The 264860-nt window shown below is 42.1% G+C and overlaps 5 protein-coding genes and 1 non-coding gene across 8 annotated transcripts; 3 read left to right on the plus strand and 3 right to left on the minus strand.

Annotated features, from left to right (window-relative positions):
• Nucleotides 1-9681: 9681 nt before the first annotated feature.
• syn3 (synapsin III) lies at nt 9682-103703 on the minus strand. Its single transcript, XM_076721753.1, has 14 exons — nt 103524-103703; nt 93810-94276; nt 85206-85263; nt 76299-76390; nt 65651-65807; nt 64108-64197; nt 27447-27509; nt 23046-23188; nt 22085-22159; nt 21787-21889; nt 15569-15700; nt 15265-15283; nt 14999-15155; nt 9682-14793 (listed from the first exon to the last, which is right to left on the minus strand). The coding sequence occupies exons 2-14, from the start codon at nt 94214-94216 to the stop codon at nt 14670-14672; spliced, it is 1620 nt and encodes a 539-aa protein (XP_076577868.1). The 5' UTR covers nt 94217-94276; nt 103524-103703; the 3' UTR covers nt 9682-14669.
• On the plus strand, nt 45827-62249 carry LOC143314692 (metalloproteinase inhibitor 3). The gene is made up of 5 exons (XM_076721754.1): nt 45827-46420; nt 54694-54776; nt 56392-56503; nt 58598-58719; nt 60914-62249. Exons 1-5 carry the CDS (start codon nt 46291-46293, stop codon nt 61109-61111), a joined length of 645 nt encoding a protein of 214 aa, XP_076577869.1. The 5' UTR covers nt 45827-46290; the 3' UTR covers nt 61112-62249.
• A 5321-nt stretch (nt 103704-109024) lies between the features above and the next one.
• trnaq-cug (transfer RNA glutamine (anticodon CUG)) lies at nt 109025-109096 on the minus strand. The gene has a single exon. It is a non-coding gene; the product is annotated as a tRNA-Gln (tRNA).
• Nucleotides 109097-110085: 989 nt separating this feature from the next.
• Nucleotides 110086-118248, minus strand: LOC143315288 (protein mono-ADP-ribosyltransferase PARP12). The gene is made up of 12 exons (XM_076722913.1): nt 117899-118248; nt 116516-116651; nt 115781-116396; nt 115621-115671; nt 115385-115511; nt 114971-115136; nt 113352-113472; nt 113169-113265; nt 112992-113070; nt 111957-112087; nt 111477-111628; nt 110086-111328 (listed from the first exon to the last, which is right to left on the minus strand). The coding sequence occupies exons 1-12, from the start codon at nt 118174-118176 to the stop codon at nt 110790-110792; spliced, it is 2493 nt and encodes an 830-aa protein (XP_076579028.1). The 5' UTR covers nt 118177-118248; the 3' UTR covers nt 110086-110789.
• A 2259-nt stretch (nt 118249-120507) lies between these two features.
• Nucleotides 120508-146564, plus strand: etv6 (ETS variant transcription factor 6). Of its 3 annotated transcripts, XM_076721996.1 has the most exons (9): nt 120706-120981; nt 121225-121299; nt 125045-125174; nt 139206-139370; nt 142280-142414; nt 144144-144752; nt 144953-145095; nt 145756-145856; nt 146011-146564. In XM_076721996.1, exons 3-9 carry the CDS (start codon nt 125138-125140, stop codon nt 146111-146113), a joined length of 1293 nt encoding a protein of 430 aa, XP_076578111.1. In that variant the 5' UTR covers nt 120706-120981; nt 121225-121299; nt 125045-125137; the 3' UTR covers nt 146114-146564. The 3 variants fall into 3 exon arrangements, with proteins under 3 accessions (XP_076578109.1, XP_076578110.1, XP_076578111.1); XM_076721994.1 differs by lacking the exon at nt 121225-121299 and having other exon boundaries at nt 120508-120981; XM_076721995.1 differs by lacking the exon at nt 121225-121299 and having other exon boundaries at nt 120562-120981; nt 125048-125174.
• An 838-nt stretch (nt 146565-147402) lies between these two features.
• Nucleotides 147403-207279, plus strand: LOC143314801 (chemokine-like protein TAFA-2). Its single transcript, XM_076721997.1, has 6 exons — nt 147403-147861; nt 183372-183475; nt 194089-194244; nt 200276-200400; nt 200993-201042; nt 205746-207279. The coding sequence occupies exons 2-5, from the start codon at nt 183373-183375 to the stop codon at nt 201020-201022; spliced, it is 414 nt and encodes a 137-aa protein (XP_076578112.1). The 5' UTR covers nt 147403-147861; nt 183372; the 3' UTR covers nt 201023-201042; nt 205746-207279.
• The last annotated feature ends 57581 nt before the right edge of the window (nt 207280-264860 follow it).

Here is a 264860-nt window from a genome sequence, read left to right on the forward strand (position 1 = left end):
TGACACTCTGCAGACATACAAAATATTAAGGAAACATTATAAACTCAATCATTCTGTATTGAAACAAAATACCATGTTGCAAATAATTAACTCCCTGTGCACATGTTGTACTCTCTTTCTCTCACACTCTCTCTCTCACACACACACATACACACATAAAAGGTTTCATCATCGTGTCACAGTCATTGTCAATACTGGGTGTGTTCTTCTTCAGCTCACTATTACAACAATCCAGCATGATTTTCTGGTCAATATGGAGTTCAAAACAAACACCTCCTTTCATCTGTTTTGTCTTGATGCCAGATATGAAAACCTATTCAATCAAACTGTCTCTCACACTTTCCCATTTCGCCGCCAAGAAAATGAAAGCTGTTACCCACCTCTGACACGGTGTCATATTAAAAAAGGGGATCTCCCACTAAATACGCTCTGTCACTACAAATAGATTGCTGACACATAGGATATGAAAACCACTGCTGCTGTCTTAGCTTGGCTGAAGTAGAGAGGAGTGGCACAGCTATCTGGCAGATAATTACTAGAGGCAAATATCCCATAATAACCATGGAAGGGAGCCATGGAGCTCCTCCTCATCCTGACCGTTTAGAGAGTATAAAAGGCAATTCCAGGTTTCCCCATCACATGCAAATTCTGACTCTTAAAAGTTGTGCTCCCCCAAACAGCAGAGAAAAACACTTCAAGATAGAGAATATAAATCATCACTGTACAAAAGAAGGTGACCGTCGTGCCGTTTCACTCACAACATAAAGACGAGTGGGCGTGGTGAGATTTTCATATTTTCACTTCTGACACTCAGCAGGCTGGTGGGCAGGCCCATCAGCTCCCATCAGCCTCCAGCTGTTCTGAAGGCTGCTTGAGCTCTGACCTTCCGATGTGCCGGCCAAAGGGTCATGCGAGATTTGATGCCCCAGGTGGCCAGTAGTCTCTGTACCCTTCGGTACTAATGCACACTCGCACATCCACAGCATTAGGAAAAATAACCAGACATTAGTAGCTTGTTTTGAGTGAACAATATCTCTGAAAGCAATTTTTTGTGGTTGACACAAATAATGTGATACTTGCAATCCCCCAGTGTTTCATGTTTTCCATGATTCAGTTTAAAGCATTAATTGATTGACAATGGAACTGGAGACATGGAGCAGTATTAGCATTCATTTAGGCCATGTTTCTGGCCACCTGTTGAATATAAATCCAATTTTAACTCCTTTAAGCTCTATTTTGGTCTCCACCAACTTGTAAGGAAACATCTGGCTCTTTAGCAGCTAAATACTCCACAATGTTCAACATCTGGCTGTTAACTTTGTCATTCAGTGTACAGGGGGTGTAGAGCATTTTAGCTGAAAACATGAGCAGGAAATGTGAGTATTTGACTTAACCAAGATGATAAAAGAGTTGAAAGAAGCTAAAACAGAGCAGAGCCATGTGATAATCTGTTTTTTTGACCCATTGCTAATAGAAAAATATTGAGTAGTGTAGCTTTAATATCCAAATGTTTCAATTAAATGATCGCATATGGAAACATAGAGGTCACTATGAGTGTATGTGCAGCCTCTCATGGTCAAGCTGTCTTGCTATGGTTGGAGAGAGAAGTGTTTATGATGCCCCAGAAGGGAGGGGGCTGGTGTGTGTACCCTCTGCTCAATTTCCTGTCATGCTGTGATGCTCTGAAAGTTAGTGCGAAGTGGGGTCGGGAGTCCGAGGGGTTGTGGGCCCCTTTGGCCCACAAACACATGGAGGCTTTGTTGGAGAGGGCGGCTGCAGAGGGTAAAAGGAACTGCATTAAGACAGTGGGGAGAAATGAGGAATCACTGTGGGGGGAGTGATGGCACGCACAGTTTTTTGAGGATTGATCCCACACAGTTCTCACTGCCAGCAGAGGCTTTGCTTCTGGGTAACCGTGACGCAGGCACTGACGACACAAAGGCGTGTGACTGCAACTTGCCGGGGTTCGAGATCACACAGTTCTCATCTCTTACATCAATACAAGGTAGACAGAACGAAGAGACAGCCAGAAATCAAATGGGGGGACTACCAGTGATAACAGAAGGAGAAAAAGGCTGTGACCAGAGGAGGCGGCAAGATATCCATGGCGTGCGTGAAACTTCAGAAATGTTGCCCACCTAGCTGAGACTTGGCTCTCTGTGCATCTCTGAGGTTTAGACATGTGGATCACATTTCTGTAGGCAGCATTTTCAAACTCAAATACAAGTGACCCTCCTGCTGGTAATCAATCTTTTGGGCTGAGAAAAAAAAAAAAAATCATTCTGGCTGCCTTCTCTACACAAATCTTCACATTAAAAGAATATTTTTTACTGGTATCCAGCAGCAGTTTTTATCTTCAAAAATATTTTCATGATTTTGAGGATGTCTACCCAGTGCCTGAAGCGTTCGCCTGCGGTGAAACCAACATTTGAAGGCAATATTTCCATGGATCACTGCCATGCCAGAGATAGCACAGCACAGATGAAATCTTGTACGGTATTCTAACGTTGGTTTTGCTTAGCCCCGTATGGAAACATCTGCTCCTCGATGTTTCCAGAGAAAAGCTCGGGAAGGCCGCTGCACGCTGGAGGTGGGAAGGTGAACCAGACGTGCATTTGCTAAACCAGCTCGTTAGCCGTCATCCTTGAAGTCTTTGCAATTGTAAACCCAAAACACTGTGTTAGAAAACACTTCAGATGAAGCAGCTTATTAAGGTACGCTTTCAAGTGGGGAATGAGTTCACTTTTGCCCCTTGCGGCCGTTGGGGGAACAAACCACCCACTGCATCTGCAGTTTTTGCCAAGTATAGTTGCAGTGGGTGTTTTCTGTTCTGTGGCCAAATGGGTTGGTAATGACCCCTTATGGCTTGATGCACCAGGATGAGGCGAAGCATTCAAAAACAGTCCCAAATGGGACTAGGTTTTGCCCGAGGCAGACATTATATCAGTGCAGACAGACAGCAGACATCTGTGGGATCCTGATGGTACTTCTGAAGCTGCAACTCTTTGCTGGATAACAGCTAAGAAATAATTATTCCTACGGTGTCCCTTAAGGTTTGCATAGAGAGTAATGTACAGAGGTCATATAGTTATTATACAAAAGGCATTATTGAGCCAGTCCATATTTCAAAATATACATTTCTAAACTGAGATCCATTTAGAATACAATCAAAGTTAGTACTACATCTGCAATCTGATACCTGAGAGTTTTTCCCCTTCCCCTCTTTCCTACTTGTTTCTGTTATTATTTTTCATTCAGACTTCATTCAATGGTGAATGGTCAAAAGTTCCAGTAAAACGCTCAATGGACCTCGAGGTGAGACTTGAATTTCCAGTGCAACAATTTTTCAGATGCACCTTTAAATAACTCAGCTGTCCTTAAACTGAGAAATGGCAAAGGCATTATCTGACTCTGTATTGTGCTCAGCTAGAGGAAAATATTCAGCAAACACAGTTGGAAAGCGCGTAACTCTGTGATGATGCCACTTAAGTCTCTGGAGGGAAACAAACATCTCCAGAGCGAAAATAATTCCCATATCCTTGCAGAGGCTGATATCCCCATACATCCTGTTTAGATAAGCAATCAAGGGGAAAATTAGCTCAGACACACTCACATAAATAACCATAGGAGAGCATTTTGACTGGCAGGCGGAATGGCTGCGATAAAACAAACAGAGCTAAGTTAATCAATGAAAGTCAATATAAGTGAATTTTGGATGTACTTTATGCTTGTTTTTTATGAATTTATTAGGAAACAGACAAGCTCTTAAGAGGCTCTTTATGAACATTTCCATTTTAAGGCAGAAAAACAGAAAGGAAAGCATCGGTGTTTCACAGCAGAGGAAATGAAAGGCCTACAGAGAGGGGTATCGTTCCCTCTGTAAACAGGCCCACTCTCCAAAGCTCTTCTCTCCTCTTCAGCCCATTCTCTTACAAACAACACATACTTCTTCCTTGAGTGGGCACGCTGACAGTCTGTTTAAGTTGATCTTCGAGAGTTTATTTCCGAAGTGCAATACAGTACATCCGCTTTGGAGGAGAAAAACAGCATCGCCTCAAGTTCTTCATCCAGTGTCTTTGAAATGTTAGGGAGTATCCAGTCTGCGTCTCTCACACTGAGTCTTATATTCTTATATTTTACAGTAGAAAATGCACACAAATCAATCAACTCATGAAAGATCCACAACTTTAAAATGCAGCAATTATTTTATTAAGTGCCCCAAAATGCAGTACTTCTTGTGTGGTCATAACTCAGGCAAATACAAGACAAAACTTTACTTATTTTTGCTCTGTTTGGTCTTGAGAGCAACTCATTTCAGCAGCCAGTGTGCCATGAAATGTTCTGTGCTTACTAATTATCCCCAGAGGATGACTCAGTAACTGTTCTATTTTACAGACCTGAATCTTTCAACAATGGAAATACCTGGAAAAAACAATGATATTTATCTCTAATTACACAGTAAATAAGAATTTAAACTCAATTTAAAGCTCAATTTAAACCCATGCAAAGGTTCATTAATTGTATACTAATTATTGAAAACTTAATGTGTTGAACTGCATGCACACATGTTAACCATGGTTAATTGGTTACAAGTGTATTAACTGCCAACTTTTTTTTTTTTTTTTTTTTTTTTCAGAAAGTGAAATTATGAGGAAACAAGCAGGAAACCACAGACCTGCAAAAAATAGTGACTTATTTTGATGAGCACATGCCTGATCCCAAACAGAAAAAGTGTTTAGTTTGACATTTTGGGGAAACATTTGCATATCCAGCAGATGGTTAGCTTAGCTCCCAATATTTATGCTACGCTAACCATCTAATGGCTAAAGCTTAATATTTAACAGACAAGCATGAGAGTGCTATCAACTTGTCATCTAAATCTTGGCAAGAAAGCAAATAAGCATATTTCTCAATATTTTCCATTAATGATTCTCCATTAATGAGCCCAGCGCTTATCTTGCACAAACCATTTATGGTCTGAAATGTCAAATACTGCAGCATACATGCCATTCATGTTCACAGTCAGAGACGCAGCAGTCTTAAGGTATGCCACAAGGCAGTTCACATGACGAACATGATGTGTTGTGAAAAATCTCTGAACTCCACATGCAGAGTGCTCTTAGTGTGCTGTATTTTTAAGAAAAAAAAAAAAAAAAAAAAACTTTACCCATGATGGCATCTGGCCATGCAAATAGTTGGGATTTACGTGCTGACGTTTTGAGATATCTATCTTTGAGATTGCTGCCGTCTACTCAGCGCCATGGAAATGAATGGAATTCACTTGAAGAGTTTTCATTGGAGATTCTTTCCCTGCTGTAGAAACAGTCCCAATAAAAACTGAGCCAGGTCTGTGGATTATCCTTTCGAGCCCAGACACTGTTTCCATTTTGCTGTTTTTGTAAAAGGCATTTTTCTATCTCTGACCACCTCAAACACAGTTTAATTTCTGTCTATTACATGCAAACACTTCTACAACACTGAAAATAAACCCAATGCTATGTATGACTAAACACTGAGCAGCTTTCTCACACTCCTTGGCTTCTCATACACACACTAAAGGGTACCCTGTGCATCTGACCTTCACATGAGAAGCCAAAAGTTAATGATCTTTTCTAAAACCTAACCAAGTAGCTATGAATTCACAGGAATGAGAACATGTCGGATGGCTCGAGAAGTTGATCTTGCTATTTAATATTGCTGCAGATTGGTTTACAGTGGAGTTAGTTGTGGTTGAGGAAGTGGAGCAGGTCATCCACTGATCCCAGGACTGGCGGGTCAGTTCCGACAGTGAAGCCCACGTTGCTCCTGATAATCAGGCCACTGCACGATGACGGGGTTTGTCAGTCTCTTTATGTGCACGTAAACATGCATGACAGCAGCAGAAACAAAATGAACTGTGGAAATCAAAGTAGAGGATTTCCATCTCTTCGTTTCCCCTCTTCATCCTGTGCTCAACGAAGCATTGCAGTTGCCATGGCAACCAAGGCCTTTCCTTGTTTTAAAGACACTATGGTGACCAAGGCGTTGTTATTCTGTGGGCAAGTCTGAGGGGGAGAACGAGGATTTCTTACACGCAGTAAGTACCCTTTCAGGTACATAAACACAAACCCGCCCACACATATTTGCGCACGCACAGTGGTTAAATGAAACCTCTGATGCACACTGAGACCTTCGGGGTCTGACATATGAATTGAGCTGAATAAAAACAGAGCGAAGGTTAAATATAGAGGTGCCACTACACCCTTTAAAAATCAATGCTGCCTGTCCTGAGGGCTGTATAGTTACATGTTTCAACCTGCAGCATGGGGATGAAACATCAGCGTTCATGAGGAAATATGACTCATTGTCATCAGAGATCCAATATAGAACGTTGTAAAGCAATAAAAGCTTTCATAGGATGCAAAAATCAATGTGATCCCAACTGTTTTGTGATAACCTGCGACCCTCAGGCTGCAGCCTTGTATCACCGCTGTGCCATTGTCTCTCAGTAAAGTACAACCTTGAGTGTTATTGTGTTTCATTTTTTTATGTAATGCAAAATTAGATGAGTTTTGTTTTTATTTTTCATTTTTGGTGTTCCACTAACAAAACAAAAAAGTAACAAAAAAGTTTGTTGTTGCTAACACCTTGTCGCATCCCTCTGGTTCACGTTTACCTGGACAGGTTGCAAGTCCAACTCTGATCCTGTTGGATTAAAGCTGCATTGATGCATTGGGAGCAGAAGAACACAACAACATAGAACAACATCTGGGGATTTAAAGGACCTGTGTGAAGGATTTAGTGACATCAAGAGGGCAGGTGGCAGATTGCAACCAACTGAATAACCCTTGCCTCACCCTCCCATTCCAAGCAGGCAGGATGGCGGTATGGTGCTGGACAGGTAGCATGCAGTGGGTTAATCAGGAGTTTTCACTGAAAACACTGTCAGCAGAAATGAGAGTGATGAGAGCAGTGAAACTGGGACCAAAACGGTCAAGTTTTGGGCCTTAAACCTCCCCCAAAATGAGCAGACATATACTCAAATGCTCCATAGAACTGAGGAGAGCTGCAGAGTAGGTTGATAATTTGCTATGAGTTTGCAACTATAAGTGACATCTTTCACTTTCCATTATTAATCTAAAAATATTGAGTGCACCTTTAATATTTCTGTAGGATTCACATTATTTAGGCACGTTTGTGTTGTGTCATGTCTTACACAAATGCTGCTATTCTCTTAATAACTATAGAGTAAGAGTGGACTATAGTGTGATTATATTTATGCACTATAATTGTAGAAGGAAAATGGAATACAAATTCATGTGAAATTGATTTTTAAGACACCATCCACCTGTTATTCATGGTGTTTTTGCTTAAAACATCATGAAACAAGAGCTTAAAAATCATGTCCACAGTTAAGAGGTAGAGGATGATGTTGAGGCGAGATGGACATGTTTGGGAGAACAACGCCCCCTTCTGGTTTAATCAATGTATAATGTGTAGAGTATAAAATCCCTCTGTACTTGATTTCTACCCAAAACTTCAAGGTGGGATGTGAAGAGCAAAAACTAAATTAAGATGCTTATTTCTTTGTCTCGGAGCAAATACACACGGTGTAAAACAGTGTTGTGTGGATGGACTACCAGCGAGCAGGTGTGTTTATGGGGGTGGTGGGTGCAGGCAGGCAGGGACCTGCGGCAGATGAGAGATTTGACATTCCACCTTAAGCATGCAAGAAATCACTCTGGCAGCAGATTACCATCAGGCTGCCAGGGGTCTGGTATGCAACACGTGTCTCAGATTGGGGAACAAATGTGAAACGTAGGACAAACTGTGAAGAGGTTTCAGGGTTTAGGGTGTCGTAGTGGGTCAGAGGTCGACTGATCTGGGGTCTTACAGGAAGAGTAACTGAAGCCTTCATACACTGTAAGAGGTGAAGAATAAATAAATAGATTGCACTGAACTGATCATTTCCAAGAGCAGCATAATGTAATGTTAAGTAATAATATATTTTATGTCACCATCGCTGGGTAGTTGTTGAGCTGTTGTTGAGTGTAGTCAGGGTGGTCTGCGGTCTCTTTACTCTTAACAAAACAGTCTTTTATTAAATCTGTCATCGCTTTATTTTTCTTCGAGAGCAGCTGGAAGAACAACAAATGGTGTCATAAGGAATGAAGCAAACATGAGGGAGAGGCTTTAATTCACTCACTTGTTCAGGCTTCAAACTGTTTCACATTAGATTAACTGTGATGCCCTTAAGTGTGCTGGATGCAAACCTTGACTTTTCTTTGTACACAATCCTCCAATAAGTCCCAATGTAGAAATCTGTATGCCACCGTTACAGTATTATGCCTTTATAGTACAATACTCTTCATTGTTGGTGCCCAAGCCCACACAGCACAGGGGTTGAACCCTGTGCTGAGGATGTCTGCATGCCAGGCAATGACACAGGTACTGAAAGCCTCAGCTATGTAAATATAGGTTCAAAGTGTGACAACAGGCTGCATCTTTGTGCGCACACAGAGATTTGTACTATATTGGTACTCAGTGTGTGTGTGTTGACTGAAGAAAGCATACTCCTATTCTGCTATATCTCTTAGTTTCTTCTTTTGAAGTAACCATGATGTCTAATACTATAATATAGATATCACGTTATACTATTTTTGGGATATGAACTGTAAACTTAAAGGTGGATTAATTAATTAATCTTTTGGCTGGTTGTTTCATTTTTTCAGCACACAACTTCACTGTTTTGGCTCTCACTGCTCTCATTAAACCTGTGCTTCCTGCTCAGCACCAAACAGCACACAGACACAGTTAGCGACTAGCTACTAAACATAGCGAAGCATGTAGCAGCTTAAGAGCCAGACATTTCCCTCAGGGGCTGGTGGAGACCAAAAACAGAGCTCTGAGGGGAGGAAATATTGGATTTACATTTGGCAGGTGGCCAGAAACACGACTCCAAGTAACTGCTAACATTACTCCATATGTGCAAATAAGTTTACTTACGTGCTCATCATCAATGTCTGCATGTCCTGATAAAGCAGGGTTGTGTAGCTTGTTTCATTGCCCCCAGTCGCACAAAAATTCTGTTAATTCAGGTTTAACAACTATTTACTTTAAATTATGTTTAGAGATATTGACACCCGGCAAATCCCCTCCATCACACACTCATAAACTTTGAGTTTTTCCCTGAAAACAACTGAGAACATTTTCAATTTGACAGGCACATTCCGACGTGAAGTCGTCTCAGAAATATCTGAGCGATGATGCCATTGTTTGAAAAGTAATAACTTCTGCTTGTGTGTGCGGTGACATATTCATGATTGAATGTGTTTCATATTACCTCTGTAACATTAGTGCCTAACACAATTAATCTGAAAGCCTGACGTGAAGTGGGCAACACATGAAAGGCAGCGCAGGAGTCCAGCACATTTCCCTCTCTGTGGCCTCGCAGTCGGTCAGCTTTTAACACCCAGAGCTTCGTGCCAAGAGGAATAAAATACGGTAGTAATCCAAGATGAAGGGATTTAGGGATTATCACATCACATATTCAGAAAGTTGCGTGTTTCAAACGGGACTTTTTAAAAGTACAGTAAGAGCCAGGACTTCTGCTAAAGTGCCCATAAATGGAGAAAAAGGCTCAAACCCCCTCATGTGGAGCTCCACGGATGACTGATAGGAACTGGAATGCACAACCACAGGTATAATAAAAGTCGTTACCTTTAATAACAGAAATCTTGATTTTCAGACAAAAGAACAAAAAATACAGAAAGCAAAATAATCTTAATACCAATTAATTTCAGAAACACATGAGATGCATCACACTTCTCACAAATAAGCAGCCAGACATTAAGATCACATGACGACCAAATTTACACACCTGAGGCACACAAGAGTGGTTGGTTTTCATGCCACATTTACACCAATATACAGAACGTTAATACACTTAAAATACCATACAACACCGTCCACCATTCAGCAGAGAGGAAGGGACACAGTGGACGTAAGGATCAGCAAATAAACCTGTGCACTGACATTATGTCTCTCATTTACAAACAGCACATTTGACGTGGATTTGATTTTCCTTGTAGTATTAGCTGTACTTAATGGCAAGTCTCTGTGGCTGCATATTCAATTCAGTGTTAGGCTATATATCACTTCAACACACCTGAAGCTGAGCCTGGGACTCAACCATGTCGTGGCTGAAAGAAAAGAAAACGCTAAACAAACCAGAGTATTGCCTTTTCTCCAAATTATACATCATGTTCAACTGATAAAAAAGGAAGCTGGGGTGAAGTGATGCAACTCCGACTCACGAAATTGGTGAAATGAGCACCAGCTCTGCACACAATGTGTGTGTATGTCATCCTGTGTCAGGCAGAGTCCACACTACAGGATACAGACTTCATTAAATACACTTTATATGGCTCTAAATAAAAATGAACATATAAGTTATTATTATTTCAGTTCAGTTCTTTAATCAAACTGTGTTAAAACAAACCAGACATGGTTTCTGAGGGGCTTTGGGGGAGTTGCCTCCTTGGCTCAGTGGGTACAATGTGGAAAACACCATCTTCTCTCCAGAAATATGTCAAAATGTTAAGGTCTTTGTAGTAATATGCAGAATTGTTGCATTAAGGGGATACCAAGACTTAAAAAAGAGAAGCGATGGAGTGAGCAGCTCTTATACAGCGCAAGTTCTTGCATGCAAAGCACAGACACATCTCCAGTCTGGACTCTGGTCTTCCTCAGGTCGATGTCACAGACACTACGTTGTTGATTTGCTACAGTCCATGTATCAGACTAATCCCTTCTGACTGAGGGAGCTATTTCCTCTGCCTTTTCTCGCATGCATAAGCTCTCAATTGCGATCTGAAACACTGCTCATTTCACAAATTCTTGCCCAGTACTACCGCTCGACAGTCACTTTCTTCCGAGCACTGCTCAACTTGAGGTAGTAAACTTTGCAATTCAGTTTCAAATCAAAAATATCAGCCGTGTTTTACGCTATAGCAGCTGAACGAGAGACTTAATCTGGCCCTAAATTTAATAAAAAGCAAATTTACACAAGTGACAAACTCACATCATCTGACATCTGGTCATTGATTATTATCTGACCCAGTGGATATATGGTATATGTATGGCATCAGCTGGATCTTGAGCTGCATTTTTAAACCCAAATTGCTTCAAAACTGAGAAAAGTGACATCAAAGTTTCTCTTACATGCTGACAAAAGTACTAGTAGCACATAATCAAATGGTGTGATATGATTTGTCTTGATTTAAAATCAAACATAGTTACTGCTGTGTGCCTCTGCAGGGCAGGACAGGCCTCCTCATGTCTTTAAACTTAACACAGTGATTCAAGTCAATATGTCAGTTTATCAGTGACGTCACAGCCATTATTGCGTGGCACATAAGGGATAGTAAATCCTCATGGTTTGGTTATGGCTTATCACATTGCTGTATTACATACTAAGTGATAGGCATATTTACAATAAAGACAAAAATGATATGGTTTAAACCTTCAAGGGGTCTCACAATGAAATGCTAATTTGGTCCATTTTGACACAGTGCCAAAGGTGATAAAATGCTTTCAGGAGTGCTCAACGGCAAGACACTGTATTCACTCACAGGTAAAGCTGACTGCAGATCAGAATTTTGCTTTTACAAACAACCCTCGGAGGCAGAATTGCTCCAACCAGGGAGCGGTTGGAGTGAACGAAAGAATCACAGTGCTGTCAGGAGCACAGATTTCCTGATGTTGGGAGGTGAGCAGGCTAATTGACCGTTCACTGAACCCCAGCCCTGAGCGGCATTTGTCCATAGTTTAGAAACCACAACGAGGCACAGCAGGCCTGCTGAGCTTTGGACTTATATGTTGAAAAAGCTGGGCTGTAATATGGGCTGTAAGAGGGGCTGGTCCAAAAACACAACACCAGCAACAGCAACAAAGAGGGCTGTTAAGCAATTAGTCAATTAGCCACACTAATGGGTGATTTCTGGCTCCACCCACTGATGATCCATGCGACCCATCAGATCATTTTCCCCTCCAGAGCAGCTGTTTGTGGAAGTAAAACCACAATCCTCATCATTGCTTAGTACGGTTGTTGGTAATGAGCACTGTAGTATGTTTTTTGTTTTTTGTTGAGTTTTTTTTTTTAGCACAATGTACAGACAGGTTTTTCAGAATTCTGTCAGCGAGACTTGCTAGGTAAAATAAATAAATAAATAAATAAATAAAATAACAGCTTTTTGAAAAAATCCATAGCCTCATAGTTTAAAGTAACAATGGCACTCAAGTCATTATTAAAATAATTATTGCAAAAATGGGCAGTTCTTGTTTTGTGGTAGTCACGTTATTAATCATAATTTACAACTTTACACACACGCACACGCACACACACACACACACACACACACACACACCACTATAAGTTTTATACAGCTTCATGCATTTGAATAAATCTTACTTTAAAATGGGGGCATCGTTATAATTATTATTTTAAAGACCAACAAATACTTTGGAATGATGACATGTGATGATCATGACATGTCCAATCAAAAACACACCGCAGTCACATTTCCATTTCTGTTATTGGCTAAAAAATATGGGCTATAATTTCCTTTTTTGTCCAGGTCCCTTTAAATGAAACAGGAGGGGAAAAAAAAGCATATCTAGGCTTATTGTGTTCGTAGCATGGGTAATTATGGTGCCAACCACAAGATGGCTTGATAATTTCCTGCAAAAAGAGCAATTTACAGATTATTAGACAGTGACTCTGCTCTGCATGGAAAGCCAAATATACAGTCTCCTTCTCTAAGCTCGATGCACCACATTGTTGCACAGTGGCGTGGACGCAACAAGGAGCTACTTTGGAAAAAATGGTCTTGCTGAAAATTTCCTGTATGGGTCCTTGTAGCTTCCTAATTATTTCCTTGAAGAATTAAATTCATAGAAATAACTTCATCTTTGTCATTGTTTAGTCATTAAACCTGAATCCCATTTGAGCAGCTTAAGGAAATTCCTCCAATATCCACAATATTTCCACTATAATTTGCACAAAATAACATACTGTTCTGGAAACTTTCTAGGAAATTATGAAATTTCAGCACCTGTAAAACAAAGCCTTCCCATTGTTTCTGCTGTCTTCATAGAATACTTGAGATCATGAGCTTGTGTTGGTGTTATGTTAGAAAATGCCAATTGCACGACATTCACTAAACATTTACATGCAGCTCCAAAGCAGGATGAGTATTGGAAGAGGATGTCTGCTTTGCTACCACTGCAGATGTTGCATTTGACCAAAACCTTAGAAAGTATGATGGTAAATTATATAGTATATAAGTCCAGCTGACACTGATTGCAGAGAATAAAGGAGAATAAAGATATAAGATGTCATACAACTATACCTTCTCTTCCACACTGGAAATGTAAGCACATTTTAAAGTCTCAAAACGTTACATCCTCACTGTCTGCCGTTCAACACATAGCAGTAGTAGTTATGATACAAATCCCCCACAGAAAATACACCATAGTGCTATTCACAAATCACAAAACACTAAGAAAAAGAAGAACAGCAGGGGAAGATCTGGGCTGGGATGGAAGACGATGGCTGTAAGCCAGTACAGCATTTGCACCTTGTGAAATCACAAGTTCAAAGGTCGGTTCGCTGCGTGATTGTATGCTTGGCCCAGTGCAGGGGGGAATATTTTTCTGTTTTCATAAAAAGCACTTTGGTAATGTTAGGTGGAGGAGTCACTATGTAAGCCAATATGTGTCTACAGCACGTGGATGTCTGAGAAATGTGGCTGCTGGCAAGATGCTCAAAATCGCTGGTGAACCGTGAGGATTCAGCACATTTCTCATGAGTTAACTGGAACAGATTCAGATAAGAATATTGCTGTAGACGTCTGCAAACAGTTTAGAATGAAAAGAAATTTGATTTAATAAATAAATGTGTATATAAACAGTTCAGACATGAACCGATAATGGACAGTTTCACTGGTTGGACGAACAGAATGCAGAAGAAGGACTATATACCAAGCAGTATGAGCTGTGATTATTTACCACTAGAAAGGCCAAGCTGCCGTCAGCTAATGCTGATCCACATCCTACGGGGCATTCATGTGTTTTACTGATGCTTTTCAACTTAGTTTCAACTTTAAACTCGCCAAATTACAGAATCAGGATGCCTGAAAATGCCTCAGTCCTCTAACATGATCACTGTAGTGTTGTCTTTTTAAAAACACAAAGGATTATGGGTATATGTAGATAGTTGCAGCAGCATGTGGTGAAAGACAGATTATGATTATATGGATCTATTAATTCACCTGTTCTTAAGCGGCATGAAAAGCTAAGAGGAAACAGACAAGATCAGCAAAATAAGTAGAAATTTGAATGGGATTTGGTTTGATTCTGCGTCTGTACTGACGCACTGACGTCCTACACGTCAACGTCCTGGTGTCCTTCATCAAAATCTATTAGCCTTTCTAGTGATAAATGACTCGTAGTTCTGAGGACAGTGGGTTGCAACAGGTGTTAAACTTCACAAACAGTGAGAGGGAAAGGGAAGGAGCGGGAAGCTGAGGCTCAAAGGAGGAAGGAGACTCCATAACAGATTAACCAGTCAGGATTTTTTTTTTTTTCGAACCTGACATATGACAGGAAGAGGAAGCTTCTGGGGAGGTTTAGTCGGAGAAGAGACTGGCAAAGGACTGTCGCAGGCTGCGGATGGTCTCAGCTTTGGCCTCGTCGTCGGTCACGTTTCCTCGTAATGTCTCTGTGAAGGTGTTGGTCAGCGACTGGGATTTGCTGTGCAGTGAGGAGAACAGGCATTTAATTAGCGAAAGAGGAGAGCTGAGTGCTCAGATGCAAAGAAAACCTATCATCATGAATATAAGCTTCAACCTCAGCTGTTATTATTCAGCGTTTTATCACTGTCACTACAGCCAAAATGCATCTTTAAACAGCAAATTTAAATTATTGCTTTTTGCTATTACCTCTGGCGTGGACTTACTTGAGCTGCGTTGACTGTTTCTGAGCTCCAGGCCCGGAGGAGGCAGGGATGGGGCCGGGCTGGAAGGCCTGGCTGGGAGAGGTGGTGGCTGACCGGGCTCGCTGAGGTGAACCCTGGGCCGACTGGGAGGGAGAGGCCGAAGCAGAGCGGTGTCCCCCTGCAGCAGGCACACACATTACATGTCCATTAGTCAGTTACTGTTCCATAACACCGCTGCAGCTAGTGCTCTGTCACAGTACACAAGCAAACAAAAAAGTGTCTCCTACCTCGTCTGGGCTGTGTGGTCTGTGGAAGAAGGGACACAGAGTCATTACTGAGTCACATGCACACACAGGTGCCGGTGCCAAGCCCACATGGATGTATAAGACACCAAACATACAGCTGTAGCATTCGTCATGAACATGAATGCTCCTTACATTGCAAAGGATTTTGCACACAAAAAATGTTCCTTCATCATAAGTGTGTACACAGTGTGGTACATTACTAACAGTAATGGTCATTATAATAAGAGGTAAAAATTATAGTAGTAGCAGTGGTAGCAATAGCATCTGCAATATACTGAACATGTACCTTGACGGAGGAAGGCTGAGGTGTGGTCACTCCCAGCAGCACCTGAGCCATCTTATTGATGACCAGCTCTGTGATCAACTGTCTATCTTCCTCCACATGTTCACCAATCAGAGGCATGGAGCTGTCCATCACCTAGAGACAGAGAGAAAAAGCCAATCAGGTTCCTGAATGGCTGCTTTAGCAGAGAGCCCAACACCACAGAACGTAATTATGTTTCTCCACTAGATGGCAGTATTATATCAGTTATCGTGTTCAGACCCCAAATGAAGTCCGTGAAAATGGACTCTGGTGTTTTGCCAGCAATGATGACTCATTTTACAGCGATCTCAGACAATATCAGCTATACAAAACTTTGCTGGCATTAAATACAATTTATTGCCGGATGCACTGAGCATGTAACTGACTTTTCTGTTTGTTCCCATGCATCAGACTCCACAGAGAGCCCCTTGTCCTGGCTCTATCCTGCTACAGCCTCCAACAGAGCAACAACAGCCTCTTTTTAATCAGTGGGAGAAGAGCTGACAACAACAGGATAGGATGGGGCAAAGTTTCTCCCCAATGTTAGCTTTTTTTCTTTTAAATCCTCCAAAGTCGTCTCAGTTAAAGCAGAAATAGTTTATTTTGCTTCTGCAGCTTGAGAGGATGAATAGTTTAATTTAAAAAATGCTGAGACCTCCTGGCCTATTCTCCATTTAAGCAGTGGGTAAACTGAACAGGTATATTTGAACACACAAACCTCATCCTTCAAACTAACTGCTTTTTTTTTTGTCTGTGCCACCCTCTGATGGGCAAACTGGACCCAAAATAAAATTTCCAGTGAGCAGCAGATAAAATGTGACTTCAGCTGTAAATATTATGTTACCCTGAGTATGACTTGGAAGGGCACAGACTATGTCCACTGCAACACACAAATAATTTACCTCAAAGAAAAGGAAAAAAAAAAAAAAAAAAAAAAAAAAACAACTTTCCCACCACTTGAGCTCACATGCATTTGCACGTGTGCTGCAGAACCACAGAGCACGTGGGGCTCTGAGACCCGCCGTCCTCCTCCCTGAAGACAAAAACAAACAGGAGCAGAGAAGTGTGGCTGCTGGCACTGCTGGCTTGGATGCAGATGCCCGTTGTGGCGGATGAGGCTGCTGCACCGCGCCCCGGCCGCAGGCTGTAAACACAGCGCTGGGCATGCATGCATGTGCTGATCCTCTTGTACACAGTGTACGGCAAGCAGAGGCTGACCATGTGCTGCAGAGATCCCACTCCAAACAAACACTGCTACTGCTCATGTCACTACAAGGGATTTCCCTTTTCTCTGGTTGAAGTTGTTTTCATTCGTGGCATCAGTTAGATTAAACTGAAAATACTTTCGGGCCTCATGAGCAATTCCAGGAAAGCTGGTTTAGAAACATAAAATGACACAAATCATGTGTGTGGTTCAAGATACTACTGATGTCGTCAAAGACCCTGCAGAGCCACGGACCTGTTGTTGAGGTTACACTCATAAAGTACCAATCTCTTTGGTGGCACCTGTGGCTATAAGCAGTAACTGCAGGTGCGTTTTTGGACCTCAACTCTGAGAGATCCAAACTGTGTTGCCCAGGAGACCTCCATCAGCTGGTGGTTGGCACCTAGGCCACGCAGGCAGTGTGTAGCAAAGACTGGAAAATCGTAAGTAAGCTGAGGAGCGTGTGTGGGTTGCATAAGCTCCACCATCCCTGGACAAACCTCCTCTGGGGTGATGGTGGCCACTAACTGACACCCAGTATTTAACACTGCAGATCTGAGGGCTTTTATCAGTGGACCATAGGCTCAATAACCATTGTGTTACCTCATTTGGCGACAGACACTGGCTTTACAGACATTCATTTAGATGAAAATCACCCATATAGAAGTTAAGAAGTTGCTGTTTAGATTTGTTTACGCTTTCAGAAGCTGTCAGCAGAATATAGATAGACAGCGATTCAACCGATCCATGTAGCTAACGCTAGGATCCTTAGCTAGCTAGCTCCACTTGACAGTCTAAAATCTGCCACTGAGTTGTCATCTCAGCTGGCAAAATCAGGAGTCAATGTCTACCTCTGGTCTGAAGTCAAGCATCTTTGTTTAAAAAACTAATATTTATGGTGAATCAGCCATAATAACCACAGTAAACTGGACACATGCTGAGGGAGAATGGAAAGCTTGACTGACATTGCAACAGTAACTAAGGGGATGTGGTTAAGCGAAGGGTCAATTAAAGGTCAGATGAAATTCCACTATATATTGTTCTAGTATCGAGTACTACCTTCAAAATCCCACTCCTTTTGCTACAGTATATGAAAGTGCAGGTTTCTCATACACTCTGCAGAGTATATAAAAGTTCCATCCAATAAAACATGACAGATTTTGGTAAGACCCAGCCAAGCTGCCCTTGATCAAGTTTCATTCAGGTCCCCTTTAGTTAAACCCTTCCTGATGTTAAATCCCTTCCCAACATCATGTTTCATGTGGAAACATGTCAAACCACAAAGTACAATTAAGATCTGCCATGGGACCAGATTGTTTAGAGCATTCTTGAATGAAATGGATCCAGGGAATCTGGACTATGAAAATGCAATCACAGTTCTTACGCTGTTAGTTTTTTCCTTTGTTTTCCTGAGTGCTCTGAGATCTAACCATTTTGGTTCATAGTGTGCTACAGAGAACCACTATCCAGACCAGAGAACCCTTTAAAGCCCTTCCTTTTCTGTGTGTACCCAGCTTCTTGGCTAGGATCTGGTGGTGACGTGGGGCGTGGCACGGTGTTTTGGCCAGTTGAGTCATTACCACAGGGGACTGAGCAGAGGCCTGGCGAGCGACCGCCAGGCTCCACTTCAAACGGCGTGTGGTGGCAAGCAGAGCCGGGATCCACCCTGCTGATTTATTAGGATACAGAGTCATCTAGCAGAAGACTGGAGCTACCACTGGCCTTTTCAGCCCTGGAACACAGAGGTGTTATTCTGCACTTTTATTGAGCTGCACAGTGTTCTGTCTGGACAATATACCCGGCTGAATGGGAAAGTTCACTGTGCACAACATGTGAAATGTGCTCATTCAAAATTACGGTGCAGCCGTGGTACAGGGATGGGCAGAGGGTGCCGTTCTCCTGGGAAAAACAATTTTAGCTTGAAGATAGCAGCATTTGTATTCCCCCCTCTTACTGGCTTAATGGAAACATGGAAAGTTTATCTTACTGGGTACACTGTGTCCTTAACCTTTATTTACTGTATCTCATTTCATCTCTACCAAATACTGGAGCTCAGGCAATAATATGTCATGTCACTGTGTCATGATTGTCATCTTATGCTGTGCCATGACTGTCTTTTTGTCAAGTAAATCAGCCATGGTACTGTGTCAAATCATGCCGTGTCAAGTCATGGTCCCCATGGTGTCACTCTCTGTTCATATCAAATAGTACATGCCAAGAAAGGCAAGTTCATGTATCATTTCATATCACTGTAATGCAATGTGGCATCCTATCATGTCATATCACAGATTGTATTATGGTATACAGTATGATACCAGTGGTTAAAGAAGTATTGAGATGTCTTACTTCGTGGCTGCCTCACAAACACAAACACACACACACACACACACACACACACACACACACACACACACACACACACACACACACACACACACACACACACACACACACATCTGGCAGCAAAGAGGATCTACACAATCAGCACAGTTTCAAGGTGGACACCAAGATTAGTGTCACCAATTCAATATCTGACCAAATGTGAAATATGGTCACAATCTCTCCTTCTGTTCCTGAGTTATGGTGCTGAATAGAGGCCAGAAAAGAGTTTTTCTAGAACATTATGATGTCATGGCAAAGCTGACCTTTGACCTTATGGATATAAAATGTCATTACTTCATTTTGAGCCATGAGACATTTTATTTGTGAAATTTTGTCATAATATGAACTCATGTGAGTATTCATATAGTCATAACTCGTTAAGATATTTCAGTCTGGACCAAAGAGGTGAATCAATAGACCGACACTTTAGCCACTAGCATGCCTAAAAATATCAACGTAAAATATCACTGCATTATGTTTCATGACATTTCAAATCTACCATCGTCGTGATATTCTATCCTGTTATGTCATGTCATCTATTCCGATGTCACTTCATGACAGCATGTCAAGTATGTCTTGCCAATGTTGTGCAGTGTTTAATCGTGGTCTATTATTACGTTGCATCATGTCATGTCGATTTCCTGACATGTGACATCTCACGCTCTCGTGTTGTATTAGCGTGCTGTGTCACGACGCTGCGGGATATCACGTCCTGTCGTGCCACAGCATCCTGCATCGTCTGCACACTTTTTCAGCGAGCTGACGCAAAGCTGGAGTTTAATACCAGCTGCAGTAAACTGTTAATGAAGTGCCTCTGAGCAGCTCATTCATTTTCATTAGGGAGAGGTGTCATGCCTGATGTCTTTGTCTGGAACAAAAAACAGATTCCCACTGTGATGGACCGACAGCTCTTCCCTGTCGCAGTTAATTAAATTCCATCACGCTGAAGGGTTAGAGAGAGAGACAGCTAGATCGAGCAGACGATGTGGAGGAAGTGTTGCCCGTCGGAGAACATTGTTACTTGACTGTGTCACCGGTTTTTCTCTAAACAGTCCGGCTCTAAGACTGCACATCTCTGGGGAGGTGGTAGATATTTCCTGAGATAGTTTGAGTTAAAAAAAGAGGCTTATTTTCTCGCTGCTGACCTCATCCAGGATACAGACAGAGAGAGGCATGATGACATGGTCTCAACCTAAATATGGGCACATCAGATGTCCCAGACAGGCCTGTTTCCTCAGATTTGAAGACATTCTAAAAACAAAACTGATCACAGATTATGGGACTATTTATTTGTCTTCTGGGTATAGTCCTTAAAGGAAAATTCCCCAAAATACCATCCTCTTACATTGTCTATCAACAGTCATTCCTGTGTGACTATTGACTATTGAAGGCAATGATGTGATTCGCCTCTCTCCTGTTCTCTCAACCTACCTCATCCACCTCCACCTCAGCTACTGATTTCCTGCTTTGCAATAAACCCCATACAAACATGACTAAACCCGCCCGAGCACTTCTTTCTTTTTTTTCTTTTTATCTGCCAGTGGAGAAAGTGACAACAGTACTGATAGCAGACTGAGATGTCTTCCATTTGAGAGAAAGCAAGCAATGCCCCGTACTTAAAACTCAACCGTCTGCATTCTCTGATGGGTTTTCTTGTATGATTGTTGGAAAAAAAAATGACAGATGTGGAAAAAAGGTGTTGCTCTTCTCTCTGAGGGACGATTCCTTCATAACCAAAGAGAGATTGATAGCAAAACCTAATCCTAGAAAATGTCTAGACATAACATCTCTTGCAAGCACAAACACATACACCTGCAGGTGATGATTCTCTGTGGTTTCATTACTATGAGCAACCCAGTTCACGTTACACATTAACAGTTAATCAGCAGTTTATATAAAAATATTGACTAGAACAGCTTTAACTTGATGTTTTGATGCATATATTCCAGCACAGGTTGGTATAGTGGCAAGTGAACCTTAGCCAAGGCAGTGTTACTGGCATGTTCATCCCACTGGGGAATGAAAACCGAAACTTAAAATTACTTTGGAGAAAAACCTCCACCAATTTGGTTGTGTCAAGTCATGCATCAGCCATTTCCTTTGTCTGCACGTGGAATGCCAAACTTTACCAGTGGACTTGAAATAAATAGCCTGTGTTGGTAGACGCAGTGAGTCAACCGCTGACTCCTGATGTTGTTTTCATTCTCCTGCCTATGTTTGGTCTCCAGGCTAATCATTCTTTCAAGGCTCTGATGATCACGTACCATCAAGTCTGGCTACACCCTTCCCTTTGTGACCTTCACCATGATATGAAAAAATATTATCAGCGGGGAAGGAGACTGGTGTTTTACATTGCAAGAACTGGTCTACAGATGATTGGAGGAGATGCAATGGAGCATGTTTTCCATCTATGTTCCATTCACCTTTCACTCAACAGGTGTAGCCTTTATAAAAATCCAATTTTTGATGAATTTACATAAAGCAAAATTCTAGTAAAGCAGACTTTAGAACATATTGTAGGTATATCATCCTGTTTCAGGCCCATTTCCTTGAAACTGTCTTAATTTTCCAGTTTGCATTCTCCTACCGGGGGTTATTCTGCAAACAAACTGACCTCGATGATATAGTCGTTGCCGTCTTTTCCGTGGACTGCCTTCACTGCACAGATGTCTAGGCCACCAAACATCTCAGCGCAGGAATCCACCCACAGCCGATATCTGGAACACAGTGACGCCAGTAGCTGATAAAGCAATAATCAAAGACGCAATAATCTCTGCAGATATCATCAAGGGCAGGTTCCAGGGGCTCACACTTCCAAATAAACTTGAACTTTAGGATTTTATGCAATCATCGGCATTTGTGCATCAAAGCAGCGTCAGTATGTGGAAGTGATAAAATCGGAGTCAGCTCACCTGTCAGTCATTGCGATCTGTTCCAACATGGCAGAGCCTGTGTTTGCTTTCCAGTTCCCAGAGATGGACGTTCTCCTGCAAACCAAAGAAAACCATCAACAGATGAATCAACCTGCCTCCAGCCAGACGGCTAAAACGCTTCACCAAGACTTAGTCACTCACAACTCTTACTTGTGCAGCTGAATAGAAAAGCTCATGGGATAATCCATCATCAGTTCATCCAGTGATGATGATTGCCATCCACACCTACTTTATGTTTGTGTCAGAGCCATTTAGCGTCATGTTTTCATGGCGAGGCCGGGGAACAACGAGATGAGATAAGGCTTGGCTTCTCTGTTCTTCTGCTTTTGGTTAAGCAATTGTTTAGATCCAGAGACTTGAAAGTTGAGAGGGTGTTGACTCACACTCTTTGTTGCTGTACGCTCGGCTGAAGTTACAGAACATGGTCTCTTGCTTCCAAATGGGTGTGTGGGTTTGATGGAGGAACGGGACATGACTTTGTGATAGTGCAGACATTGTGGCTGAAAACTGCCTGGAATGTAGGAAAGTCGCAATTATCTATTTTTCTTATCTATAAAGCACTTAGTGGAAAAAAAATATTGCAAGAGCTCAATATATGAATGATATTCAATTTCTTGGGGGGATTTCGCAATTGATACCTGTGATGTATGTCTTCAATGCTTCCACAGTCTTGCTGCGAATATGCGACATATATTGTGTAATATGTTTTCTGATGTTTATGTAATGATGGTTTAAATGCTGTTTCAGAGGATTTTCTGCACAGGAAAATTGAATTTTTGATGCAAAAGTGGCAAAAACTGAAAACACTGGTCCAATTTAGTAGCTTTAGAGGCAGCTTAACTCATTTGTAATTGTATAGCTATCAAATGTGTTGACGTGAAGTTACGCTCTTACACCCCATGTGTCAAATGTGTGTTGCTGGCGGCGTGAAACATCTTACATGTAAGCCTTGTAGTTGTTGCCAATCTTCTGGATGCGGATATCATACTTGGACTGGACGTAGGGCTCGGTGGTGGCATAGGTCCCAGCCAGAGCCACCACGCTGGTGATGTCCTGGAAGTCCTGTTGGTTTTCAACTTTGATCTGTGGAAAAGAAGCCACTTGTTAGTGAGCGGTTAATTAAAAAGCCCGTCGTCAGAGCTGGCAGTGGCTGCTTAGAATCCCACAGGAATTTCACACTTCTACACTGGCAGGATAATGAAGGGTCCCTGGATGGAAACACTGCCAGGGGTGGCTTTGAACTACGTCACCTCACTCCCATCGAGTGATTAGGCTGTAGACTGTACACAGACTGGGGGGAAATGACGCAATGGGAACCTGTCAACACAAAACACAGCTCTTACATAAAACCAATGGTATTTTTCACTATAACTTTGAGATAATTAGGTAACAATGAGGTGGGACATTGTAAAATAGGAAGGAAACAACTACATCCCTCTTAGCAATAGTCTGCGAGACCCTCATTTCCGTCTATCTAAACTCTATTTTGGATACAAAAGCTCTCACCACAACTCTCAGCCTTGCTCTGATGTGCTTTCCTTTGGATTTTCTCTAAATGATTTTAATTTCGGTGGCTCTCTTTTCTATGTCTTCTTAAATAAATCTTGATACACAGATTTATGAGGCCTATTCTATCATGTTATGGGAAATGGGACACTAATTCATCAGCAGCTTCGCAAACTGTCAGAGCTCAGTGTCTAAGATGCAAAATGATTCAGTCCAGAGCTTCCACTCACTCATTACTATCCCTCTCACTGGTATCGTCACACTTCTACAGAGTGAAAGTGGAGGGAACGGTAAGGTCACATCATGAAAAAACACACACCAGATAGAGAAGGCAGGAAGCGCTAGTTGTTCCTCTGGGGTTTCAACTCGTCACACAGTTTTGCTCTTCTGAAGATGAGTTCGCATGTGGGTTTAAGTGAACTTAGTATGTGTGAAGTTCAGCGACTCACTCTAACATGGTATGGAAATGTGCTGTTGCTCTAAACTGGACTTCATGTATTTTCCAGGGGTGTACAGGGTACACTAATTTTGCCACGGATGCTAACATAGAGTGAGCTAGACACTATATTAGCATGGCATGGAAAGCACAAATGGAAATTAGACTCTTTGTGAGGTCTTAGGAACTACTCTCATGCTGTGTTTATAAGGGTTTAAGTTTAATGCACTTTCACACACAAACAATTTCTGAAAACCAGTAAAAAAAACGTAATGCAAATTGTCTGGGTGGAACAAAGAAATCCCAGAGAGCTTTTAAAAATGATGCAACCCTCAGCAAAAAAAATGAACAAGTGACCCGACAGCGGGGAAACAAATAAAGCACAAGTGAGCAAGAGCGAGAATGATACCAAAACAATAAAAGCAGGTTTAAATGTTTAAAAGAAGAGCAGGCGACTTTGATGGTTAATGTGGTCCAGTAAACAGTGTTGTTACTTTGATGGGTAATAAAATGAAAATGCTTGTTGAAACCCACATAAAAAGCTGTTCAACAGAAAAGAAATGCATTCGGGTTCTCAAATGAGTTCAGAAGGCAGACTAGCAAATATCTTTTATTTCTCAAGCCGATAAAGTACATGCGAGATGAACAGAGATTAAATCTAAGAACTATTTCAGAGAGTACAGCGTATAATACCTAAATATACCTAATTTTCGTGGATGCACTCTAGCTAGCACACAAGTATTATTAGTAGGATGTCACTGGCAGTAAAATACAGTAAAATAACATTAACAGACTGTTCTTACCTCTATAACTTAATGCTTCTCCTGTTGAAACATGATGTTCAGCTCAGACATAATGTTAGCCAATGTGATTATTGGCTTGAGTTTCCATATAAGCCTTCCTCTACAGTATGACCTCACGATAAAAAGGCATTACTTTGTTGTGTAAATGCATCCAGTAGATATACATTAATATATTAATCAAGCTGAGTCCTCTCATGCTACAGCTCAGACTGTTCTCAGCCCAAAGCAGGACTTGCTTGTTTGCCGATTCCACCTGAGCTACTACTAGTCACAAAAGTACTTCAGTAATATCAGTTACATAGAAACCTACTTAAAGTTTGCTCAGTCAAGCTAATATTAGCTACCATTGGATAGCCTTGTGGTCATAACAGACCATGTAAGGCTGTAGCAGCAAAGCCTGTGTGTGTATTGAAGTGAACAATGGTTTGTTTAATTGCTTATGAATTCAATGTTTCATTTGAAAGAGGAAGAAGATGTCATTTCTTCTATTCTGTTATTGTTTAGCGTGTCATATTATTCTATAAATGGCGTAAAGGCATGTGAACAGTATGTATGACGTTATCGTGTGTGCATTCAGCTAACTCCCTCTATACTGTGAGTGTTGTGAGCAGAGTGACTGAAGCGTTGAGGCTGAGCACTGAACCTTTCCCATGTACAGGGAGCGGGCAGAAATTGAAAAAACAAAATCAAGTGAGTGAAGGGAAGTGACTCAAGGTTCACATCATGGCTCCAGAGGTAGAACTTGATAGCTAGTGGCAGGTCCAGCTCTGAGCTGTAAGCACGCAACGCCATCCAGAGACTTACGCAATTCCTCTGAGGAACTAAACAAACCGTAATGATGCAAACAGAAAGTAAAAAGGTAAGCCAGAGAAGGTGAAACACTGGCAGAGGGATGAAGAACAGTGTCTGGTGGAAAAAGGCCCGTCATACTGGTCACTGTCCAGACTTACGGATGACATATTAGCTACAACACAGCCCAATTGATCAGAAAACGTCATGGAAGAACTGGGATTAAAGCTTCACTCTGTTAACGGTCATGTCAACAATATGTGTTGAATGAAAAAGGCTAAACGAGTAGCCACATTTAATACAAATAAGATGTGCCTATACCAACATTATCAATGTCGAGTTAACATTAAAACCTCACACGGGTGTTTAGTTAGCATTTGTTAGCTCTTTTATTGACTCTCCTATGACACAGTCATGCTGTACCACCGAACACACAGTATACGTCAGAGAATAAGATGACTGAATTATGGGCGATGTGTGAAGTCCTGAAGTCACAGATGGGGCTGTTATTTTCTGTGACCAAAACACCAAAAATCCCTTAAACCGCGACTGTGTAACTCTTGCTGAACAGTGGCCACTCTGGCCACAAATGGTACAATGATTACAGGATAAAGGCACACTGAATTCCCTTTAAATTCCCACAGTTTTCTTAAGTCGCTTGCCTTAAAGACATCAAGTTTTTGTTTGTGTTTTACTTTTGCAATAAATCTACTGAAATGTTCACATGCAGCGTGATAAAATGCGATGTGACAGCAAATCCGAGTAGAGAACGGCGCCCTCTTCCTGTTCTGCTACGAATAAATTCAACAGGTTTGCCTCCAAAGTCAACCTAGTGGCTCACAGTGGAAAATGCTGAGTAGCCTATTGCAGTTATCTCATTTATCTTTACAGTAATAATGGTAATGGCCCAAGATAATTACATAATTACGTAGAATTAAGTGCTACATGCAGCACCTTTAAGTTATGGTAGATGTTATATCATACAGGTGCGGTTTAGATGAGTATATGTGATATCGGCAAGCTTTCTTGGATCCACTTACAAAAGCATTACACTTTGCTGTCAAAAGCAAACTGAACAGCAATGACCTAAATCCCACGTGTTCCTATCCGTTCTCAGAGCTCTCTGAGGTCTGAGGGGTTAAACAAGGTCCTGCTCTACAAGGGCCCGCCAAGTTCCCCTCGAGCCTTAAGGGAAATTCTATAGCATGTCTGGCTCCTGAACAGGAAACCAAGCCCATCCAGACAGACGCGGGCAAAAGACATATAGGAAGGGTCTCCTCATGTGAATCTAAATAACTGGCGGGAGAGAGAGAGAATAAGTGTGTGAACTTTCTCAATGCTGTAAACATTTCGTAACTCCATGTCTTCAACCAGATAGACATCAGTCTACAGTTATTTCCCAGCTGCAATCAGGCTAGATCGACTGAAATCGGCCAGACTGTTGTGTGAGACAGCATCAGCAGTGAAACTACCCGTGCACTGTGCTCAGACCTTATCATTGGTGTGTCTGACTGCGCTTCTGCCATTGTAACAATGTAGAGAGAGTAAAGCAAGAACACACTGCACGCTTCACAGTCTGATCAGAAGTGCGATTTGGCCATCATGACTGACTTGAGAGATCATGGTGTGTACAGACTAGAGCAGACGGAGGTTTAGGGTTTCCGATCTCTGGTCTGTTTGAACCTCAGACCAGTGAAAGCTGCTGTGATAATATCACATGTTTGATTTGCAAATCTAAGTGTCTGAAATCTGAGCTGCTAAAAGTGGAAATCTGTGTGTTTTTGTCAGTATATGTCAAGGAACTCACCTTTCCCATGCCAGCGTGGGCGTGGCCCATCTTGACCACCACAGGGTAGGAAGGGGTTGTGACCTGCAAAGCAACATCAGATTATTAGCTGCTATGACAACCTTGGTTTCTCTGCAGCTAGGTGGGGGTGATGGAGTTTGCATTTACTTTCTTGGCCACCAACAGTGTTGTAGGTTAGATTTTGAAAGCACCTTTTTGACACCTTTTCACATTATATAAAATAACGTTCATACCCCCTTGAGGTAAAAATATTGACCATTGTAGTTTTAAATAAAATGCTGTGTCAGAAAATGAATAAAAAAGGGATAAAAATGTGATTTAACCTCAAGATTTAAACCTGCAGCATAAAAGCTGGAAGCTCAGGGACTGCTGGCTGCTCGGAAAAGGATGTCACACTAAGTAGGGACATTCAGTGCTGTACTTGGCGAACTAAATATACAATAAGACAGACATGTGGTAAACACCACATTGAGAGACAACCAAAAGTGGAAAACTATTTCCTTTGCAACTGATTTGGATGTGTACATGAAGTGTCCAGAACCGTGGCCTTGTAAAGAAATGCACTAGCTCTTATGCCATTCCTCTAAACTTGAAGCTGCCCAGTTTAGGAGGCACAAGGTGGAGTCGGAAGAATGTTGGTTTATTACACAAAAGAGCGAGGTTCTGGAAGGCTGGGTGGAAGACCACAGCCCACTGAGACTGTGGACAAACCAGACAGGCTGCAAACAGGCTGTTTCTCATAGTTTGTAGAACTGAAGAGGGTGAAACGTCAACAGATTACTTCAAACCTCCCTGTGGTTTAAACGCCCCTTGATAAATCCACTGATACGATTGTAAGTGGGATGTAATCTAAGAGGGACTTTTCCAGTTTCAAAAGCACTTTCCCCAGCCTTGTGATAATAGCTCTCAGGCAGCAATGATAGTCTATGCAAGGGGCTCTTCAGTCCAGTTAACGGCAATTATGATGAAGAATAAACAATACTTTTGTGATCATTTATTGATGTTTAAAAATAAACACTGCACATACACCTCTATACATAATCATCCAGAATCTGCATGGAGCTTTGCACGAAAACAACATGCTCCTTCAGTATGGGTTTTAGGTATATTTTTAGATAGATGTGATGCGTATTGCATTTTCACAAAGGCATGCGGACGTGAGAATCCAGTAATTTACACAAAGTTTAGAGTGATCATCTCCGTGAGTGCCTTAAGGTGAAACTCAATGAACTCAACATGGCAACAGAGGGCCAAATCATGCATGGAGATATAAGTTTCAGACCTGCGAGGAGGAAGGGACTCCAAAACAGCTGCTAACACTTCATCCAAACCCTCCCCGACAGTTGATAGGACTGCACATCCTAATGTTGCTGACAGCTTGTTTTGTGCTGAGCCTTGAACAGACATCGAGCTGCTTGAGGGTGTGAGCGCCGCTTCCGTTGACAGGTTCTGACAGTGCAGGCCTGGCCGACACACTGCCAAGATAAAGTGTGCTCTAATTGTCTCCATTATCACTTCACAAGTGCCAGAGTACAGAAGGGAGGTAAGACTGTATCAAGGAGTCCACTTTGTGATCCACTTAGAAGTGATATACTGTATGTATGACGCATTTAGTAAGTGTGGAAATACTTAACTGTAAGAACATAGTACAGTTTAAGTTTACAGTTATAATATTGTTTATGGTCAGCATGTTACGGGCTATGGTCACTCACTGTGTTTCCATCTTCTTAAGGATTACAACTCTGAAGTGCTGACTTTCAGAGAGTCTGAGGAACAGGGGCTAAAGAAGGCCTTGTATGTAGATGGATACACAAGGCAAACCAGGATAAGGACAACCAGTGAAGTATTCTATACCGGAAGACAGTCAGCTATCCAGCATCAATCAATCTGATCATGTTTTTCACTTCTGAAGAGCAGAATCTAGTCTAACGGTCCCCGAAACAAGCCAGAGGGCAGCACAGGCCTGGCAGAGCGTCACCAGGGAAGACACCAAGTGCCTGCTGATGTCTCTGAGTCATAGACTTCAAACAAACTCTAAAGGGCCCGTAACAAATATCAAAGGAACACTCACAATTCAGTATTGCACTTCCATAAAGTTGGTGGACTTACATAAAAAATAATTGTCGACATCAAAGCAGCAAAATCAAAGCTTTCTTAACTTTCAAAGAGTAGAAATCGTTATTATTAGTAGGAGTTCAGTTGCTCTAACGGCTCTACAAACAGTAGGCTATACAAGGCCAGTCAGTACAGCTGATGCGTGTGTGCCTCACATGACGAATGATAAGATGCCTGAGGTTTAGCGAGTATCTGATAGGAGCGCAGCAGCAGCAGCAGCACAGTGTGGATGTCTGTTCGTCTGCTGGAGAGTTGTTATGGATGGAGGAGGCTGTAGCCACCCACTCTGTCTGGACATGTTCCTTCCAGTCATTCCCATCAGTGTGGCAATGACGGCAGATGCTGCACATGTTGGGGAGAGACGACCACATCCTCTGCCCCTGATGAAACTGGAGCGTCCGACGGAGACGTGCGCTCACCGTTGTTTTCTGGTGGTCTCCCAGCCCACAAAAAAAATGCACCGTCACTGAAATTACTGGGAATCTGGGAAGGGTTCACATTAGCTATATCACATGTAAGTCATGAAGAAACCACCATTTGAGCTAGATGGTTTGCAGGTTCATTTCCATAAATGTTGCTGTGATCAGTCTGTTACAACTATATGATGTTGAATTTGTTTTTAGTATTGTTGTTATATTACTATTTTGACCTGTATTTCATGACTCTACTCTTAGTTTTATATTTAAGTAAACATTTTTGCAAGGTAAATACCTTGTTCTTTTCTATTTCTACGTTGGAGCCTCTAGCTATAAAATAGTACAGTTAGAAAACACTGTGTCACTGTGGCCGTTCCTTCAGACATAAGGGAGGCTATTTTATGTGAAACGTCTCTATTTTACAGTAATTGATATTCTTTACAAGATTGTTCAACAAAACAAGTTTCCGTCCTTAAAAAAGCCTAAGGTGGCCATTAGTGGTTGTGAGCTCTAAGATGTGGAAATTTTGGTTTAAAACTTCAGTTTTCTGTTTCATCCCGGTTGCATGCGCGCCACTCGACCTTTTGTTCCCAGCAGAAATCTGTAAAAGGCATCCAGTGTGGTAAAGATGTTAAGAAGTCACATGCTAAAAAAGCTAATTATATGGTGGGTGATTTCACCAGTCTATGTTTTATTTTGTAACACACAGGCTCCCTTCATTTACAATAAACGTGCCAGACGACCAGGCCTGGAGCGTGATGGAAATACTTCAGGGAAGCCCATCCACCCACACGTGCCTCCCCTCCCTCCGGCTGTATATGCAAAGCTGGTTGTAAGTGAGTCACATCGAACTGTCGCATAGGTCAGTGTCTGAGGTGAATCACGTTTCCCCAACTTCAAAACACCTCCATGTGACATTCCAATCCCACAAACCTTCATCCGTAGTGGGCTGGAAGTTTCCAGATCCCACTGTGCACATTTTAATGTGAGTGAATCATGAAAAACCGTGTATTTCTTTCACCTAGACAACTAGACAAAGTCCATCCGCTGAGGAAGAAAGTGTGATAAGCTCAGAACAGCTCACCTTATGCTGAGATTGTTCTGACATCTCCAGTTTGTTGCTGTAGGTGAATCCTGATCTATCGCTGTCTCAAATCTTGACTATGGGAAACTGGATGAAGATTGATCACACCTTGATTTAATAATGGATTTGGAAAAAGATTAAAGATTAAGCTAAAACTCTTACGTAGATATAAAGCTTTTTAACTGCCAAAACAAAGCATTATGGGAACATTAAGTTTGGGGATTTTTTAAAAAGTGGCTTTAAAGGCTATAATCGGCTCTAATCCCGACAACATCAGATAAGATTAAGATTAAGATCACTTTGGTTTTAAAGCAGCATTAATTGATTTTTTGGCGGCTTGTGGTCAGTGGAACAACCTATGACCACAGCTTTGGATATTATCACAGTATAAAGTTGCCATGGCAAACTTGTTAGCCAACAGTTGCCCATTTACACACTGAATCATTAATATTCATATGGATCTGTTGAATGTAAGTTCAAAGTTCAGTCTCCTTTTAGCCCTGACTGAGGGAAAATTTTGACTCCTAAGCAGTTAAATGCTGCACTATGTTCACTAGCTATCTTAACTCTGCTTTTTTATAGCTGGGGAGGCAGACTGAGTAGACTGTGTGCTGGTGCCAGATAGTACAGTAGCTTTATTACAGCATTTCTGCTGAGAACAGCTGCCTGCTGAGTCTGGAACCAGGTGACAACCAAAACAGTGAAGTTGCTGGCCATAAAAACTAAAACAATGAGCTGAAAGACTCTCTAACTTCTTAATGTATGTGTCTCCAAGGTAGAGTACAGGCCTGACATTTGACATTAATCAGCAACCCTATTGCTCCCTTTAAAAATATTTTTTTGCCAATTTAATTCACACAGTAAAGTAAAATAATATAAAACTTACTCCTCTCTAGTATTGAACACAAAGCCAAGCAAAAATGGGTCACGCACACACACCTAACCCAATGAAAGACGTGTAGAGAGCAGCGTGGTGCTTTCAGTTGCTGAGCGGTAGTTGAATGATTCTTTGGGGACACATTCATTATCCAACGAAACACATGGTGCATCCATCCTGCATTTATGATCTCTTAATTTTTATTATGGCCAGTCAAACCTGCCACATCAAGGAGAAGACATGGGGCGCGATGGCTTGGGCAGATGACGAGAGCAGGGGACCCCGACCCAGAGTCCTTTTCAAGAGTCCGACCACAGCGGGACAAAAGACAGCTTGCCCACATCAAACCCTGCCTGCGCATTAAGTGTACCTCAAGAGACCAATAATGTTTATCATGCAAGTCCCAGCAAATTTACTGGCTGAATTCACACACCTGACAGGAGTGGATTCAGATGTACACGTTTGAGTTGTTCCAAATGAAGGCAGGAAACCAACACACATTGGATAATGTGGGCACTGGAATCAAAGACATCCTCAATATCCTTACTTCATACTGTGATGATGGGTACAACAGCTCGGTACGAAGGGTAGATGAGCTTTTCCAGCATTTTAACCAATGACGGTGTCTGAACATACATAGAGCTATAAACTGGAGAATCAAAGGAGGGTAACTGTATCATAAGTACAGGCACCAGTTACCGTCATCAGTAAACTGTGACTGGAAGAACTAAATTTCACTGTTTTAGACATTCAGCCATTTTGTTTTTGAATCTTCCACCATTATTGCTTCTTGATACCAAGCAATAACGATGCATGCCCACGAATTATCATTATATACCAATTGCTTAACTTGTTCACATTAACAATTTGTGTTTTTCACAGCGTGTCATGTTCAGGGTTATTTCTTGGTCTAGTGTCACCATAAGGTTGAAAAGCACAGCTTGCTGTTTTTGATTTTTATACAGACTGAGCAAACTAGATACAATGCATTAATGAGAGGTTCTGGTTGATTTTACCATAAAACAGACCCAGGCTAGCTGTTTCCCCTGTTTAATCTTTATGCTAAACTAAGCTTCAGACATCAGATTGGTATCAACCTGATGATCTAACTCTGAGCAAGAAACCAATGAAGTGAATTCCACCACTTTTCACAAATCTCCCACATTGCACAGCTCATATAATACTGTAAACAATCTGCGATCAACTGTCTATCTTTTACTGCTAGTGTCTTGAGGTCCTTATCTGGTATGAATTGATAGTCTTGTTTGTGGTGTTTCAGTATTTTTTCAAATGAGAAGTGTGGATATATTGATCATAATTTGTATATAAGATGAACTGGAGTGAGTTCAAGTGAACAAAACAGCAGCAGGCTACATTCCTCACACTGTAAACCTTCAAAACAAATTTTACACATGTTCCCAAACTGTGAGTGACATAAGCGTGACACATATAGTTCCTGGATACACGCACAACACAGACATTTACAAGTTGTCATGCTAACCCCTGTGGGCTAACATCCTCCCAAACTGCAACCAGCAGTAGATGCCCATTGTGTTAAAGTCTATACAGTAAAGGATGTCTAATGGAGCATGGCAATTATTGTTGTGGAATTTAAGCTCATCTGGCTTCCATTAGGGTTTGTCCTGGTGTATTTCCATGAGGGAGACAGCTGTCTGGAAAACACTTATTCCTGAGGATGGAAGTTTCCAGGGCGGATGCTCCCCGACAACACTGAGGTGCTGATGGAGAAGGTGGTGGTGGTGTATTCTGGTGGTCAAGGCACCTGCTTCATCATCGCAACTTGCTAAGTGATTGAGAGAGGAAGAATTGTACAGTACAGTATCACATTTTATCTTTACTGAAGACAAGTGCAACTTTACTCAAGCCAGCCAAAAAGTCTTACAATACCATGAATTCCACATGAGAGCGATTCAATCTGTAGCCAGTCACTAAAATTTTATGACTTCTATTACAAGTTGAGTTACGGTCGTATCAAAAACAGGTGGATATCACTAAAGTTGTCAACAAAACCAGGATCAAAAACCTTCTTGATTGTTTTGTGGAAGCTGTCATTGTGGTGACCAGGAGACCAGGAGACTTCAGATGTCTTATGCAGTAGCATTCATTGCAGGCTTGATGCGTCGAGGAGAAGTTGATGAGCAACACAGTGTCCACAAGTGAACCAAGGTAGTGCCACACTAAATCCTGAAGATGTCCCTTCTAATGGGGAATATTAATACCCCCAATGTCACGTTTTTTCCTTTCTACTCCTTGAACTATTCCCTATTATGGATATTCTATACCTACCTTCTACATTTGTGGTACTCTATTGGATAGGCAAAACCAAACAATAGCTTCTACCGTACCTACGTATGCTCTGACCTCCAACCCTCTGACTGAGGACACTTTGACCTAATTCCTTATTAAAATGTGAACTCAGGCAATCGTCCTTGAATTGGTCCGGTCTATGTCTGTACAGTTTATCTATAAGACCTTGGCTACTTCCGAAGCAAGAACAGGGAGAGACTTCCTATCTGCTGTCTGCTAGAACGGTCTCTATATATTATGTTAATGTATGACTGTCTGAAGTCTCTGTGTTGTCCAACCTCGAGACCTTTGGGCTCCTAACTGTACAGAAGGCCTGTGATAGGAAATTCTTTCACAGTCATGACTGTGTCTCATTATGGAGGATTAATTCAAGCCTTAAAAAATGCTGGCAATATGTACTTATGAAATGAAAAACAAAATCAACCAACAGCAGTGTGTGCAGCCAAAAATCTGAATATACTCATGAATATTTGGGCTGGGTTTGACGCTTTGTCCAGACAGGGTTGCTTGGCTTCTGCATTTCCTGTGCATATAGTGTCATTTAGTCAGTATCATTTTGTAGCCAAGATAGCAGGGTAGATGGCAATATTGGTAAACTGCTTGGTCTGACAAGTTGGTCCACACTGAAATATGTCAACAACTTTTACATGGATCCCAAATTCATGATGCTGTCTTCATAAATATGACACCAACTGCTCCTTCTGAGAGAGCTGCCTGTAACATCTCAGTGATCTCACAGGTGGTTAATATTACAGACGGTTAGCCAATATCATTTAATAACAGAACAGCCACTACTTGAGTCCAGTCCATTCGTTTTAAATAAACACAGATTTGCTTGAAAGTCAGTGTTAAGTACATGTCCAGACTGTACTAAATCAGAGCTATTTCAGTCCAGTTTCTCTGCGGTCGTGCTGTAATAAGGACCTGGACAGGCCTTATTAGTGCTAATCAATTCACTAACCTACATTCCTGCTCCAGAAGAAAAAGGACAGACGGGCCTCGGGCGAGCCAATCCTGCAAAAACCATCAACACTGTGCCACATTCCTTTCAGTCTAAAAGGAAAAGTGATGTGTCTTTCCCATTTTCCAGGGGCTCCTGCAGCATTAAGGCGCGGAATAGGCTGAGCAGAAATGAGGTGACTGCGTGCAGTTTTGGCCTCCCTCTCCCGTGATCCAAGCACTGAATGGAATCATTCACTCAACGCCTTCAGCTCGGTGATGCTGGCGAAAACAATCGTGGATCCAAACGTGCATCTGTGAGCGATGTGAGCAATAAAATTGCACGCACACAAGCAGAGAGGTGTCTTATGAGGTCAAATTTATGTTTTTGTGACACTTCTCATTTCTCTCTGCACATGTTCAGACACAGAGAGGTCAGAGGTCAGTGTCACACATTGCTGGCAGTTCTCGCCCTGCATGAAAGCCTATCAGCTGCTGTACAACTCAGTCTCTTCTTTGTCACCACCTGGTTTCCAAGAAAAGGTGCATGCAGTCTTTCCTTGAATAATTCCTTCCAGCCATACTGTATGTCCTTCCCCAGTATCCTGTTTCCATAGAAAATACATTAAATGACGGAAGCTAGATGCTTTAAATATGCAGCTTCATTGTAACACTCAGGATACAAAGCAGATTTTGGAGTCTGGGTTTGACGGCGCGGATGGAGTGCTTTAACGACTGTTACACTGGGCTTTACTCAGTGGTTTGCCACAGTTTCATGCCACATTGTCAAGAAAATTACAGCTCACCAAAGCATAAATTAAATCCCACAAAGTTAGTATCAAGTTATTTTCAAAAGCAACAACAGGCAGAGTGGGAAGTTGGACTGTTCAAATGTTTCAACAGTGAACTCATTTACTTTGCCATTTAATTTGCCCATTAGGGGCAAGGGTCTCAGTGTTGTCTGAGGGGGACCAACGGTGTCAGACTTGCCCTTTTTTACAGGTTTGAATGGGACAAATTGAACCAGAAAGTGCAACAGGTCAAACAAAGAAGCTGTCTGGATTCCATGACTCAAAAAGGCACGGCTGAAACACATAATGGTGACACATTGAATACAAATGTCATGGCTTTAGACCATATTAAGAAATATTTCCTGCTCTTTGTTGCTGATAAGACACAGTGAATGAAAGGACATATGAGGCGTCAGCAACTTTTTTGACAGCAGAGGAAGGAAAGGCGGCTTCTGCACAGTGCATACCAGAGCTCAGCCCAAATGTCAGCACCACCACTGTTTTCAATTAAGACATGGTACATAGGGAGGAGAGAGGAGAAACATCAAGGAGGAAGATGTTTTGGAACAGCTGGATGTGGCAAGTCTAGTCTGTATTTATACCAGCTGTGCAAGCAGTAGGACTAGGTGGTACTCTGTAATGCACAACAGCAATATGAAAGCAATAACTGTGATACACTCAGTTATCATAACTTGAGAGCAACCAGGCTGTACAATCCTGGAAATATAATTTATGGACAGAAACATTCAGGAATTTATAATATGCATTTGCCAAAAAGTACAGATGGTGGTGATCAATATTTAGCTGACAGCAGCCACAATTTGGATGACTTCCTAGAAGGAACACTGGTGCAAAAGAAAAAGACACCGTTAACTTCATCTGAATGTGTCTTGTTGCTGTGGTGCAAGTATTTGGTGAAATGCCATCAAAGTTTGAAGGGTTGCTTGTAGATACTGTGTATGTGCCTTGTGGTCCAGAGGGACTATTCAACAGGTCACACATAGACGAATTTGACCATTACAGGAAAATGGAATGGAGTTTGGTTGATGCTAATGAAACTTTGCGCTTTTGAGCCTGCTGGTCAAAATTTGTCTTGTCTGTACAGAAAGTCTATTTAACAGATAAAATTATATCATTTTCATTAAGGTGTCGCTTTCAGGCTTCTTTTAATTTGACATAAATTTAGGAGCATGTTGGCAATCCTGTATAATGTTAAAGAGAAATGTAAAATCATGTCATATTACTTGATTTGAGTGATGAGGTACAATCACATTCATGATTTTACACAGGCACACTAACCTAAAAACCTGTTATTGGGAAGCATGAGAACGTTTCAAAGTGTCCTCCCAACCATAGCAACTTGCTGTCAGTCCTGCCTGGATGTGCATGGTGCAAGAGGAGATTACTCGCGCCCGATCTGAATAACTCGCTAGATTTGTCGCTAGTCACTGTTCAAAACAGATTTGTGAAGAGGGTCTGAAAAGTCATTAAGTCTAGAGAGAAAGTCGCCAAGTTGGCAACACTATGTGTGCATATTAAATATTTTGGCAGTGACGAAAGAAAAAGGAGCTGTGGATATAGACCACGAGCCAGGGCCTAAACATGCCCTTTTTAAACCCTAGCGCTGTGGTACCGTTTCTCATATGACCCCCGAAATCAAACCACATCACCGGTTGAATGACTATGAATTGTGTTTTGTTGTTGTTGTTGTTGTTGTTTTTTTTTAGAATGTTTCATTTGAATATGCAGATTTGACCCTGAAACCTGAATTATACAGTATTAAACTATACACCGAAGAGTAATCAAAGAAAAAAAAGTACAAAAACAAAACAAAACAAAAACATAATTACATTTTTTCTTGTTTTGTACCACGGTAATAATCTCGGGACCTCTTAGATTTATTGTGTGACCCATACTGGGGGTCCCTCCCCTCAGGTTGGGAACCAAGGCTATACAGAAATGCTGACAGGCAATAACAACAACATTACAGCAAAGAGAAAAGGGATTGTGCTCGAGGTGAAACACATTTCTGCATTAGTTCCACAATTCCATTTCAAAATGAAATGAGCAATTCCAGGGGAAACAAACACCACAGAGGGTTTAATGTTTGTGATGTGATTCAGATAAAGTGGTGAGATCCCTTTAACAAAGACTGTTACTGTAAGCTATCCAAACACCAGTGTGAATTTCTTAACAGCTAGAAAAATAATTGCGTTATGTGAATGTGTTTCCATGCTGTGTATAAATGTTTGTGTAGAGTCTCCAGTCTGGTTAATGGGGGATTCCAGCCGTAAAAATAAATGTGGGATGACTTACCTCCTGCTGTGGTTTGTCCAACAAATCAGGGTAGCCTATGGTCAACAAAGCCCACACCCTCTGGTCTCAGCCAGGGGAAGGTTCATCACTGCCCACAGAAACACTGAGCCATCTCAAAGAAGAGCTTTGGGAAAACTCCCAACAAGAGTTTATCAAAACAAGTACTGGTGAAGTATGTGGGATCTCTCCGCTGAGATAGGTGTCAGCAACGGTGGTTCCCAACCTGGGGGTAAAGACCTAAAGGAACCTTTTCAAATCATCTCAATTAAACAATCCGAGGAGGAAAAACTGCATCTGGACATTAATTCATTTAAAGCAGTCACAAGATAAAATGGTTGCCAACCACTGACCTTAAACCTGCAATAATTACTTGTCTGGCCTCTTACAAGCTGTAAGCACAAATGAAGTTTTTCAGCCACTGATAACCTCACACAGTCAATAACGGTTATCAACTGGTGCCTCCCTTAAACATATAACAACATTAGTGTCTGAACTAACACGCTCTGTAGAACTGATGGGAAGGTGATGATTCTCCGTGGATGTTCCGAGTGATCATTTGACATTTGATTATGAACATCCATTGTGGAAGAAGAAAAGAGGACATTTTGTCTTCACAGACAATGTTGAACCCAAAAACGAATAATGCAGTGCAACAAGACTGGTGGAGTGTAGTGTCATGTCTGCAATCATAACCTACTGCTGAACGGACATACTTCGAAGAGCCTGAATAAAACATGGCTCACAAATATTGCTCAAATAACGTGATAATCCACAGGTCTCCCAGGACTCTTGGTTTTCGTAGAAACGATAAACAGTCCTTGCCGTGGCATTTTCCATTTCCCATAGAGACACTGAAATGGTACTATTCTTAAAATAACAGCTCTTCTTTAAGCACAGGTCAGATGACTCATTCCCAAAACAATAACTCATTAAATACCTCAGCTTCCTGCCAAACATCATGGGTAGATAACATCTCAAACGGTTCTGGAATGAAACTCTACATATGCTTCAACAGAAGGAAAAAACGGACAGGGGTGTCCTGTCAGTGTGATGTAACTTCTAAATTTAACCCTGTCTCAGTCCCTCCACCCTCCCGTTGTGTGACGTCAGCACCCCGTGGACCCTGCTGACACCCTTGACCTCTGACCTGCCAGTGACTCACTGGTTCTCCCTCGAACATCTTCCCTAAATTAACTTTCGCTCTCCTCCTCCCACACACACCTTCCCTCCGCTGCTCAGGTTTCTGGGAAACTCTGGCTTTTTACAGTTTTCTGAGCAGAAGGAACACTGGTGTGATTTACTGTGTCTTCCAAATGAACTCTACTTGAGGCAAATTAATAGAGCGCACTACGGAAGTAGGAAGTAAAAAAAGACTGGTTTATGGAGGAGCAGCAGGGTAAACACTCATCTCAGTTTGCACTCCTTTCTCCAAACAGTTTCAGTGGTTATCTGACAAACACATTTCGCTTTTGGTCTTATTTCTGTTTATACTACATTCCCACTGATCAAACATTGTGATCGATAATGTAAATGCCAGCTTCCTTTGGGGTTTCTGCTGATGAGGTATGAGTGACGAGTATATCCAGCCACAAAGCTAGCTCTGCAGATTTCGTGTGCCAGCTGGAGCGGTGCAGCTAACTAGCACTGTGGTGTCACAATGCAGTATTCACAGCTAAATGATAACAGTCTGAACTCGCCTACAAGCAGAAAAATAACATTTTCTCATGCTTGCTTCCCCTCACCGGGGGGAGTGGAACATCCTAGCATGACACAGAACAATATTAGCATTCATTAGATGTCGTATTTCTGTCCACTTGACGAGGTCCAGCCTTGGCTCTCCTTTAGCTTTTTTTTGTCCTTCATCAACTCCTGAGGGAAATATCTTTATCAAATTGTGCTTCTCTGTATTCACCAGCTAGTTGCTAACCTTGTTTGTCAGCCAAGTTCTTTAAATTTATATGTAATTTCTCCTTATCTAGTAAGTACTGGATTGTTTCCGAGATGAAAATGTCACCGGTTATTGCTACGACAGCCTTGTTTGGGAACGCAGCATGAACGTATCGTAAGACTCGAGCTAACAGCCATTTTGTTTTTACCGTACTCAGCATCAGACTCAGTTCAGTCATTCCCTCAACCTTAAGGAACTCCTCAAAGCTATTTCCATGCTGTCATATGGCCGTGTTTATGGTTAGGCCTGGTGTCTCTTGCCGTAATACAACGTAGTCATTTTGTGGGGTTTCCTGACCGCACACACACCAAATATGTACAGTAGAGTACAACAGGGGAGCCTGCGTCTGAGCAGCGAGTGCTGTGGTTGCGTTTGGCCCGCCTGAATAGGAAGTTGCTGCCCGTTCATCATATTTTATTGCAGGGGGAGTCCCATTGTGAGCGGGATCATGGGTCAGGGCCATGTTTGTGTTTCCTTCTCTGATGTCTTAACTCCACATCAGATGACAGACGTGCTGGAGTTGGAAACTGATGAGCATCTGTTGAAATGTTCAGTGGAGTGGACAGACTGAACGGCTAACGAAAGCGCCACCAGGCCTTGATATTGCTTCCTATTCAACTGGGAGGGTGGAGACGAGAATGTCACTCAAGCAACCAATATCTCACTGTGCTGCCAGCTCCCAGATACTGAGCTTTGAGCTCAGTTCCAACAATTCAGCTTCCATTGTTCAGATAAAATCAACAATGATAACAGAATCTAATGTCGCGTCATTCGAAAACAAATGAATTTTGACAGCACTTGTGTCATTTTTTGTCTTAACTGGCTGTTTCTTGGTTTACACTAATTTCCGAGAAATTCAGAAAGGAGACATCTGAAGTAAACAGGCTCATACTTCCTATCGTGTTTTCAATATTGAGTTGAGTTGGATGAATCCTTTTCTGAACGACAACCTGGCGTCTACACCAGTGTAGTTTCACATGTCAAAATTTTTTTGTCTTGACACGCCTAGTGTCACATCTCCCAATCAGGTGCTCTCTCCAGAGCACAGTCAGGTAAACACGGTGAAGAGGAGGCGGACAAGGAAGGATGCTGAGGTTACTGCTGTCAGGTAGGACAACGAAAGAGAATTTTCAGTCACCTGACCAAGACATAGCAAGAGTTTATGGCACTGTGATCGTTAGATTTGACACGGCAACCATCGTCAAAGACAAAAATATCATGTCTGATCTGGGCATTATTGTCTCCGTGTTAATATACACCAGAATGGAACACTTATCGTGCATACACTGATAAATGTAATGAAACACTTCAATATGACGAGATTCAACCTTATTGAATGCTCTATGAAAATTATGTAACGTTATTATGTAATATCATTAACCTACCCATAATCACATTAAAAAGCACATTGTCAGATATTAATAGCAGCTCTCAGTACTTAATTCAGTGGACTACACGTGTTTCCTCTCTGTCGAATAAGCCACCCACGAAGTTGGAGAAACAGCCATTGCCAGACCACAAGATCCCAAATCCTCCTCATGACCTGAGAACTGAGGTCAGCACACTTCGCAAACTAGGAAACATCCAATTACTCCTCCTGCGACACGACTTCCACTACCCGTCCTCCTCACAGCGCAGAGCTGCAGAGCAGGGGTCGTCCTGTCTGTCCCACTTAACTGGAATGGCATGCGGGCTGTGCTACAGGGCCCAGTGAGTCAGGGCTGGACGCTGTCCCTCGGTGACCGTCGCTCCCGGCGGTGCTATCTTTTCAAGTTTCGCCTCTTCCTGTGTCTCTTTAGCGGCTTGTCAGTCGGATGAAAGGTATTTCCTCTGAGTCACCGCTCTGTTCTCTTTTGTCAACCCAGAACCAGGCAGGCCTTAAAGACCTCCGGTACACAATGCTGCTGTCTGCTCCCCCGGTGGCCGGCCAGCCTCAAAACAGACCTTTTTCTATAACAGGACTTTTTCAGATTAAATGCACTTTGCCTCGTATTATGCTTACAGTATGTTGGCCTAGTTTGGCGGCATCATTTTTCAGTTGCGTGGATCAAGTCATAGTTACAAGCTGTGAGAGACACACATAACCAGAATATTCTGGAGACTCTCCTCCGTTTTATCTTGTCCTATTTCTGACAGTAAAGTTAAAGTAGAGCATGTAGTTTTGCATATACAGTAAGTGACCCATGATTGTATTGGCATAGCTACAATACTCAAACAAAGTGACCTGTTTGTCAGGCTGAGACATAAAGGAAGGCTTCATCTATCTTACTGTGGTCGAAACTATCCTGTGAGGACAGCTGCAAGCCAAGTCGACACATTGATCCCACTCACAAATGGTGAGCAGCAGTCCCTCTTCGACTGTTCACTCTTAAAGGAAAATTCACCCTCAATAAATCATTTTTTGGATGCTACATTCTTAGAAATATTTTATGATGAAGTGTTGAACTTTAGATTTCCTTTATTCTGAAGCCGCTTTCCATCAACCTGCTTTGCAAACTTAGACCGCAGTTTGTGGCTTCCTACATTTCCAGAAAAGCCTGACAGACACCAGAAGACAAGGTTGAACTTCTTGCTTTCTGTCCAAATTCGAGAGTATAAACAGAATAGCAAGAGGAAGGTGGTGCAAGTTCAAGTTCATTTATAGCTCTTTATCGCTGGCGAGTCTACAGAGGACTCCAAAAGAAACTAAACATGTAACCAATCAACAATCAATCACAGAGCAAAACAATAATAGCGTCCAAAAACAAAACTGACAAAGATATGTGGCTCCATCGGCCTGTGGCCTATTTTCTCCTCTTGTGAATACACAAATTGCTCTAAGTAATGATTGATTTTTCCTTATAGGACAGTTGAGCATCTGTGAAAAACAGCAGCTCAAGAAAGAAGTAATTTATCTTTGATTATGAGGAACGGAGACTTAGATTTGCTGTTGATGGTGTTGTTTTACATCACTGACACTGTACAGCTGTATGACCCGCTTTTAGATGGCATCACCACACTGTAGCCATTGGGCATCTTGACAGCCTTCTACAGACTTTGCAGAGTCTACATTTGGTCAATTATTAAACAAACAGATTCAACAAATGTTTTGTGTTAATTAGAAGTGTTGGGCAAGTTGCTTGAAAGATGTGATCCATTGCAGATTATATATTACTCATTGAAAAAAGAATAACATTACTTCATGAATTACTCAATGGCTACACTAACAAAATGACATCAGACATGTCTTTATTTTCATTACTCAGTTGACATCAGCTTCTTAAAGGTGTCTTTAAGCAACTTCAAGTCCTCCACACCCCCATGTCCCATGTTCTGTGGTAACCAAGTTGTTTTAGAAAGGGATATTGTTATTTAACAAGCTAGGTTTTGGATGATATTGTCCATCAACAGTTAGGTTAATATTAGCTCTAGTGACTGCAAACAATGCTCTGGACATCCCATCCTGACAGTGAAGCTGCAGGACTCACATGCCCTTCAGCTCTCGACAAAACTAGGTGATGATTCTTTATTGTAGGCTTACCCATGAGTAATGTTAGCAACATTACTAGGTAAGAACACGTACGTCATGTAAATAATACAAGTGCAGCCTCTGACACAAGCTAACACGTCAGTCTAGCTGCTGAACCAGTCTCTCCATCAAGCTCCTGGTCAAACAGCAACCAGGCTAACACCCAAATTTATCAAAGTAACAAAGAAACTACTGAATCTCACATTGTATGTAAATCTCCTAATCCCCTAGTGAGCCACAGAGGTGCTGGTAGGTGGATTTTGTTAACTTTGGACAGAGCTTGGCAATTATTAGTTTTCTCATCCAACTCTCTGCAAGAAATTGAGTGAGTATATTACTCAACATGTCCACCTCTTCTTTAATTTCAATACTGGTGAATGTTAAAAGGTGGACTTCACTTTAAAGCTATTGATTCAACCAGGCTATGTAACCCCTTCTTAGGTCCGTTTCCTTCTCCTGGCCCGATTCAAGTCATTATCTTTGGGATATATGTTAGGAATGCAGGGCTGTTTTACCTCCGTGTGTATGAGTGATATGAGTATGTAATATTGCACAAGTGGATCGCTCCTTTCCCCAGCCTCCCTGTGACTTCCTGTAAGTCTGAACCTTTCTGTTTCATCGCCTCATTTGGGCATACAAAATGTAAGTCCACCTGTGACGCATGACAATCCAGTGTCCAACAGAGGAATGTCACAAATCTGTTGGTTCAGACCTCAAGTTGGAGGCTGAAATAATACATGACCGGGTAATATCAATGGTTAACTTAGCTAACGTGCTTCCACTCATGTCTGTTCGAGCCGTTGGAGGCATCCAACCTGCTCTGGCAAGCAGATGAGACTGCACCTCTGATAAAACATGATGATGATGAATTTCCACAGATGGTAAATGTTCTCTTGTTCCTATCTGCTGGACTGAAACCAGAAATGTGTTGAAACTGTACCCGAACGCACTGCTGAACAAACACTGCCTTATTTTCAGGGTAATAGTGAAAAGACAAAAACATAGTAGATGATAAATTCTTGATGTGAGCGTGAGTCATGGGTGAAGGAAACTGTGAAACCATTGACAACAGTTCCTGTATATTTTTCTAGTCTAAAACAATACATCCTGTCTGCTGTAAATTGTTCTGTCTGTAAAGCGAGGACAAAAACAGTCTCATTAAATCACTAATACACGACTTCAGTCAACTTATCCAACTGTTATTTTGAAATTAAAGTCACTTTTAAAGCATATTTGAAGTGAAAGCTTATCAGCGCCATGTGAAGTATAAAATAAAGTCTATCTGGCCATGCAGGTTCTTTAAACCGAAGATAAATGTTAATGAAGGCATATTGAGGGTCAGAGTTCCCCGACCTGATTATTTCTGGCTTGGTTATATAACCGTGAGTAGCGTCAACCCTTAACATAGCTCCCCCAGTCTGTGCAGATAAGCCTCTGCAGCGATAACACAGCTCCACTCGGGTCCATGAACGCAGCCAAGATGGAGAGAAAAGAGGGTTCATTTGGCTAATTTGACTGATTGTGCCCTGCAAGTAACTTGAGTAAATCCAGTTCACAGTAAAATTGGACTAAATGAGGCTAAGTGCTGCCTATAAGCAGCCACAGGTAGCCCTGAAATGTCCAAAAACGAAAAATAAAAGTGGAGCCTTTGTTTGCAGTCGCTGCTATTGTTTAGAGATTAACTGTCATCTGATTGCCTCTGATTGCGGCTGCAGACTGAAGGAATCTGGCTGCACCCTGTCTTCAATATACTGTAAGTATTACTAATTAAGTGGGCGTCAGGGGGTGGGCAGGATGACTAAGTGAGACTCATGAGAAGTGAGGAAAAAGAAAATGCTTTTAACAGAATAAAAGAATAAATCAGCCAATCTTTTGTACTATTTTGTTATATTTAGAAGGAGAAATGTGTTTCCACGGTTCAAATATATTTGAGAAGCTGACACAATTACTCAATTAACAAATGCCTTGATCTGCAGAAAACACAAATTTCTAGCCAATCATGTGAAATTGTGAAGATTATCTCATTTATATTACATAACTGAATATTTTATATCATTTACACAGCAGGGTGGGAAGAGATACAATCAAGTCAAGTTCTTTGAAGTTTGCTTTTTCTTAACCAATCTTACATATCTTTAAAACATATTGTACCTCTGACTCTTTTTTTTAATGTTTGTTTTGTCAGTCTGGTAAAAGAAAAAGAAAAAAAAAAAAAGTTCCAGTATGTCATCGTGTCTGTAATTCCTAATGGCATCACCGGCCGGCCGCTGATTGGCCGCCCCGCCCGCGAGCTGCAGAGGTGGAGAGGGGCGTGAACGTCTCTCAGGCGCGCTATATGTACGGCTGTGCGCCTCTCCGGGATCAGGGAGAAACGCTCAAGCTAGGCGAGAAGCACCAGCGACAACAACCAGAGCAGAGACTTGGACATTACACGCAGTCTACTACCGGTGCGCGGAGCGGATCCACACGGACTCCATACAGTTTATTCCAGCAGCAGAGAGTGGTGGGAAAAGTTGAGAGAAATGCAGTCAGTGTACCAGCACCTGATCAGCCTGCTGTTTGTCTTCAGCAGCCTGCAGGTTAACCAGCTGACGGAGGGCTGCTCGTGCGCTCTGACGCACCCGCAAGACGCCTTCTGCAACTCCGACATAGGTGAGTAACGGATTATATCGACCCTTTAACTGCTGTAGATTAGCGTTTAGATATATATATTTCTCAGATATCTCAGAGATATAAGTGCTGCCTGTCAGTCAACACAGGAGAGAGAACTGATCTGCAGTCAGTTTACTGCATGCAGTCTTTTAATAAACCTTGCTTCCAGCTAAATCTTTCTTTTGAGTATTCGGGAGACATGAGTTTAAATTAAGATCTATGGGGACATTTTTCATGAACTTGGCCTACTCCAGAACTTCTGCTACTATTATAATTTGTTCTTTAAACTACTCAATTAAAATAAAACACACTTCTGTGGTTTGTGGTCAGTGAAAGACACTGGTGGTGCATCTTGCTATGTTAAGGGTTCCCTTACATTTCCTGGGTTTTCTTCCCCGAAGTTGATGAAGTTTTGATTTTATCATGTGTTTCCTTTATCGTTACAAGCAAGGCATGTTTCCGAGTGGGAAGTATGAGTGACACCAGAGTACGAAATGGTCCACAGTCACTTTAGATGTTTCAAATCATGCTTATTTATCTGCACACTCTCTGGACGAGGGGGTTTACATAGCTTGTTTTACTGCCAGGTTATGCTTTCTCTGACTCCCCAGAATAATATGAATTTAGGATCTGGCTTAGCTGGGAATGCCAGTCCAACCTGGCCTCTGTTTTTAGATAACACTTGTAAAGACTCTGGGATTTTCTGATCTGCCCCTGTAGACAGAGGGGGTGTTGTTGGGTTGAGATGTGGGGCACAGATGGGACAGTAGGGCAGCTGATTTCTTGTGGAGAAGGAGCTGTGCATGGCATGAGTTTCTTTGACTGATAACCTGTCCCTTCAAGCCAAACACATACAGTCACATTAAGGCAGAAGCTGAGTCTTTTTGAGTTCAGCTGATACTTTCCTTCAGTTTAATTTCACCCAAAAGCCACCGTGACACTCTCTGAAACCCTGACACATAATGAGGCAATATCTCTCAGTCTAAATTGATCTCTCTCACACACAAGCCGGCATGTGTTTACCTTGTGCCTAGAGTCAACTAAATGTTACAAGGGAAGTCCTAGTTTCTGCAGGAAACACCCCTAAACACACACACACACACACACAGATGTTACTTTTAATGATGTGGCACTTACTACTGGTCACCAGTAGAGGCTGATAATGATAGATTATAAAGCTCTCATTGATGCTCTAACATCACAATGAAATGAAAGAAACTTTTTTTTCTTTTTCATTTTAAATACACCAAATTTTAAGAGATATTTTTCATTTCATTTTCATTATGTCCTTAATAGGACTAGTCTGACATTTAGGGAAATGTGCTTATTCACTTTCGCTGCAGAGAGAAAATTGATGCCACTCTCATGTCTGTAAGGTAAATTATGAAGCTAGAGCTAAGCTAGGCTAATATAATTTAGCTTTTACACTTAAGTATTTGTATGAATTAAAGAAACAAGCTATAATGTGTTAGTGAGCTTTGGCATGATTGGTAGGAGGACACTGTTACCTTTGGTCAAGCTTACTGTTTCCCCGTTTCCAGTCTTTACGCTAAGCTAAGCTAACAGGCTGCTGGCTGTAGCTTTAAAGTACTGTTTTCATCAGCAGTGTCCTATTTACTCAATAGATTGTCACCATGCTACAAGGCTTTCCATTTAAAAAGGCTTCTTCAAATGCAGCCAAGAAAATAAGGCTTCTTTGTCCAAATTTGCAGGACAACCAGATTTTGTTTTGCTTTTTTGTCCTAGGCGCAAGTCACTTCTTTTAGTTCTGGCGTGGGTGGGAGCACACGATGATGCTTTGGTGAATCCTCTGTAGAGTCTCAGTGGGGAGGAGGTGTACATTTAGCCTGCTAGCCCTCAGAGGACTTCGTCTATACAAGAGGAACCCTGTTAATATACGGCACAGATATTTAAACTTGAGGACCCAAATTGGTCTCTCTGTGTCTCTTGCATCTTTGGTAACTTGTGATAACCAGGCCTGTAGGAGCGTTTCCAGCCAAGTGACCTGGTTTGAGTGAGTGAAAATGCCGCCTCCACAAACACTAAATGAATGCCTTTCATGCTCCCTCAGATCTTCACGTAGTTCATGGTATTGGCACCCGCTGAAACTTGCTGGTGTACGATGTGGGACTAACTTCAATGGCTGCAGTGATCAGTTGTGAGCCCCACAAATCCTATTTCCAAGATCCTGGCTTAGCTCGAAGTGTGCTTTGATTGCTTGTGGTTCCTCTTGTACCTCAGTCCTCTGAGCGAAACACTTCTGAAACACCCGTTGGATGTAGAGTACAAAGGATTCATTAATCTGGGTCAAATTTGTTTATATGTTCAATCAAAGTTAGAGCTGTAGTGCAATTTTTACTTTTTCTTGGACTTCCTTAACTGGAATTAAGTCCAGAAAAGTCCAGACTTTCAAAGTGAGTATAGGGAGCCTGAATAGTTTAAAGTGATCAAGCTTTAGCTTTTATGGTAAGTTTTCATGTATTGCTTAAAATATAGGTAACTGTCTCCAAGCCAGTGATAAAGCAAGCTTGTCAGGTGGTCCAAATGATGTTAAACCTCTCATTCATCACTTCATTGCATAATTTTTGAGGGATAATGTGAATGTGAACAGAACACATAATCAAATAACACAATGTGGTCCCTCCAGGCCTGGTTCATTCTTTCATTTAAGCTCTATCTCTATCACCTTAGACCTTCTGCCTGTGTCACCACGGCGAGTTAAAACACGGAGACGTGGAAAACAAAAAAGTATGGGGTTGAAATGCTAATGCGGCGAGGGAGAAACCCTGTAATTCTCACCGTCAACATCAAAGGCGACAGGCCTGAATCTTCCCAATTTAAGACCCGTACTTGAGTTCAAAGCGTTTTGCTCTTGTTTTCTTGGCCCTGACCCATAATCACCCGCAGGCACTCCACTGGATGAATCACAATTAGGTTAAAGGGTTGGAAATTGGGTTATTGGAGGCTGTCTTACTTTATCTGACAATTTCAACTCAAAATATTTGACAGCATGAACATGCTCGAAGAGCAGACGGCTGTAGTTTTTGGTCAAATTTTTTTTGTGTCTTTACCTTCATTTTGTTTATGCAATCTTAGAGATATCTGGAACGCGTTTGAGTTCATTTTCTTAGCTGCCATTTGAGTAATCCCTGATAAAATGTCAATTTTGTGGTTTGTATTTGGAGAACTATAAGTGGGAAATCCTCCACAGTGCAGCTGGCTGGCCTTACACTGACAAGGTTAGAGACATCCTGTCAGCTTACCCTGCTAACATACCTGGGCACCAGGCAATGACCTGGCTGCTTTCTTGTGCAGAGACCTAGTTGGCTGCTATTAGGCAGCTGGGTTAAAGCAGCCCATTCACAAGGGCAAATGAGCAGTGCTTGTTTTTCCAAAGCCCTCCAAAAGCAAGATTAGAGGCCTGGCAGTAAACTTTGACCCTGAGATTTAATATCGCTCCATAACGACGAGTTCCCGAGTGCTCGGGGTGACAGGAGCAAACCTTTACATGCTTGCTCCGTGAACCAGGTCAGTTGCTAGGGATTAACATGATGTGTGCATATGCTCGGTTTGGGAGTGAGGATCAGGCCATTGAGAGAAACGGATCCCACCCTACTGTGGGTATTTTATTGTGCATAGAGGAGCTTTGTCAAACAAGTGCAGCATAGCAGGCTTCAGGCGATGCATGGCCTGGTGCTTTGTGACGGACCTCTCCTGGTACTAATACATCCTCCTCTTTCTACTAATGACTTATGTATCATGTAGTTAAATCACTACTCCCCATGTCAGCCACCAGCGCATGCATCCCATGTGCAGGTCAACAGGTGACAGATGATAACTGGAGCGGAGCCAGGACTCCTGTTATGAGAAGCATTATATACGATTGGATCCGATATCCGCAGTTTTCCCAAAAGTGAGTTAAAATACGAGGAGATGTCAAAGGTCCTGGATTCCATACAAGCTTGGGATGTTCGCCCCCTGAGCCAGGCGTATCAAATCTCCAGCCCATCCCTTCCTTCTCTGATGACCACACAGCCGCTCAGGGGTTCACTGTTCTAAAGATGAGGCCAGCACAGGGGCGATGGGCATCAGCCCAGCACACACTCATGATGATACAGGGACTATTACACCACAAACCAATGATTTCATCAGCTTCAGTTGTATTTTAAAAGGCAGCATTGCAACGTTTGTAATAAAATTTCACTTTACCTATGGTGGCCTGTAACTGCCAACAAAAAGTCAGACTGTTATCAAACCATGGAAATTTCATTTAATGTCGCTGACATTTGAACAGCGGTTTCGTAATCATCACACCAAAAAGTAGAAAAAGAAAAGGTGAGAGACAGCCACTAAAAAATGGACACAGCAAGTGAGTCAGTGACAAAGATAAAAGGAGAAAAGGATGTGAAAAGCAGGCACAGAGGAAGCAAAGATAACGCCAGGACAACTGACAAGGCTTCAAGTGTTGGTTGTGACTCTCTTTTCCAGTGCGCTCGGTTTGAACACTTTGGCAAAGCTTACAAAAGACACCAATTTGAACTTAGACAACTAGTGTTTTTGAGGTCAGCTAGCATGACATTTGAATTCAAATGACTGGTTGCTTAAAGATTCCCATGCCTCAATCCAACAGAAACATCCAGTGAAAAGGAAAACTGTCACCTTATTGAAAGGTGGAAAAATAAGTCTTTAAAAGAATCTCTAAAAATAACACTGGACTTCAAAGTTTCTCTGTTGTGACATGAACAGACCACCGTAGTATCAGTGATTTTAAAACATAGTTCGTACTGCACTGGCTTCCTGTGCATTTTGCCAGCCGGTAAGTGGACGTTCCAGGCTTTGTGCTCCAGCGTTTCAGCGGATTCTGTTTCAGTGTTTATTTTTGAGCGTGGTAGTGTGTCATCCTGAGAATTCCTCTTCCTCCTACTCGCCTCCTCAAACTTGGACCACTTTCCGCATACTAAAATCACCGTCACCCGCCCTGTGCCTCGCTTTTCTTTCTCTCCCTTCACACACACACACACACACACACACACACACACACACACACACACACACACACATGCACAAAAATGAGTAACCTTATTCTTGTCATGCCTGCAGTTTGCCACATTGTACGTAGGTTGAAATAAATGTTTAACTAAATTACATGCTCACCTTAAGATTTAGCATTTGCATTCGCGCTTGTGTAATCCCCTGCTTTAGGCAAGAGATACTGAGTGACAAATGGATTCACTTCCTCTTTTTTTCTTTTTAATCAGACCCTGGTTACCTCTCTTATCACGAAAAGCCTCCCACTCTTGAAAATGTATGTCAGATCCTCTGCAGAAGATGAATACTTGTGCGTCACGGCACTGGCTTGTAATTCTTCATGTTTAGAAAACTAAGAGGGATAGAGAGTGTTGCATTACAATATAGAGTAGCTGATAGATATTTTATCTCGACTATATTACCTACTGGGTTATTAACTACTAAAATAAAGCGTTATATCAGTGGTCGTAGGCTATATGACACTCTCAAGTCAGTATGGAAGTTGACAGCGTGTCAAAAATGAAAACCGTACACGGTGGCTGCAGTTTCATTATGTTATTATGTGTCTTTACACAAATAGGAACAAGTATTCAAATTTCAGTCCAACTTTAAGATTCACAGCCAAATAAGGTTACAAACAGAAGCACTTCAGCTGCCTGGTGTCCTACTGCAATCACCATGCAAACTACATTCGTCAGTATGATTAATGTGCAAATGTTTTTCTGTCATCACATGTATTAAACTGTATCGTGAAGCATCACATGGTATCAGTGTTCATGCGTAAGATCAATAAAGTTTGCCACCAAGAAGCTACCAAATATCAGTGTTTTTTTGAAAACATGCAGGTGCTCTAAACATATTCCCCTGCCAGTTTGACTTACTAGACCTGGACATAGACGAGATGCAGGCAGTGTACGTGAGTGTTAAAGAAACATACATAATTCCCGCTTTTTGCCTTTTTAGGGGCCTTTTTTTCCCTCCTCAGTTACACAGACATTATGATGTATTGTAGTTGATAGTCTTGCAATGTGTGCAACATATGCTGTATTGCTGAATATTGTGACGCAATCCTATCGTGAGTTACTCTGTGATTCCCTGAACTGAAGACACATGCCTTTTATCTACACAGTATGTCCACAGTTTCCAGCTGAACCAGGGTGATACGAGAACACATTATGAAGCTGGGTTAAATAAACACTTGTAATGTAGCCTTCTTGACGTGAGCAGCCAGCCCTGTGGTTGTACATAAATATAACGGCTGAATGTGGAGGAGGTCATGGGGTCACTGCAGGGGAATCACACAAATCCTCTGTCTCCGGAGCAGCTGAGGCCCTTCACACATTCCTCTGGGTGATGGCACCATCACTGGCCAATTAGTGGCTGCCATCCAACAAGAGGGGTCCTATCTGGATGTTCTTCAGTAACATCAGCTGACCCGTGGCCCCTCAAACACGAACATTTGTTTCTAGTGAGGGTTGGTTTTGAGGTCAGGCCAGTGGAGGAAACTAGGTTTTGGGGTGACACTTAAAATAACAGAAAAAGTGTATTTAACAGAGGCAAAAGTATCCTGTTATATGTGCACATTCCTCTGTAATTGTGCCCCGGTTCCTGTGTAATTGCAGCAGCAAACGTCTGTCAAACAGCATTTGGGTACATTTCGCAGCGGTCTATCAGTCAATAGCGCTCTTTAGTTCATATTAAAAGAGTTGACAGATTAATGGATTAAATGATCTGCAGCGAGGTATTGTGAAAGGTCATACAGTGGAGGGCAGGCAGGGGGTCAGTACATCAAGGTCTGAAATGACATGCATTCGCCTTGGTTTTGTGATTTATGGTGAAGCTGTCAGTAAAAGTCAATAAGTATAACATAATGCTGGCATGTGAAAAAACACCTCTGTGCTGAAGAAGCAGTGTTACTGCACAAGCACTGAAAGATTATTCCATTTTGGCGTTTGCCTTTTTTCATAGACAAATTAAAAAGAACTAATCACTAATTTTGCACTTTCACTGATGATCAGAAACTTTCATAAAAACACATCAAACTGAATGAAAATGAACCAAATGGGGTACACTGTGTTTCTATTGGTCAGATGCTGGATGGCCACATTCCTTTAACTTGCTCATACGGGCTCAAAATAAGTTTTTGGGGATTATTTAAATAAACTCTTGGTTTAAATTGAGGTTTTTATATCCAAAATAAATGTGTGGTCACCACTTTTGGGTGGCTGTGCTGTAACTGCTTCCTGTTTGAGTTTTATTTTTATGTCCATTTCCATTTGCCTGGAAGTAGGACAGCTAGACAAATGCAGACCAACCAGAAGGTGCCACATGCGTCATTTCTTTCTCCAGTCGAAAAAGAATGAAAGGCTTCTCACTTTTTTTCCTTTCTGGGGAATGTGAGCCCCCAAAGAATGTGTTAAGGAAATTCCACCGGGAGAAGATAACAAACATAGCCAGTGTTAGTTGTGTCTGCAGCTGGCTGGCTGCGGGCAGCAGGTGAACTTCACAGGACTGACTGCTTATGTAGGGCCCGCAACTCTGGTTAGATGCTATTCACCAGATCAAATTATCACTCGTTTCTACACTCCAAACTCCCTGGCCTTCCACAAAAAGCCCCCTTACTCCAACATGAGTGAAAGCAAACAAATCAAAGTCGTCACTGAGTGTTTTCGCCTTGCGGACGTTTACATGAGGGTTCTGCACTCAGATTAGATCTTTTTCAAGGCCTGATCCCAATATAGAAGGAAACCTGTTTAAACAGAGGAGATGCACACTGCCCCTTTTTACCCTCATGTGACTCTGCTCTAGTGTTTAAAAAAAGCTGAATGAAGTAAGGTTTTGTTAATGCTGACTTGAATAATACAAAAAAAGTTTCATCTTTGATAAAAGCAGCCATCCAAACAATCTTGAACATCAGCAGTAAGAATGAAGCCTTCGTACATGCACGAGGCCTCTTTCCCTCTAATTTCTGTATCAAACTCAAAAGTCCCTGTTGTGTTTTTTTTCCCATTGGCCTCCCTTGGCACACAGCAGCAATGCAGAAAATCGGATAAACGGATTAACTCTAGTGCCAACCTCGTCCTGAAATGGTATTTATAATGGGTTTGCTAATGCCTCCTACTGGACGAGGCAGTGTGTTATTTGATGGATTGGAGAGGAAAGCTCAAAGTTATATGTTAGAGGAATGTGACAGTTTGTTCGGATCATTTCAAAGTCATTGACCGCTCTGTCTCTTCTCTTTGCAGTCATCCGAGCTAAAGTGGTGGGCAAGAAGCTCCTGAGAGATGGACCTTTTGGAACGATGCGCTACACAGTCAAGCAAATGAAGGTGAGAGCGTCAATCCTTTGCTGAAGTGCTGCTGAGCAAGAAACGGAATCGTTCATGCTTTAAAGGACTAGTAGGACATTTTGGCAACAACACTTACTCCATTTCTTGCCGAGAATTAGATGAGAAGGTTGATACCATCCTCATGTCTGTGAGCTAAGTTAGAGACAGTACGATTAGCCTAGCAAGAGATGCTGAAAAAGTAGAAAAAAATCCACCTATAGCACCTTTAAACTACTACTCAATTAATGAAGTTTTATTTTTTTTTGTATAACATGTCAATGGATGAGCTTCAGAGTGCTGGTAGGAGTTTTCTAACTTTGACCAAAGTCAGGCTAGCCGTTTCCCAAAGCTTCAAGTCAACATGCTTGTCCATTGGACGTTCATTTAAATGGCACAATGCTTAACTTGAGCGTATTGGAATAATAAGGTTGCAATGTCCTCAGCTGACTTTGGTTTGTTTTGGTTTTTATCATTGAACCTTATCTTTTAAGGGTGCTGTTTATGTGACCCATTATTCTAATTGTAACCACAGGGCGGCTGCGCTGAGAGTGTTGTTGAGATAAAATGAGAAACCAACCTATTTTTCTTCCATTTAAGGATACTCTTTGATCTCCTATTTAAAAGCACAGGCACACAAAATGTCACACTGGATGTGGCAGAAACTCTTTAGCTACGAGACTGACCCTCCGCCTCTCTCCGCTGCTGTGTGATAGCTGAAAAGCAGTTTGGGATACTTAGCCTGAAAGCCTGTTCTTCACTTCCTCTGTATTCTTACATAACGCTGCATATTTCTGACAGATGTTGACAACGGCCCGCTGCTCAGACAGGAGCCAGGCCGGAGGATTAGCGAGCTTACAGGCATTACAGCTCAACCAAACTCCTCAGTCAGAGTGTAAACATTTCAACAGTCATGCGCTGCATCAGTACAATCCCAGTTTGCACAAAAGCATTAAGTGGCCTCTTGTTAGAGAAGCACACCAATCATCACTATAAGGATTAGCCTCAGGAATTAGATATGACCTTTGCACCTCATGGGTTATTTATTTGTATTACAGTCTGTTGGTTTATACTGCAAACAGTGGTTTTCCTTGTGGGCTATAATAGGATACAGTTCCCTCCAAATTTCAACAAATCCTATGAGACAAATGCCTTTGGTTTTCCCAAACCTCCACAGTTTCAGGCTAAAGTAACAGTTTGTTCTGCTTTTCTGAGAGCGACACGTCTAAACAGGGATTTCCTGTTGTTCCCAGACAAATAAATGACACTGAAAAAAGTTCTCAGGGCAAACACTGACTGTTGGCTCTGCATACCTGAGCTGAATAGAAGGAGCTGAGTACCACAGTTTAGCAATGACCTTGCCAAAACAGCATCAAAGTAGAAGCACATTACACAACATAATCATGTTATCTACGATTTAGTTAAGAGCTGAGCCTAACACTCCTTCTCCCACGAGGCATTCCATAAGGAATGTCATCTGATAAAGCTGGCATGCTGTTTTCATTCCTGATTATTAATGTGTGGAGGTGGGGTTGGGGGTGTTGTGCCAGGGTGAGGGTTACGGCATTGCACGTTTTTTTCAGGTATTCACTCCAATTTTGTTTCTCATGTCTTGCAGATGTACAAAGGATTCGACAAAGTCCAGCACGTGCAGCATATCTACACAGACGCCTCAGAGAGTCTGTGCGGCGTTAAGTTTGACATCAATAAGTACCAGTACCTGATCACAGGTAAGATGACTGTCTGGCTTTGGTTTATTCACTTACATATATCCTTGGTTGTTATTTTATGCTGGTACGCGACTGGTAGGATCTTTACTGAGAGGAACTATCTGATGCTTTTTTGTTTGTTCAAGTCAATTTACTAATCACAGGAAGTGTTACTCAGCTGTGCGGTTGAATACCACTGTCAAATTCACTCTGGCACACCAGCTTCCACTGTGATCACAAGTAACAATTACAGGATAATGGTAAAGGATTGGCTAGGGTGTTTAAAAGTTATCAAGTTGCATCATGGGAAGTGTAGGATCCACACTAAGGACAAAAAGTCAGACTAGCTCAGCCTCTGCTGCTTTGATTTTGTGTTCTGTTCTGTCCTCAGTCAAGACTTCTTCATTTGTCCTGTGACACAAACTTTCCCACTATTTATAACCTGCCATTTGCTACTGTACAAGTAGGCAAAGCAGACCCTTTTTGAACATTTTTGTACTCATTTTCCTCAGCTTCCCAGGCCAAAAACTGCAGAAGGAAGTTTTCTTCCTTCAACTTGTAATTAACAACTTAAGGGAAGAAGCAGAAGCTTTTTATTACTTGATATTTCCAACAGAGGCACAGTTTACTTTGGACCCTGCTGTGCTTGGTGTACAGAACTGTCGCTAAGTCCTGACCTGTAAATACTGTAACTACACCCCACAGTGCAACTGAACGAACCGGCGTTGCCAGGCAGCGATGGCTATGTTTACCCAGTCCGGGTGCGAGTGACATCACTGATGTCTTTCGCTGCTCTCAAGGAGTCTATAATAAGTCCTGCATATGATCAAGACCGCATTACAAGCACTTTAAACACACCAGGGCCTGTGAGACGAGCTGCTTGGCTCTCCTTTGATCAAGCTTTGAGTGCTCTGGTCCTGATTAGTATTTTAGGAGCATGTCACACACTCAACACCATGTAATAAGCCTGCAAGTGACTCCCGTAATCCCAGTGCGGGGATGCAGGCCGAGCAGGAGGTTCAGGGGGGTCGAAGAAGCACATATTTGTGAGCTGTCAAATTCCCGCGTGGTGACAACACGGTGAAGGAGACATATGGTGACAAATCATGATGTTCCTGAGCGCTCGCAGGCCGCTTCAGTGCACCTGTCTCAGGAGTCAGTAAGCCGCAAACTGTCCAGCACTAAAAATAGATGTCTGCTGACCTTTGGATATTCAGAAATAGGGGTGTTGGTTTAATATGGTCTTACTGTATGAGATTGTCTTACCATACATAAACAAGGTGGATTGCTTGAGTGGTTTGTTTATATTATCCTATGTTACATACAGAGGACTGTGAAATTAGACAAGATCAAGATTTTTTTTTTCAACAAGAGCTACCAGCAATATGATGCCAAGTTTGATTAAGTAACTCTTAATTATTAAAGATAATAGTTTCAGAAAACACTATAAATCTGGTTGATGCTATCATCTGTGCTGGGTTGGCAGTGTCTGTCAGGGGGTTCACCACTTTACAGACATTTACCACCATCAGGTTGACATTTGTGGTTTTGAGTAACATTTCTCAATGGCTTATGGATAGGTTTGGTACACACATTCATGTCCCAGTTAGGATGAATTGTAATCATTTTGGTGACACTACTTTGTGTTTAGCACTAATAAGCAAATGTTAGCATGCTAACAGGTCAAGCGAAGAGGGTGAACCTGGTAAACATTATACATGCTGAACCTGCTAAACATGGCAGTACTGTCATTGTGAGCAGGGTAGCATGCTGAAGTTAGCATTTAGCAAGCTGCGCAAGTACAGCCTCAAAGACTTGCTGGCATGGTTGAGCCTTTCATGCCAAGAATTTGCTTTAAAAAAGCAGCCTTTCAGCATCTGCCTACAGTTGTGTCTGCAAAAGAGAGAAGTCCTATCCACAGGTGGATCAATCAGGTTTTGACACTTGAATCAAAGTTTAAGAATGAAGAAAGAATACAGCCTGTGCAACAGCAGAAAGTTGCCAAGTTCCAAAGTGGTACTTCAAAAATGTCTTTTTTCAAAAGCAAATGGAGATCGTGGATTCAATTTGGGTCTCAAGACATCAATCAGTTCCCTCCGTTCTTTTCTTCCTCAGGTCGAGTGTATGATGACAAGGTCTACACGGGGCTGTGCAACTTCAATGAGCGGTGGGAGCGCCTCTCATTGGCCCAGAAGAAAGGCATCAACCATCGTTACCAGCTGGGCTGCAACTGCAGGGTGAGTGGAAACCAGCAACCTTCACCGAGCAAGAGTGAGGAAGATAAGGCAGGACGAGGAGGCAGGAGGAGGAGGATCAAGAGAAGGAGGAGCTAGAGCTTACTGCTAAAATGTAACTAAGACTAAACATGAAACTGACCACTTATATAAAGTGTACTAGAGTGCTTATTAATGATTACACAAGGAGGGAAATACCTCTGATGGAAGTGCCTTTGCATGTGAAAGGTCAAACCAATTCAGGCTCATTAACTGTTCAACTTCTCTTGCAACTGTGACGAGAGTAAAAATCGTTTACTTAAAGTGACCCTCGTGGTTGCATGGCTGTTAAGCAGTGCTACTGTTATTGAGACTGAATCATCAGCATCGTTTCCACTGTTCTACATCACGGATGTTCAGCAGAGACAGAAATAGAGAGAAAATAAGTTTCACCACCACCATTGGGAGTTATTTAATAACAGCTCTGGAATCAGCTCAAGTCTTCATTCCCAGTTTTATGTGACTCAAACATGTAGCCTGCCGCTGTGCAGCTGCTGACCCGCCTCATAAACGTCCTACTGTACAACAGTGTCCTGGACATCTGCTAACACCATCGGCCCCTATCAGTATAAGTGGATTAGCAGAGAGACCTATGTGTTCCCGGTGCAGGCCAGCTCCTGCAAACTGTGTTCAGTGCATACATGGCAGCAGCCCAGAGGCATCCAGAGAAGCTCATCGATCAACCGAGACTTCAGTTTGAGAGTCAGTAAGCACAGGCAGGCATAAACATCATCACACTTACTAAACACACTCCGGCGTCCTCCACATTCCTCCACAAATGATGACTTACTGCATTGCAAAGCAGGAAGCGCGTCGTACCGGTTCGAAAATTATTCCCCACACATCAATAAAATCACTCATACCAGGAAGTAATGTTGAACTTCTCTGAACCGTGGAGGACAGACTCTCCAGGCTTGAATAACAAAAACATCCAAAAATGGCAAGTGCGCCCTCCAACTTGCTGATTGAATTTGCTGGCGGATTCAGATCCAGATAAGCGCAGCTCTATGCGGCTGATGACTCCATTTTGCTGTCACTAAATGCCACGTTTCTGTTCATCACCTCTGAGTAGTTGTGTGAATCTTCCTGTCAATTCATGCAGGATATTCATCTGTGAAGCTGCTTTTTGTGGGAGCACCTGGAGGTGTGACGCACGAAAAGAGGTTCAATAAAACTGAACTGAATCATGAACAAACTACAAAAACATCAGTGCTTCACGGAGATGGATGACATTCATTTAACATCCCACAGCACAAAGCATATGAATGCCTGGGTGTGCTTATTGGTTTTGCACTTAGCTATTTAAAAAGCTGCCTTTTCACACCTCATCTATTAATCTGCTGCAGTAAAAGACTGAAAGAAAAAGCTGAAAAGCAGTAGAGCTCAGGGGAGATTCCGTGTTGTAGATGTTTCACCCCCTTATATTTCAACCAAATCATATACTTGCTTCCTTTCTTTGATTTCTCTTGTACAATTGTGAGATTTATTTCATATGTTAATGGATCATTAAGCTAATTCTAGTTTGACCTTTGCAAAGACCTCCAGACTGTAGACTCACTGTTGTTGAAGTTGCATACTACTGCTAATTAAGGTTAGCTTCAATAAGAAAATAAGCCAAATACGTTGCTCAGCAACATTAAAAGAATGTCCTTCATTTTGGGAAATATACTTCTTGGCTTGGCAAGATTTAGGTGAGGACATTAATACAACTCTCGTGCTAAATGTGAAGCTGGGGGACATTAGCTTACTTTAGTGTAAAGACTGTAGACAGGAGAAAAACGGCTAACTTGCCACTATCCAAAGTTTAAAAAAGTCACCTATTAGCTCATTTAGCAACTTAAAGAGTGGTTTAGAGGTATTAAAAGGTGATTTTTTTTTTTTTTGTAAATCTCTAAACTGGAAAGACAGTTTCCCCACTTTTCCAATATTATGCTAGTTAAGCTAATTGCCTGCTAGCTGTAACTTATATTTGGTGTACAGATTATCTAACTCTGGCTAAAATTTTCAAAATATATTAGAGTGTATTACAGTAAGACTGGAATTAGATTCATAACTATTTAACTGAAAAAACACAGTGGGTCTACAGTACTTGTAGCTAGTAGGTAGTTTTATTTCCTGCTTCATGGCTACATCTTTAGTTTCGCTTCTGTCTCTGTAGATTAAGCCCTGCCACTACCTGCCCTGCTTTGTGACCTCAAAGAATGAGTGCCTATGGACGGACATGCTGTCACACTTCGGCTATCCCGGCTACCAGTCCCGGCACTACGCCTGCATCCAGCAGAAGGAGGGCTACTGCAGCTGGTACCGGGGCATGACCGCACGCGACAAAACCACCATCAACACCACCGACCCCTGAATCCCAAAGCTCCCTGCCTGAAATCCACTGCCACATCCCTGACTCCGTCCCATCCCAATCACTTCTAGAGTATTACAGGACTCTTAAAGCTCACTGGCCTGGGTGACAGCCTCTTTAAATGGGCAAAAAAAGAGAAAAGATCAAATCCATTACAGTGCCTGTTTCGTAGCACTTCTGTTAGAAAACAATACCTTTTTTGTTGTGCAGATCACCCTGTTGGAATTGTATCATATTCCCAAACTACAAATCAACTGTCCTTGCACCAAACTGTCTCTTTGGGGTTCAGTGGTGTTAAAAATGGGACAAAGATAAACTTTTAAAAGACCATAAAGGAGTGTGAGACCCTGATCAACCTCTATTGTGATCTTCAGATTTGAAAAACTAATCCCCCAAGACAAGCATTGACCTGCACAGAATTAAAAGTATAAAAGAGTATCATTGGCATTAATTAGTGACCTGCACTTAGTCTACTGCTAACCTAGCATGGTGGTGGCATTGAGGCAATTGAACTTTTTAAAAAGCAAGGACTCTCAGAGCTAAAGGTCATGAAGTAACAGATGAATATCAATCAATGAAAAAGTACAGCCAATGATCACGATGTTGAAATTTGAGAAGGTGTTACATTGTTGCTACTGAACTGCGCTAGCTAGCATTAGACTCACTTCTGCACATCAGCAATACAGAGCAGAGCCAAAAATCTTTTCAACCACACAGATCAAGTGCCAATGTGAGGTATGAACTCTGAAAGTTATACTTCTTACTTTGGCTTCAAAAAACCTTTTGAAAATGGTATTGTTTTACAGTGAAGTATACATCAATTATGTTGAGTTTTTACTGTAACGTGTCTTTATGGATGGTAGTATCTCTGCTTACCTGAATGTTTGCAATGTAACTCTTTGCAGTTATATCACAAACGCCCTTTCTGTTGAGCACTGATAAATATCAGAAATGCTAAAAATGTCTGTCTGTTCCAGTGCCAACGCAGGGAAGAGCTCACTTCTTGCAGAGATGGTGATATTTTATTTTTTGCTGTATATAACATAAGCTACAGAAATGAACTATCGACTCAGCTGAAACCTCTGTAATGCATTTATTTATATGTTTATTGGATTATTCTGTAACCATGTGGTATATCTGCAAAAAAAGAGAAAAAAATATGTAATAACAGGTCAAAACTGCATTGTGACAACCATCACAGCCTGTGCAACCGTCCAGAATGAAGGACCAGCGTCTCCAGTGGACTGGTAGGCTACTTATGGTACTTTTTTTTTTTTTGGCAAGCGTGATCATAGTTTCCCTGCTGGGAGTCAAGTATAAGCAGAGGTTTCAGACAATGAGATATTTTGTAAGTGTATATTCAGTCTTTTTGTATTTAACTGTTTCATATATATATATATAAATATATATATATATATATATAAAGTAACAATATTGCAATATTGTCACTAAATTCATACTTGTTCACCTGCTCCATATAGGGTTTTTTCTCATTTTTCCCAGTGCTACCTTCAGTCCATTCCAATAACAGACACAGATTTGCTACTGCATACTGAGTAATGGCCCCTTCATCACTAATATTAAACGTGGGCAGCACTGAGGACAAAAACTGGCTTTGACCAAGTTGGTGGTTCAACATTTCAGAAAACACGCTTTACATTCTTGCTTAGGGTTAGATACATATTAGGCTACATATGAAGCAGCAGCCAGTAAGCTTATCTAACAGTAGCATAAAGACAGGAAACAGCTAACCTGGTTCTGTTCAACTATAATAATATCTTCCTGCCAGTGCCACTAAAGCTCACCATTTCTCACCTTATGTCTCCTTTGTTTAATTCATAGAAATATCAGATATTGCAGGGGGTTATATGTTGGATTGCAGGTGCAGTTACTTCCTGGAGTCTGGTCATTGTTACACCTCCATTAAACAAGCACGATATAACGTGTTAATTAGTGAGCTGTTAGAGGTGCTGGTAAGCTTTTTTTTTCTTTTTACCTTTGGACAGAGCCAATGTAGCTACTTCCAGTGTTTATGCTAAGCTAAACCATCTTGTGGCTTCATATTTAATGTGCAGACAGGAAGATGGAACTGAAGTTCTCGTGTAAATATCAGCAAGAGAACAAATCAGCTTATTTCATTCCAAAATGGGAAAAATGTGGTGTTTTCACTCACAGTTTTCTATGAGTGAAAACAACATTTTGAACATCTCCTGACTCTAAAACTTTCTGCTAAAGTCAGATCATATCAGAGGAAAACAGCGATGGCTTATTGGCTTGGTAAATTCATCTAAATTACTATAAAATTATTTGAGTTCAGTGATGTTAATCCAGTCTGTTTAACTGCACAGGAAAGTACTTCGCTTTTAACAAAATAGCCCTCGACCCATGTTCATTTTTAACTGAAGTTTTGCTTTTTTTAAGTGAAATTCTTCTGCAGCCTGTTGGCTTCCTCTTGACAGCAAATCTTTGGCTTGAGTTTGCAATGTACAGTCGGGAGTCATGATTATGAATCAGTTTGTTTTTAAGAAGTCACAAGAAAAGTTAGGAATTACTGACCTTTGAGGGAAAACACTTTGTGTAAAGCAAACAAATCTAAGCCAGTAGAGATTTTCTTTTGTGTGTAAAATATCTCCTTTGTCTTTCTATGTGATGACGAGGCTCTTTCTCCAGCTGTGGCATTTCTGTGTCACTATTTCTGTGGTTCATGTTTGTGTAAATATACTGTCTGCTTAACACAGAAACACTTGGTCAAGTTTGATCCTTAAAAACAAAAAAAATCCAATCAAGGAAGCTGTGTACAGTCTGTGTGTGAACACTGATTCCTGAAGTGTGTGGGGGGGTGTTTCCTTGTAGGGGTTATAGAAATGTTTGACTTAATTTCTGTGTTTTATATTTTTATAATAAAGATTTAATGAAAAACGGGCCACAGGAGGTCTATGGTGATTTTTGTGAGTGTGTGTGTGGGTCTGTTCTCAGTATTGGAAAGGCAGAGAACTCACCATTTGCGTGTGGTTGGGATAGAAGGTTTGTTCATTCAGGGGGAATTTCTCAGGACCGAGGGAGTGGTAGAGCTTAATCATCTGAGAAAACTGCAAGCACAAAGAGACATGACAGTCAGACATCATTGTTTAAGCAGTGGAGGGCAGGAGAAGCTAGAGTGAAGCTTTTGGATGTTGCCTGATGGATCATGTGCAACATAAAATTGGATTAGGACAGCATGGATGTGTGACCTACTGCAGTTAGACCCAGCTCTGACTGTGGAAGTTTGAACACCTGTTGCCCTAAAAAGAAAAACCTATTTTCAGACTTATTGCATCCAGCTGTGGGTTAACATAAACAGTGAAATCACCCTGAAATTGGTGCTGCAGTGTATTCTGGTCAATCTTCGGCTACACTGACCGTAGAAAAGTTTCTCTGCCTCTTTCAAAATAGGTGTTGTTTCCCCGTGTGATTGTAGAACTCCACATTTACTGCTGATGTTTTAGATCATCATTAGCAACCAACAACTAAATAGAGCCAGAAATGCAGAGTACATTATGAGTAACAGACCATATGAGCGTTTCAGCCTCATCAACTTCAATTCACAAACACTTTACATTCTTGCTAACCATTTCTCAAACATAGCATGGGTTTCTTGATTCTCTACTGATTTTGGAACAATAAACAAACACGAGTTGTTTGAGGCTGGCAAGGTTAGCATGCTTCAGGTTAGCATGATTTATCCAGAAAGTGAAAACACAAGTACAAAATGGACACACATTTGACTGAAAAGAAAAGAAATGGAGCTCATTCTTGAGGATGAGCCAAGGGTGCTGCAAGATTTCTAAAATAGTCACTCATTTATTATTTCACCACATTACAAAACACATGGTGACATTTACATTAACTACATTTTATGCTGTGTTTTTGTGTTTTTCAAACACTGTAAATCACTGTATCAAAAACCCTTTTGAATATGCAGCTTTTCTTAGAGCTTAAAATGTTTTTGGCTTCCAAAGGGGGACATGACAGAAACAGTTTGGAAACCAAAGGAACAGACTGATGTGCCAGCACATTTACCATTCAGTAATCATGGATAGTGATTTATCGCCCATCTCAAGCAGCTTTCAGGTTTCTGCCATTGATTTTGACTGAGCATCAAAACAAATACTAAATTATTGCTCTCTGAAAATGTATGGTATGCTTTGCAAAATAGATAACAGCTGTAAATGTGTGGTAAGTGAACTACAACTTGGTAAAGTGCATTTTTCATCAAATTATCCAAGTATGAGTTCTGTTGTGCTCCTTTGAACTTATACTGCGGCTGATAAGACTACCATTAAGAGCCCATACAGAGCCCAGCGTTCACAACCTTTTCACTGGAGTCTTGTATCTTGTCTTCTGTGAGTTTCCAAGTGAGTAATAACGAGCGGTGGTGGTGGTGGGACAACTCACTCTGCCAATTCCAGAGATAGGCATTACAGGTCCCTTTAATAACTCAAATATATCAGTCGGAGGCAGCTCCCGAGGGAGGGACTCACGATAATGTTAAAGTTTGCTCACCACCCAAGGTTTGCTGCAGAAGTTGTAGATGGAGAAGAGAGAGTTGATGCTCGGGACGGCACCAAAATGAAGGCCAATCACCAGGTTTCGGAAGTCCTCCCCGGGGATCATGCTGTAGGCGTGCTGGCGAATCAGAACAAAGTCTGGCTTGAAGGACCTGCAGCAAGACAAACATGGACATGAAAACCATCAGATAATAGGTAGCTCATGACCAAAAATCTGCAAAACAAAAAATTGACATTCCCATCAGGGAAAGATTTTTTTTTTTTTGAGATAATTAGCAAATGCTACTATGCTAACACGCTAAACTACAATGTTGAACATGGGAAACATTATACCTTGAAACACCAGGATTATAGCATTGTCTTTGTGGGCATGTTAGCACGCTGATGTTAGCATTTAGCCCAAAGCATTTCTGTGCCCATGCACAACCTCACAGAGCTGCTAGCATGGCTACAGGTTCCTTTTACTGGTTTCTAGTCAAACATTTGTGAGGGAATCTGTCATTTTAAGACAGGGCTTTCTCAAGATTTGGCAGGTTGGTGTGGGAGGAAAAAAGCTGAGGCATATTTACTTTGTTATATTCAACAAAAGAGTAAATTCAAGGTTATCCTGAAATCTGTAAATTTTCAATTATGTGAACATGATCTTCTACAGCTGATATTTAGATTTTTAAGCAAGGATATAAAATCCATAGAGTAGCCTTAGTCCCACCCTCTGCCCCAATCGAATGGTCCAGTTGCCATCCCAGCATCTGTCAGTTATCTCTATGAGCTGTCATTTGTGTGAGGGTGGGGTCAGGACAGGAGATGTATAAACAGGAAGAGGTATTTTATATGCAACAAAATATTGTGAATAGACAGGAGCATTTGAACTCATAGACATACATAAAAGTCAGATAAAAGCTCTAAAACTCTTTCTTTCCTTTAAAACCTCTAACCTGACTGTGCTCAGGTCAGAGATCTCCACCTGTTGGCTCCTCCTGGGCCGACAGCTCCATCAGCACATTAACACACTGTATCTGGGCGTCGTGTTTACAGTCAAGGACTCCATTATTCCACGACTGTGTCGGGCTGAAGGGGTGAAGAAATGCTCCTCGGAGCACCTAATCTTTTTGGACCATCTATCCAATTAACACAGCCTAATCCTTCCTTTACAAACTGTTCTGGGAGCAGGGCCAAGTGACCCATCAGGCACCTGGAGGCCTCATTTAAATCAGCCCACATTTCACATTAACCCAGGAAATTCACTCTGGCTGCAGTCATGTTTTACCTATTAATGCTTTCAGTTCTGATGCAGATATCGTGCAACTGCAAATGTTTCAGAGTCCCGTCATGTGCTGCACTTTTTAAAATTCTTCATGCTAGCAAGTGTTGATTCATGTAAACATGCTCTTAATTTGATTTAAGTTAAGTCAATTAAGTGTCTGATGTAGAAAGCTGTTGAAAGATATTATGTAACCAGTTATATGCATTATTTATACCTTAGATTTATAGACTGCAAATCTCTTTTTTTCCCAAACTGGTAAATAAATCTGAATCAGATAGTACAGGTACAAAAATACAGTATACATTTACAGTGCATAGTGTACTTTCTACATGTACAGTTACTTAGCTTGTATACGCCAATTTAGTTCTACACACTTACATATTTCCATTCAGTTTAGTAGATTAATGCCATACTTGACATGCACAATTAAACCAGCACATACAAGAAATAAAGTATATTTCTTTATGAAGTCCATATAAAGCAAGCAATAACGACAAATTAGATCATATTTTCTTATGGAAAAATAGCACTTCTACATGTACAAATATAATATAATATAATATAATATAATATAATATAATATAATATAATATAATATAATTGCTCAGCAGCGTTTCTCTGCTTTCTGAGGCTGAACTGAAAGCCAGCTGATAATTCTTTGTGGGTTTGTCACTACAAGGGTCCCCTTTCACATTACACAAAATCATTTGACCCACTGTTAATATAAATATTCATCAGTGCATCTTTAATAAGGAAAATGAAAGTAAAAATGTCTGTATATGTTTTTCTGTTAACGTGCAGACACAGATACTTCCCACATCACATATGCAGAATAAAAATATGCCAGCATACATGCACAGGTATACACACACGGGAGGGCTGCAGGTTGTAGGGTGAAATTACAACCAGGCCCTCAAAGCAGCTCTGGGTCTTCAAGTGTTGCTTATGTTAGACAGGACTGGCAGGATGACTGAGGAGTGATCTGGTCTCGGCGACAGAGCGACTACAGCTGTTCCTCCCTGCTGCTGCACTCAGCCACAGTGGCAACAGACCAAAGGCTCTACTATTTATACTGGATGAAGCTGTTTATTGAGGCTCCAGAACCAAACCAGACTCAACAGTTCATGTGAAACACAAGGTCCTGATAAATATGGGCTGATTTGTGTAACGTGCTGTTTCTAGCAAACACCCAAAGTTTAAAAGAGAACAACATTTTGCGTAAAAGTTTAACGCTGGATGAGCCGAGACGCTGATCAGCCTAAAAGTATATGTAGCGCTGCATCCACCTTCCAGTCAGAAAGCGTTCCAGTCCAGATCGAGTGGGCTGAATGCAGGTATGGAAGAAAGTTGGGGTGCAACTAAGTGTCATTTTCATGACCGATTAAACTACAAATTATTTTCTTGAATAATTGATTCACTGTTCTATAAAATGCCAGAAAACAGTGGAAAAAAAAGATTCCAATCACAACTTCCCAGTTGTCCAATGCAACATCTTTAGTTTGTTTCATCTAAAACCCAAAGGTATTCAATTTACTATTATATAAGACTGAGAAAATCAGCAAGCCTTCACATTTGAGAAGCTGGAACCAGTGAATGCTATAAAAAGATGCTAACCATGTAATCACAGTGTCTCTGGTTCAAGTCAGGCCGGAGCTCTCTCGACTGCCAACCATCAAATAAATGCAAAATACACTGAAAGAAATGTTGAAGATTGATTTTCTGGCAATCAATTCACTGACTAATCGCTCTAAAAGCAGGTTCTGTGTGGGTATTAACACACTCATCTCACTGGATTCTCTCTGTGGGGTTTAAATTTAATTGCAACTATCCTCACAGCACTTGAGACTCTAACAGTGACATTTTTCACGTGTTGCATATACTCACGGGGCAGATGTACATAAGTAAGGACAACCTCTTATCCTCTGTTTTTATCTATTAAGATCTGTTCACCACTCCAAGCTGTACTGCTGGACAGCACAGGAGAACTTTGCTAAGCACATGCATGCATAAGACCAGATAGACTCTACCTTTGTGCAACCTCATTACCACAGAAAGGCCAGATGCAGAAGACATTCAGCTCAGCGGGATGGCTTTCACCGGGTTACAGTTAATGGAGCCAGTGCCCTATAGCGGCAAAGCATTACTGAGGTTTGTCACCCATTAACTTTGTTTTTCTGTCTCTTCACTCGGACTCGTTCTGAAGAAGCAGGGCTCCCCGCGGGTCGTGGATTACACTAAAGCGGCCAATCTGCGCTTTACGAGCCAAATCGCCCGGGCTCTACAGTCATCACTTCACGGGCGATATGCTAATGCGCCCTTTGAATGGGTTATCAGTGGTGCAATAAAGGCTGATAACAGGCGCTGATCGGGGCATGGCAGGGTTATAGATTAGGATATGAAGAGGGAATGGATCCATGTGGAATTATGAGCCCACTCAACACTTGAATAGGAAATTGAGCAAGATAGATACACACGATCCATCATAACAAGCCATCCTTAAAGTCAATTCAAATAAGCCTGAGCCGGTGTTAATACAAGTGAATCTCCCTTATTTGGTGTTGATATTGTCACTTATTTCTACATATTAATATACTCAACTGGTGAAATTTATGTGAAAGTGGTCACTCATAATGATGAGGCCACCGAGAATAATTACCAGACCCTGCAGTTTCCTTCAGCATTTGTAGCTCGGGATGAAGAGTGTTAGCAGGTAATGCTCAACGCGCCAATAAACACATTTAAAGCCAGAAAGAAGTTCATCAGCCTTTCTGGTCTGTCTGGTTAGAAATACGGTGCCAGCCTGACACAACGGTGTACAAAACAGTGCCAACAGAATGTTTTCATCAACATTCCAACAGCAGAAAACTATTCAAACCCAAGACAATATGTTGCCATTTTATTCTCCAGATCCATTTGTCATAAAGAATCTCTGACCTTCTAATAGGCTCCACAGGGAGGTCTGAACTGCGGGGGAACATTTGTCTTCGTAACGGCCCTGTGCCTGGCTCAAAGGCTGGTAAGGGCCTTATCTTCCTCCCATCAGTCTGTCTCTCCATGATAAGGATAATCGGGGTAGAACTCGGCGGGAATGCCACAAATGTCAAACAGAACATACCGAGGATCAGCGCAGCACTTCTACACAATGGTGCATTGTGCCGAACTGGCTCTCCGTCACCGGAGGGAAATGTACCTCAGAGAGAAAAATCTGTGCTTTCCTGTTATGAGAAGAGACACCGTATTAAAAAAACTACCTCATGCCACAAAATTATTAGACTTTTTGGTATAAAAAACCCCCCAACATTTTGAGAAATGCATTTTTTTTCTCTCTGGGAGATGACAAGCTTGATACCACTCTCATGCCTGTGAGTGAAGTATGAAGCTTTTTTTTTTTTTTTTTTTTTTTTTTTTACGCAAATAGTCAAGTAAAAACAACAATTCTTTGTTTTAGGAGAAGTTCGAGCAAGTATCTCTTGGCAAACCAAAGCCGGGTGGTGTAATTTACCAGAATCTGCTGCACAGACTAATGCCGCCTTCACATCAAATCACATGGACTCCAATTCCAGGCAACTGAGTGGGAAAAATGTTCACGTCAGGCTTCGGCTTGTCATTTCCAGGTGAAAATATTGGGAATTTTATTGTTGTTGTTCTGCTGTTCCTGTTAATGGAACCACTCTAAATATGTAACACTGCAAAAGAAGCTAGTTTAAACTACTAATGTGAACTAAAAGGCGAGCAAATGTCGAACCACCTTGTGCACACAATGGGTGAATGCAGCATTATGTTGCAGATAGATAAATGGTCACAAAAGAGATATACAACAACCCTCTCCGACGATCACCCTAACCCCTGCTTACTGGCAGTACCGTAGTAGAGCCCTCTTCCTTCTATGTAACAAAATGTTAAACATGTCTGACATTAAACAAAGATAAGAGCTTTGGGGTGTACTCTACTCTTACTTTGGCGCTCTGCTAATGAAAATGTTGTGTGCTTTTGATAAATGATACACATCATCAATCAGAAACAAATGTTTTTTCCAACCCCCCCCCCCCCTCCAATTAGTCAAATTCTGTGAAAATCAACCATTTTGTTTATTTTAATTGGGGGACTGAGATTCACTTTGCTTATGTTGGGAAACATACAGAAATGTTTGAGTAATGTTTGATCAAAGGTGGGCAAGTTTAGAAAGCACTGATGAAGCAATACTATTTACTTCCAGTTATAATGATGCTGGACATTACGTTTTAAAGAATTAAACAATTCCTTAATATGGTTCTTATCTTTAACTCTACGCATAGCGTCTAAAGAACCGTCCATTCTCTGTGTGTCCAGTGACTCCCTGTAGCCAAGCATCATGCTGTGGTCCCCTGGCCTGGATCTAGGACTCCCTGTGGTTGCGGCTGTGGCTCTGGTCCCAGTGGCACCAGAGCCACCTGGCAGCGGCTCAGATCCTGGGCGGTGGCCTGGTCAGGGCCGCCAAAGCTTTGGACTGCCTCCAGCCTCGATCGCACTCCAGGGCTCATCACCCCACACTGAAAGCAGCGAAGGTCATGTGGAAAACGAAGGTCTCACACCAACAAACAAAACATAGATAAATAATTTGAATTACGCCTCTAAAATCCAAAAACAAAACAAATTAGAGAATGTTTAGTTGTTTAAAAGTGATTGTGGTGAGGATTTGGAGAAGAGTCCCGTGGGAGGTTAGATGTAATGAGGAAAAGGAGCTGCAAGAGCGACAGAGCACCAAATGACCTCTGGCAGAAGGGGAAATGAGTGTTGTTAGGAGTTTGAGTGAATTAGCAGGGCCATTTGTATTCATGGCTATATAACAAAAGCTGGGACGGTAAAGTGGGCCTCACGGCCACTGTATGTTTTCATTACAGTCACAGCGCTCCTAAAGGAAACCACCCTTAGGCCTCTTAAAGCCACGTCTGAACTCAGCGTGGCTGTGAGCGGGATTTATTTGCTCGGTAACAAGATGAACCTGTCGAAGGTATTAGGTGTTGAGGCTGCTCCAGGCAAGCCGTTCTTTCGCTGATTAAAATGGGCTTTCACTGGGGTCAAGTGAAGAGGGGGTTAAGGCTTTTTTTGGTGTGTGTTTGTCTCGTGTCTGTGTGGTCTAAGCAGTAAATCGTCACCTGAGGTAACCAAAGGAGGAGAGTCTTGTTATGTGCTCTGTAAGGATTGGAAAGCAGAGAGGGGTGGCCCTGTCTCGTTTAGACCTATAGCTTCTGCTAATGTAATCTGGCCGCCTCCCTCCCTCCACCTACGGGGCGGGAATGGAGAGGAAAGGGACAAGGCTGGCCGGCCAGGGCAAGGTCGGAAACCTCATGTGGCAGATCTGAACCTTTCTCAAAGTCAGTCAGATAATCTAAAACACTTTGTCATATTTACAGAAAATAACACCAACACCTGGTGGAGGTAAAACACCAAGAAACACAGCGATGCGGCAACAGAGACGGTGAAGAAGAAGACCTGGAAAGCAAACATGGAAACATACAATACAGGATTTGAGATATTTTAAAGTCTTTCCAAATGTTTCATCATTTAGCAGTGGTTCAAAATGTAAAACAGCCCAAATCCAGACCTCTGAATCAACACCTGCATCATCGATTTCCTCAGGAATTCAAACAGGTCTGGAGTTGTCTGTTTGAGAAACGACCAATCAGAGCGTAATAGGCAGGATTAAGAATGTGGATGTTGTCTTCCTGCATAGCCAGCTGGCTATGTCTTGAGAAAAAGAAGCAGACTACTGTTGAATGCATTAATAGTGTAATTATGAATTCATGATGCAAAATCTGTGTGTTGGCTTGAATGAAGCTTGTTTCATTGACATTCAGTCTTAGTCTGAGTATCGCTGTCCTCGTGGGTACAATAATGTGAGCAAGCTAGTGTTAATTAGACCCTACGAGAGCAATAAATGTTTTTTTATTGAATTCTGAGGTTTACTGTGCTGAACTCCAATTTAAACCTCCACCTCACATGGACTATTACATCCTCATTTTAGCCATGTCGCTGAAAACGGCTTCCAGACAGTGCACCAGTAAAACAAGCTCTATAAACTCCTCGATCACCAACAGTTAGCAAACCCACTCTCAGACGTTAATTGCCGCTAATTAATCAACAGCTTTTATTATCCACACCAGGAGCTCTCTAAGGATGGCGGAGGAGGGAGAGTTGCTCTGCGGCTTATCATACTTTGGCTGCTGTGGGCCGTCTTTCAGCCAGACCAGTGTTCCCATTTGGAGCCGAGCAGCTCGCTGGAGGTTTTGGCAGCAGAGAGCGGAGAAGCCAAAGGGCTGACTACAGCAGTGCAGCAGGGAACAACACGCCATAACTACTGTACCTTGTGGTGTGTCGCTGTGCTGTACTGTAGGCTTGTGCAGTGCGTGCCACGTTGCACATCGTACACAGCGGTGGCAAGATTGCATGCGAGCTGCACATTTTATGCCCTGGAAGCAGGAAGTGGCAGTCAGGCTTTGGTGCATCTTTTTATTTAGCTGTTGTTGTTTGGCTCTTCAAGACAAATTTCTGAGGAAAGTATGGCAGCAAAATGAACACCAAGCTAAAGTAAACACGTCCACCAAAAATGATGCACAAGTTCAGAGAAGTGCTTTTTAGCATATTTCTAAAGCCGTGAATATGCATTGTTAGGTTGTATGAATATCAATCACTGTGAAACTGTATGCATGTGCACAAGTCTGGAAGAAGTGTGTATCTCCATTCTTCATATCCATATCCTCCATATCTCCAGCCTCCATTCATGCATTGCAAATGTGGCACAAGTGAGAGAAACGTCACGCCACAAACAAGCCTGAAACCACAGAACTGTGAGAAAGTGTGCTGCAGCAGGGAGCCAGCAGAGGAGAGGTGTTCAGAGAGCATGCCTGCGGACGGAGGGGTCAGAGGTCAGAGCGCTGTGAACACAACAGCCAGAGGACAGGAGGAGAAGCAGGAACCTGCTTTAAATATACAGTACCGTGTAAACATGCCTGTATGCACGTGAGCTGCCCCTGAATGATCTCTCTCTCTCTCTCTCTCTCACTCACACACATACACACACACACACACACACACACACACACACACACGCAAAAATGTAATCAGAGTGTGTTTAGTTTATGTTTGGGAAACTTGTTTTGTCTTTTCTGTATCTGTATCTGTGGACGGATCTCAACATTCTTCTGGCTGAGAATGAAAGGCATGGCAGTCGAAGAAATTATTAGCTTTCACTGGTTATAATCTATGAAAAGGACAGATTTTAATCAGTTTACACTCTTTTATCCAGAGAAACTTTCAGTGTCTCAGCGAAGGACATCAAATCCTGTGGGTTTGAACTTTCCGGTTACGAGATCGTGTCTCTAACCGTTATGCTTTATTAGTCATCAACCAATCAGACCGCCTGCTAGAATCAACCATTTTACTATTTGTAGTTGAGTTCAGAGTCATAAACAACAAGCTTAACCACAACAATTTGGCAGTGAATGTCAGTGTTGTGTTAACATGGCAGCAGTCAGACCATCTGTAGCCAATTTGGCTTCTCTACCGTTACCGCAATATCGCCAAAAATTATTCAACCCACACAATAACCTCTGTGTCCATTTTGACAGCAGGTTGCATTGTAACATCAGCCTTGTTACTGGCGATTATTCTCGCTTGATTTCGCACTCCACTGGCAGGCCAGTTCTGGTACAAATGCTGCTTTCAACACCGATAAGAAAGTTATTTTGCAAAACTGTGTGGAATTGAGGCCAACACACAGATTAGTTGATTACTCCACAAGAAGGCTAAAACGTGGACCGGTGAGCTGACGCTGCATGGCGTGCACTCAGTTAGCTGATCCTAATGGACTGATCGAGATGCAGAAGCAGAAGAGGACTATTGAGGGTTTGCACATACGTATGTTGATCATATTTATGCCATGTTGGGCGTCAATGAGAGAACTAGCTGGAGGAGCAACCAGTTGATTACTTTGAACTTAATTCTTCAATTTCAAAGGATATGATTAATCTGTGCGACTGTGTCGCTGGGAACAGGAAACAGCTATTTACAGCTGTAGAATGTTGTGTTCACAGCTGTAAACACAACACTGGCAGATTATCACCTTTTAAGGTGAAATAGCAAACTTGTTAGCAGCTACTTACTTACACATCCAGCAGATAGGGAGCATGCTAATGCTAAAGTTAGCATTCATTTGGACTCATGTTTCTGTCCACCTGAACTAAGTCCAATATTCACTTTAGCTCTGCTTTAGCTACACTGTGTTCAACAGCGAGTTGCTAACTTTGTCTGTCTTTACTACAATAGTAAAGCTGTGGTCAGCAACAGTCAGCTGAAAAATGCTAAACACTCTGTAGAGCTCAGTAAGTGAGGCTTTATCACTACGAGTGACCCTTTCACGTTAACATGCAGTCATGTGAATGGAAAAATATTGATCATAGGCTCTTTAAAACTGTGATGTCTGATTGTACAGTTTATTGGTTTTGTTCATGAAAATGTTTAAAGCTCAAAAGGCATCTACACTGTAGGGTGAGCAGGAGCACGAAGACCTCTTTGCCACCCGGATCAGCTGATCATCAGCGATCTCGGGTGCCAACTTCACATAACAGAGCAGTCTATTTAAATACCCAGCCTCACTGTCTAACTGCTGCTACAGGAGCTGCTTACTGGCCAGAGGCCACTTCTGCCACTGCAAGATGAAAGGTTTTTTTTTTTTACACTTCAGATGCACCCAAATGCTCAGTGGCTAGCCAAAAATAGCATAGAAAGGACTCGTGTTTTCAGGTTTGAGTCTTCATTGTGATTACTGGCATGAAGGTGATGTAGAGTGCCAGCAGTTGTCAGCATTGTCAGCCCACGGGAGTTATAATGGAGGGTTATATGACTCGAAAGTAATCCGATTCCTGCACAGTAACTAGAAGCGACTACCTTATAACTAGCTTCCTGGTTAGCACAAAAGCTGGCACTGCAATCAATGGCCTAACGGGAATCACTGGTATTGTGAGAGCGCTGATCAGATTGATTATCTAACACCCCTGGTAGTACAACATGTATTTTGAAATATGGAATCACATCACGGTGATGATGAGAACTAGGGTTAAAACATGAAAACAACACAAGAGTTGACATTTAGCACTGTCACACAAATTTCCCACCGAGGTTTAAATAGGTTATGAAGTCCTTTTTTTGTTTTCCCATGGCATAATCACATTACAGCCTTGATTTGTCTGAGTGCATGCAGTGTTATACATACACAGTCATGCTCAATGCCACTGAGAGAAAAGAACAGGAGCCTTTGTGCAGGCTCACTGAGGCAGATTACAGATTGCGTGGACAAATGCGTCAGAGGATTCGAGCTCCTTTTCGTCCTCCAGCAACTTACCTGACCACTTTGGTGCCACCTTTGTTGACCTGCATGTCCACCATGCATCCCGAGTTAACATAGGATGCCAGGTTGATCTCTGAGAACTCCGCCTGGGGAACACAAGGACAAAACGCAACCTGATGAGATGGTACGTTCCAGAACAACAAAGTGAAAAAGGTCAAGTTTGTCCTCAGTAATGGAACTCCCTCAGTGTTCAGATGAGCAAATGGTCTTTCTGGCATAAATGTATTCATTTTAAAAAGTCAAAGTAAAAATGTTTTGACACATGAAAATCGTGTGATGGAGCTGCAGATGCAGCCTGCAGCAATTTAACTTGACAGCTTTCCTTTAAAGACGAAAAAAACAGAGGCGAGAAAAATACCTCTGACTACCAGGACAGAACAGACAATAGATTTTTTCAGGTTGACTTCATTTTACATTTCTGCATTCACACAGCACAGAGAGCTGGTGAGAGGAGACAAATTGAGTTATCCTCAGTCTGTGTCCTCCAGGACAGGGAGAGTCTTGTGAAAGGCTGTAGCCCAGCTACCTAATGACTCAGTCAAACTCCCAGAGATACTCAAAAGGAGGGGTGAAAGTCGACTTCTGGGAATGGACTTTCTGGGTGGACAAGGACCAGAGAGGGACAATTCAATTTTCCTGCTAATGATTGCCGCAGCAGTCAAGAAATCTACTGATGCCAATGCTCCAGACCAAATTCTGTTCTTGCGTCACAATAATGATACCGAATTCACAGAAGGTTTCTTATTTTAAATTGGGTTTTATTACAACGCACGTTGTCTGAATACAGTTAATGTAACTCAAAATATAGTTAAAGAACATCTTTGCATCAGCCAGAAAGTAATGTACTTGTGTAATGTAATGTGCTAATTAGCAATTGTTAGCATGCTAACACACAACCCTACAATGTTGAACATGGTAAACATTATGCTAACCATCACATCAGCATGTTTACATTGTCATTTTTAGCATGTTAGCATGCTGCTCAGAACCACTGTGATAAAAGGCTTTAGGGTTAGGGTTATATTGCCACCTGTTGGTTTGGCACACAGATTTTTTTTTTTTTTTTTGAAACAGTGCTTGTGTGGACATGTTTTTTTTTTTTTTTAGACCTGTGTATGTGTGGACTACACATAGCAAACTGCTGCATCACATATATGCCATGTTTCTTGACAGGGCCCAAGCTCAAGGCTGCAACGTTACAAAGTCCAGGTACAGAAAGCCCTGGAGGAATAGTAAACGGCAGCCAGATGACCTCAGACATGAAACGCTGCCATTTGTTAGTCTTCAAATCACTTTTAAGTATGAGGAGTGACACTGATGTAGTGGATGTAATGGGCCCTGAACAAGCAGCCTGCTGAGTCTCTGTGGAAAAACAAAATTTCACTTTGACACGGCGTGGTCCACTACCAAACACAACAGTGCAAACAGAACATGTCTGCATCTCATTCGTCTGTGAGGACTCTAAACCTGAGTCAGCAATGGACCGGATTCAGTCACTCACTCCTTCTCAACACTGTATAAAAGGAATGCTGTGTCTAACAATGAAATGTTATTCAAAGGAAAAACATATTCAAATGAAAGTGCCATCTATAGATGTGCCAAACTGAGGCCAGGGGTTCAGCTTTGACCACAGCAGGCTGCCACAGACAGCACAGAAAAACAGTCACAACGTGTGTCAACACTGCTTTTGGCTGGAGAGCCCAACTCAAATTTATTGCAACAGCATCAATGTCAATGTGGTGACTTTAACACTGTTTTTGTGCTTGCTAACTGATGTTGTGATCAAACAAGAGCTTTAAAGCTGCTCTAATCAACATTTCTACATTAGCAATGGGTCAGTCAAATGATGTGTAACATGAAAGGTGTCACTCATGGTGAGGAAACAATAAAGAATTATCACTCAGTTCATTGTTTTGGTTTTCCGGAACGTACCTTTACTCTTTAAGTTCAGTCTCACCACTCTCATTAATCTTGTGTCCAGCAGTAGCAGACAGGTGTGAAAAGGCTCTGATAAATCCACCGTCTGCTACCTGCCCCACACCAACCAGCAAAGAGGCAATATTGGTGAACACAGCAGAGCAATTAGCAGCTACAGAGCCAGATATTTTCCTCGGGAGTAGGTGGAGACCTAAAAGGTGGGCAAATAATCAAACTTATAAGGTCACCAGTAATACAATTCAAAATCAATGCGGATGTTGCTCCGCCTCTGTTTAATGTGTAGACATTAGTGTGTCAATGTTGTGTTTGCCACTTGTTGTGCTGCCAAAAGCCAGAGGTACTGCAGCCTTCTAGAAGAAATAGCAAAAACACAGCTAGCACAATAAAGAGCAGCTGTTTCAATGTCAAACAGCTGATCAGTAGCTGATGCTGTATAGCCTCACAACAACACAAACCCGCAGTGAGCTGCAGTCTCATATAGAGAGAAACTCCAACATGGATGGGCATGGAAGCAAATCCTTCAGCTGACCCTCTATTCAACCCAGCTCCTGCCGATTTGCATAGCAAGTTAAGTCAATTGCTATCTACACATTCTCATGCTGTGATCACCATTTGAGACTTTAAGCCTGCTTTACATTGGCTTTCATCTGAATGAAAAGGAAACATTATCAGCAATATTCTCTCAGAGATAAATTTCCCTTTCATCCATCGCTGTGGCCCATGTAAACTCTGTATGGGGGAGTGAGTTGGTTTTGAAAAGAATGTGCCAATGTAACGAAACTGGGGGTTTGTTTGCCAAGAGAAAAAGAAAAAAAAAAAAAAAAACACCCACCTCTTTTATTTATTGTGTTGCACTCTCAGAGGAAGAGCAGGGGGCGAGTAAATGCCGTAATCTTATTTAGGGGACAACGAGGCGCCACTCACAATGTGCCTCAAGGACATGCACTTGGCTTCTTTCCTTTTCTCAGCACTTCTCTACTGATCCCCACCTCTGAAAGAAACATCTGTGTGCTCAGGAGCACTTGCCTCCCTTAAAAAGACTCTGAAATGCATAACACGCCCGAATGCACACTCAAACACAGCTACACATCCACCATCACCGCATCTCCTAAACAAATCCAATCCCAAACGCGAGGGCCTACGTTGACTTTTGCTGCGACCAGATAAAACCAGAGAGTGGGCAACTTTCTGGCAGGGGCAGAGCATTCCACGTCACCTCTGATTGGCTGGTTCTGGGTAAGAGGAGTGCTAACAACCACTGTCACTGGGCAGTAATGGATGAAGTGGCTGGTGCGGGGCACAGGCCCAGAAGCCAGGACAGGAGGCTTTTCACAGCGCCATGGTTACCATCACGGTAATACATTCAGACACTTGTCTTGGAGCAGCTCTTGCCCTGGGAAAGAAAAACAGGAAGTGATACATGGGATGACTGCCTCCAGAGCTAAGTCTTCTCATCTCCAGAATAGTTTCAGCCAACCTGTTTGGGGGAGCAGAATTATAGAAGACAGGATGGTTGCGATCATGTCCAACGTGTCACCTTGCTGAGGTAGCTCTTCTGCAGTGTGAGCACTTGCCAGCCATATTCCCTCCCACTGCTCACTGCTATGTAATTAGTTTATTTAGAGTCACTCAAGCAAGCTAGAAATTGAAAACATTTCTTCCTCTCTACCACAAGAGAACAGCTAATGGAAACGTCTCCATTCATAAGAGCTGGGTCACTGATCACAGGAGCACCACTGACATGTGACATTTTTCTTTACATGACAGCAGCACTTCGATCAACACAATCTACGTGACAAAAAGCACCTTGGTGCGACGCACTGGTTTAGCATAGCCACAGCAATTTACAGGCCAGCCTCATTTATCCCTGCAGTGGTGCGTGGACTCTGTCCTGACTGCCAAGCCATGTGAACACCACTCAACAGTAGCTCATCCGGAATCTTTGCGAGTATTTTTAGACTTGGACTAGGCCATGTCACTGAGGTTCAGGTGGTTAAGGTGCCTTTGTTTGGTCATGAGTCAAACTGTAAACAGGATCTCTTGCCCTTTGACAAAAACAGCTTAACCAGTTAAGCCGCTCGTCAACTACAATCCGCAACTTTTTGTGGGCAGCAAGAACATATAAATGCTCACTTGCATTGAAAACACTAAAAACAGGTTTAAAATGTTTTAAAATGTTCATTCATTGGATGTGAAATGGGAGTGGTAGATTAAGCTGAAGGTCAGTTTAAGGCACTTAAATTGTTTAGTTGAAGCATGAGCATTGAAAAAAGCTGAGGTTTCAGCTGAAGTCTTAGGGCTGAAATCAGTTGAAGTGTCATGGCTGACAGCACTTGAAAGGCTCAAGTTTAAGCCCTGAAAGCTAATTATTGAAACATTATTGATAATTATGGAAACAAGCAATTGACTACAATTAGTATTAGTAAATAGGATTAGTTGATATTTTGTATATACTGTATCTATATCATTTTATTATGGATCCCTAATTCCAAGTTGGGATGCTGTGTAAAACATGAATGAAAATAGAAAGCAATCATTTGCAAACAAACTCTGTTTAGTAACAGTTTAATGAAGTGTTCCTGAGCTCATGTAGTAATATCTTTTATACAATCATGTGTTCACAAAGTGGTGACCCTGAGCCTTTCGAGGATGCCCCTTTCATACCCAATCATGATACTATCACCTGTTACCAATGAACCTGTTTACCTGTGGAATGTTCCAAACAGGTGTTTTTGGAGCATTCAACAACTTTCCCAGTCTTTAGTTGCTCCTGTCCAAAAACATGAAATATAATGTCTTTGTACTGTTTTCAACTGATGTCAAAAAGGTTTAGGAACATTCCGTTTTATGTTTTGCGCAGCGTCCCAGCTTTCTTGGAATCAGGGTTGTATTCTATAATTACAGAGGCAGGTGTTAAGAGCAGCCAGTGAAGGCAAAATAAGAAAAGAGATGTTCTCATAACTGCTTTTTAACATCTAAGCCATAATTAACCTTATGTAACTTTCCTTTTTCCTCTGCTTATCACATTCCTCTAAACACTGACCTTGTTCCACTGACAGTTGTTCCTTTTTATATTTTTGGTCCCGAGTGACCAAACTAGAAAAGCTGTTGATAAAACCCTTCTAGCCCAGATGGAGCCTCTTGTTGTGCGGTTTCCTTTCATCTGAAAATAGTTGTTTTTCTGTGGCACAAAGTGCTCTTTTTATTGTTTCACCGCTTTGGTTTCAATGGGGAAAACCTTGATCAACCAACACCTGGATGAAATACCGCTCTGAATAGAGAATGTTGCATAGAAGCAGCTGTTACACTGCTCATGGACTGTGATGCATGCTTACTGGGTACTAAGAATATGCAAAAAAAAATTGCATGGGTGCTAAGTTAACCTGTCAGAGTTATCTGAGGTAAAGCTATTCAGTTTTTGTGCACAAAAAAAGAGAGAACAGACTGTAGTGATTCCATTTGTAGCTGCAGGACAAACGTTTTTGTTGACTACCTCTGAATTTTTAGTAATTCTTGATAAACTCACTTGAATCACATACTGATGCAATTGAGAGGTCTGAAGTACAGTGGACCATTCATGTGCACCACAGAGAAGCATTTGCCGCTAATCACTACCACCTTGTATAGCGGTGAAATAATCCATTGAGGCACTAAATGTTAAAATCCAAGACAGATGCTAAATGCCGCAGGGCACCAGAGGGCATGAGGGCAGCTGGGTGAGTCAAATCTCTGCAGCAACTACCAAACCAAATCATCCAAGTTCTAACCAGATGCCCTATGTCATGTGCAGATACCTGCCAAAAAAGGGTACGGATAACATATAGCCAACTGCCTGTGAGCTGCCATGACTGCAGCAGAATGGAGCGTGGACAGCTCTAAGGTCATATGCCTGCTGAACAGATGTTGCCATGCCCAACCTCAACCACACATGGTCCGGCAACCCTGAAGAACCTCCCCTTGTTCCTTCACAAACAAGGGAACCCTTCAAATTTAACTGCCTAATTTGTCCAATTGTGTAAATTGCAGTGTTTATGACTTTGCGGGGATTGTGGGTAGCAAACAGGCGGTTTGTTTGGCAGCCGTCTGTTGGGTGTCATCATGACTGCGATCGACTTCGATGGTAGCAGGTGATCGTTCATTTTGGAATTTTTCACAATGGCCTGTCGTGTGTGTCAAACATCACGAGCAGGGTGACAATCACAAGATCACAGCTCAGCTTGGCACTCTCGCCATGCTGCACACACCCAAGTCGATTTAAAAGGAATACATAAGGCACTGTAGGCTGTACCTAATCCCCTAATCTCCTAAAATCTCTGGAACGCACCACTATTCTGAATGAATGCACCTAATCCCTGAGTCCAAGTGTAAAGTGGCAAGCATATGTGTTCAAATAGCTAATCAGATGAGTCAGTGGGCTGAATTATCTTCAGCCACCTAATGAGAGCTAAAACTCCCAGACGAAATATCATTGAAGAAAATGGCTCACAAGCGGGGTCACTTTCATTTAAAGGTCACTGTCTTCCCATTTCATTGCAAGAGTGTCACAAAATGAACTAAACAACATCATCATCAGAAAAGTGGACACTACGGGTGTTGTAGAGTTCAAGGATGAATCTACTTGAGCAGAAAAGAAGCCTCCCCTCAGTCTCAGCTGTACTTTGTGTTTAGAGCTAATGCTATCGTGCTAAACTCGGATAATGACGTTATCAGTATCTTAACATTATCACTGTGGGCATATTAGCTCTGAGTACAACCGTTATTGTTTGAACTTTTACCGGGATTGTGACATTATGGTTAAAAAGAAGAGGCACATATGAGAGAGAAAACTGTATGATATTGTTTTCACCTTAGTTTTATCGTTTTGGATCTTGTGATGTAAATGAGTCACAGGCTCATGATATATGAGCACTGACCTGATCTAACTCCACATTAACTCTCCCCCGAAACCACAAGGGATTAACTGACGGTGAAAGGCATTAATAAACAACTCCCAGCTCTGTTCATGTTAAGCAATAGAGACCGTTTTGTACTTGGCTCTGTGTGTCAGTGAGGCTCTTCCCCTGCACTTATGCCTGTGTTTTCCATTCAGAATCAAACTAAGGTGAACTGGTATATTCATTTGACTGTGAGGATCACTCGGCTTGCTTTTGGCACTCAGTATGAATAACTACTACTGAACATATTTTCACACAAAGCAATGGCTTCAAGCCCGTTTTAATTAGTCACTTAGGAGCATGAAGAACCACCATCGGTGATCCCATGAGCATCTGTTTGGTGGATATAAAGAGTTACCCAGTGCACACAGGACCGAAGGCATCTGCCAAATGCAAAGTCAAAGTGGGTCATGTAAATGAGAGGGAATGATACACGAGAAAGGGACATTCACTGTGGGGCAGCGTCAGGGGAAGGTACAGGTGGCATGGCAGCCTTAATGACAGGCATTACGTTGAAGAATCAAAGACGAGAGCGGCCTTCTCTTTCTCTTTCATGCAGACTGGCATCACGCCTCCCCACTGCAGCATTACATGCTGTGGTGAGTCTGTGCTGGAGTCCAAAGATGGTACCTTATATGGCAGCAAGAAAACCACAGAAGAGTTATGTTAGCTTGGGGCTTGTGAGCACTGGCTCAGAAGACTTCAACAGATTGAACGTGATAGATTGCAGCTAACGTATGTTAGGTAAGGTCAATGTCCACCCAACTAAAATAAGAAATACAAATACAGATATTTACTATAGTACGAAAATACATTTTAGGTGGCAGCTTTGAGTAACTATGACTGCTTCAACCTTACTGTTGGTGCCATGTTTCAGTGTTGAAAAAAGTCTTCATTGTCACGATGTTTGCTGTGTAGAGACGTGAAAAGCCAACAAGGAAGTGGGATTGAAGACAGAGAGGGAGAAAGTGCAGCGGGTCTCTCTGCTTTTATTGTCACCCCCTAAAAGGATTCATCTCAGCATGTCGCTAACTTTTCACACAGAGATTGGGTTTCCATCGTCCTAGGGTTCCCAGCGAGGTGCGCTAACAGCCTGTGAAGAGTCTGGCTGCTGAAGGCAATTAGTGACTCACTTGTTATCGTCAACGTGGAGGGCTTCTGGGAAAGAGCGAAGGGTCCAACAAGATCTAAGTAGGTCAGTTGGAGCTGTAGCTGAGCTTTGGGTGGTGGTGGGGGGCGCTCATATGGTCCCACTCTCAACTTAAGGGGCCTAATTTATTCCGCCACAATTTTATTGGGGTTCAATATCTGTGACACCACAAGATTTTTTTTTTTTTAAAAATCCATCCAAGTTTACATTTCATAGAAAAATCTTGACTCAAACCCACCCCGCCCCAGAAAGAGGACGTGACCACAACAGTAGAGAGCTGAGCAAACTATAAAATCATTGGTCCAGCTTTTTTGTGGTCTCTTTTTCCTTCGCTCATAAAAACCCACCACTCCATTTCAAAGACAGCTCCGGCCTCAACAATGGCTTGCAGATGTATAGCTGAAGTTATGTGAGGTAAATTAGATGTTATCTGCACACTGTAAATACTGTTATGTCTAGACACATATTTCTGTGCATACTGTGGATAATATTGCCATAATCCTGCTGAATTAAATCTAATCAAGATACTTTAAAGGAACAGTTCAACATTTTAGGATGTATGACTCTGTCCCCAGTGGAACAGTTTTTTAATTTCTGAAAAGAAATTATGAGTGGCATGGTTTGGTAATGGCAATAATGCACTCTGAGGGGTTCCAGTATAGAAAAATAATGCACTCAGTAAAGGAAACAGATGTTATTTTTTTATATTTCTACATTTTGTTGAGTGTTATTACTTTGCGGTTAATTTCAGACAAATTCAGCAACAGTTAGTCTAACTAAAGGTCATCCATTTAATTAATTTCTGGCAGAATAATAGATGGTAAATTCCACAGTTTTGAAATGATTCATTGAGAATTCATGGATGTTCATCCACCATACCTGCTCCACCCGGATCTCATACTCTCCGTTCAGCTTCTTCCCACGGAAATACTTGGCCCTGCATAGAAACAGAAAACAAACGGTAACAATAAATTCACAAAAGTCTGCTTTGTTTGCACATACATTTGATTAATAATCTGCAGATCTGTGTCAATTACTATGTTGCGAGGTTTGATTTGTCTATCTTTATTTTACGTGCACTTCAACATGTGGATTCCTCCCCTGAAGTAACTGTATCAACTCCTCACAGTCAAAACAACCTTAAAATATCCTTTGTTTATTTGATTGAAGGAGAGCTGAAATTTCAACAGACCCTCCAAAGTACCTTGTGAGCGGGCAAAATAATGACTCATATTTTCCATAATTACAGAATCTGACCTTGCAGGGCTTCAAGTAAACAGAATCTCTTGGCAAAGAGTAACGAGTGAAATGCAGTGCTTTTGACAGAAAACTCACTGATGGAAGGGTGGTCCCTGTGTGTGTGTGTGTGTGTGTGTGTGTGTGTGTGTGTGTGTGTGTGTGTGTGTGTCAGACGGTTGTGGTCAAGGTGAAACTAAATGTCTGTGGCTTCATTTTAAGTTCCTCTCCAGGCATTGATTCAATCCTGAAAATCTATGTTCATCAAAATTACATAATGAGAAGCTTTTTCCATGAAAAAAAAACCTCTTCTCACCTTGAAATGGCTTGAATCTAACTCTCCACCTTTGCCTTCATTTAGTCTGCAGTCTGCCTTTATCTCCACCCACCCCACTCACCTGCAGCTTCAGCATACCTGCCCACCAAATACACATACCTCTGCTTGCTTTCTGTTTTGCTAGCGACTGCATGCTACACAATGGCAAGTGGTAATAAAGGAGCAATTTAACCATGTTCTTCACTCTTGCTATGTCTTTAAGCCTGTGAAAAACATCCCATGGACGGTTAAAGGTTAAAAACTTTACCTGTGAACCTGCAGTTAGCGGATGAGTTACCTCCCAAACCATCAGATCTGCAGTATTTAGGCTGAGACATGTGGACTCACTGTCCTATTTAAAGCTAGAGTCTGTATACAGAAAAACCACAGTGGAAAGTTGATGTTGTTTACATTTGGTTCATTTAAGTTCACGTTGCTCAATTAAACTTCCAATGCCTGTAACTTCATCCAGGCACGATGGTCTCCTACACACACTCCTTCTCTGATGTTTGGACAGTTGAATAGAATAGATTTAGCTTTGCACTTTCATAGAGTTGGGGGGGGGGGGCATTGCTCTCCAACTTGAGATGCAGACAGATCCAGATTTTTATTCCCTGTGAGTCAAACTCCAAAAACACTGGAGCCTACATTTTCCACAGTACAACTCTGTTGCCTGCTGATGTATTCTTAACTTAACGCCCTCAGTTTGCAATGCAGGATTACTGTTACAAATTTGTACTTTTCCAAGCCCAAAGCCCACAGATCATTTACATGTCTCTTCAGAGAAGACATTACTTTACCAATCACCACCTATATATACCATAACATTAACTTGTCCAAATTGCCACAGTCACAAGAACAAACAGTGTCCTGACTTCACAGGCTGACAAGGATTTTGTGAACACACAGACCAGTGCACCGTGGATTATGGGATGTTGAATGCTCTCCAAATTCAGACTAAAGAAAACTAGAATTCAAAGGTTGTTCGAGCAGCCTTTGAAGCTTCACTGGCCCTTTCGGCCCATTATGACCCATTCAGACTAAAATTGCAGACTTTGTAGGATGCAACCCAAAATGAATTGCTTTACAGCAGAGGTTCCCCACTGTTTTTGCACCACAGACCCTTCTGTATTGACAAGGTTACCCTACTTCCTACAAAAGAAACGCTCAAACGTGCTGCTTTTTACTCTTGTTAGCTAGTTACAACACTAACAACACACGGAACTTGCAGATCGAAGAGGGCGATGCGGACTAATGACCTTATTGACTGATGAATATGGGTCAAAAGGGGCATCCTGTTGTGGCAGTGATGAAGAAAGATGCAGCACACAGAGGCAACGCCAAGATAATAGTCATTACTGCACAAATCATGCATGAATTATGAAGTTAGTAATCCACTTTTTTTGCCCAATCAGATTGTTTTCTCCTGGCCCAGTCGCAATGTGCTAAGACCCGGTATCAAGGAGAGAGAGTGATGTTATAACTGAGCTGTAGCTGAAGTTTCTGATGACACGATGCAACAGGGCTTATGGGAAACGAGGTCTCAATTTTTGAGTAATGTGTTATTTTGATATAAATACCTTAAAAATGGAGAGCCCTCTCCGGTGGTGGATTTCTGATTCTTTAATGCACATTCTATTATTTTTAGCCATGTTGTGTCCCAGTGCTCTGTGGATCTCAGCATTGAACTCTCACCCCTCGCAGGCGTGGGACCAGTGAACAATCTGTCAAGGCCTTCGGGCTGGAGCTGAGGATCTAGGCTACATGCTAGAGGCCTTCGGTTACTGGGACAGGCTGTTTGGGATTTAGAGTGCCTCTTGACCTACTCACACCAAAACACGTTTTCCTTTTGTAGCGTTTTTCTCAGAGACTCTCACCCAACAAAGCCTCGAATCCTCCTACACTCGTCTTCTCCATGTCCGCCTCTTTGTTTTTCATCCCCCTACATCTGTCCTTGTAGGCCTGTTCATTAAGGTTCATTATGGCCACTGAGGGGGATCTCACTCTTAACATCTCCCAGCTGTTGGACTTCAAAGTTTTGAACTGTCTCATTCTCTGTAATTTTGGAAGCCGTGAATCTTCAGCATGGCTGACCTACATACTCGACAGGCAGTGCCCCCTGTCACCCTGGACCACCACCACCACAGAGCATGGGGCTGGACCTGCGGGCTCACCGCCTAAGAATGACTGGTATGCGTTTCGAGGTTTTGCAAAACATGTCGTCACTCCTAGTGATCAATTTAATTTACAGGCGGCTGGGCTCTCTGGTTTGAACGACCGCTTTATATGTGTTCAGATGTAAACATTCAGCTTCGCAAAGAGGTCTGGGCTCTCCTTCTCCCAGTGGCGCACACGCCCACTATATAAACAACTTGTAGCTGAATTCATTTTTTTACCATGAGAATTCTTTTGTGTACCACTAATAGGAAGTGCATGACTCATGTACTGTATGTGAACAAAACCAATTGGCCCTCCAGGGTGTTTTTACAGTTATCCCTGCTTCTATTTGCATCCACTCCGCTAAACTCGATTGTTGAGCTAATACTGTTCTGTTTACAAAGGAGATTTTCTATGCTTGACACATATTTTCACGTGAAGATTAAATTCCCGGTGTGTGGGTTTAGCTCATGTTTTCCTCTATGAAAGATGCATGTTCCCAGAAATAGGAACAGGTTCAAGCTGTATCATAATCTGAGTAGTAGTGTAGTTATTGTCTGTTAAGGCCATAAATCGTGAACATTACTGTTCATTTGGAGCCTAATTTGTGTCCACCTGACAAATGCAAGTGCAATATTCACTCTCTTTTAGCTCTGTTTTTGGTCTCCATCAACTCCATGGGGAAATACCTGACTTTCGGTATGTTCACTAGCTAGTTTCAAACTGTGTCTGTTAATACCAGTTGAAAAGAAAGAGCTGCTAACAATGTGTATAAATATAAAGGTGCATGGCTGTCTGTGTTGCCCCTAGGCCAACAATGGAGGCGGAAATGACAACGGCCACAATAAACTGGGAAAAAAATGATGTCATTTACATGGATAGTGTCATGTGTGCGACACGGTTTCTGTCACCAAATCACTAAACCCACCTGTAAGTGTTAAATGATGGAAAACAGTAGCATCTTCCACCTTTCAGGTCAATGTTGCTGAAACTGAATTTTTCAAGATACTGTTTAACACTATGATGATGTACCACTCCTCTCAGTTTCACCAAAATCTGCCCAGAGATGTCTGGGATGATGAAAAGACATGGCTAGATTTTTTTAAAATAATTCTTGTTCTTCTTTAAAATGTTGGCCTACAGTCGGTTTGCAGTTTGAAGACTTTCACCCTGTTTTTGAGGTACAGCATGGATTGATAAATGGCACAAAAAAAATGCTCTGCGTCTTTTTGCTGTCGAGATGTTCAGCAGTGTGTGGGCTCCTTGCTTTTTTTAGACAAAACATGAAAATAAAACCTCGTCATATGGCTCAGGGCAAGACGAGGATCTCATAGTACTCAGCTACGTACATGAAGATGCGAACACTTTGCCAGAGCTGGTGCTGAATTGAGCAATCAGATGCTCACATCATTCAGAACACAGTGCAAACAGACTGACAGCTTCTTGGCAAATCGTCTTACATGTCAGCCTGACAGAGAGCGAGAGAGAGAGAGAGAGAGACATAGAGACAGAAAGGGAGGGATTGTCGGTGGTGGCGGTGATGCTCTCGGAGACTTTGCCTCAGTGCTGTGTACTTCTATTGTGCATCAGTCATTGCTTGAGGCCAAGCCTGTCAGGACAGAGCAGCGTTTCCCCAGAGACCTCAGCCTCTCTGCTGGAATGCCCAAGAGGAAATTCAACCCCAAGACAGGGAGCGATGGATGGACGGACACCCTCGCCTTCCCCTGCAATACCTTCACTCTGCCTTTGAGTCGGGACAGTTCAGAAAGACTGCGCGATCTGACCAGTAACCTGTGCTGCATCACAGCAAAAGTTCAAATCAAGGTTCATGGCACTGATATAAACTTAGATAAAGTTTTCTAAACACTCCGGCTTCACTGTATATTAACAAGGATCATTTTACCACTAATCTTGCATTTTTGTAACTTTCTAAACCCTGCTTTCAAGTGCCTCCACGTGATAAATTGGATACATCTGAAGTGCCCCCTTTTCAAACACACCTGCAGACTGACAATCAAAATGGAGCTGACACGAGTTCATCAATCGGTCAGTCAGTCGACACATAACGAAACGTCATCTGAATCAAAGAACAATGCATATGGAGCCAGGGTGCGCAACACTTTTTTTCCTCCTCTCTTGGGGTAATTCGCCATAACTCTCCTGTCATCAATGAGCAAGCAGCTGTTTTCTGTGAAAAACTGATTAAACAACTGTATGCAACCTGCCACGTACCATATGTCATACATGCAAAGTTAGCTGGTGAACATAGTGGAGCATTTAGCAGCTAAAGAGCCAGACATTTCCCTTAGGAGTTGGCGGAGACCAAAACAGAGCTAAAGGAGAGTGAATAGTGGTCATTCATATATACATTCATCAGGTGGCCAGAAATATGACGCCAAGCAAATGCTAATGTGTCCGTGTGTCTGCTGGATGTGTAGATAAGCAACTCTTGTGTCTGTTTACAGCTTGTGCTGCTACATACGGCCTATAGCTGTGTGGTTGCCCTGGATGCTGAGAGAGAATAGGTAGTGGAGGATGGTTACAGTTTAATGTGATTACTTATCAGGTGGACATTTGCCAAAGCAGCCAAGTGAAGCTGTGCTGTGGCTTTGGCTGTCTACCAGTTTCTCCTCCAGATAAAACAGTTTTGTTGGCTGCTGTGGCCCCAGTTAAACCAGTGGCCACAGATGGGATAAGATCAATGTTGATTTATGGAAATGCATGAAAAACACAACTCATCTGGGCAGAGAATGACTGCTGGAGGACTCGAGGAACACCGCATGGTGGCTTGAAAAATAAAAACAAGATTACATCTGGAACCACTACGGGGGCCGTCAAGTAAATTAGAAATCTGACCAGTGTGGCTGAAACTTTTATCTTGACTGCGCAGAGATTTCAACAGCAAAGCAGCACATGTTCCATGATTCAGCACCAGGACTCAGCTGCCTAAAAGCGGGTTTCACATTATCCTAAAAGTCAACACTATGACACGGACACGTTGCCAAAGCAGCAGCCAAATATTTGGTCGTTTTTACGACTCGTACTTGTCTCAGGCGCTCGAGCTTTAACTGTTAAGCTGCTGCTACGTGCTCTACCTGCACCTTTTGAAGTGGCCTCGGAGACTCGACGACATGACTGAGTAACACTCTGAGTCACTGTGAGAAAAGTGACAACATGTAAAGACTGAAGCCAACATGAACTGGACTTATTAACTGGATTTTCTCATATTGGCACCATTAAAAGTAATTTGCTGTTAGCAGTTCCAATGTACCCGTGGCTGCACAGAGATCTATCACTGGATTACTTTGACAATGAAGCAAACTTGTCAAGACGAGTTCTGGAGCTATTTTCTTTCAATAGATTCAATTAGTTCTCAGATTTACAGACACCCATCCCTGATAATGATATCCTCAGAAAGTGAGTCACACTGTATTTAAAAATGTGTGTATCATGCCTATGTGTTCAGATTTGAGTGCGATTTCTGATGCAAATTGCTGCAATTGAGTTAAAGCATCATAACTGCCTCCCAGAGCTGCCTCTTCCTCATCTCTCCCTGAGGGAAGATTTAAAGGAGTAGTGTCTAGTATTTAGTGAAAACACAACAATTCTTATTATCAGGCGATTATACAGTAATGTTAATAATTAGAGAATTCACAATACTGCCTTTGTGGCTGATATCCTGCTTTGAATGAGAAGAGCTGCTGCTGATGACAGAACATCTGTAAGCTCAAACACTGCAAGTGTTGATTATTCAAGCAGCAGAGGCAGAGTGTCTCACATAAATCTCAGAGGCTGTCACACATCACCCTCTGCTGGCCCAAGGCCTCCACTTCTGCACAGAAATAACCGACCATGAGGTGAGCTGAGGAGCGGTTCTCTGCGAAGCTGACGTTGAACTACAGTGCCCCTCTGTGGCCAGAAAGGGAACGGGCCGAGCTGCAAATCGAACACAACTAACTGAATCTGATCCTGTGATCTCAGATTTCTAAAACAGTAACCTTCCTTTAAGAAACTGAAGAAACAAACTGAGCATTAAAACCTTCACAGAGGCAGGATTTACTGCAGGGCTGTTGCATTATATTACACAGGTGATGCTATTAGCGTGTCCTTCACAGACTTTCTTTTTGTACTGAATAAGTCAAAGCCTCCCTAATTCTCTCTTTATATAAGTAACTGAGCTTGTTTAGGTGAATAAAAACCCATGCTGTTCCCTCAAGAGCAATGAAGGTCCCTCGGAGATGCGAAGTGAGCCTGGGCGCCTCAGTGGGTGGATGATCCTCTGAGGACTCATTTCAGAAACACCAGGATGTGAAGAGGAACGGGCCCTTTTGGGATTTCAGCCAGCCGGATTAAAGAAAAGAGGCCACCCGCCTTTTCAGAATATTGAGAGCAATCTTGGCGCTTTTCACTCGGCTGTCAGTAGGGCGCTTTAATTTAGTGATCATTTTTAGACCTCGGCCTGATCTCCCCGCAGAGCCGCAGATACAGGCTCCGGTAGGTAACGGTCCCAGCTAATTGTGTGGATAAATTCAAGGGCCTGGAAATACCTAATAACGGCTTCGCTGAGGTCGATTTACCGGCAAATCTCAGGCAACACAATAACAATTCATGAAATGGAAGAGTAGTTTATTGATTCAGTAAGACAGACATGATAAACTGGCTGCTGCATGTCTTGACTGCAGCTCTGGAAATCAATTCCTCCACAACGTGCACCAAAGGACAGCCGATACCAGCCTCTAACATGTATGTGCTGCTGCTGAAAGATCTCTTCTCATTAAAGCCCATTATTTTTCTGCCATCTCCAGAGCAAAACACCCTTGTTTTGTTACTATGACAATCTTTACTCCAGCACAGAATTGCCATAAGGCTGCACAAGCCAAGGACGCATGAGTCTATCATAAACAATACGATGTCTCGCTCCTTTCAAAACACAACAAGAAGAATGCTTTTGATTCAGCACGAGCTGAAAAACAAAGGTAAGCGAAGCACAGAGTGTGAACTTTTCACACCTCAGCCACATTTTTTCTTTTTATGCTAGCAGGTTTTGATAGCCATTGTGCTTCCTGGCACCGATGTGTTGCCTCCAAAGCAGCATGTTGAAGAAATACATATGCATTTTATAAAATACGAAGCAGGGGGATGGTCAGCCAAACTGTGTGTGGTTGTAAAGGGAGTTATGTGCTGGAATTACACAATGAACAACAACTTGTCCACTGAGCACTTCTGTTTAATAGAATACATTCATTTTCAACTATTTATTTTTGATGATTTATGAAAAACAGCACATTAGCCACTGCAGCATGTAATAAAGTTTCCACTCACGTTGAGCTGAAGCAGACCCAGAGATACAGAATTAAAGAAGTGCTCGCCTGTTCAGGTTAAACATAACCTACTTACCTTTTGAAATAAAGGTTGAACTGTCGTCTTTCATTACTCTGCTTCATGTAGCAGAACTGTACTGATGTTACTTCCAGTCAGTAAAGATGGCAAGTGAGCGAAGATGCTCATTGGTTTTGGTGATTCGATGTAGATTTGTCTAAGGGAGCTAAACATTAAATGAACCAGAACACTTGAAAATAAATACCTCAGTTAACAGATCAGTTCATTATCCGTTCAACTAGGAAACGGTTTGAGACACTGCAGAGTCATTTTAATGCACAGAAGTGCAATGAGTTCTCTTTTAAACGTGAGCAGCCGAATTCAGAAAACATGCAGCAAAACGTGAAAATACATCTTTTTTTGTTCAACTACTCACCCACCCATAAAACACTCACCAGTCTGTGTGCTGATCGTCAATGACCAGCAGGATCTTGGGCTTGCGTACAACAGGTTTAGGCGGCTGACCGCTTCCTGCTGATGCTCCTTCGGCAGCTGTTGCTGCTGCTTTGGCGTGGGCAGCGGCAGCAACGTTCTGGGCCATCTGAGCACTCTTCACCACACTGGAGAAGGAGCTGAGGAAGCTCCCTGGGCCCGAAGTCGAGCCTGCGGCCGAGCCCGAGGCTGAGCCCGGGCCCTGGGTCTGACTCGGGATGCTCGGGGGCTGCCGCCTCTCCGTGGCCGGGGAGGCAGGAGAGGAAGTGGATGAACCAGGAGGGGTCGGCCTCTGCAGATCCATCATGTAGCCGTTGGGGAGGTTGGCCACAAAGCTGCTGTCTGACAGGCGCCGGCGGAGGTAGTTCATGGTGATGGGCTGGTGGGTCAGTCAGGCCAGAGGAGGTGAGGGGGAAGAATGCCTGAAATCCTGCACAGGAGACAAAGGAGGAGAGAATCTGTTCACAATCAGATCTGCAATGCTGTTCACATCTGATCATTTGTTCCACTTAGCCTGTGGAGCGTTTTAGCATCTTTCGGCTCATTGTTATGATTTTATGGCGCACAGCTTTGTTTTGGTTCAGTCTCACTGTTCTCATCAACCTTGTTTGCAGCCGCAGCAGGCAGCCATTTTCCAGAAAAAAAAAACTCTAATAAACCCACTGCATGTTACCTTTCCAGCACCAAACAACAGACAAAAACATGTTAACACATTTTGATGCTAAAGAGCCGGATATTTCCCTCAGGAGTTGGTGGAGACCAGAACATTGCTGAGAGAGGCATGAATATTTTTTGCTAGATGTTTATGTCTGTGTTTACAGCTCCCTGCGCTGCCCCCCGTTAGTGACCAAAAATCTCAAAATGCTGTTTTCCTGTGGCTTTCACACTGTTTCTCAAGTGAGTGAAGGAACATTAGCACATGATCAAGAATTTAGAGAATTTCATTCGCAGCATTCAGTGAGCGTCAGTATGTGTAGATATTCCTCAGGATCAGATTTTGTGGCACATATAAATTTAGTTCAGATGTAAATGATTAAACATGAAGCTCTCTCTGATGTTCACACTAATTAGCATCAGATCTGAGGTGAAGAGTCAGACCTGGAAAACATGTATTTGCAAGTATCAAGCTTAGGAAGATGCCAAACAACAGCAGCTATTGAAAGAGTGTACTAAGGTGGTAAAGCTACAGTGTGAATCTGCTAAACATGCCGCTAAACCTGATTTGCATAAGATTAAGTTCCCCATGCCGGCTGGGACAGAAACCGCTGGCAAATAATTCAGTGACACAGCAGTGGCGATGCAAAGTTGGAGCAGTGATTCACAGCTCATTTCTTTGTAAAGGAGATAGAGCCCGCTAGGAGAAAGGAAACAGTTATATAACACATGGAACTCAGCGTGGCAGAGGAGAGACATTCAAACAGATTAGCTATCAAACTGCAACAAAGCAAGCACACTAGCAGAGGGGGAAAGAACCCCTTAAACCTGATTAAAACGAGGCCACTCTCACAGTAAATGGAGCTTGGAAGAGATGAAAGTGCATTTCGTATTGAGGCGTCACGTCTCAGGCGGATGTGCCCGGTGTTTGCAGCGGTGTTCTTGTAGTTAAAGGGGGAGGTGGGTCTAACAAGCCCGCAGCAGGAGGGAAAGGATGTAGGGCAAATGTTTCATCTTGACAAGTTAATGTAGTCAGACGATCACCACCAGGAAGCCTTTCCAGAGAGAGGAAAGCTGTAGCTTCTGCCTGAGCATGTGTAGGTAAGAAAGTGAAGTCAGATCCGTGAACGTGACCTCTGAGCTCTACAGAGGCTGCAGAGCAATAGTTTCAGTTCTTCATAAACTGAGTCCATTGCCGCCTTGTAAAGTTGTTGTGGCTAACATGCTAGCAAGCACTTGCCTATTCACACATCCCGCATACACGGGGCGAAATTAGCATTCATTTGTAGTCATATTTAAGTCCAACATTCACTTTCAGTTGAGCTCTGTTTTGATCTCCACCAGCTCCTCGGGGAAATATCAGGCTCTTTCGCTGCTAAATGCTTCACTTTGTTTGCTCGTTCCCTAGCGAGCGGCTGACTGAGCCTGTTTGCCTGCTGTTTGCTAGTAGGTAGTGTACAATGGATTCTTCAGAGCTCTGTTAGCTGAAAACAGGCTCATGAGAGCAGTAAGAGTGAATCAGAACTGAAAAGTTATGAGCCAATCCGAAACAATGAACGAAGACATGAAAATGCTCTGCAGAACTGCAGAGTGGTAGAAATCTCAGGGTTTGTCACTACTGCTTACCCTTTTAATAATGGATGAAATTATTTAACCAATCGGTAATAAAAAAATATTGATTAGTTTCGTTCAGCAGCTACAGAAACAAACACGTATATAGTTCCCTTTTTTATAAAAAAAAACAAAAAAAACAGCCAAAGCCATAAAATCAAGAGTGAAGAGTGCATTTCTTGGGGACTGTTTTCAGCAGTGGATTAATACACATTTGCTGCTCTAGTGACTATGTTATCATTAACAGCATACATGTTAATGGTAGTAACATTCTGTGGCAAAGAGGAAGATGATCTATTAGCTATGATCAACTCATTGGTGGTTTGGATCTTCACTTAGTGTTTGCTGACAATAAAAATACAGAAAATTATCAGAGATCCTTTAATACTTGGGTTTGGGGATTCAGTGTTTTGCCCATGGGCATTTCAGTAAGGCATGTGCTTGTTGTTAGAAGGAATAACACCAACATGGGGGATGTAATGTGCCTCCCAGCTGCTGGATAACCTATCCCATCACGGACTGAAGGGGCTTCCCCCGGGAAGTATGCTTATGTGTCAACCACCACAAAGCTCTTACAGAGAGCAAACTAGCAGGGCTTAAGTCAAATTATAGAAAATTGCTAGAAAACAGACAGAATAAAGACAAACAACAAGCAGCGGCAATTACAGTCACTTGGCCACTGATTGCCAGCTCAGCCCTCTTTGTAACGACTTGATCCCATTGGACAGATAAGGAGCTGCCTGCTGAAATGCTGAAAATCACTATATTTACACCACTGGCACATTCCCCACTTTCTCAACACCCAGTAAGCTGCTTTCTCTCCGTGCCAGAGCAAAGCTGACGTGATTAAATCCTTAAAGACGTCGCCTCTGACTTCACTGTGCGGCGCATCCACGCTGGGAAGAAACCACAGGAGACCCATGCTCTGCTACTGCTGACCTGATGGCAAACATTGGTGATAAGTTTCTCAAGAAAGAGCAGAGATACAAATAGCAAAAGGACAAAAATAACACCTCGGATTTTCCACCTATTTATGATCTTTCAATAATCCTTGTGTGGTAAGAGTCTGTTGGGGCCAACTATAAAAAGCTATAGAAAGGATGTGGATGTTGCACTGCACCCTTGTAGAAACTGAGGAATGATGTGTTGTACAGTAAGTGGTGTTTAAAGGAAATATTAGAGAAGTCCTTAAACTCGAACACCAAACAGGACTTTGGTTCAGCAGTAATCACAGGTTCTGCTCTATAATGATGATAAAAAAATCTAGTAATTCATCAGGATACAGCTTAAGGGAGCTCCTGCTGGTCTCATTTTGTCTCATGTTTCGCTCTTCAGTTTATATATTTTTTTTTTTGTATCCTGATTGTGTATCTGTCAACTCTATCACATATTCTGAAAAGCTGTTCTGTGAATTTACACACCAGATCCCGTTAGAATTGTCGACTAATTTGTTGACTAATTATTAAGGACATGCAGTCGTGTCGTTCCATCTTCTCTGACAACGTTGCATTCCCAGTTTCCTACCCTACATGTCCAAATTTTGCAATAATGACCGATATGTGCTTTAGTTTATTTTGTACTGTCAACACCTGAGATCTCCTGCCTGTCGGCGTATCACCAGAATGAAGCTGCCGTCCATGGAGGACCTCTACACCCCGGGGTGTAAGACGAAGGCCGACAGGATCATCAAGGACTCCGATCACCCCTGCCACAAACTGTTTTGCCTGCTGCCGTCGAGCAGAAGGGATCGCAGCATCTGGTCTCGCACCACCAGGCTCAGGCTTCATCCCACAGGCCAGAAGACTGTTCATTAAGCTCATTGATGGATCTGTTTGTATATATTATATCATTCACCTGTTTATACCTGCACACATCGTAGTATACATGCACATTTGTTTTTTCTGTTTACTTTTTTTTCATCTACTTGAATAACTTTCTTTTTATGCATATTGCATGAGTATTATTGCCTGAGAACAAGCATTTCATTGCCAGAGACCGCTCCCTTGTAACTGTTGTGCATATGATGAATAAAGAACTTGAAACTTGAGCTAAATACAAAATGAAAGCAGGAGGCAAACAAAAAAAGGCTACAAAATGTATGGCACAAAAAGAAAGAGCTTTTAAAAAGCCCTCACCTCACCATTTTATGACGCGTTTAGTATTTAATGAACTTTAAAACAGGCTTTAGCATCCTTGCTCAGGCTCTCACAAAAACCCTCCTGACAGCCCACAAGAAAACACGAACACACACACAGTCACTGTCCGTAAACTGTAACGAGCTTAACGGGATCAGTGTGTGTCTGCTGTGCAGCGTGTCACCACAAGCGCTCAAACATGGCTTTCATTATTCACGACAGTCTGAGTTGGGGGGGGGGTGTCGGGGGTGTGACTGGTTACAGCAGAGGGTCGCTGGACCCGTGTCAAAGTGAGGAAAATGAAATTAAGGAGAGGTGGGATAGCAGAGGGACCACATGCTGGCATGGGAGGTGGCGTTTAATCTGCCCGGAAGCATTCTGGTGGATTATAACATGTGTGTGGGACTCGCTGCTAGAAGGATGTTCATGACAGTCTCTATCCTGCAATATTTTTTATTTATTGTATTTCTATTCCAGAGTAAGATATCTCCATAGCTACTGACCAGACGGGAATGACGTGGTCCAAATGTCCTTTCCTTTAGCACCCTCATCAGGCCATCAGGCCTTCCCTTTCAGTCAACATTACAATCGGTCCAAAATCTCCACAGAAAATATCTAAAAATATCTAAATCTAATAAGTGGACTGCCATAAACTTACAGACAAAATCCATGCTCTTCAGGCCTTTTTCAATCTATTTCCTTTTCCTCCTCTGTAATTCCATCCTGGCTCCAGGCTCTAAGAGTAATGAAATCATCGTTATGTTTTTGTTCCTGACCAATGTGTTCGCCCGCCTTTAGTTGGGTTTGAGGTTATTCGTTGTGTTTCAGTCAAACAAGACTGTGAGGCTTCATATCAGCTTCCTCCTGTCTTGCCTCTTGCCTTTTTTAAACATCAGCATGACACATTCCTCACAGCATTTGAGATTATTTAGATTATTAGTCTCCGCCTACCAAGACTGAACTCAACTAATGAGATTATTTATGCTTTTTGGCAATGTTTGGAAAGCTGACACAGCCTCTGGTTAGTTTATCATTGACTGTCAGTAAGCTTACATTTTTTTAGTAAGACTATAAGATGAATTACTTTTTAATGTGGGCCTAATTTCACCAGTTTTTACTAGTTTTTGAGCCGTGGCAGCAGCTCCATGGATGGCAATGTCAGTCTGTCACTTCACCACTTTGTCCAGAGGGACTTTTTCTGGACTTTTCCTCTTGTGCCACCATCATGTTTTGTGGTTTTGAGTGAAATGTGTCAACTATTGGAGGCTGAGTTTTCATTTCGCACCATCATTGGATCAAAATTTCACTTTGTCCAATATAATAATAATATGAACCCCGACAAAAACAAGATATTCCTACCTGTCTCATCTTGTTAGCATGCTAGCATCCTAAACTAAGAAGGTGAACAAAGTAAACTGCTTAACATCTGTATGTTAACATTGTCAATGTGAGCATGTTAGCATGCTAATATTTGGATTTAGTTCAAAGCACCGCTGTGCAGGTTGCTAGCTTGGCTCTTTACAGCTGGTGTTAAAATGCAATCTGAGTCCAGAGATAATATCTGGATAAGGAAAAACACAGAGGTAGAGGTAGGCTGGCTCGCACTGCAATCAGATCTTAGGTAGGTGTAAACGCAATCCGTACAACGCGCTGGCATCCGTACACAATAGAACATTGATACAGATATTTCATTCTAGCCAGCATAAAATAGAGGTTGTTGTTCAGATTTAGAGTGCATGTAAGCCATAAGGCTGAAAGAGAAATGGCCTGAATTACTGATTGCACGTCTCTTCTGCACCACGAAAGAGCCAAAAGACGCATCGTGCAGCAGAGCTGCAGGAAAAATCAAAGCAACATGGGTGGGAAATGAATGCTATACAGTGACGGTGTGAGCTGCACTGTTCTGTGCAGCTGATCTGCTGTTAACAAGGCATATAATTTATCTAATCACAGAGCAGCCTACACGCTGGTGCTGCAACACACAAGGACAAATTGACGCAATGTTTTATACAAAGAAAGGAATAACTTAACGCATTACATTTGCGGAATTTCCAAAAGGGACAAATGATAGAATTTACATAGACGCCAGTTCACAATGTTTAGACAGTTCCCATTAACTGAACAACTCTCAAATCTTAGATCTTTTTAAGGAAGTCTGGGGCTGATTAAGTTGTTTAATGTACAGCTTTTGTCTCTTGTCCTTATTTCTATTACCTGAGACTTTGTTATTATAGCACATACATTAGCATGAATGTGTATATACTCTATGTAGAGCTGCACATGCTACAGATTCGTGTATGTCATGCACTGTTCCTTGCACCTGTTGTTCATATCCCCCCAGCGCCGGCACCATCACTCTACAAATTCCTATATGTCCATCATACCTTGCAATAAAACAATCCGTTTTGTAGCATCAGATGAGCTACAGTGTTTCTACAGTCGCTTAGCAACTCCTTATTTTACTTATGATCCTACATGTGGTGCAGAAGCCCAACTACGTAACACTCTGCTCCTACTTTTTGGGGAACAGTGATGGTAACATCATGACTCATCACTGTGTGTCTAGCACTCTGCCACCTTCTTATTGTTGCTACGAGGTGTGCATTACGAGGCTAAATTTCCCATGAAAAGAAGAGCTTTGTTCTGAAAACTGACATTATATGTTAATGATCTCCAGAGAAGTGGAATAAAGTAGATCTCAGAAGTCATTCATGGCTGTTGCTGGTTTGAATCCAAAGTTAAATCCTGAACTTCCTGCATGCTGATGCCTCTGCTGTGGCGAGACATCTGCAGAAAAGTTGGTGTTTAGTTGCTGTGTTTGTTTGTGTCGAAGCCTGCTGCTTTATTTTAATCAGCCATTGTAAAACTTGTAAAATGCCAGATTGTGAGGACACTATTAGGCTTAGGCTGTTGATTTCGGCGCTTGGAAATGCAAACATGCTGTGAAACGCTTTCCATGCACTGCTTCTATTTTAGACCGACTCGTTCCAGGTCTTTTCAAACAGGAAAAGCCCAACCAGATGAAACGTAATAAGATAATGGGAACATAATTATGCCTACAATACGTACCACACAGATCAGTTTACAAAGCTCAAAACCTAATCTTAGGGTCTTGCTGTTTTCTGTACTTGCAGAATCACCCAGCAGGAATGAGAAAGTCATCCTTGAACTGTGAACCTCAACGACTGCAGTGACAGAATGTGCTCAGCGACGCCACAGTCTCAGCTCACTGCGAGAGTGTCTGCAGCAGCAGCAGCAGCAGCAGCGACGAGCTGGTGAGGCGAGGAGTCACAGCCAAGTCACCACGCAGTGACCTCACCGCCCTTCTCACTGCAGACGCCACATTAATATCCACACACAGACAATGAGGCGGGTGGTAGAACCAAGCTCTCTTTCTCCCTATACAGACTACTCCAGAGATTAGACAGGTGCACTGGAAACAAATGTCAAGAAACCTTGAAAGCGATAATGTCTCTCAGCTGAGAGAGATACAGGGACATTTTTCATTGGTTGAGCCAAACATCCAGAGATTTCACTGGACTGAAGCTCCACAGCTCCATAGATACTCAACATGTTTGCATACAGCACAAAAACTACAGCACTACTTATTACAATACATCATCCATTCATATCTAAGTTATGACGAACAGGTTGTTGATGAATCATTTCCATATAAACAGCATCAGCAGCGTATTGATTCAGAGCTCCATTCAGAACAAACCACCCCCACATTACTCCAAGTTGTTCCTGCACCGAAGTCTCCTCCCATCACAGACTGGACACTTTTCTCCATGAAGTCTGGTGCACACCAAGAAGCACCGAACCAGCTAATTAAGAACAGAAAGGTCACTGTTATTTTGCAATTTATCATTTCACCAGGAAAAAAAGGGGGGATCATTAGTGGCTGCAGGCAGCCTTTCATGCTGAGGAGCATCTGTTAGGAGACAAAATAGATAACTGGTTATGGAGTGCCTTGTGCCTGTCTCATGATTGCCTGATAAATATTTCATGGTGTTTCCTTCACAATATGGTGTCATTATCGTCAATATTCAGAGCTGAACTGTAACACTGCACCCATCGAAGATGGAGGTAGAGTCAAATTCAGCTAACAGTAAATCTGTATGTTTGAATGCAACACTTCCAGTATGTTACATTTTTCCCTGTGACATTAAATATCTGTCATCTGTCAATGTTATCTGTCAGTTAAAGCTCTGAAAAGCCGCCAAAGATGAATGAATGTGCTCCATCAGGACTGTGTGGGTGTGGTTTGATCAGATTTGACTGACAACAACACAAGCAAGCCAACGTTAGCAACAAGCTAGTGAACACAACATTAGCAACAAGCTAGTGAACACAACATGAGCAAAAAGCCAGTGAACACAACATTAGCAACAAGCTAGAAAACGAAAATGGAGCATTTAGCAGCTAAAGCGCTGTTTTTCACGGGAACTGGTGGAGAACAAAACAGAGCTACGAGGAGAGTGAAATGTATACATTATCATATTTGCCAGGACACAACACCAAATGAATGCTAATGCTGCTTTATATCTAATAAATGTGTAAACACAAAACAACTGTTTGCTAACTGTCCATTTAAAATGTGGTGCTACGTCAAATTTGAGCTGATAGGTTGTTTCCAAGTGGCCCTAAAAACCCTAGTTATCTCAGAATTCAAAGAAAACAACAATAGTGATCATTTAGCCTACAAACTTTTCTAATATTAAGCGGATTGTTTAGATTACTGGATATGTGTTCTGTTTGGGTGCAGGTTGTAAAATAAGGCTAATAAATAGCCTCATGCAAAGCAATTACAGCAGAGTTCAAAGGGAAATATTAGGGCTAAAAGGGCTTTCCTGCATCAGTTCAAAGCAAACTGACTTTATTATCCACCGTCACCCCCGGTCACAGTCATGAAATGGATACCCCCAGCCTCCCCACCTCCCTCCCCTGGCGAAACGCTGAGCGGAGGAGTGACTGGACTGGAGGCTGCGGAGACATGGCTGAGGGAATCCCTGCACAAAGCTGCTGTAGTACATCACCAAGCTGTCAAGCCACTCAAATCAACCTGACACAGCAAAACACTGCCAAAGCACCACCTCATCCGAGGAACAGTGACAATAATGATAACAAAAAAAAAAACAAAAAAACGGAAAATATGAGCTTAGTGGGAAGCAGCTGATTTCAGGCACAGCCGGCAGCAGGGAGCCCACACGCGGGGGCAAACACTGGAGACAAAGCGCGGGAGTGACGCTGGGAAGAAATGCGCACATAATTTACCTGAGCTGTGGTCAGTGGTGAGCAAGTGTCGGCTGATGACTGTTCTTCTTCTTCTTCTGCTTCTTCTTCTTCTTCTTCTTCTTGTGATGCTTCTTCTTCTTCTGCGCTCAGGTCCACGGTCCTCCTCAGCCTCCCAGCCAAGCCCCCCACTCTCTCTCTCTCTCTTTCTCTCTCTCTCTCTCTCTCTCTCTCTCTCTCTCTCTCTCTCTCTCTCTCTCTGCACAATGCATGCCGGGAACGTGAGGGGTGTAGTGGATTTATTACCGCAGTCGATCCATGAAGCTCATTGGCCAACGGGGAACTAGAGGAAGCATCTGTCAGTGAAGCAAAAGGGAATAAAATGTGAAGCAAGGAAAAATAAATTGAATTTCTAAATAATGTTGTTGTTTTATTTGCCTCTGAAATGGATCTAAAATGTCTTAAATGTATGTTGTATCATTTCCTATGAAGAAAATATTCTTTGCTGTATAATTATAATAGACAGTGGTGTTTTTCTCATTTACATCACCATGGTACACAAGTGAAATGTTTGTCAGCAGTACTAATCAATATATTATTGGTTATTGATTATACATACTTTCACATGCCAAAAACATCTAATTGCTAATTTAAGAAAAGAAAGCCCTTTCAAAATGCTGATTTATTGTGGTTTTAATACAATTTCTCTAAATATTAAGACTAGCAAATTACCACAACAATGCTGCACAACTTTAAAGCATTGAAAAGCAAATACATGCAGGGCTAATTCCTGTGGATCATATTATACATAGGTGGGAAAAAAAAAACAAAAAACGAGATGCTATTCTGCTCTCTGATGTGCAATTTTTTAGCAAACATCTCAGGTTGTTGCTAAAACGCTCTAAGAAAAAAAAACAAAAACAAAAAAAACACAGAACCAAACAGCTACTTAGCAACTAGTTCATGAACATAGTGGAGCATTTATCAGTGGTGCACAAAGATTTTCAGTGGCTCCATCTGGTCATCCCTATGAAAAATGTCTAGGGGCACCACTGGCATTTAGCCAGTAAAGAATTTCCCACAGGAGTTGGTGGAGACCAAACAAGAGCTAAAAGGAGAGTGAATGTCGGACTCATCAGGTGGGCACAAACATGGCTCCAAATGAATGCTAATGTTGCTCAAATATCAATGTTGTTTGTACAGGTTTTCCTCCTGTGCCTCAAGTGGCCAATAAGTCAATGACTACTATTTTAAATGGTGCATTAAGGTGCCCTCTCGGCCCTTGCCTTCCACAATGTCCAGTAACTACCTTTTTGACAAAATAATGAATGAACAAAACACCACTGGAAAGGGAAATGATTGAGGAATTTGTCAAGCTTATCAGCAGGGGTAAATATTTGATGAGGCACTCTGGTGCAGGAGAATATGTCGACCCACAGCTGTCACTGATGTAACAGAGTGTAATAACAACATCATAAATCTCCTTTAACCCACAGTCTGCGGCCATGACGCCACTGAGTTGCTCCTGTTTGCTGAGTTTGCTGCCCTGAAAGGTTTCTTTCAACTGCAGGCTGAAACCAGTACAGTCTGTCATTTTGGTCAGTCTTAAAATGTTTGATGTTTCATTTCAGGAGTTCATTGGGTGTCTAACTGATCATATGTCAGAGTGTATGCATAATAATTACAGCACAGAGCCTAATTATGACACTGCAGCCTCCAGTCAATGCATTAGACAGCAGGATCATAAGCACAAAGCTGGATTAAGAAAACTTTGAATGAATTCATGGATAACTATGTGAATGAATGTACAAATCCTGTGATTGTGTTAGAGCTAATTACTCTTTAATGAGAAGCTGTGGTCCAGCTTCCAGCCCTCTGGAGGCAAACAGCATATTCACACATGCTACAATAGCAACTAATTAATTCCACATTTAATGTTACACTACAGTGTAAACCTTAAGTTGGATATTTATAGAGATGTATATGAATCTGAGCCAAGAGCAGCTTTTTATAGGTATCTATTAGCTGCATGATTTCTGCTTCAAGCCTCTCTTTGGCTGTTTCATGGTGTAAGCTTGAATTCATGACATAACCAACTCTCTGCTATGAATGCATGTATCTGTAAAAATAAAAAGAGACAAGAACAGAGACATAGACTGCACCCCAAAGTGCAGTACAAATGTTGTCATCCAATCACAGCAAGACACATCTGCAAACAGTAGCTGCACAAAAATAGATACTAGAACGAGGGTGCAGCCTCGGAGGATCGGCAGTCTCTATTTCACAGGAGTAATTTAATATTAGGCCAACATTAAGGCACCATAGTAGAAGTCGTAGGAGAAAAATTGTTTTAAAAAAGCAAACAAATAAGGGCAACAGCATGAAAACAAAGCCATTGAAAGAAAAGACTATTGCTGTGTTCAAAATCACTCCCTGACTCACCAAACTTTTTCCCTTGGAGGACCAAAGCTGAAACTTTATGGTGGGCCACAGCACAAACACCTATTGTATTGTATTGTATTGTATTGTATTGTTAAGATGCAAAATGGTACTTGGATCCCATGTGTCCTTAATGGATTGACTTCCTGCAAGACACAGTGTAACCATGCTGAGATCATGAAAAATAATGAGTAATTAGGGATCCTAAATATTTGAATATCACATTTCTATTATCGTTTATTTTATTATGATTCTGATTATTGTTATTATTATTATTATTATTGCTGTTGTTTTCTTTTAGGCTAGAAACCTTGCAGGCCAAATCGAGCCTGTAACGCTGAAGTTATTTCAGACACAGTCAGGTCTACAGTCATGCTAGTGGCTCTGTGAAGCTCCACATTGGCACAGTGGTACTTTGTCTGTGAACCATTGATGTCTGCAAAAAAAAAAAAAACCTAATGTCAATCTATCCAATAGTTGTTGAGATATTACAGTCTGAATGAAAGTAGTGGTGGACTGATGTTCCCTGGTAGGCTTAAAGAAAAAAAAAAAAAAAAAAACACACCAGAAAAAGCATTGACTTGCCAAGTGGTATTAACAAACCCCACATCCCTAACATAGGCAAGCATAGTATGTAATCATAACTCTGAGAAAATAAAAAGTTCTCAGCTCTGAAAGCTTTGGCCACTGCCTTCCTGTTTTATACTGTAAAGCAACACAACACATTTCCCTCCTGTAGCCCAGTGTGAAATAAGTGTAAAGTCTAGGCTGCATGAAGCTCCTTTAAGGACTTATAAATGAAGTCACAAGCAGCATTAAAGGCAGACAGAAAAATACAGGCATTAGGACACACCTTTTAAAACTGGTTAATGAACAGGTGTAGTATTGATCTATTGAGGGCTGCACATACAGTACATCTGCTGAAAGCAGCTGTTATTGAAATCACCGGAAACATTTCAGAAACTCACAAAAACTTCTCCTGCTATCAGCCAAGTAAAGATCTGACTCACTTCCATTCACATCAGGGCTTTTGGCACTATAGCATTCTTCCATCAGCTGGAACAAAACCCACCATGACTCAGCAGGAGCATAAACACGGCGAACACCAGGAGGGGTGCACGCAAACAAAAGGAAAGGAGTCATATTTAATTCATAAGCTCATGCAATGCAGGAAAACCAGATTTTCCGATATGCTCAGGCCTGGAAGCTCCCCACAGCCGCTTCTGGAAGATCTGCTCTGTCTACCAGGAAACGACAGGCCGGGCAACACACAGCAGCCACCACGGGCACACATCAGACAGGAAGTAGCTGCTTAGGCTGGTTAATGTCAGTGGATATTTACTGTCACTAGGTGGGCTGTTGCATCCTGCAGGGCACAGCTGCATTTCCCATAGGACAGCTCCATGTTAATGGGCAGCAAACGCATAATGAAGTACGAGGGTGGAGAAATGGATGCAGTGACAGTGGCAGCCAAATCCATTTTCTCCCTGGGAATTGTCGTTTTGTTATCTACTGTACCATCAGAGCTGTTTCTCTTCTCTGCACAGAAAAAAGGCTGTATGTTTTGAACCGCGGGAGAGTAAATATTCTCGATTAGTGACCTTATACTTACCACATACCAGAGGGAAAAAATCCTCCAGTCCTTCAGTCCTCCACCACCAACCCCCGAGTATCCACCAGTGCTTGTGAATCCTCCCATATTATACTTTGATTATCATTAATACAAATTGTTCACAGCTCAAATAATGCGTTTATTTTGAAATAGCAAAGATAGGATACATGAAGAACATTATGGTGAACAAGCTGTTCAATTAAGCACAGATAACACCTAACACACATAACACATTACTGTCAAATCAAAAACTATATGGTAGCCCACAATGTCCCTATAAAGAGAGATGTGTAAGAAACACCGACATGTAGTTTGAGCAATATATTTGTCAATACAAAAACCTTGATTAGGATAGCTTTAACTCAAAATGCCTTTTGTTCAAACCAAAGATGTATCTTTCAGGGAATTTCTGTTAAATTTGTACTTATCAGAGCAGGACCAGGATTTGTGGTCTTGTAATTTGGCAAAATGCCTGCATAACGTAAAACTCAGCCCTTCAGCATTGAACAGAGAAATGCCTTTATAACAAATTAATGTCTTCATAACCATACAGTAATATACATCAATGCATTAAGTCAGAGGCTTAATATAACCCATTGCAGAGATTGTAAAAATAAGTGTTCAGCTTTAGTGTAAATCAATGCATTTTTTAGTATGTGGAAAGATTCAATGTAAAAGTCAGACAGCGTAGAGAAAATATGAGAGATAGAGATGAAATAAAATGAGACTATAAGATGAAATCTCATCTTCGCATGCAAACACATTCACACTGCAGTTTGTCAGGAAACACAAGGGGAGGTACTTGCTAGTGTATATACAGCACACACTGTGTGTGTGCGTGGAAGAAAGGGGGGGTATGCAACCTAATGTCTAATGTCACAGGAAGCACCGGCAGCCATATTGATCATTTTTCATGCCCTGCCTCATTTCACTAAGAGGCCCAACCCGAAGGCTGGTGGTGTTTTCAATTCAATTACGAGACAGGCAGAGAACGACACAGAGACGTGCTGCTCCACCAGTAACAAGGCCACATAATACGTTTCTGAGTGCATATTTTCAATATAATGTTTGTAACAATGTTTGTAAATAGTAAAACAATTTGGAAAATGGTCATATTTTAGATGCAGTGGAATAGTAATGTTAGAGGTGCAATGTGTACGAACTGGCCACCTGTTGAATTCATCCTCCAAATATGTGGCAGCATATCATTGGAGTAACAGCTAACTGCTGCAGTTAGCCGTGCAGCTAGCTGTCCTATGAATATTAGCTCACTCTCCCTCTGATGGGGAGTGTTAGTGTTTACACTGCTTGCACAGGAGCTTTGGACATACAGGAGGAACAGGTTTTCAGGGTCAGGTCAGGGCAGGGGGATGCAGCTGGGAATGCTGACTTAAGATTCGAACACAACGCAAGTCATACAACCTCCAGATGTGGTCACACAGGTCCGCTCGCATTGTATTTACAACTTACTCTAACATGCATCTTTAAAAGCAGGTCCCACCGAGATTTGAACTCGGATCGCTGGATTCAGAGTCCAGAGTGCTAACCATTACACCATGGAACCCCTGCACACCTGCTTCAGGTGACACATGACATCATCATTTAGCTCTGCTAGCCGTGCAGCTAGTGGCCCTACTAGCTGACTTGAGTCGGCCCTGACCAAGAGCTCGAGGCACCGCTTGAGTGTTGGCACTGAACGGCTGGGATTACGCAGTGCCGAGGTGATTTACGAGAACCAGTACTCTAACCTTAACACGGCAGGTGGGGAAAGGAGAGCCGTGAAGTGGAAGAGGAGCAAGAGAGGGCGATCATCACTGAACCAGAGTTGGTGATTGTTGGAACAGTGGAAAGACAAAAAAAGATGTTTTGGTGAATTCTATTTTGTTTCTGACGCGTGTTTTACGATGATTTAACCTGGTAATTAGGCTTGTCTCAGTTCGTAAAAGAGAGAAACTTGAATTCACAAGGTGTGCCGCTGTATTTTTCTGTTTAGTAAGGAAAATAGATTTCCTTTCTTTACATTTGGTTAGTTTATTTTGTTTATTGCTTAGATTAAAAAGCTAAGCTAAGCTAAGAGAGCATGTTAAACTGGCTGTTTACATACATCTCCCAGCTAAACCTACTGGGGGCTATACTATCGGACTACTGCCCCTTGAGGCACCAAGTGGTATTACGAGGCAGGACAGCCCAGGGCTAGCTAGTTAGCATACCAACTTTGGTCGATATCGCCGCAATACAACATATAGATGTCACTAACATATCGTCAAAAGTGTTATTTCTTAACACTCTGTTGATAATTGTAGTTAATTTTTGAATGTTTAAACGAAGACTCTTCTTCACATATTGCACCTTTAAGCAAAAAAAAACAAAAAAACAAAAAAAAAAAAACAAGGCTATGGGGTACTGTAACAATGAGTCGTTAAACCCACAGATGAGCTAGCATTGTTGCATTTCCAGCCCTTGTCTCAAAGTCGACGGGTTTCTTTTTTTTTTTCCAGGTTTTTGCCTGAAATACGATCATGCTTTGCTCTATGACATAAAATACATCGTCCCCCCCTACTGGTTGGAGAGCTATGTAGCAGCATTTCTAAATGCAATAATTACTAAATATGATGTATGCTGTATTACAACTACCCAATAAGATCTTTAAATGCCATGGTGACGTGTAACATTTCCTGAGGAAATTTCCATTTCAAATTAATTTCACATGTATTCGTTCATCACCTCAGTAGAAGAAAACATCCGATCTGTGCAGTGATGACGTGCCTGTAACACTGTCTAAATTAACGCATGAAACAAACAGAAGTGTCTTAATTCTATCATATTTTTCAGATTATCGTTACTCATTTTAATTACATTCTCGTTGCACCTTCTTCTCCTGCAGTTTCTTAACGGCACCTGACTGGAGATTAGCACCACCAACTGTTTGTCTTAATGTTCTCAACTCTTAATACATGCATTCCTTTGCATTTTCTTTTGCCAATTTCCTCAATATTTGTTAAAAATTTCTGCTAAATTTGGATCAAAACTTGGCTACTTTAAACTTGGCAGCTCTGTCATTGATATCTGCTGTTCACAGTAGTTTTTTTTTTCTGAACTATTTTTAGTTGTGTGATTAAGAACTTTCGTGCCATTTGGTTTTCCAGAAGAAGTGACACTGTCATGTGTCACTACATGTTAAACTTAGTAATAATATTCATTAATCACCAAAATGGCCAGGCGCTCCATCATAACCTGCCCTCACTTGGCTTCTGTCACTAAGCAATGACGCAGGAATCAGACTGTTTCTTTGCCGTCTGGGGTGGTGGGGAAGCTGCAGGCTGTGTGGGCTGGAATCGGTAAGAGCTTGTGCTGGACGAGTAAGACACTGTACTGGGCCGGGGTGTGGCTACGATGGGTTGATGAAATGATGCGATAGGTTGGTATGAGGTTGTGCGGGATGGATAAACTGATACACTGGGTTGGGGAGCTGGTCTCGGTGCCGGTACTGGTTTTGGTGCCGGTACAGATGCAGCACCATATAAGTCAACGAGCGGGTGCGTGGCCTTGTACTGCAGCAGGTACTCGGGATAGATCTGGTGCTTCTCAAACACAACATAGATAGAAGGGTTCATAATGTCATCCACGCAGCTGTCAAAGAAGTTTATGTCCCCGCCATCCTTGGAAGGAGGCCTGCGGTATTCAGGGGACCCTTTGGTATAGTCTCCCACCAGCAGCCGTGAGATGAACATGGATTTGACATCAGAGTCGCCGGTGTAGTTGTGGGAGTATTTTGCATCCCGGGCAAAGTAGCTACCTGGGTTTGGACAGAGAGAGATTTCAGAATTTTTGTTTTATTGTAAGACGCTCTGGCGTAAATGGAGTAAATTTTTTACTTCAACACAGCTGCACGTCTTTTGAAATCACATCAGTAACAGCCCAGAGTGAATCTTTCTCCTACTCACCTTTGCCAAAAGCAGTTCCGTGAGTTCCACAGATTCTCCAGTCAAAGTTGGTGTGGCAGATGACGTCCACGTATTTCGAGTCAGTGCCATGAAAAAGCCTTTTTTCTGTCACGTTGCGTACACCGTTGTTGTTCTTCATCTGAGTTTTCTGCCTTTATTTAGCAACAAGAAATCCGAAAACGTCAATCAAGCTGATGTATTTCAGAATGCGTGCTAACATACAGTGAGACTATGTAAATTTGCTAAACACCGGCCGCTGTGGACGCATGTGACTATTATGGGATACATTTGAAAAAATGAGAACAAAACAGTAGAACAAGCAGAAGAACGTCACAAAGCATCATTTGTAAGAGAAAGACTATTTCCTCTTCAAGAAGTCACACTGTCTTGCTTTAGATACAATGAGAATCAAGCTAAGAAAATATCAGATGCATGGGTGAACAGGTCTCCAGACCAAACACGTGATAATCACATACGTACCACTGAAAGACTTCCCAAAGACCTTTGTTCTGGATCCTCTCGATTTTGACAATGTCAAAGCCTCTCATGGTTTTACAGAAAAGCGCTTCAATCTCCTTATATTCATCTGAGGAGCGCTGGAGGGAGACTCGCTAGAAAGACAGAGCAAGGAGAAAAGAAATGATTTCTCCATTGCGACAAGGGCTAATTCTCTGAAAAATCACACACAATTAACTTGCGACACCTGACCAGTGAACAATCAGCTGACAGTCAAGTCACCTCGCATCACTGCCCGTTTCCAAATTTAGTGAACGTGTTAAGGAGAAGCCTTGGAAGGTCATATCTTTGTCCAATCGCGTTGCTTTTAGTTGCAAAGCATCTCATTGTCTCTTTGTTACTCACTAACTCCCCAGCTGCAGCTTCTCCAAATGGGGGCACTGCCTCAGTCTGATCACATCCTGTCAACTGCAGCTAATGAGTGCTAGAAATTCAGGTGTGGCTTTTACCATAGCTTCATAGGTTCTAATTACAGCTGTAAATGTTTTTGCCGGCTGGCGGGACAGGTTGGACGGGAACTGTTCTTTGGCTGTGCCCATAGATGAGGTTAGCCTGGTTTCAGGTGCTTCATGTCAGTAACACAGTGTGCTCATTTTTCTCCGCTGTCTTTTTTATCCAATGTTGCTCAAACAGGAGAGAATGTTTGTATTTATTGGGGAATATTTTCTGCAGTGGACTAATACAGATTTTGTGGGATTGTATGTGGGACTGACTCAGTGTCATGTCCACAGCAATGAAGGAACATGTCACCCAGTGTGACAGTGTGGCTCAATGACGAGTTTACAGTCATTTTTGGATAGTAATGTAGCTCTATGGCAGAAAGAATAAGAATTATCAGTTCATGACAGCACACTACTCTTTATCACCGCTGACAAGGACACAGCCTGAGTTCATGGTGCCCTGCTACACACAGCTTCTAAACAAACCTCTGCATGAAGGTTAGCTGAAACAGCAGAGGTGCTTATCGTGCAGACTGAAGGTGGGTGTTTATAGTCATACCTTCGATCCTGTTTGAGGGATCTGTGTCTTGTCCCAGTGGTCTGGTACTGCGCTGAAATTTGCTCCACCGAGAGGCCTTCTGTGGTCAGAAAACAAACAGGCGTTACGACTGATTAAAAGGTTTTTAAAGGTGGGAAACAGAAGTGGGATCAACATAGCATATCTGGGATGTCACACCTCACTCTCCTTGTTTGGACATCAGCCGCAGAGACAAACCGGGGCCGTCTCCTCACAACCCTCTTAGTGTGATACTGCTTGTTTGCTTGTATCATGTCTGAGGAGACACAAAGGGGCATGTTTACGATGCCGCTTTAACATTTCACTGTCAACACAGAGATCACTTGCATAATCTTTGTTTACCCTGGAAACTGAGTGAATACGACTGTGAACCGGCCACGAACTCCACCACGTCTTTGTCATTGTCCAGAAACTTCTGCTCCAGCTTCGAGCTGTCCATGTCTGCTGGTTTGTGTCCACCATCCTGCCACACAAGACACATACGTCTCTTCTTACCTCACAACATATTTGACATGGTAGGCGACCAATCAGGAGCCAGTTGGAATGACATGCAAAGATATTATTGCACAAAACTTCTATTCAGTTCCTATTTGTTGTGGTGAGGAACAATGTGAGCATGCAGCCTGGTCCAGGATTAGATTTCCATCAGTTTCATGCTGTGTTCACATGCTTCTCTGGAAGTCTGAAGTGTTTTTCTTGCCGGAAGTGTAAACCAAAAGATAAACTAAGAAGCTTGAAAGATGGCCAAGGCAGCTTCACCACACACACAAACTTTCTTAACTCAGTAGTCCAATATGAGCACGACAAATTCAAATTTATGCAATCTGACAACAATCTCTGCTGCTGCTAATCTCTCTCCTCGGAGATGCTGCCACACAGCCTGTGCACAGCGTGGCAGCGTCTCTGCCTCTTTTGATATTTTTATGCGGATGTTGAGCCATAAATGATCAGATTAAAACTTAAATGATGTGCATGGGCAGCAGCTTAAGCAACAGAATACAGCGGGGGGGAAAAAGATACGTCGACTATAAACATAAAACGGATAAAAGAGGATATAAAGAGTTTCAGGGTTATGTAAACACATGTAGTCGTCAGTTCAGCGCAGGTTTAGTAGACCACGAGTGGGAGAGATTAAGTGGGAAGTTGTATCCTGTTGTGATTTGAGTTTTTATATTTCTGTCCTTTGAAAAGGCAGAATGTGAGACTGCTGCTTATGACGACTGTCAGAGTCCACATGGACCACAGCCAGCGAAGCTCAGGTAGCCGACGATTGCATCAGAAGGCCGGTACCACATTAGAAATTTCACTTCAGAGCAAAGCTTGGACGGCCTCGCTTCTCTCTCATCGTGTGCAACATTTACTGGAGTGAGTCTGCTGCCCTGACTTGTTGTCTCTACAGCCGCATTTAAGGTTGTGGTGCGGCTACGAAATGTCACTGAAATGGAGGTAAAGTGGCCATTTTTAGCCCGAGTCAGCTCCACTAGCTTCGCTTGCCGAGGCATGTTGTCAGTGTGCATATCTTCAATGAAACTGTTGGCTGCTGCTGCTGCTGCTTCTGTTTTTTTCACGCTGCTCCACTGTTTGCTTACACACACTGCTTTCTGGTAGGAACTGTTTTAATGTTGCAACAAGGAAGACTGTTATTTGAGAGTAATGTCCAGATAATGCGTATGCACTGCATGGTTGCAATGTCAAATGTTGCAGATTGGGGAAACTGGGACATCCCTATTTCAGCATCCTTATCATGTACCATATCAAAGGTCATGAAAAACAGCACATAACGCCTAATGTAATGAAAAATGATCTATTAAGATTGTATTAGCCGTTGTTTGACACTGTAAACACTGAAATTTCAGTTAGCAAGATGATGCTTACACATCCAAACGGTCAGTTACCAATAATGGCGTTCATTTGCAGTTGTTTTTGGCTTTAGAACAACAAGGCTGAGTCCAGTTACTCACAGGTGAAGCGTACATGTTCCACCTTCCGAACTCATCCTCCCAGTACCAGACCCACTCAGTGGTGAGGATGAAGTTTGGCTCAAGCAGAGAGTTAATGGTGGAGAGTCGTCGCACTTTGTTCGGTCCGCAGGTCATCGTGTCAAAATGCACACTTGGATTGGTGTTGCTAAAGACAGGGAGACGAGGAACCATTAATTATACAATTAATCTGTTGCGTGAGACCGATATATTAGTTTGCTTACACATCAGACCAATATTGCTGTTTTGCAAATCCACTGATGGCCCGGATGATGTTTCAAAAGCCTTCACAATCCTCCAGAGTAGTGGACTGGCTTTACTGTAGGCCAGAGATTGAGTCTAACATCTTCCCAGATCTACAGAACTACAATGCCATTCTATGTCAGTAGAGAGTACCTGTATGTGTTTTTAGGGTCACAGTAGTCCTTCTCAATCGACTCATTATCAGGCATGGCGGTCCACTGATCATCCGCTCTGATCTCCCACCTGTACGGCATCTTGTCATGAGCTTTAAAGCATCGCTCTGTGAACGCATCAGCCGTGAGACAGGGTTAATGCCGCCAACTGAAAACCGATGCAATGACTGCTCTGAAGTGCACAAAGTAATTACTGCTAAGATAACTGCGACTCACCCCCATGGATACAGTGTCCTTTGATGAAGTACATGCATATCTCCGTTTTGTCTAAAGGAAACACACAAAAAAGCATGCTTTAGAGTGTTGTTTTGCTGGTTTCACACAGCTCTTTCACAATATTGTTTCACTGAAAGCGTTTGCAGCTGCTCTACTTTACCTCTGACAGGCTTCTGCCCTTTTCCTCTGTTCGGCCCATCATCGGGGTCGTTGACGGCAGTGAAGATGTCACTAGTGGAACGGGTTTCTTTCAGCTTCTGAGGGTAGCCCCTGTTTCCCCTGTTGCCACGTTTGCCACCTCTCCCTCTCACAGCTGTTGAAGGTTTACTCAGATTTGATGTTTGCTTTATGCTCTGACCATCGTCGCTGCTCACGTTGCAGTCACTGTAGCGTTCTTCTGGACAACCGTAGCGGTCACATAAGTCAGGGGCGGCAGTGGGGATTTCAGTAGTGCTAGTGCTAAAGTGTCGTCGCTGCTGACCGTGGCCCAGTTTTCCTCTGTATCCTCTGTTGCCTCTGTTGCCCCCATCGCCGCTTCTGTCAGTGTACTTCAAAGCCTGTATATTTGCATAAACTGACTTCAAGGTGCGAAAGAGATCTTCAGGCACGCCTTTATCACGCAGGCTTTTCAAAGGCTGTGGAGCATTAAAATCGTGAACCCTGTTGCAGCTACATTCACGGTTCAGGTACTTCTCACAGATGTGCATTCTCTTGCAGCTATGACCATCCTGGCATCGGCCAAACTCCCCGTCACCATTGTTGTAATCGTAGCATATCTGGTACAGGGAGAAAAGGTGGTTACAATTAAGCAAAGGAAAAAAGCAAAGAAAAATGGTGAGAAAACCACAAAGGAGGCGGCGGCGATGCTGAACGACTCCTTTAAGATGAGGCTTACAGGTGGCAGGAGCCTGTCGTCGCTCTGCAGCAGCAGCGTGCACAGCTCCGCCCTGCTCAGACTCTCCAGCCCGTGCTCTCTCAGCACCCTCAGATTGTGTTCAGAGTCCAGCGCGTGGGAGAAGATGCATCCTTTCCTGTCATCAAAGAACACAAAACACGCAAAGTTTGGTCAGGACTATTGAGCTTTACATGTACGGTAGCTCAGGAAGAATGGCGTTGCATGGCGTTTTGTAACTGATGTGATGCGTTACTGTTTTCAAGGTCATAAATGACAGACATAAATGAACCAAACCAGTCGCAGTGTTTTATACTTGACTGATACCACAGTTATCTACAGTTACCTGTTCAGAGGGCTAAAGGTCACCACACAGCGAGCAAAATATCTGACTTGCTGTCATTGACTACTGTCGAAAGAAAGTAGAAAAGTATCTTGAATTTGTCTCTAATCGTTATTAGAAGACTGACACCATTCCCACGTTTGTATGGCAAATATGCAGCTAGAATCAGCAGCCAGTTAGCTTAGCTTAGCATAAAGGCTGAAAACAGGAGCCCACACTGCCCTGCAATGGCAGGGAGTGGTAACTACAGAAGCAGTAAATCTGAGAAAAAAGGGTTTAAAGTTTTCAAGTTGGATGACTAAAAGAACCACTGCCATTGAACCCACACAATATCTGAAACATGCTTTTTTTTTGACTTTGTAGGGCTGTACACTGTGAGACTTTTACACTTCCGTTTCACTGTGCCATAGCTTTCTGCTGATTGGTGCGCTTTAAAGGGAAGGTAACCTTTGGATGAAGTCAAGCAGTGTGTTTCCTTTTTCGGCCTTTGAGCCAAGATAACTGTTAGCTTCAAATTTATCGTACAGACCAGTGTAAAAGTGGCATCAATCTTATCCTCTAACTCTGCCAGAAGTGAGTAGTCTAAGCAATTTTCCCAAAATGTCAAGCTATTACTCAAACAGCATTAGTCTAACTATAAATCTGCCTAAAGAAACACTTCAGCTGTTCGAGGTGTTAAATAAGCCTGTAAAGAAAAAAAAAGTCGTATTCACTTGAGGCTTTTTTTTTTTTTTTTTTTTGACAGAGCCGCAGGTGAATATCAACTCGCGCATGAAGCAACAGACTTCGCCAATAGTACGTGAATGCACCATGCCTGTCAAGGCCTTTAAATTTCACTGTATCACCGCAACCATCCTGTCACACCATCGTTTACACTGAACAGCTTTACTCTCACGCAGAAAATGCTGAAAATTAAGGTCTCTTTAGATCATTTTGGACAGCTCGGAGGGCTGTGAGGCCAGCCCAGCACCATGACCCTCAGACACAAAGGTTACCTCACGACTCCCTTCAGGCCTCGAAATTTAAGGAAACACAGTTCTTACCTGGTCAGGGTGAACTGACAGGATCCGCTGAGGAGGATGTTTTTACACAGGTGCAGCCCCCTGCATGCTCCCTGGCACGCTTTGTTTCGGCAGAGCCTCAGATTAGTCCTGGCCACCACCTTCGGCTGCCCGAAAGGGCAGCACGAAATAAATTTCTCTCCGTTACAAATAATTTCCGAAACATCCGCTGAATCGCCAAAAACGAGATTAAACACCAAATAATCAGTGTCGACTGATCCTTGATTGGCGCAGATGAACTTCAGTATTTCAGTCTCCATCACTGACGATCTGCTTTCTTTTCCTCCACCGGCCACAATGATTGTGGCTGCTGACCTGCTCAGGCTACTAAAGTTCGGTATCTTTTCCGGAGATTGGAAACCGAAACTTAACTATCTTTAGCAGGAGTTAAGGGTGTAACGCCGCCGTTCGCCACTTGGGGGCGACCTCGTGTTATATGACCTCATATGATTCATATGAAGAGAGGAGATCTCCGTCAGCTGTGGAGAAACTGATCTTGAGTTCTCGATCCTGAACAGTAAAGACACATGAAAATATGGAAATAATACTATGTAAATGATACATGTGAGAAAATGTTCTGTTTCAGACAGAGTGAAACTGAAATGACGCTGCAAACAATCATTTGGTGTCATACTTACTCATTCCAAGTTCAGTGATTCATTCTGCCACTGAGGACAGGCCACCAGCTGGTTCTGATTGTTTGACTTCTGATTGTCTGAATCTGCATTTTATGAGTCTGACTATCAGCAAATAAGTCTGATTACTGTGTACAGTAGGTGTGTAAGATTACAGTTGCCCCTTGCAGTCTGATTATTGTAATGTCTAAAAAATTGTCGAGCGCAATCTCGTCTGCATTTCCTTGGATTTTCAGAAAAACACTGAAATTCAGTTCTGCATATTTACTGTTATACTCTGTCAAAATGAGGATTGCTTTGTCAAATTGCCTCATTTCAGCTTCACAGGAAAGAACTAAAAGACAACAGTGTCTTAACCCGGTTCCCAGTTCAAAAATACTACGTGGTAAAAACAAGTCCTAATTACATCCACTGTGATGAAATTCTGCAAGTCATAAAATAAAATGAAAGAACATAAAATATGCAAGTCCAATCATTTAGCAGGTCTCAGTCTGCAGCATCAGGATGAACGTTCATCATCCCTCAGCTTCACTCATCTGCATTTGCTCGTTAACTTGCAGCACATTTCCCATCAGCCTCATTGCTTCCCGTCCCCCTCTCCCCGAGGAGAATATACATGTCGGAAGTGATTTTTCCATAATTTTTTGCCTTTCTCTTCTCACACCATCTGCTGCCACTCGAAACTCTGAAGCATTCAATCCAGATTCACTGTCAAATCGGACCTGGAGGTTCACAAACAATGTGGTATTTCCACGGTCCAGTAATCTAAGATGCATACCAGGTTATCAAGGGGGTCCAGGCTGGGGACTTTAATCACACATCAGATGCTTCCATGCTTTCCATCCTTTCTCTCCATTTCTTCCTCCTCCGCCATTAAAAGACCAAATGAGGGAATGTCCCTTGAAAGAATAGTGACCATTACTTCAGAGAGCGTCTGGAGAATCCCTCTCAGGAGCACTGAAGCCGTTCTGTTCCAAAGACATTTTATGTTGTTTTCTTTTTCCTCACTCATCATGGTTGAGGTTAGTTCATTTAGCTCTGTGCACCATCTGTGAAAGGAAACTGGAGTACTGGACGAAGCTAAGGACCTCAGATGGTCCATGGACCTCACACTGACAACCTCTTTATGGCTATATGCCTTTTCACATAACGCTATTATAATTGAGCATTGAGTATATTTCTATTTTTTTCTTCCATGCTATACAACATGCAACAATAATCTCCTTTTATCACATGGTATTCTTTTATTAGCCTATACTACATCTACATCATTTTTGTACTACATCTCTGCAGTGGAAGTCACTTGAAAGTGACCTTATAATACTTTGTGCATTTGGTTTGTAAACACTAGGCTGTTGACAAGCTACTATATATGATGTCTGAGCAGTCCCATCTGTTGTACTTACACCAGCACATGTTGTATATGTCTTATTCATTCTGTGTGTAACTTATCATAATCATATTTATCCCTTACTGTGGATCTATACATTTGTACGTCACTTTGATGTTAGACGTCTCAATAAATACGCAATAAAGTTACACCTAATCTAATCTAATCTCATAGGCAATATTATCCATGTTATTAAAATTATAAAACATGGATTCATTAGTATGAAATGATTCGTTTCATATGGAGTTTCTCCTCGAAGCCTTTATGTTCCCTTCCGTCACACTTATGCTTTTGGTTTTTTCACTGCGTGCTGCGCCATTAAAGCTGTAGTATAACCGCATGTGCTTTAAGGTTACATTTTAAAAAAGTGTAGAGAAAATCAGTCAGTCAGTCAGTCTGTCTGTCTGTCTGTCTGTCTGTCAGTCTGTCAGTGCGGCTCTCAGCCTGCAGTCATGTCTCTGCCTCGCGACCTGCTGCGATTTCCTGCTACGGGTTTCCCTTTAAAAGGGGGCAAGGCTCAATGCTGGGAATTCACGTCATTTCGCCGTTTTACACACATCCAGATCAATGAGCGCGAGAGAGAGAGCGAGAGAGAGAGAGAGAGCGCGCGAGAGAGAGAGAAAGAGAGAGAGAGCGAGAGAGAGAGAGCGAGAGGACGTCGCTCTCTCTCACTCTTTAGTCTCGCTCTTCCAGGAAGGGATTATTAACCAGCACGCTGCCGACATATGAAGGGAAACACACGCAGACAAAAGAAGTTTTCACGCCGACAGCCGCGCTATGGAGCCGGCCAGCAGATAAAAAAAGAGAAAGCAGGCTACATGAAAAAAACACACAACTTCTCCCGCAACAACAAGGCGAGCAGTCGGACTGTCGCTTCTTCTTCTTCTTTTTCTTCTTCTTCTTCTTCTTCTCCTCCTGCCGCCGCTGCGTTTCTATAGGAAACAACAGGAGATAAAGAGGAGAGCACAACGGAAAAGTGGAAGGAGAGGGAGAGAAGTTGACGGGAGATAATGTCTGAATCCTCCTCCGCTGCGAACAAGGTAACGCAAGTCGGTTCATATTGTGCTCTTTGTTTGCCTTCTCAGCGGACACTTTTCCTCTCACAGGTTTGAATCCCTCGCACTGTGGCCGGGATGTTCCCGCAGGGGTTTAACCGTAGCTGCCTATCACCTCCTCAGACATGTAGCCCGGGAGCACGAGCTGTAGCGCCGTCCGTGTCTGTGGAGGCGCGTTTGTTTTGCTAGTCATCTGTTGCTCCACGCTTTTTTTTTTTTTTTTTTTAGTTCGCCTCCACTCGGATGCTGATGGGAAGAAGTCGTGACTGTCTGCGAAACGCTTGATTTACCGCCCAAATAAAGGTGATCAGAGCCGGTGGGCGAACACGCTGTAACCTACACAACACATTTCTAAACGTGGGCAGTGCGTGGAGCATCAGCGAGAGCGTTCAGAGAGGATTCTCGTGCAGTCACAACAAAACAAGATAAGGAGGAGCTGGGGCTGTTAAAGTCGTTATTAGATAGGCCTATTACACATGTAGTCCAAGGAATATTGGGATGGAAAAGGAGCTCTGCCACCGACAAACTCCTCTGGTTTAGAGCTGAAACAGTCAGTCGATCGATCGACAGAAAACTGATGAGAAACTTTTTTTTTTTTTTTTTTTTTTAAATGATTGTCATGATGATGATTGTCATTTACTGGACAAAAAAAGCCAAACATTTGCTAAATCCAGCTTGCTCCTTTTCTCTGTTTTGCATCATTGTAAACTGAGTAAATAACCGAGGGCTCTGTGATTGACATTTGATTGATTGATTAACCAAAAGCAAAATTCAATAGGGAATCAATAAGAATAATCTTTAGTTTCAGCCTTACTTTTTGAAATGTAAATATTAAATGGATGTCTTGTTTTTTCTTACTGCGGGTCAGATTGTGTAAACAGTCTGAAGAATACACTTTGTGCTGGTGGTGGCATGTGTCATCATGTTTGGCACTCTAAAATGATCAATCATTCATTAATCAGTAACGAAAAAAATCCGTAATCCAATAGTCGGAGTCCTGTGAAAAGGAAAACTGTGAGACATTGAAGTCGGTCATGGTTAACACAGACTTACTCTGAGTTCCCAATCGGAACCAAGGCTTAAAAATTAGCAGATTGGTCTGCAAATTTCATAATTGATTATTTGTTTCCTTTTGTAATCAAGCAAAATGATCAAATATTTAAGGATTCTGGTTTCTTTAATGTGAGGATTTGCTGCTTTTGTGTATTTTTCAATTGGATGTCTTTGGGTTCTGGACTGCTAGTCAGACAAAAAAAAAAAAAAAAGACATTTGAAGACGTCACCTCGGGCTCTCAGATCTTGTGACTGGATTTTTTTTTCTCTTTTTTGGACATTTTGTTAATCCAAAAACCAACAGACAGGTTCAGTAATCGTTAGTTGCAGCTGTGATAGGAACATGATAAAACTATTGTGTGGGATGTCAAGGTCAGTCTGAAAGAACTGAAAACAATGTGGGCTGTTGGATGACACAACGTGAAATATGGTGTTTTGTTTTGAAGGATGTCTCCTCATTGCTGAGTCTGATGTCACTGCATGATTACAGTCGCACGCTGAGGAACGATCAGCACTTCACTCTGAGAAGTTTCCTGCCACGGCCGCCGGTGGACAGGACTCCCCCTCAGCTTCATGCTGCAGCCCAGTTCTGTCACAAATCCCATTGCCTTTTCTGCAGCGCCTTTATCACAAGCTTTGTCCCGACTGTCCCTGTCGCATTGCTGCTAACCCGACAATTTTCTGGACAACTGAATTTTTAGAAAGTGGATGTCAAGTGGGGGTAGAGAAGCCTTCGCCTTAGAGAGGAGGAAATAAAATCCTTAAAGATTATTGCTTGGCTTCCACAGGAAATTCCTGGTGCGTACAGTTGGTCGTGCAGGTCTCAGAGTGACTGGGTGGTGACAGCAGGCTGAAACTGAAGGGAGACACAGCAGAAACTAGGCTTCATTTCCTCAAGAAACTGAAGTGGCTTCATGTCTCTGCCATCATTTGCAGGAAAGGAAACCAGTCAACAGAGAATGAAAGCAAACTGGAAAACCTCATACCATAACCTAGATTCAATAAGTGTGCTGTACTACAGCAGAGCGTTTTAAGAGTGTGCGAAATATCAGAGTATCCTGGAGAGGGCTGCGACTGAAGGTGTTTTCATTATGGAAAAACCTGCTTGTTTTTTCATTGCAATCATCGTCTTATACATTGATACGTATATAGATTAAAATGCCCATCACAATGTCCCAGAGCCCAAGGCGACACACTCAAATTGCTGTTTTTTTTTCCCAACCAACAGTCCAGAACCCAAATTTATCTAATTTAGAATCACATAAAACAGAGACATGCAGCAAATCTTCATATTTGGGAAACAGAAAACCATGACATTTTGGGCTTTTTTTTTTAAACGCTCCGTCAATTATTAAAATATCAGATCTGATCTTGCACAAGAACACTTCTCAGCTGAGGGTTCGTGCTTATCAAAACATTCAAACACTCACTTGAATATCCTCCATTCAGACGTGAATGGCTGTGCATGTTTTGGCTGTTCGGTTTGTGCCTGGAGATGAAACTGTCATTGCTTCAGGAGTTTCTGTGGAGAAGAAAAATGGGGAAAGTTGAATTAATAAAGTACTGCAATCACTACTATTAGCAACAACAAGTACTAGTACTGAAATCTACTGTTGTCCTTGCTACTACATCTGGCCTGTACTGAGTCATTAAGATTACAGACCAAAATAAAGACTTAAAATGCAGGTGTAAACTTTTTTATTTCCAACATCTGGAAGAAACAACTTCTAAAGTATTTGTACAAATTATCATAGTACTTGAACAGTTTACAATGACGATGTTAAAAACGACCCTTATAGCGATCACTATTGATCACCACTACAGTTATTTCCATTATGTGTTAATCTGCTGATTATTTTTCTTGTAATCAATCGATTGCCGAGAAACATCAGGAAACAGTGAAAAATGTCTGTCACAGTTTCCGAGAGCTAAGGGCTAGAATTTTTTTTGATCTTCAGTTTGATAAGCTGCAAATTCTCATTCTTAAGAAACTGGAACCAGCATGTTTGGCATTTTTGCTCAAAAAAATACCTTAAACAACCAATCGGACAAATCAAAAGAGGTGCAGAATAATTTGAGTTCAATCAACTCGTCCATTAAACAACCAGTTGTTTTAGCTGGTGCATTAACAGTGAAAGTAATTATCAAATTTTGGTTTGTCAAGCAGAAATGAGACACAAAAGTGAAACAAAAAACAGAATTGTGAACATTTACTGTGTCTCTCTGTCATATTGTAAACACTCAGGGAGTTTTTGAGTTTGTCAGACTAAAGAAGTAAAGTTATTGCCTCAAACTAATCGATTTCTTTAAATAATAATAGAGATCTATCAATAAAAGTAATTAGCTGCGGCCCCAGTTGTAGACCGTCTAGGGTCTCCAGTAATCACACGTGTTTGCTGCAAAGACGGTGATAATTCATAGTGAGATGATGAGTAGATTTATTAATGAGTTGATCAACAAAACGCCAACGAAAAAGTGGATTATAGATAAAATGTTTCAATTGTTGAGCAAAAATGTCCGACACTTGCTGCCTCCGACTTCCCAGATGTGTTGCTTTTCTGATTTTCTATCATTGTAGATACGCAGAATGATGTGTTTTGTACTGTTGGTCACCTCAAGCTCCTTGAAATTATGATGGGAATGTTTGACTGTTTTCAGACATTTCATAGCACAAATGATTAATGATGAAAATCTATCTGTGTTGAGATTGACACTTTTCTTAACAGAGCATTGGTTATTTAAAGACTTTAAAAAGCGACACATGTGCTAAAGCATGCGTGGCATTCTGAATATTTGCATCTTCGCAACATGACAGATCTGTGTTTCAGTTTATTAGAAGCACATACTCCTCTGTGTACAGAGATGAGACCAAGGCTAGTCGATGTTGTGGGTGCACGGCGAGGTGAGGCGCGTCGGCGTGGGGCTGTTTGGGTTCAGGGCCGGTGCGTCGTGGAGCTTTGTGAGCCATGCTTTGTGTCTCTGTGTCTATTCATAGCAGGAGAGGAGCTCTTTCAGTCCTTCCGCGAACCCGCTGCCAAACTCCACTTCCTCCCCCGTCCATGCTCCCGCCGCGAGGCCAGCCAGCCGAATGGAGGACGAGCCTGCCAGGCTGCCTGCGCACCTGCGTGAGTCACACACAATTGCACACACACACACACACCCAGATGAGCAGTGACTCCTACCCACATTGATCAGTCGGTCATTTGAACAGGACAGATTGATTTTTGTCGGTGTTTTTAGCGTCTTGCAATGTAAATGTTTCTGTTCGGCTAGAGAGGTGATCTGGGAAGTCACATTCTTATTTGGCTCATCCAGTAAATGACCTGTCAATCAACCCGTGTGGGCGGGACTGTGACATTTTTGGGATTTTCTGTAGATCCAGTTTGAGCTTCTGCAGGTGGTGATATCAGAGAGCTGAGAACAGCAAACAGAAGGCGTAGACCGTCTGATCAGAGTCAGAAGAGCCAACATGAAGAAATAAAAATGTTGCAAAATATCACTTAAATGGTTAAAACCCATCACATCCAATTATGACAACACACACGCCGTTATCACTGCATGAGTGCCGGCCCAGTCATGCCGGACCTCTCAGCTGGGAGGCGCTGAAGCAGATCCAGGGTCAGACACCTGAACCGTACACGCTTCCACTGGACCAGAACTGACAGACCTGCTGCTTTGGAATAACCAACAGTTACACAGCAGTCAGGTATAGATAATGTGGAGCGGAGAACACACGGGCTGGCAATGATTGAAGGGGAAAGGATGACAACCTGATTAGGAGGAGAGAGGGTTGAAGAAGCGGAGGGCTGGGGGTAAGGGGACTAAGACTCCCGCAAATTTCAGTAGGATTAAGGATGTAATCTTAGCCAGTTAGAGAAGAAAACCTCAAAGCTTAAGCGTAGGACGTGAATATGACTCGTCACAGCTGGAATGCCAATCAGAACAAATAGTGATGGACTGATGCTTATGTTAATCTATTATATGTCTGCATGTTTTTTTTCTTCAAGGATCATATTCTGACCATTGAATTAGAGACCTCCTGAACCTCCTTGTGTGCATGAGCAGGGTGAAATAGTCCCGGGTTGCAACTTTTGCGAAGAATTGAACGTTTGGAAAAATAAGAGCAGTGAAATACCCACCGTTTTGGAATAAAATTAGGGCCGAATTAAAACTCAGATTTTGTTATTGATCCAAGGAACGTCGGGTGCTCACTGACAGACATTTCACTGTTGGAAAGCAACTGAGCCAATCAGATCTTGGTAGGCTGGATTAGGATGTCAAGAAGCCTGAAGAACGCTACAGAAAAAAAAGTGTCATTGACGCAGCTGTGCAGATGGTTGAAACAGATTTATTGAAAAAACAACTCTTAAAGTGAGACTACATAACTTTTGAAAGAAGAAATGAAAAATTCTTACTCTCGCTAAGGAAAAGTTCAATTTATAACCAGCAAACTGCACATTTTGCTTAGTTAAACACACTGAGGGATTTTGGTGATACAACCTTACTTGGTCTGGTTTGACCAGTAGCTTAAAGTGGCTAAAACTAGCTAACGTTACCAAAGTGAAGGTGAATACGTGATGAGGGTAATGCGCTACCATGTTGCAATGTGCCATCGAAGGCAGTGAAGAAGAAGACAGCTAGCAAGCGGGCATGGATGTAAACAATGCAGGATTTCAGTTATTTCAAAAGATCAACTTTGCTAATATTTTATGAGGAAGGAAATGCATTCAGCACATTTCTTGATGTCTACATGATACATTTTTTTGAGTAACACGGCTGTGAATCGAACTCTTTGTTTCCAAAAAAACCCCACAGGCACCTTTTATACCGCTTGATTTGTAGGCTTTAACACTGGTAGCTTAAAGCGGCATGGACAGCAGAGAGGAAAAGACCAGACAAATAAGTCATATCAGCTAAAGCTAGAGTAGCTGGAATTAGTTTTTGATGAGAGCAGTAAACAAGCTAATTGGAAGTCATGTGGCTTATGTTTAGACACGCTGATTGTCTATTAATTGACTACTTTTAATTAGAACAAAGCAAATATATTGTAGAAAAAAAGAAGCAAGGACAAGTTTTCCACTTTGCTTCGGACCAATGAAAACCAGCAGCAGGCTTTAGATGAACCCGAACTGGTCAGCATTTCACACTACCTGAACTCTCCGGTGTTAATTGAACTGAAAGAGGAAGAAAAGCGAGAAAGGTGAGGCAGTCGAGGAAATATCTTTTGAGAAGGTGTAAGTGAATGAAATGAAGCAACACTGTGACATTTATGGCTCTTCGGGGCTTTGCTTCGGTTGCATTGGCTCACTGTTGCCTAACCAATCATAGAGCAGGCGGGGCTGGAGCTGTGCCAAGAGATAGGCTCGATGTTCAAAGAGTAACCCTGAGCTCCTTTGTCCACGCGTCCGTCAATATTTAACCAGTTTATTTTTTTTTCTGGCAAGTGTTAAGTTCAGGGCTTTCGTGGGGGCGCTGGGCTGGGCAGCCGCGCAGGCTGAGGCTGGATGAGACGCACAGGAAACTCCCTCAGCCCACTTCCTCTTTTGCATTGTTGCAGAAAAAGGAAGAACGCTCAACAGGTCCGCGTTGAGTTTCCTGTCGAGTAAACCGATGGGTCAGTTCACATCCGCAGACATGTGGAAGTCCTGCTTTGTTTTAATCAGATTTCAAACACAGTTCCTCACACAGACATGACTCTCACATCTGCAGGTCAGAAAAACGTCTCTTTTTCTCTCTCTCTTCAGTGTTTAGTTTACGGCTGCCGCTGGTCGGGATCCACTCTCCCCCAGACAGACGGCAACATGTCTTTGTCACCGCGCACCGTCTTAAACACCTCTGCTCGTCCTTTCTCCTCCTGCCTATCTAAACACACATGTGCTGGAAAACAAGCTGTACATTAACCCCCACACTCAGAGGGAGCTCTGTCCTGAGGGGGGAGAGGGAAGGAAGAGAGCAGGAGGAGGAGGAGGAGGAGGAGGGAGGAGGAGAGGGGGGGGAAAAAAGACAGAAAGAAAAAGAATGAGGGAGGAAATTGCAGTGTGGGCAGAAATCCGCCTTCTCCATTTCCTGGGGAGGAAGTGGATTAGATCGGGGAGAGTTGCAGCCTGCTCCTCAACTAAAGAATGCTACCAGGCTCAGTTTTAACCCTTTCAGTCAGACATCACTGTAACACACTACAAACCCAGACCACATGACAAATGTATTTTAATTTACTTCCTTTCACTTTCTCTTCAGGTCTTTGATGCTTGAGCTTTTGGCTTTTTTGGCTGCTGTTCTGTGAAGTACTGAATCTTAAGTGAAATAATTGTAAAAATACTTTCCATTCGAAAAAAGCAGTTCAATATAAATGCCTCTGATTTTGTGCAGTCAGATGTCAGCAGTAAATGCAAAGACACTATGAGTATACTATATGTACTAAAGAGGGGTGGTAAGCAGAAATGAAATGCAATACTATACTGTTGTACAAAGTTAGGCAATAAGTAACCTATACAGAAAAGTGCATCTATGTTACTATACTACCATGTAAAGACAGTTAAAAATACAAGCATGGAATTATAAAGTATTGAAACGGAAACATGAGAAGTGCACTGTTTAGACTATAATATGCAGGAGGGTGTATTTTGTATCTAAGAATATTCAGTTCATAAGGTGAACAACATGTGGTACAGCTGAATTGCATTTCAAGAGCATTATACATCCATAATGTGATCAAAATGTGGGGGCGTTACAGAAAATAATAAAACAAGTCATTATCAAGAGTTGAATAATGAATTATGTTTCCATTGTGTACTATTTAGTAAGAGACAGTAACAACCTCAGACAGCTTCCACTTCTGAACTGTTAATATAAAGCTTAGGTCTGTGCTTGTTGAGTTTGCAGTAGAATAGACTTCCTAGAAGCTGCGCTGGTTGCCAGGTAACCTCAAGGTGACAACAAGGCTTCAGGAAGTCAGTGCACTCAGCCAAGAAATAGCCGAGCACATAAAAACCCAGGTAAAGCCATAACATGTCATTTTTACACTTTGGTTTTTGTTGGAATAAAACAAACAAAATCTAACAGCCATTAGCTAAACTAAGCTAAGTTAAGCTAAGCTAACCACCCCCTGGCTGTAGTTTCATATTTACCGTACAGACGTGAGAGTAGCATCAAACTTCTCGGCTAACTCTCGGCAAGAAAAGCGAGTGTGCACGTTTTCCAAAATGTTGAACTATTCCTTTATTACTTTCGTTTCCTTGTGTTGTTGCCAATGATTTGAACAAAGGGCATTGACCGAGCCACACGGCTACTATACACCTGGATTCTAGCTTTTTAGTTTATTAACTAAAAACAGATGGTGGCCCACTAAAACACATGAATTACACATTTGTTGAAAATGTTTTTTTTTTTTTTTTTTTTAAATTCCATTGTGGCTTTAAAAACAATCCACATTAAACGGGTCATTAAAGGAATCATCCAGCAGTATTAGTCTGTGAGTAGACAAATGCGTGGCTTTTAACAGCTAGCGGAGGAGTGCTGTCAACCACCCGCAATGTTTTGTTTGTTTTTCTGTGCCGAGACAAGCACGACAAGGCCTGGGAGGTTTTTCACCACCGCTCACCATAAAGCATCGCTGACGTTCACCGAACTGGATTTGTCGGGTTTTAATTCAGTCACAATCCAGGCGGCGTCGCTCATCATGGCGCCCACGTACTCAGAGCATGATGCAACTGAGAGCTAGTCAGTGGGAAAACACTGAATCATTTAAAGGTCTAAAACACAAGTATTCCAATATTATTTTACAGTAAACATGCAGGGAATACAAAGAACAGTGGCTGCAAGAGTAGAAATATCTTACTGGGTGATTTAAAAAAATCTATGTCCATGGAAACAAGACTGGCTGGTTTCCTTGGTGTGTGTGTGTGTGTGTGTGTGTGTGTGTGTGTGTGTGTGTGTGTGTGTGTGCGTGTGTGTGTGTGTGCACGTGTGCGCGTGTGCACGCTCACAGCTGGGTTTGCGTTATGCATGCTTGTACGAGTGGGTGGATGAGTGTGAGTGAATCTTGTGTCTTTGTGCAAAGCTTGCCAGAGGTAGTGTAGGTGTATATTGTATGCGTGTGTGTATGAGTAAGTTTGTGTTTGTGTGTGTGTGTGTGTGTGTGTGTTACCATACATGACTGCAAACCCCCTCGCAAACCCCCTCAGCAGCTTCCTTTGGTCTCTCTCTCTCTTTCTTTGTGGTATATTACCCTTTTTACTGTGCGGGGGAATTGGTGTTATAAAGTGTGTGCGTGCGTGTGTGTGTTTGGTCTTTCTGAGGGGAAATTTCCTGCCCCTGGAAGCAGCTCTTGTCCTCAGGAATTTCCTGAGTGGGCAGACGGCGCTTCCTGAATAAATGTTGTTGTTGTTGTTGTGTGTGTCTGTGTGTGTGTGTGTTTTAACTGGCTCTCTTTTCTCCTCTGAAAGGGAAACTGTTCTCACATGCCAGCGAGCGAGCTGAGCGCAGCCCCCTTCTCTTCCTGTTCGCGACGCGCTCCACATGGCATTTCTAACAGAGTTTTACACTGAACGTCACAGTGAACACACACTCGTATGACTGACCGGCGGCCTGTTGATTTCAGGATTTAAACGGAAAGTCACAAAAGCACAATCGCTCTTCCTCCAGTTGATGAAATCTTTTTCTCTCCCTCTCTATAAACACTAGGTTTGGTAGTTGCTCTTTCCTGTCACATAGGTGGTGTGTTTCATATCTCTTGTATGTTTAAAATAAGAAAAAGAAATGCTGCAGAATAACAGACCACCTACAGAAAGGTACACTTCATCGTCAGGCTGATAGCAGAAACACTGTTTGAAAGGGGGCACTCCGGAGATTTAGTATTGCACCTTCAGAAAGTTTGTGGACGTGCAAGGGACAGATTAAAAACACTACAGCTCCAGGGGCTGAAAGTCCTTAGTGTGGTCCAAAATCCCAAACCACTCTATCCTCCACTCCCCATAATGCAGCATTAATGTCTATGAAGCCCCTCACCTTTGTCTCAATTCCATACTGCAAGCTATAGTATATGTCTTACATTTATCTTTGTAGTACAGTGAACATTTCTTTACTGTTTTCACATGCAGGAACTGATAGAGTTCATATAATATCAAACTGCGACTTTGGAAGAGATTACATTTTTTGGTGGCCTTTCTTAGATAGAGACAGTGGAGACAGACAGACTCACTTGAAGTGGCAGTTTATTTAAATGTTTTGCAGCTGTGAATAGCTTGTATATAAGGGTATTTTTTTTTAGTGTGCATACTTTTTGAGTACATTTGCATGAAGCATGAACTTAGAAATAGCAGCTTGCAAGTAGGACATAGTACATTTTGTTCTTTTACACTGTCCATGATGAAATTACCCGAATGATGTCACCTTTCATCTTTTTGTTTTTAACATTTAAAAAAACTCCTCCAGAGCCACAGATTACACCTGATACAACTGTTTTCTCATGTTGTCTCTGCACGAAAACAAAAAAAGTAATTCTGACTTAAATCAGCGGAGTTCCCCTTAATTGACAAGTGATTCCAGGAAATGCAGCGTGGAAACCCGTACTTACCAGTAAAGATGGAGACAACATTTCAAAGTGAGACTTTGATGGATTTCCACTCCAACCGTCATTGAAACCCTTGCAGCTCTGCCGTATGAAAACCTGGAGATAAATGACATGAATCAGTAACCAGTGAATCCCAGATCCCACATATTTAAGCGACATTAAATTATTCGTGTGTAGGTGCACTTCTGAAAATGATTTCAATGAAATAATCTGAGGAGAGAGAATCATTCTTTGGTTGAATAACATATGTAACATGGGATGAGAGTTCACAGGTGGTCAGTTTAAGAAGGTTGAAACGCTACCATAGAAGACCTGCATGAGACGTGAGCACCTTAGTGTTGCACTGCACAAAATGCTGACTTCACTTTCTCCACATGGAAAAAAACAGTATATGCAGAGCTTACAGGGTGTGTGTGTGTGTGTGTGTGTGTGTGTGTGTGTGTGTGTGTGAGAGAATGTTTCAGACAAGTGTAGACCTTTTGATTTAGTTAACAAATGTCTTTGAAGCTTCTGCATTTCCAAATAAAAAAAAAGTGAGAGAGAGAGAGAGAGAGAGAGAGAGAGAGAGAGAGAGAAAAAAAAAAAATTGGCTCCTGAACAAAAGGAAGAGTGGCAGTTGACGCTGGATTCAGGAACTAACCTACAAGAGCCGGCTTGCTCCTGTGCTCAACAACAAGCTATCAAAAACAGGTCGCGCTACTTCCTGGCCATTAAAGTTCCGTGTGATTGATGATCTGTTTTATGTTTGTTTTGGCTGGATGAAGTCCAGATTTGCTGGACGGGGACAGGCACGTGCATGCCGGTGGAGGAAGTGGAGGATGAATATGGGGGGGGGGGGGGGGTTTCTCTTGAGTGAAAAGTAAAAGTGTGTGTTTGGAGGTGGATTTTCCCTCGCCGCACCCACCTGACAGGGAATCAGTGTACAGAGAGACACAAAGCGAGGGGAGATGAATAGTGTGTGAGGCTTAACTGTGGAACTGTGTTGCTCTCATACCCACATGTCCCTGAGTCAGGGTGTCAGAAGGTCACGGCCAGCCCACCTCCTCCTCCTCCTCCTTCCTCCTTCCTTTTTCCTCCTCCTCCTCCTCCTCCTCCTCCTCTGTCTGGAGAGAGAAAAATCTTCTCTCTATTGAGATAGCTAGACCAATATCCGCCTACTTCTGCTTTGAGAGAAAAGGCAAACATTTACTGAAGAACTGAGTGACTAAGGAGAGCAAAGTCCCAGCCTTACTGATGCAGCAAACCTTGTTTTCCCCTTTTTCTTTTTTTTTTTCTTTCTTTTTTTTGTTTATGTAGTTATAGTTCATTCAGTTCAGGCTTTGCAAAAAAACCCTCTGTCAGATTTTCATATGCATCGGTCGTGTCTTTGTGTATATTTACACAGTTGAAAGTCAGGAGTTTCGGGCAGAAAACAGTACCTGTGACTTTCATATTCTAGTATGACTCAAAATACAGCATGTGTGCAGCTCCAGTTTTACAAATAAAGAGAAAGAAAATGCTCAGAAATGCATAATGCACGAGAGAAACAGCTGTTTCGAAATGATTAGAAGCGGATATACCTGACCTTTGGCAAACCTTACATAAACTGAGATTTTGATTCTCACATGTTGAGACTTTACTTTTGTCTTATGTCACTCATCAAGTGCTATGAGTGCTATCGAAAACTTTAATGGCTGAATACGTACCAAGCAGGATAGAAACAGATGCTGGAGATAGCTGTTGCCTGTGGTGTGGCTATTGATCCATTCAGGAAGGTCCACAGACAAAGCAAAGAGGATGGTAAGGAGGACGATTTGTGTCCAGATGGGTTGGACAGTCCAGGCTGTCTCGACTTTGGCTTTACTATAAAATACTGTGCGTTAGCTGTACACTGAGATGTGTCACTTAAATTTACCTAGTAGCACTAGCCACATTTTCTACATGCTTAAACTTAGCTATGGGGTTGTCGAGCAAAAACACTGATGCTAATGCTACATACATTGTAAAGATAGCTTCTTGTAATTTGTTGCCCAATGCTAAACAACAACCGAATGCGACTAAGTCAACTATGCCAAGTTGAATATACATGCTAGCTATAAGATTAACTTGCAAAAACACTGATGTTAATGCTAATGTTTTAATGCTAGCTTCTAATATGTGTCCCAATGCTATACTACATACTAATGCTTTAATGTTAACTATACACACTTAATACTTTACCATAACAGTTTTATCATTTTGTTACTTTTTGTGTCGGCCACGGGACTGGGAATGATCAGTTGATTCATCAATTAGTTAACTGACAGAAAATGAATCAGCAATTATTTGATTATTCATTAATTGTTATGCCATCTACGAAGATGTCATCCAGTGGATTTCTGCTATTCCCTGTTTTCTTTATTCGTGCATGACATTAAAAAGTCATCAGTTTTGGGTTTTGGACTGTTGGTCATCATCATCTCGGGCTCTGGGCTCTGTATATTTCACTGTGCCCAAACATTTCATAGACTCAACAACACTGACATTGTTTCACTTCTATCAGCTGTGAGTAGGTCCTCCATTTACATTCTGTGTTGAATTGTGGGACTGTAATACCACAATAAAAAAAAATCAAGGGATTTTTCTAGCGTACCTCAAAATCACCATTTTTCCAACGTGAAAATACCACATACATGAAGTGGTTCGTGTAGTTAGGACACAGTGACACATTAGCTGCTGTGAAGTCAACCAGAATCTGATCGTCTTTGCTGAGCTCCAACGTTTGCCCACAATCTGTGGATCTTTTATTAAAATGGCCACCAGGAGCGGGGGTTACAATTGAAAGCCATCTTTTGTCAGTCCTAGTAAAGAGAGGCAGTCGTTGGTGCAGTTTTCAGCTGGGTGAGAGAAAAATAAGCAGCAGTATGGCGGTGATATGAGCGCCGGTGAGACGTGCAGAGCTAAACAGATTTTGGACGGGACCTTTAAGCTTCACAGCAGGACGGACCTCATTAACTCGTCTGGCTGCGAGGGGAAGTTGAGGGCTTCTGTACCGCAACAACGAAACAAGATACCAGTGATCTCATCCTCCTCTTCCCTTCATTCATCCCAAGCGCTTATGAGTTGCCTTGGCAACTTGTGCGCTCTGTGTGTGTATGTGTGTTAGTGAGCATGAGCGGGGGCCTGAGAAACCACAGAGTGAAAATTATGTGTCATCAGAGAGGATTAGGAGCCCACGGTTTAGTCAAGGGTTTGGGATCCTGCTGCTGTCACGTTTGACGGTTTTATTCAACGTAAACACACACATACTCAGAAACACACGCATATACACTCTCATGAGTACTGTAAACCTGAGACGCCTTCAACAAAGGCAGGGACTGATGACAAGGAAGACTGAAATTGATTTTCTTCCTGTAAGCTGCAACAAATCTGTTACAGATTCTGTGGCAGAAAACAACCAGAGATGACATCAGTTTAAGGAAGTGTGTGAATGTGTTGAAGGAAAAGAGTGTCGGGGTCAAAGTTGCTCTCTCTCCTCTCCTCTCCTCTCTCCCTGCACATGCCATCCATATTTCTTTCCACCTCAAAGTAAGCAAAGGTTGTTTGTGTCTCACTGCTCGCACTGCGACAGAAAGTTTCCCATCGTGTTTAGAATCAGTTCCTGTGCAGACCACATGGACATGAGATACAGAATAAGATCCTGAAACTCGCAACTGGAATGTGACTCAGGTTTTAAAGCTCAAATCCGAAATGATCGGTCTTGACAAGCCTGCGACTACATCCTCGTGATTCACGTAAGGCTGACATAGTTCTGGCAGCTCGGTGAGCAATGTTAGGACACGGAGACACGTCAGTGGAGAGAGAGAAAAAAAGTGACTGACTTGATTTGTATTTGGAGAGACACTTGATTTAATCAAAAGCAGAAGATCCAGACTGTAACTGAAATCGGTTGCAAAGACAGATTTATCAGTACTGTAATACATCTGAGCTCCTCTGTTTATACCACTTTTCAACATCACTGTCAGTTTATCTTAGTAGTAGATATGGATGCAGGGTAAATTAATTATTAATTAATAATAATTAGTAATTAATTATTGTGCGATTCTGATATTTGGCATCTTGGCTCTTACCTCATCACGCCCGTCATGGTAGCACGGAGCTCAGCACAACAGGGGGTGGGGAGCTACGATAGGGAAAAGTAGGGGTGCAGGTGGACTTCTGAAATGCTGAATGAACAGTTCAAGCAGTGGCGGCAGCAAGTGACAGCTTTCAGGTGAGCGGTGTTGCAGCAGGCATGTCAGCAAAAGAGTGAGCAAAGTGCACCGCCTGCGTGAGCTTCATACATTGTCACATCCCAGAATAGTTATGAACAGTCAAAAGAATCAGATATGAGCAGAAATCCAGGGCTGAGCATGATGATCCACCCTGTGAGCTTCATTTGAGCACTGGCTTCGTACCTGTTTCCCTTCCTGTTTGCCTTTCCTTCCTCTGTACCTGTTCTGCTTCCTGTTTGCCTTTCCTTCCTCTTTTTGTATCTTTGTTTAATCCTCTTGTTCCTGCTACTTTACCTCATCTGCCTTCATTTTTTCCCCGCCGTCACACACTATCCACTGCTGCTCTCATCACTTTCCTTTCTGTTTCCACTCTTCCTTTTCTCGTCTGCATGCTGCTGTCTGTTAATAAACCTCCCGGCGTCACTCTCTAACCTTACCGCAGGAAGTTTCCTGTGCTGAAACAGAGCCCACGCTGGATTGCTTCCTGCCAAAGTGCGTTGTGGGACACATTTGTTTGGGCCCCCTTCTTCCTCCTCCTCCTCCTCCTCCTCCTCTTCCCTTCTGCTCCCCTTGTTGCTTCCTCCTTTGGGCTCTGTGCAGATGGCTGAGGCCGGCAGACCGGATCTCGGAGGGGTTTTGGCAGAGCAGCACCTCTCTCCGGCCCTGGAGAGAGCATACCGCAGCCATGACCTCGCGACCCGTGCTGCACTGCTGCCCGCCCCGGCCTCGCTGCTCTCACAAGTCAGCCACGAGAGACGAACGTACAGCTGGTGTATTCAGTGCAGATGGCAGCTTGATTCAATATTGATAGAAAGTCAATGATGTAGTCAGTTAGGAGTATTCCAGTACATCCAAGATCTATTCCTGTTATATAGTCCAGTTAAATTTAAACATAAGGTCGTTTGTAGAAGCTAAAAAAATGACAAATTTGGGACAAAGGGGACTAAAAACTGTGGGTCACTGGTTTGCATGTCCTCCCCTTGTAATAGAGGATAACTTAAAATATGCTATATTTTTTTTTACCACTCATGTTGGAAGTTCATACTCAATCAAATTTACTCACCAGTGTTTAGGGATAAGGATTAAAAACAAGGTCATTTACATACAGACTATTAAACATGCTAGAGGCTAGAGATAATGTAGCCCAGCTATGATTTCTGAGCCAGTGCTCAGACCAAGGTAGAAACCCAGGAAAAAAATATGAAGAAATATAGTTCTTTATCAGCCCAATACTTGCTCCCGTGGTTGTGAAACACCTGTATCCCATTCCCTGACACTTTCTGAGGATGTCTGTTGACAAGCTGAGGGTCAGAGCTTGACAGACTGTAAGCTGTGCTTCAGATAACCTGGGCCTTCCCGGGCTTATCGGCAGTGCTCGTGCCGCTATCTGAATATAGAGGACTAGAAGGGGAGGAAAGAAATGGGAATCTGACAAGCTAGACAGGGTTTCATTTTATATTGATTGCTCTCTGTGAAAACTTCCTCTGTTTGACGGGTTGGGGGGGGGGCTGAAGGGGGAGAGGCCTGAAAGCGAGCACAAGGTTCCTATTACTTGTGTGACAGTGACATTGGCGGCCAAAGATAACAGCTGTCCGACTCCCAGAGGAAGTGTTTGAGGCCGGGCGATAAGTGAGATGTAAGAAATGAGTAGTTACGCTCCGTGTGGGTATCATGGACCTTCTGATCGGAGCTGTACGCTGTCGCAAGACTGTTTTTATGTGTCTGTGCATGTGAAAGAGAGAAGGAGATAGAAAAAGACAGGGAGGCGAGTCTGAGTCATACTGTAAATCATTGGGTTACACAGAGTGCAAAACTATGAGGTGGCAGTATCTGCGTTAACCAGGATAAAGAAGGGTCAAAAATGTTTATGTGTAAGGCTAAAAATATAGATCCTTTTTTGTCAGAGCATATCAGGGGTTGAGAACATTTCAATCTAGCCTTGTAAAATGTGACTGTAACGTTAAAAAAAGACAAATGTGAAGGAGGAGGGCGCTAATATAATGAAGCTTAGTGCATTTTGGCATACCTTATTATTAAGGTTAGCATCTTAGCTAATTTTATTTTGGCTACTTTGGCTAAAGGGGGCCTGAAATTTCATCTTTCTCAAGAAGATTTGGCGGCGTTTTCAGTCACTTCGTTACACTCTACGGTTTCCCAAAGCTAATGTATATTTAGCGAACTGCATTTTATGATGTCCACAAGGCTGCAAGGGTGAAGTGAGCTAATTAGTTAGCTCTCAAACATTATAGCATGATAAAGTAAAACGTAATCCCTGTTTATGTTTTTATTAATAGCTTGTAGTTGTAGTTCTTTGCCAGGTAGCTAGCTAGCTTGTGCAACGGTGCCAAATAATACTTGCACAAAGACACCCAAATTACTGTATTTCAGGGCAAACTTATAATCAGATTCAGACTACACATTATTGTGGAAAATGGTATTGTATTTTATAGTTTTATATAGATTTTAACTCCAATAAGCTCGTGTCTGCATTCACAGCAGATCTGAGAAACGTTTTACAGCTTTTGCAACATTCTGCTCAACATTCAGATAAAACTGAGCTTTTGTTCCGATTTTTTATTTTTATTTTTTTTTTCCAACTTTCACAGTTTTCTTTTCTTTCCCTGCTACCTCTAAATGCTTGTTGGTCACCAGTGCAGATGTTTCACACTCCTGTTCCCACGGCAGTGAGAGAAATATTTCAGAGTGCGAGGGAGGAGAATAAAAAGAGATACTGTCATTGCTGTTTCCTCTGCTCTCGTTCCCTCCATGCGTCCTTGGCCATTTATACACAAACTAATAAACTGCCCGTCCTCTGATGTGCCTGTCAGGAGTTCAGAGAGCAAAGAACAGCACAGATCACAGCAGATCAAATAAAATAACAGTCTGTCTTTCTCATATATCCCCCCCCTCTTTTTTATCCTTATGATTCATTCTGTATTCTTCCTCTTAACCTCTCATCTTTTAATCTTTTATTCTAACCTCCTCTCCCTTTCTGACTCTGTCTCCTCCTTCATCTTTTTTTTCTTTATCTCTGCTGCCGTTCCCGTAATCACTCCCTCCTTTTGGCTTTTATCTCCACTTCCTCAATATCCTTTTTACCGCCTCTGCCTCCTTCCTTCCTCTCCCACCCCCCTTCCCCTCCTCCTTTCCTCCCTCCCCTTCACCCTCCCCTCCTTCCTCGCCCCCTACCCCACATCCTTCTGCCTTCCTCTTCATTGATCTCATCCGTCTTTTCTTCCGCCCTTTCCTTTTCACCTCCACTTTGTTGCTTCTTTACCGAACCTTGCTCTCAATTCCCTTTCCTTCATCCTCTTCCTTTCCCTTCTTTCCTTTTCCCAAAATCCTTCCACCTCCAGGTTTGCAGCCAGTGTTTTGGAGCAGGGAGGATGTAGCCCAGTGGCTGCGATGGGCAGAGAAGGAGTTTGCCTTGCGGCCGATTACCAGCGGCTCTTTCCAGATGAACGGCAAAGCTCTGCTGCTGCTCACCAAGGAGGACTTCCGCTACCGATCCCCCCACTCCGGTATGCTTTCCACCTCCTCATGAATTTTTTTTGAGATATTCGAGGTGTATTCCAGGCTGGGAAAATTGGAGGCATCAGTGAAAAGTTTTACAAATGACTCACTTTCATTGATTGCATTAGACATGTTTTTTAGTCCAACTGGAGAAAGACTCAGACTGGAAAAGGAAGATTTACCAACTAGGAAGAAAGACCAGGTTTAGATCATGGAAACACTGTGACTAGTTTCAGAAAAGCTGTGGAAAATTGGTGCAGTTGTACATAGAAGCTCCTCTGCTAAGGGAAAAAAAATGACACCTGCTGTCACAAAATGACTGATAGGAATCTAAATGAATGGATGGTGTAGATTCCTCACAGATGAGTGAAACACTTGGTAAATCCGCAACCGTGACCACATTTTTCCTCCCAACAAAACTGAGTTGCGGCGAACACTGTGACCCTTTGTCAACTGTTGTCCTTTGTGCTTTGTGGTTAAGACTAATACTACAGTTTATTTGTACATGAAATCCTGCACCAGTGCAGCTTTAAGATCAATGTGTTTACAGCAAAACTACACCCTTTAAAAATCAATAAAGTCAGCTGGACAGAAGAGGGAAGGCAGCACTGTCAGGCGACAGTGGAGGGAGGCAGCTGTTACAGCGAGGCTGCGAGGGGAGGAAGTAGGAGACGGTTGATCAGGAAGTACAAACCAACCTCAACTATTGCCCCGGCAACGCCAGCAGCCAGGCGCATGAAAATAAAGCTAAAAAAGTTCCCGTGCAGCGTTTTGGAAGTCCTGGTGTTCAGGATGACAGTCGTAAGAGTGGGGTGGCAAGCTAGTGCTCATGTACCTATATTATTACCGTCAGAGACGACACACACACACAAACCAGCAAGGATCCCTGAGCGGAGCAGGCTACGTACAACAACAAAGCTAATGCTAGCTGAGAACGCAAGACATTTTACATGTGAAAAATGCTCTGTAACACATGAGAGGGCAGGGAGAAACCCAAAGGCATAATATGGCCTCTTTAGTCAGGAAAATACACATGTAACATATTCTACATTTCTACAAATCTTTATGTTTATGCTGTCAGTGTAACTATCAGTCCGATCAGTCATTTTGTCACAGCAGAGGTAATTTTTTTTCCCTTAGAAGAAGAGTTTCTATGCGTAATTGCACCAGTTTTTACATGATTGATCACAGCATCGATCACTAGTCTTGTATAAAGCTGAGCTTCATGCTGCCACTGATGTAGGTACCTGTAACCTTTTATTAATATATTTAATTCAGATGTTATTCATCTCTTTCTTGTTTAACACTTAAAATCCTTGTGTATTTCAGCATTTATTTGTGCATTTGATTGCAATATTGATTCACTGAACAAGTAATCTTTAACCCTCCGCACAGCTGAACAGAAAGTAAGTGCTCTGTTCTGTATGAGTCCTACAATCAGAGACCCTGATGTGTCTGTTGATGTGGCCCAGCTGACAGCTGTTGTCAACCTTGTATCAGGATGTTTACATTTCAACTCAGCAAAAACTTTCATATCCTGTCAAGAAATTGAGTTCTGGGGGAAAAAAAATTGTGGAAAATGTGATTGGTCATCGCAGGTTTGAGTTGTCTCTATATGACACCGACATAATTTTGTTTTGTCAGAGCATCGCTCTGCAATGGTTTCATGTGTCAGCAACTAAAAACAAAGGCAGTGGAGCGATAAAGCTGTCAGTGATTGATTAAATTTCGATATTAGTAATTGTTTTGGCCCAGTTGTCAGTGACATCAGTGAAAACGTCATTTTAGGGAACAGAGCACATTTTTTTGGCTTGTGATGTGTCCATTTCCTCCTTTGAGGGATTGTAAGGGTGCAGTTCCCATAAGTCCCTGTTGTGCACCATATTATCCTTTGTAGAAGCTCTAACAATAATAATGTTTTTTTCCCCTGGAATGTCTTAACTGATCAGCCCCACAGTTTGTAAAGCTACGCTACGGCTACATGTTTCAACCTGAGTCTGCTTTATTAGAATCACATGAAGACAAAGAGGGTGTTTCATATATCATTTATGACTAACTGTAACATGACAGGACATTTTCTCCTGTTTTGGCTTTCAATTCCTGATAAATCTGATTCACAATGATAAACATGCTTTTTTTGCATGCAGCGTTGAGACAACATGTGAAGTTTGAAACTAGCATTTTAAATCCAGACTTAAACTCTAATGCATCATGAGGTGGGAATTTTCCCCAAAGTGCAACTCAGTGCCACAGGACCAGAAAGTGAGAACTGAAAGGGGTGAGTGTGTGTTTGTGTGTCCACCATCACTTCCTTCATGAGAATCATTTCCTTGTTATGGTAAGCCTTTCAAAAATCCTTAAGGCAGAGTGTGATGGCAGTCTTGTTAAAATCACATCCAGTGTGCCTGAGGTTATTTGTTAACCGTGCTTTGTCATGCTGGGAAAGGAGCTGTTGTCATTGCTGTTAATCATTCAGTGAACTTCCTGCTCGGGCTTTGTGCCTGGTGTCACCACTACTGTATTACCACTTAAAGGAGAATACCAGGGTCATATCGAGCCATGGCCCATTTACCTGTGTCAACATCGGGGTCATGCTGTCCACTAAGTAACCTGCAATGCCTTTAAAGACATTTTGTCTTGGGGTAAACTTCCACCGCCACTGAACTTTGTTTCAGTATGATGGCTTATTTGGCTCATGACGGTTTCAGCCCACGGGCTGACCATCATTCTGACATGTCGTCTGCCTCCTCAGAGTCTCTTCCATTATTGCTCAAGCTCCCTGTTGCTGGAAAGCAGAGAGGAAAAAAGAAAGGGAACCTGATTCAGTGGATGACGCCACTGCTAATTTCCCATTTTATGCAGGCGCAAAATGCTGCCGGGGGACGTATGGTAACATTTGACCTTTGCATCTCTGCAGGGGACGTCCTGTATGAGCTGCTGCAGCACATCCTGAAGCAGAGGAAGCCCCATGTGTTTTACCCGTCTGCCTATTTCCCCGGGAACTCCTTCCACTCGCTGCCTGAAAGCGCTGTGCAGCACCTGAAGCTTGAAGGTCAGTCCAATAAACGGTATTTTTTTTCTTTAATGCACACGTTTCATCCATTTTCAGCTCTGAGATAAATTTCAATAGGCCTTCAAGTGTTCTGATGATATTGGCAAAATAAAGGAAACCACTTAAAAGTTGACATTTATTTGACCATAACCTTCAGGTGCATAGATTATTGGAACTTCTTCCATAAATGGGTCCAAAATGATTGAAAGTTGTTCATAATAAATACACACCACACAGTTTTTACTCAAAATAATATACATTTTATATAAGGATAACTTTGATGATTTGATGATGATTATATTTGCACCAAATGTAAAATTGTCTCGCTGTTTAAAAACAATGGAGCTTCATGTTTATGCTAATGACAGTCATGGTGTGGTTCGCAAGTTGGGGTAATAATACAAGAACTTTATTCTCTACTTACTCAAGTTGCCAAGCCATTAAACAACAGTACATTCACAACAACTACAGTGATCTAATATGAGCTAGCTATAGGCGAGGAGGCTAATTCGATCTAGTAATTAGCAGCAGGCTAATTGATAGCCACATAATTACAATCGGTACAATTTAAGTGATGTCACTTTTCCTGTGGCAAAAAATACTAATTGTAGCTGGGTTTGATGCAAATGACCTTTGAGGTTTGGTTCACAGATGATATACTGTCCACCTGAGAGGAAAAACTGAGCACGAAAAGCTTCTAAAAATGCAGAAGAATTGTATCAGGGTCGTCTTTGCTTAAAAATACAGAAACTTGATTTTCTGAAAAAGAAGCAGAGGCAAATAGAACATAGAATTCAGTTAAAGTGTAGATAATTTAAGATGATCTTCTGTATGTCTGGTGCTAAAGATAGTACAGTAAATAGAATAAGAGATAGTGGCTCGGCCTCTTTGATCAGAAGCACACACGTCTCTGCTCCAGTGTTAGCATCTTGTTTTCTGGCTCTGATCTGAGGAAATGTGACACAGCAACATTCAAGACTTCACATGTTGACAGTAAAACCTGTTCCATGAGGAAACGCTGCCTTATTTAAACAAGCTGCAGTGCAGCACACAGTGCAGTGGCTTATTGCAGTGATTAGTTTGCTGGTATTTGTCTCGACTCTCTTCCTTGTTTGTAGATGTTTCTGCCATCACTTGCTAAAGAAGGGACAAAAGCAAACGGCTTCAACATAAAGCAGAGGACTTTTACCAAACCTCCACAGATATAGTGTGAGGAGAGTTCTTAGCTTAACTGTGGGACATTAGTGACACCTAGTGGTCTTTGCTCACGTGAAACCAGTGTACCATGAGGTGTTGGTTCTGTTCTGTGGTAATGTTTGAGGAGTTGGTCACAGTCTTGAACTGCAGCTTTTTTATCACTATGATAGCCAATATCTGTTGACTGGTGACACGCCTGCATGGCAAACACAGAACACTGTGCACACCCAAACATGTTCATAAGATCACTGGAAAGCTAGCTTCAGGCACAAGGGGATTTGCGCAACACACAAATCCACACACTGACGATTTTCTCTGTTCTAGATAATCAATTTAAAGGTGATTTTCATGTAGGGCTGCAACTCTTCTGCTTATGATTTTAGAAATTAGTGGAAAGAACTAGAGCTGACGTCCAAAACCCAAAGATATTCAGTTTGATATCATACAATTAGATAAGATAAAGATATACATGTCGATACAGATATAGACTGGGTGGATGCATGTTGACATACTGTATCTTTTGTAACAACAGAAACGGTACGACGGGCACCACGTGGCACAGAGCCACTCCCCCAGCATCCACCAACCATCGAGCTGCGGCACCGCTCCCGCTCCCCCCACCATCCGGCCACCAGGCGATCCCCCCCGGAGCCAAACCACCCCCGCCCAACCAACGAGGACCACCTGCAGACCTTCTCCCAGCTGCCCGACAGCAACCACCACCTGCCTGAGGAAATGTACCCTCTGTCAGTGTCCCCGGCTGCGCCGAATGGCCGCTGCGTGACACCCCGAGAAGCGCCATGCCCCGGCAGCCCTGGGGGCCCAGAGGGGGGCCCTCCTCGCGTCATCCAGCTCATGCCCAGCACCATCATGAACCCCCTGCTCCTCAGCCCGAACAGGAGCGGCGGGGGTGCCGCCATGGACTTCAGGCACAGCCGCGGTGGAACCCAGTCTCAGGTGACGCTCGAGAACGGGCGCGAGGGGAAAGTCCACAGCCACCACCATCAGATACCACTGGCCCAGCAGCAGCAGCAACAGCAGCATCTCATGCAGCAGCAGGAGGAGGCACTCTACAGGAACCACGTCATCATGCCCGTGTCTCCTCCAGAGGAGCAACAAATACCCATCGGGCGGATAGCGGGTAAGACTCAGCTGTGAGAAGATTAGAGGTTAAAGCTCCGACAGGTGATATCTTTATTGAAAAGTTTAGTCACAACATGAGCAGATCATTACAGAGATGGCAAGATTTTAGTTACTTATGTTGCCTCTTTGGTATTCTCTGACACAAAATCTGTACCGTCTCATGTAAACTCACTGTGTTTCCCTGATGTTTCCTTGCAGACTGCAGGCTGCTGTGGGACTACGTCTACCAGCTCCTGTCAGACAGCAGGTACGAGAACTACATCCGCTGGGAGGATACAGAGAGCAAAGTCTTCCGCATCATGGACCCCAATGGCCTGGCCAGGCTCTGGGGCAACCACAAGGTAAACACACACTCAGCAGAAGGCTCCGGGTATCCAGTGATTGTTGCCTATGATCAGGCTGCAGGTGGCTCGATGAACCATTTAAAGCTGCCTTAATTGATATTTTTCACATCAATTAAGACTCAAAAGATGATGCGTAACGTGAAATCTGTTGCTCAAAGTAATGAATTCCCAGAGAGACATCATCCAAATCTGCAGTTCCACCTTGAGCTTAGAGCCTTTTTAGTCATCTTGTGATGATTTTACAAACCACAAACTATTCTCATCAACCTTGGAACCAGCTGCAGCGGCCAGCTGTTTCCAGCAGGAGAGCTTGAATAAAACCCAATGTAGAAAAGACAGGCAGACAGGCAAAGTGACAAGCTGGCCAATATAGTGGAGCATTTAGCAGGTTAAGAGCCAGATGTTAAGAGGATGGAGTTAGACTTACATTCATTGGATGGCCAGAAACTCCTAATCAATACTAATGTTGTTGCTTGCTAACATGCTAGCCATATCAACTATATAACTATATACACATATGGTGATGTCACTATTGTGTTTGCAGCTTGTTTCTGCTGCCCCCAAGTGGCCGAAATGCCAGTATTACAGGTTTAATGTTTACCTTTCAAATTGTGTTTTGCACCACTTGTGTTCACTTTGGTTTTTCCCCTCTTACAGAACAGGACCAACATGACGTACGAGAAGATGTCGCGAGCACTGAGACACTACTACAAACTGAACATTATCAGGAAAGAGCCTGGACAAAGACTTCTATTCAGGTATACCAAATTAAAGACACCCTCATTTAAAAATTGGTCAGGCTACTCCTCATATATTTAACATTGTTTAATGTGTTGTTCCTGTGGGTTAGTGGCCAAACACCAGAGAAAGAAGCTTCAATGAATGACAAAACTTCCTTGTCGTGTTCGCCAGGTTCATGAAAACTCCCGACGAGATAATGAACGGACAGACGGACCGGCTGGAGCACATGGAGTCCGACACAGACGAACAAATCTACATCAAAGAGGAATGCTGAGGAACTCTGGGAAAACAAATCCATGAACTACTTACTACTACCACAGCCGCCGATGCCTTTCAGAAGCAGCCTGAACAATCGTTGAATCTGGAGCGCGTGGACGTTCGCTCGTGCCAGTCCTTCAGGGGCAGACGGGAAACCTGTCCTCTCTTAAGATTGCCTTAGGATGATATTTTCCTGAAGTAAAAAAAAAAGATAAAAAACAGCATCAGTTGTTCTGATTTCCCCGATGGACCGAGCTGAAAGGACTTTTTAAGTGTTCCCTTTGATTTCTGGATGAACTGCAGAAGCCAGTCACTTTGTGCTTATGTCACTTTTCTGATATTTTTTTTTGTCTCCTCACATGCATTATACTATGGAATTTTGCTGTTTGTAAAAAGAAAATTGGGTGTGTGTGCGTGTGTGGCAGGAATGTTTTCACCATGGAATAAACGTTTTTGATCAAACTGTATTTATTAGTGTGGAGCATTAATCGTTTTTTCCTCTTGACCTTCCTGGCTCAATGCGAGGAGAATGCCGGTGATGTTTGCTGAAATACAACAAACGTCCACATGATGGCAGTATTGCACCATTTTTGATGAGACCGGCGTGGCAGCGGCTTCGTCAAACACAGTCTGATTAAAAGCGTCAGTTGTGGGATAAAATGTGGCCGCAGTTTATAATATTGTTGGAGCTGATGAGAGATGGAAGAAATTATCATATTTTGGTCTTTTATGAATTTCTTGCTGTTTGTGGGATTGATTAGTGTCATTGGGAGATGATCACTGCTGGGCTCAATTAACCAGATGCAGTTTATAGCCTGTTAATTGCCATTTAAGTGATGCACTCCACTAATTTCTTTGATGCATTAGGCGATTTTTGCGCTGAACTAAATTCCTGATTGTGTCTTTAGTCTTCTGACAAAATAGAATAAAGTTTCCAGAACAGTGAATCATTAGGCTCTTGCACAAATTTCCAAATGCGCCTTGTAGTATAATGATCATGCGATTTAGTTTGAAAATATCATGAGTGTGGACTTTTCCATATCTAATTATTAGAATTATTCTAATTAGATATGGAAATGGTGGTATTGATCATCACACTGGGGTTCATTTGGAGCTGATGACGAAAGCAACGCACACTTCTTTTCGGATCCGACTTCGTGACATTCAAATGAGCAGGTCAGATGTAAATGTGACACAAATCCTCAACAGTAATCACAATACAGTAACGCGTTACCGGCAGAGGTAGCGGCGGTGCGCTGTGCGCTCCGGAGTCTCCATAAAAGTTAGTGCGCACAGAGCGGAGCTGTCAGACTGAGAGGAGACGCGGCGGAGCGCAGACTGGAGGCTGAAGTGATTGATCAGGATCGATCCCACTTTGAGAAATTCATCTTTTCATTTTGAAGTGTGCGGGCAGATCCCACCAAAGGCGCACCAGCAGGACGCAATTAAAGCTTATTATCCGTTTTGACAGGCTCCTGGTTTCCTGGACTCCACCGGAATTAAAGGACAGGGGAGGTTTTGGACGCAGGAGCATCTCGGCTGTGCGGCGGATGAGGTGCCGCGTTAGTAGAAGAATAATCGTGTCTGATTCTGATAAGGCTGTTTGATTTGATCTGGGGGGAAAACAGGCACCACTCCCGTTTTATTCGCCAGCCCAGGACGCAAATGTCTCCACCTCACAGACACACCTCTGGATTGTAGCAGCAGCCCCGCCGATGGTTTGAACGGGCGTTAAAGTGCGGGAAGGGAGTGGGACAATTACAGGTAAGAGCCATTCAAGCGACCTCGACAGTCATTTTTCTGGCCTCTCTCCGGGACCGTAAAGAGTTTCCCCGCCGGTGAGTGCGCACAGTCAGGCGCACAAACCCGCGCTGCCACTGCAAAGGTTTTTTGGAGACCGCGTCAATCCAAAATCTGGATTGAAGCTATTACGGCAAAAAACTATTATTTGGTCCTGTTTAAAGAAGTCACTTTCCATTCCTCTGGTGAATGCATTACTCAAAAATATGAATTTATCCGTAACGGAAGTATATTTCTTAAAACAGAAAAAAAGATATTAATTTCACTTTCCCGCATAAATCAGACAGTCTGCATTGCAACTGTGTTCTTGCAGTCCGTTTTGCAGGTCTGTACCTCAGTGATGCCTCACTTCTGTTTCCACTTTAAAATTACATTTGGGGAGAATTATTTTCATTTTATTTGGCTTCATTTCATTGCAGTCTGTAAAACTGCTAAATTTTCCATGAGGACTCTTTGAAACTTAACGTAATAAAACCAAACTCCAGTTTAAAAACAGAAGCTTTTAGTTAAATTCCCTCTTTGGCTTTTGGTAAGTGCAGCTTCCCCAGCTGTTCATCGCTGTCATGGAGCTCTCCAATCAATTCAGTTTACTTTATTTCACCAAATCAGCACTTTCATCAATGGATTCCACATACGAGAAGGTTTCACAAAGTCTATCATGGAGTCTTTACTTCAGCTGTGCTCTTGTAAAAGCATTTTGTATTAGTCATGAAAGACGTCTCACTGTAGAATGTAGAAATACATCTGATGCTTTGGTGCTGTTGGTGGGTGTGGTGAGACCGGTGCACACTCTGTCAGCGGATCCACCAAACTGCTGTCAGGAAGTCAACTCATTTTAATAGCAATGGATCGATTTGGCCTCCTGCACTGAGACTAATGTCAGCCCACCTGAAGCAAATGGTGCGCGTCCTCTGATGATGAAATACAGTGACACTGTGGCAGGAAGTACCGGCGGGCTGATCCGGACACTTCCTCCTCCACCTGCTGCCACAGAGCTAATGCTTTTAATCTGCTAAACACATCAGGGACTAAATGAATTAGACATAATGGCGGTTTTCAAGATGGGTGCACAAATGCAGGGATGATACATCGGACGACAGGAATAGACTGTAGATGGAAATAAATTACATACCAAAAAGCACAGAGCGGAGCAGCGGGGGGGAAGGTGCAGATAGTAGGATCATTTCTCAGAGGTGGAGTTGCTCTGAGGGTGAAAATAGAAAAAAAACCCAGCTTGAGTTACACCTCATAGAATAACACATTTTTACAGTGAAATGGTAGCTTTGTGTTTTTTTGCCGTACTTGTCATCATAACATTAGCTTCCCCCTTTCTCACCTTTTCCCTGACCTTTAGTTTCACATCACATAGCCAGAGAAACTGTGGCTCCACCCGCTGACCTTTTCCCAGTTTCAGTATCTCTGCCATAAAAAAAAGCAACTGGGAATTAAACAAATGTCTGTAAACCTAAAACTCCAAATGCTGTGTCTATTTCTGAGCGAGCCAGACTAAAATAAATAAAATAGCTGCTTTGTCAGACCACAAAAAACTGTTTGGCAGCTACAGTCACTAACTACTTTTCATATTAAGATTTTACATAGAAAAACATGTAATAAGCTTTTAAAATACCCTCCATTGGCTTGTTTTGGGCTTGTGACCCCTATAAAAAGCAGGGTCTGATACAGTCATGTTGCAGATGAGTTCTCTAATGATTGCATTTCCATCACTGTCCAGGGCTCAAAAATCTTCTTTGTTACCCCGTTACTCATCTTACCATCCCTCATGACCTTTTGGAGGCGCCTGACCTCTTGGTTGGGAATCACTGAACTACCAAACTGTACAGAAATTAGGTAAAACTAGCTCATAACTTTTAATACTTAAAGTTCATTTTGCTGCTCATGCTTCTTCCCTTCAAGGATGTGGATGCTTCTTCCGCCTCTTCTGTCTCTCAGCACTGAACAGACCGCTGCAGCAAATCACCTGATGACATCATCTGGCAACTTTTTAGCCGCCAATAGCTCCTTCCCTCAGAGAAGAGCTAACTGGCAGCGGCCCCCAATTAGCTGGAAGCGTCGGCGGCAGCTTCTGCACCATGAATGATCAGGCTTAACGCTCCGGGCCGCCTGGCTCAGGTCAGACCGGTCCCCTTCCAGCTGGGCGACCTGGTGCAGACTGTCTGGCCAGCGCCGGCAGATCAGCCAATGTCACCTTTCTCCGTGGGTCACATGACCTCGGCCTCGCGCTGCCTCGCCATTGATCCAAAGAGGTGACACCGAGGCTTCATGGTCCGCTGCTCCTCGCCAACCAGGCCGACTTAGGACTGAACAGCTGTGACATGCAACACACCAGCAGCGGGGGGTCTTTGAGCTGGTGGGGCTTTGTGGGTGCCCAGGTCTTCTTTTTTTACATTTTTCATAAACATAGCAGATTTAGGCCCACAATTACATGTGAGTGCATGGACAGCTACGGTCATTATTTAACAGCATAAAGACAAACACTGGGCACATTCAGGGATACAAAATCCTAACAAGACCCACAGTTATAGTAACAGCAACGTTTCTATAGGTCCATCAATCTGATACAAGGGCACTTAAGATTTTAACAATTAAAACGCTCTGAGATCCAAATGAAACGCGCATCAGGGCATACCTAACCACTGTGAAATTAAGCTCATAACTCCCCGCTTGGCGTATTTCCATTTTTGTTTGTGCGTGGATTAAGCTAATGAGAACGAAGACATTTTGACATATCACAGTAGGAAAAGTTAAGCTTCCATTTAGCTGCTTCAGTTTCAGGGTCCTGATGTCATGCATGCTGGCTCACTGTCACGAGTTGGTGAGACGTTTGAAGGCATCGTTTATGTCACGGGCTAACAGTGAGCTTTACAGGTGCTGGTGGGTGAATTTCGTGACCTCTGGACTGAGCCGGGCTTCACCCTGATTCCAGTCTTTATGCTTAGCTAAGCTAATGTCTAGTTTCATTTATGGCTGATTGAAATTTTGCAGCATGGTGGTGCAGGGGTTCGCACTGCTGCATCACAGAAACAAGGTTCTGGGTGTAAACCCTCCCACTGCCTCACACCTTCCTGTCTGGAGCTGGCGTGCACGACTCTAAAATGGCGTGAATGGTAGCCTCTTTGTGTCAGCCCTCTGGTTATATCTCCACATATGTCATATCTACGAGAGGGTTAGGATGACAAGGACTCTGCACGCTGATCTGTGCTCTCAGTTTGTGTTTTGACAAGGCGTCGTCTCCGGTTACGACAGGTGAAGCTACTGAAAAGCGAACAGATTCTCATCTCATTCGCCGCCATGTAGCCGTGTGGCTAACACGAGCTAGCGGCTCTCTGAGACAAACATGAGACCGATGTCAGGAAGAGCAGGTGAATCCGCGTGCGGACCCTTCTGTTCTATCTGTGCTAGGACAAATATCAGAGTGCTGTCGACCTTGTCATTGATCTCTTGGCGGAAAGCGAGTGAGTGTATTTTCCAAAATGTTGAAGAATACCGGTGGGGTCAGACAGCTTCACTGTCGCTTCACTCGCCATTATCTCCACACTGGTGGAGAAATCCGCTTCCAACAACACACCATCACTTGTCTTGGAATCAGAGAAATTAGGATGTTACCAGTGGCAGGTTTTCCTCTTTGTTCTAAGAGTCTTAAAGATGAGTCTGGACATTTTTTTTTTTTTTTTTTTGCAGCGATGTATAAAAAGCTTTTGAAGGTGTGAGATGAAACCTGTGAGCCCCAGCAAACTGCCCAGGGATTTATTCCTCACCGCTCCAAATGAAAGACTGGAGAGGAGGTCAGGTGCTCGGCTGCACCGCCTTGATAGGCGCGTTTGTGCTCTCTTCTCCTCAAACCATTGGAATTTGTGTAAAATATCGGCGGCTGATTGGCACCCGCCGTACGGCTGTTTGATGTAAGTAGGAAGCGAGGGCTTTTTTTCCCCTCCACTCTCACATTCTATTTGATCTGCGGCTCGCTCTGCTCTACCTCCGTTTCATTTCGAGTCGAACAAATTCACCAGCCGCTGAATAAACAGGAGCTCCGCGGAAGTGATAAAACAATAGCAAAAGGTTGCTGCACATTCTTCACTCTGACCTCCGTCCTCTTCTTCTGAGTGGATTTTTGTCTCACTTGCCTGTTGAGTTTTTGGCAGGGCTTTAATTTAACTGGTCCTTTCGCCATTTTTCATATTGGCCTCTGTGGACTTTTGCTCAGTCAAATGTGTGATAAATGTGACTGTGCCTACCACCATTGATTTTTACTTCCTCTTGCTTTAATACCCTCTAACCACACTGCTAGAAACTCTGAATCCCCTCTCCTGCTGGGAGAGTCACAGGCTGGCCAATACTAAAAAATAATCAGATGCCAATAATTTATATATTCATCTATTTTGCAATAGCTGTAGAAAGGCCAAATGGACACAAATTTGCAAAGCAAAAAAATGCTCTTATTGCTGTTTTTGAACATAAGAAAGTGTTCTGAATGGGCCCATTGGTAGAATGTGATGCTCCAGATCCATCTTGAGTAGCCCACATTGATAAAATGATATTTGTATTTCCTCTAGTTTTAAAAATAGCTGCAGGCCTTTCTAAAATACACAAGAAGCATATTCCATCCCTGCTACAGCTGACCCTGAGCCAGCAAAGGAAACTGTAACATAATGTAATCTTGACCACTTTAACATTTTCTATAGCTTTATTTATAACTGTGTATTTTTGCTTTTATTTTGGTAGAGGACAGCATGGAGGTGACAGGACAGGAGACCTGATGTTGTCTTTCTTTCTACAATATCTGCATGCAACAACTACTGCATGGTTAAGTTCACAAGCATTTTTAATCAATATATGATACTATAAAGGGTTTAAAACACACTCTAATGTTGCTGTAAGCAGAAATAAGCCGCCCACAGCCTTAATTTTCACCTCACAACATAAAGAGGACACTGCGTCCTACACTGGCACTGAGCATTGGCATTGGGTCCAAAATGCATGGAGCGCAACTATCCAGAATGTAACTATAATAGCTGCACTGAGTCCTGTTTGAATCTGTTGTAAAGCTGTGGCTATTGGCTATTAGCTTCTCAAAAATACACAATAACAAAAGAAATTGTTTGAAATTTCTCTGGCAGGAGCTAAATTTCTGTGTTTTGCAGCTGCGATCTGCACGGGTGTGTACCTTAAAGGAGAGTATGTGGCTGTACTGCCTCCATTAATCAAGCTGTTTTTATAATGGACTTCTGTTTTCCGTGCACATGATTCGGTCCATATTTCTCACCGCCTGTTGCCATCCCAGAATCCTCCTCTGCTCGGACGGCCCTGGTCTTTGTAGTTCGTCTTCACGCCATCCTCCCCCTCATCCAGCATTCCCACTCCGGTTAACTGTGATCCTATTTCACGCAGAGCGAGAAAAAGAGGGAGAAAGAAAGACGAGTGAGCGAGACTGAAAAAGACAGTGAGAGAAAATGGAGATCAGCTGGTCTGTGTCCAGGTTTTTCCCCCCGCGTGGCCATTTTATCTCTTCAGCAGCGTCTTAGTGTTGCTCTGTGTGTGGCCCAGTGGCTTCTAAACATGTGCCCGTCACGGAGGATAACTCCAGCCTCTGAAAGCTTCCAAACAAACACACCAACGCACATTTTGGACAGCGGAAACATCTTTCTTTCCCACTCTGCCCTCCATCCTCCTCCCTCCCTCCCATCCCCTTCCCTGCATTTCATTTCGATGGCTGATGGTTTGCGTGGAGCTGTGGGCCTACAGTACTTTCATGATGTGAGCCAAGCCCATCTGGGACTCAATATCCTGTTTACCAGCTCTCAGCACTCTGAAAACCACAACAATACTGAGCTGAGGCAGAAGTTCAGAACTCATTACAGTTTGCTCAGGTCACAGCCAAGGTCGAAGTCTTCTCCGTTACTCTGCCGTGATGTCTTCAGAAAGCTCTCTGTCACTGCTGCCTTTCTCTCTTTTTCCCATCTGTACATGTTTTCATTTTAGGCTCTGTGAGCCAATCTGCCGGCAACCACATCTGAAGCCGTTATGGTGGCCCACTGGATAATTGACTGAGCTCAAGGAAAAAAAAAAAAAAAAGAGGGCTATCTGATACAGCTTGGAGATTTGAAATATCATTAGAAAAAAATCTAATGTGGTAGATTTCTTTAAAAATGTAGTTTCCTGTGACCCAGTTAACCTTTATTTAGTACACCTGACAAACCCCTACTCCTACTAGATAAGTCCGCTTTGTCTACCTGCACAAAGTGTTGCTAGCCAGCCATGAGGCTCATGTAGAGAAGACAATAACACTAACGTTCAGACGGCCTGTGTGCTCAGTACTGTCCAACGTCCCTTCCCAGTCTGTGGAGATAATTCCTTCCCACTGAAGACGTAAACCTTTCGGAAGTTATTTCCTGTAACGGCAGGCTTCCGTCATTTTCAGCAAGCATGACTCACACAGGTGTACAAAAGTGAATTTGCTGCAGACTATTTTAACAGAGGACGGTTTGGTGCTCGAGTGAGTATTTCTGGCAGCAGGACGGCGTGTGTGGGACTGAGTTGAAATAAACTACGGCGTCCATGTTCATTCAGCAGTGTGGATCACTTTTTTGGACGACAGTGAAGCTCTGGTGGTCTATTCAGGGAGGAATAAGATACATCAGCTCTTGGCTACACGGATAATACCTGTGCCATAGTGGGACATTCCTTGGTGGTTTTGGTCTTGACAATAAGAGAAATATGGAATACTGACAAAATAATGAATCAGCAGCAAGTCAGTGGCTAAAAATGTTCATTCTATATATCTCACATAATAAACCATATATACATGGGTGTGTGGGCCAGTGCCAGGTAACTTAGCTACAATAGCTAAAGTTAATGGTGGTGGTTGATTGATTAAAGCGTCACAGGCTGTGACGCTTTAACCTCTTTCTGACAGAAATGCTAACAGTTAGCTGTGGTGGCCAACAGACAGTTTTTCACATAGATTTCAGCACTGAACACCGTGTGTTGAGATCATATGGCACCCGTCTGCCTCTTATAAAGCAGAGGTGGAAGAGGCTTTGATGTACAGACATGAAGTACTTGACAGAGAACGAGTTTCATTCATTAGACATAGATGTGTAATATGAATATAGTATAGTGTATTTGTGCACAGCTATTTAAATCTGTATACATATGAGCAGCTTTTTGAAGTAGTGTGTATCCAACCATCTTTATTTTTGATGATCAGAGGTGCAGCCAGATGAAGAAAATGATCAATACTCTGCACACAGGCCCCTTCTCATGATGCATGCTAAATTTTTCTATACAAGCGCCGTTCAAGTGGCACATAAAAGCCTGTCAGTGATATTCAGACCGATGATATGAAGCAGCACTGACAACAAGAAACGCTCAGTCGCATCTATTGGAATTTTAAAGATGTATTGATGTTTACAACACTAAAGTCAAGACACAAAGTCCATAATATCTCACTGATCTAAACTAAACACTGTGGCAACATGCAGACTGACGCTGAACGTGTTCTGATGTTTTATGTCGCACTAAGATTCATTTACAGAAAAGTGATGTTAGTCTTTATTATGGGAACAACTGTCTAGACAGAGGTCACGTCTTTATTTGAAATCTTCTCATTTTATATGTGTAAAAGGAAACTTAATACTCACCAGTTCAAGCATGAAATGAAACTTTTAAACACTAAAAGGACCAACAAATCACTGAGGACTGTGGTCATCTACGATGCCTTAAAAACCTCTTTTTAATTTAAATATATGGTCCCGTTTTCTAGCTTGTTGTTTCCTCTTAATTATTGGATTCCTCATATTTTTGGTGGATGGGAGACTGTAGATGCAAAGTAGATGAAAACATTACTTTGTACGCTTTGTTTTGAAGTACTCTGAAGTTCACTGTGTCCACCTCTCTGCTCCGCTGTGTGATGAAGCCCCACTCTGCCTCTGATTGGCTCATGCTCGTTGCCTTCACAGGTTGGGTTGGTGAGTTTTAGCCATGAGGAGTGACATTGGTGAGGGTTTGGTTGAGAATATCAGGCTCAGCCAATCAAAGGCTCAGTGGGGCGGATCAGGACTTCAGCGGACAGCCACAGGGTGAAGCATCCACATGGCTGACCTATTTTGAGGTAAAAACAGCAAATTTTGATGAAAGCTGACAAGTTTGCATCACAGGATGATGGTTAAATATTCATTTCAGTGTATGTTGGTAACGTGGAAAACATACAGAGAGCCTTGTGTGTTTGTGTGTCTCCCTCTGGCAGAGTTTCAGCCTCACAAGAAACGATAAAAAAGCCCAACAGGACGGGCGCCGGATCATAATAAATACAGCAGAGTTGAAACAGATAGATCTCCCCTACGAAGGATTTTTATGAGCTGTGATGTTTCAAGCTCAAGGCTCCTCTGATAAATACAGAGTCACCATCTTAAATACCCATAATCCATTTTACAAACACACATGACAAACCACACCTGTTATAAACTGGTTAAATAGAAGTAAAAAAATACATTTCATTAAATCCGATACAAAGCTTTATATATCTAGCCGACATACTGCAAAAGGTGCATAAAGAAATGTAGCCCCGGTAGTTTGTACTCCATAAAGGACTCATATCCATATATATTAGAGGAGCCTCTGTCTAGAGTTTCAGCCCCGACACACACTCACACTGAGCTCTACGCCTCGGTTGGCTCACTCTGCACCCCCGGACTATTTAACCCGGGGGCTGTAACCTAAAGACCTGATACTGGCAGCCTGTGGCTTTCAATCTGACCGCTCTCCCTCACTTATCTGGCAAATAAGCCGTTTTAATTGCTTACACACAGAGCCCTATCAGGCCATGTAGTGAGCATGGAGATAAGGGTTACACAGAGTCAGGCATTAGTAACAGGATGAGAGGACCGCAGAAAAACAGAGCTGTGAGATCCCAGGAGGAGGAAGAGTCAGGAAATAGCTGCGGCCATCCTATTAATTTCAGACTCGCGGAGCCATTTCTCCAGCTAACTGTAAGGCTCGGGAGACGGCTGTTGTTCAAATCAAATCAAGGTGAATTTGAGATAATAGTGCGCATTGTGCTGACGTTATTAATATACAGACTGATATTAACTAATATGTAAAATGAGGCAGGTTTCTGCGCAAAACAACCTTGACAATTTCAGCTTCTTTCACGCATTTGTGCAGCTAAAGAGGAAAGAAAAACGAGGAGCATTTGCTGTTAATTCAGAATCTTAATTAGTCCAGCTGCCAGGAATTTGTCACGCTGACATTTGTGCACAAATACTCACAACTTACTGATGCCAACAATACACACAATCCGGCAAGGACACGGATCATCAGGAATGGTGAACCTGAAGTGAAAGAATATGGTTGGATTTTTCTTCTTTTTTTTAACACTGAAAGCTTTTATTTGGTATTTTATCAGGTTTTTGTTTTGTTTTGTTTGTTTGACATGCCTGTTAAATGACATCCAGTCATTTAACAGGCTCCAGCGACCTTCCTTTCTGAAGACATTTGGACTGTTGAAGTTTCACTGTGTATTGTTTTGACCCATGTGGCCCGCATGAAGAGCTAGTCAACACAGCGGCTGGGTAAATGTCAGCTACACTCGGCTTCTAATGAGACCAGAGACTAAGGAGAGGGCTGACACCATCATAGGCTCTGTGCTGAGAGGCTCATTTACATTCTAGCAGGCGACAGCTGGAGATATGAGGGGAGAGGGCGAGAGGTGGAAACAGAGGAGGAAGGGGAGCGAGGAGCAGCAGGAAAAAACATGTTAGTTTTCAGTTTGCAAACGTCTCTCAGAAGCAGAAATGATCTCATTGGTTGAGTTATAGCCTCACAAGGTGGAGTCTAGATGGATTTTTTTTCTGGTTAAAGCTGCACAAATCATTATTTTTAAACTGACATTGGGAAAAGGTAGCTGCTCAAGAGCCAGAGATTTCCCTCGGGAGTTGGTTGAGACCAAAACAGAGTTAAAAGGAGAGTGAAGAGTCACCAGGTCGACAAAAATAGGAATCCAAATGAATGTTAAATTAGCTCTGCTTCCGCTAGATGTGCAAATAGGCACAGGTCTGCTAACATGTTAGCCATATTATTGATAATGTTGCTTCCTCATACTTTTTCATCAACAAATGTTTTGCCAAACATTAAAGAAAAAGTTTAGACATTTTGGAAAATACATATATTTACTTTCTTGTGAGAGTTAGATGAGAGGATAAATACCAGTGCCATGTCAGTGTGCCAAAGATGAAGCTACAACCAGTGGCTGATTAGCTTAGTTTCGCATCCAGAATGGAAATGGGGGAAAAAAAAAAGCTCACCTGACTCTGTCCAAACCCACCAGACTGTCTGAAGCTCACTACGTAACATGTTATATCTTGTTTAATTTGTACAAAAACTGAAGCCTAAACATGACAAGTTGTAGTTTTTCAGGGTGTTATGTGCTGGAAGTCTTGTCACTGTGAGGTTGGCAGGCAGCCAGTGGAGACTCTATGAAGTGACTGCACCTGGCCGTGACGTGGTGTGCAGTGGTATCAATCTTCTCATCTACATTGTAGCAAGAAAGCAGTAAAGTGTATTTCCCAAAACGTCAACCTCTTCCTTGAACAATTTCTTTCACTATTCTTTGTTCATGACTCATGCATCTAAAATAACTCCAAGCGATGCTCCTCTTTTGTTCAGCCATCAGATCAACTGTGTGTGTGCATCTTCTCTGAGCTAATGAGGTAATACATGAGCTGTACACATGCACGCAGCAGCTCGCAAGCAACGAGTGTATGCACTAAAAAGTGTGTTCTCATACCTGGAATGTGATCTAACGTCAGAAGATGTCGACAGAACATCGTCTGCTGAGTCTCTTCAATGACAGAAAAATGGGTCAATCAGTCCCATTGATGTGAATACCAATACTCAAAACAAGACTGTTGATATTTGAGGTTGATTGATCCACCCAACCCTTCACTGAACCTCAAGAAAAGGCATGACGTCAGTGCAGAAAGCGAATATGATGAAGCCTTGGGCTCTACTGCAAAAGACAACAGCCATATTAGCCCACACCCAAGTAATCTCCTTTGGTAGGTTGGTGACCTTTCAACATGATCCCACGGTAATCAACAATAAAATAAGTCACTGTGTGTGGGTATACATATAATATGCATGCTGTATGTCGGCTGTTTTGTTGGTTTTGCATCTCTGTTTCTGAGGAACTAGCATAAAATTAAAACTAGTATGCGCGATGCCAAACCTGCTCGAGTGTAGGCCTATGGTGTTTAATCAAATGCCATGCAGAAAGAAGAATAAATATTTAAGCGTGATCTTGTGGTCTTACATCAGCTGCCATTCTCGCAATCTGACAGGAAAAAAACAGAATTTCTCATGGAGAAGAAGGAGCAGTGGAGGCGGTGATGAATAAACTCTACAGCACGTCCATGCCTCTGTAGCTCCCTATCTTCTCTGGCTCAACGTCAGGCTACTATACACTTGTGGGAGACAGAAAAAAAAAGAAATGCAGTTATATTGGCTTGCAAGTACAGTAAGATGCCAGAAATGAGTAACAGCAAGCCTCCAGACTGCAGAGCCCACTGAGCTCCAGTCTCAAGGCTCCTGGATCTGTTGATTTGTGGATCCACATGCCAGATGTTGCAGGTGCCTCCTGAGATAGTTGCCAATCTGTTATAGTTGCTGGACAGATTCACGTTCAAATTATTCACTTAGCAGTGTTAATGGCATCACAGGATGAGAAAGAGTATTTTTATTCATGTATTTAACCTAAAAAAAAAAAAAAAAGCCTGGACCTGAGACATACCAAACTTTGACACAGAACTGGAGACCATGAAACCCAGCTCATTACTTACTAATTCGCTTGCTGGTGTATCAGAGTGAAGTTTAAAGCTCCACTAATCAGGATTTCTATATTAACAATGGCTTAAATGACTGTGTAATGTAAGAGGTGTCTCTTGTAGTGATAAACATCGCCTGACTCTGCAGTTTCCCCTCAGCTCTACAATATGTTGTCCGCCTCACTCCTAGCCCTGGGACACCTTGCATGAATTATTGGCACAACTTCTTGTTATTGCTTTCACTGAACTGGTATCTGCAGCTGTATGTTTCAGGGGCATTCCCTTTTTAAGAGATTTTGGGGAAATATATGACAGAACAACTGAGTTATAGTCTGTTAATTCGTGAGCTTTAGAAGTGCTGATAGTAGGATTTTGTTACCTTTGGAGTTTTGCCGATCTTCTATTCTGACTCTCAGCAAGAAAATGAATAAGCACATTTCTCAAGATGTCAAACTTTGTCTTTAAATAGGCTAATAAGGGCTAAGAAATGTGCTCAGATAGCTGGGTGCCGTTCTTCCAGGGCGAAGAGAGCTAAAGCTTTTTAGTGTTTCTGGTGGTGGCAGACATTAGAAGAAGAAAAAAGCCGCTCGAAAAAGGACCTCATCACTGTCAGCGGGGAGGACAGGAAGTAACACAGCAACTGGGAAATGTGGTTTCATTTGGACAACCACTGCACTAACAGTACCAGTAGTGTGAGATCGACGTGACCTATACTTCTTACCACATTGGTTTCCAATAATTACATTATGAATGCACAGACTTCCATCATAGCTTTTAACTAATAACATTTCTTACATATCAGCATCCAACAGCAGAAACCTGGCCTCTTAACCTTTTTATGACAGAACGTCACTTCAGTCCACTTACAGTTTTGCTTGTTTGGTACAACAGACGTCAACACTGGACATGCTGTGGTGAAATCCAACTCCAAAAATAAGTGATATACCACACCGATGGAGAGTGTCACATTTGTCATTTATAAATTAAAAGCAGTGCCACACAATGCCAGTGACCGGTCGGTGCTGGATCTAACTGTGAGAGAAGGGTGACCCAGGGAGCTCCTCAGCTGGCACCTTCTTCAGTGAACCGAATGTTTCCTTTTCGGTCTCTCTTGAGGACACAGCGCAAAATCAACTTCTAAAATAGTCAACTTTAATGAGTTTAAAGCAGCATAGGAACCAATTAGATCGTCAAGCTCAAGGTGCTGACAGCTAATTACAAAGCCCGGAGTGAGGAAACACTTGCAATGAGCAGTCTATCTTCCTCAGACAGCACACCTGACTGCTGAGTGTCATCATATCAAGGCAGCACTGTATGTGAAATCGCCCCCCCTCCCCCCCAGTCTAAATTGTAAGAGAGGAGACTGTCCTGTTCTCATGATGGGTATCGTCTGTAAGCTTCTCTGCCTACAGGGAGGAATCACTCTACCTCTAAAGGGCACATTTGTCACTTCTGCCTCGCTGCTAACATCATTTCTTAATCAATGTGAGCAACTACACTAAGATAAACCCACACTTAGCAAGTTCCAAATGGGCCTAATTACGTCATTTATTTATTTGTCAACCTAATTTACAAAGTGGTCACTAATTAAAACATGTTGCACCGCACAAGTTCTGGGTCTTTCGTAGAGATTAACTGTCTGTAAACAGTTCCAACAAGATGTAACTGTTCCTTAGCTAAGTGAATTGCCAAACTAACATTAGCTCGCTATTTAAGACCCATTTAGACTGAGTTAAAAGGGGCAAACATGGCATATGGTAGACCAATCAAAACGTTGTTCAACAAAATACGGATAACTTGATTCAAGACGACCCTTGAAAGAGGTGTTATTTCACTAAAATCATGAGAATATTTCACTTTATGGGCACAATGGACTTATGAAAAGCTGTCAGGAGGTCAAAACTGAAGCAACACATGCAGCATACTGTGCAGTGTACACAACAACTTTACCATCAACACTATCATCTCATCGCCCTGATGAAGGCCGCAAGTGTAAACGTGTTGGTCTGACAATTTTCACCTCTTCAGACATATCCCCTCTTCCATGCACCTTGGAAGGAGGTGCCTAAATCCCTAAGCTGCAATATGAGAACAGAGGAGAAGACTAAAAGCTTTAATAAAATGTAGATTTTCGCTTAACATCCACTTCATGAAAGCACTCGGGGTATCAGCGCACTCCAGCAATTTGCAGTTGCTTCCTGAGGTGTTGGTTTTCTTCACCAGCCTTTATTCAAAGGTGTAAGATGTGATACATACTGAGGAGCATCTGCTCAGCATAGCACTGTCTGTATTTGTACTGAGAGAGAGAGTGTGTGAGTGTGTGAGTGTGTACACGGGCGCCAGAGCCCTGCTAATAAGAACACACTGCTATCAAAAGCTGAAGAAAATTCATCGTAACCAACAAGAGCAGTTTGGCAAACTACGCACAAACGTCTGTTGATTTTTGACTTTGCTTGATCCTGGTTTGAATTTGAGCAGATCTGCTTCATTGACATCTGCACCGCTTTGAAAAATACATCTGTCCTGACAGAATTATTTCCGGCACGTAAGTGAAACACTGCCGACGTTGTTTGCTCTCTTCAAGCTGTCAGAGGATGTCATTTCAGAGAATGTAATTATTTGGTTTATTAAATATCAAGCAATGACCACCAGCTACGCTAAAATTCTCTTTCTCTTTGGAAATAAACAAATCAAGTAACAAGCTACCGTTACCACAAGAGATAAAGTGGTAACCAATATACCATTGCTAACCGTGCTTTGTGGGAATCATTAGGACGGTCAGTGACTGATCAGATTGGACTCTGTGATTGCTCAACCACCGAGTTTGACGGCTCACTTGACGTTGTTAGCGCCTCCCCTCCAGTCCTCGGCTTCTCTATACTGAGCGAATAATCGCAAAGAGACAGAGGACTTGTAAATGTGTACGACTCTTATCTGATCATAGGCCTGGTGTTTATTCGAAAGCTTAATGATGCCTCCTGGTCACAGCGTTGTGTACCAAAATCGAATCAGTTATCAGAAATTCATGATGCAACAGCATGACATGATTCTTGGAGTTGTTATAGGGGCATTAAGCAATTAATGCTTTTATTGACTGCTATAGGCAGCAGTAGGAGCTGCAATAAGATCAATTAAGTTTATCTCATCCAAGAAAAGTCTGCGGATCACTGAAACACCACCACAATCTCCTCTCATTCCCTTGGGCTACGGTGGCTTGACACAAAAAGTCCCTTTATTAACCAAGTAAGATCAGTAAACAGAGCAACAAATGAAAAAAATACTTTTTATACTACTCTACAGAGACTAGTGATTTCCAGCATCATGTCTTGTTGCTTTGTTTTTTATTGTTGAGCACATGGAGAGGTTTATTCTCGATTCTGTATGCATGACATAATATTCTCAACTCAACTCATGGGCTGATGACGACAGTGAGACACAGGTGAAAGCTTTGAGGAACGCTTGTAAGACCATGTTTAGACTGACTCCTTGATTCATTTGAATGACGCTCGCAGAGGGCTCTGGTCAGTGTGATTAGCATTCTGGTGGCTCCGGATGTCGCAGGGTGACCGCAGAGCCTCGTCCACAAAAAAGGTGACGTATGTAACACATGACGCATACATAGCAGGTAGACAACTAACTAAAATGAACATTGTATTTCTATGGTTGACCTAAAGATAATGTCATTGTCTGTGCGATAACTCTCTGGAGCTGTATTTAATTGCAGTTCCTGGATTGCATTTCATGTTTCACCCAAATGCAAACCCACTGTCACCCACTGGTTTATGGACTACCATTTTGAAGCCGTGTATCTGGCATTATGGCCGTCGCCATCTTGGTTGTTTGGAGCCAGAAGTGGTCAGATTTGGAGGAGAGGGTGGGGCTGGGAAGGATATGCATTGCTATTCCTCTATCCTGATTGGATCTGACTGAGAACCAGGGGACATGCTGTGGTAGTGACTTATCAATCACAACATAGCCATGCCTGTAAACGTGCCCTGCTTTGTTGTTTATTTTACTCTAAATGGGACCATAATTTACAAAATAAAGACCCTGCTGTACTGAAGAAGACTTAAAACCAGTGAATGAGACAAACTCATCAGCAAAGTTTTTACTGAAGTTATAAATCAAGTGAGAAAAAGCCTAATTTTTTCATAAGGTTACATCTAATCAATCTTCCTTTTGCTGGAGTCACCCCCTGCTGGCCATTAGAAAGAATGCAGATTTAAAGCACTTTAAAGCACATTAGTTCCACTTTTCTGACCTGAAGGCTCTGTCCACTATACATACAGCATAAGGTCACACCAGTGCCTGAATTATGTGCAAACCTCCATATCAGTAGAACGCCTCATAGTGTGCAGCTTGTAGCATTTTATGACTTTTACCCTTTACCTGACGAGCACCGAGATGGAGCAGAAAACGATTGCTCATTATTGCTCCATTCTTGCACAAACCTTTTGTTAATAGAGTATAATGCAAACTCTTGCAGTGTCTTGATGTGTGACAAGCAAAGACTGGATTCTCTGGTTTGTATTTACTCACTGGCAGCACAGCAACACCAACACAGACCCTCGCAGTGATTTGCTGAGGGCTGTGTTCAGTCTGAACAGCCCCAGTGGGTGGCGGTCTGGTTGGTCAGTTAGTCGAAAGGTAATAGTGGCATCCCGCTTTCTTAGTGGAATCTCTCCCGCCTTTCCATCCTTATTAACTCTGTCTACTTTTAACTATCTAATAAAGGCAAAATGATGAGAAGGCAAAAATGCACAGCACACCAACAGGTATTGAGGGTGGGGTTTAAAACAGAAAGCGTGGAAAGGGATTATTTTTGCTGACCTCCACGCCTTGCAGGCTTCCGACATGCAATCATTTACCCGTCCGAGCGGCACGTCAACAGCCCACGGACTGACAGGCCCTTTAATGTCAGCGTTTCAACAGATTTCAGCTGTTGGTTTTCCAAATGCGAAGAGTCATGTGGCTGTGGAGCTTTTTTAAAGGGAACTTCTGAGTGATAGTAATGAGCTCTCGGAGACAGCAGTGCTGCGGTTGTAGCCGGCACGGCGCCCAATTATCTGCTAGCACCTGTCGAAGTCTGTCGTGGCTGTAAGGAGTGGCACTTTCAGACGGCACGCATGCAGTCCCACCCCTCTGCTTTCTGCTGCATGTCCTCTACTCTCTGATAATGAGAGGGTAGTCGCTATGGCATGAGCACACTGAATTGTAAATTTCAAAAGGGATGAATGAAAACGAGTTCACTTCTCTCTGAATCGTCCGTTTTGTCTCGCAGTTTTGCTGACTTCCAAATCAGCTGCTGTGCAAAGTTGCGTTCAACATGCACCAAACAGAGATGAGGAATCAAAAAACACACGTCAACTTAATTAACTATTTAATGAGCTTTGTTTTTATTTATTTGTTACCTATATAACCAGGTTTCTCAGGGCTAAATGCTAACTTTTTATGCACATAGCACTGGTGCTACAGAGGCTGAAAGTATAAAACGTCTGCTACCATCTAAAAAAAAGAACCACAAGTAGTGCAGTTCATCACTTAAACAGGCATGAGACTGGCAAAGGACATGAATGCTGCATACGAGGCACCATCCAAACAAGAAATGCTGTCAGACAAGCATTTTCTGTTTTTGCTCTCACAGTAAACTGCAGGGACATAACACCTCTTGCTACACAGAACATCTATAATAATATAATATGCTTCAAATGAACAGTACAAATATCAGTAAATTTATATCATCATACATACAATATCATTTATATTCAGTTCGTATTGATGTAAAGACTGGAGTCTGTGAGCAGAGACCTCTAAATAAAAGGACTCATTATATAAAGGCTGTCTCCTTGAATCTTTTCTGGAGCCTACGTGCACCAGCAACAGAACAAAAGCTGCTGTTTCTCATCAAAAGCTAGCCAAGGGAAATCCTTTCTTCACTGTATTGATACATTTTCCCTCCTGTTTCACCCTTATTTTCACCTGGTGTGTCATTTGTTTCTTGTCACCATAAGTTTTTAAGCTAAGTTGAGAGACTCTCCTGATACGAAGTCAACTAACTTATGTCAGATTGTGGTGTTCAGACCTCCCGCCTTGATGGACTTTCAAATGCATGCATGTGCATGCATGTGCATGCCAAAGACTTCAGGCAGGGAAAATGAACGTGACAATCGAGTAGCAAGATGAAAGGAGCGATATGCACGGAGCATTATCATATTCAACATACAAACACAAAGTAACACCTAGGAGTGAAAGTGAGTGGAAATTTGACTATTTGTGTATTCAGGCATTTGTGCTGTAATGCAAAGCTGTGCGCTCTCAATACAGACACAAACTTGCGCGCACACACACACACACACACACTCAGGAAACAGTGTTTTCTCTGTCACTAATATAGTTAAAATAAGTTAGTAATGCTTACAAAGTAAGTTCTTGGGTAAGGGAGATATATATCTATATGTGGCTTACTGGATATGCAATAGCCTCACAAACACCCTCACGTCACACTTTTCTGGTCTGGGACTGGGGGGGGACTGTGTGGGATCTTTGTCCGACAGCTGTCTGAAGGTGAGAAAGTAAGAAGGGTTTGAACTTGTTTCTCTGCTTTTTCAATCTTTACACAACTATTTCTGTCACTTTTCATGTGAACAACTGAGTCTTATCTTCATATTTCCATGATGTAGTGTCTCTCTGCCTCTCTATGATGGCAGACTTCACGTGTAGCCGTTTGGAACAACAATTAACACTTTGGACGCTTTTGGACAAAGTGTCGTAGGAACCAATTCTGTTTGAGCGTGAGCCAACCTTCAGCCTGGCTATGAGATTATCCTCTCAAGAGACATGACAGTAGTCATTTGTTCAGATAGATTAAGACCTAAAGAAGCATGATGTTCTCATAGTGGAGGGAAAAAGTCACTGGGAAGGAGTCCGGGTGGATGGATTTGTGCAAAGACACAAAGTGTTCGACTTTGACACTGCAGTTTGCGTCTGGTCTCAAATCATGAAGGTGAACTTTCTCTAACCTCAAGCAGGTACTGAACCGTATGAGTTGTTTTTCAAATGGCTGACTTTATCGTTCAGAGAAACTGTTGGGCAAAGAATGAATCTGGAATAAATAATTTTTATTACATGGTGAGAGAAATTTGTCTTCTGTATGGCCTCATGCCAAATTTGTAATTGTGCAATTGAATTGAGTTGAACACAGACCCATATGGGTGCTCGGACGAGCAGACACACACACACACACACACATACACACACGCACACACCCCTCTGGTCTTTCCTTATTTTTTGATCGACGATGCAATAACTTGGTGAAATGTAATAAATTGTGTATTAACATGGCTTAAAAATTCAATAAAGTGTGATCGGGCAATCAATTCTGAGATTAGGCAACATCCCAGTATTACATTACCTGCTATCATATGTCCATGTGAGGCGTAACATAATGTGAAATGATGAGGCCAACGATATGAGTAATATTAAGGGCCACTAATGCGATGAGATGATTCCTTTTCTTAAATCTTGTCACTTCTAGTTAGAAATGTGCTTCAACACTGACTTAATTAGCACTATTAATCAATAATCCATTTTCCCCAAAGCACAGAAAAACACTTTTGTCTCCTCTGAATCGCTGAAATAGATTATGTCAATCTTTATGACATAACTAATCTTGAAATAAATATTCTGAACCTAAACCCCGCGTGAACGAGGCACATCACTTCAGTGGCTTCAGGACACATTTAATTCATAGAAGTTAATTTGAGGGAGTCCACAGATGAACAGATTTATGGACATTTGCGGACTCCTGCTGTCCGGCACGCCACACCCCTCGGCGTCCCTGCCATCCCCGACCTGACGCGCAGTCGAATAGCACACGTTTCCCCGATCCGTGATGTGAATTGTGCCCTGAATTCTCTGCAGCAGTGACGGCTTCTTTAAATGAGGAATCTCATATTTTAGCATTCATTGTCATATATTACATTTTCTCTGACAAAAGGAGGACCGGGGCCACCATGTTCTTAATCACTTAAATCCACATGCAATCTGGCTCAGCCATCTTAGCCAGGGCCGCGGATCCATTAGTCCCTTCTCATTTCAGGGGGCGAGCTGCCAAGCCATTAGTTCTGCTATGCTCTGCTAGTTTCCATATCCTTCCATTTCAACATTTTCTGCAAGAAAATGGGAAAAGTTGCGGATTAATTCGACCTAATCCTCCATTTTTCTATTGCCTTTAATTACTTGTTCCGGCCTCTGACACTCTGAATGGTCATCAGCAATAAGTTGACTTAGCACGGGCCCCATCTTATTGTGAAAGAAAACGGTCCTGTGTCTGTGTTTAAGGGTATATATCTTGAGGCTTTAGTCTGTCATTAACACCCCCCCAAACACACACACACACACACACACACACACACACACACACACACACACACACTCTTTGATTTCTACTTGGAGAGATTTTCAACTGGATGTTATTGTCTCATTATTGAACCATGTTAACACCACGAGAATCGCCTCTTGTCCCTTTTGATGGATTTCCACTCCTGCAGAAAACCTATTTTCTCATTCCATGGACCTTTAGTTCAATTTAACTCTCATCACTCATTACAAACAGACTAAATTCAGACCATGATTAGTCTGAACAGTCGACTGATCTCGGCTGGTTGGAGGTTTCCCCGCACAGCTCCGGTTTTTGTACCCTCAGCTCAATCCTTCTTGCTTGTTCTCTATCTGCAGTGAGAAGATTGAACACGACTGAGGAAATATGGCCTCCGAGAGCTGCCGTGATCCCCCCCCCCCCCCACCCCTCCTCACATCCACCCTCCTCCCTTGTTCCACCCCGCGGCAGTCACACAGCATACAAGTCAATGTGACCGCTGAGGCAGAGCAGCCTTTTCGTACCGCTAACATTAAAAGTATGCCCAAACGACCCGATGAAAGCAATCTAATACCGCAAATTAGCCTGTCACTTAGCCTGGATTATAAGCCTCACGAGGGCCACGGCTAAAATAACTTGAGCCTCGTTGTTCCGTCATGTAAAACAGCGGAGAGAGGAACGCAACAAAAAAAGGTGCAATTTCGTTTTTAAGCCTGCACGCTCTGCTTTGTGTAATTAAATTGATTTTTTTTTTTTTTTTACCCCCGCCCCTCCTCAGCACCTTGCCCTGGCCGTTCTGTCCCAGCGGCCCTCGCACCGGGCCGCCTCTGCCGCTCGCCGCTGCGCTTCCGTTCTGACACGCGAGAGAGGTCGACAGGAAAGAGCAGGAGATAGAGGACGCGAGGCGCTGCTGATTTATGGCTCGTGTCGGCGGAGCTTGTCATTCGCGGCACATTCGGAACTGTCGCTGGAGTTGTACTACAAAGACGGTCAGAATGTAAATACAGCCGGTGCAGGAGTGTGTGGATCAGCTACGATAAGCTGGCAGGGCTGCCCTCTCTCTCCAGGTTCTTCTCCTTCCTGATTGGATCTCTTCTCCTCACACACACACACACACACGCACATTTATCTTACTTGAATTACAAAAGCATTCTACTGGCTCGACTCACACCACTTCAACTCTGCCTTTGTCGAAGCAACGTAACTTAACACCAGGTGCAAAGAGCAGTGTTTTATTGTCTTTTGGATGAGAGTTTCCTGTCCATCACAGTGCTCTGATGCACCTGTAACCACACCCAGCAGTGATGTCACAGCGCGCTGACACACCCTAGAGTACACGTCCACGTCACCGCAGCAACGTTTAGCATTTAAAGTTAAGTAGGCCAGCTCCTACGTTAAGCTGCTCTTTAAGGGTTCTTAAAATGTTAGATATCATTATTTAATTACTGAAGCTTGAAATTACCCTCACTTCAACCAACATCTTTCAGTTTATACACTCGACCTAGCGTTTATTTTTCTCAGGACTTCCACTTAATTACTTCCACTTTAAATGAAACTTCAGCTCCTTTCAGCACTTCATCTTAACTGCTGCTTCACCTTCAGTAAGGGCTCACACTTTCAACACTTCAACTTTGCTCAGTGCTCACATTTTGCTCACTTCAAAAACTTCAACTTATTTCTGGTAATTCTGTTTTAACTGCCACTTCAACTTCATCCAGTATTTCCAATTTTCAGCAGCAGGCACAGGAACATTTTCTTCAGCCATTTCTAGTTACTGGTGTATTAGTCAGTCCACAGAAAAATGAATCATCAGCTATTTTGATGATTGATTTGATGAATCATTTAAGAAAATTTTCAAGCTTTTGTCCGTTTTATATCACTGTTCATTTTATATCTTTGGCTTTGGGTCCATTGGTTGGAAAAACAAGGCATTTTAAGATGTCTCCTTGGAATTTGGGAAACTTCTGATGGACATATTTCACCGTTTTCTGACATTTTATAGACCACATGATAATCAGAGGATCAACAAACTAATCTGCAGCTTAACTCATAATGAAAGGAATTATTAGCTGCTGCCCTAAAAATAAGATCCACGATGGAAAACACCAGAATTATCCATTAAATGCCGTCCGGCATTTATTTATTTTATTTGTGATTCTACAGTTCCCCCAGCCTGCCTCATCTGTCTTATTTAGTGATTGCCTACATTTCCCAGAGTGCTTTCCTGGCAAGTGGTGTGAAATCGTTGCAGTCAGCTGCATGTTTTACACAGAAGGAGAGAAAGACAGTGATGTTGAGAGATTTCCCAACTGACCCTGACTCAAAAGCCAACCTGTCTTGTTGCTGCATTGCGCGCTGGTCTTTTTCTCCTCCTGTGGGTGTATAAATTGGCCTCTATATGTCTCTTCTACGATCGATTTCTCCCTGTATGAGTGTGAAACATCAGAACTAAATGGCGGCTGTAGAAAGATGCCTTTGGGCTTTATAGGTGACGTTTTAGATCAGATCAACATTTTTCGCTGTAGCTCTTGTAGTTGCGGAAAATTTCTCGACAAGATTGTCCAAGTTGGCTCAGTTAAAGCTCCCTATCCCACATAGACCACATGTATGTTGACAGCATTGGGAGAGTTGAGGCGGACTCTTGTTCGTCTCACGGTGGGTGAAGACGAAACTTGTACCACTTTGTCATGATGTCTCCACATGAGGAGTCCTGCACAAACAGGCAGTACTTCATAAACTTAGGCCGCATTTCCTTTGCTCTTTGACATTAAACCTTAGCGGGAGACATCAAAGATGGCGTTCAGTGATGATAATTGGCTAACAGATATACCAGAGCTTGGAAGCTAATTAAAGAGTATCATAATTGCCTGTCAACTTCCCGCCTGTCATCGGTGCCGCACTGAAAAGTTTCATTAGACACCTAAAAATAGACTTCCCCATGCTCCGACACCTCACTCCTCACCTTTTCTTCTCATCAAAGTGTGCAAGAGCTGAGTCTATTCATGTATCCCCCACGCTTATTGGCTGCAACTAATCTGAGGTGGGAGTTTTTGGATTTTCGATCACACAGACTGAAGGAAGTGCGCCGAGGCTGAGCGCGCTGAGCCTGTCGCCAAAGAAGACAGAAGTAGAATCGGTACAACGAAGTCAAATCTGTTCTCTGCATTTCAGCCGTCCCTGAGGAGCGGTGGGCAGCCGCTGTACAAAGCACCGGATTAGTCAAGGGCGCTAACGGGAGGATCGACCTGAGATACGTGTCTTGATGGTGGGGGAAACCTGCACCAGCCGGGAATCTCACGACCCGAGTCTGCGCTATTGCTCTTTTTACATGGCCAGAAAACTTGAGAACTCGCAGCCACTCCTCTTCATATCACTTTGTCTTCTGCTGCATTTTTCACAACTGTCCATTTCGCGTCTGAATTTAGACACAAATTCTCCCCTTCTCTCCATCTGCTCGCTTAATTATCCTCTTAAGCCTTAGAAAGAGCGAGGCGGCTGCAGCCTTGACAGCCATTTCTCACCGAGTGCGCGGATATCACAATGTTTTGATTGACATTCTCCCTCTTCTGTGGCTCTGTTTGCTGTGTTTATACATCTTCCACTTCCCTTCAGCTCTGCACTGAATCTGAATATAACTACTCCTTAATAACTCCTCTCTGTAAAGACACAGTCCGGATTTAAAGCCAATTATATCAGTTTAGACTTGACTAGAAACCCTTCTTTACTCACAGTGTAGCCTTTTATTGTTTCACAGAGTGAGGAAAACTTACCAAAAGCTCCTGAAGGTGCTTTAACTTGTCAGGGACAAAAGGTAAAAAGGGACAGAGGGAGAGAAAGTATCCAGAGAGCATTATGCTTTGACACGTACAGGCACAAGACTCAGGCACTGGCTGTTTGTTTAATAATGATGATAAATGGCGGGCTGGCTCAGTGTGTAATGTATTCCTATTCTCCGATGTGATTTCTTGAATAGCTTTTCTTTGTTATTTTTAAAGGGAAGGTGGCCCCTAAAGAGAAGTCGGCCCCGCTGTGAATTTGAAATGAATAGCAGTTGTGTTACAGTCGCAGCGATCAGTGGCTCCACACTGCAGGAGGGTGCAGCGGTAATTTGATTGTGGTTAAATTCCATTAAGCGCATTGTAAAAGTTCCCCTTAAACAAAGCTAATCTCCTCAGGTTCTTATTTGTTACAGCAAAAGTACATTTTCTCGGAGGAGAGGGACACAACTCTCACCCCGGACTCAAACAGTGAAGTCAAAAATGTAAAATTATTCAAACTCGCATTAAAAATGTTTTTTTTTTTTTTTTTTTTTTCTGAACCAGCTTCTTACCATGGTTGATGGAGGTCCTACACAAACACACAATAATCTGCCAAGGTTATGACAAGGTTTTCTTTTTCCACACGAGAGATTTCAAGTGGGTGTGGGTCATTTGGATGCCAAGGTGATGCCATGTATGTCCGTGCACCAATCAGAATTGAGCAACATTTGTGTTTGAATGTGGTGGCAGTTGTTGGGTTTTTTTTTTGCTTACGTTTCCAGGCTACTGCCAATCAATGATGAAGCAGATTAGAGTTAGAGTTTTTCAATGTTTGATACACACACACACAAATATTAGGTATTCAGGTGTTTCAGAGGTGTGTGTGAAACAACACTGCTGCCAATGAGAACAAAGATACAACTAAGGCTGTCAATAACTAAGAGGAATCTTAAAATGTACTGACTACTTAAAATGACACAACAACATTATGACATTTCAACATGCCTTTAGTTGTGGTGTTGTGTTTAAGTGCTGGGGTGAAAAGGAAGAATTGTGAACAAAAAAAAAGTAAATAAATGAAAGAAATACCTGTTCTATGCCTCTATCATCACATATTTGTGAATTAAAAAGGATGCTCAGGGTCTTCAGAGACCTGACGTATGTTAGAATGACAGTATTTAGGTAGCAGGTAATGACAGGCTTTTTCCTGTTTGGCCTCATTTTGTGCTGCTGCAGAGCAACACTTCCTGACATACTGCTTCCTGACATTCTTTTTATGGCCCTAACTTTGATGATGAGGGTTATTTGTGCCAAGTGATCAATTAGACCATTTAGAAGCAGAATTGGAGCATGAATGAGATAATATTAGCTCGGAGATCAATTTCTATATAAACATAAACAGGCTGGACAGGACACTATAATTTCATTGTAAGAAGATATACACATATTTCAAGAAAAGATAAAAGTGTGCTTTGTGTTTTGTGCAAAAAGTAAAGCACAAAAACCAGCGAGTGTTCCTCAGTCACAAACATCCTGGGTTTGAATCCGACCAAAGACCTTTGTCACATGTGAAGCCCCTCTTTGTTTCCCCTGTCTCTGTCAACCAGTCCAACACACACAACTAAATGACTTTCAAAAAGCCAACTTGCACCACATTCAACGTGAAAACCCCAGTCCTCCTATCTGCTGTCTGACGCAGAATGCAATTTCTCTACTGTTATCAAACTGGGACACAAGAAAAATGGCATTTAATATTCTGATACATGCAAAATCAAAAAAGCCTGTGATTCGGCGCGGGCTTATCACATAACTGACAGCCGAGCCGAGGGACAGCGAAAAAAGGCTCAAACTCAGGTTGCCATGTCCTGTTATGCCCGCTTTTTATCCGGAGGAACAAGTCCTGTAACTGCCACAAAATGTAGTAATAATCATTGTCTTTGAGGTGTTGGCGAGATGGCAGAGAGACAACAAGCACTGCAGCCAACTGAAGTTAATCAAGTCAAACATCCCGACGCATTAGGAACTGCAATAGCATGAAATTGTGACCCACAAAACTGAAATTAAATCAGACCGAGAGCTTCCTGCTGACTCCCACACACCTGACTGGCTGTCAGGGATAAATATAATTTTCCATAAATCATTTATTTATTATCCTCCATGTTGTTCTGCAGTCATTGAGCTGACACGCGCGTCCACAGTGATGCACAGCGTCAGAGGGATTCGCCGTCTCGCGCGAGGACGCCGGGCTGTCACGGGGATCAAACCCGCGCCCGTCCAGCTGCAGGACGGACTCTGGAGCCGCGAGGACTCACTGACACCCGAATGTGACATTGATATATCCTTCAAAAGAGCTGACAAAAATGCCACTTGGTGATTTAACCTACTTTGGACCTTGACGCAATTTTGACAGTTTGACTTCATTTCCTGTGTGTCCTTCATGAAACTGTTTGGGTTTATGAAATTGGACACTTTTGTGACTGATGTGCTCAGAGCAGTTTTGACTTCTATGTTAGAAGCTAATGATAACAGATTTTCTTGTCTCAATACCTGATTTTAGAGTCAATTTGTGCCTATTTTGTGGTATTTTCCCCTTCTAGTTTTAAAGTGGAAATTAAGCCTCTTAAATACATTTAGATCATCATGGGACCAATATCAACATCTTTTCTCTTTAGTTGTATGTTTTTTACAGTACATTTGTAGAAAATAGTCTATGGCTTTTAAATGCACAAAGAAAAAGCATCTTCACTTTTATTTGTGCACGGCACTGACCTGTTTTTAGATCCTTTACTCAAGTGAAAGTATTAATACCACATTGTACAAACACTCCAGTACAAGTAAAATTCCTGCACAAATTATAGCACATTTCGGAAAGCTTATTGGAATTCTTGCCAAGAGTTAGATGAGAACACTGATACCACCCTTGTGAGTTTGCAGTAAATATAGATCTACCGCCAGCAGCCAGTTAGCTTAGCTAAGCATATAGTCTGAAAATGGAAGTGGCGAGCCTGGCTCTGCTCACATGGAACAAAATCCACTGACCAGCACCTCTAAAGGTCATAACGTAAAGACTATATTTTGTTTAATTCATACAAAATGGGTGTAAAAACTCCACATTATGGTTTCGCAGTAGGTTATACGGGCCTTTTGTTAGCTCTGGACAGAGCCGGGCTAGCTGTTTCCAGTCTGTGTTACTGGATTGTATTAATATTGAGGCATAATTGTATTAACAGCATTCCACTGATGTACTTCCTCTCGATGGAGCAAATTTGAACTTTTTATATCATACTGGGCTGATTAATCTATAACAATGCATCATATTTTGTAAGCTAAATGAATTTTTATCTTAGCCATGATGAGATAATTTTGTATGCTCATTTTAAAGCTCAAAAGTAATTAGCAGCTAGCTATCAAATACATGTAATGCAGCGAGTTATGTTGTGGAATAGAACAGCAGCATCTCAAAATTGTACTACTCTAATGTGACACAAACGTACTTATTTTTAAGTGTTTCGAGTGTACTCATTGATAATTCATAGAGCCTCAGCAAAGAAAGCAATTATAGGGAGGCAAAGAATAGGCTGTTGTGTTATGAGATCTTAACTATAAAAGGAAAAAGACTAGTTTTCGAGAGGTACACTGTGATCTCTGTGATTGGTGCTACGCACTGATGGTGCCAGGCCATATCTGAAGGTGGGGTTAGACTGAAATAGCACACGGGATCATGAGACGGTGATGCATGGACACTCTGATCAAAGGAAAACTAAGGTTGAGACCATTTGGCTGTTGCGGTTTTGATGAGCGCGGCCTCTCAGATAGCATCTCGACGTGTCGTTACGGAAGGTCGTTTTGGTGGTTAACTCTCTGAAAGGGCACTCAGCGTCAGTGTCAGGTAACAGCGCTGATATTTGCTCTCCCCGGGCTTCTTCTTCAGTGAAATCTGAAATCAAGGCCTCCCTCACTCGGGCTCCCTTCACGCCGCAGCTGGAGGTGTCCCAATCAGTTTTTCCCCTCGCATGTGACACAGAGATTACATTTTATAATCAGTGCGAGCAGTCAAAAGTTGCGTGGTGTCACTTTTTGCTCAGAACCAGATGGAATCACATGATTTTTGTGCAGATCTCATAAAGCCATCATGGTGAGGTCGTCTTTGCCGAGAAACATAAGCATTAACTGGATGCTGCAATTAAGAGCAACTGGAAAATTCGTAGGCTGATTTGTGATTGGAGGAGATTTGGAAAAACTGGTGAACGAGGCTCAACTAAAATCTGCTAGAAACGAGTGTAAGAGAGATCCAAAGACTTCTTTTTTTTTGCATGTGGATTTTTCACACAGCTGTCAAGTCCTCGGTTTGTGATATGGATTACATCCTTGAACTGATATGAACAGTCATCCAAAAATAATCAGATATGAGCAGGAAATCAGAAGTGAGCATGAAGGCCTGAGGAGCGAACCGAGCCACTTACAGTCTCTTATGTCAGAATTTGGATTGTGAATCACACAGCGGAGTGGCTCGGTCCCGCTGCAGGCTGGTGTATAATGATTTGATTAGCAAGTCGTCAGGACAGAGCGCTAAAGCGGCGCTCCTTTTATAGCCATAAGTTCATACATCAACTTCAACACGGCCCTGACAGCTGTCTTGTCGTGTTTATGAAGTGAACTGAGCAGGATTTGTGGCAGACGCTTCACAGAGCGCGTGACAAAGAGTGGGCAAACTCCCTTGTTTGGCGTGACAGGGTTGAGAGCTTCACTCCTCAACTGTCAGAAGGGAACATCTGTGTTTTGGCGAATGAGCGATGTTTGCTCTGCGACGGAGCAATCGGCTCCCTGCAGCCGTCCGAGGTGACAGTCTCTGTCACGGTCCAAGTAAAGAGCGAGATAGAGATGAAGGGGAAGGGGTGGGGGGGGGAGGGGTAATCCCTGTATCGAATCCAGCTGCTGCAGAAACAGAGAGGGATAGTCCAGCTTTTTATGGTTTAGTGACACTCCCCCCGCCCACCCTGCAATCTCTGTGATACTGTGGATTACACACTTGCCTTGAGCATTTCAACGGTGCATCTTATTACAATTGCGGAAAACTGAAAATTGAATCTTACACTTTCAAAATGATTACTGCCACAAAAGTAAAACACATTATGGTTTGTGACTAAAGCTGCTTTACAGGCAAGATATTTATGGAAAACTCCACCGGTCTTATAAGCCTTAAAGAGTCTGAAACAAGGAAGAACTTCCCTTTCCCACAAAATGAGCCTCTTAAAGTCCCTCTCCACTTAAACATGTATTTTTCTTACTGCTACTTCATTTGGATGCTTCACTGTGCAGAATAATGGATGCGCAGAGTTTGATACAAGCAAAGTGATTTTCATCTCTCTCTGTGCCACCTTTAAGTCTCAGTTTTAAAGCTTATGCATACAAGTGAGATGTGGAAAATGAAAGCCTCCAGTGCACATCCCCTGACAATCTCTCAGTGAAGTAGGAGGCATCTTGTGTCCAGCAGTCATGTCTGACAAACATGTCTGGAGGGGATCTTTAAATTTGGATTTGTCCTTTCTTTTTTTGCACTTGAAACACACCAAGCCCTCTGCGATCGCTAAACTTATTCACGACCTCTGCCCACAACATACTGGGAAGATGACGTTTGGTTCACTGATTACTGCACAGTGTTTCTTACTAATTAAGTCCCCCAAATGAAGATGTGGTTAGAACATAAATTCCCAAGACAAGGCATACTTTCACATAAAAAAAACTGCCCAGTACTTTAGAAAATGCATATGCATTTGACGTTACAATGCCTCCAATATACAGCAGTGCGGTTCCTTGTCTAGGCTGTCCAAAACAACCATCCTTGGTTCAAAAAATATTAAAGATTAAAACATTTAGTCGAACCTTTCATTGTTGATCATTGTCTCTTAGAAAAATGCATTATTAAGGGGTTGCCTGCTGTAGGAGCGATTTGCATCACCTTAAAAACTCCTAATCAGCCTGCAGAGAGCAGGTGAAGGATGAATTCCCCTGTTTTTTTTTCCTCCTTCGCAAACAGCATTTACTATTAATAGGCCAAGGACGGTGGAGTCCTTCACTTGCTAATGAAAAGTATTGTGGGTTTGTGCGAGCCCATCAAAGTAGGGAAATAAGTGACACAAATGGGACAATAATGAGAAAAGAGGTCGGAGTCAGGATCTGCTTGCAGGCCTTGTTTTCACTAAACTGCTCAGCACTGTTCTGCCAAATCCAATCATTTTTAACTATGCTTCCTATTTGTGTTTCTTCTATTTTGGTCTGTTTTTTTTTTTACTTGGCTATTGTGTAAATGAGGTCTCCACCTCAGTGTGTTTGAGTTAGTCTGATTGACTGAATGAATGAAAATACACATCCATATTTAACTTTCCTCTTACATTTGACTACTGATTTGTAACAGTTTGCCAGTGTAGACTAGAATTATGTATTTGTACTAATATTTGGCCAATAATAGGGTACCATTCCATTACCGTGTGTTTTTCATGGTTTTACCACTCGATGCCGCCGTTGTTTTTTTATACTAGCTGTAGATGCGACAGAAAGCCGCAGCCCTGTCCGCGGTCAGGAAGTTGATAGTTCCTAGGTTATCTTAGGTGAGATTGATAGTGAAAGGCTATTTTTGTCCTTCACGAAAATGTACTGTATGCAGATTAAACTGAAAGATGTGTTGCCTTTTTCATACGACCATTTCAGACCAGTCATGTAAATTTTTTCATGAATCATGAATCAAGGTTTAGCTCTTCAAGAAAAGTGGCAGCAGTGCGGACGTTAGTGAATAAGTGTAATTTTAACAACCATAACAGCACAAACAACTGACATGGAAATCTCTAAATAAATATATTGTATTAACTGTAATATAAAGTGCAAGATTACTCAACGACAAAAGCTGATTTAGTGAAGCCCTGAAATGAGGTACACCAAATATTACCAACAATTCCACTGGTTTTAACTGTGAGGTTGATGCTTAAATAGTGCACCCCTCCTGCTAGCGCTGCTAATATAATATTCTTTACAGATTAATATGGATGTGGAGCAAGTTGATAGGCCTTCGGTAACTAGCACGCTGATGAGCTAATAAGAGAAAATAGAGCCAATATGGCCGCTGGGACCAAAGGAAGGGGAATGTAACAGAAGGGAGTATAACCTGAGACCTTCGTGATGTATTGCTCAGTCGCATTGTCAGTACAGGAGAAAACAGATATTGGGCGAGGTGTCAAGCTTAGGGGTTGTTCATTGTGTCTTGAGACAAAAGTAAACCAAATGTTATTTTTTCTCCATTGACAGCAATAGTGAAAATAGCCTTTGCCCTGTCAACACTTTTTCATTCATTTTTTCTTCTTTTCAGCAGCTTAATTGAATTTACACTGTGACTATACTCGAATAGAAAACACAGTAAAGTACTGCATTTTCATTATTAATAGAAGTTAGAAGTTATTGGATGGCGGTATTGAGGTGTGTGCAGTGCAGGGACATTACGTCGTTATGTCAGAGATAAGGTTGGCAGCATTACCACAGTACATAAATGCAACAATGTCTTTTCATTTAATTGACGTGGGAGTTTGCTGTGTTTGTTCCAGTGAGATGTTTTCATCTCTGTGAGTGTAGAGGTCTTTCAGAAGCGACGGTCCCTCAGTCAGCTTGTCCGCTCGCCAAGGTCGAGCCTGGAGAAGAGGCTTTTTAAAGCAGGCTCATTGGTCTGCCGCCATATGATTCATTCCAGGGGAAGGGAGTGGGGAGGGCGGGCCTAAACGACTGAGACAATCAGATTTGGGGGTCAGAGATAGGGATTCTTGCTTCATTCAGTTTGTAACAAATTCACTTTGTACTCTTGAAAGGAAATCCGATGATCTACACCGCAGGCTTAAACGCCTCACAACAGAGCCCAGTCATAACAAAGGGATAAAAGTCCAATCGCTGGATAAATTTGAGCACAAAAATCCAGGGGAACGACTGGTGACACCAGTGAAAAGAATATGCATTATTCCTCAATAAAAGGTGTTCATTTGCATTTGAAGCTGTCCTCAAGTGCAGGCACAATATACTGAAGAAAACGTTCTGTCTCTGCTGGCAAGAGGAGAAATAAAGCGCAGCAGACAATCAGAGGATAATTACACATTTCGTTTAAGCTTCAGTTTATTAGTATTTGTTTTTCATCTGCGATCCCCCGAACTTCAATCATCTGCGCACACTGCGTGTTTCACTTCAGGGCCTGTTCTGTGACAAAAGGTCTCCATTATACATGAAATATTCTCAACTAAAATTCACAATTAAAACTTCGAATGGCTGCAGAGAATTTCCAAGCCAGGGTTTGTTTCTTTCCAAAACACCAGTTTGAATGTGTGTTGTCCCCAGTGGCAGTGAAAGCTACGCTAATCAAAAATCAAAAAACCTGTAACAATACTTTAGTGCTCCACCAAAGTAATTAAGGCGAGCAAAAGAATGATCGTTATTGTTCTGGCCTGATGACATTCCAGGGACTTTGATGCTGGAGTTGCTCATACTTGGAAAACATACTTCTTTGCTTTCTTATTGATATTAGGAGATCAACATCAATCTCTTAGCTTAGCATAAGGACTGGAAGCAGGGGGAAACAGTGAGCTCTAAAAGAAAAACTTGTGCCTACAAACACCTCTTGTTGTCTTGTTTACACAATAGATCTTGTTTGTTTAACTTATGCATTAATGTAATGTGACATTAGGGGGCGTGATAGGTTGAAATTATGCATTCAAGCATTTAGCTGATGTGTTTTTGTACAGTGGAAGTGTTTAGAAGGACTCATAAGACCAGGAAGTCATTACTTCTAGCTGGATTAAATTAATTTCCGCATTAATAAAAGTGGTATTCAGCTTATTTAATTTTTTTTTTAACAACACTGGCACATTACCACAGTATGAATGATGTGACAATCATGTCAGCATATAATTACCTAATTACACATCTAGCAACACGGAGCAAAATTAGCATTCATTCAGTGTCGTGTTTCTGGCCACCAGACGAAGTCTAATATTCACTCTCCTCTGAGCTTTGGTTGGGGCTTCGCCAACTCCTGAGGGAAATATCTGACTCTTTACCTACTAAATGGCTAGTTGCTATCACTGTCTGTCTCCCATTTGGTGCTGAGCAGAGAGGACAGTGGATTTATCTGGTTTTTGATAAAAACATCGGCATGCTGCTTCTTAAAAGACGGCTAATGAGAAAACTGTATCAGTTGTATCAGCAAGATGAAAGCTGCTAAACAGACACTGACTCATAAGAATATGTGACGATGACTTGAACAGCAGGTAGTTTGGGATCATACAGCAGTGTTTTTGTATTTCTCCGAACTTACTAGAGACCTACACTTCAAGGTCAAGATGTGAAGTGGCCCGAAACTGTAACAAATCTTCAGTGATTCACTCTGCCAAGCACACCGCCGCACCAATGACAACACAGCACATTCAGGGACAATGAGATGTCATTCATAGAATTGCACCCTTCGACAGCACCCAACAAATGATGCTGTAGTGCTCTGCCCTGCACTCTGTCACCAACAACCCTTTTTCTCTCTCTCACACACACATCAGTGTGAGCCGCACAGCCACCATTTCAACCGCGGCCTCCAATTCTTCGAATAACCTTAAATCTGCCGCCATGAAGGTGAACATTAGCACCCACCCACGTAGTACCTGGGTGTACAATTTAAGGTCCATTTGGGCAAATAGGTGAACCTCACCATTACGTTGCTATCACACTCAACATTTGAGTGAATTTCCTTCCACATGTCTCTCCAGCTACTTTGAGTCCCTGCTATGTGTCGTGATGCTGGCAATCTTGGCCTCTATGGAGATTCTGGCTGAGGTAAAATTCACCATGAAACCACAAAAAGGCCCATTTTGTTCTTGGGTGTGTTTTTCTTCTCCCTGTGGATAAGTGGCATGATGTCCAGATGTCCAGCGAGCATTCTGGAAAAGGTAGATTGTCACCCAATGAGGCAGGTAAAAGCAGGTTTATGGTAAAGTTTTAATGTCTGACTGATGAGACTTCATGATAGTTGTTGGCTTCTCGTTTTCAGCTGCTTTAGCTAATGCTAACGTTAGCTTCACAGACTGAAAAGATAAGATGCTCCAATCCTTGAACCTGAAAATCTTAATTCAGAGCATTGACATGATATGCTTAAAGGTTTAATTGGGAGATTCAGACAACGGCTCATCAGCTGCAGGCTAGCCCTAATTTCTTAGCCCTAGTAACTTTTTTTTTTTTTGTTAAATTAGGCAGATTTTCCTATAAAAATTCATCACTTCTGATGAGCTAAACTAACTTTTCGCTGAGCCATGCTAATTTTGCAGTACCTTGAAATTGTGCTTCAGTGCAGTACTTGTGCAATGGTACTTTATCTGAGCATCGTCAGGATGTGACATTGTTTCCCTTGTATTCACGTTGTCAACGCCTGCACGCCTTGACTGCAGACATCTTATTTGCAATTTCAAAGGGCACACTGAACATGTGAGTCCTGTCTGCGCTATTTTGACACATCACTCGATTCCAATTCCTGAGCGACACTGGGAGGTATGAAAAAATCTGGACAAAAGGTCATGCTCGCGTTGCCAAAATAAACTTAATTACACAAATAATCTGAGAACCCCAGCGAGGTTTAGCCAATCTATATGTCAATAAGGCAGGCAGATAAGAGGCGGGAGGCGGTAAATAAGGCATAAACGCAGCTTGTAACATTGTAAGCTCACGCCATACGATACCGTGCCTCTTCCAGTAATTACCGTACTGCCCCTGCATCCCCGTTAGAAATTTGATCGTTGTCTGTCAATGATAACACACTGTGCCAGATGGCTTATGCGGTGTGGCCTCAGCTCCACCATACTTGATTAGGAAGACGGAGTGCAGAGGAAAAGGCACTGTGGAGAGAGGGATTAGCCAGCGTGGCCCGCTCGCTCTCTTCCACTCTGCTGTAGAGCCTAAAGAGACTTATTGAAGCCTGTTGGGGCAGCAGAGGGTCGTCACCTTCTGTTCGTGCTCGCGCTCTAAGAGCCTCCTGTTGGAGGAGAGAGGGGAGGAAGAAAAAGAGAAAGAGAAAGAGGAAGAGAGAGGAATTGGAGACAGTGATCTCGGGTACATTCACAGCTGCAGTTTGTTTTGAAAAGCAAGGAGATGGATATGAGCCTGCATCGCCTCTTGATAAGAGCAAATATGCATTCAGACAAGCTAAGCTACTCTGAAGCTAAACTGTGAGATAGCGGGACAGCATCCTCTCTCTGCTGTGCGCCACAAAACCTTCAAATCCAACCAAAGGGCTCACACTGCAATATGGCAGAGTGGAGGCTAATAAGGATGTTAAAAGACGTTGTGGTTGTCAAAGGAACATAAAGATCCTAAACACAGCCCTTGTGTAATGTTCTAATTGAAAGAATGTTCTGGGTTTACCTGGAATATTGTAGGTTAAAGCTACCGCTGGAATAAACGACCCACTCACGGTAACGCTCTTTCTTTTTCCAGGATGAGTGAGCGGTACAAACAGATCGGACGTAAAGGGGCTCTACTTGTAATGGTGCTCGTGATCAGTGTCTGGGATAAGACCGTACAGACGGAAGCCACCACAGGTGAGTGCATTCAGACTAAATCAACTAGTCTTGCTCCATAAGTGAGCCCCAAAAGTCCTGTAAGGTGACAGTTTTAATCTTGTGCACACAACTTGTATCATTTAACTTTGTTTCATCCCTTATTCCCTGTCTTCTCTATAGAAGATAAAAGCATCAAATATCTAAAAATACTGAGGGGAACACGTGCGTATTCCAGTGAGGCAAACTAACAAAGGGTTAAAACTGTCACCTCTTGCTTCTGTCTTTGTGTATTTTCAGCTGTGCCCCTTTCACAACCAATCATGATATTATCACCTGTTACCAATGAACCTGTTTACCTGTGAAATGTTCCAAACAGGTGTTTTTGGAGCATTTCCACATTTTGCCAGTGTTGTCTGTGTCTGATCTGGCTTATTCCTCAAAAACTATGAAAAACATCAGTGAGCCACACAATTGCACTGGGTGGCATGCTCCTTCACGACTATGAACACACACACTTTAATCAATCTCTCCACCTCCTGCCCCCCCTCACCACACACACACCATCCTGCTGCCAGAAACACTCACTAGAGCACCGAAGGAGTTTTAATCCCCATTGAAAATAGTCCCCAGCAAACGCAATATTTACTTCTGCTTGAGTAACGTTGCTGAAAACTGAAATAACTGAGACTTAAAAAAAATGAAAATATACATTTGTGACCTGTTCATAAAGATTTACATCTTGAAACAAATGCTTCTGGGGCTAAGCAGCCACGGACAGGGTGGGGAAGTCATGAAGTAAGAGAGACAGACTGAAGAATCAATGGTTTTGGGCTTTTGATGAAGCTAGACGTACCCTAATTACTTTTAGCAGAGCCCCGGTGTAGCAAGGTTGCAACATCAAAACGAATTTGGAATTTTCTGTCAATCCAAAAATGTTCAAAGCAAATGTTTTTAAAGAGCTATTCCAGTGATTTGGTATTTCACTCCAATAAAGTTCAAGGAATCACAACAGATTAAAAAAGAGCGGCGAAAAGCGATGCAGCAGCGCCTGAGATGTGCTCGTGTGAGTTGAGCTCTGAAATCGTGCATCTTACATGTCCCACAGCGCAGTTTAATAGATAGATAGAAAGGTTTTTTATTGTCCTCAATGGGGAAATTTGTTTCCACAGAGTGTGCACTATGCAAGCCTCTATATTGTAAGTACAGACTCCCTATCGCTACTTACAAAAAGACTAATACATAATGCTTCACTGTGATCAGTGAAGTGGAATTTAGCATTGATATGGCAGCAAAGCCTGTGCAGCAGAGCATGAGTGTTTTTAACATGGCCTTACTATGCAATTAAAAACATTCACTCAACATTCAAGCCCTACCTGAGAGGCCTAATGATGTCATCAAGGGTTATTTTCCTAGACTTGACAAAGGTCCGCCACAACAAGAGACGACACAGAACAACTGTTTTCAAAAGCTCAGTCACACTCTTTATGACTACTAAACTGATACTGATGTGAAGGACTGGAGTTGGATTTGAGATGTTTATTTCAGTAGTAGATTACTGGGAACCGGAAAGCTTTGAATGACAGGAATCTTGCTGAGCGAACACAATGAAAACACAGAAAATGCAGAAATGTGATGACAGCCAAAGAGCACTGAAACAGCTGTAGGCAGCCATTCTTATTTTATTTTGCAAAGAGTTTAGAAAGTGAGACCACTGCTCCAGTCTTTCAGTAAAGAAGAGCACATCACGGTAAGGTGCTTGGACTCCCTGTCCCACCCTGTGCTCAGCGTCAGGTGGCCCCAAGAGGCTCAAAGAGGCCAAAGTTCTCCTCCGTGTCTAGACAAACTGCTTTTCTCTGTCCGCAAACTTGTTGAGCAATTGAACTAGTGGAGGCTTGTTTCAAGCCGCCCATGGCGTGAACCCTCGGCTCTCCATCTAAAACACAGTGGCCTGCTGCACCAACGCCAGGAGACACACATGGAGGGAGCCCTGCCACAGTGTCCGCCACTTCTATTGTGAGGTGTTTGGAAAGGAATCTCTCACCATGCGGCATCACAAATAAAATGTCACAGTCGTGAATGGGGGAGTAATTGGATTGAAACAGCTATTTTGGAGGTATGAGTCAAACTCCTCTCCCCTTGCCTCATTAAAAGTGTTGTCGAGTCGTCACTAGTAAACCCAGGGAGATCAATTATGGCAACTCACCAACATCACAACTGGAGGCCGACCCACATGTATCATCACCGGGAGTCCCACTGACAATACACAGCTTCAGGTAATTGGTGGTGTGCAGGCAGTGCGGCTGCCGGACGGGATGTCCGTTTGTGAGCGCGTTAGAAATCGGCCAATACCTCTCCTCTCTTTGTCAACCAATTAGACAGGAGTGCAGCACTTTGACGTGCGCGGCTTTGATTGGCAGCGATCCACACTCAAGGCTCACATCATTTCTGCAGGAAGTAGATCAGAATAATCTCGCATGCATTCAGTTTCTCTCTAATAGCCACCGCAGCCCCCTAATTTCCCCTGGGTGTTATTTCTGTTGCTGTAAACCTGTTGTCATTCAAGGGATGAAATGAACGCCGAGCACGTCCAAAATAGGGAAAATGTGTTTCTTCCCAGAGAACACAAGGAGAAGACGAGAACTAAGCCTACTCTCTGACAAGCAGGGCGAATTTAGTTCATTTCAGCAAGCAGCCAAGTTGATTTACTAATGCACACATGAGCTTTCACTTCTTGAAATATCCGGTTTGTGTCAGCAAAGACGGGATCACATTTGCACCATCAAACATGCTTTTCTACACTCTGACAGTTATGTAAATTCAGTTTATTTTCTTTTCTGATATGTGAAGAAAGACGGTTTTGCCTTTGCTCTCTCTTGTCAGGCAGTGATACTGCAAAGAGGAGTCTGTCCTTTACTACTGTTGGTGTTTATAACACGAACTTGAAAAGTGTCAGCGGTCATTCGGTTTGCCTTTGCGCCTGTCCTTTATTGACCAGAAGGCAGGTAGAAAAGGGAAAGGGGGTCAGACAGGATTCAGTCCCAGACCGGCTTGGCTCACAAGTCGTAGGGACATCTGATTTGTTTTCATTAGCTCTTATTGTAATTGATCCTTTGAGTTACCTGCTTTCTTTGCTTGCAAATGCCCTCCCAGATTCAGCTTGTTCTTCTTTTCTTGTTGTTTTTTTCTTGTTGTTTTTTTTAGTCTTCTCGTTATTTATGCAAGCAATGCTGACAGGAAGCTGAGGTTTAAGGCAACATTAAGCTGATAACTTGGGAAATTAAGAGGTGTTTTACTTTACTTACTGGGATAACTGTTCAAATCTATTAACACATGTAAGCTGCATCATAATGGTAGCAGAAATAAGAAATTAATCAAAGGAAGTAAAATGCAAAGACAAAAGAATCTTAAGAAATAAATGCACAAAAAAAAAAGCAAAGAGTCAGCAGGTCGCTGAGCATAGTTCTGACATGTAAAGATACTATTTGTGAGCAATATGGAAGAGTTAATCCTCACTGATGTGGGCGGCATTAACAAATAATTAGCACAGTAATTAATCTTATGTAAATATAAACATAGCGGCTGAGCCAACGTTACATCATGAGAAACATGGCAGGGATTCATCTCCACCTGACTTGTATAACACACGACGCCGACGAACTCGGTGCCTTCGTACCCAAATTGTGACCTTCAAGTTGTGCTAGCCTGATCCCCGCAGAAGCATTACAGCCTTGAATTTCAGCATCCACAATGGGAAACCACTTAGCAAGAATCAAAGCACACAGGTTGCTAAGGCAGAACTTGAACCTGAGTGGAATGAAATATACGTGACGGTTGATCTTCAGTATTTTTAGACATGATGCATTCAGGTGGTTTAAGTGAAGTTTCAGCATAGAGGTGCTTTCCTTGCTGTTGCAAACGTTGCACTGACATATGACCTCGATGTCTGATTTATGCATCAAAGATTGTTGCTTGCTCTGCACCGTACACTTTGTACACTTTGTAATAAAAATGACTTATATGATGCATAACAAGCATTTTGCCAGGAAAGGAAAAAACACTGCGTGCACCCTTGAGAGAGCAGTAACTAACAGTTGGAGAGACAACACCATGCCCATGTTAAACATAACAATCAATCCACATGCTCAGTATTTACAGTTGTACTGCGTTTGGCTCCCTGAGTCTGATTTGTAATTGTGCTTTGACTAAAACGTTTCCTCATCTGTCACTCTGTTAAACGGCTCCTAACAAAATAACAAATACTTTGAGGGGGAAATCTGTTCATCGCTATTAACACAACAGTTCTCCATCTCATTATGTGGGTTTGTACAGAGGGAATTACACTCGCTGAGCTCATCGCCAAAGATCACTTGTCTATATGAGAGGTGGTATTTTTGGCTACACACACTCAACGCTATGCATAAAGAAAAGCCATGATTACATTATCATTCAAAACAGTTTCATGAATAATATAAAGCATGCATCATTTGCAGCTTCTCCTCTGTCTCCGAGGACTGACATATAAAAGCTTCTCAAGCAGAGGAATGGCCCATCAGCTCTTGCTGAAAGCACCTTTGGTTCAAAGGAATCACTAAAAAGGAACAAATGCCTGGTAAACACATGAAACTAGATGTCCCTCCATCTAATTGGCAAGTGCATTTGAAGAAATCTTCTGAAATGTTGCAAAAAAAAAAAAAACTGAATTAAGGTTTATGACAAACCAACTAGGTGACAGAAGTTGGCGGCACTGGCTACGTTATGCATGGCTGGTGTTAACATCTCCAATTAAGCACATGACCTCTTTCCACCTCCAGCAAGTGTGAAAACTTTTTTATTTTTTTGGTTGCAAAACTGAAGAAGTTTTACTGCGCATAAGAGCACGCTGATGGAAACACGGCGACGGCCTGACAACCAGCATCAAGCGTGAGGAGGTAATGTTCGAGTTAGCTCTCAGGATCTGATCCAGATTTAATCACTTTAACAGTTTGCCTTAATTGAACGACATGTTGTGGTTGAGGTAGTGAGGTAGTGTACTGGATTATTCCTTGGGCAGGATCAGCCATTTTCTGAAGTCTCAGCTAGCTGCTTGGCAGCCTCACAGTGATGTGCTGTTTTTACAATTTGTTTTTTGTAATGATTAAATGAATGAGATACAATGTGGAATTGTTGAGCTTTAGAGGTGCTAATAGGTGGATTTTGTTACCTTTGGACAGAACCTGAGCACCTGTTTCCCCACTTTCCAGCCTTTATGCTGGTTCTACAACACAAACGACGATTACTGAAATGAAATCTGAGATACAGTATTTAGTGGGGAAATCTATCTTTGGTGGAACATCAAAGAACAACTTACACGCCGCCATGAGAACCACTGGTTAAATCTGCAATAATGTATTTTATTTGATAAGCCTGTCATATGGAACATCTTAATCTGATAATAACTCGTAATTATATCTATCAAATCAACGCAGATAGAAGTGTAATGGAGCATCAAGTGGAAATTTACAGTGACCTTAAAACTGTTCTTACAGTGCATAAGTGAAGGTATTCATCTCTTTCCCCCAATGAATTTACAACACTGGGTGCTAATACAGCCTTTTAACTTGACAACTACCTCAACACTTATACCATCTGCTGTCACATCGAGGGCATTTAAATGAGTGCAACCTAAAATAAGATTCAAATCTTGGAGTGGTAAGTGGTTGAAGAGAGTATAAAAAATTACATCATGACTATGATAGCAAGGTGCTTCAGCTCCTCCTGTTTTATAATGTCTTGCAATACATGTGTCTTGAAATCTACATCCTGTCAGCAAACAGCAGATAAAATGTAGTCATGCTTACTAATTGTCTATTTTAATGGAGGCAAAACAGGTGGTCCAAAACATTATTATAGTGATTAGCTCTTTAAAAGACAGCTTAATTGCTTATAGATCGAGGCTAAAATGCACTCAGAGAGGGGTGAAAGTAAAAGTTTTGAGGATGTCTATATCTTAGGTTGTTTTTTCTGAGATAGTCAAGAGTAATAATCTATTATGTTGTAATTTCTGAGCAAAAATATTGCACTTAGAGCAATTTATGCTTTGCAAAGTACACACATTGGTTTTATTCTATTACATTTTCATCACTTTGTCTTAACAAATATCATGTCCATATAGAAAATTTCATTGTATATATTGTTTACTGCCTCATCGTATTTTTTGTCCTTGTTGAGCTGTGTGTCTTCTTTCCTACGCGAGTGGGTTCAATGTCTAAACTGGGGTCAGATTCCTTGTATGTGCGCACACTGTATCCTGCTCTTAATAGCCACGAAAAGGCAGCGATAGCAGTGGTTTTCAAACAGGTTTCTTTTCTTGGCAAGATGATTGACGCTTTGGCTCACTGGGTGTGGGTTTTGCAAGCTCGCACATCTGATGCAAACAGTATGCCTTCGTTTTTCAAACACAATCTGTTGATGACTGGCATCAAAACAGAAACGTCAGACCTTTCCACTCAGGAGGACTTTCACAAAAGGATGAATCGAGCTGCAACAAGCCTGTGTTGAAGGGATCCAAGGGAATAGTGTCAACCTCCACACATGCCATGGCCTCACTGTGAGAAGCGATGCAGCTCACTCTTCGATATTCAGCCGTTAAGGGGTTTTCTCTGCCCATCTAGCTCTAAGGTGGGCCGCCTTTGTGTTACTGGCTGCAACCTTGGTTGAGAATTCAGACTAAAGCACAAAGACTTTTGATTTTTATTTATTTATTATTATTTTTTTTTTTACACATGTTGGTCCATGTTCATTCACACTGGAAAGCTCTTTTCCTTCATCATTTCTGTCTTCACTTTTTCCATCAGGCTCTGTGTCCTTTTGTTTTATCTGAAAAATGTGCACAGACCAATCTGTAACTGAATTTTTTTTTTTTTCATGTTACATCCTGTGCCAAAATAAACACTATCATTAGTCACAAGCTTTGTTTTTCATCTTTTTGTTCCATCTTGGAATAATGTGTACACTGTGTACGCTGCGCACACCACAAACATTTTCCAGCCTTTGCCAACTTTGCCTCAAAATAATCCAGGGAAAACGCTGCTTTTCGTCAGTCGTTCTGTTGTTTGCCAAAATGATGCTGGTCTGATCACATTTGACCCTGAAGTGGAGACAATTCCACTGTTTTTATACCCTGTGATGCAGTATCTTAAATTCATCCAGTTCTTGTATTGCAAAGGGTTAGACGACAGGTGTGTGGCAGATTGTGTGTATGATACAAAAACATGAAACAGAATGAAACATAACTAAAACTGACATAAATTGTTTTGCTTTCCTCGTTATTTTACGGAAGCGCCTCTTAACTGTACAAGATTTTCTTCCTTTTATTTGCAGACAAAGCAAAGCAACATGCCAGAGGGCTACTTTTGTGGAGATGGAGATGCTCCATTTATTTTCCTTAAATGACAATTTCCTTTTCCCTTTTGACTCTAAAACTGAACAATAGAGTCAAAACAAAACTGTAGTAAATCATCTAGGGTCAGGCTCTGGTTTTCACTGCTTCAATCTGAGACAATACTGTTTTTTTAATTTAAAATATCAGTTAAAAGGATTGCAACAGTGTCAGAAAGTGTAAAAAATTAAACATCGCATCTACACCTTGCTGCATCTGTAAGTGCTATCAATCCCCAAAACAAGACAGTCATTCCAGTCGTGTCCAAATATCTAAGAAAATTCCCTGAAACACTATTTGAACTGCTACAACTAGATTTTGTTTTTCTGTTCGACTTCTCAGGAAGGACTGAGTTGCAGTTTAGAGCTGCTTCATAGGGAAAGGAATCACACAGACCTGTCAAGCCTCCCGTGTTTCCTGGGATCCTCCTGTATTATAGCCTTCTTTCCTGCTGTCGTCCCATTCAAATATTGTCCTGGAAATCTCCCATGTTTTCAACCTAGAAGAACAAAAAAAGTTGCTGTAACGTTGGGGAGGAGCATTACTGCATATTGGATGGATGTAAAAATATACTAACATTTGCTAATCAGCACTAAACACAAAGTGTACAGCTGAGGCTGTTTGCAGGTATTTGGTCATAAACCAAAAAGTAAGACGAAGTGCAAAATTTGGAGCTGGTGATGGTGCAAAGTCAGGCGATCACCAAAACTATTACATTTCACCCTGAGGAGGACATGAATGCGTGAACCAAATTTCATGGTAATCCCTCTGATAGCTGTTGAGAAATTGGAGAAAAGTGGTGGACGGACAGAGCAGCAGACCAAGCGACGCCATCGTTAGAGCCATGTTGCTAACATGACTAAAAGCATCTGTCAGACAAACACAAAAACCAACAACAGACATCTGAGCTTGAAGTACAATAAATGTCCCTCTTTACTTTCTGCCACACACCTACTCGCACTTTCTAGTTGCGTGTCCTCCTCCTCTAATTTTCCAAACATGGATACCTTTGTTTTTGGCGTTTTGCCTTTTGTGGATGTTGTGGGTTGACATGCAGACAAGAAGCCTGGCTAGAAAGCAAAAGAAACACTATGCAGCAAAGGCCTCCACAGCCAGAATAAGACTTGGGACATTGCAGCCATATGGTGTGTTTCTTAACCGCTTGGCCCCCAGGACGGCCCTAAATCTTTCCATTTAAATTTCATGGCATCATGCATGTCTTATAAAACTTTGAAAGACACAAATCTACAAAACACAACCGCAGCACGGTTTCCAGGGCCGGAGGGATCCTCTCTGACACAGCGGCAGCGCAGCAGGTTTACAGCTGGACTCTGGTTGGACCGACTGATTCCCGAGTGAAATGCTTTTCTCTGTATCTGCTGGCAGGGGAAGCTGAGTAGGCATCCAAGTAGAACTCCAAATCCAGTCAGACAAACCGCAGCCTCTCAGTGTGAAGCCTGTCCTTTAGAGAGATACTGGCAGCACTTCTCTCACATCTAAAGCAGCTCAGCTTGTCTTGCTCGGTTTGTCTTTCATATCTTTTCTTGTTTGGGGCAGAGCATGAGTAAGCATCCCGCTACTTTTGGCCGACAACCTGCATTATTTTTGATGTATAAGGAAGGACGAGGGGGTTGTTAGAACAGACGTGCTTTCACAAGCCGAGCTCATAATCAAAACCAAACGTCTCTTTCCCGTCTCTCTGTCTTTTTGCTTTTTAGATGTGACTTTGTCTTTTTCCACCTTGTGTTTGCTGATATATTCTAGCAGCAGCCATCAGTGAAATGTTTGATGCTATCCAGCCACAGACAGTAAGTAACCCAAACACTGTAGGAGGAGTGAAACGTGTGCAAGGAATATTAGATTCAAAGTTAATTTTAATGTCATGTTTTCTGAGTCCTAAATATGAAATGGGAAAAGGTAAATCCCAGAGGTACTGTGAGGCTCAACAGTTGCTTAAAACCTCTGTCAGATTTAGTATCAGAGCAGCTGATGCCATCACTGTTACTCTCAGTAGCTGCTTGTTACAGCAGCTGGAAAGTGTTGCCGTCCACCAATATAACAGGCCGAACTGAAAACGTAATTAAACTGGGTTCAGCTGAGCCGCGACAGGACAGACAGTTAGGACCAGTTTCACGCAGCCATTTCAGATTTACTGTTTACCGCAGCAGCAGTGAGTATCTCAGCAGAAGGACACCTCAAGAAAATGTCACATGCAATTAAAAGAGAATGGGGCAGCTCAGGCTCTAAATAATTCAGACAATGGAGCGTGATCTGGAAATTGGCTCCAAATACTGCAGCGCTGCACTTTCCCCCTTCACATATCTGAATTTTTTTAAGGGCTGCTTGCTTGTGGGAAATCTGGAGAGGCATCAGTTTCAATCATTACCGTTACATACTTGGGTTATTATTTATTTAAAAAGGGAGCCGTTTTCATCAAATACACTGATCTGGACCAACTCCACTGCTTTAAGCTGCTGCTCATACTACATGGTCTTAAAGGGACACTCCAACAATTTTCCAATGAAGATGAGTTTACTCCAGAAGTACCACTCTGCTTGGCTGGAAAATGTATTTTGTGGCTCTGAATGGAGTGTCAGATAATAACCCTGATGATGTCATCAGGGTTCAGCTTTAAGGTTTCCAGTGGAGTCAGAGAGTACCGATGTATAACAGAAAACCTGTGTTACAAAGTGATGTGGAATTTCACCTTCTACTGTACCAGTCAGGGAGTTTCTAACAAAAAGACGCTGGGAAATGTAGGATGCAGCATTTTTTGGAGCTTGACTAGAGACATGTCAGGATATCTCTGCCTCTGCTGCTTCATTTTTTCTATTCAAAGTCCTCCAACTTTATGGAAGAGGGAAGTTAAATCAGCGTAATATCTATTCAATTTCTAACCAGGAAATTGGTGAGATTTAAAGACAGTGAAAACCAGCATTCAACCTCAAAAACTTCAGCCCCCTCAAACAAAATGATACTTTCAAAAGAATATATGCACATAAAGGGAGGGAAATTGAACTCTTAGTGATAAAAGACCTCTTTAATGAAACTGGTAGTCTCCTAATTTTGTCTTGATGAGAGGGATACAGAGCAGGCAAGAGACTCAGGAGAGATATTCTTGAGGGACTCCATCCAAGGCCTGCGATGTGGGTGTGTAGATGAGAGTAGTTAGCTATTGCACTGCAACTGAATTGAATGCTTTCTGACTATTCCATCTTTCCTGTCATTTCTCCAGCTGCGCACCATGTCCGAACAGGCACCTGTGAAGTGGTGGCGTTGCATCGCTGCTGCAACAAGAACAAAATCGAGGAGAGGTCACAAACGGTGAAGTGCTCCTGCTTTCCTGGGCAAGTGGCCGGCACCACCAGAGCCGCCCCGTCGTGTGTAGATGGTATGCTCCAGCTACACATTTCATGGGCTATCTTTTATTCTTTTCTTTCTAATCTACCTTTCTGCAAATCTTGAGAATTAGCTTTGCTGAGATCATTGGAGGATGCTGTCAAGGGGGCAGGATATAGGAAGAGTAAAATAGAACAAATAATGAGGAGCAAATCCTCATAAGGAAAAAGCAGATTTTAAGTACTGCATTATGGACACAATTATCTTTTTATTCGATATGAAGAAGGGAGTGGTAATAACGCATATGATAATTACACCATTTCAATTTAAAGGCTCTGCTAGGTGCCAGAGGTGCAATAAAAAGCGCAGTCTATTCAATTAAATGCACCTGCTTTCGGTCATAGAACAAGAACATCAACAAGGCGTATACACATTACAGTAATTAGCTCCAGTACAAAGCATTTGTGTATCCCTGACACAAGCTCAGGCACAAGGGCAATGTAGTTCCATTTCATGTGTGGACTATAAAGATAAGGGACAAGGGATACAATATACAGTACCAGACAAAGAAAAGAGAAAGACACGCTCACTAGCAATACGCTGTAAACAATGATGCTACAATAAGCATCAAGCAAATGCTATCACAACCCTCAGCACAATAGTTTTAATATTCTGTGGGCTGAATTGGAAGCTTTGGCCAGACAGATGTGACCCCTGGGCCACCAGTTGATGATATGAGTTGGGTCTAGGTGTGGACTGAGGTCCAGATTTTGAGATGCCCTGTATTAGGTTGGCTGTATTTGACTGTACACAGCCAATGAATATTGTCTGGTGAATCCAGCACCCTGATAAAAAGGCTCCTGAAGGGCTATTTAATCCCCTTTGAATTTGAGGCTGTCTACCGCAAAGTCAGTGACTATAAAGTCAATGACCCAGAGGCTGGGGTCTCTTAGCATGCTAATGTGTCAGACCCCTGACTTGGCCAAAGTGGCTGCTTCACATAGGTCTGAAAAGCGCGGGTTTCGGGTTAAACCCTGGACCAAATCGTGTTTGACCTATTCCTTGACATTTTAGTATTGACATTTTCTGCAAATTAGAGCTGTGAGTCACTGGCCTCAGTTTAAAGCTCCATGGGTGATCTGAAGAAAAAAAAAAGATCAGCACTTAACCTTTTAATTATTCTTTCTTCGACAACCAGGGATTACCTTTAGCTCCACTCTGTGTGAGACAATCTCCTCTTTATATGAAGATAAATGAACCTCGAGTCTGAGAAAAAAATGAATAGATTTGAATGTGTAATTTAGAGAGGTGGCCACAGAACATACATGCAAACTCTACTGGCACTGATGAGCCCAAACATTATGATAAAAGTACAGACAATTTGAATTGCATCATAAAGCCAATACTACACCATGAATGAGAAAACTGGTGTGCACTGGTCGAGCAACTGTTTTCCTATAGCAGGAGCAGGGCTTTCTGACTTAGCAGAATCACTAACTGGGTGTAAAACGTGCCTCTGCATCCACTGGACTGCAGGAGTTTACAGGTTAAGTCCTGTGAAGAGTGAGAAGAAAAGATTGATACCACTCTCATGTCTGGATGGTAAATATGAAGCTATCGCTAGCGGCTTAGCTTAGCATAAAGACTGGAAACCATGGATGCAAGAGCTGGATGTAGCACTGCCCCTCATCTTGGCTTCCAAATGTTCCCAGTGGCCATTCACAGTATTGCAACAAAAAATCCCCCTGGGGCCAAAACAGTATTTCCCCCATAGACCAATATTGTACCACCATTGTCTGTAGAACAGTTACAAACATTGTCAATTGTTACTCTTTCTTTTGTATATTTTTTAAGCCATTGGGGTTTAATCTTCATAAAAAGTAATTTTTTCTGAATGATGTCACCGCTGTATATGAGCATGCAAAGCATGTCCGTGTTGTGTCATGGGATTGGTTCACGTAGCTTGGCTGGGCCGGAGGCATAATAACACTACTGCGCTTATTCAGTGGGCCGCATAACTCTAGAAGTAACCTGTAAACTAGAAAATTCTTTGGCGTATGAGCCAGGGGAGCAATTCACTGAATAGGCATCATATTTGGGTCAGGTATCCACCTGTAATTAGCCTGACTTAACCAAATGGAAAAAACCCATCTACCAGCACCTCGAAAGCTCAATAATTGACGCATAGTATCTCGTCTGTTTAATCCGGACAAACCCCCAGGTGTGAAATGACAATGTGCCGCTTTACAGGGGTACCACTTCCTGGCTGCGACAAATAACTGCCGGGATTCACCAGTTGCATGACAACTGGTCCCAACTGTCATGTGACCATGATCTTGCAGGTCATAGATTGTCCCTTGACATTCTCCCTAATCTACAGTATACACAACCATTCTAGAGTCAAGGTTGAAACTATTTGAACTTTAACCTCATTTGCCACAGAGCACTCAAAATAAATCCTGCCTGGCATCATAATCCATAAGTTCTGGCCACTCTACACTGATTCGAATGAGGTATCACAATGGAAACTTGCCCGAACATCTGACTTTATTCTGATCTGTGATGAGAGGCCTCTTTCGCTGCTGCAGATATTGGGAGCACTAGCATGATCTGGACCATGTGAAGAATATCCTGCAGAGAAAAAAAAAGAGAAAGAATACTGATCAAATCACCTGACCAACTCAACAGTGACAATGACTGTGCCATGTTTATATATACTAAAAATACTGAACAGTAGGGCTCTTCTGTCATCATGACTTCCCACAGTCAAAGATAGCTTTTATCTTTGAATGACATGTTTGTTGTCATTTTCATCTCTGGGAACTCCTCTTTTGCCTGTTCTTCCTGGCATGAAAAAGAATAATGAGAAGGAAGTCCGTAGCAATCATATTTCAGGCATAATTTAAAAGAAATTTGGTACATATAGCACAATACAACATGGTCCAGGATCCCTAACTTGAAGACTGAACAGGCTGACCTTCTGCCAGCTTTGCAGGTTCATCTGTGGAAAAAGGTCACTTTCTGTGTAGCATTAAAAAGGAAAACACTAAGTATATTTTAATAACACAAAATCAATATTAGATTTTATATATATCTTATACTTTAACTCCAGTTTCCCAGTTTCTCCTTCTTTCTGTTGATGCTGCCAAGAACACAGCTTACCATCAGGTTTGTGTCTGGCTGCCATACTTTTCTATGAGACGTTCGACGCCACTAATAGCCTGGGAAGACACAGTTGTTTTCTTACTTGCATATAAGCAAAGTATTAGGGGAAAGGTGGAAAAAATATATTTCACCCCATGGCCCCCTTTTCTCTCCGTCTCCCTTAACTGAGGTAGGATGACATCATTTCTCTGGAGTAGCAGGCTGATGTAGCTGATGTCAGAGAAACGTCTGACAGGATGTGTCAAAATGCCACAGATGTCCCATCCTCCATGCAGGCTTTGATCTGCAGACACATCAGTGTAGTTCTCATTCTCAACTCACAAACAACACCAAAGGTAAAAATGATTTCAATACTGAAATACTGCCCAACTCAAAACAGTGAGATAATACTAACCTTCCTTGCTCTGCCAGCTATGTTTGCATTTGCCAAAGCACCTGCCAGGTGGTCCATGTGCACCGATGCTGCTGTAAACTGTGCAGAGCTCTGGTGGTTACCCTCCTTCCCTGGTTTTAGGAGTATGCTCAAACTCCACATCACATTGGTCAGCCACCTTGTCCTTTTCACCCCGCTGGGTGCATTCACTGTGAATGATTTCAGCTCCCGATGCTTGGAGCTCCCTCACTGATTTGGACTGAAATGATGTGTTTTCAAGGTGGAACAGGTCATATACTTACCCAATCATAGAGACATCCCTTTGTATGCTCAGAAACCCCAGCTTAGCCCAGCAAAGGCTTTCGCGGTTGCAGCGTAAAAGCCTTAAATGAAGCAAACATATATCATATAGGCATATTTGCTTAAAATATATATAATGAATTCCACATATTAGGCTATTATAATTAGAAATTTCAACAGAAATCAGACACATGCACACATCCCTTACCTTATGCGTAGGTGTGTTCAGTCTCAGCATGACCAATTACGATACTGGACAGTCCTTCTGTATCAATGAGTCTGACAAAAACAATAACTTTCTTTGGTGACGATGTCTTTTTCTGGAAGTTGTCAGAAGGGATCCTTCAGGTTCTGCATGATTTTGTGTTTACTGTCCTTCTGAAACTTCAAAATTGTGTTGGCCTGGTCAGAAGTTTAGAGTCACCTGCAATGGATGGGCAACATTGCCGACAATACACACACAGCGTAGTTTTTCCGTTGTAGCGCGGGGTCTGTGTTAGCCATCGTAAAACAGATGATATATCAACGTGTGTTCAAGTGGCCAAGCAGCTCAGGCCTCTCACAAAACTGAGTTATCAGCCCTTTGCTTCCATAAATGAGCAAAAACCATTTCTACTCATTCATGAATATGAGCCCAAGGTCAAAGCCAAAACTTGTCGGCAACTTTTTTTATGGCTAAAATAAAAAAGTAATATCAATAAAAGTAGAAACCTATTTTATACCTAGCTAAATGTTCTCAGTCGGAGCTGCCTTTGTGTTTTTAAAACATCATTAGTTGTTAAGTGAAATGTATCCCCTACACTTTATGTATGTTATCGATACTCCCATTTCATTTCAGGAGAAACCTTTGTGGCTTTTTAATAGCTGCTGTTACACAACCACCATCTGCTTGCAGTTGACTTGATGCATGTTTTATGCCACAGAGCTGCTATAACCATGGCTATGTGGTACAAATTGATTCCCTCATGTCATAAAGTATCCATTCTGTGCAATTTAGTCTAGCGAGGCTCCGGTGTTATGTGTGGATTATAATAACTGTCCTCTTCATTAGGAAGAACACTAATGCTGGTGGATGGGGATGTGGAATGTTGATAATGACCTCTGTAATATGCCAAATTTAAATGATGTCTTGTACAATAGACGAGCAGAAGCTTAATGGTCTTTTTTAATGGGAGCAGCCGAGTTGGTGTTCTCGCTGCAGCTTAAGGTTTTCCCCTCACATGACTTCTGGAATCTCTCTCCAGTTTCCATCTTGAGCACATGGATATTTATGCCAAGGCTCTCAACACCATGTGTGTCTGAATACTCAAAATAGATTTAGTGAGCGTTGCCACTCAAAAATCCTATCTTACATCACTCACCTGAGACAGCTGTCAAAATGTGACATGACTCGATGAGACGCGGCTGTGATGATTTGATTGGTAGTCACGGAAAATGTGCTTGTATCATAAACGGTAAGTGTCCTAAACTTTCAGAAAGCCTTTTGACTTAAAATTGTACAAAAGTTCAAAGTTGAGCATGAAGCAGTGTTGGTTTTGATCTCCATTTTGATTTGGTTTCAGTCTCTTGGTGACAGTGTCAACAAAAGCTAGGACAAAAATAAAAAAAAAAAACATGGAGGCTACAAACGGGGAAGCTAATGTAACACTGTGATCATAAATGCAGGATAACATTAATAGAAATATTCCTTTAGTGGCCATCCAGGGGAAGATTTACATGGCTGACAACCTACAAATAATACTGCACTGCACAGATGCATGCAGGTCGAGGAATAAGATTTCCATTAGTTTCCAATTGTTTGTCTTTCACATTATTTAGTTTGTACTTGCTGATAACAATTATAATTAGGGCTGCAACTAACAACTGTTTTGATAATCAATTAATCTGTCAATTATTACTTTAATTATTTGACTACTACTACTTTTTACTACTAAATAAAAAAGCTAAATGTAATTATTTCAAGCTTTCTTCTTCCTGTCTGCCTTCAAGGCCGCCACAATAAAAACCAGAATTACATAAATGGACACTGGAATGCAGCCATGCACTGGGAATGAAAGGGAAATGTAACTAATCAATATCTTTGATCAGATATTGCTCAAGTTTCTGTAGTGAACAAAAACTTTCTTCATTATTTACATTTTGAAAAATGTATTTTTATTTGATTTGATCTAAATTCATCATAGGTCCACAGACAACGTGAACTGACTGACTATTTGCTCTTTGACCTCTACGCTTTTTTGACCAGCCTCGATAGTGGAGCAGAAGTGGTGGTGTCAGATGCATCCGTGCCTTGATGGGGAGGAATGCAAAGTTCTTCCTGATCTGAAGGGCTGGAGCTGTGCTACAGGGAACAAGATCAAAACTACCAAGGTAAGTTTAAGAAACTGTCACTATCATGATACCATATTCAAACTTGTTGAATGTGACCTTGCACACTTTGAACTGTTCAAGGTCAATAAGCTGTGGCTTCTGTTACTGTCTACCCTGCCTTTACCTAAAAACAGCTTATGTTTGCAGTCGGGTTCTTGGGCCCCCCGGGGCCTGTAATCAATGGACTGCCATGTCTCCTTAGCACTTTGAAGGCACTTCGAGCACCCAAACTGGCCAATTACTCACTCCAATTACTTGCTTTTAACGTTGTAACATGATGCCCGCATCCTTCACTGTGTTATGATGACCCGTAGACTTCAGTTCTGTCTCTCTCCATGTACTTAATTATTTAAACTGCCCGCACCACACCTGCCTGGAGCCAGGAGCCTGGAGCCTGGGGCTATTGATTCAGGGACTAGTCGGGACCTCAAAATGGGATATTTATATATATAATTTGTTTTTCTTTGAGTGTTCTAAGACAAGCATGAATGTCTGAAGATGTCTGGAAATTGATTTTTGGTAATTATCAGCTCTCGATAAGACCATAAAGTATGTTCTTTTGTTGTCTTCTTTAACATGTGTGACTGGAAAGATTTCTGCAGACAGAGACCAGCTTTGGTAACGTCCAGTACTTCACAGCAGGTAATAAATCTGTTTTTATGTGTGTTTTTGATATTTAAATGTTAAAATTCCAATATCAAAATGCAAAGAAATTCCCAACAAGGATCATTAATGTGCAGCATTACTCAGTCATTGTGCAAAAACAATGCATTCATATCATTTCCTGGGTAGTGCCACTTCACATTTTCATTGAAAGAAGACAAGGACGACGGCTTTGCATTTCCCAATTAGCGTTAACTACTCAAGAGAGAGCAAGGAGGCGTGTACAATCCAGAAAGACAACAACAACCTGTTCAAAGCGTCAGCCTTACCCAGCAGATTTATCTCGCACACCTTTGAACTCAGCTAGAGAGACAAGTTTCTTAAGTTTCAAATCTGTCTGCGGGCGTCTTGAAGCAGCGGGGGTCGGGCTTTCTTCTTCGCCTCTGCTGAGCCTTTGGGAAAACAGCACAACATAAACCTGGAATCCCCAACTATGCTGTCCTCAATCACTCTTTATCATAAATGCATTCATACGGAATGGAAGCACCTTGATAATTCAAAGCGTAAACGAAGCAGGAACTGGCTACTATAAAGCCGAGGGACCCGGCAGGGAATACAGTCTTTCAGCTTGGTGCAAATCTCCGAGTGACGAACTGTATCTGACGTGCAAAGATGTTTAGCCGCTGCATTAAAATTTGTATAGGTTGCCTACATTTGCAATCCCCAAATGACAGAGAGAGGTAACACTTTGAATTGAGTCTCTTGGACTAAACACAGAAATCCTGAAAGGTGATGTCAGCGTATGTGATGGAAGAGGCATGAGACAGAATAAAGATCTGACAAAGGCAAGTGTGGATTTCCCTGCTGTTTCCAACACTGTTTTTTCTCTTGAAATTTGTTAATCCCTGTTCATCCTGCACATGTTAGGTCTCACAATTTAATTTGGACAAACAAGGAACTTTTCGTCTGAGGAAAACTGGATACATCGCTCTCATAGAAGTGTGTTTTACTCTTGTATGATATACTCCAGTAAGCATGGGAGCCCCGTTCTGTTCTTTCTGAAGTTGTAAGGTTTTCTATTCAATTCTTCATTTGCTGCCTCTCCACATACACCTTGAGATGAGTTTGTCCTGTTCAATGAACTGTTGGGTTGTCACTTCTGTGTGTCACCTCCCCTCAAGGGTGTCTCTTATGATACGACTACTTGAGAGAGTCAGAGTCTAAAATTTTGGAATTCGAAGAAATTCAAAGTGGCTTTAATTCAACCAGACAATAAAATACTGAGGCTGCATTTCACAGGAGAGTCTGACCCCCTCTCAATTAGATTGTATTGATTGAACTCATTAAAATGAATTTCTGTGATTTAATTTCAGATTAAGTAGAGGGCAGCGATTTGATAGCACTTTATCAAACCCAAATCCACCTATCAAATCCACATTAGCACTGCAATTTTCAAATATTACTCAATCAACTTTCCTATCTATACAATGGTAAAAAAAAAAAAAAAACAACATAATTTCCACATATTGATAAGGCTTGTTTTGTCTAAAACCCAAATATATTCAGCTTACTATCATATATGACAAAGACAAACAGCAAATCCTCATATCTGATATACTGGAACCATGAAGTGTTTGGTGAACTGCAGTTTAATGTGAAATCACAACCATTTTACTGTAAATAAATGGACTCAAGTACTTCATCTCTTTCGAGGGAAAAATACTATGCGGGGTTAATATTACAGCCACTTCTGTCAGATGAAAGCAACCAGATATTGGCAAGACAAAGACATACTGGGGACACCTCAGGATGCATTAACATTTACACTACAAATGATATGGATCACATGCGTCCCAGACCACCTCGGAAAGTGGTTTGAGTGATCACAATCCATCTTGGTGACCCCACTATCTTATGTTCCCCTTGACGCTGCTCTACTAAATCCCTATGCTTCCATTCAAATGAATGCAGAGCCACATCTCGCCTATAAATGTCCCTGAAGAACAGTCGCTATATGTTGTGATTTGTGGCGATGGTTGCCCATCAGTCCTGACAGCAAAACTTTATTTGGGTAAAGGTGAACCTGCAGCGTCCTTGCTTTCTGATTTTACGGGCAGATTCTCACATAAAGAAAACAACAAAAACAAAAAACAAAAAAACAGCCATACTATGAAAAATCCCAGCGTCGGTATTTACAACTCAAAACATATTGCTGAGGAGGACACTGCGGTGCACCAATTACACGGCTGAATTACACAAACACAAGCACATGCACCTGCTGTGTTAAATCTTTCAGCCAACCTTACTTCAGGCACTAAATGGGATTGCTTCCTTTGCCAGTTAAATTATCACTTGTCAGCCACCAATTAAACAAATGCAACACCCACTGAAGACTTAGTTTTCTTCTCAGTATTTTTAGCATTGTTTCAGACAGTCACTCAGATACTGTTAATGACCCCCCCCCCCCCCCTCCACCCCACCTCCTCCTGAAGAGAGACGCTGGGTAGATTCATCTCTGTAGACATTTTCTCTCCTGACAAGAAGTGGCTCCGCTCTTTGTCTTTTCAGCATGGAATTATTCTCAAATTAGTACCACATTAATCACAGTGACAGCTCAGAATGTAAATGACTCTGTAAAAGGAAGAATTTATTGGAGCCTGCACAGAGACCAGCAAAGTGCTGCCACAAGATAAATTTATGGAAACTCTTTACCCTGTGCTTGATATGATTATGCAGGGTTTCTTGTCAAGTGATGGTTGTTGGATTGTTTTGCTTTAATGCATAATTGAGAATGATTTATATGACACTATGCACTGCCACGCCGCTGCTCTGGTCAAATGACCCATTTGTGAATTAATCTAACTAGGCTGTCAGAGCTGTCTGTTTCCTATCAAAAGTTCAGCATCAATAATGGAGCCTTACAAGTTCGCCGATGGCTTGCCTCAGCCCGTCAAACCCACGTGGCGGCTGACAGGCGCTTGGAATCGATAGCGGACATCGTTATGGAGGTTGTTATGTTCCTCGAGAGTCTTTTCCAGAATGTACTTTTGGAGGAGCAGAGGAGCTGCCAGTCAGCCACTGAGTTTCATGACAGGCAATTTAATCTCAAGGAGAGCGGAGGTCTTCAGAGTATCTGATCGCATCCAGCTAAGAAAGAGAAAACCTTTGCGTGGAGCACAAACCCAACTCACGAGCATCCTTTTATCCTGAATACTGTAGAACACTCTAATTGATAGATCAGTGTGCTGGAATGATACTGAATCTGAGAGAATTCCACAGGTGTTAGCGTTAGAAAACGCGACCTTTACACCAGTGATGGTTGACTCATCACTGTCAGAAGGAGCCACTGCACAGCATGGAGAGTGACCTGATGTAAAGAAGTAAATGTACGGTGCTTGGGAAGGAGCTGATGATGTTGCTTTTCTAATATAAAGTCTTGACATTCCTTTCACAAAACTGTTGCTTTTTCCCCTGTTAGCATCACAAACGGATGCTGACAATGGTCATTTTGTTCATTCAGAGGATGATATGAATAATTACAGATCAGATTTTTGTGGAAACTCCTGTGACCATTCATAAAACCCAGAGGATGAATGTTAAAGCTGCTATGATCACTACTACTGACAGTAACAGTGGATCAAATGACTACAAATTGTGCGAAAGGTGACATGAGCGGTGCCAGATCCACAGAAAATCATCAACCAACTCTGCCGTTCCCTCAGCTTTAAAGAGCTTTTTTCTGCCCATTGTTTTGGTCTTCACGCCAGCAAATGTATTGTTTTGACTCATTGTCACAGCTTTCATCAGTGCTGTTTGCAGTCACGAGCATTTTCAGAGAAAAGGCTTTTACAAACCCACTCTATGCTGTATCAAACGGCAGACAAAGTTAGCGTCTTGCTAGTGAACACAACAGCGCATTGACCTTATACTCTAAATGAACGCTACTGTTTCTCTGTGTCAGCTGGATGTGCAAATAAACAACAACTTACTCACAAAACAGCCATATCGTAATGTAGCAGTGATGCTTCCTTTGGCTGCCCCCAAGCTGCCAGAAAGATTTGTTAATGCCAGTTTGTTTTTCATGACCATGACCTTTCCTCCAGCACTAAAATCAGGTTAAAATTTACACTTTTCTACAATACCAAAATCTATTTGGCATGCAGTTTGTTTCATCCAACTCTTCTTCAGCACACAGCCTCTGAGGGCCCGTAGCAGGGGTTTGAGACCTTTAGCCTTGTTTTTCCTAAGAAGACAATGACTTTACTCACAGTGGCAGCGATGAAACATAAACTGCAAGAATGAAAAGAGTGTTGAATAATGCATCTGATTTTGTATTTGCTTCGCCAACATCTTTGTCCTGTCAATCAGTGGGGGCGGGAGTCTCATGTCTTCTTACTTGGATTTTCTCCAGATAAAGTTTTATTACTCTGCAGGTCATGCTCTTTTCTTTTTTCTGCTCAGCTGTGGTATCAGTCTCTGCTTATGTCAAGTACTCAGTTTCACTGTGTTTTCTTTGTAGTACACCACTCAGAAATGTGTGTGCATGTGGGTGTGTGTATGTCTGTATGTATGTATGTATATATATACATACACACACATTTGAAATGATGTGAAGAATGATTTAAAAACACTAAAATACATTCAGTCATGCTTGTGGGGTAACTTTCTTAGATGTCGTTTTGATGTTTGCCACTGCTTTGATTTCATTTTGACATAAATCAATTATTTTTTTCCCCTCACAGGTGAACCAACAGTTCTGGTTGGGTCATCAAAGGAGAAGACAGTAATGCAAAGGACCTTTCTGTAAATAGAGACTTCCTTACTTCTGGACTGCAGTTAATCTTTGGAAAACTCTGGCTGCTTCTTCTTGAACTCTATGGACTTGAAAAAGAGAGTAAATCCTACTGAGAGTACTGATTATTCAGCACGTCTTCTTGAAGGACTCCATATGATTAGCCTTACCGGACAACAGGATTTATTCTCTGAAAATGTACTGCTTGTTGTGGAAGACAATGGTGAACTTTGCATATATGTTTATTTCTAGAGTATTTATGTCATTCACAGGGGCTTTTGCATCACAAGTTGGCCGCGGTGAACAGCAGGTCAGTTTGTTGTAAGCCTCGCAAATATTCAATACAAAATGTGGTTTTTGTTTTATCAGTCCATTGTGGCTTTCTTCTCTAACAAAGTGTAGTTTCAAAGAATCACATCTAGATGAAAATATGTGGCTGAGCAGCAGATATTCAGGGTGCTTTTCAAAGAAATACACAATCACGTTCATCAACATATCATTCATACCGTGCACCACAAAGCGGCAACCTCCACGGCTGAACAATGAAGCCAACGTGAAAATGCCAAAAACTGCAGTTCCTCCAATGGCCACTCGAGGCTGGCTCCAAAAGCCTTTCAATCCCCACAGACACTTGTGTTAAAATACCCAACCCCACAGCAGAGACAAACACGTTTACAGCCTGGTAGCTAATTTTCTGTATGAGGGGTGAATTTTTATCTAACTCACTTGTTTAAATTACGCTAAGGCTTAAAGTCATGCATAATCATGTGTGTGGCTGCTTTAAGTGACTGGTAGTGACTGCATTTGGCAAAGCTCAGCTCCATTCACGCTCCACCTTTTTGCCCTTTTTTGGATTAGCAGGGAGTTTGTTGGAGTCGGCGACGGCTGGAGCCACTGTCACTGAGCTTCACAGTGGTTCTTCAGGAACCAATGGATAACATCACTGAGGCTACATCCATGTTTTATACATTCTGTGGCACTGCTTCTCAAAGTCCGGAATCCGGACCCACCTGATATTGTCCACTGGCAGCCCATAGGTCACATCTGACCTTAGAAAATAAAACCTAATTCAATTTGAAACTCAGCATAAATCTCCTATAGATTATGTCATATGTGTATTACATGTTCTATTCGACCCAGAAAAAATACAGCTGAAATAAATCTGACCAAACCTGCCAGCTGTTAACTGACAGACAGTCAGATGCAGCTGTGGTTTCTTTTTCCTCTGAAAATAACTCTGCCATTTCCTGCTGCTTCTGCCAGATTTTGTTTTTGTGTTCAGATTCTAGACAACAGCAGTGTAAATTCAACACGGTGTATATCAAACTGGTGACCAGCATCTGGACGCCAGCAACAATGTTCCCAAAACTGTTTTCAACTAGTTACTCAAGTATGATTTGCTGATCACCTTTCAGTAGGTATCGCTGACACTTTCTTTGTCTGTGTAAGTGATGACATCAGTAATAAACTATGGTTGTGTAACTAATGCCTTGTGTCATTTAAGCATCTGTATGCCAACAATGACTAGTTATAAGTCACATTTGCAGCATGCAATGCTGGTCTGTCAGTTAGTCCACCACACATTATACCTGCTAACCGGCAGCATGTTGCCACTGTCACTGCGCCTCACTTCAGCATTCAGTCAAAAGTTCTAACTAGCATGCCAAGGTTGAGTCCTGCAATAAATTCTACCTCTGAAAAATGAAAAAAATGATCATACACAGGTTTGAGGGCATTGTCAGAGAGGTGTTGATTCAGCTGTTAATTGTGGAGGTTTTACTCAGTGACAGTGTTGACTGGACTGATTTGTACAGAAAAGGTGTATCCAGTGTGATGGTGGATAAAATGCTGGAAACACATTTGAATGTTTTGGACAATGAAATGATAAGAAAACCTGACTCTAACAGCCTTGATAAAAGTATTGCAGTGCTGTTGAATTGGATAACATTTGGCTCTGTGGACAAGATAGGCAGGTCGCTATCTTCGTCTCTTTAGATTAACACTGACAATACTCATCTTGTTAGTGCCCACTACAACATCACCTTCTCATTTTGCTACTGTGTTGTTTGTGCGATGCATTTGATTAATTTATCCCAGTGGGTAATATCTGTATACAACTTATTATTCATATAAAAATAGTCATATAAAATAGCGTCCACCTGGTCGTGAATGGCAATGTCACAATACAGAACTTATCCATAATTATCCATCAAATTGTCAGACCCAGAGAGCTGCAGAAAGTGCTAAAAGTCGATGACTGAATGTGAGTCCAGTCAAGTTCAATTAGCAGCTGAAATCAGTTGAAGCTTCCCAATAACATCAAGGGTCCTTTACAAACTCAGAGGCCACTCAGACCTTTTTCCCTTGAAAAATGAAACATGCAGTGCTCATCTTGAAAGTCTTCCAAATTACAAGTAGATGGCTCATCACAAAATCAGACAGACACACTTGGAACAATTTTCTGGCAAGATAAGAGACAACAGCAGCACCATCAGGTTGTTTCACCTGCAGCAGACACTCATGATGGATTTTAAGTGAGAGGAAAATTTCATATGAAAGGATCAAATGACAACATGTGATGTGAAAGGTGTCACTCCTACTGAAACCCCCCAGAATCATCACCGGACTCTGCAGTTCCCCTCAGCTCCACACAGTGTTTTAGCATCTTTAAGCACATTGTTTTGGTTTTACAGCCCACAACTGTTTTTAGTTCAGTCTCACGAATCTCATCAGTAATGTTTCTTTTTTTTCTGTGAAAATGCTCCGATAAACCCAGTGTGTGCAACCACGAAACAACAAACACAGTTAGCAACTAATGCTAGATTAATGATAATGCACATCCTGCCGGTGTTTTTTCATCTGTAAGTTAATCATTTCACTTTTCAGCTAAATTTGACCATATTGGTCATAGTATTTACTTTGATAATACATTTTTAGTTTGATAATCACCTCAATGTACAGATTACATTTTGGTTTACTTTCATTTCTCAGGTTTATCCTCTATGTTTCTGTAACTAAACATAAGGTTTTTTCCTTTGAAGAAAGAGTGTAGCTTCGACTTCTGCAGGAATATGTTTTCTTATTCTTACTCCAATAGTTACTTCACTGTCACAGTATCATCTGTACTATTGCTGACATTTTCATGTCCCCTGGCTTAACCGGAATTTCAGTTCCTACTGTAACAGCTGTTGTTTAGAGGGGGGATGTAACAAGTGCATTAGCAGAGTTGCGAGTGTGACTGGAAGGCGCTGTTTGTAAACCCATACATTAGGTGCCCATCCAAAATGCTGTACCTATACAGACCAACCTGAATATATGATTCATGACACTACCTCGCCTTTAAATTTCCCAATTTTGTGCATAATTCTGTCGTCCAAATGAGTGCTTCTTAAATGTTTTCAGCTGAGGACCCCAGTGAGAGATTGGCTTTGGTTGCTCTGGGAAACTGGCTTATTAAAAAATTTCATATCCTGCTCATAAAGGGACCCACTAGCAACAAGCCTCAATTTGGATCTCAACCCACAGTTTCAGAAGCACTGCTGCCGATTACTATTGAGGATTTTCCCTGCTTTTTTGTTGCATCGCTGACACCTTTCAATTCTTAAACGCCTCTCTTTCGGGAAATTAAAGGAGGAAAAAAATGTTTCCACAACAGAGGCAATAGCGTAATCAGGAGGTTATTCAGCTGCAGTTGCTTGACAGACGGAGAAATGAGAGGATTTGAAAAAGGGATATTGCTTCTGTTTCTTCAAGTGTTTAAATGGATCGTGGTTTTCCTTTTGTAACATACTGTACCCTTTGCGCTTGCTGTAGACACTGTTGCTTGTCTGCTCCTGTCAAACATAGTTACACTGAATGACTCTATTTCCCAGCCTGCTATCCTTTTCCAAACACACAGAGTCTGTGAAATGTGTTGCACCGAGAACAGAAGACAAGCGCTGCCTAAAGCGTCTGTCTCATGTTTCACAGGGATCGAATGCTTCCTTCAAACATCAAGCTTCATTCTTCTTTACCGAAGGCGTCCTTTGGCAAAACGACAAACATTCTCTCCATGAATCAAAAGGCCGTGACACCGTTGGCCATAGCGTGTCAAAACAGTTTGACATTTCTAGGGTCAATGCTAGACTCCCAGTTGGTATTTGAGTCAGTTCAGAGGAGTCGGAGGAGTGTCTGGGGGTGGGAGAGCTGCAAAATACAGAAAACCTCGCTTTCAAAGCTTTGTTTTCTTTCAAGGGATTCAAATGAAGTGAACGCAGGCTTTTCTTTTTTCTTTTTTTGCTGCAGTCATTACAAGAGCACATCAAAGGAATCTCCTCCTCTCACCATATGCTGTATAGTTTCATAATCTAATGAGGGTTTTGTAATTACACCGTCCACCAGGGGAATGGAGCTCATCGATTCTGTGGGAAAAGAAATTTCTTTACACAGACTCACTGTAAGCCGTTGATGCTATCAACAGCTTTGTACTTCAATTCCACTTCATCATTATACATGACAGAAGGACTTGTCAGAATTGCGTGTTAGAGAGTTACAGATGTGAATGTAAATCACTCTGATATTGTATCTTTCAAAACTTTGCAGGCCCGAGGAGAGATGGGGAAAAGTGGAGAATGTCGCTTGCGAAGCTACCAACATAGAGGGAATTTTTCATCTGGTCATGTAATTTGTTTTCCCCGTGCAAGGCAGTAGTCTGTATGACATTTCAATATATGCGTGATATACAACTAATGAATGCGGCTGTTTTTTTGCGGATGCACTTCACATCCAGCAACAGGAAATTCTCTGATGCATTCATCAAGCCATCAAATGACAAATGAGACACTCGCTGTAGTGGAATTATTTATATGTTTCAGCGGGTATAATGAAGGCTGTGGCTGTTAGAAGTGTTGATTCACAGTAGCCTTCTCACTGCTGTGTGTGGAAATCCTTTTAAAGTCAAGTCAAGTCTGGGAACTCCAGTCTGAAACTTTGCCTTGTCTCAGCTGTGAAAGCTACATCTTCCCCATCGTGACCAGAATGCAAAATGGAAACTTATGTCTGAAGTCTTTATTTCATTCAATCTATCTGTATCATGATAAAAATTAAAACAACGCAAGGTCATGATAATTTTGAACACCTCTTGACTTGTACGCATCTGTGCATCAGCCGTCAAAGATCGAAAGTGGGGTGACACATTCACCTGTATATGTACGTGTAAGTCTTACTCCACAGAGAAGGTTGATACTCTAGTGGCAGAGAGAAATATCTGATTGGTTGTGGAAGCAGTCAGGGACAGCAGGGTTCATAATGCCAGTCATTTCTGACCACCTGGGGGCACAAATTTACACCTCCAGGACACATGCATCATTAACATTCATCTGAGGGCATGTCTTAAGTTGCAGGCCTGAAAAGAAAAACAATGAGCTGTTAAAAAGCTCAGAAGAGCTGAGGGGAACGGCAGTTTTGGGTGATAATTCTCCCCCATTCACATTACAATGAGTCATTTATTGCAAAACATCAAATTGTTGTTCGGTGCAGCTTTAACTGACATAGATTTGATCTATTGTTAAACATAGAATAATTGCTTTGGGCAGCTTTAACTTAAATATACAAGTGTATATTTGAGATGCCTAGCTGCTATTTAAATGTACCAGGTTGAAATGAAAATAGAATTTCTTTGCCTTCTCGCACTCAGTTATTTGCATCACGTCTTCTTGGATTATGTATAAAACACATAATCCAATCTGTTTAAAACACAAATTCCCAGACTGTTCCATAATACCTTAAATTGCCTTATTCCTGTAACACTTTGTATCCGAGTAGTGCAAATGCACATGATATAAATGTCTGATTTCAAAATGTACTTTTAATATAAAACAAATGGTTGTATTAAATTACAGCTTTGGTAATGAATCTTAAAAATAATACATTATCCATCTTGCAAATAAGTAGTCCCAAATTAGTGCTCTCACTTTGTTCATTCTAATTGCTTCTGACAGGTGCAGTGGATTTATGTGGGCTTGAAAAAGATTTTCATTATTTGAACTTTTCTAAGATAAGTTGAATAAAAAATTGAGCTTTTACTCGTGACTTCTTCAACTTGCTTCATGATTTGTTCAGTCTGTTTCCATTTTTGTGAGGCACTTAACACAGTTTCTGCAGCGCATTTCTCAGAATTCACCTGTTAAACTGTCTGTGCATGTGGGCCTGTGATGATTTTCAGGTAATCAAGTTCGAATTTCTGTATACATAAAATTCTAAAAAGAAAAACAGGGCAGTTTTCAGAACAGGATACAGAAAAACTTGGAATCAGTACAATCAGTGCAAGAACAGCATTATTACAGCTGTGAAAAGCTGGAATGGAAAATAAAATGTTCAGAATAAATATGATGCATTACTCTATTTAATCAACAGGTGCTGTAGTTTCACCCAAGCCAATGTAATTGGCTCATGACGTGCCCATAATACTGATGACTAACACGTCCACATTGTTAGAAGCGCAGCACAAGAAAACAGTATTCAAACAACATGCACTGATAAGTGCTGGACGTTATTTACCTTTTCTATAGGTGTTACAGTGATTCATTGCAGTTGTGCCCGTTCATGTTGTAATAACACTGCCCTGAAGCGTCTTGTAGCTATATTTAGTTATCTGAAATTTGATGAGGAATAGCTCCCCGAGCACGTCCACCGAGCAGAGCTGACGTTATGAACAGTATCCGGTCTTTGCAACGCCAATAAAACTGAAACGTCTCTAATCAGCACCAAGATGGATCATGCCTGTTTTCCACGTTCCCCTGAACTGTGTGAAACATCCCTCACAGCACGGTGTTGGATTACATTCACAGACAAAGGATGTAGGAAGGATTTCTGCTGGTTATTCATCTAACACTTGACTGTGCATCTGTGTCACAGAAAATTCAGCCTCCACCCTGCTCCACATCTACTGACCACTATCTCTAATGTACAACAACAGGGCATTGGCATTGATTGGTTAAAGATCATACCTTGCGGTTCTGGTAACATTTTACTCAGATCTGAATGGTGCGCCCTCATCGCTACAAAAACAGTGTTAAACAGGGCAAAGAAAATGCTTAAACAATCACACAGTACTCCATTAGGACTAAATATCTAAAGCACTTATCTAGAAGTGCAACAAAAAGTGATCACAATTAAAAAGTAACAAAGCCTGCTGAGGGCAGCTGCTGCTTTCATGTAAGTACACAACTAATTTTCATTCTTCCAAGCCATCCCCATGACAACCAGGAGAACCACACACACATGGAAAAAACAACCTATTAGACTCTTATTTCAACGTCCAGAATAATATTACCTAACCACCTTATTACTGGAGCACAAAGACAACAGTGGAAAATATTCGACATGAAGTAACATTGGTTTCACACCAATGCAAATAACATTAGTTACGTATTGTAACTACACATTCTGTGAGCATAGACATAGGGCGTAATCATGTGTCTCAGCCACATGGGAGGTGCCATGGTCTCCCCGCCAGCAGCTGCACCATGATTGGGAACTATATAAAGCTCATTTGTTCTGGGGCAACCAAGAAGACCACTGCATGGGTCGAGGCACAGACGGCCAGGCCACCTCTGAACGTTCCTTAAGGAGCCCTAAGGGGACAACCACATGGCTGGTGGACATCAGACCCAGCAGACGCATCAGTGACAGCGCCACCCCACAGAGTTGTGACGGCGCATCCAGCATGGCTGGGAACAGCTTGGCTCTCATGGTGGCTGAGTTCATTTCCACACCCACTTAAATTAATGACTGGGTGGGGACCAGAGAACTTTAGTTTCGCCAGTTAATGGCGAAACCAAGTGTTTGCAGAATGCTGTGCGACTTCCACTTATGGCTTTTCCCTGAAAAGCTGCAGATTAGGTTGTCCAAGTAGATCAAAACACCAGTCCTTTTCCTGCGTAATGGCTCCAATGCCCTTTCCATACACTTGGAGAAAGTGCAAGGAACCAGAGAAGAGCCAAATGGTAGCTGATAGCACCAGCATTATACTCCTTAGAAGTCCAAGGAGGGTTGAATCGAGGACAACTGGACTTGGTAATAGAAACTTGAACACGTGCGGCTGGCTGTGTGAACAACAGTTGTTAAGGATGTCACTTGAGGCCAACTGTGAAAAATTATTAAATCTCCTGGTATGGGATTAAAGGACAGTATTGTAGGAAGGGGATGGATCTATATATAGACCTTCTTCTCTGTTGAGGGATGGTTTCCCTATTTTTACATTAATAGCCTCCTTCACTCCTGTGCTGCCAGTCAGGAGATTTAACAACTGTAACAACCTGTGTACGCTGTCTCGCTCCCTTAACAGGATGTTTAGGAAGCCGCCGCTGATGATTAGTCTGTCCGTCTCATCCTCCAGAGGGATGCCGCCATGGTCAGCCCAGCTTCCTCCACCGCTGCCATCCATCTGGAGTGCCATGAAGGCGTCCTCTCACCACTGGAGCTCCTCCACAGACAAGTATGCACAGTACTGACAGGCAGCCTGTGGAGTTAGTGCAAGCCCAGCGTGCCCTGCACTGGTGCAAGCCTCACAGTGAGGGTGAAGATCTGCCAGCAGGTTGTGGCTGGTTTGACAAGTGGCTTACAAGCAGCTTCTTGATCTTCACTTCTGTTCTTCACTTCCTGACTGCTTGACACGGAAGAAAATTTGGAAGCACATCTCAGGTCCTGATGATGTGATATATTGTACATGAGGACCTGAGAGAGAGGCAACTGTACAGTGTACAGTGGTGAGAAAGAAGATCTTCATGACTGCGTATACGTGTGAAGATAAACCCAATAGTGAAGAGAGAAATGGAAGCAAGGTTTACCATGTACTAAATTTACTGAACGAAGCTATATAAATAGCATCACACTGCTAACCATTCCCTTTCTTTAACTACTTTTGAAATATGGGATGTGGGTCAGTGGATACCAGCAACCTGTACTGTCTGGTTGGGGTAGAGAGAGTGCATGCCCACATTTTGCCTAATTTGTGCACATACACAAATGTCACATGCCAAAGTTGATGTCTTCTTCTGCTGTATTTGTATCAGAGTACCTGCTCAAAGTGCATTTTTCTCCCGAGCCATTCACGAAAGAGTCATTTTGATTGGGACACTGGTATTTATTAAGATGTTTTCAGTGTTCAAACCAAGGACAGGTGTTGCCAAATCAACCAGAACTCAACTCTTACAGATTATTACTTGTTTGACTTTTCAGCCATACCTGACCTCTAACCTCCAGTGTGACCTCCCGTGTAGAATTTTGTGAGTAGATTTGAAAATATTCTTTCAAACTAAGCTCTCCTCTGCATAGAGGTATGTGCCCTGTACTGGGCAAGTCACATTACTATTCAATGCCTAACACCTACATTCAGCTCTTACAGCTGACCTCAAAGAGGGACTATAAAGACATGAAAGCAATAACTAGGAAGATGTCGCACCATTAAAGTTAATTTTCTACCACACAGATTCATATCAGCACCCATTTTGTGAAGAAAAAAAAAAGCTGCCAAAGCTTTGCTTTCAGGGAAGTGTGAAGCTTTGCATTATGCTCCAGTGAGGTTTAGCAAACCAAATTAAAGTCATGGATACAATGAACACCAAGACATCTGGTGCTGCATAAGGTCTGTAGAAATAATTTTTCTTCAAAGCTGTCTCTTCATTGTCTGCCTGCTGACACAAATCTCTGATTCTATTGTGAAGCTAAAACTTGGTTGAAAACTGGTGACAGCAAGAGCAAATGAGACGTTGCAAGAGCAAATGAGATGCTGCTGAGCATTACATCTCCTACAACAAAGCAGACAAATGGATGGCAATGATGATTTGAGTGAGCCATCAGTGTCATCACACTTACCTGCATGCAGCATGGAAAGGCAGACAGCTACTAGATAAAGCACAGACTCTGATAGTCATTTGCTTTGCCATTGTGTCTACCATCACCACTACAGTTTTATTATCTAGGCAGCCTGGGATGAATTTGCTATCATAAAACCAGGTCTGCGACAACAATGGTGCATGGAGATTGACAACAACCAAATAACTGGTGAGTGAGAAAACACAGGCTTTTCATGAAAGCAAGTCATTTCAATAACTGTCAGATTTCTGGTGGCACATCAGAGCTGAACGAATGTGTCTATTGTCAGTTTTGTCAGTGTCTTTGTTTCCTGACAGTGTCTTTATCTGACTGATCCAAACATGTCGTCTAGGTATGCCTCCGTATTCATCAAGGCCCGGCTGAGATATTTTCACCCAGTGTGACTACCTGCTATATATGCCAGAGTTTCTCTCTCTATTCCCTTGTGGTGGCTTTTCTTATTTTACTCATTCAATTATGAAGAATGAAATATGGGATTAGATATTTTCAGGGCTCTTTTTCCTCTGTGCGCAATCCATTCTATTCCTTATAATTTCACGCTTTGTGGAATTTTCCCATCACAAATTAATTAATCAGGTAGTGAGTTGGGTTTGAGTAGGGGGACTGCATCCAAAGACTACATGACCCCTTATTGAGCACAAAGAAAAACTTTACTCTGAGGCATCTGAAGAACAAAAAGCAGCACCACAAGCCAGGCCCTTAGTGTTCAGCAGCAATGGTCCCTGTTTCATCTCAGCGCCGCTTTTAACGAGATAAACCCTCTACTGACAGTGACCTGAGATGAAAGTAAGAGACACAAAGCCAGAAAGAGTTCAGGGAAAGTTCTTCAACACCCCACCTACGCACTCACTTACCCCACCTAAACCTCTCTCAACCCTGGTTGTGGTGCTGCTGCTGAGAGATGGGAGGGAAGTGGGGCGGCGGTGGACTAGAAAAGTTCCTTCGCCTCTATTACAACTTTGTGCTTGATCCCACAAGGAGGCCTCGCTAGGTGCTAAAGATTCAGGGATTGACGGCTCTAATCTCAAAGACTCTCTCCGTCTCGCTCAAACTTAGCCTCTTCTTTTGTTCTTTAAGCCCCAGATTCTCTTGTTGCTACAACTCTATTTGGACACGGGGTTGGTCTCTGCTGAGGGGAGGGGAGAGGATGCTGCTGCAGGAACCACAGGAGCGTAGCAGAGGTTACTGCCATGGTTGAGGAATCAGAGGTTCCACATCCCCTAAAAGGGACAAACTGGTGTGTGTGTGTGTGTTGACGCATGTGAGTGATTGGGTTTTTGATGAGTTGTTTCACCTAACATATATTAAAATATATATATATATATATATATATATATATATATAAGGAAAACAGTTTACCTTTAGATCAAGTTATTAAAAATTCAATTTAATTCTGGATAAGTGGTAATTTGGTGGTTCTCACTTGAGCTGCTTTTCATTCTAGCTGTCAAATCAGAGAACATTTTACACCTGGGAGACATGTTGAATGCAATTAACTACCTGTAGAGGTAGAACAGAAAGGCAGCAGTACTCTGTGATATGGTGCATTAATAACACGTGGCCACACAAAAACTAATTTGTTTCAGCAAACGCAGGAATATTTTGTTAACAGCCAGTTGTTCTGTTGAATGGGTTGTGAAAGTGTATTCAAGAGATGATTCTAAAGACAATATTGAGTCAGCTTCAGTTTAGAGTGTAAACTATAGGGCGTTTTTTCATGGCTGACAAGTGTCAAGAATATGCATAATGATGCTGACAGCGTAAGCCATTTCTGTATCATAAAGCACCAACTCACTTATAGTGGAGTTTTTTCCCTGTCATGAATGTAGACATGAATGTGGCACAAACCTTGAGGCAACAAACAGCTCGTTCCTGAATTGCTTGTTGCATTAGAGGAGGCCCATAGAAACATAGACCCCACTCAGTGTTTTCCTGCATTGAGTCTGAAGGACGTCTATTGAGAATCGTTTTAGGCCAGCATCTGAAAAAACATCTCTTTTGCTTTTTCATTGTGCCATTAACTAGAAAGAAAAACAAGCAAGGATTTGTGGTCTAGCTATATGAAGCTAACATCAGACCGAACCCCAATGAAAAATCCATTATTTAAGAACCCTAACTATTTACTACCACCTTACAAAATACAGTGCGGCCACACGAAGTTAGCTTATTTTCCTGGTGAGTTCAAACTCTGTTAGTCTTAGCTCCACATAGGGTGAAATACTGAGTCGGCTGACTTTCAAATTCTACTCTCACACTGAAACGTGCTGAAACATGGATTTGTTTCCTACTTTAACAAATATAATTACTCAAATTGTCTTGATTCTATGGACAACCACCATAGTTTAGTTAGAAAACTTGTAATTAAGTTAGCTAGTCATTAAAAGTCATTATCGTCAATGAACAGAAATCATACAATTTTGACCAGATTTTCATTGTTTCATCCCACTACTTCCTCTTTCTTGACGACTGTGATATATTGTCTTAAAGCATTACGAAAAGTACCTTGAATTGCTTTGTTATCATACTACATACTATACAAATCCCTTGCCTGATTGATTCTGCCCATTGAGCTTTCAATCAAAGGTGGGAATATTTCAGAGTTGAGAGTTTAAACCTCAGTTCACCACATGTCATTTGGGCCAAAGAACATGCAACATCACTTTCATGAATTAGACAATTAATATGAAGAGCTGCACTGATGTCAGCATGAATGTGCACTCCAGTGAAACCATGTTTGCTATTAGTTATACTGCCTAACATGGCTGCACCTCATTAACTGTGTTTGAGGAGTTGGATAACAGGGTTGCTAATGAATATGTCCCCTGCTGCTCGAATCAACATATGGGGGAATGACAGTAAATCCTGACCCCCCCTCTTACTAACCCTTTGTTCGTGGTCTATTCATGAGTGTGTGAAGCCATGGGATTTATTAGAGGCGCAGCTCTCCAGCACTGATCCCCTCTCTTCAGCAGACAGCCTGTTTGTTTTGCAGGCAGAAAACCTTGGCGAGCAACACAGCTGAAGTGGACACCGGGCTGCGACTGTGATACATTAATGACCGCTCATTTCCGTGGCGCGTCAGCTGTCTCATTGAGAGCTCTGCATGGTAAACACCTGTAAGCATCAGCCAAATGACAGGATGTCCCCCCCCATCCTCACAAATACCAACACACACAGTAGCAGCTCAGCTGAAGGCAGAAAACCAAATTCAGCTTCTGAAACTGCCCCTCATGTATTACTCTCCATAACACCAGAGCCAGGCTCACCAGCTACAGTATGTCCTACCTATCACACTAATGACTGAAGTTTCTGAACCCATGAAAAATGTAGGAATTCTCCAGCGACTTTCCTTCATACTTGGATCAGCAGTAAACTGCATACAGTCTGGGAAGCTGTGTTCAGATCCCTGACCAAAGTAAATATAACGACTCTGAAGCACAAACCATCGCTGCTTATTTTTCGGTGAACCTGTTGACCGACAGGTGCAGCCTGCATCTCGCTAAATGCTAAAATGCTCACGGTGGTTCATCCAGCCGTGACTTCCATGTTTGCTACATTGCAATCAGTCTGTTCACCATGTGTGATTCAATATCAGGACATCACTAATGTCTGGAGAATATCAACACTGACAGGCTTTAGCGACATTACATGAAAAAAAAAAATTGATGAAGGTGAAAAATTTGAGCTCAGTTTTCAATAAACCAGAAAATTTGCATCTATTTCGAATGCCGTTGTTATGTAATTGCGCCATGTGAAAAATTCACTCCATGCTTGGTCTGAACACACCATAATACTTCAAACATAATGTGATTGTGGCTGTAACTGTGGTGGAGTTTATATTGTATATACATCTCTGTCTTCTGCTTTGGTTATGTTTTATTCTGCTGTAGAGGTGGAAGGTATTTCATTTCTGCTACCTGATATTGGTTCAGAGTCCAGAGCTCTTCTTGGTTCTGTTATCTCTTTTTGTTGGTCATTTGTGCTTAACTGTCTGAGTTTTGTCCTCTTTTCTGGTTAATTGCAGTGAGGCTATACAGAGCATGGCCGTTGTATATTTTTCAATGATCATCAGTGATATGCACAGGCTGCAAAATCTGTAAATGGAAATTTGGTGGTGTGATGTCGTTCCACAGTGTTGTTGGATTTAAATTCAATGCAATTTCAGCCCCCCATATTATTGAGTATAATATTCTAGTACTCTTTCCATCTCCGCACATTTCCCAAGCGAACTGCAGTAACATCAAGAAACGCAGCATCACTGGAATTTATGATTATTCCCTTCAACTGAAGGATATTTTGTCTGTAATGTAAATAGATTCTTCTTCCAAAGCAAAACAAAATCTTTTCTTTCAGTAATCATATGTGAATATTAAATCAATTTAATGCTTTTGAAAATACATTTGTCCAATTTAACGTGTAACCCACTTCCAGACTTCTACCTTGAAACAGAGACAGATCATTCTGTTGGTTGAACAGTTACAGATCATGATATCTCTGTGCACCTGAAGTTATAAAGTTAGCTACAAGCAGCAGTAGCCTTGATTGCACCGTTGTTAACCAAGTGGCTGTTTCTTTAGTGACATACTGTATTTCAGCAATGTCAATATCTTACTTTAGAAAGCAATCATTAATCATGGGCTCATTGTCCATCATTACCTACTGATTGAGAGATATTCAGGAGCTATTTATTCATCAGTTTGCAGTTAGTCCCCAGTTTGTTCCTGATTTGGTCATTGGTAACTTCAGTGTCTGTTGTGTTCCCAGTGACCCAGATCTTTATCCAGTTAGAACTGGTGCTGGGGAATCCAAACTTCCTGCACCTTTCCTCAAGAAAGGAAAAGAAAGCATTGCTTTACTGGCTTGCAGGCTGAAGCTGGATGATGCTGTCCGAGGGAGCAGATGCCACAGTAAATTGAGAGCCTCTCTCATCTCAGCAGCCTTCTCCGTTAAAACCAGAGGGCATGTTCGGTCTTCCCCTCCTCAGCACTTTGGAGGGAGAAAGGAATGGAGCCTGCTGTTGGCTGGAGATGACTGTCGGATCTCGACTGGAAGTGTCGATGCAGTGGTGCTGAGTGTGTGATTTGTGTGATTGCGCCAGACAACAGGAACTGTCTGGCCAAAGTCACAGATGGCGTTCGGAGCCATTGGCGCTTTGCAGTCGCAGAGGCTCACGAAGCGCTCAGCTCCAGTGCTGTCTTTATTGTGGTTAAACGTGGAAGCAAACAGCAGCAGTCTCACATGGTCAGGTACTTCAAAGCAGCCTTTAAAGTTTAATTGTTTGTTCCAACTTCATATGCTGCCACCTTGCCTAGGTCTCCCTTGCCAAAGATGTTTCCAACGTCAATGGGACTAACCTTACTAGATAAAGGTTTAATTAAATTAAATGACAGATTTCCTTTGTTTTTATGCTGTTTTTAACATGAAAAACCTCTGAAAACTAATCATATGTTACCTGCCTAGCACCAAATGGCAGACAAAGTTAGCGACAAGTGGCTTAACAGTAGTGGGAGTGGGGCATTTAGCATTCCTCAAGACTAAAAAACACAAATCCAAATGAATGCTAATGTTGCTACATGTCTCCTGGATGTGTAAAGAAGCAACTGTGTGCAAAGACATTTGTCATATCATCTTTAAAAATAAGAATACAAATAATAATAATAGTGGAGCTTTAAGTTATTTCACTCTGGCTTATTATAAGCAGCAAATTTAATGCTTATCCTGAAGAAAAAGCAAGGCTGACCATGCCATGGTCACAAGAATAATCACCCGGAACAACCGTTGTCGTGGTTAAAAGACACCAACTTCGACTTAAGGAAAGCAGCCTGATGTGTTAACTCCACCTCACCAGAGTTTGCACAACATCATACCATCTATTTCCTCTTTTGCTCCCGAAAGACGTCGCTCTTATTTCCTGAGACTGCCAGAGGGCTCTGTCACTTCTTTGGGAGGACAGTCTCTTTGTTTCAGATGTCTATGCAGGAAAATAATTTCTCCTTTGCCTCCATTATTAGAATAATTAGGTATAATGACTTATCTTATTTACAGGTCTGGAAAATATAATGAAAGTCAGTCAGAGGGACCCCATTGGATTTTCTGCCTTCAGGGCTCCTTCTGACTCTACATTCTGCTCTGGTGTGTGTTCAAAAGGATGCCATGTGAATGCATGTTCCTAAAACAGATGAAAAGGGAGAAAGCAAATCAAAAGCTTGTAATTTCATGAATGTTCTGGAGGCGCTACGGCTTCTCCGTCCTCTCGCAGTCGTCATGATCTCAATGTCTCCGGGGGTTTTTCTTGTCTCTTTATCATACACACTGCCACTGCTAGGGACAGGGAGTCAAGAAGGTTCAATAGGGATGGTGGCACGTCACGGAAACCAATTATACACGGGCTCTGAAGCCTTCATTTCTGTGCTGCAGATTTGAATGGTTTTGATATTCCATGATGAATTACCACAACCAAATGAGAAGGAGAGAGATGGGGGGGGGGGGGGGGGGGGGCAAGAAAGCGAGAGAGCAAGAGACTGAAAGAGAAAATCCAGGAGGAATTCTTTGCCTTAACTCCCGCGGGGCGTTCAGTGTGTTGGTGGAGTACTGTACGTTTCTCTGGCAAGCGTATCTCCTCTCTTCCACCCACGCGAGTCTCTCAAACCGAATGAAGTCCCAGTGGAGGAGTCCCTTCATCCAGCCCGAGTGTGCGCGCACACCTCTTCTTAATTAAACAATGACAAGCGCTGGAAACGTTGTTTGACAGAAGCTATGGAAATGAAATGTACGAATAGGACAATAACAAAAGTCAACGCTAATCTCACAGGATGTAAGTTCATTAAGCAGGGGAAGTTGGATGGAGCTCACTGTGCTTTACATGTCGCCTCTCCCTTCGAGCATTGCTTTGACTATAATTCAAGTGAATATTGGACATTATTACCGGACATAAGTTCAACATGGTGTCTTTGCTTTCCCTTCTGTGTATCCCAGGATTCTTTTATCTATGAATTCCCCAGTTTATATCAAGTCACAAATACATCATTACTCCAACATACAGGACGCAGAGTCCTCCGGAGGCAGCAACCATCCGAGCTGCTGCCAGTCAGAGTTCTCTTTACAACAGCAAAATAATCAGCTCGGAATAAAAACTCAGTTTTAGCTGCGTATTTCTTTAGTGCCACATTGTGTAAATTTACATGCACACATACTGTATATGCTGATCAGTAGAAGGAATCTGCTTAAGGCAATGATTTGTTTACAGTGTCTGAACACTGCACATTTCAAAGTTCTAATGAGCCACTTATTACTGACGTGATGTCGTAGTCAGTCCAGCACTCGCTGCTTCTCAGCACAGTGCAGTGTGGTTAGCTTTGTAAAATAAACATCCAGATTCCTTTGTCTTGCGATGACACACAGAGTTTGGCGATACCAGCCAAAGCATCCTCTGTACAAGCGACATGGGTATCAATACCGTTATTGATACTTATCCATACTATTTTCATTATTATACATTATAGAGGGACCATAATGTGTAACAAGGCCCATTTTTTTAGAAGCTGACCCTGCATGCTCTTTAAATATTGTTTGGCGAGGGGTGGTGTGAATTACATTGTGAGATCTACACAGGTGACTGGCTGCATACAGGAAAAACAACAAGCGTTCCCCTCCAGATGGAGGCTTGTGTGTTGAGAGAAGGCACCCGGTAGTGTGCACAGGTAATTAGTTATTCAAATGGCAACACATCAGATTTAGGGAAACGTGAAACCGCATGGCACATATCTGAGTGCACAGAGCTGCTAGGTTGGAGTCTCTGTTGGTTGCTTGGCAACCTTATGGAGGTAACTCTAGAAAGTCGCTGCACCGAGCCACCAAGAGACAGACCTCATAACCTATGAAAGCACAATTTAGCCTTTTTACACTGCTGTTTGTGACTTAAAGAAATGAGATGCATCATGTTAATTAGTGACTTTTGCAGGCGCTGTGTTTGTTAACTTAAGGCTGTTTCCCCCTTCTTCCACTCTTTATGTTCAGTTAAATTCATCAAATCCTGGCTTTTTTTAGACTTGTTATTAGAAGAGACTCATTGCCCATCCTTACTGACATGACAATTTCAGTTCTGACTGTCATTTGAATTCAGTCAATTATGAGCGTATGAAAATATATTTAGTGAGATTAGATTATGTTTCCTTTGATATGAACTTTCCTATTATTTCTACTGCCATTGTAAATCTTACTGGCCTGTAGAAAAGTCTTTGTGATAAGGTTGGAGTTCAAACTGTTAGAAATCAGAGAGTTTGGCTGTAAGAACTTGGAGTGCTTCACAGATTCTCGCCGACATCTTTGCAAATGTGATTTATGCTTACGGCGCAGCGAGGAGCTCAAATCTTTAATTACCGTGCAAATTACTGGCCACTGTAATTCATCAGTACACAACCACCAGAACCTCATTTCCACACTAATTTAATGAATAATTGCCTTGTTGGAAAACCTGCCTCTTCAAGTATAATGGCAAGGGCCTCGGAGGATACAGCCACTAATGCAGAGCCGAGTTCACGCATTCAGCCAGAGCTCCGGCTGCTACCTGTTTTTAATGAAACTCGTGACGGTGTTGTGGGGATGAACTTGTTTTAATTGCACTGATGTCCACATCTTCATGCGGCAGGGATTCAGCTATTGTAAAGCAGGTCATCTGAGATCGCTGGGGCTTTGATTTTCTGATTCAGGCCATAGAGGATGAAGGAGGCTCATTGACCATCTGCATTAATTTGTTCCCAGCTTGAGAGAGGCCACTGACCAAATCAAAGCAGAACACATGAATTACTACAGCGCACAAGGCTGAATTCTGTTCTGTGCATGAGTCAAACTCATTTCTACAACCAGAGAAATCAAATGTCTGTCACATATTGCACTGGAACCTTTAAGAGCTGCACATGATTTAGATCTTAAGTATTTCTTCATATAAAATAGTTTGGTTTTTTTTGTCACCCCTGAATCTCCATGTTAATATTTCATTTTGGTCATGAAAAACGTGTTTCTAACAGTCAGATCTTAATCTTACTGTGCAGGTACGATCTGTTACAGTGAAAGCAGTGCGATTAATGATTACAACCTCACAATCTATGCCTTTACCCACAGAGAGACCCCAAAACATACATCCAATTCCTTCTGTATTGATTCAAGCCTTCATGTTAACAGTAGTTCCTTCAACAGAAGAAGAGGAATCTAAAGGAAAGCTGGTACAAACGCGCTGACCTTCACTGGCTCTGAAAAACACAAGATCCTGGAACCGTGGACTCGAATCCAATCAATTACTCGGTGGCTTAATTGATTTGCAAAGGTAATCACTGGGCACACATCCACCAGGGCGAAGTATTTGATGTTTTAATAAATGGTTTTACAGCAGAACTGGATGACTGGATCGATTCAGCCTCTGCAACCTTGATTATAGCACGAGTTGGGAGAAAAACAGCAGTGTGGCAGCGGGACGAGCCAAACGACGCGATTGGTTGGGCTTACCTTTATTGTTTACACTGGAGTGTTGCACAGCAGCGTGGTCAAGATCAAAGCTGGGCATGTGACTCAATTTCCTCTTACTGGAAGGAAATTGAGACCAGACGGTTACTGTAGATCTTGGAAAGCTGCAGAAAATGCAGTGAAATGTAAAAATAAAGATGAATCCAAATCAGCCTTTTAAACTTTAGTAGTTTTTTTAGGAGCATTCATAACAGTTCGTAAAGCTGGAGTAGAGATGCACACACATTTCTTCATTGGGTTGTATATTAAAACTTTTCGGATGTCCAACTAGCTACTATGTTTTGCTTGGTCATATGCTGGTGGTTCCTGCATTTTCTTGTATTCTTCATTTTTATTTTTCAAGGCCGCTGCTCAGTACAATCCAGCCACACCTGCCGTGCGGCCACCACACACTTTTACCTACAAGATTCACGTTTCAGTGCCTCTGATCATCACCCATTATGCAAAACATGAGATTTCTACATAGTCAAAGATATAAAAAAATGTGCATTCAGGTCTTAAAGCAGCAATAAAATCCAGGTGCACTGAGGAGCATCTCTCCTGTGGCTGGTGACAGAGCTGTCAGCTGACGTAGCGATCACACCGGCATTCAGCATTGGATCAGACAGCACGAACACAAAGTTACTTTAAAAAGTTGTACAAGTCCATAGTGTGCCATGCCGTTATCCTGTGTTGCTCGCTATACAATTACACAGCTTGGTTGCAGGTTTACTTTGATTCTTAGAACTGTATTTACATCAGCAAACATTTGTTGTTGGTGCTATCAAGAGGAATAGCAAGCTATGATGGGTTGATGTTTCATGTGCAGTCTCCATGTCTCCCAACCAAGTCACAGCAAGAATTTCTGACTATCATAGCCTACTCAGACACAGCGATCATCTTAATATAATAATATATATTATGTAGTCTGATCTCCGCATCAGGCATTAAACTTCAGTGGGAAAAAAAAGATGAAGGCAGGTGCTTCCTTTGAATTTACTCCATTTCTGTGTTGACAATTTACTCAAAATTTCAAAAGAGTGTTGACCCGACTGCTCTTTGTGAAATAAACATTTGATGAGAAAGAGTTTCTAAAGAGATTTCAGCACTTTAATGCATCCCATTTTGCTTTCCCCTGGGATACTTCTGCAGAGCTCCTCACATGGGTTACAGTCTCTTAAACACATATTAGATTGTGATCAAAGCGGAAAATAAATAACACAAAGGACTTGCTTGTCAAATTAAATGCAAGTGTGATATTTTGTTGTCTATTTGTTTATCCAGTGAACATCAATCAAAACTGACATTTTCAAAAAAACAACCTAAATGTGCCGGGGTTAGTTTAGCATCTAAACTATAGCTAATGCAAAACAAGCTGCAGCACTTGAACGACACCCGTCTTCTAATTACCTTTGCTAGGCAGCATTACCACTGTTCAGCTTTAACCACCTCACAGCAAAACAAAACCTCGCCTGGACCTTAAAATAACTTGCTTTAACCTTAACCTGGACAGACGGACTCCAAGTGACTGATGCTTGTACTCTGGAGTCGGCTTCATACTGTGGGTCTCATTTAACACAGTTTGAGGGGAAAGTCTAACAAGATCGTTTGTTCCCATTAAGTTTGCAATGAAACTTTGATCCTATTAGCTGGACATGAAAGCCCTGCTGGATCTTTTTTTTTTTTTTTTTTTCCAGATAAACTGAATAAAAACTTAAAAGAGGACAAATACTCTAAAAGTTAAACTTAACACCTTCGCGGCTCATCAGAGGGTCCTCCAGCCTCTTTGTCCACAGCTCCCCACCTTCAGTCTGTCACAGTGTGGAGAGAATGGCGCCTCTGGGAGACATATCTGAAGTTTAACATTTCCGTGGGTTTACTAGTTGAAAAGGCCGTCCACCAGCCAGTTTTAATTGCCTTTGAGGGCCATCAGGGCAGGTCAGCCGCTACTGCGGTTCAGGGCTGCGTCTGCACGCCTCCCTGAGGGAACAGACTATCTGATGTGAACAGCCTGGTCAGACCACCACTGCCCTCCAACACAACAAATACAAGGGACTGACAAAGCCGGGACTCCTTGTTTTGGATTTCTCTGGTCTGTACCACTACATGTAATCCTGTAAATCTGATTCCAGTTCAGGTACCGTCATGTAACATGAGTTTACCCTCCGGAGTTCATACAAGTAGATACTGTTAACAACACGGGACAAAATAGCTTCAAAAGATTATCAATCCAGGCTTCATTTTGTTCTGTTCAGCTTTCCAATCATGAGGACCAGCACCTGTTTCTTTCCACCCATAATCCCTTGTGATCTGGAGTGCTTCTTAGACTATGCTGGGGTTATGTTTGCAGTAGATTTTCAGCATTTCACTGCTGTTGTGTTTTCACCCACATAGCATTGTGATTAATTTCAGCCTAATATCTCATATTGTAATATGGGACATTAGACTTAACTCAGGAAACGTGATTACTTTTCACACTGTTACCCTTGAGATTCACACAGGTACATTATGATTTTCAGTAAAACACGGCAGCAAGCAGAGCAGATTATTGAAGCTGCTGTAATCCGTATTTTTGTACGAACAATGGGTCAAATGACTATGAGTAACATAAAAGGTGTTTACAGAGCTCTACAGAGCGTTTTAGCGTGTTTCAGCTCATTGCTGTTGTTTTTCTCAGACTCTGTACTGCTTTGGTTCAGTCTCATTGCTCTCATCAGGGTGTTTCCATTTGCAACAGCCAGCTGTTTGAGCAAAAAAGCTCAGATAAATGCACTGAGCACGACCTGCTCAGCAACAAAAAGCAGGCAAACGGCAGCTTTAGAGCCAGATACTGACGACCTGAAAGAGAGCTTGGTTTTACCCAACAACTATTTTACCTCATCATATCTTGTCATTTTCATTCTTCATTATTCTTCATTGCTCTTATGTGAATGACTGTGTGGTGCTATAGAAATAAGTTTTACATTATTAATATTGCCACGATCATTATTGTTGTTGTTATTAAAAAGAGTGAGTATAGATGGTATATACACATTTAAGACATCTGGTGTCCAGACATACAGCTTCAAACAAATGCTAATGTTGCTCCATGTCTGCTTGTTGTGTAAATGTGCGACTACTTCCTAAATTCACCGTAACAAGGACATTTTCCAGGTCTCTCACAAGTTTTAAACCTAACTCTTTTGAGCAATTTCGGACCTAAAAATAATTTGATAACATCGGTTTTACGCAACAGTTGAAAAACAATTCTTTGCCATCTTAAACAGCCAACTTGAAATGTACACTTGCACTTGCAAAGGTCACAGACGGAGAAGCAAGAAATGATTTATAGGAATAATCAAATCGGCCAAGAGCAAATAAGAAATAAGGCCAGTCACTGCTGAATCAAGACCAGCATAAGAACAAATAAACAAAAAAGCTGAACTGTGAGCGAGCTAATGAGAGTTGACTGAAGGTAAAAAAGTCATTTCTAAAAGGAGAAAGTGATGTATTATTGCGTGGCTATGCTGGCTGCTGCGCCCGTGGCTGCACCGGGCCCTTGGAGAGCCGCAGTCCAGCCTCACCTGATTATTTTTCACCTTGTTTACGGCTGCACTCCTTCATGCCACTGCCTCCATCTCCCTCCCTGCATGGACCTGTCTCATTACGTCCATCTCAACGAGTCACTCAGCCGAGAGAGCGAGAGCAAGAGAGACAGAGAGAGAGAGAGAGAGAGGAGGAGAGAGGGAGGGACGGAGGGACAGGTAATACAAGGACAGGTGAGGAAAGACGATTAGAAAGGAATGAATATAGTAGAAGAACATTGTCTAAATCCGTCCTGGCAAGAGACGAGTGAGTGTTTAGTGTGGAAATCACTCTGAGCGTGTAAATTCATCTGAAGCAGGACGGGCAGGGAAGGACAAAGTAGGACCTTACATAAACTGTGGCCCTGCATTATATCAGGAATTATGTCTTGGATTGGAGTAAACAGTTGTTACAGCGCACATTCACAAGCAGAGAGTCCTGCAGCACTTTCTGCATTTCATTAGTCTTTCCTCATGCGCTGTCAGTCACAGCCAAGGCGTGCGCTGACATGTAATACTGAGAAAACCAATGTACGTCACATTTATTTTCCACTGAAATTTTCATGTTTGGGAGGTAGCCCGCGCAGACTTTAAAGCAGGATGACACCAGACAATGCTGGCAACAAGCAACAACATTTTTTCCAACCGATGTTTTCACAGCCTGTGCCGAGTCTGCTCTGGTGAGTGTTGCTTCAAGGATACAGACACTGCCTTGCATCAAGCCCACAAGGCTCCCACCTTCTCAAGCTTCAAGAGTCGTTTATTTATCATTCAGCAACACAGGGTTCTACAACCAAAGGCAAGCTGTTGCCCATTAAAGCCGGGCATTTTTTAGTTAAGTATCGAGTTATCATCCTGGATTTTCCATCTTTTTAGGAGTCGAGCATTCACAGATGTAGAAGTTATGTTCTCATGATAAATGCATGGACAAAATAAATGACTTACACGGTTTTATCAAAGCTAATGATTCATTAAACAGCCCAGGTCAAAAACAAAGGATGACAAAAGTACCTCAATCTATCAGATCTTCTGCACAAGCTCATTCACAACTCAGTCACAAGATTCAAGTCTTCTTCAATACAGCAGGATGTTCATTTAGCAAATTATGGTCCCATTTAGAGAGAAATAGACAACAAAGCAAGGTATGCTTTAGGGTGTGGCTACCTTGTGATTGACCAGCTGCTACCACAGTGTCATCCAGTTCTGAGTCAGATCCAATCAAGACAGAGGAATAGCAATGAGTATCCACCCCAGCTCCAAAATCTAGTCCAAATATGGTCACTTCTAGCTCCAAAAAACAAGATGGCGCCAGCCATAATGCCAAATGTGATATCATATTGGGTTACGCTTGCACCAGAAGCCATAACACAGCCCAGTGTTGTACCTGCAGCCCTCACACCTGTGACTGACTGGGGGCTACACATCCACCGCTCAAAGGCTGAGGTCCATACACATCCCACACACAGCAAAATAACACAACAAAAAGAAAACACAGGCAGAAAGCAGGGTCTCTGCAGATACAGACACCACCTGCACTTCTAGTGAGGGGGGTCTAAGCGATGATCACAGACAGCCACAACGAGACATTCAACCACGAGGACAGAAACAAGGTAGCGAAGAGACAGAAACAAAGACAGGTGTTGTATCTCACTCACCTTACTCCTCACTCCTTTTCCTGTCTTTCACAGGGGTGAAGGGGTCCATATCCGTGTCATGCGGTGTCCGTCTGCTCTTGCTGCGTTTGACAGTTTGTTTGTTTGTTTGTTTGTTTGTTTGTTTGTTTACAAATCTCCATCACTGCTATCTAACCAGCCACGCAGAGGCCCACCCGCTAGCTCTGCTGGTTGTTTCATTTTGTTATTAACTTTCTACTGTTTTTTGCTGGGACACCGCAGTACAGCTCACTTGTTTGAAAATTCACCGGAGTTTCTGTGCAGAGTCCAGTCCGTTCAGTGTCGCACAGGTATGACAGTCGTCACTTCCCATTAACTTAATCTTAATCAGCTGCGCCTGGCTTCATGACTGCGTGATTCCAGGTGCAATACCGTGTCTGACCACAACGCCATTTAATCTCAGAGGGGCGCTGTTTCACTCACTTGAGGTTGACATAAAATGAAAACTGGTCCAAAGAACACAAAGTGTATCTTCATATGTCTTAATATTTAGCTGGTTGACAATCACCTAATGATGATATAGAGGTTGATAACATTATAGCTGCAGACTGTGCCTTGATTTTAGAGCCATCTGTTCTTATCTGACTTGTGGTTTTGCACACACGTCCCTTCATGCACACTGCACTGCAGCGACCACTTGTATGAGCATGAAACACACCAGAACATAAAATCTCTATCAGCCTTTTGAAACTGCAATTTACAAATTAAAATAGTTCCTATTATTTCTAATCTCAGCAGTGAAGCTGTTTAAGAAAACCAATAATAAACTAATGGGATGAATAAAAAATAAGACCCAAAATATATTTTGTTCTATCTTTTGTCTTTAATTCCACCTTGATATGAATCATTTGATGTGTAATAGTAACAAAACTGATCTTTTTACATCTCAGCCTTTATCTGTTTGTTTTACTGATGATCATGTGTAAATACTGTAGTTTTTCAATGAGCTAAAAAATGATTTTACAAAATGATTGTACGGGTTTTACCTAACAAGTAACAGCTTCACAGCTTGGGCAAAGTTGGAGTTTCAGTCTATAGGTGTGAAAAGTGTTTCCCTGCAGATTACCCCATCATGGATACATAACAATGAAGCTGCCTATGTTTCTAAAAGTCATGTTATTGGAAATAGAAACCGGCAAAAACTTCCAAACTGTCCCCCATGCAGCATGTGTGGCACGCTTCATGTTGGCGTCATACTGGATGAAGCCGTGCATCTCCTGCTGTTGCCGAGCCCATGGATCATCGATCTGTCCTTCCAGTCCTTCAGAGGCCTCCATTCACCGCTGCCATGGCTGCGATTAGCTTGTCACTCTCCACATTTCTGGAGCAGAACTAATCAGGCTGGAGAAGAGACTTGTCCCACTGCTATCCATGCGTGACTTGTCTTACCAATGTATGCAAGAGGCGAACAGAAGCACAGCAGAATTGGATTTTATTTCCAGAACCTCTCCGCTGTGCTGATGGGAAGCCGATCTGTTGCGCCGTTAGAGACACGTGGAGTTCATCTGTCTTCTGTGTAATTGATCAGCAAGGGTGATTGAGTGTATCAAGAGGTAATTATATAGAGATTAACAGGTTTACACTGACATATTAGTGTGTTAGATTGCGGACTGTCAGTCAGTCATGTTGTCTGATGTGATGGGGAAAAACAGGCTGGACTTTTCTGTGAATGAATTTTGAATTTTTGTCCAGAAATCAGTATATATACTGGGTCACCTCAATTCCAGTGGCCGCACAAGAACAGGAAATGTATCACCTCCTAAACCAAATTGGTTCACTGTTCTATGCATCTGATAGAGAGATGAAAGGAACACACATTTCTGTGAAAACACTGATTTCTAAGGGCTTTATAGACACATTAACACCAAAAGACCTGATGTGAACCCAGTGCAGAGTATACCGCCGCTCGTTTCCTTTCCCTGCGATTCAATGAATCACACCAACATCGAGGCACGTGGGAGCAACAAGGCTCCGCACGGACAAATTAAAAATTCAGCTCCCGGATAAAAGTTTCTCGCTTACATGCTTGGCCCCAAAAGCACTTCATTCTATGCAAACATTTTTCTTTTGAAATTAATTCTGCGCCGCATATGTGGCAGCATAAAATATTAACAGTATTTTAATATTTTAGTGCAAATAATGAGAGCTCTTGACCTCTGTATTTAAATTTAATCATTACATGCAGAATTTATTAGCTGCATTTTCCCTTGTCTGTCTAGGAAATTTTCTCAGTAATTTTCCCAGAAAGTGCAGAGTGATGAAGAGCCTGTCTCCTCATAATAGATGAACACAATTGAAAAATCTCCAGGCAAAGAGTGTCATGAAGTCCCGATTATCTGAGGGAGGAAAAGAAAATTGACCCACCAAATGAGGATGCCTTTGAATCTGACCACTTAACCAAGACTCAAACCAAACATTTTGTCTTTGGACTCTTTAGTTATGGACGTGGAAACAGTGTGACCGTGATAAGGCAAAGGGGGCCAAGCATGAAGCGTGTGACAGCTCCATCACAGGGCGCGAGCTGAAGGTCAGCCACGGCGTAATTGCCGCGTCCCGCTCCCATTTGTCTAAACCGGAGCGTTTGCGTCCAGAAATCAGCTGCAGGTGAGAAGGCATTTGGCTGCCTGTCATCCTCAGTCACCTTCATCCCGGGCCCATATCAGCGCAGAGCCATGACAGGAGGGCACAGGTAGAGCTGCAGCGCTTATCATCAGCCCGAGCCACAGCCCACCTCGAATAAAAATCACAAATTCTTATTTATATCGTGGATAAGCTTTACTGAGTGACATTGCACACACGCACACACACACAATGTAAATGATATCTTGGCAATGCAACTGGAACGTAAAGCTAATATATCGTGTGCTATTTCTGTTTCCTAGAGTAGAGATGACACACATTTCATATTTAAAGGGTCACCCAGTTTACAAAACAACACATTTTCTTACATTCTGTCAGTGGTATTCATGACGATATTGGTTTGAATTGCTCAGGTTTTTTAGATACGCACCTCAAATTCTTGCCCAAATGCACAGAAATATTAACAGTTTTCAAAGGCATCACTATGTTCTTGCAAAGCAGCCTATTCACACTGAAGTCCTCTGATTATCCTGGGTAACGACACTGTTTCTGAAAGGCCACTGTGGAATTTTAAAATGTATGTTTTCAGTGCTGTGAGCAACAAAGTCTATTCACCTCCGCAGTTAGCATGAACTTACCCTCTAACTCATGTTAAAAAATTCTAACAACACATTCCACTGCTTTTCTGTTTTCTGCCTCTGCTCACAGCTCACAAAGGGAGCACGATATTGCAAATAAAAATCGATGTAGTTTAAGAATCGATAGTGGATTTGCATTTTAGGCAGAGATGGCAGGACAATAGAACAACAAATACACACATGCAGCGTATCCAGCAATTAAATCAGACTATAAAATATGCTGATTAATTTCCATGGGAATTTCTTGCCGAGAGATGAATGACAAGACGGATATCAGTCTCATATATGTGCCCGAAGGATGGAGCAAGAGCCAGGAGGCAATTATTTTAGCTTAGCATTACCACTGATTTACACAAAGTGCTTTGTTTGTTCAGTCCAAACACAAAACGAAACCGAAAAATCTGATTTTATAGTTTTACAGGGAGATAAGTGCTGTAACTAACAGCAGCCGGGGGAGTGAGTTTTGTCACTTTGTGCGGTTGCCAGACAACCGGTGGACACTCTGCTGTGGATATAACCAGGCCATTGACCCCTGCTTCCAGTCTTTACATTCAGCAAAGCTAATGTGCTCTGCAACACGCACATGACAGCCATATCAGTTGTCCTATCTCAACTCTTGGCAAGAAAGTCATTCCCAAAATGCTTTAAACTTTTATGGACAAAAAAAAAAAACAGCACTTGACACACTCCCCATTCAAACAATTAAATAAAGCACACATGGATGACTGTTTCTGAAACTATTGTGTTCTACATTGTTCTACATTGTATTTTCTACTGATAAAATACTGATAAAATGTATAAATATGCCGCCATGCCTGCATTGAAGGTGAGGGAATGTTATTTTCTCAAGGTGATTTTAACTAAAGATGAGGAAGAAAAAAATTACTTGAGGTGAAATGCGGTTCTCTGCTGAGTTCGAGGTCAAATTCCACTGGAGCTGGTGAATAACCTTGGTGTTTGTGTGCCCACGTAATTCAAGCTGGTGTCAGCTTTATGCTCAACCCTCCATTGTGTTAAAAGCCCTGCATCTGGCAGGCTGTGTTTAGCATTATATTTCCGAGTTGGGTTTTTCAAACAAATCAGCAACAGACAAAACGCTGCCGCTGCTCAGTCTGGTTGCTCTGTTGCTCTGCTTCTCCACGACAAGTAACTGAGTGATTAGCAGCAGCTGCAGCCCCATTTTCTGTCAGCAAATCAGCTAAACGACATTGGACTTTATTAAACTTGCAAAAGTGAGAGAACAAACAAGTGAAAACATGAGGAACAAGTGAATCATCCGGAGAGTTTACATGCTTTTGTGTTCAGGATGATATCGCTATGGAATATTTTAATACAATCTTTGGACTGTGGGATCAGATCAGATAGATAAAAACAAATCTAATAAGCCACGAGGAGATCTGAAGAGAACACAGTTGGTGCCAGTGTCTCATGGTTACTGTCCACTTCTGTATGAGCGCTTATTTGCTGCTGTTCACACTCATTCACCATGAAAAACAGCTTCAGCAGAATGAGCTAATCCATCATGGAAAACAAGGCGAAATTTTGTGTTTCCTTATTTCGCTTCAGTGTTTTCATATCTGTGCGGCGTAATGTTACACAGCGCCTGGTATCAATCACCTGACTCCCACATAAAGAAGCAGGTGACTTTGAGCAAGCTTTGAAATCTAATTGCATATACTGCAAACGGCTGTGGGGAATGTAAATTATACATAGACAGGGGTAGTTTATTTCATGTAATCTGTTTATTTAAAGTATCCTGCTTCTCTTTCTCTGAAGCACTCTGTAACTAGTGTTTTGAAAAATTTTCCATAAATGAGAAGTTATTGTTATAAATGGGGTGTCACTCCAGGCCCAGAAGACACAATTTTCCCCTTTAATGAAATATCAAAGCGCAATTTTTGTCGATTTATAGAGGAATGACTCTTGGTCCATTGTCTTAAAGAGCTATTATAGTTTCACAGTTCACAAAAACAGCTCTGCACCAAATGTAATACAACCGCACAGTCACACATACTGTATACGAGGTTGCCAAGTTCAGTCGCAGCAATATTCTGCTCTGCCCTGGGGAACTGAACACACACCCAGTACTGCCACATGACACAGTGTACAAACAATTTCAGACATGCTCTTCATCAAAATGCCCCATCTCTTCTTCGCAATGGGAGTCAGCGAGTGGCAGCAATGTTACCCACTTGTGTTCGGTTCACATGGAAAAGATGTCTGAAATTCATCAAATTCACTCCTGAAAGTCACCAACTGTCGACAGTTTCCACGATCAAAAAGTAAAGGCAGATTTTTTTCTCTTCTGTTTCATTCTCATGAAGTAAATATGAGGTAAAGTCATTTCAAAGAAGCGTGGGCTTTTCACCTCAACATCAAAATCCTGTTATCAATATCAGCTTTGCTGTAATACATGCCAGCTAATGATTCTTGCTAATTAGATTTCATTACTGGCAGGGTGCTACAGTCTTGAAAATATTTTTGGAGGCAAAGGCAGAAATGAGTTAAATCTCAGTGGGTGGACTCAAGAAACAACTTTTTATTCACCATAAAAATCATTCTTGGCCTTGGAAGTAATTACAATCCCATCTCAAGGTCCACTATAGCTTTCTCCAGGAGCTTTGAACTAGATTTCCTCTGCACTTAAACGTCCTCCAAAAAGCTAGTCACCTTGAGTTTTGTCAAACTGCATTTGACCTTGTAAGCTGACACAGACGAGGAGACCGCACAGCCGAGCTGGCACTGGTGCTACAGGAGGCAGCTGATAAGCTACCATGTTTAATACAAGCTGACCACTGGTGGCTCTGGGACTGTTACTGTAGTAAATAACAGTATATCTACTTGGCTTAATCATGTATAATTAATTATCGGTGGCTGTGTATTTGATGATGTCATGCCATGCATATATGCCCACTGTTAAAGTTGTTAGAGTTAACTGTGAAAGGATTATTAGAAATGATGTAAGCTGTCTGTCTGCTAAAATAACATTGTGTTGGAGCAGAATAAGTGGTTCTGAAACAGTACAAGGTTTAGGATACATGTAGCCCAGCTGGCAAGAAAGCTAACAGAAAGTAGCCTGTGCCCTCTGCTGCCTTTGTCAGTCACGTGACCATCGCCTTGAAGGATGTGGCGGTTCCTCGACAAGAGATTTGACATGATATGGATGAAATTCTAACTGATTCTGAGCATCCATATCAACAGATTCATGCCATGAGCTGGGATTGTTTTTACAAACACAGATGGCTAAGATGGGCGAAAAAAAGAAGACTTCTGCTGAGTCTGCTGCACTTCCAGCATTGTGGTCATGTATAGAAAGCAACAAAAAAACAAAAAAGAAGAAGTCACTGCCCGTCATATATTTTTTAATCATAACTGGCAAGATTTCCTTCAGCTAGCGAACTTGCCAAATAAAAATCTGTGGCTGAGAAATTTGATTGGTTGGGTAGCAGGAATGTAATATAGAGTGGGGGCAGAGTTAGAATCAGATGAACGGGTGAAATGAATTGAAAACAGGACAAAGTCTAACCAAACATAGAGTGAAAAAGTGTGTGATGAGAAAAAAAGAGGGACATGAGGGTGAGACAAGGATCACCCCGAAGACCTTAATTCCACAGGAAAAGATGGAAAGGGGATATTGATTACTATGCATCTTTCACCTGCAATCAGATACTGTACAAATTGCCTTTTGTCGATTCGTAATTATATAGGTGAATGATTTCCTGGCGACTGACAAAATGTGCTTTTTTTTTGCTGATGCCGGGGTTAGCCATGCGAGATGCTGAGAAAACACAAGGGAGGCCTGAATCTAAATAATCTGATGGAGGGGAGGGGGCTCTCCATCCCAGAAGTGTGAATATCGTCTTAATAGCAAATCTCGGCCAGTTCAACGGGACAGCGTTCCGCTTGTCGTAAACAAATTTCCATCTCAGTCAACGTGACCTCGGGCCTTGGGCTTTCTATCTGTTGGGAATGTAAAAATAAATCTGTTGTGGCTCAAGTTCATGCTGCGACTACTGTCAGTGGCACAGGCCTGGATTTGGATTTGATCTGCCTTCATTAAAGAGACGGGTAGGGAGTGATGAGAGCATACTTATTCGGTCCTTTCAATCTTTGTGCTATAAATTGCATAAGATCTGGCGACAAACAGCAGTCAACAGTGCATCACAAACATTGTTCAGAGCCCTTCGTTCATGTAAGACAGCACCAGACTAATGCATTGTGGTGCTGAAGATTGAAAAAATGTTCCTCCTCTCTCACTGTGGCTCGGCTGAAAAGCTAACACTGCCCTGCTGTGGGCCTATGCTCCTTGAATAATTTTTTTTTTTTTTTTTTTTGCAAGTCTGTAATGACTGCATCAGCAGATGATACCGCAGGATAGACAGGAAAATGGCAAAGACGATAGCTCTCATCTTATCTGCCCTGCTGGCTGCCACCTCCATCTCAGGTGAATTGAGATAGTTTTCATAATTCTGGTGCCAAAGCAATAATAACTTGGAATAGTAGGCCAGAAACTTAAAGCAGCACTAATCAATATTCTTATGATAACAACTCATCAAATGGCCTTGTGCAATGTGAAAGGTATTGCTTGTAGTGACAAACCCACTTAGAATTACAGAGACTGTGCACTTTCCCTCAGCTCTGTGGAACATGTTAGCTTCCTTCAGCTAATTGTTTGGCAGACAGGCAAAGTTAGTGACTTGCTAGAAAACTGTCTCCTACATGTGTACATTGGCAACTGTTTGCGAGTAAATCAGCCATATCAACGTTATATGGTGATAATATGTCAATGTTGTGTTTACAGTTTGTCCCATTGCGCCCAAATAGATCAAGAAAAAAATCAATTATCGCAGCTTTTGAAGAATAATAGCAATTTATTACAACTTGGAATTTAGATTTGTAATTACAGTTTTAAACAAAACCCCAGGTTAGTGAAATGTCAAAACTGTCCTTTGGAAACGTCTGTATCAAAACCTTTCTTGTTATTAAACCTCTGCCCTGAGAGTACACAGGTAATATTCCTGCACAATTAAGAATTATTACCATCGCTGCAGCTACAATCACCTTTGGTTCGTACCGCCAAATGAAATTAAACGCATCTGAATAAACTGTTCCCTTATTTATAGCCTGTTTGAGCTTCTGATTTTATCACTGTCAGAGTATTCCCCAATTACAGCCCAAACTCTAGCCCTAAATCCAAGTTGTAGTATACAGGAAGTATCCTTGGGAAAATGGGAAAACAGTTAATAAGGCAGGTACTTGATGTATTTGCAGCTATAGTGTAGCTGAAAATGGATGTGACGCATTTTGCTGTGATTTCCCTGTTGAATCTTCCACAGATTGTTCAGGACATACTGGCATACTGATTTCCTCCCAGAGTAGATATAAAGTGTGTGAAGGGGGGCTTAGAGAGCGCAGCATCAGCCCCTAAAACCCTCCCGCTAAGAGACGCCTGGCTATCTCCTCACCGTCCCACACCAGAGGTTTGACAGAAACATGTGCAAATTTTAAGAAGCAGTCTGGATTTCTGGATGGGCAACTTCATTCATCTCTGTGTGAGAGGGAGAGATATTGTCTACCTGCCCTGCAGCCAAAATAAAAACCCAGCGGGGGTTTGGAAGTCAAGACACTTTACATGCAAATTACTTCACACTTTCAGGAGCACTTTGTAGTGTAATGAAAGAAAATAGCAGAATTAAGACATCTATTTTTTAGCTGGACTGCTGGATGATTTTGAACACCATTAAATGCACAGCTGTGTGCTGTCTCACTTCCCCGTGCTTCGCTTTCATTTTCTGCGGGTGAAATGAGGCCGATGATAAGACTGCGAGAAGAAATGGTGTCTCCGCTGTCTCACATTTTTCCCATCGCAGTGGGGCTGACCCCCAGCTTCACCGCAGCAGACACATCTTCAGATATTAAAAGATTATGCCGGTCAGAGGTTACAAAGACTGTGACAAGTAAGTGAGACACGAACAACAATCTGAGCGGGGATATATCTCATATTAGTTTCCCGCCGCGTCCCTTTATCTCACTCCTGTGGGAGAACACGTTTGTAATCGTCAGTCAGGGTTCAGCATGTCTCTTTTGGTTGGTATGTGTTTGGTGCCTCACTTCACAGCCGGGATGTCTGAACTCTGCAGTGTTTTCTGCCTTCATTTGTCCAGCTGAGAATGCCTCAATTTCCAGAAAATGACGACACAAAGAGCCCTGAAAATACAGGTTTGAGTTCTTTAAGAAGACAAGTGAACAGAGTGATACTGGACTCCCAGCCAACTCAATCAAATGGCCTCAATTTGGAAGGAATTCAACTCAGATTGTAAAAAAGTTGGGACGTTGTGTAAAACAGTACAAAGACAATATATTTGATGATATTCATCGATTTTTGTAAATATCTGCTTATTCTGAATCTGATGCAGCAACATGTCTCAGACAATTTGGGATGCAACTAAAAACTGGGAAAGTTGTGGAATGCTCCAAAAACACCTGTTTGGAACATTCCACAGGTAAACAGGTTGATTGGTAACAGGTGATAGTATCGTGATTGGGTATGAAAGTAGCATCCTGGAAAGGCTCAGTCGTTCGCAAGCGAGGATGGAGAGAGGTTAGTGGACAACTTAGTGGACAAAAAGTTGATTATTAAAGCTTTGATTTGACTACAAATATAATATCTGACACTGAATATGAGTGTTGCTGCCTCTCATTTTAATGCAGCAACATGGATCACCTGAACTAGATTAGTACAATGTCTATCCGTCCAAATTAGGACAGATAATCATTTGGGATCTCTGTGCATATAATGAATTTGTGACTGTTGTGCTTTTCCTCAATAGATGTGGACAGGAAGCAGAGAGGAGCAACACTGGTCAACAGTTGCAAGCAGGTAAAACTGCGTCAGAAGCTGACTGAGCTACAGGCAAAGTGCTTGCAACAGGGAAGCATAATGACTAAACAAGGGACAACAAACACAGAAATACTACAAAGTAAATGGAATGGATCCAGTAAAGTGTAATTGGACACATGAAACCTAGCAGAGGTATGCATTGCTGTGATGATATGCTGCTGAGTAAATTAGTGTTTGGCACAGAACACAGCATTTGCATTTTTAATTTGGTACAGATTCATCAATCCGTTGTGCCCAGAGACACGACTGTGGTCTTCACTCCGGAGTAACGTGGAAGCCTTGAGGCCTGCAATTCAATTCGCAAGAGATCCCGCAGCACAAAAGTGAGTGGGTTAAACAAGAAAAACAGACAAATTACATCCAAATAAAAACCATAAATAAAAACACCACCAATAAAATAAATAAAGAAATCCAACCAAAGAGAAATATCCAAAAAAATGCCAACCACAGTGACATGCCAAGAAACAATCAGCCCAAATAAGGCTTCATAAAAGCCCAGCAAACCTTGTTTTGTCAGTCTTCTTCCTCTTCAGGAGTTAATTAGCTCTTCCTCTGTCAGGATCTGCGTCTTGGCAGCATGTCATCACTCTGCGGTGGCCAGAAGAAAGCGGCAATACAGTATCAGAATCAGAAATCTGATCAGATGTAAGAAGTCCGGCTCCTCCGCCTCTCAATGTCTTCATACTAAAACGGCACAATATGCAAATCTAAGAATAAATTTCAAGTTTATTAAATTAAAATGCAGCCCATCTGTGACTCAAACTGTCCAGTAAATGAGCCGGACTCGAGCTGTTCACGAGCTCCTCTTGGCTCCTAATTGACCAGTGTCAAACGAAATGAAACAGAAAGAGCGAAAACACGCCACCAGTGAACTTTTCTGATTTCGACTTAAGGAAATAAGTAGCAGGTGTGATTGCACCCTCCCTGCTCAGATGGGAAATGGCTCCTGGTGTGGTGCATCCTGCTCTGTGCGGTTCACATGGCAACAAGACCCTCCAACCTCAAGAGGTCTGCCACACGGGAGTCCTGGGAAGCTGGCCTGTCAGATCCGACAGGCACTCAGGCGTAGTGTATGAAGAAGCAGGGGAAAAGAGCAACACACACACACACACACACAGGCGCAGACACACACGTCATCACTCAAATTCCCAAAATCCATCAGTCCTACTCCCCATGTTGCGTTACTGTCACACCACTCTGTGCTTGATTCCAGAGTTGCCTTCCTCCTTGGCAGCCATCTCGGTCTTTTACCCGGGTTAAACTGATACTCTCAGGGGCCGGCTGGGTGGCCGGGGCCCAAACTGGCAGGTGGGGGCCAGGGTTTCAAGGGATGCAATTAATCGCGATCAAAATTCCCCCTTTAGGTGTGATTAGAAACGAGGAGGGCTGAGGAGAGAGGCAGAGCATTCCAGCAGCGGGACGCGGAGTGAGCTGTACGCTGAGACCGCGGATAATTTGTCTCGCTAACGAGGATGTAATATTGATCAGGATGCAGGCTGAGATCATACAGCACCTCGGTAGCATTTTTTCCTTCATATTGATTTCAAATATCCCACCAGGTCACAGCTTCAAAGACTATCTGATTTGGTTTAGGACAGTTTTAACTTTCGTTGTGTGGCGGCCCCAAAGTGGTCAACATCAGATTGCTAAATGAGACTGTATGAAATGAGTATATAGAAGAAAACATACAGAAAAACTTTATTCCACCATAAATATTCTCAGTTTTTATCTTATAGTGACTTTTTCCCAAAAGACTCTTTTATTTTATGTCACTTTAAATTCACAACGTTGCATTCATGAGTCGTCAGCAGTCACCGCCCTTTCACCTTTCAGCCAATCGCATGCTCACTGCCATTTATCAAGGATTTACAACAGCAGCCTCTGGTTGCTTGTTTCTGAATTACCTGAGCATTGCTGTTGCTCTAACACAAGGTAACAGACTAAATTTGTTTCGTTTTGTTGACTGAACATTGAGAAATAAAAGCGTCACTGGGGGATAATAATATAGACTAAAAATTAATAAAATTGTATGTCATGAAATAGAAGACTGTACACAATTTATGTGTACCAGTATTTATTTCATGATATCTTTTTTAATATTGAACTCTTTCGGGCTCCAAATATCACTGTACCTTTGTGCCTATTGTGAGTTGTTCTTCGATAGAAAACTGACTGTTGTAAATATAATATTGTTTCATTTATAAGCATACAGCAGCTCGTGTTTTGTTTCATTGCTTATCACTTGCATTTGCTGCGCCAGTAAGTGTTATTTTTCTGTTCTGTTCGGCCTTTTCTTTGTGTTGAATACAATCGCTCTTGCCACAGCTGCAGCCCAATTCCCCCACAGGATCAATACATTTTCATAGGATCTCATGGTGTGTATGGGTATTTGATTCAAAACCAAACACTGAGCAGGACCAGAGAGAAGAAACTCAGGTTGCGGCACATTCATCGCTTTGGATTCAGCTGCTTCCTCTGCGATAAAGACCCTTGATCCCTCTGAGCTGAACCTTCCGCATTGACTCACACCGAAGTCGTGGTATCAGTGCTCGGCTTTGATCACGATGTCAACAGATATATCTCTCGCTGGCAAAAGGCAAAGGTAGGAAGGAAGAGCGACACAGGGCTCAGAAGCTGGCATGTTCAGCAATTAATAGTGCGTTCTACATCATTAGTCTGGGCGAGCGTTAATAAAGCGGAGTGTTTGAGTGGGCCAAGAGAGGTTATTTAAATGCAAAAGAGCCCAGGAGCCCTTACCAATCCATCTCATAAACCTGACTGTGGACTAAATGTTTGATTCATAATCTCCTAGTAATGACTTTGCTGTCAGAAGAGGTGTCAGAGTCAGATTTCATCCTAACCTTGTTTGCATAATGCTGCGGGGGCCTTTAAGGTGAGACGCGATGACAAGAAAAACATAAAGAGTCATTATGCTTCTAATGGCAGAAATCACATCATTTACGGATTGACTTCTGCCGCATCACAACCAGCAGGTTCTAAGCTGTTTACTTGAATCCTGCTGTGGTTCTTCATTTAGTTGTATTTGTGTAGATGACATTCAAACTGCAGTGGCAGCAACACGGATCTCTGTAAAAGCAGGTATTACTGCCTGTAGAGCAGACAGGTGACCTCTCCGTTACTTCACTCTTGTTCTCCCAGCAAGCATTCAGCCTTTGACAGGCTTCACACAGTGATTAACTGATTAATTATCTAATGCATCCTCCATAATAACAGTGTGTAGCGTGTAAAACACGGTGTCGGTGATATCACCCATAAGTTTCTGGAGAGTCACCGTGAAGCTCAGTGACAGTGGCTGCGGCTGTTGCCATCAACTGTAAGTAAAAAAATGGAATACTACACATAGAGATGTGCGGTTACACATGTGACCAGGCACACAAACACACAGCGCCAAACCTGCACTTCCTTACAATCATTCAAACACTTCATTGTTCACAGCAGCTCAGAGACTCCTCATGCGACTACCGTTAACTCTGCAGAAGTTTTCCCATCATCGCACCTCAAAGTGCTGCCGGACGTTTGAGTTTGCCAGGTGTGAGTTTTCTCTGACGGAGGGATATTTAGGAAGGATGCTTCACACGGGCCTTACAGCTTCTAATGTATGTAACTGGTGGGACAGAAGACAGTGATGTTAGCTAGATGCACAGGATACGATGTTGTCAGATTGATACTGGGGAGAGTACAATTTGGATTAAAGACATTATTGAACTCTGAACGCGTTGAAAGATCAAATGAAAGGGAGAGGAGGTTTTGAGAGCAGGGAGATTTTTGGACTGGAAACTCCTAAATTATGCATGTTATGTACTCCTACAAACCAAACAATCCCCATTTTCTAGATGGGGATTGTAGAGGTGTTCATATGCAGTGAAAATACAGATTGATAGCTGTACTGCCGCAATAACGGCGCTCACGTTTTATGAGGTATAGCAGGTGCTGCAAAGCATGACAAAGTTTGGTGGTGCAGATACACAGGAGTGAAAAGTCCCTCTACTGACTGATTTGAATTGATGCAGAAAGCTGAAATGAAAACCTGCATAGCTGTTTTCAACGCTTTAAAACACAGCGCAGCATAGGAGTGCGGGAGGTATGAAGCTACTGATGTCATTAGCTTCTACTTTCATATTTCAAATGCCTCACAGCTGGGAAATTACTGTCAAGTTTGACTAAGAGCAAGAGGAGAAACACTAACTGCTGCTCACGGACTCCTTTGCCAAAAAAAACAAAACAAAACAAACAAAAAAAACCCCAGCTTTGTGCTCAATCATTTAAAATAATAAAAAGCTGCACCCATCTGATCTCCATCTGCTCCGTGACGTTAGGCTCCGTCTGAAGCGCCAGCCTGGTGCGGGGCTATCCAGTGCAGGTGATACGGAGATCAAATGGCCTGCCAGCCAGCCAAGGCGACCTGTGGCCAGCGCCACCCCCAGTCGCCTCTTGAAAGGAGACACAATCCCGATAAATGTATTCCTGTCAACATTGCTGCGATGCCTTTTTAATACAGCCCCCAGAGGATTCAGGGCAAGAACAGCCCGAGTCAAACTCCATTTCTCCGGGCTGAAAGAGAGATGTGACAAGAGCCTTGTGCAGGTCAGGGACAGTCAACCACCGCCTGGCAGCAAGCGGCCGCGGACGATGATAAAAGGCTTTTAGGGGGGTTTTGTTTTTGTGTTTGACTCTGAGTGAACCCAAACCAGCCTGAACAGAGCGTAGCTGCACCTTTCAGACTCAAACTCCATCAGTCATTACTATTTGATTGTTGAAGAGAAGAGTAAACTGGGCCAGTGGTTTTCAGGAACAGGCCCAAGCACATGTGTGGAAGGAGCAATTTAGGGCGCAGTCACACTTCCAGCACAGTTGGGTAACTTCAGTTCCAGGGAAAGTTGGTTTTGTTGCATTCTTGGTCGGCTTGCAAATGTCATGCGCGTCGCTGGAAAGTCCTGTAAATCTGCTCTGGCTGTAGAGTCCACCCCGGGGACGTTGATCACAAGCAGCATGTTTTTTTGGACAGTTGTGGTAAGCCGTCATCGTGCTGGTTAAAGATTCAAACAAAAATGTCATTCAGCCCGATTCTTACGGGAGCAGCTGCATCTCTCTGCTACTGTTTTATAGCATTGCGTCCAGTGGTTGGTTGGGAATATCTTGTGTGCAGGTATGAGTCAAAGTGGGACTCAAACACTATTTCAGATGAATCAGGAACAATAGTTGTTAGTGTGCAGCTTTGCCTTAGGAAGCTAAGCAGCTTTGAGTCGTGTTGCTCGCAGCTCGATGTAGCCCATTCAGCCCATTTCCATCAGGAGGGAAATTCAAGAGAGGGTTAACGTGATGAAACTACAAATGCTTTTGCCAAGTCAAAATTTGGACTTACTTAATAAAAATGATCTCATTAGCTCAATTTTTTTTTGGCTTCTAAGTCAAAATCTTCACTTATAATTAATGTTTTGCCAGGTTGATTTTTCAGTTTTTATTTTGATCATGCATAGCTTTTGATGCATCTCTTTTTTTTCTTGGGCCTCCACACTGACCCAGCAGATGCACATACTGTAGTTAAAGGTTTGTCTGCTGAGGGGTTTGAGAGATCTGACCCCTTTATCCAGTCATTATGTTTTAAAATGTCCATCAGTTCTCTGTGGTGTAGAGAGTTCCATTTCACTCTTCCTCAATGCCCGACACCAGTTGCTCTGGATTTGAGTGCATATCTTTAAATATGTGAAGGGGGCACGTTGAAGCTAAAAGAACGTGTTAAGTTGATAGAGCTCGTGCTGACAGTGAATGCAGCCTTAGTGCATGCTTCATACTCTGAGCTGCTCTCTCATCCTTTTAGACAATGGGATGCTTTAAAAACACCTCCATCCTTCAGGAAGCCTTCTGAAGGTCCTTCACCTGGTGGCCGATAATCGAACGTTCTCGATGTCATGCCCCGACGTTACAGTAGTGCAGCTTTCATGATGAGCCATCCATCGATTTTATGTCAGGGAGGAAACAATAAGGAATTGATTATGGAAGCCCCTTAGACCTTTTTAAGTTCAGCTAATCGTATACGTTTCTTTCTGTTGTTACAAGCTAGTGTATAGCGACCGGTTGGCCGTAGCATGTGAAGCGAAAGGTCTGTTAAGTTTGGTGAGGGTTCGAGGTGCAGCCGCTGACAGAACAGAAGGTGCCTCACAACTTTCGGGGCAGGTGCAGGTCAACTCCTCCATCCCTCTGCATGCTCTGTCCTGAGCCGGCCACATTACGCCCTCAACATTTATCGACATCTGAAAGGTTACATTTGAACGCTGCATATTGAGCCTTGAAGAAAAAGCAGGGCAACAAGGTTGGAAGAAGGGAAAGAAGCCTGCTGGCACAAAAGACTTCCCTTGGTGTTTATGTGTCTGGATGAGAGTGTCACGGCTTCTTATCACTCGGAATCACAGCAAATTCAAGTGTGAATAATATTGTGCACTCGGCTCTGCTGGTTCAAGAGATTCCTGCGTGATTATAGCTTAAATGGAGCAGGCTAAAACCTGCAGTCGTGTGTTTTATTGTTGAACAATTATTTTTTTCTCTGATAAACTAATGATTCATTTAATAGCCAGGAATTGAACAGGATTGGTGGGCCCCTCATTATGATGCTATAAAAGAATTATTTAATTGGCTCTTTATGGAACATTTCAGTGTCCAATGATGATTACTGTCGTTTTAGAGCCCAATTTAAAGATATTGGATTTTGCTCTTTAGCTTTTTTGTCTTTCATTGTCTCTTATTTCATTTAATGGAGTAACTTTTATTGCTTTGTATTCTTCACATCAATTTGTTCATAGTCTACTTGATTTGATTTCCGTCCTTTATTTCCCATAATTGAAGTTCTTTTAAGTCACTGTCTGCTCACGTTGTATTGACGAGCTATTGCACACAGTTTGTCTGAAAAATGTCTTTACTCGCCTTTAAGAATACATTAGCTGAACTCTAATGCACAAACAAGATCTACAACTTTTGCATTAGGTGCTCTCCTGAGTGTTTGCTATGCCTGAGATCAAAGTGGAGTGGAGGTGCAGCCGCAGAGTCAGTGCAGATTACAGTGGACTGCCAGGGCTGGTTCGCTGCCAGCGGGCTACTTTGGAACAGCCTAGCAGTGGCAGCTTGCATTTAGAGGGCATTTCTTTATGGTAAGTCACTGACAGTCCACGTCAATAATCACACCCACCAGGTTTTCTGGGAAAAAATAAATAAAACTTCTGTGTAGCCCTTCCGTTATTCTGTGTAGACACCCTTTAACATATGTTTTCACCTGCCGTGACGTTTGCCATAACTCAAGAATTCATAGACTAATTATGAGAAAATGAATGTCTCATTGATGTCATTTTAGATCCAGAAAGGTTCTAGAAAAACACTTTTCTGTCCGTTATTCAACACCGTACCTCAGGAACAGAAGGGGAGATTGTGACCGTATTTCACATTTGGTCAGATTCTGAATTGGTGGCACTAATCTTTGGTGTCCACACTTGAGAAATCCCATCCTCACATAGGTCTCTTACATCACACACCTCATAACCCCTTATTCCACTTCCTGGTCCTTCATGTCAGCTGATTTGAGGCTCCTGGTTGTCAAGGATCTAAACTTACTTTTCTTCACTCACATTTGCGCCCTCATGTCTGATTTTTGACCTGTGCCTATGTGTTGTTTATCTGTGCCTGTGACCTTGTGACCTGTTTGTGAAAAACTCCTGCACCAAGCTAATGTGTTGAGTTACTGAAAGCTGAAATCAACCCTCCATCAAGCAGGCAAACCCCCAAATTATTGACATAAAGGAGCCTTACTGAGATTATTATCTGTAATGTCTTATTCTACTAGTTACTTAAAAAAGTAATCACCTAACTGTGACTGGCCAAAACTGGTCACAGAAATGCTACAAGGGCCAAACTCAGTAAGATTTCCATTGAGAGTTCAATGCTGAAGTGACTCCGGTGTTTATGCAGAAGCGAGAGCGATATGTAAAACATGTTTAGGTTATGTTTGGCTTCGATGTCATTGCCGTGTAGGGGTTCACTGGGAAAGCTGTTAAATGAGCCTTTTTGTGAACCAACCTTCCTTCCACCTGAATATTCTCATTTTATTTCAGTCGCACCCCTTTCACACACAACCTGAATAATGAGCACGTTCTGTGGTCGCTTTTGACTATTCATACCAGACTCTGGACAAACACTTGGCGCTGCCTGTTCACACAAGAGCAGAGACCACAACTGCCACTACTAAATAATTGAATTATTCAGGCCCTTGTACTGTGCAAACCTGTTTTTTTTTTCTTTTTTTTTTCCCCCAAATCCTGCATGTTGTATTTCGATTTCTCTTGCAAGCAGATCTATAGAATTTCTTTCCTATGCTCTGTCACATTATGGAAAGTGCTCTGCAATTGCATTCAAGTGTCTTTGCAATAGGGAAAAGTCTGAATTTAAGCATGAGATCGCCCCAAGTCACCCAGTTTTTCACTGTTTGGCCATGAGTGAGGGCTGACAAGAACAGTTTTCACATACAGGCTTTTCAGAGCACAATTCATAGGTGTAAAATTTCACTGATTTCTCCTGTAGATCAAAACTAGTCTCTAGTCTTTCAATTTAACAGCAAAAGGGAAGAAAAACATTGTAATATTCTCAATATGATAACTCAGGTTTGATTAAAGGTCACGCTGAACATTATAACCTCGTCTATGTGCTCAATTAAAACTGATACTTTCAGAGGAAGTGAAAGCTAATTTCGGCTTCATTGTGGGTGTTTTTTGTGAATTTAATAACCGGCGAAGACACGGCTGCTCACGACCTTCAGTTGTTTTTATCGTATATCAAGCCAGTGCAGCTTTAACAGCTTTGTTTTTCTTTGTTTTGAAATTCAATCCATTTCCACGCTGACTTCTGAAGAACTCCCTTTCTCTCAAAAATCCTTAATTGCTTACAGCAACAGGGCTGTCACAAGTTACATTTCAGACTGCTAATGATTAGCTCAGTATAATCACAGTCTCTTGGGACTCTTTATGTTGCAAATCAGGAGTAATGCCATACAAAATTGCTTAATTAGGTCTATGATTGAGCACTCAAACTGTAAATAAATATCTCTTTCACAGCCTTACTGTGATGATTTATTACCATTTTGTGTAAATAAATTCATCTACCTGCTGACTTTTCTACACAGTGATTGTAATACACCACGTTCAGGAACGCTTTCACATCTGTCATTCTGTTCCTCCTTTCTTCGGCTGCATAGAAATTCAAGATGTTTTCAAATTTTCGGACCGTCTCCACAGGTTAACACTGTGGGAATAAATAAAAACCCATTCTGTGTTGAGTCAAGGCTGGGAATCAGCAAAGAAATCTCCCTTTTATACCATGGAAAATCTTGTTCAAACTTAAAGAAATTGGACTTATTCTCTGGAGTTCAACCATCTGAGTTGTAATCAACATCCCTCCAAACCAAACCTCCCACATCTCATTTCAACAAATGATGTGCTGACAAAATAATACACAGGGTACAAATGCATTTACATATAAATTAAACTCTAAACCCAGTGATGGCTGCACAGAAATGCTGCATTATGAGTCGATAATTTAGACTAATGACTGCAATAATATCAGTGTTACTGTAAAACAATATAAGTGGGACATCATTTGCCCATAGCATGTGTTTACAGCATCCTGACAGACACAACATCAGTCTTGCACATTTATTTTCTCAACAGCTTACAGAATAATCTGCAATAGACACGATGAGAGCTGACTGCAGAGAGCTCTCCTCACTTATTGATCCTGCTTTGGAAAGTTTGAAATATGAAAAAAAGGCTTAATGTTGCATCTTTATGTTGCATCTCTATTTTTATTGTGTCAGAAAATGTAGAAAAGTGGCCTCGCTGACTCTTGCGTTCACACATCCCCAAAAGGCTCAATTAAGCCACAGCTTTTAGAGTGTTGTTGGCTGATGTTAGTGCAGTTATTATTAGGGTTTTATCTTAATAACTTGACATTTCTAAATCTTCCTGCAGTTTATTTCCATGTTTAAATACGACAAGTGAGGTGCTAACAAGCTGAAATGTGAAATCCAGCGTTCAAAAATACCGATGCTATGATGGACCTTAAAATACTGATGCCTAATAAAGAATGATTGTCTGCTTTTACCATGTATACCAGAACAAGCTGCTCACATTGGTTCTGCTAAACTCTAATTTGTTTTCAAAAGACGCCGCTGAAGTTTTGTGGCCGGGTACCTGAGTCTCCAGTGGTCTGCACATTAACAGCTCGACACTACAGAGCAGTGATTGACTGCACCGACAGTGTTTGAAGCTCGGCCCTGTAAGTGAGAGCAAAAGTATGTTTTGTCAGCTAAACAGGAGATAATTTAGTGGTGTGAGATTCACAGGCCACCAAGTCACGATGAAGCTTTTCTGCTGCTGCTCTAATGAAACTGTAAACTGACCCTTGGGGAAGGCCTGCCACGCTGATTGATTGCAATTTTACCTTCTGTGCAGTTGTAGGCTACAGTGGATTGCCCCAGTGTGGATATGCTTGTCTATGATTAGGTTCACTGTGACAAAAAGAAAGTGGGGGGGGGGGGGGGGCAAGGCCTGCTGGAGTCACGTCAGCGGTGCAACGCTGCCAATCTGAATGCACCTCCACTGCTTCCACTTCGCCCTCACAGCTGTGCTTTCAGTTCCTTTTCACTGAGAAAAGGTTAATGTGTTTTCCCAAAAGCAGCCGTGTGCTGGGATGCTTTTCAAACTTTTTACGCTGAGTTAAACTGTCTCACGGCAAATCAGATCCTGATCCCCTCTCTGGACCATATGCTGCAACATATGCTTCACAGGCTTCTTGTTAACGCCAATACTTTGTGTTTTGCTTTGTTTCTGTCATCTTATCAGCTGGCCCTTTATTCTCAGTACATGAGAAATTGTTGGTGACAAGTGTGTTGCATAACTTGGAGCAAAATCATTCCTGTTACTGGATTGAATACATTAAGACACACTGAGGATTTTTTTTCTTGGAAAACACGGCGTGTATTTGAGTTGTCAAGCTCTAGTTTGGTCATTCATAACTTGTCGTTGTGTCGTTAGGCATTTCGTCCAGTGATTGTTCGACTCATCCGTCCGCAAACATTCATTGTAAACGGGCAAAATAAACATGTGCATTTCATCGTTGTCTTCTAGACTCAGTCATCTTGTTCACTTTAAAGCCTATAAGCAATAAAAATGATTTGATATTTACTTTACAGGTGCAGCTCTGATGAGGGAGAAGGAACCAGCACAGATCCAATTAGAGGTGCACTCCTGAATGTTATTGTGTGACTGAATTAAATTAGAGCACAATACATCATTAGTGTGATCGGGTTTGACAACTTCATTCAAGTTATTTATTGTTGTATTACAAGGAATAGAATTGATGGCAGCTGTTTTGCATAATAGACCACATATGCATTTGCCAAAGTCAAGGTTGGATGAGTCATTGTGAATTTACATGAACACAAAAATTTGTGAAACTCATGTCAGACAGTCCAAATAATGTCCGTTTTATGTATTTTTAAGAGGCAGATAAGCAGATAAAGAGCAGTAGTTGGTGGAGACCAAATCAGAGCTAAAAGGAGAGTCAGCATTGGACTTTGTATGGTAATATCTTGGTCAGGTGACAAGAAACATGACTCCAAATGAATGCTAATGTTGCTCTGTGTCTGCAGGATGTTTAAATAGCTAGGTGACAAGCCATTTCCCACCTCTCATCAAGAGATGCCCCTTAATCCGCTAAAAGCTAACTCCCTATCAAACCGCTCCCTTCTAAGTGCTACACGAGCGTCTGCATCAGATGGATTTTTTTTGGAAGGAAGATGCAGCTTCAGGAAATGATTTGTTTCCTTTTTGCAATCCACCCCTTGGTAGGACCTTCACATGCCCAGCAAAGGCAATCGTTAAGAGCTTCTTTTTTCTGCTGCCATTAAGGTCTAATATATCAGTTGTGCAGTCAATTGTACTTGACAAGCAGCTTCTTGAACTTGAACTGGGTCATCTGGTGACAGATAACATGGCCTGTTTGTTCAATTTCCTCCTCTGCAATGGCATCGCTCTGAAGTGAGTTATTATAAATCACTGTGGATGCGTTCATCATGTATCTTGTCAGTGCCGGGGAGAGTGGCGCAGTGCTTTTGTGTGTGTGTGTGTACGTGTGTGTGTGTGTGTGTGTGTGTAAAAGAGCGATAGTACAGTATGTGAAAAGGAAAAATGACAGAGGACAAACAGGACAGGTAACAACTTCAGCGTGTGTGCAATTTATGTCATGTGCACGTGTGTGTGTGTTTGTGTGCACATCTTTATGTAAATGTGTGCATTCACAGTCAGCGAGTCATGCTGTATATTTACATGTAGGTGGGTGCGAACTTGCATATGTGAGGATGTTTATAGGTGTGTGTTGCTGTGCGCCTGTGCCTGTGTGTTCTTATATCTGTGGCAGGTGCAGCCACACAGCCCGGGTCACCCTGGGGGCTGTGCAAAGGCTCTGGTGTATGATCTTTAATGTGACACAGAGATAATGAAGCTCTAACCCCCCGCACACCCGGGAGAAAGGTTATCGTGTGAAGTGGACAGCAGATACTGCAGGAGGATGGCAGATTACTTGGCAACGCTGTCCTCATTCTTCAGCCACACTGCAGGGGACAACTTCCTCCTCTCTGATATTACAAATAATATCACAGTGAGGGTGTGTGCTGCTTTTATCTGAAAGTAATAATCACTGGCATTTTTATTTCAATATATTTGTTTAACTGCTCCGTGTGACGATCACAGTTTTTTTTTGGTTGCGATCGGGAAATAAATCATAGAAGAAGCCAAAGAAGCTGACTGTTCGCAAAATGAGAATCACCATTTTTTTCTTTTCTTCCCCTTCCTCGCACTGGCAACTGTAAAACTATTGCATTACAATACAAAGTCCTGCATTGACAAAGCATGAAAATCTAATCAGGAAAATGTTGTGCTGTTTTGCGATTATATCTCATTAGATTATCAGTACTGATGCATTGATGTAAAAGCAGTGCTCTGGTGTTGTAGTTGGTGGAGGTGGAGCTCAGCTAATGTTTATTTTCACTACGTGTTAATCTACAGATCATTTTCTTAACTAATTGGTGTTAAATTGATTGTAAAAATTCTGAAAATAGTGAGCAATGCGTCACAATTACCCAGAGCCCAAGGTGACAGCTTCACAACGCTTGTTTTGGACAACCAGTGCTCTCAAAAACCAATGCTCTCAAATTTTTAGCAATAAATATCAAATATTAGCATAATTAAAAAAGGAGAAAGCAGCAAATCCTCACATTTGTGAAACTGTAGCCATGAAGTGTTGACATCTTTGCATGAAAAGCAAAAAGCTCCTCATATGTTTTGGATGAAAAAATCCTAATAAAGGACAACCACTGGATACAGCACAGTTCTAGCTGTAAGTGAGGCTGTTGGGAGGCTAACATACGACTGCATGCCTACTGCAGATTTACAAACTTAAAATGGTAAATACGTCACATCTTTTCTTCCTACAGACATGGTATCTAGGGATTCGTTTGTCAGGCGAGCTGCCAGCTCCTGCCAAGGACACAAGTCAGACGCAAACTGTCCACAGTGTTTGATGCAGTTGGAATGGTCACACCGGAGAGCTTCCTCCAAGGCCAACAGTGAGTGAAGGATATGGCCCGGAGCTTTGGGGAAAAAACTGAATTTCCCAGAAACATGTCTTAAACCACCTTGCTCAGAAAATCAGTAACAAGAAAATGCTCCACTGTGCTCTTCTCAGTACGTATATCCCTTCAGTATCATTTAAGTGAGGTGATTTGAAAAGCTACAGCTTGCAGCACCTGCCTCCAAACTGTGAGCCAACATAGTGTCACCGTTCAAAGCACTAGTTGGCTGTTTAGTTTTATTTTAAAAAGAACAAAAGTAGACAGCAATATCAAACTCAAACACATCAGTGGCAGCTTACTACCATGCAGGGTGCTAACCTAACACCTCACACACCACACCTGTCAAAATTTGACAATAAGGGAAAATCACCACCAGGCAACCAGATGCTTTAAAATATCAGAGCAACAAGGACTGCGCTAACTAGCTCCTTCACTGAACCACCAACCCTGCAAGTAGTGGATGATCCTCTCTGTAGTGCGCTCTGCACCACAGCTAAACAGCCTCTGACAACCTCAGCTCATCCACCAGGTTGTTTCAGAGGAGGACAGATGTGTGTAAAGCACATGTCTTACCTGTGATCAGCTGCCAGTCCGTGAATTGATTGGAAAAAACTTGGCATTGGTATACGGGATGAAAGCAAAGGATAGCAGCCAGAAACCAGGGAGCAGGACCACAGAACCAGAGTCATGCTGGTGCTGCCATGCGCATGTAATGTTGGAGAAGGCTGACATCACACAAGAAGTGCACCGCACAACCCGGGTAGCACATAAAATGACTCAGGCCCTGGTGCAAAAACAGTTTCACCATCACGATTCATCAGCGTTAACACGGAGAACATACAAGCTGTTCATCTGAACCTTAATTAGGCCAGCACACCTGATTGTCATTTATTAATTAGCCAAACAAGCCTCCAGAGGCTGAGCAGTCAACACCACAGACAAAAAGCAAATGCAATACAACTGAAATGAGGTGAACAAGGAAAACAAGAAAACATCAATATATAGATTATCGATATACTTCACTGAATAGATTCACCAGCAATGAACCCGAACCCTGTAACCAAGACATTCAACATTTCTAAGTCCACCTATCTGAAGGACTTTTCATTGAAATGCAGCTCAGGCCTCATTCAGAGGAATTTATATAAACCACTCTTCACAAATCAGCTTTGAATTGATGTGTGGAGGATTAATAATGAACAGAAAGTGGCGTCGGTCAGTTCAATCATGTATAAACCACACAGTAAGTAAAGATTTTGACTTGAAGCCTGAGACAGTGTCCTCCAACCCTGCTTCACAGTGTTTTCTCAAAGAACCCTTGAAGCTGAATGTGGCCTTTTATCAACCCATTGCCAGTGTCTCAGTGTTGTTTTGTTGACTTAATCATCAGAGCAAAATGAACCACTCACTCCATCAAAGCTGCACCCTTTTCTTCAAAAAAACATTTTCTGAGACCAACTACAAAGCCCAACGAAACAACACCCATCAGATTGTGTGAGGGAAATTCTAAGAGGCCGACTCAAACATCTCACTTGAAAAGACAGAAACAAAGCAGCCACACAAACCAAAGTGAATTCAGGATGGAAAAAAAAAAACATACGAACACAAACCGAGCCCCAATTTCTTTTCATTAGCTTCTCGGTTTCCTGCGTCAGAGCTACCTGTACATCACGGAGATCTCAGCAGGCCGAGAATGAGTGAGATGCCAATTTGTCTTGACATGTTAAGTTGTGACTCGGTCGGATTACAAAGCGCAGCACCGTTAATGGACGAGCTGAGCGCTTCTCTTTCCTCACTGAAGGCCGTACCAGATTTAGTTACCAGCAGAAAGCCTATGACCTTGCCAGCGTCCATCATGCAGTGACTATTGACAAGATCATTGCCAGATTTCAATCAAACATCACTTGAGGATTTTTTTTTTTTGTCTTCAGTCACAAGTCTTAAACTAAACAGTTGGAAATGTCCTACACTGTAAAAATGAAGGTCAAGTGTAAAATTTACCCGTTCAGAGATGAAAATATCACCCCTGAAGTCATGATGGACTAATCAGTGCTGTGGATGTGCAATGTTGAAATCATTTTCACATTCACTGAAGATTTAATGACTATTTTGAGACTGTAGTTTTGTTAACTGCGCAACAGAATGAGATCTGAAACACAAAATAGCTTGAAATTAGATATTTGTCCAAAGAACCAATTGAGAATACACCCTCATACAAGATATTTTTGCCTTGAAACACGTCACAGTGTCAAAGCATGACGTATCTCGCTAAACATAATCCCAAATTAACCTGACACACCAGATGGTTTGTTGCACAGAACCATCTGGGAAGACGGCCACGGAAACTGTTTGGAAAAGGCAGACGCTGTTGATTTCGCAGACGGACAGCCGGGACAAGAGCGAGAACATCTTCTCCATTGAGAAAAGCCTTCAGTGTCAGTCTTTGTTCTTCTTTCGAGGAGAAAATATTCTCAGCATCTACACTAATCTCTTTAGGAGTCTCCATTGCTGTTTTCAAACTGTCATACTGTTGTCCTGTAGCTGATGGTAAAGACGCTGATTGGTCAGATCTTGTAATCTTAATTGTAAATCACAAACAAGGTAAAATTGTTAATTAAGACAAGGTGGGCGATATTAAGATAATCCGATCCAAATCATACTACAAATCCCTTACTGATACACTTTTTGCAGTGTAAATTTCAGACTTTAAATGAAGGTATGTTGATTTTTGGTACAAACATCCATTAGGGTAATTTCTATATTAACTATTTAAAAACGAATGGACAAATACCAAGTAAACTTGACATGGTTACATTGATTTCAATAGCATTTTTCAGAATAATTGCTGTTTTGGGAAACTTAAACACAAAAAAAACTTGTTTTTGTCACTTGTGGTTCAAATGAGCTGATTCACATTGAGGGGAGAGTATCTAACATCCTCATATTTATAAATTTTCTTCTATTCCTAACTACTGGTCAGGTTGACAGTGCCCACCAGGCTGACATACGTATGCATTTAGTGTGTTATTGCCAGCTGCCCCTTACATCAGGCATTCAGCCGCCCTGTCACAGTGCTGGCCTCAGTGCCCTGTTCCAGTTGTGAGGAAATCTGTTGCCTGAAGCCCATCAAGGGCATTACTGCTGCCTGCAGCACCGCTCCACGTTCCTCTTTATACCTCACTTGTTTCACACTTGTCACAAGTACAAACTTTGCAAGCAACATAAATGCAACTCCGTTTTATAAATAAAGAAGAAGACGCAGAGCTGCCACTTTGTCAAAGACTCAGCCCGGGAATACCCCCAGAACAGCTGCAGAGTTGAAATATTTTATATAATATTTTCCATGATGAGGTCAAATTTTATTACAAACGCTTGGAACAAAACTAATTACAATGATTACACGAATATGTCACCTTGTTTATCTGATTGCTTTGCAGGCCCTTCAGTAAAATCAATTTTCATGGTTTAAATTGAATGCCTTAATTAAGAGAGGTTGTCTCTGTGTTTCAGCACCCACTGAAATGCTTTGACTGATGTCTGATTTGCCGATCAGCAGATGGAAACGCCAGCGAGGCAGCTAATCCTGCATGAAAAATGTCAACTTGAGCAGACAAAGCAAAATATGAAATGAAGTTCTGCCAGGGGTTATGTTATTAAATGATGTCTGTGTGTGTGTGTGTGTGTGCGCGCGCACATGGCTGCACCTGTGTGATTGTGTTTCAGTAAATCACAATATTTGACATGTTGAGTTATAATGGTCTCGGCGTGACATCTGGTACATTTACTGTACAGTATAATTTCATGAACAGTAGAAGCCCTGCAGTAACTTAAAGCTGCAACAGCATTGTGTGAATGCTGGTACAGCCACATCTCAACTAATTGTGATTCTCTAAAGTCATCCTGGTTGCCTCGATTAATCATTGAGGAAATGGAGGGGAAATCTCCGTAGAAAAAATGACAATTCGAACCTTTTTTCTGAAGAATTTGGGGGTCGCGACTCAATTTAAGATCAGTTCAAATGGCAGTGAGAAGAAACAGTTCAAATCTGAATTTTCAGAAATCCTGTCAGGTGCCAGACCAAAGGCACAAGCCTGTATCTGAATCCAGCTTCTCTGCGTGGAAATTCACGACGGACAAAATAACATGTTTTAGTTTTCAGTAAGATTAGACTTTTTTAATTCCTGAAACTACAGGATCTCAGTTCGAGGAGATGGGATGCTTCTCTCTCTTGAAGCTACAGTCGACAGGTTCTCATGTAGCATCACCCCTGGGTCAAACTTTAAATTTGTCCAGTGCTTGCAAAATTAAAGTAATTCCCATCAGCCTCAGTTACACTTTGTGTTTAGTGCTAATAAAGAAAATGCTACCAAGCTAAGATGTACGATGGTAAACTTTACCTGTTAAACATCAGCATGTTACCTGCTTCATTGTGAACATGTTAGCATGCTGATGTTAGCATCAGTGCAGGGTGGCGCTAACAAAGTACAGCCTCACAGAGCTGCATACATGGCTGTCTCAGGCTTGTTATACATTTTTCCTTGAATTGAAAGTCAAAAAGCACCAAGAATTGTTGGGGCATGTAATTGAGGCAGCATACAATTACATGTCTGTTCTTTTAAAGTAATCCTGCAGTATAGCCTTCAATCACATGAAAAAACATGAGAAGAATGTATTAAATCTAAGCTGTTTGTGGGATAAAGTAATCCATCAGATCAGACTTACAGAAGTGTGGACAGCTCTTAAGTTTGTCCAGACACAAATCGTGCCTGAACAGCACCAGCATAACATTAGCATGAATCAACTCTGAAAGATGATTTATTGCACATCTGCACAACAATAGTTGTGTGTCGGAAACAAAGCACTTGCCCCTAAATTATTCATGAGATATAATAAGAGGATAGTTGCTGTTTGTCGACGAGGACAGGACTCGGGAAAGAGAGAGCTGAGAAGAAGGAACTGTGTTGTGCAAAGCGAACATTTTTCAGTGAGATGGAAATTGGCCGTTCAGAGTCAGGAAAGTACGTTTCCATGCTGCACACAGAGCGAAAGCCTTTCAGAACGGAGAAGGATTTTCTCAGAAACAGTGAGACCTCAGCTTTGGCTTGCTTCAGGGAACCTGTTTGTAGTGTAATGTTATTCTGGCCCGTGGACACATCGAGTTCTGCCACAACAAAAGGAGGCTCATTCGACGACAGGAGAGAGACGACTTTCAAACAGCATATATTAAACGTCTTCTTTTGCTGCTTTCACCTTCTGTGTTGCCCGTCCTTTGAGTTTGTCTCATGTCCACAGGCTACGGCGCTAACAAGGCTCCCTGCTATGGTCTTTGGTCACACTGTATTTACCACACTGTCACTGCGGCAACGCGGTCAGCAGTGGAGTGTAAATACACCAGTCACAATAGCAGCACATTGTAACTTCCTGTGTGGACTTTAATCGGTTGAGTCTCATCTTTGCAGAGATGTATTGCAGATAGTCTGGAACACAAAAGAGCTGCAGCCTCAAACAAGGAAGAAAACTTGATCAAATATCACAGTGACATACAGCAATTCACCGAAACTCAGGAACTGATTGTGCCAAAGAATTTAACAATCAACATGTTTCTGTCTCCCCGTCATGACCAAAAATATTGCAGCTGCTTTGAGGTGTTACTTTGGTGCCTCTGATTTCAGTTTTTGCCTTATGAACAAGCCGTTTCTGCAGTCAAGTTGTGCGCTTGTGGCCAAACCACGGTGTTTGGACCAATCAGCATTCTCGAACGTTGGCTGAGGAACCAGTGACGTCCTCTTTTAGAGCGTGTTAATGAAGAAATATTCAGTTATTCAAAATGCAGATGTTTGGTTTATATTTGTAATTTTTGTACTGTTTTACAGTTTGAACTGGCAGTGCGTTACTGAGTTCATCTCCCCTCTGCTGAATGTCATTATACTCTAAGAGACATTTGTCTGCTTTCATGATGGAGGTAACAAGTAACAAGTCCATTTAAGTTTCAGTACATGTCATGGCTTTAATTAATTTGAAAATTAATTTGAAAATTAATTACTTGTCTCTAATTACTGACAAAGTGGTGAAATTACCGTTCCTCCCAACACTGCTCACATGTTATCACATTAAGATTTAATAAGCTGCACCTCCGTTATATTGTGTATGATTCAAGTAACACAGCTTTAGCTGCAAACTATATTTAGATATTTTGTGAGTCTTTGCCCCCTAACTTGCAATCAAAGTATTCCCACTTGCACTAAACTCCGCAGAGCTGAGCAGAGGGTGAGCCAGTCTGCAAGGAGGCCACGTTACCATCAGGCAAGCTAATGGATGAGGAACATTGGATCCATTCGAAGCAAAGAGGTTCAAGGGAAGAGCTGCTCCTCTTCCCAGGGAATGAACTTGAGGAGGGGAAGTCACTGACGCTCTCTGACCTCGTGAAGCAGCGCTGCACTCGCTCTGCCGCGAGGAACTGTGTTGCTGCAGACGCTGGAAGATTCGGCACGGCAGCAGAGAAAGTGCTCTATCTGTGAGGTAATTTCAGGGAACACATTGAAAGTGATTAATTTTTATGCCCTATTGTTCTTTATATAATGAGCAGAGAGGTGCTCATTACAGGGAAATGGCTTCTACTTCTGCCAATTAGGGGTAGATGATGAGCAAAGAGATATGCTGAAATTTCAAATCCAATTCTCTTTGAGCGAGGATTGATAGCACTGCCCTCCTCACTACATGAGTGCCAACATTTGTCCTTGATGTCATTTTTTTCCCAGAGGCTAAGCTAAACCACTTTCCCTAAAGCTTTATCTGAGCTTGAGCTTTCTCTGAACTCCTAGCCAGATACCTCGCGCAGCCCAGGATCCTTACAAATTGTGCCCATATTGGACAATTCCACACCTTGTGATTTATGTCCATTGCCAGCACTGCAGGAAGTAATGTGCCCTTTATGTAAAGGGGCAGGAAGTACACATGTGGAGGTTCGTGCAGATGACCAGAACTCGAGTCTTGTCATAAATCTGCAGACACAATATATAATACCTAATGGACATGAGAGAAAGAGAGTTTCCTGGAGCTTTAAGACATGCAGTCCTCCCTGCATTTGACTGTGGCCAAAACATTGTTAACATGTGCAGAAATCCTAAAAAAAAACAGGATATCAGGCGTGCGATGAATCACAACCTCAAAGGTCTGCTTGTATCTGGTGCAGTTTCACATCACAGAGCGAGAGTGAGGTTGTTTGTTCATCCACAGTCCGACATGGCGCCCAGACAGGTGACCTTTTTACCTCACGTCATGGCATGAAAGATGCAACCTGCTGCTGTATGAATTCTGGGTAACCTTGCCCCGTAGGCAGGACATGCCTAAGTATAGCTGCCCGCAGTGTGATAGGTCAGGAGGCGGCGTGCTCGTCAGAGAAGCTCTGCGATTAAAGCATCCTGCGTCGTGTCCTGCTCAAACCTGCGTCTGCATTTCAAGAAGACACGTGGGAACCGGTGGTAAAATCCATCCCGGATTCGTGTAAAGAGTGTAAGGTCAGGAATCACTATATGATGATGTGATCTGACGTTAAGTGAACCTGGATGGGTTTTTAGCAAGCTGAGAGGTGGAAAGGAGCGATATGGAAAAGGCTGGAGACGTGCTGGCACCTCAGCCTTAAGTGAACTCTCCCTGCGTGTTCAAACTTCCTGTAGCGACACTCCCGCTGGGCGGACGGGTGTAATTATATGATGGACAGATCAGAATTCAGCTAAGACCTGTGTACGCTTCTCTCTTCTGGATTTGTACATCTTCTCCCAACTAATACCTGGAATAATTACATTAATTCACATGCACAGGACAAAGTCGAGCTTCTGCTGGATGTTGAGTGTTTTTTCAGGTGACGTAGAACGGTTGAGTTAATGCATTATAGCAGAAACAGACAGCAAGGTGCTTTTGCTTTTCGCTGGTGAGACACAGATAGAGATGAGTATGAGAAGCGTCAGAGAAACTGCTGTGACTTGCAGCATATTAGTTTGGATGTCAGCAGTTTGATTGTAATTAAACACCAAACTGCTGCCCTACTTTTGGCCAACTTTGGCAGCCGAGCACATAATCTCCGCACCGCAGAGTTGAAGGACATGATTAATGACACGGGCCCGCGAAAGCAAGGCAAAAGTCTGTGTCATCTATTGTTTTTGTTTGTTTGTTGACCCCCCCCCCCCATCCCTGCCGTGTGTGAGACAAGAGGGAGGGGTTTTTTTGTAACACTCATCTCAGCTGTGATTTATCTCCCAGTTGCTTGTGTGTGTTTCACACGATGGTCTAAAATTAATATCAGAGATGGGATTTTTCTTTTAAAGAAGAGCTGGAAGTCCTGGAATAACACAAACTAGACCACAGGGATTCCCAGAGTGCTTGTTATTGCTTTACTTTATTTTTTTCCTTTACTTTACTTGCTTTCCAATACAATTAGCCCTTTTCCTCCGGTCTGGCTGCCATTTCATTGAGATCTTCTTACCAGGCTAAATAAAGTGAACGATACCTATGTGATGCAGTGATGAATGAATTTCCACTGCCAAATCTACAGAAACTCCTGTTTTCTGACGCTCTGATGCCAGTGAGTACTGTAGCTTTGTGCTTAATGGTGTGTTTGTGGAGTCCTTGTTGTCTCTGGTCTTATTTGTTATGCTGTTTGCTCTCTACCGTTCTTGGTGTGTGTCCCACCAGCTTCTGCCTGTCCTACTTTCCTGTCTCCTTCAATATTGTGATCGTTTTATTATATTGTCAGAAAGTTGTCTCGTCTCCCTGCCCTTTTTTTTTTTTTTTTTTTTTTTCCCCTGTTTCCGTTTTCCCTGTTGTCATGCTATTATTGCAAATAACAGTTAATTAAAATCAGGAGAATTAGATGCAATTAATTGTTTTTTCTTTCTTTCTGCTGTCAGAAAGAAGATGCTGATTACTTTCTAATCTCTCGCTAAGAAGGATCCAGATCTTTTACTTAAAGCTGCTATAATCAATCTTTTTAACAAACAATAAATCAAATTATAATGTGTAATGTGCATGGGGTCAGAGGATTATCAAGACTTTCCAGATACCCTCAGGTTTGTAAAGCATTTTAATGTCTTTCAGCTCATTGTTTTGGTTTTCCAGCACGCAGCTTTAATGTTATGTGCCATCATCGTCTTTTTTTGCCAACTGTACGCAAGTTGCTTTTCTTTCTTTGCTTGTTTCTACATAGTCACCAGAGATCAAACTCATTTGTAACTTTCATTTCTCATGTTAGTTATTAAAGTCCATAATTTCCTTGTGAAAAAGGCCCAAAAAACAGCACACGCGCTGAGGACAAAACAAGGACACCGTGCCAAGAATTTTTGGGAGACATAGATTTTTGTGTTACACTGGTAGAAGCTGTCAGTCTTCTTGCCGATGGCCTTGTTTGTTTGTGGCATCTGCTGGTGTCTAAAACTGAATGTAGTGACTATTTATAGATGCAGAATTTCATCAGGAACTACGGACAGCTGACTCTTTCCTAAATTGATCAAGCCGAACAGCTTGATAAATAATTGGAAAATCTGCTCCAAACAGCGACACTGAGGCTGACGATTATTTTTCAGAAGAGCTTGCTTGTTTTTGAGCTTTTACACCCAAGGCTTATTTCATAGTCAAGCTGACAGTTGTGCAGCACAAAACCTGCCCATAAACCAGAAAATTCACCCTCAGCACTGACAGGAGTCCACAAATTTGGCCTCCCACTCACTGTCAATAAAGCCAGAGAAAGTCTGTGTGTGATGACAGCACATTTTGGAGTCTCTTCATCTGAACTGAACTGTCCAAAATCAAATGAGAATCCTCCTTCGGGGTGGACTTTCGCTTTGAAAAGCCACTGCTGTCGCTGCAACCGAGACATTTCAGACCTTAATTTGCTATAATATTCTTTTCCTAAATGATAGAGATTAGGAAATGTGAAGGCAGTCTGTCAAGTTGCGTACAAAAGACACCAAGCTGTCCTTTCTGCCTCATACAAAAGCAAAATCACCTCAATAAAACTTGCTCTCTCTCCTCCTTTGAAGCCAGCCTCTATAAATAACTTCCCAGTGGTATTACATGGTGGGACTGCAGAGAAAACCGAGCTAAGAGTGCCCTCTATGTGCAGGCTGAAGCTTTGTGCCTGCAAATGTGCCATACAGTCATGCAAAAAAGCTCAAGATATACAGAATAGAGCATGTCTCACAGATGCTGAGCTGCAGCTGCTTTTGTGCAGGAGGAGTCGGCTCGAAGTTTGATCTGTAAAACATTCTCCCTCTTATGTGCCTCTCAAGCAGCTACATTTTTTCCATATGGGCTCAATATTAAGAGTATCTACGGTGAAAGTCAGAGGGAAAGCTTCACGTTTCTGGTGCCCTCTCTAAGTGCAGTGTCATCAGAAGTTAAGTGGGTAGACAGGCCAGATCAAAGCAGCAAAGCAGATCTTCACTGTCTGACTTCATCTCTCCCAAAGCCCGAGAAACCCTGTCACAACCTCAGATGCTCAAAAACGATTTTCCTTCTGGACTCATTATTCCCTCCAGCGCCGGATGATGCTACACACAGCAGTCACGCTTGTGTAACCCAAATCAAAGTGCTCCGTTTGAAGACTTGTTTGGTTAATAAGTCTATTACAGAGCTATAAAAACTGCAATTAGATG

This window comes from Chaetodon auriga, chromosome 22 (assembly GCF_051107435.1).
Source record: "Chaetodon auriga isolate fChaAug3 chromosome 22, fChaAug3.hap1, whole genome shotgun sequence".
In the NCBI taxonomy this organism is placed as follows: domain Eukaryota; kingdom Metazoa; phylum Chordata; class Actinopteri; order Chaetodontiformes; family Chaetodontidae; genus Chaetodon; species Chaetodon auriga.

Bases quoted from the DNA above. Each gene is read 5' to 3' on its own strand.
- LOC143314692 (XM_076721754.1), top strand. From the start codon at position 46,291: ATGCAGTCAGTGTACCAGCACCTGATCAGCCTGCTGTTTGTCTTCAGC. The intron at 46,421-54,693 runs GTGAGTAACGGA...TTCTCTTTGCAG, and splicing joins CTTCTGCAACTCCGACATAG to TCATCCGAGCTAAAGTGGTG. The intron at 58,720-60,913 runs GTGAGTGGAAAC...CTGTCTCTGTAG, and splicing joins AGCTGGGCTGCAACTGCAGG to ATTAAGCCCTGCCACTACCT.
- syn3 (XM_076721753.1), bottom strand. From the start codon at position 94,216: ATGAACTACCTCCGCCGGCGCCTGTCAGACAGCAGCTTTGTGGCCAAC. The intron at 85,264-93,809 runs GTGAGTGTTTTA...GTTTCTATGCAG, and splicing joins GACGATCAGCACACAGACTG to GGCCAAGTATTTCCGTGGGA. The intron at 64,198-65,650 runs GTGAGCAAACTT...TTGTGCTTGCAG, and splicing joins TCTGCAGCAAACCTTGGGTG to TTTTCTCAGATGATTAAGCT.
- LOC143315288 (XM_076722913.1), bottom strand. From the start codon at position 118,176: ATGGAGACTGAAATACTGAAGTTCATCTGCGCCAATCAAGGATCAGTC. The intron at 115,672-115,780 runs GTAAAGTAGAGC...TGTTTCCTTTAG, and splicing joins AGGGCAGAAGCCTGTCAGAG to ACAAAACGGAGATATGCATG. The intron at 111,329-111,476 runs GTGAGTAGGAGA...GTCCAAACCCAG, and splicing joins CGGAACTGCTTTTGGCAAAG to GTAGCTACTTTGCCCGGGAT.
- etv6 (XM_076721994.1), top strand. From the start codon at position 120,952: ATGTCTGAATCCTCCTCCGCTGCGAACAAG. The intron at 120,982-125,044 runs GTAACGCAAGTC...GTCTATTCATAG, and splicing joins CCTCCTCCGCTGCGAACAAG to CAGGAGAGGAGCTCTTTCAG. The intron at 139,371-142,279 runs GTATGCTTTCCA...GCATCTCTGCAG, and splicing joins CTACCGATCCCCCCACTCCG to GGGACGTCCTGTATGAGCTG.
- LOC143314801 (XM_076721997.1), top strand. From the start codon at position 183,373: ATGAGTGAGCGGTACAAACAGATCGGACGTAAAGGGGCTCTACTTGTA. The intron at 183,476-194,088 runs GTGAGTGCATTC...TCATTTCTCCAG, and splicing joins ACAGACGGAAGCCACCACAG to CTGCGCACCATGTCCGAACA. The intron at 200,401-200,992 runs GTAAGTTTAAGA...GTGACTGGAAAG, and splicing joins ACAAGATCAAAACTACCAAG to ATTTCTGCAGACAGAGACCA.